General features: G+C 39.2%; 1 pseudogene; it reads right to left on the bottom strand.

Moving 5' to 3' along the window:
• Positions 1 to 244,094: 244,094 nt before the first annotated feature.
• On the bottom strand, positions 244,095 to 244,731 carry LOC113894704 (annotated as a pseudogene).
• Between the last annotated feature and the right edge of the window lie 43,627 nt (positions 244,732 to 288,358).

The following is a 288,358-nucleotide window of genomic DNA, read 5'->3' as shown; positions in this document are numbered from 1 at the left end:
CCTGGATTAAAACTTATCTCTTGGAAACAGAATCCTTTCTCCAGGTATTTGTATCCACCATGGAGTCACCAGCATGATATATAGAGACTGAGAAAATTTAAAGAAATATCAGATCAGTGTTTTGTTTGTTTCTGCTTTTGTGCTGGCGGCTGGCTCAGGTGAAAGTGAGTCAGTACTGCATAGGTGACCCACCTCCTCAGGAGTCCTGAAAAGCCAGATAAAGCCCACATCCCTTTCTGCCTTGTGATGATGTCTAGGCCAGCTCGGCTTTGGCTGCTGTTTCTCGTGGGGCTGAGCTTCCTAGTGCTGTGGACAGCAGCTGGGCTGCTAGGACGGCTTCACTCATGGGGTAGGCGGCCAGCCACCAGCTGACACACCTCTGTTCGTCTCTTTATGGATGCATCCTTCAGAAGTCTAGCTCAGCTTCACGTCTCCAAGTGCAGCAAGAGGCGGAAAACTAGGAGTAAGCACTTTTAAGCACGTCTAAGCCTCTGTTTGCTTACCATTTGCTTACTGAACCTTGCCAAATCCTATTTCTCAAACACCAACAAGTCCCATAATATATGCTGATGGAATTAATTTTTTAGAACTCTTAACTATGAAATTTTCAAACCTAAACAAATAGAGAAAGTAGTATAATGAACCTCCGGGTATGTGTGATCCAGCTTCAATAATTATTTACAGTCTGTCTTAGTGCTAAATGATTATTTTAAACTAAATGCTGTAGCACAGACTGCTAGTTCTCCCCAAATCTGTTCACCTTTTCTTCTATAACGACAGAAGCCCAGATTTGTATTCTAAAATAGAGACTGAGTTTTCAATTCTAACTTGTAGCTAAGTGTGACTATGTGATTCATTTCTAAGGAGACGTGAGCAGCCAGGTGGCAGGTGTCACTCCCAGGTGTATCCTTTATTGGGAGGAACAGGGCACGTCCTTCCCTTTTCCCCATCCACTTGTGTCTTCTGTGGACAAGGAAAGGAACCTGTGATGAACCAGAGACAAAGGTTGTGCCTTAATGATGGGAAAGCAGCAAAAGAGAAAGTGGCCAGTTCTCTGAAGATTTGCAGAATTGATCTGTGACACCAGGTGGGATGTTATGCAAAAGAGCAATAGACATCTAGTTTATGATGTTTGGCTCTCTAGCTTAAACCATACTTTACCTGAGTCTCTGTTACCAGCACAAAAATGAATGTCCTAACCAATAATCTTAATAAACTATCCTATAAGGTTTGGAGAGTAAAAATCTGATCACATATGTTAATGCCACATCCTTGACATGGTGGTGTCTACTACATTTGAGCTCAGTAGTCATATTACAGCTTCTCCTGTTCTTGTTTAACAAATATTTCCCTAGTGATCTCTTGCTTGAAAACTAGGTATATTTGCTCATTATCACAGCGTTTCTTTTTCTATATTATTCAACTCTAAATATCGTCCCTACAAACCCACCCTTTCCATACTCCTTGGGCAAATGCACGTTGTTTTGAAGAGTAGCATGGCTGGTACTATGGAAGCAAAATCTGATTTGATGATCTGATGGGTGAGTTTGAAGCCAGACAAGGTGGCAACAGCGAAGAGATGAAGTACATAAAAGAAGAGCAGGAAGTGAGGCATCATGGAACCAGAGGTTTTAGGATGTGGCAGTGAGTGGGGTCAGATACCAGCAGCCTCTTACTAGTACCAGCATTTTGTGGTGGGTGGGATTTCTTGCTCAGAGGAATGGTAATACTTAGGGAAGGGGAAAGCATCAAGGAGATAACTTGAGAAGTCTTTGGATAAAATGTTCAAGTTAGATCTTGTGGAGAGAGAAATATAAAACACTGACAATAGTTCACGTACTTGTAATCATGTGGGTGAGAGGAGCTGAGAGTACAGAAAGAATGACCGCAGTGAGTGGAAGGGCTTGGCTGAAGCCCCCCTGTAGCCTTGGCTTTAAGAGACATCAGCTGATTATAATAGCACTATAATGAGAAAAATGTCTGCAAGCGAAGTAAAGGGTAATTAGAAGTAGGACCACCTGTTCCTGTTAGTTTTTCCCCTGAGGGAAGGTCTGGAGAGGAGTTTGAAAGAAACCTCACAATCAGGAACAAGGGAGGAATTTGAGTTGGTATTAAGGACTTTGGGTGCTGAGTTCTGGAGAGAGCTGACTTTTCACTTCTGCTGACCTTGACTGGAGCCTGTGCAGGGAACAAGGAACGTAGTGGCATGTCTGTGTTCTGTTGGGTGGTCCACTGTGGCAATGCTGCTTGGAGGGAATCCTGAACCCTGGGCTATAAAAGGTGCATCTGCCGTCCTGGCAGCTCGGCTTCCTCTCGCTGCCCTAATGGATTGGACTTGTCCAAAAGGAGCAGCAGAACAGGGAGGCAACGACGGAATTTAACAGTCTTCTCTACCCAGGAATCGAACCTGGGTCTACCTTCATTGCGAGCAGATGCTTTACCATCTGAGCCACGAGGGAAGCCCGAGTCAATCAACAGAGGGATGAAAACAGGTGATAGGAAAGTGAAAATCTCCCCATCTTTTCTATCAATCTTGCACTATACCTTGTGTCTGCCCTAAGTGCTGTTTGAGTACAAGGCTGAGGCTGTCGAGCTCAACAGAGCGGAGTAGCACGTGTGGCTGATTAGTCCCATCTGCCGTGAGCGTTCCAGGGAGGTTGTCTGCATGGACATATTTGCCGTCTCTGCACTAACTTATTGGAGAAGAAAATGGCAACCCACTCCAGAGTTCTTGCCTGGAGAATCCCAGGGACCGGGAAGCCTGGTGGGCTGCCGTCTATGGGGTCGCACAGAGTCGGACACGACTCAAGTGACTGAGCAGCGGCAGCAGCACTAACTTATTATTTTTTAATAATAGAGACTGAAATATTTCAGATAATTTTTCCTTTTATAATTGAACATAGAAAGGGCTTTCCAGGTGGCGCAAGTGGTAAAGAATCTGCCTGCCAATGCAGGAGACATAAGAGACATGGGTTCAAGCCCTGGGTCTGGAAGATTCCCTAGAGAAGAACATGGCAACCCACCCCAGTACTCTTGCCTGGAAAATTCCATGGACAGAGGAGCCTGGTAGGCTACAATCCATGGGGTCGCAAAGAGTCAGACACAATCGAGAGACTGAACACACAGCACACACACACACAAATTGAACATACTTTAAATTTGAGAACAGTGGAATTCTGTCCAAATAAAAGATTGGATATACTAATATCAAAAAGTATATATATGTAACTTAGAGAAAGGATTTGTTTTATTTACAAATTTCATCCAGTAACCTTTGCCTTAAATTCACTGAAATTGTGGTTCAGTTTTTATCAAATGTGAGCAAATGAAATAACATTTTATATAAAACTATTAGGGAAAGAACTCTAGGGCAATGACTATGCCTCCTCAGAATCAGAAGCAAGAATATTCTTTGTAGTTTTAAAATGCATAATTGAATTATAACATATATAGGGAAAGTGTGGAATTTAGATAAGTGGAATCAAAGAGCAGGAACCCATCTGTGTCTGGTTACTTTCGCCCCTTATTATGTCAGTGAGACGTGTCAACACGGTTATGTGTTATTTGTATTTCTTTTATTCTCACTTGCTATGTATTGTAGTTTTCACCACAGTTTAATGAAGCACTCTTTCATTGATGGATACTTTGGTTTTTTGTTTTTGTAAACATATACATCAAATTTTGTTGGCATATACACCAAATTTAATGCAATTTCTGGGTCATACGATAAACTTTAGCTTAATAGATACTGTCAAACATTTTATCCAGTGTATTTGTACAGACTTTATAGTCTCAGTTGTGACAATTCATTTTTTCCCCACATTTTACTAACATTTGATATTGTCTGCTTTTTAAAAATTTAGCCACTCTGTTGGATGTATAGTAATTTTGCACTGTGGTTTTGATTTACATTTTTCTGAAAATTAATAAAATTGAATCCCATTTTTTAAAAAGTGTGTATAGCAAGTTTGATTTTCTAAATACAAGGTAAAATAATTTCATTGTGTTACACGTGAACATACGACATTGAGATTTCAGTCTATTACCTTGAGATTTCAGCTAGTACATTGATTTCAGTACAATTTCAGACTCATGGGTGAATCTGAGGTCTGAAGATAAAGTGATTTGCCCTAGGAAGTCACATTTCCTCTGTACCAGTAGAGGTCAAAGGTAATCACTTAAAGGGAAATATAGAAGAGATTCCAGTGGTGTTTGTTCTTCAAATCCATTCCAATGCGTAGTTCAATTGTCTCTTTAAAATGTAAACCTGCTGTTTCATTTTTCTTAAAATCACAATTTATTGTAGTGTCATCTTGATTTTCTTAAGGTCATGGTCACATAAGCAGATATTTATTTTAGTGGCTCAATATTCATTTTAATGGCTCAATAAAGCCTGAATTAGTAAAAAAGTGATTCAACTTGGAGAAAGCTTATAATAGTAAAACACGTTACAAGCATATATGGCAGAAATAATGAAAATGGTTCATGAACATTCTTGTAATATTTAAAGAGAAATGAAACCTTCGAGGGCTCTATTAATGTTGCAAATAAGGGACTCTCTATAGCATACAAGGGGCATACCTCTTTCTAAAGTGCTTTAATTGATGCTGTATCTTCATTTAGTGTTAAAAACTACTCATTGGTGATTGTGGTTATGATTCACAAAACTTTGGAGGCTGTATTAAATGCTGTTCAGACGCTACAGCAGCTATATTACTGCTTCCTGAGGAAAAGTCTAGTTTTGTTTCAATTTGCTTCCAAGTCAAAATTAAGGTAGTTTTTGATTTAAGTGAAAGCTCTGCTTAGGTGCTTGCCTCTGTTTTCAGCCTTAACACCTTTTACCTGATTTTTACATAATATAAAGCCTTCCATCAAATGAAAACAAATTGCACCAAAAGTGCTGTGCTAAACATGTTTCACACATTATTTGATGTAATCCCATCAGAGCCCTATGAAAGAGGTATTGCTATTATCTCATTTCACAGATAGAGAAGCTGAGGCACTTGGAATTTAGGTAACTTACCCAAAGTTATATAGCTAGAAGATTTTGAAGCTGAGATTTGAATTCAGCCTTGGCTGGCTCTGACAAGTACTAACTTGTGCATCCTTGGGTTCACTAATTTAACTATCTGGGTCTCTGTTTCTTCATCTGAAGAAATGAGATAATATTGACAACATTGGATTATTGTGAAAATGATTATAGATGAAGATAGTAAAGGGCTTAGTATGTGCATGTGAGCACTGTACAAGAACTCTACTCATTATTATTGTTAGTATTACTATTTACTATTAGTAGTAGTAGTATTATTATCATCAGTTATCATTATGGATCAGGTAAATTTCCAGGTGCTTACTAGGACTCAGCAAGGTAGTTATTACTTGCCCATTGTCTTACCAATTAGTGTGAAACCATTCTTTCCCAGAACTGACTTACTCAAAACATTTCTCCTTGTTGTACCCAATCTTGTAACCCTGTCTCTTCATTTACTGGCTATTAACTCAACTGATGTCTCCAGCCAGAAACTGAGAAAATCTTTGTATTCCAAGGCAGATGGGACTCCTCTTTGAGCTCTCTGTTTCCCAGCTCCAAACAGATGTCCTCCTGAAAGAAGATGCACCTGAGGGACGGGTGTGTGGCGCCTGCCTTCCATCTCCCCTCCCAGGCAGTCTGCCTTCTGTCACTGTATCTGGTGGGACCACCAGGACACTACACACCTGACATTAGCTTGTTTAGGCTTTTGGAAATTGCTGTCCCTGAATCATTGTGTGTCTTTGCCTCCAGCTTCTATGAAGATCGCTTCAAGACCTTTTGAAATTTATCATTGCTTTTGTTTCTGAGAATATTTCCCTCCATAGCACTTGGTGTCCTTTTATAGAGTCCTACTTGACACAGTTTTTCTGGGAAAAGCTTTGCTTGTGCTCAGGAACTGTTAAGTTTACTTTTTTCTCATACTAAGAATTTTGTAATTGCTTGTCTTACACTTTTCAATAAGGAAGCTTAGAATCAAATGTAAAGCTAAACTACGACCGTTATCTTAGAATATAGGTTATAAGTGTTCTTGTAACAGGCTGCTGGAGAAAGGATGTTGTTTTTCTAAATTATTCTATTTTATTTTATTTTTTAACTTTACAATATTGTATTGGTTTTGCCATATATCAAAATAAATCTGCCACAGGTATACACGTGTTCCCCATCCTGATCCCTCTTCCCTCCTCCCTCCCCGTACCATCCCTCTGGATCGTCCCAGTGCACCAGCCCCAAACATCCAGTATCATGCATCGAACCTGGACTGGCGAATCATTTCATATATGATATTATACATGTTTCAATGCCATTCTCCCAAATCATCCAACCCTCTCCCTCTCCCTCTCCCACAGAGTTCAAAAGACTGTTCTATACATGAGTGTCCCTTTTGCTGTCTCGTATGCAGGGTTATTGTTACCATCTTTCTAAATTCCATATATATGCGTTAGTATACTATATTGGTGTTTTTCTTTCTGGCTTACTTCACTCTGTATAATAGGCTCCAGTTTCATCCACCTCATTAGAACTGATTCAAATGTATTCTTTTTAATGGCTGAGTAATACTCCATTGTGTATATGTACCACTGCTTTCTTATCCATTTGTCTGCTGATGGACATCTAGGTTGCTTCCATGTCCTGGCTATTATAAACAGTGCTGCGATGAACATTGGGGAACACGTATCTCTTTCAATTCTGGTTTCCTCGGTGTGTATGCCCAGGAGTGGGATTGCTGGGTCATATGGCAGTTCTAGTTCCAGATTTTTAAGGAACCTCCACACTGTTCTCCATAGTGGCTGTACTAGTTTGCATTCCCACCAACAGTGTAAGAGGCTTCCCTTTTCTCCACACCCTCTCCAGCATTTATTGCTTGTAGACTTTTGGATCGCAGCCATTCTGACTGGCGTGAAATGGTACCTCATAGTGGTTTTGATTTGCATTTCTCTGATAATGAGTGATGTTGAGCATCTTTTCATGTGTTTGTTAGCCATCTGTATGTCTTCTTTGGAGAAATGTCTATTTAGTTCTTTGGCCCATTTTTTGATTGGGTCATTTATTTTTCTGGAGTTGAGCTGTAGGAGTTGCTTGTATATTTTTGAGATTAGTTGTTTGTCAGTTGCTTCATTTGCTATTATTTTCTCCCATTCTGAAGGCTGTCTTTTTACCTTGCTTATAGTCTCCTTTGTTGTGCAGAAGCTTTTAATTTTAATTAGGTCCCATTTGTTTATTTTTGCTTTTATTTCCAATATTCTGGGAGGTGGGTCATAGAGGATCCTGCTGTGATGTGAAAGGATGTTTAAAGACAGTAGAACTTTGTGAAAGCTTTCCTGAACATAAACTTTTGTTTGGGATTTTATGTTATGATATTTTATCTTATGTTACTTAATGGCTGCTCTGTGCAACTTGTGAGTCTTAGTTCCCCAACCAGAGATTGAACCTGGGCCCTTGGCAATGAGAGTGTGGAGTCCTAACCACTGAACTGCCAAGGAATTCCCTGGGATAAATTTAAATGTATGGAAGTTTCAAAGATCACATGACCTGCATAATAAGACCTATGTCATAGTTCACCCTATGCACTGTGTGGTATGTTGTATTCCGACATGTGTGATCGTTCCCTCTACCACATGGTATGTAGTTCACATGATACCATTGTGTAGAGTAAGTGGCTTACTGTACATACGACTGCTCTGGGTATTAGCTCGATATTGTGAATGGTTTATATTATGGGTATTAGTTTATACTATGTGAAGTTCACAAAACTCCATTGTGTGGTGATTCTCACAGTACATAGTTGAGAGGTGCTGGATTTAGCGGTATTATATGTGACAGAGTCACGAGCAGAGCTCTTAAATTGATTGTAGGAAAAAGAGAGCCTTTCCAGTTTATACCTTGAAGAGTCTTGTGGACAGAACAGTTATTTTTAGCATTTATATAGTTTTTTCTGCCAAATCTGTAAGTCACAATTTCAAAATACAGCTAAGCACCAGGCATGCTTCAGGGAGCTCCCAGGTGAAAGCTTCTAGGTTAAATCATCTGAGTATGGCCTAGGAGAAGCTGTTATGTGGAACCTCATTGAGGGACAAGGAAGGGAACCATTATTCTTGAATTTGTGATCATCCAAGTCTTATTCATAGGGTTTTAAGGGTCCATCCACAACACAAGGTCTGACTTTGGCTCTGGCTGTGTTGACCCCACAAGCTATGGCTGAGGCTTTGTACTTCTAGCACCCAAACCATGGCCTCACCCACAAGGGCTGGAATATTTGCTTAATAGCCAGTACAATTTGGGATGGAAAATAGAATACAAAATGGGTACAGACAGGTCTGTGGGTTAGTTTTATTAGTACATTCTTAAGATTCACTGAAAGACCTTCCAGGGGCAAAGTCTGAAGTGCCCTAGAGGTGCATGGGGAAATATTCAAAGAAGCAGAGGTTAGTGCTGAATTTGGGGCTAATGAAGGTCAACACTGGACAGCTTGGAGTGCTGAGCCTCTCTGAGCCCCACGACCCTGGCTGACCATTGACTTGATGGCTAAGCCCGATGGGTTAAAAAAAACAAAAACCCCGGGGAATGTAGGTGAAGAATACTAATCACCTCCCTGTAATCCAAGAGGAGGAACTTCCTGGAAACAAGACTGACCTCAGGGGCTGGGGTGACTCATCAGCTTGGTGTTTGATAATGGCTGGTGTGGATCTTCTGGGGTCCTGTTTCCTTACCCTATCTGTTCAGTGCAATGAGGCTGCGTAAGGTTGACTTTTCTGCAGCCTGAACCTCAGGGCAACTGTAGCAAGGCAGCCTATTGTCGCTATGCACCTAACCCCATACTCCAGGCCAGCTTTTAAATCAGTCTCCATCTCTCTGAATCGTCTGTGTCTTGCAAAGATTCAGTTTCAGATAGTGAGGATATGGCTTTAAGGTATTAGCTTTCTAAAGTTCCAGGGCTTCGTGTAGCTTACTATAGTTTTAATTTTGACCTATATATGGCTTGTGTATAATTAATGTCTGTTTTCCTGATTAGTAAATAAGTTCCATGGGGAGTGAGGTGGTGAGCACACATGTGTTTTGATTCCCAGTGCCTGGCCCAATGTCACAAGAGTACACATACAATTTGTCAAAGAAAATGAGTCAGTAAGTCTTAGAAACTCTTATCTTCTCTTTGGACTTGGCTACCTTCTCCTCTCTTGGAGTCCTCTTGCAAAGGTCTGTAGAGTTCCCTTGACCACTCCACCAAAGTAACCAACTCTGAATCAGTCCTTCAACCAAGATTTCTAACCCCAGTAAAGCCAACCAGTCCCAAAGAAAGGCAATGCCAAAGAATGCTCAAACTACCGCACAACTGCACTCATCTCACACACTAGTAGAGTAATGCTTAAAATTCTCTAAGCCAGGCTTCAGCAATATGTGAACCGTGAACTTCCAGATGTTCAAGCTGGGGTTTTAGAAAAGGCAGAGGAACCAGAGATCAAATTGCCAACATCTGCTGGATCATGGAAAAAGCAAGAGAGTTCCAGAAAAACATCTATTTCTGCTTTATTGACTATGCCAAAGCCTTTGTCTGTGTGGATCACAATAAACTGTGGAAAATTCTGAAAGAGATGGGCATCCCAGATCACCTGACCTGCCTCTTGAGAAATCTGTATGCAGGTCAGGAAGTAACAGTTAGAACTGGACATGGAACAACAGACTGGTTCCAAATAGGAAAAGGAGTACATCAAGGCTGTATATTGTTGCCCTACTTATTTAACTTATATGCAGAGTACATCATGAGAAATGCTGGGCTGGAGGAAGCACAAGCTGGAATCAAGATTGCCAGGAGAAATATCAATAATCTCAGCTATGCAGATGACCACTCTTATGGCAGAAAGTGAAGAAGAACTAAAGAGCCTCTTGATGAAACTGAAAGAGGATAGTGAAAAAGTTGGCTTAAAGCTCAACATTCAGAAAACTGAGATCATGGAATCCGGTCCCATCACTTCATGGCAAATAGATGGGGAGACAGAGGAAACAGTGTCAGACTTTATTTTTCTGGGCTCCAAAATCATTGCAGATGGTGATTGCAGCCATGAAATTAGAAGACACTTACTCCTTTGAAGGAAAGTTATGACCAACCTAGACAGCATATTAAAAAGCAGAGACATTACTTTGTCAACAAAAGTCAAGGCTATGGTTTTTCCTGTGGTCATGTATGGATGTGAGAGTTGGACTATAAAGAAAGCTAAGCACTGAAGAATTGATGCTTTTGAACTGTGGTGTTGGAGAAGACTCTTGAGAGTCCCCTGGACTGCAAGGAGATCCAACTAGTCCATTCTAAAGGAGATCAGTCCTGGGTGTTCATTGGAAGGACTGATGTTGAAGCTGAAACTCCAATACTTTGGCCACCTGATGTGAAGAGCTGACTCATTGGAAAAGACCCTGATGCTGGGAAAGATTGAGGGCAGGAGGAGAAGGGGACAACAGAGGATGAGATGGTTGGATGGCATCATTGATTCAATGGACATGGGTTTGGGTGGACTCCGGGAGTTGGTGATGGACAGGGAGTCCTTGCATACTGCAGTTCATGGGTCTCAAAGAGTCGGACACGACTGAGTGACTGAACTGAACTGAAAGCCAACCACACATCACAGTGTCCCTACCTGAGTAGATGTAGCCCTGTGTTACTGCATCCCATTCCATGAAAAGTCCTGAGTTTTCCCAATTTTTTCCCCATGACTCCTCACTTCATGCTTTGTGATTGTGTCTTTATAGCCAAATCTGGCTGTGAACTTATTTCTCCCAAATACCCTTAACATGCCTTCATAAACAAACCTATATGCATTTTTTAAAAAGCATTTATTTTATATTGGAGTATAGGTGATTTATAATGTGTTGGTTTCAGGTGTACAGCAGTGATTCAGTTATAATTTACCTATATCCATTCTTTTTCAGACTTTTTCCCACATAGGTTATTACAGAATATTTATATAGAGTTCCCCTGTGCCATACAGTAGGTTTTGTTGATTATCTACTTTATATATAGTAATGTATATATGTTAACCCCAAATTCCTAATTTAATCTCTCCCCTCCATCTTTCCCCTTTAGTAACCATAAGATTGTTTTCTATGTCTGTGAGTCTGTTTCTGTTTTGTAAATAAGTTTGTTTGTATAATTTTTTAGATTGCACATATCAGTGATATCATATGATAGTTGTCTTCCTCAATCTGACTTCCTTCATTTGGTATGATAATCTCTAGTTGCCTCCACATTGCTGCAAATGGCATTATTTCATTCTTTTTTTTTTAAATTTTACTTAACTTTACAATATTGTATTGGTTTTGTCATATATCAAAATGAATCTGCCACAGGTATACATGTGCTCCCCATCCTGAACCCTCCTCCCTCCTCCCTCCCCATACCATCTCTCTGGGTCATCCCAGTGCACCAGCCCCAAGCATCCAGTATCGTGCATTGAACCTGGACTGGTGACTTGTTTCATATATGATATTATACATATTTCAATGCCATTCTCCCAAATCATCCCACCCTCTCCCTCTCCCACAGAGTTCAAACGACTGTTCTATACATGAGTGTCTCTTTTGCTGTCTCACATACAGGGTTATCGTTACCATCTTTCTAAATTCCATATATATGCGTTAGTATACTATATTGGTGTTTTTCTTTCTGGCTTACTTCACTCTGTATAATAGGCTCCAGTTTCATCCACCTCATTAGAACTGATTCAAATGTATTCTTTTTAATGGCTGAGTAATACTCCATTGTGTATATGTACCACTGCTTTCTTATCCATTTGTCTGCTGATGGACATCTAGGTTGCTTCCATGTCCTGGCTATTATAAACAGTGATGCGATGAACATTGGGGAACACGTGTCTCTTTCCCTTCTGGTTTCTTCAGTGTGTATGCCCAGGAGTGGGATTGCTAGGTCATAAGGCAGTTCTATTTCCAGTTTTTTAAGGAATCTCCACACTGTTCTCCATAGTGGCTGTACTAGTTTGCATTCCCACCAACAGTGTAAGAGGTTCGCTTTTCTCCACACCCTCTCCAGCATTTATTGCTTGTAGACTTTTGGATCACAGCCATTCTGACTGGCGTGAAATGGTACCTCATAGTGGTTTTGATTTGCATTTCTCTGATAATGAGTGATGTTGAGCATCTTTTCATGTGTTTGTTAGCCATCTGTATATCTTCTTTGGAGAAATGTCTATTTAGTTCTTTGGCCCATTTTTTGATTGGGTCGTTTATTTTTCTGGAATTGAGCTGCAGGAGTTGCTTGTATATTTTTGAGATTAGTTGTTTGTCAGTTGTTTCATTTGCTATTATTTTCTCCCATTCTGAAGGCTGTCTTTTCACCTTGCTTATAGTCTCCTTTGTTGTGCAGAAGCTTTGAAGTTTAATTAGGTCCCATTTGTTTATTTTTGCTTTTATTTCCAATATTCTGGGAGGTGGGTCATAGAGGATCCTGCTGTGATGTATGTCGGAGAGTGTTTTGCCTATGTTCTCCTCTAGGAGTTGTATAGTTTCTGGTCTTATGTTTAGATCTTTAATCCATTTTGAGTTTATTTTTGTGTATCATGTTAGAAAGTGCTCTAGTTTCATTCTTTTACAAGTGGTTGACCAGTTTTTCCAACACCACTTGTTAAAGAAATTGTCTTTAATCCATTGTATATTCTTGCTTCCTTTGTCAAAGATAAGGTGTCCGTATGTTTATGGATTTATCTCTGGGCTTTCTATTTTGTTCCATTGATCTATATTTCTGTCTTTGTGCCAGTACCATACTGACTTGATGACTGTGGCTTTGTAGTAGAGCCTGAAGTCAGGCAGGTTGATTCCTCCAGTTCCATTCTTCTTTCTCAAGATAGCTTTGGCTATCCGAGGGTTTTTGTATTTTCATACAAATTGTGAAATTATTTGTTCTAGCTCTGTGAAGAATACCGTTGGTAGCTTGATAGGGATTGCATTGAATCTATAGATTGCTTTGGGTAGTATACTCATTTTCACATATTGATTCTTCCAATCCATGAACATGGTATATTTCTCCATCTATTAGTGTCCTCTTTGATTTCTTTCACCAGTGTTTTATAGTTTTCTATATATAGGTCTTTAGTTTCTTTAGGTAGATATATTCCTAAGTATTTTATTCTTTTCATTGCAATGGTGAATGGAATTGTTTCCTTAATTTCTCTATTTTCTCATTATTAGTGTATAGGAATACAAGGGATTTCTGTGTGTTGATTTTATATCCTACAACTTTACTATATTCATTGATTAGTTCTAGTAATTTTCTGGTGAAGTCTTTAGGGTTTTCTATGTAGAGGATCATGTCATCTGCAAACAGTGAGACTTTTACTTCTTTTCCAATTTGGATTCCTTTTATTTCTTTTTCTGCTCTGATTGCTGTGGCCAAAACTTCCAAAACTATGTTGAATAGTAATGGTGAAAGTGGGCACCCTTGTCTTGTTCCTGACTTTAGAGGAAATGCTTTCAATTTTTCACCATTGAGGATAATGTTTGCTGTGGGTTTGTCATATACAGTTTTTATTATGTTGAGGTATGTTCCTTCTATTCCTTTTTTCTGGAGAGTTTTTATCATAAATGGATGTTGAATTTTGTCAAAGGCTTTCTCTGCATCTATTGAGATAATCATATGGTTTTCATTTTTCAATTTATTAATGTGCTGTATTACATTGACTGATTTGCAGATATTGAAGAATCCTTGCATCCCTGGGATAAAGCCCATACACCATAAAAAGATCATGGTGTATGATCTTTTTAATGTGTTGTTTGATTCTGATTGCTAGAATTTTGTTAAGAATTTTTGCATCTATGTTCATCAGTGATATTGGCCTGTAGTTTTCTTTTTTGTGTGGCATCTTTCTCAGGTTTTGGTATTAGGGTGATGGTGGCCTCATAGAATGAGTTTGGAAGTTTACCTTCCTCTGCCATTTTCTGGAAGAGTTTGAGTAGGATAGGTGTTAGCTCTCCTCTAAATTTTTGGTAGAATTCAGCTGTGAAGCTGTCTGGACCTGGGCTTTTGTTTGCTGGAAGATTTCTGATTACAGTTTCAATTTCCATGCTGTGATGGGTCTGTTAAGATTTTCTATTTCTTCCTGGTCCATTTTGGAAAGTTGTACTTTTCTAAGAATTTGTCCATTTCTTCCACGTTGTCCATTTTATTGGCATATAATTGCTGATAGTAGTCTCTTATGATCCTTTGTATTTCTGTGTTGCCTGTTGTGATCTCTCCATTTTCATTTCTAATTTTATTGATTTGATTTTTCTCCTTTTGTTTCTTGACGAGTCTGACTAATGGTTTGTCAACTTTATTTATCTTTTCAAAGAACCAGCCATTGGCTTTGTTGATTTTTGCTATGGTCTCTTTTGTTTCTTTTGCATTTATTTCTGCCCAATTTTTACGATTTCTTTCCTTCTACTAAGCCTGGGGTTCTTCATTTCTTCCTTTTCTAGTTGCTTTAGGTGTAGGGTTAGGTTATTTATTTGACTTTTTTCTTGTTTCTTGAGGTATGCCTGTATTGCTATGAACTTTCCCCTTAGGACTGCTTTTACAGTGTCCCACAGGTTTTGTGTTGTTGTGTTTTGATTTTCATTTGTTTCTATGCAAATTTGATTTCTTTTTTGATTTCTTCTGTGATTTGTTGGTTATTCAGCAGCGTGTTGTTCAGCCTCCATCTGTTGGAATTTTTAGTAGTTTTTCTCCTGTAATTGAGATCTAATCTTACTGTATTGTGGTCAGAAAAGATGCTTGGAATGATTTCAATTTTTCTGAACTTACCAAGGCTACATTTATGGCTCAGGATGTGATCTATCCTGGAGAAGGTTCCGTGTGCGCTTGAGAAAAAGGTGAAATTCATTGTTTTGGGATGAAATGTCCTATAGATATCTATTAGGTCTAACTGGTCTTTTGTATCGTTTAAAGTTTGTGTTTCCTTGTTAGTTTTCTGTATAGTTGATCTATCCATAGGTGCAAGTGGGGTATTAAAGTCTCCCACTATTATTGTGTTATTGTTAATTTCTCCTTTCATACTTGTTAGTATTTGTCTTACATATTGCAGTGCTCCTATGTTGGGTGCATATATATTTATAATTGTTATATCTTCTTCTTGGATTGATCCTTTGATCATTATGTAGTGACCTTCTCTGTCTCTTTTCACAGCCTTTGTTTTAAAGTCTATTTTATCTGATATGAGTGTTGCTACTCCTGCTTTTTTTTGGTCCCTATTTGCATGGAAAATGTTTTTCCAGCCCTTCACTTTCAGTCTGTATGTGTCCCCTGTTTTGAGGTGGGTCTCTTGTATTCAACATATGTAGGGGTCTTGTGTTTGTATCCATTCAGCCAGTCTTTGTCTTTTGGTTGGGGCATTCAACCCATTTACGTTTAAGGTAATTATTGATAAGTATGATCCCGTTGCCATTTACTTTATTGTTTTGGGTTCGAATTTATACACCCTTTTTGTGTTTCCTGTCTAGAGAATATCCTTTAGTATTTGTTGGAGAGCTGGTTTGGTGGTGCTGAATTCTCTCAGCTTTTGCTTGTCTGGAAAGCTTTTGATTTCTCCTTCATATTTGAATGAGATCCTTGCTAGGTACAATAATCTGGGCTGTAGGTTATTTTCTTTCATCACTTTAAGTATGTATTGCCATTCCCTCCTGGCTTGGAGAGTTTCTATTGAAAGATCAGCTGTTATCCTTATGGGAATTCCCTTGTGTGTTATTTGTTGTTTTTCCCTTGCTGCTTTTAATATTTGTTCTTTGTGTTTGATCTTTGTTAATTTGATTAATATGTGTCTTGGGGTGTTTCACCTTGGGTTTATCCTGTTTTGGATTCTCTGGGTTTCTCGGACTTGAGTGATTATTTCCTTCCCCATTTTAGGGAAGTTTTCAACTATTATCTCCTCAAGTATTTTCTCATGGTCTTTCTTTTTGTCTTCTTCTTCTGGGACCCCTATGATTCGAATGTTGTAGCGTTTAATATTGTCCTGGAGGTCTCTGAGATTGTCCTCATTTCTTTTAATTCGTTTTTCCTTTTTCCTCTCTGATTCATTTATTTCTACCATTCTATCTTCCAATTCACTAATCCTATCTTCTGCCTCTGTTATTCTACTATTTGTTGCCTCCAGAGTATTTTTTATCTCATTTATTGCATTATTCATTATATATTGACTCTTTTTTATTTTTTCTAGGTCCTTGTTAAACCTTTCTTGCATCTTCTCAGTCCTTGTCTCCACGCTATTTATCTTTGATTCCATTTTGATTTCAAGATTTTGGATCAATTTCACTATCATTATTCGGAATTCTTTATCAGGTAGATTCCCTATCTCTTCCTCTTTTGTTTGGTTTGGTGGGCATTTATCCTGTTCCTTTACCTGCTGGGTATTTCCTCTGTCTCTTCATCTTGTTTAAATTGCTGAGTTTGGGGTATCCTTTCTGTATTCTGGCAGTTTGTGGAGTTCTCTTTATTGTAGCATTTCCTCACTGTGTGTGGGTTTGTACAGGTGGCTTGTCAAGGTTTCTAGGTTAGGGAAGCTTGTGTCGGTGTTCTGGTGGGTGGAGCTGGATTTCTTCTCTCTGGGGTGCAATGAAGTGTCCAGTAATGAGTTATGAGATGTCCATGGTTTTGGGGTGACTTTGGGCAGCCTGTATATTGGAGCTCAGGGCTGTGTTCCTGTGTTGCTGGAGAATTTGCTTGGTATGTCTTGCCCTGGAACTTATTGGCCCTTGTGTGGTGCTTGGTTTCAGTGTAGGTATGGAGGCATTTGATGAGCTCCTGTCAGTTAATGTTCCCTGGAGTCAGGGTTTGGACTTAGGCCTTCTGCTTCCAGTTATAGGTCTTATTTTTACAGTAGTCTCAAAACTTCTCCTTCTATACAGCACCATTGATAAAACATCTAGGTTAAAGATGAAAAGTTTCTCCACTGTGAGGGTCACCCAGAGAGGTTCACAGTGTTACATGGAGAAGAGAAGAGGGAGGAGGGAGTTAGAGGAGACCCGAATGAGGTGAGGTGGAATCAATAGAGGAGAGAGCGGGCTAGCCAGTAATCACTTCCTCATGTGCACTCCACAACTGGACCGCTCATAGATGTTCATGGAGTTATACAGAGAAGAGAAGAGGGAGGAAGGAGACAGAGGTGGCCAGGAGGATAAAAGGGAGGAATGAAAAGGAGAGAGACAGATCCAGCCAGTAATCAGTTCCCTAAGTGTTCTCCACCATCTGGAACACACAGAAATTCACAGAGTTGGGTAGAGTAGAGAGGGGTTAGGGAGGAGACACAGGCGACGTGGTGGAGAAAAAGGAGAGTCCAAAGGGGGAGAGAGCAGTCAAGCCAGTAATCTCGCTCCCTAGTGAAAAATGGGTACTGAAGATTGGGTTCTTAAAGGTACAAAATTGGTAACAAATACCTAAAAGCAAAAATTAAAAATCTAGAGTGGAGTTTGGAATTTCAAAAATACAATGTTAAAGAAAAGAAGAAGGAAAAGAAAGAGAGAAAAAGAAAACAAACAAAAAAACCCCAAAAAAACCAAATTCACAAAAATTATAAAGAAAATATAGGTACAAAATTGATAACAAATACCAAAAAGCAAAAGTTAAAAATCTAGAGTAGAGTTTGGAATTTCAAAATACAATGTTAAAGAAATGAAGAAGAAAAAGAAAGAGAAAAACAAAAAACAAAAAGAAAACAAACAAAGTCACAAAATTTATAAAGAAGATAAAGGTACAAAATTGATAACAAATACCAAAAAGCATAACTGAAAAATCTAGAGTAGAGTTTGGAGTTTCAGGAATGTGATGTTAAAGAAAAGATGAAGAGAAAGAAAGAGAGAAAAAAAAAAGTCACAAAAGTTATAAAAAAAATAGGTACAAAATTGATAACGAATACAAAAAAGCTAAAATTAAAAATCTAAAGCATAGTTTGGAATTTCAAAAATACAATGTTAAAGAAAAGAAGAGGAAAAAAAAACAAGGTCACAAAAGTTATAAAAAATATATATATGAAGTTTGCTTTTTTTTAAAAAAACGGGTCTTTTTTCTTTGCAAAGTAATAGTAAGTTATAAAAGTGAAATTTAAAGGAGTAATAGAGGACTTAAAAATTTTTTTAAAATAAATAAAAAAGAAAGAATGAAAGAATGATCATAAAAATAGTAAAAATATATATGGGACTTTCTCTGATGTTGTTGTGGGTATTGTGGGTTCAGTTTATTTTTGGCTAGTTCCTTGTTCCGGCTTATATTTCTCAAGATCTATAGGCCCCTTCCTATGTAGTCGGTACTAACCATGGGGTTTTAATCTAGTGCCTGTCGCTTCCGAGGCGGTTCCCTCTGTTATAGCTTCTTCTGTTTGCTGGTCTCTTCAGTGTCTGGTTTCCGCCCTGACACAAAGGAGACAGTGGTGGACACTTTTTTTTTTTTTTTAGGCTCACTTCTTCAGTCACGCTGTGGGGAGGGAGGGACGCTGCAAACGAATAACACTGGCATGCGCTTGCAGTGCCTCAGCCACACTGGGCCTGCCCCTGCTCACGGTGCATGTAGCCTCCCTGCCCACACTGCTCAAGCTCTAGGTTGCTCCGCTGGGAACCATCTGCAGCCGGCCCTGGGCTGCCTGCACCTCCCAGGTCTAAGCCGCTCAGGTTCAGGCACTCGGATAGTCCTCAGAGGCACAGACTTGGTTGGGCCTGCGTTTTGTGCCCTTCCCAGGTCCGAACAGTTCAGGTGATGAGGTGTTTGGCAAGCACGGTTGCTGCAACTTATTGCCTCCCCGCCGCTCGGTTATCTGGGTGTACAACCAGCGCACCTTCTCAGGTGGATTTTGACTGTCCACAACCCAAAGAAGTTTTAGTTAGCAAAGAAGCCTTCTTACAGTTTTATAGATAGTGTCTCTCTGGGGCTTAGATTGCCCCCTTCTGGCTCTGGCTGCCTGTCACTGGAGGGGGACAGTCTTCAGCTGGCTATATCTGTACAGTCCTTTGTTTCGTGCACGGGCCTGGTGGTGTCTTAGGTTACGGCTGGCTTTTCGCGTGGTAGATATCCCACAGTCTGGTTTGCTAGCCCAAATTATTTCGCTCAGGTAGCACTTGGGATATTCAGGCCAGATCCTTACTCTAAGCAGTGCAGCCCCCACCTCCCTGCCCAGCCCCCACTTGCTAGTGGCGTGTGCAGGTGTCTGCGCTGCTTCTCCACTGGGGGACTTACTGTAGGGCTCGTAATCTGTGGGTTTTAATTGTTTATTTATTTTTCCTCCCTGTTATGTTGCCCTCTGTGCTTCCAAGGCTCGGCACAGATTTGGCAGTGAGAATGTTTCCTGGCATTTGGAAACTTCTCTCTTTTTAAGACTCCCTTCCTGGGATGGAGCTCCATCCCTCTCTCTTTTGTCTCTTTTTTGTCTTTTATATTTTTTCCTACCTCCTTTTGAAGACAATGGGTTGCTTTTCTGGGTGCCTGATGTCCTCTGCCAGCATTCAGAAGTTGTTTTGTGGAATCTACTTGGCGTTTAAATGTTCTTTTGATGAATTTGTGGGCGAGAAAGTGTTCTCCCCATCCCATTCCTCCACCATCTTAGCTCCTCCTCCCTATTTCATTCTTTTTATGGCGAAGTAATACTGCATTGCATACATGTACCACACTTTCTTTATCCATTCATCAGTCAATGGACATTTAGGTTGCTTTCATGTCTTGTCTGGGAAATAATGCTGCAGTGAACACTGGGGTGTAGGTATCTTTTCAAATTATGGTTTTCTCTGGATATATGCCCAGGAGTGGGCTTCAGGGAAGATTACTGGGTCATATGGTAGCTCTGTTTTTAGTTTTTTAAGGCACCTCCATACTATTCTCCATAGTGACTGCACCAACTTAGATTCCCACCAAGAATGTAGGAGGCTACATGCTTTCTCTATCACTAGATGCCCCAGCAAAGTCCTGGGGCCTGAGAATGGATTGTAGGCAACATGGGCTGATATTCTCTTTCCCCCATCCCTCTTCCTTCTTTTTCTTGGTATGCTGTTTCTTCAAAGCAGTACACCAACAGTGGTGTCACCGAACACTTGGAATAACATTACACTGAATCTGAGATGCTCTGGTCCTCTCACCTTCTTGGTTTAGCAGCTTTCTCACAACACACTGGTGAATATCATCTTCTTTAGAGAGATAGAACTGGGGGCTCAGTGGAAGTTGAAAATGGTCTCTGGCACAGGTCAGTGAAGGGAGCTTTGTTTGTAGATGTTTTTGGAGGGTGGTGGGAGTAGGAGGTAGGGGAAGAAAATGTTAACTGATAAAAGAAATTTTCACCTGTTGAGGTCTAGGGAAGTCATTCTGGCTTATACATGAGTTAACTTGAATATTATGCTAGCTGAAATAGCCTATTTGTGGCCCATCAAACATACATTGTACATCTGCTCTAATCGTTAAGGAAAAGGGCACGTTGACCTGAAGTAAAGAATGTTCAAGTTGAAAATAAAAATTAAATGCCTCCCTTCCTGGGACGCATGTTGGCCCTCCTTTGATGATAAGACTTCCCAGGTGCCATGTTGACTTGCTGTGTTCCTGCTGGTCTGGTTTTATTTGAAACCTTGAAGAAATGCATCCCTGCCTTGCTTAATGTTCTTTGTTCTGACAAGATAAAACTGTACTGAAGACCAGGCTTCTCTGGAGCAATTTCTCAGAGTAATCTAGGAAACTGACTTCTGGGCTATATTCTACCAACTATAGAAAGCTATTTTCTATTCTTATTATAGGTGGTTTATTGATGATTTTTGTTGACATTACGAAAGGAAAACAAAAGTGTTGCCTTGCCTTTTTGGGAACTATTGCTTTTCCCACTTCTTTAAGTACAAGAGACTATTCCTTCTCTCTCTTGCCTGGATTTTTCTGGGCTTTCTTACTTCATCTTGACATGTTATTTTCTTTGGGTTTATCACCGGGGCTCCTCCCCCTGCTAACTATTTTATGGGAGGCAGGCAAAGTCAGCACAAAGGAAACAGAAGCCAGTGGTCTGTGAGAGGCCTTCTGGTGCTGGCCACCCACCGGAGGCACTGAGGCTGAGACCAGTGACACTTCCTTTGAAACAGAGCTATGTGCCTGCTATCCAAATCAAAGGTGCTTATAAAAAGAATTCCCTCTTTTGGGTCTAGGGTTTTTTCTTCCTCCCAGCTTCAGGTCCTGCTGTCTTCCTGCTGTCACAAAGGAAGGACCCACAGTCTCGTTCCTGCTTTGAATGGCAAAAACTTTAAATGGTAGTACCTGTTCCTGCTCATCTTGCTAAAGCCAATTTTGTGTGTGGCTACAAAATCTGGCCTGGAGCTATTACCTACAACTTTCTTTCCTGTCTTACTTTCTTTTCAGATACAGTGTTTTCTCCTCCACAATAAAAGTAATACATGCTTCCTGTAAGAAGTCACTAATATATATAGGCTGAGAGGAAAAGCAACGACTTCTGGTGCCGCCACCCTAAAGACAAACATTGTTAAGCAAGCTGGTACATTTCTCTTTTTATTATCCTTAGGAAGATTCCTCGCCTATGTCCATTATTCTCTTATTTATCAGATATTGAGGATTCCCAAGTGGGATTTTATGTTTTCATAAGAATGTTCTAAGGGAGAGAGAAAGGGAGAAAAATGCCAGACGGCGAAGCAGCATAAACCCAAGTACCTGTTGATGAACAGTGATTCATCTTCATAAACTCCCAGACTGGTGCTTCATTACAGTATTTCCTGTTTAGATTCATCTAATAATTAAGAAGAGAAGTGATGAGTCAGCAACCTCTTGTTGCTCAAGGGCTCACAACTTGTCCCTCTGAGATGAACAGCCTTTCAGCACCTTTAGCTACTCTTCTGAATACTTCCAGTGTCTAAGAGCCTGGAAATGGTTCATTTCTAGACATTAGAGTTCTCCAAGGAGGAGAACTAGTTAAAAAAGAGCTGGCAGGCAGTTTAATAAGGTGCATAATGGACAGCAGCGCCCCCTCTGGGCATGCACAGGCTGGTGCAGGTGGGTGCACTGTGAAGAGCTCAGTATGGCTGCAGTCCAGCCTCTCCCCAGTCGTCCTTTTTACACCTCTGGGTAGGGCACAGCCATCTATGTTGGCTAGTGTCATGGAACAGGGAGTTAGAGAAACACAGTTTGAGATTCACTTTTGCCTTTGGCCATTCTCTGTCTCTTTGTAGGTTGGCTTGTTCCCTAGTGGCTCCTCTGGCTCAGATGGTAAAGAACCCACCTACAACACAAGAGACCCAGGTTGTATCCCTGGGTGGGGAAGATCCCCTGGAGAAGGGAATGGCTACCCACTCCAGTATTATTGCTTGGAGAATTCCATGGTCAGAGGAACCTGGCAAGCTATAGTCCATGGGGTTTCAAACAGTCTGACATGACTGAGTGACTGACATTTTCATACTCTCACTAGTACAGTTGTTCCCTAGTACGATGACGGCACAAAATGAAATAATCTCTAAGATCTAGGTTGCACATTCCAGGTACAGAGCAAAATCTCAGCCACAGATGGCATAGACATACACTGACCCATTTTCACATTACAACTGAGGTCTCACACACTAGAGTTTGCAGTCAGTTGGGATCCTGAAGCTGTTTGTTGCTAAATTTGAGTGAATTTGGAGATGTTATTCAATGTCTAAACCTCCCTTTGCTGCTGCTAAGTCACTTCAGTCGTGTCCGATGCTGTGTGACCCCATAGACGGCAGCCCACCAGGCTCCCCCATCCCTGGGATTCTCCAGGCAAGAACACTAAAGTGGGTTGCCATTTCCTTCTCCAATGCAAGAAAGTGAAAGGTGAAAGTGAAGTCACTGAGTCTTGTCTGACTCTTAGCGACCTCATGGACCGCGGCCCACCAGGCTCCTCCATCCATGGGATTTTCCAGGCAAGAGTACTGGAGTGGGGTGCCATTGCCTTCTCTGAAACCTCCCTTTACTCCTTTGTAAAAAGGAAATAATGATGTATATAACTTTAAGATTATCAAGAGGATGCAATGGGAACAAAAGAATTAATAATTAATTAATCCAAGAAATATTCATTTGAGCACCCACCATCTGCTGGGCACAGTTCCAGGCGCTGTGTTCAAGCAGTGAGCCAGCAGCAGAAAGTCTCTCATCCTGGGGAGCTGCCATCCTAGTCGGGGATGAGGGAGACAGGAAATAAACAGCTAAAAATATCAGTGCTGTGCAGACAGGTAAAATGGGGTGATGTGACAGAAAGTGACAAAGTGGCCAGTTCAGTTTGAGTAGACAGGGAAAGATTCTCTGAGGAGGCGACATTTGGGCTGAGACATGACTGACAGGAGGGAGCCAGGCACACGCAGTGGCTGGGAGAAGAGCTTGGCAGAAGGGAACAGTGCACAGAAGGAAGGCAATGGGCTAGGCACTGTAGGACCCGAAAGGAAACCAGTATGGCTGGAATATGGAAGGATAGGAGAGTGAAGGTTCAAGAAGTAGGGAAGGCCAGGTCACCGAGGGCTCGGTCAATCACGAGAGCAAATTGGACAAGGCAGAGCCTACACAGCTCTTGGCCCCGAGGTATACTTGAGTGAGTGACTTATCTAAAAATGAGAAGAAAGGAATGTCCTGGAGAAACCCGTTTCCTTTATCCCTCTAAGACGAAGGGGAAAGCATTACCAAACGTGACTGTGCCAGATGGTTTCCCTCGCAGAGTGTGTCTGCCTGCGTCAAACAGAAGCCTGGGGGAGAGACGGGCCCTCCCTGTCCACAGAGGAGACCGGTCAGCCCCTGAGAGTGGGGAAGTGACTACAGAGAGCCATTAGGTTCACAAAGAAACTTTCAAATAGATTCAGTTAGAGATGCAAATTCAGTTCAGAATGAGTCTCCTGAAGTCTTGAAGCTTCAAAGATTCCTCCAGGAGGACACGTGGATGGGGGGCACCGAAGGCAGAGCAGATGGCTTGATGAACATAAGGGGAACACTTCAGGCTGTTCCAAGAAAGGAAGTCTTAATTAAGGGGAAAAGCCCCAAGTAGCAGACTTGTTTGCCTTCCATTATTAACAGTATTATTCTTTCACTTGTGAGTTGCTAACAGATGCATCCCAGGCCTTTCAGGTCTGAGAGGAAGAGAACCTTGCCCCTTGTCTTATTTACAGAGTTCCCCGGAGCTGCCCCTCGGTCATCTCCCAGGATTTCAAGGAAGGCTAATGTTCCAGATGATAAGTAATTACAGCTCTTGGTTTCCCCTTGTCCTACTGGCAGCTCAGATGGTTAATTGGCCCTGCTGTCTCGGCCTCTTTGCCTGAGGCTTTCTATAGCCTCCTACTCCCCCTGCTCCAGTGAGAGGCAAGAGGAATTTTCACAGCCCAGCAAGCTCTGCATATTTAGGTTGTCTTGAAAGGTGGGTTAACCCAGGGAACAGTTGATTTCCAAGCCTCTGCAGCTACTTCAGCTGGTTGTCTGAGGAGTGAAAGAGGGCCAGGCGTTCACTAGTATCTGTGACACTTTCAAGGGCCTCAAGGAGGCCCGTATGAAAGCCTCAGGGCCCAGTGAGGGGAATTATTCTGCACCACAGGAAGCGATTAGGGAAATGTCTCTGGTTCACTGGGCCCTAGTTAAGACCAAAGGAGCATCATATTTGTTCTAAGATGTTAATAGTATTACTTGAAAAGAGAAGTCCTGAAAGCTTGGAAAACAATATTTTCAAGATACTTTATATTAAAATGTAAGTCAGAGACGAAGAAATATCCTTACATGCAGAATCTAAAAAGTAATCATACAAATGAACCTATTTACAAAACAGAAACAGATTCATAGACGTAGAGAACGAACTTATGATTGCCAGGGGGAAAGGATAGTTATGGAGTTTGGGATGGCCATGTACACACTGCTCTATTTAAAATGGATAACCAACAGGAACCTACTGTATTGCACAGAGAACTCTGCTCAATGTTATGTGGCAGCCTGGATGGGAGGGGAGTTTGGGGGAGAATGGATACATGCATATGTATGGCTGATTTCCTTTGCTGTTCACCTGTAACTGTGTGAACACTGTTAATTGAATATACTCCAATATAAAACAAAAAGTAAAAAAACCACAAAAAACTATATTGGAGAATTTCAAACACATACACACGCGCGCACACACACACACACACACACACACACACACGAAAGAGTAATGTTACAATGAAACTCCATGTGCTTCTTGGTTAGTCTCAATAATCATTAATATTTTGCCAATCTTCTTCATCTATTTCCTGCTACTCCATTTTTTTTCCTTTGCAGTTGTGAGACATCTTATCCTCTCATCCTTAAATCTTCAGGGGATATCTGCAATAAGTAGAAAGTTTACCCCGTGACATTGATGCAGGTTGGGTTCCCTAGAAAGTAAACTCTGAGATGAGAAATAATGGGCAGAAAGCTTGTTAGGAAGTTGCAGGGTTAGCATTTGTAGGAAGGAAGGGGAGGGAATGAATTGGGCCATTAGGCAGGATCTATGAAGGACTTGGCTGCACCCGTGGAAAGCTGCAAAGCAGAGCACTTCTTAATTGGCCAGAGTCTGGGTGGGCCTTTATATTCCCATAATTCTCCCATGTTGACCAAGCTGTTTGTGGAAAGCAGGTATAACCTTGGAGTAGGTGTCTCTCTTCAGTCTTCGGCAATTTGAAGGCAGTTTCTGGGTGAAGAATAGGTGCTGTTAGCTGGCCGTACTCCCAACAGCACAGGGGATGGTCTGTAATTTCTGAAGAGGGGTGAGGGTGGCTCATCCCAGGACCCACCAAGACATTGTTACCCCTAACAAACTGAATAGGAACTGTTTACTGTTATCTAATATATGGATGTGAGAGTTGGACTGTGAAGAAAGCTGAGCGCCAAAGAATTGATGCTTTTGAACTGTGGTGTTGGAGAAGACTCTTGAGAGTCCCTTGGACTGCAAGGAGATCCAACCAGTCCATCCTAAAGGAGATCAGTCCTGGGTGTTCATTGGAAGGACTGATGTTGAAGCTGAAACTCCAATACTTTGGCCACCTCATGTGAAGAGTTGACTCATTGGAAAAGACTCTGATGCTGGGAGGGATTGGGGCAGGAGGAGAAGGGGACGACAGAGGATGAGATGGCTGGATGGCATCACTGATGCAATGGACATGAGTTTGAGTGAACTCCGGGAGTAGGTGATGGACAGGGAGGCCTGGCATGCTGCGATTCATGGGGTCACAAAGAGTTGGACACGACTGAGCAACTGAACTGAACTGAACTGAATATTATCTAACCAACGTACACAAAGGGAAGAAGAGTTATGTTAAATTTAAAGATTCCTTTAAAACATTTTCCCTGGAGAAGGAAATGGCAACCCACTCCAGTGTTCTTGCCTGGAGAATCCAAGGACAGAGGAGCCTGGCAGGCTACAGTCTATGGGGTCGTAAGAGTCGGACACAACCGAGTGACAACTAGACTAGAGATTATGAGTTTTAAATATGCAAATAGACACCATGACTCTCCTAAGAGGGTTCTTAAACATGCAACATTTCCAAAATTTCTTTTGGCACCTAACAATTTTTGGTTTTGCTTTCATTATTAGTATTTGGAACCTATCTCAAAAAACAATGCCCTGGAAATTTTAATAAACAGGGAAGTAGCACTTTCTATTTTACAGTGTTGGAGAATAGTTAAGGCCACGACAATCTTGCATGGGGAAGAAGCTGACTGTTTGGTGTGAAACCACAGTAAGAATGACAGGAGTAAAGGCCACCCGATGCTGCAGTCTCTACTATGACAGCCACACATTACACGAACATCCAGAGATACTTGCAGTTAGAACAGGATGTGTGCCAAAAATACTGCGCATTTTATCACATCAACAGCCTTTCACTAACAGCTTTTTGATATGGTCAGTTCTGCTCAGCAAAATGGTGGCAGAAAATGTTGTAACTATCGAATCTCCCTGTGGATACTTTTTCAGATTGTTACAAAGCCTCATTTATAAATGCTCCTGATGCTGGTGCTGCTAAGTCACTTCAGTCGTGTCCAACTCTGTGCGACCCCATAGACGGCAGCCCACCAGGCTCCCCTGTCCCAAATGCTACCTCATTCTTAAGAGGCTGGTGTTGGAGACCAAAGAATTAGAAAGAAGTCCAGCGTTTAGTGAAAGATTCATAAATCGAGAGATTCCAATTGTGCATACAACATGGGTCCAGGCACTGGAACTGATAAAGGAAATATCAACTCCTAAGGAAGGAGTTGCTTCCCTAGGAATTCTTTTAACTTTTATTTTATATTAGAGTATGGTTGATTCACAATGTTGTGATAGTTTCAAGTGTACAGTATAGTGATTCAGTTATACCTCTATGTTTTTTTTTTCCAATTCTTTCCCCATTTATGTTGTTACATAGTCTAGCAGAGTTCCCTGTGCTATACAGTGGGGTCTAGTTGATTTTTCATTTTAAACATAGCAGTGTGTACATGTTCATCCCAAGTTCCCTAGCTATCCCTCTCTCTCTTTCTACCCTAATAACCATAAATTCATTTTCTAAGTCTGTGAGTCTCTTTCTATCTTGTAAATAAGTTCATTTGCATAATTTTCTATTTTAGTTTCCTCATATAAGTGATATCATAGGGTATTTGTCTTTCTGTGTCTGACTTACTTCACTTAGTATGACAATCTCTAGGTCCATCCATGTTTCTGCAAAAGGCATTATTTCATTCCTTTTTATGACTGAGTAGTATTCCGTTGTATATGTGTACCACATCTTCTTTATCTGTTCATCTGTCAATGACCATTTAAATTGTGTCTATGTCCTGGCTATTGTAAATAGTGCTGCTATGAACATTGGGGGTGCATGAATTTATACCAGAATGATGAAGGGAAAGATGTGGTTAACACAGTGGAACAATACAAGTAAACATATATATAATTCCCATTTTGTTGTATAGTTTTATTGATGACTTATTTTTTTTAGGACTACTTTTAAGTTCTAGCTCTACTTACTAGAAGTGTGTTTTTGTGCATTACATTCAGAACTCTACTTTTCTCATCTGTGAAATGGATGTAACAAGGCCTGCATCCTTGTAGGGTGTTTGTAGGGATTAAATGATGTGTTATTTAAGATAGTGCCTAGGATGAGCTTGATACCAGGTAGATATTCAGTACATATTAATTTTCTTCCCTTTGTATTTGTGTTCAGTTGCTACGTTGTGTCCAACTCTCTGTGATCCCATGGACTGCAGCACGCCGGGCTTCCCTGTCCTTCACTATTTCCCAGAGTTTGCTCAAATTTATGTCCATTGAGTTGGTAATGCCATCCAACCATCTCATCCTCTGTCACTTCCTACTCCTCCTGCCCTCAATCTTTCCCAGAATCAGGGTCTTTTCCAATGAGTCAGCTCTTTGCATCAGGTGGCCAAAGTATTGGAGCTTCAGCTTCAGCATCAGTCCTTCTAATGCATATTCAGTGTTGATTTCCTTTAGTATTGACTGGTTCTTTCCTTTATCCCTCATTAAATCATTTCTCTTTAACACAAGAACTTTTCAGTGTCAGAAACATTCAATGAATAGTCTTTCCAATAAAGCCTAGAATGTCTTCCCCTCTCCCATCCCATTTCCTGGGAATCCATGCAATATGCACTCCTAAAGGTCAGTGCTGTGCATACTGAATTATATATTCTATATATTGGTAGATGAGTCTCTGAAACGTTCATATTTTTCTATCTTATCTCATTCAAAGCCTCTTATTCAATAGTGAATAATCATAATAGAAGCTATGATTTCCTAGGTGCTTACTATATGCCAGGAAAGTGCATGACAGACAGCAACAAATTTATGAAATTACTCCTGTTGTTATTCCCATTATATCGATGATAGTTTTGAATCTTGGATTGAGTAATTTGCCCCAGATCATAGAGCTAGTAAATGATGGTACAGGTCTTCAAACCAGAGGTTTGTGATAGCAAAATATGAAAGATAGAACCTTTGAATGAAAAAAACTTGTGACTTGGACTCATGATCCTAGAGGGCTAAAATCACTTCGGTTCAGTTCAGTCACTCAGTCGTGTCTGACTCTTTGCAACCCCATGGACTGCAGCACGCCAGGCCCCCCTGTCCATCACCAACTCCTGGAGTTTAGTCAAACTCACGTCCATTGAGTTGGTGATGCCATCCAACCATCTCATCCTCTGTTGTCTCCTTCTCCTCCTGCCTTCAATCTTTCCCAGCATTACTTAGATGTAGTGAAGAGAGAGTTGGCTATTGGAGACCTGGATTTGAGTCTTATCTAAGTATACTCTCAGAGAAGGCAATGGCACCCCACTCCAGTACTCTTGCCTGGAAAATCCCATGGATGGAGGAGCCTGGTAGGCTGAAGTCCATGGGGTCGATAAGAGTTGGACATGACTGAGTGACTTCACTTTCACTTTTCACTTTCACGCATTGGAGAAGGAAATGGCAACCCACTCCAGTATTCTTGTCTGGAGAATCCCAGGGACGGGGGAGACTGGTGGGCTGCCATCTATGGGATCGCAGAGTCGGACACGACTGAAGCGACTTAGCAGCAGTAGCAGCAGTAGCAGCAGCAGCAAGTACACTCTGGCCAGACCCCTTGGCCAGAAATACAGCTCAGGTTTGCTTTATCAAACAAATAAAATTTATTGACTTTAATCTTTCTATCTAACTCTGCTTCTGTTGGTCAGCCTTTTTCTCATATTGAAGATATTGTCCTAACTCAGGAAATTTGCCAGAAATAGTTTTGGTTTAACTTTCCCTTAAGCTTGTGATCACAGAGAAAGAGGATGTGTTTCCATAAGACGCATCAATTTTGGGTTCCCAAGCTATCTGGACAGGAGAATGAGGACTCTCATTTGCTTGGTCATGGTCATGTTCCTATAACTCTCTATTGAGTATAATGGAGGGTAGGTTAAATACCATTGAAAATACATGGAATGGGACATGAAAGAAAGAGACACTGAGCAGAAAAAAACCTCTTTTCCTTAATATGTGTTACTTAAAACTTGTCTAAGTTTAAGTGTTGGTTTGTACCCTCAGAGTTCCCTGAATAATTTAGAAGTTGGGCCCCAGGCACAGAGGCAAGAAGAGATGGAAGAAATAGGCAGCCACTCCAAATTGGCAGGTGGCAGGCTTAATAAATAAGGGGACTCATATACAAGGCTTGTACTGGGTGGCCCTGAGATGAGTAGATCTTTGCACCCACTACTGGGATTTTAAAGTTTATATAGTCACATATACCATCCAGTGGCCTCAACAACACATACTCTTTCAAGGCTGCATTCTTGAAAACAGCTCCCATGTGGGCAAGGTGCTGCTACTGCTGCTGCTAAGTTGTTTCAGTCGTGCCCGACCCTGTGCAACCCCATAGATGGCAGCCCACCAGGCTCCCCCATCCCTGGGATTCTCCAGGCAAGAACACTGGAGTGGGTTGCCATGTCCTTCTCCAATGCATGAGAGTGAAAAGTGAAAGTGAAGTCACTCAGTTGTGTGCAACTCTTCGCGACCCCATGGATTGCAGCCTACCAGGCTCCTCCATCCATGGGATTTTCCAGGCAAGAGTACTGGAGTGGGGTGCCATTTCCTTCTCCAGTGGGCAAGGTGGGTAGAGTGTAATTACCAAGGTGGGGGAGAGGGTGAAGTCTCCATTTGTCCAGGTACCACTCATGGGTCAGCTAGTGGTCATGCCCTCTCAAGGACCTTCTCCAACCTCATATAAGTCATTTCTCTCTAAATTCCAGGCTTTTCATCTGTAAAATAAGAGTGGTATTGTTCTTTGTAAAGTTGTGAGTGAGAAATGAAATAATAGATTAGAAGGGAGGTCCTTTGCAAACTTTACAGGCTTATAGAAACATGACTGCAAACTGCTGCTGCTGCTGCTAAGTCTCTTCAGTCGTGTCCGACTTTGTGCGACCCCAGAGACGGCAGTCCACCAGGCTCCCCCGTCCCTGGAATTCTCCAGGCAAGAACACTGGAGTGGATTGCCATTGCCTTCTCCGGACTGCAAACTAGAACCTTTGAAAACCTGCTGTTTCTTTAGAAATCTTTGCTTTGACACATGACTTAGTTTTAGGAGCTTTCTTGCCATTCAGTGACAGCAAGTCATGAACCACACTAAATTAATGAAAATGTATATATGACCTCTGAGATACATATACTCACAGTCTTTAGCCTGAAGAAACATAAAAATGGGAGCACTGAAAAAATCTGGGACACACTTATTTCTATCTCATGCCTGCCATATTTGCCACCAGTAGACAGCGTAATTTCAGGTTTACCTTAAAATGTCTCTGTTAGAAGGCAAAAGCTGGGTAACAAGCTGATGGATAAAAATAAACAGAGGGTTTATACAAAAAGAAAATATAAAGCAAGAATACTAAGTTCAGGGACAGGTGGGTGAGAACTGAGCCATGTGTGGCTTGTGGTGCTTGAAGGTAAGTCGGAACTTTGCCAAAGGTATGAATCAAGGAGAGAGAGCGATGCTTTCTTTCTTAGACAATTAAAACTTAACATTGCCTTTTATACAATACTCCAGCTAATCTGAGTGAATCTTTAGTGTTTGGCCTCATAATCAAGAAGGAAATCTTGAATTTCTGTAGCTATACCTTCCTCTTCTAAGTGAAGAATTCTGAAACCTGTCTATGAGAAAGCCATCTTCAGAGAATTCCTCAGTTGATGAATTATTTTCCCTGGCTCTATACTTCTGAAAATATATTAAATTCACATAGGAAACTGTATATATCTTTACATTGTAGCCATTGTTTTTTTGTTGTTATTCAGTCACTAAGTCATGACCGACTCTTTGCAACCACATGGACTGTAGCATGGCAGGCTTCCCCGTCCTTCACCATCTCCTGGAGTTTGCTCAAACTCATGTCCATTGAATCGGTGATGCCATCCAACCATCTCATACTCTGTCGCCCCCTTCTTCTCCTGCCTTTAATCTTTCCCAGCATCAGGGTCTTTTCCAGTGAGTCAGCTCTTCGCATCAGGTGGCCAAAGCATTGAAGCTTCAGCTTCAGCATCAGTCCTTCTAATAAATATTCAGGGTTTATTTCCTCTAGGATTTACTAGTTTGATTTCCTTGCTATCCAAAGAACTCTCAAGAGTCTTCTCCAGCACCATAATTTGAAAGCATCAATTTTTCAGTGCTCAGCCTTCTTTATGTCCAACTCTCACATCTGTGCATGACTACTGGGAAAACCATAGCTTTGACTATATGGACCTTTTTGGGCACCTAGAATTTTCTAGGTCCTTTTAATGTTAATGGAAAGAGTGAAAATTGAATAAGAAAAAAAAATGACTAAGTACTGGGGATAAGGAGACCTACATTCTAACTCTCATTCAGTCAATATTCATTCAAAGAATAAATATTAACCATCAGGTTCCATCCTGAGTGCCAGGGATACTTTTGAACCAAATATCATTTTTGCCTGCAAGAAGCCATGCTTATATGAGGAAGTTGCATAATAAAGATAATATCACATGAGTGGCAATTTTATGATGAAAAACCAGGTAGGGTAAAGGGATTAAAAGGGGTGCTGAGTACTCCTTTAGGGGGTGATCCAAGAAGAGGTGTCTAAGGGGTTAGTAACTGAAATAAATCTTGAAGAAACTGAGAGAACAAAACTTGAGAATTTGTTGGAAGGATGTTTTCAGAATCCAGGTTAGAGTGTGCAAAGGCTCTGAGGCAGGAGTGTATTTGGCTTATTTGAAGAACCAAACAGAAGCCAGAATGGTTAGAGAGAATTAATCTAGGACACTAGGAATGATAGATAAGAAATAAATTGGAGAGCAAGCTAGAGGCTCTATTACATGGGGCATTATGTTGCTGCTGCTGCCGCTAAGTTGCTTCAGTCGTGTCGGACTCTTTGCGACCCCATAGACGACAGCCCACCAGGCTCCCCCGTCCCTGGGATTCTCCAGGCAAGAACACTGGAGTGGGTTGCCATTTCCTTCTCCAATGCATGAAAGTGAAAAGTGAAAGGGAAGTCGCTCAGTCGTGTCCGACTCCTAGAGACCCCATGGACTGCAGCCCAACAGGCTCCTCCATCCATGGGATTTTCCAGGCAAGAGTACTGGAGTGGGGTGCCATCGCCTTCTCCGATGGGGCACTATAGGCCTTGGTAAAATTTTCTTTTCATTGCTGTGTAATGAAAAACCACTGGGGAGGCTTAAGCAGAGGACTGACAAAATGCAGGTAGCTGTTATATGGCCCACAGATAGTGAAGAGTAAAGTTAGCAACAGGGAAGTCAGTAGATGGCTGTTACAATAATTTAGAATGTGTACAGTTGTGGTGAGAAATGGTTTTACTTGATATATTTGATGTGGGTAGGGCCAAAGGATTGGTCCAGTTTGTGTGAGTGCGTTATGGAACTATAGTCATATGTGTGACTTTGGGAGTTGATAAAATATAGTGGACATCATTTAAAAGTTTTCAAACATAGACTAAAGTGAATAATATGTGAATTGTGGATCTACCAGTCAGATTTGACGTTTATTAAGATTTTACCAATCTTGTTTTGCCTGTTTCTTTTCAACTCTCTTTTTTTCTCTTTCTGGGCTGAAATAAATCCTGGACATCGTGTCATTTTACCCCTCAACATTTTAGTATGCACCTTCAACAAATAAGAAATTAAACCCCCCCCATAATATCATATATAAAGCCCACATAATATTAAACTATCACAGTTAAGTATTTATTACCATCTAAAATCAATGTGTGTTCAAGTTTTCCTAAAGTCTAAAAAAAAATGTATTTTTACAGTTGGTTTGATTAAATTAGGTTCCAAAGAAGGTCCACCTATTGCAGTTTGTCTCATAAATCTCTTTAATTTATAATCACCTATACCCTCCCACACACTTATTTATTTATAATTTTTTGGTTTTATCTCTTTAATATGGCTATGTTTAAAAAAAATTTTTTTAGTTTTACAGCAAGATTGAAAGGAAGGTACAGAGATTTCTTGTAAACCCCTTGCTCCGATACATGCATAGCCTTCCCTATTATCAGCATCACCCACAAGATGGATACATTTCTTATAACTGATGAATTTACATTGACACATCATAATTACTCAAGGTCATAGTTTACCTTGCAGTTCATTCTTGGCATTGTACCCATTCTGTGGATTTGGACAAATATGGAATGACGTGCATCTATCATTATGATGTCACACAGAATATTTTCATTATCCTAAACATCCTCTGTGATCTTCCTTTTCATCCCCTCTGCCCTTCCCCAACCTCTCACAACTACCATCTTTTTACTATCTGCATAGTTTGCTTTTCCCAGAATGTCATATAGTTGTAATCATATAGTTTGTAGCTTTTTCAGATTGGCTCCTTTCAGTTAGTAATATGCACTTAAAGTTCTTCCATGTCTTTTCATGCCTTGAAAGCTTCTGTAATTTTAGTGCTGAATAATATTTCATTGTCTGGATGTTTCACAGCTTATTTATCCATTTACCTAATGAAGGATATCATGGTTGCTTCCAAGTTTTGGCAGTTGTGAATCAAGCTGCTAGAAATATCCACGTGCAGGTTTTTGTATGGATATACCTTTTCAGCTGCTGATCATATGGTAAGAATGTGTCTCGTTTTGTAAGAAACTACCAAACTGTCTTCTAAAGTGGCTGTATCGTTGTGATTCCCCATTAGTGATAAATGAGAATTCCTGTTGCTCTGTGCTCTGGTATTTGGTATTGTCAGTGTTCTAGATGTGGGCCATGCTTTTGTTCTTCTCTGCCAATTTTTGTTTGGGAATCATGAGTTTTTTGCCCTTTTAGAATTTCCCACATACTAGATTTGGCTGATAACACTGTAAGCCATTGAAAAGTATTATTTATCGTTCTAATTTACTGTAAAACTGTTAGCTAGATCTGGAGGCTTGATTCTCTCTCTATATGGCCATATATATATATGGCTTCCATGTGACATAGTGGTAAAGAATCTACCTGCCAATGCAGGAGATGCAGGTTTGATCCCTCGGTCGGGAAGATCCCCTGGAGGAGGAAATGGCAACCCACTCCAGTATTCTTGAGACAGAGTTGCCTGGAAGGCTACAATCCATAGGGTCACAAAGAGTCAGACACGACTGAGCATGCCTATGTATGTGTGAGGAAGGGACAGGGACAGAATAATTTATAGTTGGCACCATGTACTGGTGCATCATTGCATTGTCAACTTAGATAAAGAGGTAAACTAAGGCAAGTCTGAATTACCAGAAATTGAGTTTATTCAGGAATAAGAGAGGAACTGCAATTCAGGACAAGAGAACTGTGTCAAAGCACAGTTGAGTCTGTTTAGTTTTGGGGCAAGCTGTCTTTATGGAAAGTGATAGTTGCTCAGTCGTGTCTGACTCTTTGTGACCCCATTACAGTCCATGGAATTCTCCAGGCCAGAATACTGGAGTGGGTAGCCTTTTCCTTCTCCAGGGGATCTTCCCAACCCAGGGATTGAACCCAGGTCTCCCGCATTGCAGGCAGATTCTTTACCAGCTGTGCCACAAGGGAAGCCCAAGAATACTGGAGCGGGTAGCCTGTCCCTTCTCCAGTGGATCTTCCCAGCCCAGGAATGGAGCTGGGGTCTCCTGCACTGCAGGTGGATTCTTTACCAACTGAGCGATCAGGGGAGCCCGTTTTTATGGAAGGAGAGCCCTGTCTCTTCAGTTCAGTTCAGTTCAGTCTCTCAGTCATGTCCAACTCTTTGCGACCCCATGAATTGCAGCACGTCAGGCCTCCCTGTCCATCACCAATTCCTGGAGTTCACCCAAACTCATGTCCATCGAGTCAGTGATGCCATCCAGCCATCTCATCCTCTGTCGTCCCCTTCTCCTCCTGCCCCCAATCCCTCCCAGCATCACAGTCTTTTCCAATGAGTCAACTCTTCTCATGAGGTGGCCAAAGTATTGGAGTTTCAGCCTCAGCATCAGTCCTTCCAATGAATACCCAGGACTGATCTCCTTCAGAATGGTCTGGTTGGATCTCCTTGCAGTCCAAGGGACTCTTAAGAGTCTTTTCCAACACCACAGTTCAAAAGCATCAGTTCCTCGGCACTCAGCTTTCTTCACAGTCCAACTCTCACATCCATACATGACCACTGGAAAAAGCATAGCCTTGACTAGATGGACCTTTGTTGGCAAAGTAATCTCTGCTTTTGAATATGCTATCTAGGTTGGTCATAACTTTCCTTCCAAGGAGTAAGTGTCTTTTAATTTCATGGCTGCAATCACCATCTACAGTGATTTTGGAGCCCCCAAAAATAAAGTCTGACAGTTTCCACTATTTCCCAATCTATTTCCCATGAAGTGATGGGACCAGATGCCACGATCTTAGTTTTTGGAATATTGAGCTTTCAGCCAAATTTTATACTCTCCTCTTTTACTTTTATCAAGAGGCTTTTTAGTTCCTCTTCACTTACTGACATAAGGGTGGTGTCATCTGCATATCTGAGGTTATTGATATTTCTCCCAGCAATCTTGATTCCAGCTTGTGCTTCCTCTAGCCCAGCGTTTCTCATGATGTACTCTGCATATAAGTTAAATAAGCAGGATGGCAATATACAGCCTTGACGTACTCCTTTTCCTATTTGGAACCAGTCTGTTGTTCCATGTCCAGTTCTAACTGTTGCTTCCTGACGTGCATATAGCCTGTCTCTTCAAAGAAATCCAAACCCTCATCCTGGAACCTGGGAATTTGTTACCAGTGGGGCAAAAGGGACTTTGTATCATAGATGTAATTTTACTGACTTTCAGATGGAAGAGAGAAGCTGGGGTTGCTCAGGTGGATTCTATCGAGACACATGAGCCTTTAAAGGTCAGAGCGCTTTCCTGACAGAACGAAGAAGCTGAGGAGAAGGGCGGTAGGAGCCGAGTCGGAGAGCTGTGAGCTTGACTAAAGTGTGCTGAGCTGTGGCTGGCCGGGAGACAAGGGGGCCTGAGTAAGGCCTCCAGGAGCTCAGGGTGATACTCAACTGCCAGCCAGCAGGAAACCTGACTTCAGGCCTTCCACTCCAGGAAACTTTATTCAGCCAACAGCTCGAGGGAACTTGCGAACAGATTCTTCCAGGGCCTTCTGACTAGAACCCAGGCTGGCTGACGCCTTGGATCTGGCTTAAAACCTGCAGCAGAGACCAGTCAAGCTGACCCGGACTCTTCACCTACAGAATGGTGAGATATATATATATATATATATTTTTTTTTTTTTAAGCTGCTAATTTTGTGATATTTGGTACAGCAGCAGTAGATGACCCTTCAAGTGGACACAGGTGTTGTGAGCCTAGCTCCTCTTAAGTTCTCCATGAATTTTTTGCCTCCTCGTTTCAGCAGTTGTTGATAATTGTTATTTAGAGATGTTGTCCTTAATAGTTACCGGATGGTGATTTTTAAAATTCTGTCAGTCCTCTGCATTTATTAGCTGGAATTCTCTGAAGGAGAACCTTCCTCTGTAAATAATTTAGGTTCCCTGAAAAAAGATTTTATATGAAAAATGGATCAATGCCTTGTATTTTCTCTTTATTAGTTTTCAGAATACTGAGATGATAGTTTTGCTATAATTTGAAGTGACCAATTCATTGTTTCGTTTTTTGTTTTGTATTGGTACGAATTTCCAGAGTGTTACTTATTGGTGTGTTTCGACTGCATAGTGTTTATTCTTTTTAATGCTCAAATGGTCCCCTTTTGGCCAATGGAAATCCTTTCAAGTTCAATCCTGTGTCTTTTTGTAAAGGCCTCATCATTTGTGATAGCATTCTTACTTTCTGACACTACAAATTCTCCTTTATCTTGTTTATCTTATACATTTTATGCCCCAGACCATGCATTGTCTGTTTCCCCAACAGCCCTTTATTTTTTTGTGTTTAGAATCTACCAGCTGGGTGCTTAGGGGTACTTTTGTTATTGCTTTAAGGCCATCTTGGAAGACAGGACATGTTGTTTAGAAAATTAATAAGTTGGTATTAAATTTCCGAATCAAAGCTTACAATATATATGGTTCATACTTTGATTTTTATACTTGAGTCTCTGCTAAAAATTTTAGTTCCTGACACGTTTTTGCTCTCTTTTCTTCCCGTGTAAATATTATTACACCTACTAACAAGATTGCTGCATCTGGTTTGATTTCTCTGCAGGTTGTTGTGGTTGGTAGAATTTATTCCTTTAGGGAAATACAGTGAAAATACCGGACTTTAAAGTATCAAAGTATTCTTTATTGAGTGGTTATGTGGTTACGCCACCAATTTCCGATTCGTTTTTTTTTTTTTTTAATTAGGTTGTGAGTATTTTTTAAAATTTTGCTTAAAGGTGTAAATATCTGTAATTTTAGATTAAAAAATATGAAACCAGGGCATTCTGGGAGTTCTAGATTCTTGTCTCTTTCCCTGCTTTCGCTGTCTTTTCTTTGTAGGTAGACTTCTGAGTAGTTCCTTGTTTTAGATCCATCAGTTTTTAATTCAGAAAAATATGATTAAATACATGTATTTGCATGTATACATATGTGTCTATATATATAATCACAGTTTTCCTTACCTAAATAAAAATGAGCCTTTTTTAGAACACCATTTATCTTGCTTTTTTTTTTTAACTTATCCTGGAGATCACTTCATGGCAGTATAGTTTCTCTCATTCTTTTTTCATAGCTACCTGATAAATAAACTTTATTAACTTTACTAACTTTATTTCATAACTTAGGTTTATAGTTTTTCATAACTATAGGTTTATTTAGCCTTCCCCCTTTTGTTGGACTCTTGATTTGTTTCCAGATTTTTGTTATTATAAATAATGCTGTGATGGGTCCTGTGTGTTCCCCTTATTTACTTGGGTATACTCAGTATATATTTATAGAAATGGGGTTGCTGGGCCAAAGTGTAAATGTACCCTTTACAATGAAAAAGAAATCATAGCTACTTTTGATATAACAATTGAAAGTAGAACTGAAAAAATATTATTTTGGTAGATTTCCCCAAATTCCGCTTCATAGAGGTCATGCGTTTTGCAGTCCACGAGAGTTATTAAGAGTTTGCCAGCTCTTCATGGAGATTTCCTTGTAGTTATTGCCTCAGAACCATTCACACTCTGAGTGCTGATTCTTCGTGTGTAAATTATGGGTAACAATTCCTTTTTGAACAGTAGGAGGATAAAATCTAAGTACAAAAAAAAAGTGCCTGATACAGAGCAAGTGTTCAAGAGATATAGGCTTGCTTTCCTCTCTTCTTTCTTGGGCACATCATTCCAGTAGTTCATTTAATAAATGTGCTAGAATCTTGCAGGAACTAAACATTAGTAATAAATAGACTAATAAGCTCTTCCGCAGAGAAACTACATGAGACAGAATTTGGTAAGCAGATAAAAAGAATGCATTCCAGCAGTGCTTTGATGTAGAAACACAAAGTAATGAGAGAGAGAGAGAGAACTGAGGTTGTCAAGGGCAATTTTGTACCTCAATCTTCTCATTTTTAAGAAAATACATACTGTTTATGTCACAATGATACTTGGAAACTGAAATGAATTTCTGGGTATTTAAGTGTTTTTAAAAAGTTGTTTTAACACTTTTTTTTTCTTGAGGAAAGTAACAAAAAGAAAGATGCTTTGTCAGTTTCCTAGGGCTGTCATGGCCAAGTGCCACAAACCAGGTGGCTTGAAACAACATAAGTGTATTTTCTTTCAGTTCTGGAGGCTAGAACTCTGAAATCAAGGTGGCAGCAGGGCCACGCTCTTTTGAAACCTGGAGAGGAATCCTCCCTTGCCTCTTCCCAGCGCATGTGGTTGGTAGGCAGTTTTGGCATTCATTGCTTGCAGCTGCATCACTCTAATCTCTACCTTCATTGTTCTTTTTTAATTTATTTATTTTAATTGGAGGCTAATTACAATATTGCAGTGTTTTTTGCCATACAGTCACATGAATCAGCCATGGTTGTACATGTGTTCCGCATCCTGATAATCTCTGCCTTCATTGTTAATAGCGTTTTCACTGGCCGTCTTTTTGTCTTCACATGTTTTCTGGTGTTGACATGCTTTATGGTATTGATGGGGCTTCCCTGGTGGCTGAGTGATAAGGAATCCGCCTGCCAGTGCAGGGGACGTGAATTCGATCCCTGGGTTGGGAAGATCCCTTGGAGAAAGAAATGGCAACCCATTCCAATATTCTTGCCTGGAGTATACCGTGGACAGAGGAGCGTGGTAGGCTACAGTCCATGGGTCACAAAGAGTTGGACATGACTGAGCAACTAAACAGCAACACTGTATTGATGGCTTGGGGGCCATCTGACTCCAGTATGACCTTACCTTAAATAACACTTCTCAGTGTATTTGCAAAAAAGGTCATGTAGCAAGGTGCTGGTGATTTGTAGTTTAACATGTATTTTTTTGGGGTGGGTGGGAAGTGCACAATTCAACCTATAACAGATGCTAATATGCAAAATTCAGCATTCAAAATAAGCTCCAAATGTCTCCTGGCAAAGTAACAGGGATATAGATGAAGGAAGTGGGAGGAAATTCTGACTCTTTGTAAGAGTTATGAGTGAGGAGCTTCCCAACAGAACTACTATTACTGTTATTTCAGTGCCCAAGGGACTGGCCATTTACCTGGTTCTTCTTCCTTCAGAACCAGATCTTTAAATTGGCCTGGGTTTCTTTTTTCCTACACAGACCTGAGATTTTTAGGGAATTAATTGGTTGTTCTTGTGAACATATCAGCGGATAAAGCCCAAACAATTAAAATTTGCTTGCTCTCTCTTCTTAAAGTAAAAAATATATATATATAGTTGGCTTTTGGTTATAACAATAGTAAGGCAGAGCAGAAAAATAGAGAGACCACCAAACACTTGGGATAGAGTCAAACACTGTTAACACTTTGAAGATGCTTCAGTACCTGCCTTGTGTATCAGTGTGTAGCTCTGTGTTACTGTGTGTGTGCATTTTGTACCAATTAAGAATGTATCTCTCTGAAAGTAATAGCCAAATAAGGGTGGATTTAATAAACAAGGGTTTACTTGTCTCACACTTTAAAAACTCTTACTGTTGTTCAGTCACCCAGTCCTGTCTCTGCTGCTGCTGCTGCTAAGTTGCTTCAGTCGTGTCCGACTCTGTGCGACCCCAGAGACAGCAGCCCACCAGGCTCCCCCGTCCCTGGGATTCTCCAGGCAAGAACACTGGAGTGGGTTGCCATTTCCTTCTCCAATGCATGAAAGTGAAAAGTGAAAGTGAAGTCGCTCAGTCGTGTCTGACTCGTAGTGACCCCATGGACTGCAGCCTACCAGGCTCCTCTGTCTATGGGATTTTCCAGGCAAGAGTACTGGCGTGGGGTGCCATTGTCTTCTCTGAGTCCTGTCTCTAGAGGTAGGTAATTTCTGAAGTTGGGTCAGGGATTCAGTGGTGTCAGACTGAGACTCAGCTATTCTCTTATATATTTATATATTCTCTTATTCCTTTCCATTATGGTCTCACAATGGCTGCCACAGGTCTTGCTATTACTGGTAATCCAGAAAAGTAGAAAAAGAAAACTGTCATCCCTCCTCTTTTGTTAGGAAAGCAATAAATTTTCCTGAAACCATCCTGTGCCTGTCTCCCATGTTTAGCCATTAGTCACCTGTGTCATTGTTGATGAAGAATCACATGACTTTTTCTTGTTGTATGGGACACTGAGAATGTGAGAAGCAGGATTGCTTAGACCAGGGGTTGGCCAACCATGCTTAATGGGCCAATTCTGCCTGTTTCTGTAAATAAAGTTTTATTGGAACAAAGCCACCTCCATTCATTTTACCTGTTTCCTATGGCTACACATAGAAACATCACAGCAACACAATTGAGCACTTGTGACAGCAATCACATGGCTCAAAATTCTGATATTATTTGTCATCTGGTCCTGGACAGAAAAGCTTATGAACACCTAGGTTAGATAAAGTAATGATCCATGAACCAAGGCTGGAAACATGTTGTTCTAAATAAAAATGGGTTTTATTAGCAAGGGAAAAAATGGGAATGGATGTTGGGTGGGCAGTTAAGTGTCTATCATAATGGTGTTGGTGACGGGTTGGGGCTGAAAAGACAAGGTAGAACTAATCTTTATATGAACTTAGTCATGTGTTCCTTCAACAATTTCTTCCACTTGTGGCTTTTTTTTCTTAGGTATCATCCTTTATTTAACCCACTCCTTCAGTGGCAAGCAACTCTTCCACCACCTCTGAATATCTTAGTTTGTCAAAAGGTTCTAATTTCTCTTATGTGTAGAAGGATGAATTGAAGGAAATATATATACTTTTCCATGAAGCATGTATATTGTAAGACTTCACCTTACAGGGGAAGAAGACTGACCAATGAAGAAGAATTTCAGGCTCCAGAGTATATGTAGAAGTCTTTCTCCTCCTTCCCTTCTTTCCTTCCACAGATATTTAATAAGCTTCTAAATTTTAGGCTTTGTTCTAGATTCTGAGAATATAAAAGAGAAGACAGACAAAGTCCTTGCCCTCAAAAAACTTAACATCAATTATACTGGTAAATATGGAGTATAAACAAACCATAAATAAATATAATAAAGTATCAAATGAGTACTTACACAATTTAAAGACCTAGACAGTGACAGGTGACCAGGAAAGGCTTTTCTCAGGAGGAGACTCTCCAGCCTGGGGAAAGTCATGCAGGAAACCCTGCATATAGCTGAAGAAAGGATGCCAGGCAAAGGGAAGTATAAGTGCATAGGTCTTGAGATAGAGCTTTGATTGGAACTGTCGTGACCAGCAAGGATATCAGTGCTCAGTTAACAATGAACAAGAGGAGTGCTCCAACATGAGACTGAGGTTCCAGCCAGGTGTCACATCACATAGAACTTGTAAGTCATGGAGAGGACTTGAGTGTTTGTTCTAACTATGGTAGCCAGTCATTGGAAGATTTTGATCAGGAGCATAAAGTGCTCTGACTGATACTTTAAAAGATCCCCTTGGAGTACTCTGGACAGAAAACTTACATTTCCATTTGATTAAGTTCTTTGTAAACAGGGAGTTTCTAGTCATTTTAATAAGTAAATAATTAACTGTACTGTGGATACATTTTTAAGCTTTCAGGATACAATAATGAGACATAATCCCTAAACTTGTGGAATTTATAATCTAGTGGTTGAGCTTTAGAAGTAAACAGATACGTGTAAATACTGTAGGAAGTTCTATAAAAATGGAGAACATAGAGGGACATTAAGTCCAGTGGGGAAGCCATACAAACTTAGGTGGACCGAGAAGGAAGTAAGATGTGTTCATTTAAGCTCTGTCCTTGAGGATGGGCCAATTGGAGGACAGTGGCAAAGGCTGCCATATAAAATACAGGATGAACAGTTAAATTTGAACTTTATGTAAACAATGGATTTTTTAAAAATATAAGTGTGTCCTAAATATTGCATTTCTTGTTGTTCACTCACTCATTTGTGTCTGACTCTGCACACGCATGGAGAAGGCAATGGCACCCCACTCCAGTACTCTTGCCTGGAAAATCCCATGGACGGAGGATCCTGGTAGGCTGCAGTCCATGGGGTCACGAAGAGTTGGACACGACTGAGTGACTTCACTTTCACTTTTCACTTTCATGCATTGGAGAAGGAAATGGCAACCCACTCCAGTGTTCTTGCCTGGAGAATCCCAGGGATAGGGGAGCCTAGTCGGCTGCCGTCTATGGGGTCGCACAGAGTCGGACACGACTGAAGCGACTTAGCAGCAGCTGCACACGCAAGGCTTCCCTGTCCTTCACCATCTCCTAGAGCTTGCTCAAACTTATGTCCATGGAGTTGGTGATACCATCCAACCATCTCATCTTCTGTCATCCCCTTCTCCTCCTGCCTTCAGTCTTTCCCAGCATCAGGGTCTTTTCTAATGAGTCGGCTCCTCTCATCAGGTGGGAAAAGTATTGGAGTGTCAACTTCAGCATCCATTCTTCCAATGGATATTCAGGATTGATTTCCTTTAGGACTGACTGATTTGATCTTTTTGCAGTCCAAGGGACTCTCAAGAGTCTTCTCCAACACCACAGTTCAAAAGCATCAATTCTTTGATACTCAGCCTTGTTTATGGTTCAGCTATCACATCCATACATGACTACTGGAGAAAACATAGCTTTGACTTTATGGACCTTTGTTGGTAAACTGATGTCTCTGCTTTTTGATATGCTGTCTAAGTTGGTCATAGCTTTTCTTTCAAGATGTAAGCATCTTTTAATTTCATAGCCTCAGTCGTCATCTGCAGTCATTTTGGAGCCCAAGAAAATAAAGCCTGTTACTGTTTCTATTGTTTCTCCATCTATTTGCTATGAAGTGATGGGACTGGACAACATGGTCTTTAGTTTTTTGAATGTTGAGTTTTAAGCCAGCTTTTTCACTCTCCTCTTTCACCTTCATCAAGAGGCTCTTTAGTTCCTCTTTGCTTCCTGCCATAAGGGTGGTGTCATCTGCATATCTGAGGTTATTTATATTTCTCCCTGCAGTCTTGATTCCAGCTTGTGCTTCATACAGCCTGGCATTTTGCATGATGTACTCTGCACCCTGCTTATTTAACTTATATGCAGAGTACATCATGAGAAACTCTGGGCTGGAAGAAGCACAAGCTGGAATCAAGATTGCTGAGAGAAATATCAATAACTTCAGATATGCAGATGACACCACCCTTATGGCAGAAAGTGAAGAGGAACTAAAAAGCCTCTTGATAAAAGTGAAAGAGGAGAGTGAAAATGTTGGCTTAAAGCTCAACATTCAGAAAACGAAGATCATGGCATCTTGTCCCATCACTTCATGGCAAATAGATGGGGAAACAGTGTCAGACTTTATTTTTTTGAGCTCCAAAATCACTGCAGATGGTGACTGCAGCCAGGAAATTAAAAGACGCTTACTTCTGAAAGGAAAGTTATGACCAACCTAGAGAGCATATTCAAAAGCAGAGACATTACTTTGCCAACAAAGGTTCGTCTAGTCAAGGCTATGATTTTTCCAGTGGTCATGTATGGATGTGAGAGTTGGACTGTGAAGAAAGCTGAGCACCAAAGAATTGATGCTTTTGAACTGTGGTGTTGGAGAAGACTCTTGAGAGTCCCTTGGACTGCAAGGAGATCCAACCAGTCCATTCTGAAGGAGATCAGCACTGGGATTTCTTTGGAAGGAATGATGCTAAAGCTGAAACTCCAGTACTTTGGCCACCTCATACAAAGAGTTAACTCATTGGAAAAGACCCTGATGCTGGGAGGGATTGGGGGCAGGAGGAGAAGGGGACAACAGAGGATGAGATGGCTGGATGGTATCACTGACTCGATGGACGTGAGTCTGAGTGAACTCTGGGAGTTGGTGATGGACAGGGAGCCCTGGCATGCTGCGATTCATGGGGTCGCAAAGAGTCGGACACGACTAAGTGACTGAACTGAACTGAACTCTGCATATAAGGTAAATAAGGCTGTAACAATGTACAGCCTTGACATATTTCTTCCCCAATTTTGAACCAATCCATTGTTCCATGTCCAGTTCTAACTGTTGCTTCTTGACCTGCATACAGGTTTCTCAGGATGCAGGTAAAGTGGTCTGGTTAAAAAGATATTCAACTGAAATTCAGATTTAACTTGGCATCATGTATTTTGATTTTTTATATCTAGCAAACCCGGAGGATATTCTTTGGGGGCATTGCAAGTGGGTGGATAAGCATGGAGTCCAGAGTTGAAAACAGAAGTGCTGAGAGGAAAGTAGGTGGGGCCAAACTGCATCCTGCTGTCAGAATAAAGTCCAGAGGATGGCCAGCGAAGAGTTTTAAATAGGAAAGTGACAGGTTCTGATTTCAAATTTAGGAGAAAACACAATACTCTGGATCTGAAGTGCAGATGATAAAATGAGGGCTTTCTTAGTAGCCCAAAGAGAAGAGACAGTATAAAGATCATTTTTAGGCATTAGCTTTCATTTTTATAATTTGAAGCTTTGTTTTTAAAATATTCTGGCACTTGAATTTTTCAGGAATCACCATCTGCTTTCCTTTCACACACGTTTGGTCCCAATAGGCCTTTTGTGTGTGTGTGTTTAGTCACTCCATTGTGTCTGACTCTCTCAGACCCCATGGACTGTAGCCTGCCAGGCTCCTCTGTCCATGGAATTTTCCAGGCGAGAATACTGGAGTGGGTTGCCATTTCCTACTCCATAGGTGTTAGCTTTTGAATTTCATTTTTTTTTAAAAGATTGCTTGTGTATTCCCCTGAGCAAGGGTTTGATCTTCTTTCTCATTAGTTCATACTAATTTGAATCCTAATCCAGCAGAAAAGTATCTGGGAGAGAAATGTCCTTAAGAAATATAATCAGATTTTCACAAAGTGAACATTTCTTTACAAAACTCCTGGACTGTGTTCACAAGTGTTATCTCGTGCGCCCTCAGGATCACTCCTCACTGTCCATGTTAGGGTTGAGGCAGTAATATGTCAGAGCTTCATCTCTTGACTTGCTCATTCTAACCTCAAGCAAGGATCCCTGAGGGCTTCTCTGACAAGCAGGAGGCTAAGATGTTCTTACGAAGCCAAGAGGACAGAGCTCTGGGGAAAGGCCATGCTCTCTCCAGTTGGTGGGAAGAGACGGGCCTTGTCTCTTCAACAACAGCCCAAACTCAAAGTTCAGTCTGACTTTGAAACAGATTCTAGAGGGCAGGATGAAATTTCTTCAGAGAGAAAATGCAAAAGGGAGTTTCTGGTCAAACACAGCACCGTAGGCCACAGTAATTCTGAAGCATGCTTCTCTTCTACTAATTTTTCATCTATATAATCTTCCTGTTAGAATTTGTTGGCTTGTAAAACTTCTTTTTCTTAATCCAAATGTTGTTCTCTCTTCTCTCCTTCCACCTATTCTCTGTCATCCACCTCATCCTTCCAGTTCTTCTGGTTTGTTCTTTAGACATTCATCCCTCATTTATTCACTAAATATTACTGAGTATCTACAATGACTTCCTATTTTTGCATTTAAATCCCCTATATGAAAAGAACATCTTTTTTTGGTGTTCTAGAAGGTCTTGTAGGTCTTCATAGAACTAGTCAACTTAAGCTTCTTTGGTGTCAGTGATTGGACCAGACTTGGCTCACCGTGATGTTGAATGGTTTCCCTTGGAAACAAACCGAGATCATTCTGCCATTTTTGAGACTGCACCTAAGTACTGCATTTCAGGTACTTTTGTTGACTATGAGGGCTACTCCTTTTCTTCTAAGGGATTTTTGCCCACGGACTGCAGCCTACAGGCTCCTCTGTCCATGGGTAAAGCCTGTAGGCTGCAGTCTATGGGGTCACGAAGAGTCGGACACGGACTGAGCGACTTCACTTTCACTTTTCACTTTCATGCATTGGAGAAGGAAATGACTCATTCTAGTGTTCTTGCCTGAAGAATCCCAGGGATGGCAGAGCCTGGTGGGCTGCCATCTATGGGGTCGCACAGAGTCAGACACAACTGAAGTGACTTAGCAGCAACAGCAGCAGCAATAGATATAATGGTCATCTGAATTAAATTCGTCCATTTCTGTCCATTTTAGTTCACTGATTCCTAAGATGTCAATGTTCACTCTTGCCATCTCCTGCTTGGCCACGTCCAATTTATCTTGATTCATGGACCTAACATTCAGGTTCCTATACCATATTGTTCTTTACAGCATAGGACTTTACTTTCACCACCAGACTCCTCTATGACTGGGCGTCATGCTTCTGTTTTGGCCCAGCCACTTAATTCTTTCTGGAGCTATTAGTAATTACCCTTTGCATTTCCCCAGTAGCATATTGGACATATTCAGACCTGGGGGACTAATCTTCTGGTGTCATATATTTTTGCCTTTTCATACTGCTCATGGGGTTCTCGCTGCAAGAATACTGGAGTGGTTTGCCATTTCCCCTCCAGTGGTCCATGTTTTCTCAGAACTCTCCACTGTGATCCATCTATCTTGGGTGGCCCTGCACAGCATGGCTCATACCTTCATTGAGTTACTCAAGCCCCTTCATCATGATAAGGCTGTGATCCATGAAGGATGAGATATTTAGATAGCATCACCAATGCAATGGACATGAATTTGAGCAAAGTGCTAGAGACAGTGAAGGACAAGAAAGCCTGGCATGCTGCAGTCCATGGGGTTGCAAAGAATTGGACATGAATTAATGACTGAACAACAACAATCTACAATGAAGCTTATTTCATTGGGATTGCTAAAGACTGATTAGATGGATCAAAGACTGTCTTTTTCCAAAACATACTTAAAGTATTTGGGAAGAGAGAAAGTGGGGGGGGGGAAAGTAACAATATTATAAAATATTAGAGTAGTAATCTAATTAGAAGTAACGATAATAGTAACAATTCAGTAAATCCTTGCTAGATGCTGAGTTCTTCAAGAACTTTATAAATGTTTACTTATTCAATAGTAACAAAAGTTCCATGAGAAAATTATGATTACTGCCTCCATTTTATAAGAAAACCAAGGTGCAGTTTTCATGCATCTGCTTGCTTTCTCCAGGTTAGTCACAGAGCTGGGCAGGGATCAGAAGGCTGGCTCTAGAGTTTGTGTTCCTAACAGTGTAAGTTTGTACTGTTTGTTATATATAGACAACTGTATTTTATATAATTTATATAATATGAATTGATTAAAGACCGTTTTCTATGGGGATTCATACCATTGGGTAAGTACAGGGATAGATGTAGCCTGATACATTCTTGACAGTAGACCATCTACTTCAGGTATGGACCTGGTTCAACTGCATCTGTTGGCCTGAAGTTATAATGAGGCTTTTGAGTGAATATTCAGATTAGGGAGTCTTCTCTAACAGGAATTTAAAACAATGAAATAAACAGGGTCAAGTAGAAGGAATATGTTTTGAGCGTGATGAGAATAAAACCCTCAACTTTTGGAGGGTGGGCAGAAGAAGGACCACTAGCAGCGAAGAGAAGAAAGAGTGAGAGGCAGGAGGAGAACAGGGAGAGAAGGCAGGGAAGACTGAGAGATGGAGTTCTGAGGACGGAATCGTCCATGTCAATTGCAGCACTTTATTTCATTCACTGCACGTGTCCGTACCACTTCATAAGCTGAGCCCCAGTGCCTCCGGCAGCTGGCCAGAAGTGGCACACGCTCTCCCACCCGGGGGCTGGTGCTCTTTTCCTCCACTGGGTCTGGCTCTTCTCTTTCTTAGAAGCGCTTTCATGTGCTTTCATGAGGCCACATGGCCTTCAGCACCTCCACCTGCTCCATCCTGTCTGGATTAGCCCCCTGAACAAAAAAAGGCACACTTGGGCCTTTGATTTTGCTTCTGTTTTGAGCTCACTTTTGATGGAGAAAATGAGATTAAATGACTCAGCCCTAGAGAGAGGATGGATTGTACTGAACTCTTGTTAAGGAAATAAAGAAGGGAAAAAGATGGAAGTCTCAGGAGGAATGACACTGTTTCAAAAGGAAACAGTGTTTCAAAATAAAGCTGAGGAAAGTGTCAATGTTTGAGAAAGTGCTGGAAGGTGACCGTTCCAATTTAGAAGCCCTTTGAAGTCGCCACCACATTTCTCTAGAAATTCTCAGGGAGGCTGATTTAATTATTTACCTTTCTTCCAATTCTACCAAGTACCCTTCGGGTATAGTGAGGTAAGACCTTCAAGAGGAATGAGTCCCCATGATATCCTCCTCCTGAGAGCAGGGGCTAGGGTGAGGGGGATACTGAATTTACTTTAGAATGCAGATGGCAGAAAGTAGACCAGACTCCAGTGATTGTCTCAGAAGGGGGTCTAAGCCTCTAGATGAAACAATAGCTTCCAGGTATTTGTGAAACTCACGAAACAACGTACCTTTCCCAGCTGTGTTATTTTGGTTTTCCTATGTATATTCTTCCTAGTGATTAACCATAGAAGCTTTCGATCATAAAGACTCATGTCCTTGCTTTGAGAAAGAAATATTGTGATGATGGCAAAGAAAAGAGGTACTGTATCTGACTCCACAGCCGATTTTTAGGGGAGAAGAAACCCAAAAGATAGCAGCAATTTATTTATCTTTAAATTTTGTATTGAAAAATAGTAAGTTTGCAGTGTTTGAAGTGTACAGTCAAGTGACTATTATGTGCGTGCTCAGTCATGTCTGACTCTTTGCGACTGCCATGGACTGTACCCACCAGCAACTGAGGCAAGAATACTGGAGTGGGTTGTCATTTCCTACTCCAGGGGATCTTCCCAACTCAGGGATCAAACCTGCATCTTCTGCGGCTTCTGCATCGGCAGACAGATTCTTTACCACTGGGCCACCTAGGAAGAGTGTATAAATGAATATTTTTGCTTTATTGATGGGGAATAGGTGTTGGGGATATAGGGTTATACAGTAGAGGGAGTAGGTCCCTGGGACTTGTCCTGACCTTTCCAGAGGCTGTATGTTTCTGGACACTCCCTTCCTCTGCTGCTGCTGCTAGGTTGCTTCAGTCGTATTGGACTCTGTGCAACCCCATAGATGGCCTCCTACCAGGCTCCCCCGTCCCTGGGATTCCCCAGGCAAGAACACTGGAGTGGGTTGCCATTTCCTTCATCAATGCATGAAAGTGAAAAATGAAAGTGAAGTCGCTCAGTTGTGTCCGACTCCTAGCGACCCCATGGATTGCAGCCTAACAGGCTCCTCCGTCCATGAGATTTGCCAGGCAAGAGTACTGGAGTGGGTTGCCTCTGCAGCTCCTGCATTGGCAGACAGATTCTTTACCAATGGGCCACCTAGGAAGCATGTATAAATGAATGTTTTTGCTTTATTGATGGGGAATAGATGTTGGGGATACAGGGTTATACAGTAGAGGGAGCAGGTCTCTGGGACTTGTCCTGACCTTTCCAGAGGCTGTATGCTTCTGGGCACTTCCCTCCTCTAGTTGCAGCTTAATTTCTCTACTCTGTAATTAAGGAGTATATAAAGCTTCTTTCAACTCTGGTATCTCATAGTCTAGAATTAAAAGGACAGTAGGGAAGCAGGATAGAGAGATGCAGCTTTCCCCGAGAAATTCCTTTTTGAGAGTAGCTTCTTGTGTTTTCATTCAGTGGGTCCAGCTTGTCTGAGTCTAAAATTGGGTTGGGAGTTTGAACAGACCTCTCACCCATGGAGAAGCATAACTCATCTATGAGAAGAAACACAGGTGGGAAAAGGCTTTTAAAGTGTTTCTGGCCCTAAAATTGGAGATGTTTTTGTCCTGAAAGCTGCTGAACAAAGTGCAGATTGTATAAAACCATGGGACTTCAGAAACATCTTTATGAAGATTCTTCCAGTAATGAAATTACTTTGGATAATGCATTTGTTGGATATGTTTTAGGTAAGAAGGGGAAAATAAACTTGTGCCAATTGAAAAACAAAAGTGAACTAAATGAACTGAAGCTATTAAACATTTAAAAGGTCTAAGCAGTGATAACACTTTATTTTTGTTTTGTCTTAACAGAAATACTAAAGAAGATATTTAATAAAGTTACATAAATGTGTGAACATTTCTGCAAATATGTGATTTACTAAGGCAGTTTGCATTAGGGTGGATTCACTTCATTTTGCTGCTCTCAGGTTTGTTTGTTGGGGTATGTGTGGGTGTGTTTGGGTGTGTGTGTGTGTGTCCAAATGCCTTGTCTAGGTTTACTTCATTGATAGCTTCCAAAACATGATGGATGCCAAGTAATATGCTTGCAAACGTCAACTTGTGACACAATCTTTAATTCTGCCTTTCTGTGAGTGACTTATAATATCTGGTGGTGGTGGTATAGTCGCTAAGTTGTGTCCAACTCTTTGTGACCCCATGGACTGTAGATGGATTGTAGCCCACTAGGCTCTTCTGTCCTTGGGACTTTCCAGCCAAGAATACTGGAGTGGGTTGGTGTTTCCTTCTCCAAGGTATCTCCCAAACCAGGGATCGAACCTGGGTTTCCCACATTGCAGGGGGATTCTTTCCCAACTGAGCCACCAGAGAAAACCCTATAATATCTGGAACAGATAATAATAAAATCAACCACAGTAATGTTTACTGAGTGTTTATTTTCTGGCAGGCACGTTTCTGAGCATTTCTTATTTAGGTCTTCTAAGATCCCTTATGGTGTAGATATTATTATCATCACTGTTGTCTCACAGAGGAGGAACTGGAGGATCAGAAACATTAAGGTCACATTTAAGGTCACATGGCTGCTCAGAGCCAGCACAGCCAGGGTTTGACTCCACCTTGGTCAGAATCTAGAACACAAATTCTTACCCCCTAGACAACACTAGCATCCTAGGGTGTCCTTTTGGTCCTGTGTTGCTTGTTGCACTGATCTGGGAGTCATGCTCCCTTTCTATTCTGAAATGTGTGAATAGAGCTCTTTCTTGTACATACATTGTATCAGCTGCCTGCTGCCCATGAAGCCAAGTATTATAGACTTAATGTTTGTGTCCTCTACCCTCCTCTCATATGTTGAAGCCTTAACCCTCAAGGTGATGTATTTAGAGGTGAGATCTTTCATAAGTAGTTTGGTTTTGATGAGGCTCTGATGATGGAACTAGTGTCTTTAGAAGAAGAGGAAGAGCAGGCAAAGCTATCCTCTGTGACATGTGGGGACACAATGAGAAGTTGGCAAGCCAGGAAGAGGGACCCCCACCAGGAATTGAATCTGCTGACACCTTGGCCTTAGACTTCTCAGCCTCCAAAACTGAGAGAAATAAATGTCTGTTGTTTATTTGTGGTATTTTGTTATGGCAGCTCAAGCGTAAATCCCAGGGTTTGTGCTGTCTCAGTTCAGTTCAGTTCAGCCACTCAGTCGTGTCCGACTCTTTGCGACCCCATGAATCACAGCACGCCAGAGCTCCCTGTCCATCACCAACTCCCAGAGTTCACTCAGACTCAAGTCCATCGAGTCAGTGATGCCATCCAGCCATTTCATACTCTGTCGTCCCCTTCTCCTCCTGCCCCCAATCCCTCCCAGCATCACAGTCTTTTCCAATGAGTCAACTCTTCGCATGAGGTGGCCAAAGTACTGGAGTTTCAGCTTTAGCATCATTCCTTCCAAAGAAATCCCAGGGCTGATCTCCTTTAGAATGGACTAGTTGGATCTCCTTGAAGTCCAAGGGACTCTCAAGAGTCTTCTCCAACACCACAGTTCAAAAGCATCAGTTCCTCGGCACTCAGCTTTCTTCACAGTCCAACTCTCACATCCATACATGACCACAGGAAAAACCATAGCCTTGACTAGACGGACCTTTGTTGGCAAAGTAATGTCTCTGCTTTTGAATATGCTATCTAGATTGGTCATAACTTTCCTTCCAAGGAGTAAGCGTCTTTTCATTTCATGGCTGCAATCACCATCTGCAGTGATTTTGGAGCCCCCAAAAATAAAGTCTGACACTGTTTCCACTGTTTCCCCATCTATTTCCCATGAAGTGATGGGACCAGATGCCATGATCTTCGTTTCCTGAATGTTGAGCTTTAAGCCAACTTTTTCACTCTTCACTTTCACTTTCATCAAGAGGCTTTTGAGTTCCTCTTCACTTTCTGCCAGAAGGGTGGTGTCATCTGCATATCTGAGGTTATTGATATTTCTCCTGGCAATCTTGATTCCAGCTTGTGCTTCTTCCAGTCCAGCATTTCTCATGATGTACTCTGCACATAAGTTAAATAAGCAGGGTGACAGTATACAGCCTTGATGTACTCTTTTTCCTATTTGGAACCAGTCTGTTGTTCCACGTCCAGTTCTAACTGTTACTTCCTGACCTGCATACAAATTTTTCAAGAGGCAGATCAGGCGGTCTGGTATTCCCATCTCTTTCAGAATTCTCCAGTTTATTGTGATCCACACAGTCAAAGGCTTTGGCTTAGTCAAAAAAGCAGAAGTAGATGTTTTTCTGGGACTCTCTTGCTTTTTCCATGATCCAGTGGATGTTGGCAATTTGATCTCTGGTTCCTCTGCCTTTTCTAAAACCAGCTTGAACATCTGAAAGTTCACGGTTCACATATTGCTGAAGCCTGGCTTGGAGAATTTTGAGCATTACTTTACTAGCATGTGAGATGAGTGCAATTGTGTGGTAGTTTGAGCATTCTTTGGCATTGCCTTTCTTTGGGATTGGAATGAAAACTGACCTTTTCCAGTCCTGTGGCCACTGCTGAGTTTCCCAAATTTGCTGGCATATTGAGTGCAGCACTTTCACAGCATCATCTTTCAGGATTTGAAATAGTTCAACTGGAATTCCATCACCTCCACTAGCTTTGTTCATAGTGATGCTTTCTAAAGCCCTCTTGACTTCACATTCCAGGATGTCTGGCTCTAGGTCAGTGATCACACCATCGTGATTATCTGGGTCGTGAAGATCTTTTTTGTACAGTTCTTCTGTGTATTCTTGCCATCTCTTTTTAAGATCTTCTGCTTCTGTTAGGTCCATACCATTTCTGTCCTTTATCGAGCCCATCTTTGCATGAAATGTTCCCTTGGTATCTCTAATTTTCTTGAAGAGATCTCTAGTCTTTCCCATTCTGTTGTTTTCCTCTCTTTCTTTGCATTGATCGCTGAAGAAGGCTTTCTTATGTCTTCTTGCTATTCTTTGGAACTCTGCATTCAGATGTTTATATCTTTCCTTTTCTCCTTTGCTTTTCACTTCTCTTCTTTTCACAGCTATTTATAAGGTCTCCCCAGACAGCCATTTTGCTCTTTTGCTCTTGATCCCTGTCTCCTGTACAATGTCACGAACCTCATTCCATAGTTCATCAGGCACTCTATCTATCAGATCTAGACCCTTAAATCTATTTGTCACTTCCACTGTATAATCATAAGGGATTTGATTTAGGTCATACCTGAATGGTGATCTTTATGATGAGAATGTCTCAGCTTGGTGCACCTGGTCCCACATTTGCTTCCTCTCCAACTCAGCAGACCCCCTCTTTGGCAGTGCCTGATGCCAGCTCTGTGCTAGCTTCTGGAACTCCTTACAGCAACCCAAGGCCTTCACTGCATCATGCCTTTGGCCTGGGCCCTTTCCCCTCCCATCTTCATGCCTGGTGAACTGCTATGATCGCTCCTCCTCAGGAAGCCCTCCTTGATCTCCCAGGTGGAGCCTCGTGCTCCTTCCATTGGCCCGATGCTCCAGCCTTATAGGTTCAGTGTTTCTCTAACAGTGCTATCCTGTTCTGTTGCAGTTATGTCTTATATTTTATTGTAGCAAAACCCCCCACATCACATGAAATCACCCTGCCCAGTTTCCAAGTGTACAGCACAGAATTGTCAACCACAGACACATCATTGTGCCACGGGCCTCCAAGGCTCCCCGATCCTGGATGACTGAAACACTACATGCGTGTAACAGCTCCCCTCTTCCCTTCCCCCTGCCCCTGGAAACCACCGCTTTATTGTCTGTTTCTATGAGTTTAACTACTTTGAATACCTAGATAAGTGAAATCCTGCAGTACATGAGTGTCATTTTGTGTCTGGCTTTTTTTACTTAGCATAATAGCCTCAAGATTCATCCATGTTATGACATATAACAGCGTCTTCTTTATTTTAAGGCTGAATAATATTTCATTGTATGTATATCCCATATTTTTCTTTGTCCATTCATTCACCCTTCCATGGATATATTTTTATTTTAGGTAAGCATTTTAAATATGTAATTAATTCATAATTATTGAGATATAATTGAAATATAACATTGTAAGTTAAAGTGTTGATTTGATACATTTTTTATATCACAATATGATGCTCACTGTAGCATTAGCTAACAGCTCTATTATGTCACATAATTATTTCTTTTTCATGGTGAGAACTATTAAGATCTAGTTTCTAATTTTTGAACTTAAAATTTTTTGTCACAATTTGCTTAGAACTAGTTATTTTTTTACCCCCAACAAATTGTGAATTTCTGGAGAACAGGGATGGTATTTTTTAATCTTTGCACGCAATCAGTGAATTAAACTTTTTGTGCAACACTTTCTGATACTTTTTAATGATAAATGAGCTCAGGTATTATTTTTTGTCACCGCCTATCCATGATCTATTTGTCATGTAAAATATATTTTGCTATTGTCGAGGACAGCTGTTTAAAACATTAAACAGTGGTTTAAAGATTTTTTTTTTTAAGATATGATTTCTTAGCATCTTTGACATTTAACACAGTACTGTTGGTTGTAATTACCATGCCGTATTTGACATCTTCAGGACTTATTTATTGACTAGTTGCAACCTAATTGAAGCAAACTCTTCCCATTTCCCCTGCATCTAGCCCCTGGTAACCACCATTATACTCTGTTTTTATGAGTTTGGCTTTTTTAGATCCTCCTTGTAAGTGATACTGTACAGAGCTTGTCTTTCTCTGTTTTATTTCATTTAGCATAATAGAATTTAGGACATCTATGGACCTTGGAGTCAGATTTCCTTCTTTTTCATGGTCTAATTCATTCCTAATTAATGGCTGCATTATATAAATATCTTTACCCATTTATCTGACTCGCTTAGATTGTTTCCTATCTTGATTATTATGCACAATGATGCAGTGAACACGGGAGTGCAGGCATCTCTTCCGTGTGAGTGTGGGTCTATTGCATTCATTTTGATGTGGGCCATCTGACTTATTAAATCCACTGAGGAGAAAGACCATTTCCTATTCCACCTTGAATTCCATGTTCCTAGAATTGCCATATAAGAGAGGCTTGATAAATATTTAGAAGAATTAATTTCAATTTGAACAAACATAGAATAAATGTTTGGAAAGAGGAGCAACATATGTCCAGCTGAAGGAAGCACAGATTTTAAGTAGCAGAGTAGGGATGTGAAGAGGAACCTGAAACAACAATCAAAAATTAATTTTACATTTTGCTAAGCTTTAAAATCATCTCCCAAACCACAATGATGTAACTTCTTTTCATAAATTCATTAATATACTCTGGACTACTGTCTCCTGTCTGAAGGAGATTCTGTTGCCAAATTGAGAATTATTCTTAAGCCCCCGTGTTCCCTGCTTCCCTCACTTTAAAAGGTTTGTACATAATTCCAGATAGAAGAAAATAGTCCTTTCAGCCCATCTTCTTTCACTATTATTTTAATGAATGCTGGAACCCATTCAGCCCTTAGAATTTAAGTGTTCTTAGAATCTCTGGTCAGCATTTTTAAAGACCTCTTTTGGATATAAGTAATTCATACTAAAAACCCAAACATAATTTTTTATTCAGAAAAAGATGAACCCTATAAAATTTGGTTCTCTCCAAAGATAAAATGTCAGCATTGAGAAATTAAATGTCCAGTGCTATTTGAGATTGCCAAAACCTTATGTGTTACTTTTTAAGTCATAAAGATGGATCTGCTTCCATCAGGTCTCGAATTTTCATCCTCTGTGGCTAGGACTATATATATTGTTAGAAACCTGGTTGGTCTCAAGATCTCATTGGTGTTTCAGCAAGGCAAAGGGAGGGAAACTGAGAATTAATTTGTGTCAGGGGCAACAACCCCCCTTGTGCAGTAGATACTGTGTTTGCATTCTATAGATATTAGCAAACAAAGGAAAACCCAAACCATAGCCCAAACCACTCAAAACAACAACAAAGCATGTGTAAAGGAATCCGTGACTCAGCCCTGGGATAGCAATCCTCAGAGTAACTGAGCTGAGTTATTCTTCAAGGAGCAAAGCCATATTTCTCTTCTTTTCAAGAAGAGGGAAGTTTTTGAAGATTGCTCTATTTTATGGGGAGAGGAATATAAAGGAAACTCTTTGAGCAAAAGTTTCCACAGGCATCCTCTCCAGTCAGTTTCTGTGTGAGGCATTCTTAGGAAATTTTCTTTTGTTCCTTGCTTTATATACATTTTTCACAGGGGTTCATAAGGTTCACCCTGATCATAAGGGTCCATGGACTCCCAAAGGATTTTTAGAGAGAATGCTGAGGTTGGACTTGGATAGGGAAAAAAATTGTATATTTAATTTCATTAATCTCTAACTACAGTTTAACATGTCTCTCATTATGAATTTAGACCACATCCTTTGGTAATATTAGCAGTATCGAGCCCTAGTCATGGACACAAAGCACAGATACTTTCATGTTACGTTAGCGTCACTGCTGATTGTTGAAAAGTCCCATCCCTCACTACTTATGAAACTATCATACCTAGCACTGTATATTGCTTTTTTTTAAATTTATTTTTTAATTGGAGGATAATTGCTTTACAGTGATAAGTTGGTTTCTGCTGTACAATAGTGTAAATCAGTCATAATTATATATGACTCCCTTTTGAGCCTTTCTCCCCAACCCCATCCCTCCCCCCTAGGTTGTCACAGAGTGTCAGGCTGGACTCCCTATGTAATACAGCAACTTCCCACTAACTATCTGTTTTAACACACGATAGTGTATATATGTCAATGCTACTTTCTCAGTTTGTCCCACACTCTCCTTCCCTTGCTGTGACCACAATATTGTCACTTAATGGAATAATAGAGACATGTATGCTTTGTATCACAAATTGGTTGCTTTAATATCGGGCAACTGTATTTACAACATAATTAGATTCTCTTATAATCTTGTGTATGTTATTTTGTGCATTGGAAAATATTCTAAGAAAGGGTCTATAGTCTTCCAGAGAGTGCATGGCATAAAACAGAGACGTCTCCTAAATCTTTGCTGTGTGTGTCATCCTCAGTCTCTCTCTCCATCATTTCTTTTCTCTTACTTTCATTTCTTTTCTGTCCATTTTCCTTCCATCTTTTTGTTTCTTCTTATACCTGCTTATGCTAAACATGGGGATTCTATTTGTTCTGGTAAGTAGTGGGGTGCACTCTCCTTGACTCCAGTTTTCCTATCTGACCCTCTCAACCTCCTCCTCTGAGATACAGTGCCCTGTCCTTTGTTTACCTTAATCTGAAGCATTTGGAGGGAGTGGGAATCCAGTTAGGTCTGAGTGCCACCTTTGTGACTGAACCCAGTTCTGCTTTCTCTTCTGAGATTTGGCTAAATGTCCCACATCATGTCAGGTTTATGCCTTATTAATACAGGAGTAGTTCCTCCTCAAGCTAGTGGGGTGGGGAATCCGTAGTTGATACTATCCTCCCAATTCAACAACTGGCAGCTTCCGTCAGAAGAAGAGTGAGTGAGAATCCTGGTCATGCATGTTTTGCCTTCTTGCTAATAGTCTGGGGGAAGAGGGTGTGGAAAGAATTTCTGGTCTTCTGTGTGCCTCTTTCCTGTGAATCCAGATTTCACAAAGATAGGTCTTTCTCATTTTCCTCCATGTTATCTGTGTTTCTGTTTAACTTCTGTTACTTTCCTGGATTTTTTTTTCAGCCCAGAGGGTTCAAATGTTACCCCATCCCAGTGACTTCAGGGAATGATTTTTAAAGCTCATGAAACAGGACTTAAGGGCATATAATTCTGTGTTTTCATGGAGTTTAACTCAAGGTAGATCATTTCAAAAGCAGCATCCTACAACTCTCACTATAGGTCTGTATTGATAATGTTTTCTTGTTTTTACTTTGGCTATTCAGTGGCATGGTCCTCATTCTTTTATCTCTGTGCAAAAAATGGAGACTTGGATTATTTAAAATCTGTTATTTTCAGGGCTGGAATCAGGCATGGGAGTGTGATCTGCTTTCAGGACACAAAGTGTGGAGCAAAGAGGGGCATGAAAGACATAAAAGAGAGAAAGAGTCATACTCAAGCTGGGGTGAGTGGTAAAAGCTGAGTCAAAGATAAAACTTGGAGGGATCCAGATGGAACACCAACATTCTGACCAGAGGACAGGATTCAGAGCTTGAACACAGGGACTCAATAGTGACCACTTCTATAGGTATTTGACCTTCTCCAAGGCTAGGGGGAAGAAAGCTACCCAGGACATTTGGTAATTTTCTCCTCTTAACTTTTATGTTCTAATGAATGATCATATTGTTTTGTATCTCTGTTCTTTCATTTAGGAAGGGGTTCTCATGACGATAATAGAATAGAGGAGGTTCCTTGCATGTTTAAGGATCAGTGAAGATGCCTGTACTGCAGTGATAGAAAGAGGGAGAGTGGGAAGGTATAAGGATGGAGAGACGGGTGGCCTGATTATGTCAAATATTGTGGTTCTCCTGATAAAGACATCGAGTTTGGTTCAAGTATGTTGGTGAGCTACCTGAGGATTTTAAGCAGAGGGGTAATTTAGTGCAGTTGGCATTTTGGAAGAGTTTCTTTAGTTGCTGTATTGAAAAAAGGTTATAGGAGTTAGGAGTGTGAAAATAAAAGCAGAGATCATTTTGGAGTTAGTGCAGTCATCCAGGTGGGAGATGATGGTTGGCTTGGACTACAGTGGGATGGAAGATGTGGTAAGTCTCACCAATTGGGCTTGCTGATGGGTTAAATCTAGGATGTGACAGAAAATAGTGTTATGGGTAACACTGGGGGTTTGGACCTGAGGAACACATAGAATAAGTTTGCTGTTGACTTATAGGGAAGCTCCAGAAGAAACATTTGGGGGAAAGGATAAATCTAAAGCTTCCGAAGCAGTGACACGTTTACCTTGCTCATTGTCCAAACATGTGGGTTCTCTGCAATTGCTACATAGGAAGAATCAAGGGGCAGTTCTCATGCATTCTGGGGATGGAGCAAAGCTTGGAACTAGTTTTGCATGTCACTTTGTGTGAAATTAAGAGAACTGAAGTGTACATATTGTAGAGTAAGGTGCCATCTGAGAGTCTTCCTAACCGATACCAGCACTGCGCAGAGGGAAAGTTGAAGCTCTAGTCTGGATCCTCTGACCTTCCTGGAAGTAACACATACTCTGACTTTTGAGGGTTTTCCCAATGATTGCAGTGGCTCTTGCACCAGAAATAGAGATCTGAAAAATGTTTGTATCATGGAGTTCAGTGACCCTTTTAGAGGCCTTTCACAAAAAAAGAATCACCAGCATATCTTCCTTTATCAGGGAGGATTCTGCCTGCCATTCACAAGAAATCATGCCAAGTAATTTAATAAAAGAAATCTATTACTTACATTTAAGAAAGTATTAGGAAGTGCAACCAGAGGTGAGGGAACCTCAGAAATGGCCACTGTGGGAGGCTGCTACCAACCCGAGGGTTGGAGGGAAAGAGAGGGGAGCTGGTCCACCAGGGGACACTGGACACATGGGTCAGCTTGCTGGGATCTGGGGCCACACAGGCAAGCCAGAGAGAGACATAACCTCAAAGGAGAAGGTGCCTGCTGCAGGGGAGTTGGGGCAAGTCATTGGCTTTCTTTTTCTCTTCCTCCTGCCCTTCAGTCTCTTCCTTGCTTCCCTCCTGGAGGCAGGAAGCAAGGGGACCCAGAAACATGGCTGGCAGGGGGTTGCCACCTGTGCAATTCCAAGTAGACTAGGGAAAAGGTGGGGCATAGTTCTGAGGACAGATAAGCAAATGATTGCTAAACATCCTCACAAAAAAACTGAAAGAAGAATGAAGTTGGTGAATTCCTGTCTCAGAGATCAAAGGAAAGAAAGGAATTGTGTGGGGCTTCAGCTACTGTCAGCACATAGAGTTGGGTCTTAGGGAATAGAGATTAGTTTTATTGAGAACTTTGTTAGATTTAGAAACTTGAGAATATCCCTATGTTGATTTTTATTTTCCTCATGGTAGTAGATTCTTTAAACAAGGAGACAGCAAGGAAGGGAGACCCATGAAGACTACATGCTGTTTTGCAGACACTTTTTTTGTTTGTTTTGCAGACACTCTTGAGGGAAGAAAATCTCATACGATGCAGTTGGCAAGGGAAGATTTTAAGAGGAGAGAGAATAGGCAATCATGTGGAATTCTTAAGGCAAAATTAAAATAGAGGTGAAGCAATAATCTTTGAATAGCACTCTTTCTCAAGTTCAGCTTTCCTTTCTGATATCTTAGACTATGGTTGAAAGTTCTCACTATAACTATTTTTTCCATCACTCTTTGTTGTTATTAGAGTAATGATAGCAAACTTCTTTAATCTATTTTTCTTCCATGTTATAGTCCTTGCTCTTGCATCTAAAGTAATACCTCCTCTTGGTGATGTCAGTAATATTATTTCCTCTGCAAGCATCATAACCTTGGAAGATTTGTAGGATACAATCAATATGGAGTCTGGCATTCAGAGATTGAAAAGTTATATTTTGCAAAATTATTTTTTTAGAACAGGAATTTAAGGAGACACTGAAGTCCAAACCGTGGTAATTCAAAATCCAGCTCCTCGATTTGTAATTTTTTTAGATAAGCCAGATTTGACTTTTCCGTCTCTAAGTCTAAAGTTTATAATGCACATAATCAGATTTTCTTTCTCTAGAGATATTTTATCTGATAGTCTTTATTAGCTTAAGCAATGAAAAATTTCCATAAAAGTTATTGTAAATATTCCCTTTACTTTTAAAGACTCTTAGTACCTGTTGCTAATTTTAAAAAACATTTCTAGAATTTATACTTGAAGTCTAGTAAGGTGATAGCTGGACTTCAAGTATAAATTCTAGTAGAGTTTCTTATTCTGGATTTTACTCTTTATTGTACTTATTTGCTTTCCTTGATATCCTCTGAGACGTCATTGATATTTCAGTTCAGTTCAGTCACTCTGTCGTGTCTGGCTCTTTGCAACCCCATGAATTGCAGCATGCCAGGCCTCCCTGCCCATCACCAACTCCTGGAGTTTACTCAAATTCATGTCCATCAAGTCAGTGATGCCATCCAGCCATCTCATCCTCTGTCGTCCCCTTCTCCTCCTGCCCCCAATCCCTCCCAGCATCAGGGTCTTTTCTAATAAGTCAACTCTTTGCATGAGGTGGTCAAAGTACTGGAGTTTCAGCTTTAGCATCAGTCCTTCCAATGAACACCCAGGACTGGTGTCCTTTAGGATGGACTGGTTGGATCTCCTTGCAGTCCAAGGGACTCTCAAGAGTCTTCTCCAACACCACAGTTTAAAAGCATCAATTCCTTGGTGCTCAGCTTTCTTTGTAGTCCAACTCTCACATCCATACATGACGACTGGAAAAACCATAGCCTTGACTAGACGGACCTTCGTTGGCAAAGTAATGTCTCTGCTTTTGAATATTGCTATCTAGGTTGGTCATAACTTTCCTTCCAAGGAGTAAGCGTCTTTTAATTTCACGGCTGCAATCACCATCTGCAGTGATTTTGGAGCCCCCCCCAAAATAAATTAGCCACTGTTTCCACTGTTTCCCCATCTATTTGCCATGAAGTGATGGGACCAGATGCCATGATCTCAGTTTTCTAAATGTTGAGCTCTAAGCCAACTTTTTCACTCTCCTCTTTCACTTTCATCAAAAGGCTTTTGAGTTCCTCTTCACTTTCTGCCAGAAGGGTGGTGTCATCTGCATATCTGAGGTTATTGATATTTCTCCCAGCAATCTTGATTCCAGCTTGTGCTTCTTCCAGCCCAGCATTTCTCATGATGTACTCTGCATATAAGTTAAATAAGCAGGGTGACATTATGTAGCCTTTACGTACTCGTTTTCCTATTTGGAATCAGTCTGTTGTTCCATGTCCAGTTCTAACTCTTGCTTCCTGACCTGCTTACAGGTTTCTCAAGAGGCAGGTCAGGTGGTCTGGGATTCCCATCTCTTTCAGAATTTTCCACAGTTTATTGTGATCCACACAGTCAAAGGCTTTTTCATAGTCAATAAAGCAGAAATAGATGTTTTTCTGGAACTCTCTTGCTTTTTCTATGGTCCAGCAGATTTTGGCAATTTGATCTCTGGTTCCTCTGTCTTTTCTAAAACCAGCTTGAACATCTGGAAGTTTCCGGTTCACGTATTGCTGAAGCCTGGCTTGGAGAATTTTGAGCATTACTTTACTAGTGTGTGAGATGAGTGCATTGATATTTACTATGTTCAATTATTGATTCATCAAGGTGAAAGCCATTTTCATGTACTGAAATTTGTATTTGAAACATACTTATGTCTTCAAATATTAACTGATTATTTCAATAAATAAAACTACTGATTGCTAAGTATTATTAATAATAATCTCCTAAAGTAGTAAGTGCTTTACACTTTTCCCGTTTTACTTTTGTCCTGTTATCTCAACAGCCCTGCAGGATGGTTCAGGAGATTGCCTCATTTGGAGGTGAGAATATTTGGTTCAGAGGGGGCTGTGTGGCAGCTGTGACGATGATACTGTGGGCCTGTCAAAGTTCAATTAATGTGAAGTCTCTGTCTCTTTTAACAGTGTTCTTATGTCTTGTGCCTAGGAGAGTGAGTGGCATGGCAGAGAATCAGGAAATATTTGCTTAACTCTATTTATTGCTCTTTACTTGGCATGTTGTCTGATTCTAGGAAAAAAAATAGGAAATTGCCTCTCCTGTCTTTCATGTATAGGTAATATAATAGCTTACAAAGCAGCAGATGAACCCACCAACATTATGCCTGTCCTGTTAATCCTAAAGGCTATCATTTATGAAGATGAGGTTCATAAATTTATGAGATAAGGGAGTACATAAGAAAGTATAAGAAGCTTATGTGCTTTGAATAGTGATTTAATCTGAAAAGCCAATAACATCCTGTTTCCTTAGAACAGGAGCTTCATTAGGAGGACTAGTGAGTACTTAGAAATGTTTCTATCATTAAGGTGAAGTCTAGTTCTCCACAGAGGCAGTAGATGTCCTGTTACGATTTTTGTAAAGGAATTGCTTTCTCTTTCCTCCCCTTCCTCAAGCCCCATTTAACTCTGTCATTCACAGCAGAATTGTACTTTCTGGTTGGTACAGCCTATAAATATGTATTGACATCTAATTCTGGGTCAGGCACCATGCATGGGAATATCAAAGAATACGGTACATTCCCTGACCTTGGAAATTCAGATTATTCCTCAATGGAATTCAATAGTTCAGCCATTATTGCAAAATTGCTTTCATATCCACTAGCTCATGAATTTTTCACCAGCATCTTTGAGGATACTGTTAGTATTTTAATGAGGTTAAACATGCTTAATGTCTCTCAGAGATGAAGTGGAGCCTAAAAGAGCGTATTCTAGCTCTTTTTCCCAAGGTGGCAGTGGTGGTGCTCTGTGGGATCTATAGAAAGCCATCCTCTCCGTTGGGTCATGTCTCCCTCCCCTTGCCTTCAAGGCTTCCACAATCTCTACCCCAAAGGAAATAAGGCTTCATTTCCTTCCAGTTCTCCTGAGACAACCTGATATGATGAGATGAATGTGTTGCCTGTGGGGAGTGTGTGCTCTGGTCTACTGCAGAGATTGGAGAGGTAAAAGAGGAACCCTGCATTTCCTAGGCTCCTTTGCATCTGTGGTTCTGAATATAATTTATTTTCACTAATGTCATGCACTCACTTGAGATCTGGAAGGTAGAGTGAGGCAGAAGACCTCTTTCCATGGCTGCTATCTCCTGTCAATGAGCATGGTCATGGAACTGGCCTTCCCCTAGCTGTGTTCTGATACACAGCTACTAGGATTGAAGGGCTGATGAGAAGAAGCAGGGTGTGGGGCATGACAGGATCTTAGTGTTGGGGCACTGGTGGCCTCTCCCTGGAAAAAAAAAGTTCCAGAGGGTGTCCTCTGATTTCTGCTGCTGTTGCTGCTGCTGCTAAGTCACTTCAGTCATGTCCGACTCTGTGCGATCCCATAGACAGCAGCCCACTAGGGTCCTCTGTCCCTGGGATTCTCCAGGCAAGAACACTGGAGAGGGTTGCCATTTCCTTCTCCAATGCATGATAGTGAAAAGTGAAAGTAAAGTCTCTCAGTGGTGTCCAACTCTTAGCAATCCCATGGACTGCAGCCCACCAGGCTCCTCCGTCCATGGGATTTTCCAGGCAAGAGTACTGGAGTGGGGTGCCATTGCCTTCTCCCCTCTGATTTCTGCCTCTCAGCTATCTGCACAACAGCTGGAAGGGTAGATACTACTCTACTGTTATCATATTATAGATAAGGAAACTAACACAGAAAAGTTAAGTAAACTACTCAGTTCACACAGCTAATAAGTGGTTGATGCAGGTTTTAATTGCCTGGTTTTATGTCTGCCCTTTTATATTGCTCTGCTGACTTTTAAAATATTAGTTTGTGTTTAGTTCTCATACAAGTTATATGTCCACAGAGGTCTTCTATGAAAAGAGGAATAATGCAAGGCCCTACTCAATAAATGCCCAGTAGCTAAGCAACCTTTTCCCTTTACAGACAGGAGTTTAGGGCCCAGATGGTGCAGAACTACATCCAAGCTCTAACAGATGATTGGGGCTGAACTGCCAGCATGTGTTCTGATTCTGTGTGTGTTGTTCTTTTCAGTATCTTATGAAAATCTGATGAAGGTTTTAGACCCTTTCATTAAAAAATCCCAAACACATGAAAAAAAACCCAAAACATGAAATCAGATTGATCACATTGTTTGCAGGCCAGGATGGAGAAGCTCTATACAGTCAGCAAAAACAAGACCAGGAGCTGACTGTGGCTAAGATCATGAACTCCTTATTGCCAAATTCAGACTTAAATTGAAGAAAGTGAGGAAAACCACAAGACCATTCAGGTATGACCTAAATCAAATCCCTTATGATTACACAGTGGAAGTGACAAATAGAGCCAAGGGATTAGATCTGATAGATATAGTGCGTGAAGAACTATGGATGGAGGCTCATGACATTGTACAGGAGGCAGCGATCAACACCATTCCTAAGAAAAAGAAATTCAAAAAGGCAAAATAGTTGTCTGAGGAGGCCTTACAAATAGCTGAGAAAAGAAGAGAAGTGAAAAACAAAGAAGAAAAGGAAAGATTCCTTTTGAATGCAGAGTTCCAAAGAATAGCAAGGAGAGATAAGAAAGCCTTTCTCAAAGATCAATGCAAAGAAATAGAGGAAACCAACAGAATGGGAAAGACTAGAGATCTCTTCAAGAAAATTAGAGATACCAAGGGAACATTTCATGCAAATACGGGCTCGATAAAGGACAGAAATGGTATGGACCTAACAGAAGCAGAAGATCTTAAGAAGAGATGGCAAGAATACACAGAACTGTACAAAAAAGATCTTCACGACCCAGATAATCACAATGGTGTAATCACCTAGAGCCAGACATCCTGGAATGTGAAGTGAAGTGGGCCTTAGAAAGCATCACTATGAACAAAGCTAGTGGAGGTGATGGAATTCCAGTTGAACTATTTCAAATCCTGAAGGATGATGCTGTGAAAGTGCTGCACTCAATATGCCAGCAAATTTGGAAAACTCAGCAGTGGCCACAGGACTGGAAAAGGTCACTTTTCATTCCAATCCCAAAGAAAGGCAATGCCAAAGAATACTCAAACTATTCCACAATTGTACTCATCTCACATGCTAGCAAAGTAATGCTCAAAATTCTCCAAGCCAGGCTTCAGCAATATGTGAACCATGAACTTCCTGATGTTCAAGCTGATTTTAGAAAAGGCAGAGGAACCAGAGATCAAATTGCCAACATCCACTGGATCATGGAAAAAGCAAGAGAGTTCCAGAAAAACATCTATTTCTGCTTTATTGACTAAGCCAAAGCCTTTGACTGTGTGGATCACAATAAACTGGAAAATTCTGAAAGAGATGGGAATCCCAGACCACCTGACCTGCCTCTTGAGAAACCTGTATGCAGGTCAGGAAGCAACAGTTAGAACTGGACATGGAACAACAGACTGGTTCCAAATAGGAAAAGGGGTACATCAAGGCTGTATATTGTCACCCTGCTTATTTAACTTATGTGCAGAGTACATTATGAGAATTGCTGGGCTGGAGGAAGCACAAGGTGAAATCAAGATTGCCAGGAGAAATATCAATAACCTCAGATATGCAGATGACACCACCCTTATGGCAGAAAGTGAAGAGGAACTAAAAAGCCTCTTGATAAAAGTGAAAGAGGAGAGTGAAAAAGTTGGCTTAGAGCTCAACATTTAGAAAACTGAGATCATGGCATCTGGTCCCATCACTTCATGGGAAATAGGTGGGGAAACAGTGGAAACAGTGGCAGATTTTATTTTTTGGGGCTCCAAAATCACTGCAGATGGTGACTGCAGCCATGAAATTAAAAGACGCTTACTCCTTGGAAGGAAAGTTATGTCCAACTTAGATAGCATATTAAAAAGCAGAGACATTACTTTGCCATAAAGGTCCATCTAGTCAAGGCTATGGTTTTTCCAGCAGTCATGTATGGATGTGAGAGTTGGACTATAAAGAAAGCTGAGCGCTGAAGAATTGATGCTTTTGAACTGTGGTGTTGAAGAAGACTCTTGAGAGTCTCTTGGACTGCAAGGAGATCCAACCAGTCCATTCTGAAGGAGATCAGCCCTGGGATTTCTTTGGAAGGAATGATGCTAAAGCTGAAACTCCAGTACTTTGGCCACCTCATGCGAAGAGTTGACTCATTGGAAAAGACTCTGATGCTGGAAGGGATTGGGGGCAAGATGAGAAGGGGACAACAGAGGACAAGATGGTTGGATGGCATCACCGACTTGATGGACGTGAGTTTGGGTGGACTCTGGGAGTTGATGATGGACAGGGAGTCCTTGCCTGCTGCAGTTCATGGGGTCACAAAGAGTCGGACATGACTGAGCAACTGAACTGAATTTAAACCTCCTTTTGGCAATTTGGGTTCCTTTTGGAAAGTTCCTCTCTCCACTGCGTGCCACCTTGGTGAGGGTAGGAATCTGCTTTGACGATTCTGGCATCTTTTCCCTCCCTTGTCCATGTCCTTTGCCATGTGACATAGCAGTTACTCTCACAGAAGCAATGGAGTATATCTTCCCTAATACTTCCTTGGGCTTCCCAGGTGGTTCGGTGCTAAAGAATCCACCTGCTAATGCAGGAGACTCAAGAGACACAGGTTCAGTGCCTAGTTGGGAAGATTCCCTGGAGTAGGAAATGGGGTATTCCAGTATTCTTGCCTGGAATATTCAGTGGACAGGCGAGCCTGGTGGGCTACAGTCCATGGGTGACAAAGAGTTGTACGTGACTGAGTACACATGTTATTATATCCCTTAGTTATGAGTGTCCTCCAGGATGAGGTGGGGGTGCTAATATGCCAGTCTTGGCATTAAAATAAAGAGACCTTGAGATGCTTGCCCTTTCTCTTGTGTCTCTGACTTTACCACTAGAACATGGTTGATCTAGCTTGATAGAAGAAGGGAGATATTCAGAGCGGGGACATGTAAAGCAGAGGCCATCTTAGTTCATCCAACCACCAGCTGATGCTACACATGGGAACAGCTGCAACTAAGATTAAATGTCTCCCTTGACATATATACACTACAATATATAAAAGATAAATAAGAACCTACTGTAGAGCACATGGGACTCGGTCCCATCACCTGTATAGAAGTGGAGTCTGGAGGAGAGTGGATATATGTATCTATATATATGGCTAACTCACTTTGCTGTACTGCAGAAACTAACATAATATTGTAAAATAACTATGTTCTGATAAAAAATTGATTTAAAAATTAATTACTTTTAGCTGACCCTGAGCTAACCCTGGATACATGTGCAATAAAGACTTGGAGCTGTATGCCACTGAGGTTTCATGATTGTTTATTATTATTACTGTAGTGCATTTTGATGACAGTAGGTAACTGAGACAGTGAAATTATAAATAGAAACACTTTGCCTTTTCCTCTCCAAATTGTTGACAGTAACCAAAAGCTAGGCCAATCGAGGACTTAATCTTAGGTTGATATGGGGGAAGAGGTCATATACCCATGGCGGATTCATGTTGATGTATGGCAAAACCAATACAATATTGTGATTAACCTCCAGTTAAAATAAATAAATTTATATTAAATAAAATAAAAACCACTCTATTCTGCCCATTGTTCATAAATGATTTTTATACTTCCTTTGGCAAAATATGCTCACTTCATTCCATACCTCTCTCTAGGGCATAAGGCTTAAGGTTCCAGGTCAAGGATTTAAAAAATCAACATTTCATATGTGGCTAAGACTCTGTGGATTTATTTCCTTGTTGTTCAGTTACTCAGTCATGTCCAGCTCTTTGTGACTCCGTGGACTGCAGCACCCTAGGCTTCCCTGTCCTTCACGATATCCTGGAGTTTGCTCAGACTCGTGTCCATTGAGTCAGTGATGCCATCTGACCATCTCATCCTCTGTCACCCCCTTTCCTCCTGCCCTCAGTCTTTCCCAACATAAGAGTCTTTGCCAACGAGTCGGCTCTTTGCATCAGGTGGCCAAGTATTGGAGTTTCAGCTTCAGCATCAGTCCTTCCAAAGTTTGTTTCCTTGGTCAGTTTCTTTTCATTTGAAACTCTTGGAACTAAGGGCAAGTTATTCTTCTCTGACATACTCAATATATAATGATAATACTGGGATATATTTGCAATAAATCCTTTAATTCCAAAAGGGTGATATAGGAGGCACCTCATACTCCCTGCTCCATAGTAACTCTGGGGTCTTGGTGGCACATGCCACCCATTTGATGAGGGCTGTTTTCTGCCCCTAAAACACAACTAATATTACTGCAATGAAAGCCATCGATCGGGAATTTATTTCATAATAAAGAATAAACATAAATTTTAAAAAAGAATTAATTTTTCACTCTCCTTTTTTCTTAAAAATATACCTATTTCCTGAAAAAATGTTGAAAAAGATCTAAATTGCAATAATACCAGTTTTGTTTAGTTTGTTTCTGTGAGATGGTAAGATTATAAAGATGAGTTTTTTAAATAGCAATATGCAAGCATCTTTGATATTTATTTGATTTTGACTTTTCTTTTCATAAGAATAAGAGATAAAACCCCCAATTTACAGAGGCATACAAGGCAAACTGAATATATATTTTCATATTTTCTTTGTTATCTGAGGGTTGGTCTCATGAAATGCTTAGAAATCATGAAAGATTTCCAAGACTCTTTTGGAGTTGAATTCATGATTTCATTTCCCCTGTCCTCAAAACAATGAGGGTATCTTTCCAGAAGTTTCATCATTGGCCCCTATGTATGTTTTCAGGGAAAGAATTGTGAATCCCTTTTCCATCTCAGCAGAAGTAATTTTCATCAGACTTTTTATAGTATTTCAGAGTGTCTGCAGACTTCCAAAAAATTGACTAGATACTATCATTTCCAACTTCAGCCTGCTGAAACACTTCCTGCAGCATTAGAAAGTTTTTCACAGATTGTGGATTCTGATCTCTTCTCCCAATGTGACAAGTTGGCCGGTGGAATCTACAGATGTCCAGAGCAGCATTTATAAAGGTGACTGCAGAGCTTCCAGTGAGATGATTTACCTCATTCTTAAGTGCCCAGATAGCTGCCAGCTGAGCCAAAGCATAAATGAACTCCACCCCTTCTGACTATTCTGGGAATGTGATTTACTTTTCTCATAAAAACATGCAATTTCTGCCCAAATTTCAATCACGCTCTTCAAGACTCATGCTCTTGTAAGCCAGGGGACATCTGTGCTGAGGACATCTTTGTAATCAGCCTGCTCCCAAACAAAACCTAATTTAGATGAGGGAGCCCATTTTCAGGGCGACAGATGACACTCCCAGGGCTGTTGGCTATCTGATTTCAAGATAAAGCAAAGAAACCTCATGATATGTACAGCTTCTTTATTAGAGCAGAGCAAGTTGTCATGTGCGACAGGTGAAACATCTGCAGAGAGCACCAAGAATTTGTGTGCCAAGGTTATAACTGGTAAATAAAATAACAAATATTGTATTTTTAAGAATACAAATGAGGGTATCATTTATATCTATAGCTTCAGAAAGGGCATTTTTCATAGATATGTTATCTAGGAAATGAGTTTAGGTACTGGCACCAGGAAGTGATAGTGGTATTCTACCCACTACTGTAAGAGAATAAGGTGCATTTCTCTCTGAAACATACTTGAAGAGATACTCAACAGTTTTGAGGAAGATGCTATTACTGATAAGTGCAGTACTTCAGCTTTTTGAATTTGGCCTTTTCTAGGTTGTGGGATATTATGGACTGAATTGTGTGCCCCCCCCTTAATTTTTATTTTGAAGTTCTTACCCCTACTAGCTCAGAATGTGGCTGTATTTGGAGATAGGGTCTTTAAAGATATAATGAAGTTAAAATGAGGTCATAATGATGAGTCCTAATCCAATATGACTGATGTCCATATATGAAGGGGCCATGAGAATACAAACATGTACAGAGAGAAGACCATGTGAAGACACGGGAAGAAGGTGACCATCTACAAGACATGGGAAAAGGCTTCAGAATGGAAATCACCCCGACGACTCCAGAAGTAAATTTCTATTGTTTGAGCCACCCAATCTGTAGTATGTTATTATGGCAGCCCCTGCAACTAATACATACAAATTCTCAACGATCTTACCAATTACGGGCAGCCTTTTTTTTTGGCTTGGCAATATGGTAAGTGTTCTTGAAGGATATTTCAAAATTGTTCCAGTTAAGAAAAATCCAAGTTTTGATACAGTTAATCTTTTCAAAACAAGTCTCCTTCACATGAAAAGATCTAGTTTCTGCTGTCTTGACATGATGATCACTGAATATATTTCTCTAATTGTGTTGACTTCAAAACTTGCCCTAGCACACACATGAACACAACAGCTTTGGTGCCGTCTCTCTGGAAGAGAGCAAAGCCAAAAGATATCTAAATTTTATTTCATTGGCTGTTTCCAGTTGACAGTAATCCTGGTGAAAACTCAGAAGTTTCTCTAATTGTAATGGGAAAGTGTATTTTCACTAATTCTTTTCAGTGATAAGTTATGAACTAGTCACTTGGTCACAGCAATGTGCAAAAAGGCTTGAGACTGTCTTGGAGGGCATAGCTTCTTTACAGTCATAGCTCAAGTATCCTATCATATGTAGGATAGTTAATGGTATGGTATGGGAAGGGGTGAGCAGACTTTAATGAAGAGCTGGCAACCTCTGCCAAATAGCTAACACCTATTTAATACTCCCTATGGACAGGGAGGCCTGGCGTGCTGTGATTCATGGGGTCGCAAAGAGTCAGACACGACTGAGCGACTGATCTAATCTGATCTGATGCACTAAACCAGAGAAGGCAATGGCAACCCACTCCGGTACTTTTGCCTGGAAAATCCCATGGATGGAGGAGCCTGGTAGCCTGTAGTCCACGGGGTCGCTAAGAGTCGGACATGACTCAAGCTACTTAGCAGCAGCAGCACATTCTGTCACTTTCACTTTTCACTTTCACGCATTGGAGAAGGAAATGGCAACCCACTCCAGTGTTCTTGCCTGGAGAATCCCAGGGATGGGGGAGCCTGGTGGGCTGCCGTCTATGGGGTCGCACAGAGTCGGACATGACTGAAGCGACTTAGCAGCAGCAGCATGCACTAAACACTGCTCTAAACCTTTACATACCATATGCCATTTAATCCTCACAATTCATCAAAATCCATTACCACTCCTAAAATATAGACAACAAATTGAGACAAATTAAATCAGCTGGTTATTCTCACCTAGCTAGAAATAAGGAAGCAGGATTTCAACCCAGCTCAAGTAATTAATTATTGTCTATAAAGGCAACATTAAGGTCATGAAATAGTGGAAGAAGTGTGACTGTTTGGAAAAGACAATGAAGGTTATTTTCTCAGGAAGACAAGTCTGCTAATATCATCTCTGCCTTCTTTCTAGCTAAGCAGAGTATTTCTAATTTTCCAAGATTTAAGTAAATCCATGTCTTAGTCTGTTCAGACTGCTATAACAAAGATAGCATAGACTGGTGGTTTACAAACCAGTTATTTATTTTTCATGGTCCTGGAGGCTGAAAAGTTCAAGATCAAGGAGCCAGCAGATTTGGTGTCTGGTGAAGACCCACTTCCTGATTCGTAGATGGCCATCTTTTCGCTATGTCTTCCCTTAGTAGAAGAAGGGAAGAGAGCTGCCTGTCATACATAGTTTCCGCACCCCTCTAGACTATAAGAATGTTTTCCCCCATCTGACTCTCTTGCACTCTGCATCACGCATTTGGTTCACTTGCAGATTTATTTATTAATTTACTTATTGATTTGTTCATCATCCATTAGCAATCTTTTAAGCATTTATGATATTCCAGTTACAGTGTTAGGTACTAATGAAATACCGAAGAGAACATGAATTGCATTGTCAAAGTTTTACAGTACAAAAGAATCTTATAAGGGGAATAGACTGAATAGCTTATATTGTTGTGAAACTCTTTTATGTGCTGTGTTTCACCAGTGAATTTTTGGATTATAATGTCTATCACTCCTCTCTCATTATACCGAGTGCGGTGATAGTCACATAATGGGAGCCTGAAAATGCCTGTCCTTCTAAACATGCAAATTTAATTCTTTTAAGTAACTTCACATGTATATTTAACTCACATGTATTTTGGAATAATGTTTTAGCACTGGTGTAAAAATGCACCACGGAATGATCAGATACTCCATCAGAAAATAGGGAAAATTGAGTTTAGCAGCATGGTCAACATTTCATGTACCATATAACTGCCTCCAGGCCTGGCCAATTTCTGCAGATTGTGTGGAATTTGAAATTTGGAATTGGACTATTGACACTGAGAGGGAAGCTGTCAGATGATGCCCAACCAATTTCTAACACATTTGCTCACCTTTGACTGAGCTCAAAATAACTTATATATTGTACTTAAGAATCAATTCCAACCTACCTTTTTTGTGAGAAGACTAGTATAAAGTACTGTACATTTATAATACAAGTATATGCAACACAAACACACATGATTAAAGGTAAGAACAACTGTTCAATTATACATTTGAATGAAAATCTCAAAATACATTCTTAGAGTTTGGGAACTCTTAATTAGTCTATCATACAGCAAATGGTGAGAAGAAAGCTAGTTGTCTTGTAAGCTGTAATAGTCAATTCAAGAAGTGAGAAAAACTCAATTAGCCAACTAGTTTGTGTTCAATGTAAAATAATTTATCTGATTCTTCCATTGGAAATGAAAATTATGGCAACAGCCTCAAACTTCAGCTTTTATTCTCTGGGTTTTTAGGCTTTTTTTTTTTTTTTTTTTTTTAAGAAATAAGATTATTGAGTTTGACTAATCACTTTCATAATGAGTGTCTCTTTTGGTAAAGTGTAGGGAAATTTTGATTCATTGATTGATACAATTTGGAGAAGTAATCTTTTATCCTTACATATCTTAATTATTAAGACAAATGAATATTTTGTTCAAATTAATGGAATGATTAATTACCCTAATCTTCACCTTAATTTTCCTTTAGTGATTTTTCTTGTTAATGCTCTTAGTAGAATAAGGTCATCTCATAGAATGATTGTAATTGCCAATCTGGGGAAATAAAGTCTTCTATTAAATACACACTTTATGGATTTTCACAGTATTTACTCATGCATTTTTTTGACTCTTCATTCCCTGGTCCAAAATGGACTGAAAAAGAAAACCAAGTATTTGTCCAACAAAATTTCTCTCGCCTGTAGGATATCTCAGGAGAATCCTTACCCTCAAAAATGAAGCCTCCTTGTATTGTTTCCAGGTAACACAGTTTTGCTTTCATAAGAAGCAGATGAAGCGGTGAGATCATGCCTCTTGTCTGTTTTTAAGCAAGGTGTGGTAGGAAGCCTTGAAGATGGCCCCCAAAGGTGTCCTCTTGGTGCTCATGTTCTAGTTCAGTGCCCTCTTCTCTAATATACTGCCCAGCCTCTAGCAAACGGAACATGGCCCAGAGGTGGAATTCACTCCTGAGACTAGGTTCTAAAAGATGCTAGTGGAATCTAGAATTTTTAACATTTTCCATCCTGTATGTGATAGCCTTCAATGAAGGGAAACAATTCATTCTGTGTGTTTCCAGATGAATAGGGCCCATTGAATGCCTAACAGAATGCAGGGAGAAAACGCACACCGAGGGCTATCATCAGGGATATGCAGAACATCAGCATTGCAAAGAGAATTCTAAAACTTCCAGATTGATGGGGGGGAAAAAAGCAGGTCACACACGATCAGGAGTGATAATGACATCAAAATTCTCAATAGCATGACAATAGAGAAATGCTTCCTGTCCTGAGCAAAATGGCTTCTAACTGGAATTACATTCTCAGCCAGACAATCAATCAAGTGCGAAGGTGGAGTAACAACATTTTCAGACAAGTAGTTCATTGCTACAGCCTCACTTCGTGAATAGGGGCAAATAAAAGAATAAATGATAAAGTGTGAGATCCAGAAAATAGAGGGCTCCCAAGAGCAGAGAGAAGGGAAAAAGAAGGCTCATTACCCCTGCTATGCAGCACGTCAACAGAGGACCCAGCCCACATTGCAGCATGTGACTTGGGCTCCATGAGCGATGTCCCCAGGGAAAAAAGTAGATAAAAGTGTGGATGTGTTTGACCTTGTTGGGAAGTGGTTTGCAGCTCTGACAGAGTTTGGGGAGTCAGTGATGATCAGCACAGAGGACACTGAGCAGACAAAAACCTTGCCTTACTTAGAAGGAGGAAATGAAGATGTCTGTAACTGTAAAATCACAAAATTGCTAAACTGATAGCTTATGCAGAAAGTAGATGGTAAATATCAGAAGAAACAGCTAGAGAAGTTGAAAATGATTACTCTGAAAACTGGGAAGTGAGAGCAAGAAAGGACAGAAGCGGACTGCTTAAAAAGATAGTTGCACTCTTTGACTCCTAGAATTATGCACTGATAAAAGTAATGAGTTCCCAGAACTTAAAATCATTAAAATGCCTCATCTTACAATTTCTGACTCCCTGTGTTACCCTCCCCTTCGCACTCTGGAGACCCTTGAGCTATTACATTCTTATTGATGCATCCTGTTCACAGAGACCCCAGAAGTTTCCATCCCTCTATTCCTGTGTCTTCATTTCTCTGTTTCTCCATCCTGTTCGCCTTGCCCCTCCTTCCCACTCTGTATCAGCAAGGCTCTCAGGGACAGGAGTTTGCATAAGCATGACCTTCTCTCTCTCTCTCTCCTTCTCTAGAATTTCATTCAGCCTCTGGCAGAGACTCAGCATCCATTGGGGTCATGAAGAGGTCTCGCTAATGATTTTTCCTCTCCTCCACCTTTGTAATGGTTTGGAAACAATAGATCTCCCATGGAGTCAGCCTGGTTCTTAGAGCACTTCGGGAGTTTTTCTTGCTTGTGTTCCTTCTCAGCCTAGTCTCTACTCTGCAAATTGAATTGTCTCTTTGCTCATTTAGACTTTTTAGTGAAATTTCATCCCATTAAGATGTGCTAAGGCGTGCTTGTCTGTCATTGATTTCTATGTGCATTCTGGAGAGTCAGGCTGTTAAACAAACATTGCTCACCGAGGTCCTTTTTTGAATGCACTCTCAGGAGGGAAGACGACAAACTCCTCTGAAGGTCATTATCACAGCAGTTCTGGCTAGCCACTGGGATGGGGGCAGGGAGAATGCAGGGACTTTTGACCATAAATTTCTTTGCCCATTCTGAATTCCAAATACTGAATCTGATCCAATTCTTCAGTCAAATTCTGGTTTGAATTAACAAGGGGACAGTCTTCCCTTCTTTTCCTCTGTACCTTAAGTGACTAATCTGCTCACTCTGCATATATATTCCTTTAACAATCTTGAGAAGGTCTGGATAATAAATTATTATTAATATTACCTTGTTAGTAGCTGCAGAGGTGAGATTTGAACTCAAAAACCTCATTGAGAAACCAGGGGCTTGTGAAATATAGTAGACTACCCATATCTCTTTTCTACCATATCAGATTTCATAACCTCAATTCTGCTTCGTATGGGGCAAAAATATATATCCCATAGAGTTGTTGGGAAAATTAAATAATATAGCATAGGCACAGTGTCTAGCCTAGGGCTGGCTTGCAGTGCATGCTTAATAAATTGTATTTATTATCATTTCCTGGTTTCTGGTTCAGTATCATTTCTCCTCTGCTGTAGTATGTGAAGAGTCGTCTATTAGAAACAATGCAAGACAGTAGGCGACTAAAGGTTGAGCTTGCTCTCGGGGCTAGAAGCCTTGTTAGAGCACAGAGGTGATTTTCATGATGCTGTTCCTAAACCTTGGTGGTCTCTACCTGCTTCTTCCATTTTGTAGAGAGGATTGAAACAACATAGGTTATTTCTGTGTCCAGATTCTTGATAGAATTGCTCTACAGACCCATGTATTTCAACAAATCCTTTCTCTCTGATTTATTCAGCCTGAATACACTGACTGGAGGGACAGCAGAGGTGCCAGCCTGGAAATCCTGGCTTTCTTTCCTTTCTAGCTATATTATGTTGGAGGCATTGCTGAAACTGCCAGGGCTTCAGTTTCCCTGCCTATAAAATGAGAATAAGACTAGTATGTATTCAGGTGGTTGAAAGGATTAAATAAGTTAACCCATGTAAATTGCCTTTAAAAGTGCCTGGAACAAAGTCAGGTTCAGTATTTATTGAGCATTTACTACATGTCATGTTCTATCTTAAGTGTCAGAATCGATTAACTGAGACAGACAAAGTCTCTTAATGTGAACTAGTAAGTATGGTGAGGATACTGAAACTGAATTTGTAATATGAGGTGGTGTTTTGAAGCTGCTTGATGAGCCTGAAACAAAAAAATATTTCTGGCATTCCTTTGGGTTTGCTAGATTATTCAGAACCTTGGTGATATTTCCTTCAGCTTGTGGGCAAGGATTTAATATTTTCTCAGGAATGACTTCCCATAAACTGGTACTTGTGTCTTCACAACAGGTAACTTCTTTATAAGAACCATTATGTGGAGGACAGATAAAGAAAATTGTGTACTATAAGCCTAACAATAAAAGCTGTCTTGTTTGTGTTTAACATATGAGGATGAATTACCTGCTTAAGTTAGAAGGACATAATCTTTGTGTCAAAATTTGCATTATGCTGAATATAATTGAGACTCTGTTCTTGACATAGAGATGTGATACAGTTTCTAATATTTTGATAATCCAGATATAAATGTCTTCCTTGTTTCTTCTGTATGTTTCTATTTTTAAATAACGAATGCAATCTACTTTTTTAAAGTTTAAATTTATTTATTTTAATTGGAGGTTAATTACTTCACAATATTGTATTGGTTTTGCCATACATCAACATGAATTCACCACAGGTATACATGTGTTCCCCATCCTGAACCCCCCTCCCACCTCCCTCCCCATACCATCGCTCTGGGTCATCCCAGTGCATCAGCCCCAAGCATCCTGTATCATGCATCGAACCTGGACTGGCGATTTGTTTCTTATATATTATACATGTTTCAATGCCATTCTCCCAAATCATCCCACCATCTCCCTCTCCCACAGAGTCCATAAGACTGTTCTATACATCTGTGTCTTTTTTGCTGTCTCGCATACAGGGTTATTGTTACCATCTTTCTAAATTCCATATACATGCGTTAGTATACTATATTGGCATTTTTCTTTCTGGCTTACTTCACTCTGTATAATAGGCTCCAGTTTCATCCACCTCATTAGAACTGATTCAAATGTATTCTTTTTAATGGCTGAGTAATACTCCATTGTGTATATGTACCACTTCTTTCTTATCCATTCATCTGCTGATGGACATCTAGGTTGCTTCCATGTCCTGGCTATTATAAACAGTGCTGCGATGAACATTGGGGTACACGTGTCTCTTTCAATTCTGGTTTCCTCAGTGTGTATGCCCAGCAGTAGGATTGCTGGATCATAAGGCAGTTCTATTTCCAGTTTTTTTAAGGAATCTCCACACTGTTCTCCATAGTGGCTGTACTAGTTTGCATTCCCACCAACAGTGTAAGAGGGTTCCCTTTTCTCCACACCCTCTCCAGCGTTTATTGCTTGTAGACTTTTGGATCGCAGCCATTCTGACTGGCATGAAATGGTACCTCATAGTGGTTTTGATTTGCATTTATCTGATAATGAATGATGGTCAGCATCTTTTCATGTGTTTGTTGGCCATCTGTATGTCTTCTTTGGAGAAATGTCTATTTAGTTCTTTGGCCCATTTTTTGATTGTGTTGTTTATTTTTCTGAAATTGAGCTGTAGGAGTTGCTTGTATATTTTTGAGATTAGTTGTTCGTCAGTTGCTTCATTTGCTATTATTTTCTCCCATTCTGAAGGCTGTCTTTTCACCTTGCTTATAGTTTCCTTTGTTGTGCAGAAGCTTTTAAGTTTAATTAGGTCCCATTTGTTTATTTTTGCTTTTATTTCCAATATTCTGGGAGGTGGGTCATAGAGGATCCTGCTGTGATTTATGTCGGAGAGTGTTTTGCCTATGTTCTGTTTACAATCTACTTTTAACTGCTGTAGTTTTCTGACCCGGAGAAGTCCTTCTATTGAGTTGCAGCCAGAAATTTGGCAACAGTTGAATTAAGACTGAAACATTGCCTTTGTAGGCATAACACACACAAAGATTAACAAACTCACAGATAACTTGATCATCCTAAGTCACAGAGGAGCTCGTTCTGTGTAGACAGTTCACAGCTCAATTTCAGAAGAGCAGAATTTTATTGGATAACTTGTAGGCAGTGAACCAGTGGACATTATTTCATTTGACATAACACACTGCACTTTGTCTGTGTCCCTTGTCATAAATGGAGTGAGAAATTATGCACCTAATAGCAGATGCCACTGGTCCTCCATATGTGATGGGCTCAGTCTGATTTGCATGCTTTTTAGTGGTCCAGGTGCAGAATGCACAAGTCTGTCTGGAAATTCACTCATAGCACCTCTCCAAACATGCAGAAGGATAGAGAACCGTCTCAACCATCATATCAGACTTCAATTTTGGAGTTTAATAAAAACCCCTCATAGTAGCCATTTATGATATTTCATGTCAAAATCCCTTCTGGGAAATGTATGCTCAGCTCTTATCCTGCATCCCTGTCCATTTATTCATAGATAAAATTTCTATCATTTAGATTAAATCTAACTACAACCCACTAACAAATACCCATCACAATAGTTGAGTTTAAATTTCAGTAGAGTGCTTTGCTCTATTACCAGATAAGGCTGATATTTTACTAGTAGGCGTGGGTAAGTCTTTACAGACAATAAATCTTATAATATCTTGGGGTTAAATGTTTTGAATATCTCCCTAGGTAATCTTGAGCTCTCTGAATATGTTATCAGCTGCCTACAAACCTTTCCATATTCCTTTAGTCCATCTAGGTACATTTTTGTGTCTTTACCAAGTTAAGAATCTTACCAGTCTAATTTTAGAGAACTTCTAGAACACACAGTTTTGGGGAAAATAATGAACAATTCTTGTGCTAATGATCTGGGTAACATCTTCCCCAACACTTAATAAAACTATGGTAATTCACTAATATTATTTAACAAGTAAAACGTGTTATAAAATGTTGGTGTATATTGTCTGTTGGTATTGTATATTGTCAAATGTTGATTGAAATTGTCTGTTAATCTACTTTGAGTGCCATCTGAAATCACTGACTTGCTTTACTGAAGCATTTTTTTAAATTTAATTAAGCAAAACTGGTCCTTGTAAAATACCACATTTCTTTTTCAACTTGAAGTATGACTGAAGGAAATACATACTATGGTTGAGTTTGTATGTCATAATCCCAATAACAGAAGAACTTGAAAAATTGATGTGCGTGAACATTTGTTTTTTCAAACCAAATGTTTGGGGACTGGCTAACATGTGCAAGTGCTGACCTTATTTTAGACATTGTTTTGGGTTGTACATTAGCCCAGTTAAATAGACCCTATTTGATGCTTACACTCATTATCTCCATTTTATAGGTGAGAAAATTAAAACAGATGAATTAAAGTCTATACACCTAGAAGATAGTGGACCCAAAATTCAAAACTCAGGTCCCTGGCTTTAGAGCTCGTGCCCATAACCACCACCAGAGTGAGCCTCAAAATGAAACAGAGATTGGGATTAACATTGGTCTTTATTTGAAAGATAAACTATTAGAAAGCATATTTTATGTACTCTAACTTTTCGTCTCTCACTCAACTGAGCCTACAAATTGCTTTTGGGTGTTAGCTGCACGCATTCCAGAGCATTATCTAAACCCAACTCATGTATGAAAGTTAATTATTGCCTGTGCATCCTATCTGTTGTTTGATTCATGGAAGCTTTTTATACAGGAAGTTACTCACTAGTTCACTGAGCTATCAGTATGAGCTCTTCTACGTCTTTCTTTGGCCTTATTTACATTTCTCATCACTGGTAGCAATTCGTGCCCAATGGAAGAGAACACTAGTTAGAGACAGGGAAGTTCTGGGTCAATGTCTTTGTTCATTTGGCATGTTTTATGTTAGGTGTGAGACGGAATGAATCTGGATTGGAGTAACCTGGATTCTAAGGTTGTCTTTGTAAAGAACTTTCTATCTAGTTCTTAGTTTTTTCATTTGAGGATTTTTCTGTGCTAGATTATGCAGTGCAGTTACCACACTGAGTCCCTTTATCTATGTCAATATATAAAACAGGGAGTTCTGTATTAGTTTTCCATTTATACATAAGAAATTACCACAGAAGTAGTACATTATGGCAGTGTCCAATTCTCAGCTCACAGTTCTGTGAATCAGAAGTCTGAGCAGGGATCTGTTGGGTTTTTTTTCTGGGTGTCTCAGAAGACTACATCTGGGTTCTCATCTGGGGTTCAAAGTCTTCTTTCAAGCTCCCTTGTTGCTGGCAGAATCTAGTGTCTTGTGGTTATAGGAGTGAGGTTTCCACATTCTGAGGTGATCAACTAGGGCCATTCTCTGTTCTTGGAGGCTGCCCTCTGTCCCTGCCACACGGCTTTTTTTTACAACATAGCAGTTAACTCTTAAGGCCATCAGAAGGATCTCTTTTCATTTTGCATAAGTCTGACTTTTATTCACCCAACTAAGAGAAGCCCACCAAGTATGATCTCTGGTTAATGCAGAGTCAACAGATTAGGGATTTTAATTACATTTGCAAAATTCTTTCTGCTGTATAACATGACATCATAATGGAAATGCCACCTTAAATTACCACTGCCAGGTGCCATCACAACAGTGAAGACGGACAGCACTAGGTAATCCAGATTTTGAGTAGCCAGATAACAGCAAAGAACACAGAAAATGGAAGCTTCTAGTACATTCATCATAACACCTAATTCTCCCCCAACAAAAGCATTGTTTATCAGGGTAGGCCTCTTTAAGCAAGTTCTAATCTAAGACACTTGAGAGTCATTTGGTCATATAGAGATGGGATAATTAGTCTTGGAAATATGTAGATCATATAAAAATGAAATTTGACTACTGTGCCCCATACTGAGTCTGAGGGTCAGGGTGGCTGATGTTGGCATCTCTGATGCCAAGACAGCAAATGTTACACTAATTCCAAAAGAAATTGAAAAGACACGGTTGTTCAGTGAGTCAAATCCGAGAAATAATCAAGACAATTTCCTAGCTCTCGCATGCTCCCAAACCTAAGTCTTCTAATTTGCTGAGCTTTTATGCTTCAAAACCCAAACAGAATTAATAAAATAGGAGTTATGTCTTTATTTTAATTGTGATTCAAATCTCAGACGTATTTTATTTCACTGAAATAGTATTCCAAATTAGATTCTCAACACCTACCAAGGTAGGGAACTTTTACTTTTTCGTCTTTTGCTAGGGTTTTGGTAAATTTTGTAGGGTTGCCAAATTTCTTTTCAAACTACAGACCTTCCAAAAAGCACATCAGGGTGACCAAAGACAATGAAGTTGATCTCAAGACCTTAACTGATAATGGTTTCCTATTTCTTATTTTTCATGCCCAGCTTGATGTGATACTACTGGAAACTTGTTAACTCAGCAGCATTTATCACAATTCTGCTTTGTTGTACAAGGACAGTAGACTTTTTTTCTTTTAATCAATAAAAGGAGTGCAGTAGAGGAGAGAGGAATCTGATAAGATTAATGATTTCTGACTTATGGAAAATCCAGCTAGAATATTACACTCGCAAGCCTTCTGAGGTATAGTTCACAACATTGCTCCTGTATATCACAGCTGCTGTTTCACCTCTGCACCAAGAGAAGACACAGGAAGCGTTTCATCCTTTCGAGGTCTGCGTTAATTAGAAGATAGACTTCTGTCAGGTGGGGTGAATGCAGATTTCAAGGGGTGGGTTTGCAGAAGAAATAGGAGAGGAAGGGACATATTGGAGGCTCATTTATTCATCCAGATATCAAAAGGACATTATTTAATTTACTCTCAATCATAAATGAAGGGTGTTCTAACCTCCTTTCACAGATAAGAAAAGGCCTTTGTATCCATTGGTTTAGAAACCTTGAGTAATAGACTCAGGTTCCTGAGTCAGAAGATGCCAAATGTGGTTACAAGCTAGGTTATAAAGTCTGTGTGGCTCCGAAAATCTCTATCTTTTTCCTCCAGAGACCACAATTGTCTTTCTGAGGATTTGTTTCTACAGTAAGGGGTGTGTTTGCTGTCACAGGCTATATTGATTATGTGAGTGGGAATTTTCCCACAGAATGGAACATTACATCATTTGTTTGATGTCTTCTCTCAGCCTTCTTTCTCTGCAGTAAAATAAGATTTGAGGAGATAAAGACTTGACCAATAAGGAACTACCATTTAGCATAGTGAATGCTACTTAACGCTCTTTAATGACCTATATGGGAAAAGAATCTAAAAGACAGTGAGTATGTGTATAACTGAACACTTTGCTCTACATCTGAAACTCACACACCATTGTAAATCAGCTATACTCCAATAAAAATTGTTAAATAAAGTGAGCTGTGCAGTATAAGGGGAGAAGGCAATGGCACCCCACTCCAATACTGTTGACTGGAAAATCCCATGGACGGAGGAGCCTGGTAGGCTGCAATCCATGGGGTCGCTAAGAGTCAGACACGACTGAGTGCCTTCACTTTCACTTTCCACTTTCATGCATTGGAGGAGGAAATGGCAGCCCACTCCAGTGTTCTTGCCTGGAGAATCCCAGGGACGGAGGAGCCTGGTGGGCTGCAGTCCATGGGGTCGCACAGAGTCAGACACGACTGAAGCGACTTAGCAGCAGTGCAGTATAAGAAATACCAAATTGTATTTGGTATGAAGTAAATGTGAAGAGGAAATGATCTGAGTTCTGGTGAAGCTCAGAGTCCCACGAGGCCTTGTGGTTCCTTCTTGTGTGCCCTGAGACATCCTCAGAGCCAGATGAGAGGTGAAGTGATGAACTGGACAGAGCAGAGCTTTGGAGACAGGAAGACTTGAGGAGTCAGGACCAACCCTGCTAGCTCCCTGTGTCATTTACTTAATCTCTCTGCACTTCATTTTCTTTATTTGTCACACAAACATGAAGATACCTGCTTGGTGGGGCTGTTGTGAAGATGAAATGCCAGACTGTATTTAGAAAACTTTGTGCCGGGTACATGGTCAGCCCTCAGTAAAAATGGGAGATCCCCGTGTTCAACTGAAATGCTTATTGATAAATGAAATAGACACCTCCCTTGCAATCCAGTCTGGAGAAGGAAATGGCAACCCACTCCAGTATTCTTGCCTGGAGAATCCCATGGATGGAGGAGTCTGGTAGGCTATAGTCCACGGGGTCACAAAGAGTCGGACACGACTGAGCAACTTCACTTGGCAATCCAGTGGTTAAGACTTTGCCTTCCAGTGCTGGTCAGGGAGCTAAGATCCTGCATTCCTCATGACCAAAAAACTGAAATGTAAAACAGAAGCAATATTACAACAAATTCAATAAAGTCTTTAAAAATGGTCACTATCCAAAAATATTTAAAATATAAAGGAAATACACATATAGAAAATGGTAGAGGGAGGGACTTAAAAAAAAAAAAAGTGAACCAAATGACTCTTGCACACCTTTATATAGTTACAATTGCATTCTACCAGGCATGATTTATCCAATCCTTGGAAGGCCTGTGATGTAATGTTTTGGGAGCAGGGGATCTGTAAAATCCATCATTATATTTATTTTTGCTTTTGAAGGCTTTTGTGGTCAGTTTTTGATCAGTCACTAGGTCATGTCAGTCTTTGGGACTTCATGGACTGCAGCATGCTGGGCTCCTCTGCCCTCCACTATCTCCTGGAGTTTGCTCAAATCCATGTCCTTTGAGTCAGTGATGCTGTCTAACCATCTCATCCTCTGCTGCACCCTTCCCCTTTTGTCTGTAATCTTCCCCATCATCTGGGTCTTTTCCAATGAGTTGGCTCTTCATATTAGGTTGCCAAGTATTGGAGCTTCAATATCAGTCCTTCCAATGAACGTTCAGGGTTGATTTCCTTTAGGATTGACTGGTTTGATCTTGCAGTCCAAGGGACTCTCAAGAGTCTTCTCAAATACCACGCTTGGCCAAAGCATCAATTCTTCAGTGCTCAGTCTTCTTTATGGTTCAACTCTTACATCCATACATGGCTACTGGACTATATTGGATGTAGCTTTAACTCTACAGACCTTTATCAGCGAAGTAATATCTCTGCTTTTTAATATACTGCCTAGCTTTCCTTCCAAGAAGCAAGTGTCTTTTAAAAAAATTCATGGCTGTATTCCCATCCTTCGTGATTTTGGAGCCCAAGAAAATAAAATCTGTCACTACTTCCACTTTTTCTCCTATTTGCCATGAAATGATGGGACTGAATGCCATGATCTTAGTTTTTTTTTTTTTTAAATATTGAGTTTCAAGCTAGCTTTTTCACTCTCCTTTTTCACTCTCATCAAAAGGCTCTTTAATTCCTCTTCTGTTTATGCCATTAGAGTGGTGTCATCTGCACATCTGAGGTTGTTGATATATCTCTCGGCAGTCTTGATTTCTTGATTCCAGCTTGTGATTCACAGCCTGGCATTTCACTAGATGTACTCTGCATATAAAGTAAATAAGCAGAGTAACAATATACAGCCTTGTACTTCTTTCCCAATTGTGAACCAGTCCATTGTTCCACATTCAGTTCCAACTGTTGCTTCTTGACCTGCGTATAGGTTTCTCAGGAGGCACGTAAGGTGGTCAGGTACTCCTGTTTCTTTAAGAATCTCCCACAGTTTATTGTGATCCACACAGTCAAAGGCTTTAGCGTAGTCAATGAAACAGAAGTAGATGTTTTTCTGAAATTCCCTTGCTTTCTCCATGATCCAACAAATGTTGGTAATTTGAGCTCTGGTTCCTCTGCCTTTTCTAAATTCAGCATGTACATCTGGAAGTTCTCAGCTCTTATACTGTTGAAGTCAAGCTTGAAGGATTTTGAGCATAACCTTGTTTGCATGTGAAATAGACACAATTGTTTAGTGGTTTGAACATTCTTTGGCTTTGCCCTTCTTTGGGAATGGGATGAAAACCGAGATTTTCCAGCCCTGTGACCAATGCTGAGTTTTCCGAATTTGCTGGCATATTGAGTGCAGAACTTTAACACCATTATCTTTTGAGATTTGAAATAGCTCAGGTGGAATTCCATCACCTCTGCTAGCTTTGTTCATACTAATGCTTCCTAAGGCTCACTTGACTTCACACTCCAGATTGTCTGGCTCTAGGTAAGTGACCACACCATCATGGTTATCTGGGTCATTAAGATATTTTTTGTATAGTTCTTCTATATATTCTTGCCACATCTTTTTAATATCTTCTGCTTCTGTTAGATCCGTAGCGTTTTCATCCTTTATTGTGCCCATCTTTGCATGAAATGTTCCCTTGGTATCTCCAATTTTCTTGAAGAGATCTGTAGTCTTTTACATTCTATTGTTTTTCTCTATTTGTTTGCATTGTTCATTTAAGAAGGCCTTCTTACCTCTGCTTGCTATTCTCTGGAACTCTGCATTCAGTTGTGTTTATCTTTGCCTTTCTCCCTTGCCTTTTACTTCTCTTCTTTCCTCAGCTATTTGTAAGGCCTCCTCAGACAACCACTTTGCTTTCTGCATTTCCTTTTCTTAGGGATGTTTTTGATTGTTGCCTCCTATATAGTGTTACAGACCTCCACCCATAGTTCTTCAGACACTCTACCAGATCTAATTCCTTGAATCTATATAATCACAAAGCATTTGATTTAGGTCATACCTGAATGGCTTAGTGTTTTTCTCTACTTTCTTCAATTTAATCCTGACTTTTGCAATAAGGAGTTCATGATCTGAGCCACAGTCAGCTCCTGGTCTTTTTTTTTTTTTTTCTTTTTTTTGCTGACTTATAGCACTTCTCCATCTTTGGCTGCAAAGAATATAATCAATCTGATTATGGTGTTGACCATCTGGTGGTGTCCATGTGTAGAGTCATCTCTCAGGTTGTTGGAAAAGGGTGTTTGCTATGATAAGTATATTCTCTTGACAAAACTCTCTTAACCTTTCTCCTGCTTCATTTTGTTCTCCAAGACCAAAATTGCCTGTTATTCCAGATATGTCTTGACTTCCTACTTTTGCATTCCAATCCCCAATAATGAAGGGACGTCTTTTTTAGTGTTAGTTCTAGAAGGTGTTGTAGGTCTTCGTAGAACCACTCAATTTTAGCTTCTTTGGCATTGGTGGTTGGGCATAGACTTGGATTACTGTGATGTTGAATGGTTTGCCTTTGAAATGAACTGAGACAATGGTGTTTTTGAAGTTGCACCCAAGTACTGCGTTTGGACTCCTTTGTTGACTATGAGGGCTACTCCAGTTCTTCTAAGGGAGTCTTGCCCACAGTGGTAGATATAATTGGTCATCTGATTTAATTCATCCATTGCCATCCATTTTAGTTCACTGATTCCTAAAATGTTGATGTTCACTCTTGCCATCTCCTGCTTGACCATGTCTGATTTACCTTGATTTATGCACCTAACATCCCAGGTTCCTATTCAATGTTGTTCTTACCAGGATCAGACTTGACTTTAAACACCAGACATGCCTAAAACTGGGCGTCATTTCTGCTTTGGCTAAGTGGCTTAATTCTTTCTGGAGCTATTAATAATTGCCCTCTACTCTTCCCCCATTAGCTTACTGGACAACTTCTGACCTGGGTGACTGACTTCCATCGTCATAGCTTTTGCCTTTCATACTATCCATGGGGTTCTAGAGGCAAGAGTACTGGAGAGAGTTGCCATTTCCTCCTCCAGCGGACCACGTTTTATCAGAAGTCTTCACTATCACTCGTCTGTCTTGGGTTTCCCTGCACAACATGACTCATAGCTTTACTGAGTTATGCAAGCCCCTTCACTACAACAGGCTTTGACCCATGAAAGCACAAAGACTTTTCAGTTCAGTTCAGTTGCTCTGATGTGTCTGACTCTCTGCGACCCCATGGACTGCAGCATGCCAGGCCTCCATGTCCATCATCAACTCCCAGAGAGTACTCAAACTTCTGTTCTTTGAGTCGGTGATGCCATCCAACCATCTCATCCTCTGTCGTCCCCTTCTCCTCCTGCCTTCAATCTTGTCCAGCATCAGGGTCCTTTCCAATGAGTCAGCTCTTCGCATCAGGTGGCCAAAGTATTGGAGTTTCAGCTTCAACGTCCATCCTTCCAATGAACACTCAGGACTGATCTCCTTTAGGATGGACTGGTTGGATCTCCTTGCAGTCCAAAGGACTCTCAAGAGCCTTCTCCAACACCACAGTTCAAAAGCATCAATTGTTCAGTACTCAGCTTTCTTTATAGTCCAACACTCACATCCATACATGACTACTAGAAAAACCATAGCCTTGACTAAGACTTTTGTTGACAAAGTAATGTCATTGCTTTTGAATATGCTATCTAGGTTGGTCATAGCTTTTCTTCCAAGGAGCAAACATCTTTTAGTTTCATGGCTGCAGTCACCATCTGCGGTGATTTTGGAGCCCAGAAAGATAAAGTCAGCCACTGTTTCCACTGTTTCCCCATCTATTTCCCATGAAGTGATGGGACCAGATGCCACGGTATCAGTTTTCAAAATGTTGATCTTTAAGCCAACTTTTTCACTCTACTCTTTCACTTTCAACAAGAGGCTCTTGAGTTCTTCATCTCCTGCCATAAGGGTGGTGTCATCTGCATATCTGAGGTGATTGATATTTCTCCCGGCAATCTTGATTCCAGCTTGTGCTTCCTCCAGCCCAGCGTTTCTCATGATGTACTCTGCATATAAGTTAAATAAGCAGGGTGACAATATATAGCCTTGATGTACTCCTTTTCCTATTTGGAACCAGTCTGTTGTTCCACGTCCAATTCAAACTGTTGCTTCCTGACCTGCATACAGATTTCTCAAGAGGCAGGTCAGGTGGTCTGGTATTTCCATCACTTGAAGAATTTTCCACAGTTTATTGAGATCCACACAGTCAAAGGCTTTGGCATAGTCAATACAGCAGAAAAGATTGGGAGGACTTAAGTTGAAGCTGAAACTCCAATACTTTGGCCACCTAATGCAAAGAGCTGACTCATTGGAAAAGACCCTGATGCTGGGAAAGATCGAGGGCAGGAGGAGAAGGGGACCACAGAGGATAAGATGGTTGGATGGTATCATGGACTCGATGGACATGGGTTTGGGTGGACTCCTGGAGTTGGTGATGGACAGGGAGGCCTAACGTGCTGTGGTTTATGGGGTCACAAAGAGTTGGACACAACTGAGTGACTGAACTGAACTGAGATGTTTTTCTGGAACTCTCTTGCTTTTTTGATGATCCAGCAGATGTTGCAATTTGATCTCTGGTTTCTCTGCCTTTTCTAAAATCAGCTTGAACATCAGGAAGTTCACGGTTCACATATTGCTGAAGCCTGGCTTGGAGAATTTTGAGCATTACTTTGCTAGCGTGTGGGATGAGTGGAATTGTGCAGTAGTTTGAGCATTTTTTGGCATTGCCTTTCTTTAGGACTGGAATGAAAAGTGACCTTTTCCAGTCCTGTGGCCACTGCTGAGTTTTCCAAATTTGGTGACATATTGAGTGCAGCACTTTCACAGCATCATCTTTTAGGATTTGAAATAGCTCCACTGGAATTCCATCACCTCCACTAGCTTTGTTCCTAGTGATGCTTTCTAAGGCCCACTTGACTTCACATTCCAGGATGTCTGGCTCTCAGTGAGTGATCACACCATCGTGATTATCTGGGTTGTGAAGATCTTTTTTGTATAATTCTCTGTATTCTTGCCACCTCTTCTTAAGATCTGCTTCTGTTAGGTCCATACCATTTCTGTCCTTTATTGAGCCCATCTTTGCATGAAATGTTCCCTTGGTACCTCTAATTTTCTTGAAGAGATCTGTAGTGTTTCCCATTATATTGTTTTCTTCTATTTCTTTGCACTGATCTCTGAAGGTTTTTTTTTTTTTTTTTTAATCTCTCCTTGCTATTCTTTGGAACTCTGCACTCAAAAGGGTATATATTTCCTTTTCTCCTTTGCTTTTCACTTCTCGTCTTTTCACAGCTATTTGTAAGGCCTCCTCAGGCAGCCATTTTGCTTTTTGCATTTCTTTTTCTTGGGGATGGTCTTGATCCCTGTCTCTGGTACAAGGTCACAAACCTCTGTCCATAATTCTTCAGGCACTCCATATATCAGTTCTAGTCCCTTAAATCTATTTCTCACTTCCACTGTATAGTCATAAGGGATTTGATTTAAGTCATGCCTGAATGGTCTAGTGTTTTTCCCTACTTTCTTCAATATAAGTCTGAATTTGGCAATAAGGAGTTCATGATCTGAGCCACAGTCAGCTTCTGGTCTTGTTTTTGCTGACAGTATAGTGCTTCTCCATCTTTGGCTGCGAAGTATATAACCAATCTGATTTCAGTGTTGACCATCTGGTGATGTCCATGTGTAGAGTCTTGTCTTGTGTTGTTGGAAGAGGGTGTTTGCTATGACCAGTGTGTTCTCCTGCAAAACTCTATTCTCCTTTGCCCTGCTTCATTCTGTACTCCAAGGCCAAATTTGCCTGTTACCCCAGGTGTTTCTTGACTTCCTACTTTTGCATTCCAGTCCCCTATAATGAAAAGGACATCGGACCTTGTTTCCATCATCAGTCACATCCACAACTGGGTCATGTTTTTGCTTTGTCTCCATCTGTTCATTCTTTCTGGAGTAATTTCTCCAGTAGCATATTGGGCATCTACTGACCTGGGGAGTTCATCTTTCAGTCTCCTATATTTTTGCCTTTTCATATTATTCATGGGGTTCTTAAGGCAAAAATACTGAAGTGGTTTGCCATTCTCTTCTCAGTGGACCTCATTTTGTCAGAACTTTCCACCATGACCCATCTGTCTTGGTTGGCCCTACACAGCATGGCTCATAGTTTCACTGAATTAGACAAAGCTGTGGTCCATGTGATTAGATTGGTTAGTTTTCTGTGATTGTGGTTTCAGTTTGTCTGTCCTCTGATACCCTCTCCCAGCACCTACCATCTTACGGGGTTTCTCTGACCTTAGACTTGGAGTATGTCCTCATGGCTGATGCTCCTGACCTTGGACGTGGGGTATCTCCTCTTGGCTGCTCACTGCTCCAACACCACACAGCCACCACTTGCCATTAGGGTAGTGTCATCTGTATATCTGAGGTTATTGATATGAGGCTTTTAGGAAATGGCATTTTAGAAGGAGAGGATTTTAAGGAAACTAGGGGCAGGAAGGTGGACCCACAAGAAACTGAATTTCACCTGCATCACCATCTGCTGAGACTGGCTTTGCTCCAGAAATCCCATAATCATGCCCTTTAGAACCTGTAGGATGGCTGAGCTTAGACATACACTACGTTTGATTTCATTTCTAGAGATGGCCAAGTAGGGCAATTGAGTCAAGAAAGTTACTACTCCAAGGGGCCTGAGCCAAGACTTTCTTTTTGCTGTCTCTCCCCCGGCAGTAATTTCCAGAGCAGAATTTTACATTCAAATGCTTTTCTGTCTCCTGTTTTCCTTGGGACAAGATATGAAATCATTCCAGGAGGGAGAGCCCCTTCTGGGAGGAAATTAACCTGACATCTGATAGAAAGAAATGGAATTTAATGGCATGACATAAAACTTGACTGTTTCTAGCAATGAGCTGGGTGGCTATTTTCTGTGGCTATTCAGGACCTTCCAAGTGGGCTACCCAAGCAGTAACTCATTTGCTTAAGTGTGGATACCTGGAAACTTCAGCTCAAATATCATTATGATGAAGTATAATTTTCCAGGCTGTGGGGTTCACTCTGACTCAACTGACACAAAATCTGCCATATTTTTCTCACTTGGGTCATGACTAGCACACACGCTGAACTTGAGAGGGTTATTATGCTGTTTCTCCAAAGAAGAAAGTAAGATTGTTATCATTGTATGGGGTCCATTCCGCATGATACATTTGCCGAAACAAAAAAAGGCCACAGGTACACCTTCAGGTAGAAATACTTGTTAGGTATTGCATATACAGGTCCTCAGAAGCATCATATTAATTTTTCAGATTCATTATTAGGTACCTATTCTCTAGTGTTTGGAACCCATATCAGAACTCTTAAAAAATAAATAATTTGAATGGAGACTGATAAAGTTCTCCATAAAACAGAAGGACATGACCAGAAATGTTCATTGTGCTCTTAGTCCTAAATTTAAGAAGTAAGTTTGTATTGCCTCCTGCTACTGCTGCTGCTAAGTCGCTTCAGTCGTGTCCAACCCTGTGCGACCCCATAGATGGCAGCTCACCAGGCCCCCCATCCCTGGGATTCTCAGGGCAAGAATACTGAAGTGGGTTGCCACCCAGACATGAGCATATGTTATATGATAGAATAATATTTTTCAGGTATGTTCAAGCTGTGCCTGGCATTTCAAGAGATTTAAAAACAGCTGGTTGAAAGCAAAGGATTCTTTATTTTGAAAATGAACCAGTTAATTCAAATAACCACTTTTCAACTAGTCATTAGCCAAAATAAGACTCTAAATTAATTGAGTCACTCATTGGGATATTCATAATGATTATAGAGATCAGGAAAAAATATTTAAGTATTTGATATGATAATATTGTGTTGTATCACTTATTTTCAACTATTTCATTTTACCCAAAGCCTAGCATAGTGATTTACATAGTAGGTGTTGAATAACTCTTTTTTGAGAGAATGAATGATGAAAAAAGGAGAGAAAATATATTATTTTGAAAACAAGGCAGTGATATGAGCCTCTTGATCTTGAAGGAAGGCAAAATTCCTGTTAGGAAGGATAACTTTTGTTAGAGCAAATACCATAATAATTGACTTTTGACAATGGAAGGAGTTGTCCCTCTGCTAAGGTGTGTTCTGAAAGTTAGATCCTGTAAAATCAAGTCTCAGGAAGTTTGTTATTACTTGCAGCAGCTCTGTTGAAGGGAAATGGGAGGGTCTGGGAAGGGTGAAAAAGCAAGAGATTGGAGTTTGGAGAAAGAGCTTGAGAAATTTGGCAGGAGACAGGATCCTACATGGTGAACAATTGATTTTGTCTATGTTGGGAATAGATTTGAAATTTCAGGGAAGTACAGTCGAGTCTTCAAACTTGTATTCGTCATCACTGTGCTCCCTGTTACCCCAAACTGTAATCAAAAGGCTGTTCTGCTCAGGAGTACTGGGATAGTGTTTATTTTAAGAAAATGAAGGAATCTTTGTGGTTTTCAGTGTGGGGCTAAGTGGTAGGATTATGGTGAAAATAAAAAAGGATGAGAGCTGCAGAGGAGGTGGTACAAGGTAGACTCATAAACCAATGGGAACAGAAAATTTGAGCAAACCCAAAGGAGCCTAAATCTACTTTGAACCTTTGATATTTAGGACCTGAATGGCCTAGGGGGATGGAGGAGGTGCTGGCACATGCTTTTCTCCCCACCACAACTATCCACCCTTGTCTGTGGATTTTGTCTTTATTAACTGCTTGTAATCATCCCTTCCTGGGAAGCTCTAATGAAAAGTACCTTGGTCAATACAGTTAATCACTGCCAAGGATTCCAGTCTTTTGGCAGCAAAGTATATTTTCATTTGATTTCCATTTAATTAACTAGTAGCTGATGAATATATTTTGTTGTAATTGCCTTGAAGTAGGAGTTCTAAATGTCCTGGGGATCTGATTAATTTTGGCTAATGCATCCCTTATATCTTATTTGAATATGATTATTAACTAACTCCTAAATTGTAACTGAGAGTTTATCACCTTAGGATCTATGTAAAAAATGCTCTGTTTCTTTTGGTCACTACTTTATGTTGAAAGCATTTCAGTATTTAAATCTATGTCTGAAGCTTGTGTCTAGTACCTAGAAATAAGCTGAGAAAACTTATTTTATAGAAACTGCTTGTCCCTGGCTAAAGTTAGGAAAGATGATAGAGATGGGATGTGTGTGTGTGTGTATACACATATATATTTGTGTGTGTGTATTGGATCTGTTTAAGTTTTCACATTTTATTCTAAAAGTTAAGTGTTTTAGGTGGTAGGCCTGCAATGGTGGGAACCATGAATCCAGGTTTCGTTCTTTTGTTTCACACTGAATCTAGGGCAGAGTACAGTGCTCAAATGTCTACTGACTTAAAAGAGGCAGAGTTTTCAGGATATATGAGGTCACTTTCTTTTTTTTTTTGTAGAGAAATCCACACAGAACCTCACTTACCTACCATAATCATTTGAGCCTGGTAGCTAGGTTGACATTTTTCAGTAACTATAAATTCTATAGGAAACACTCATTTGACTGTCTCTTAAATCTCTTTCTACAGAGAGTAATGCTTGAAACATGGTAGTGTAGCCAGTGAGCAGCTCTTGACAGCACAGAGTAGACAAGTCTTTATTTTTTTCTAGCTTTCTTTCTCTGCCTTGATTCTAAACTGATTTTCCTTCTGATTCATCATTCTAGTGGGAGGAAGAGCTTAAAACCCAAGTTTGGCTGCCATTAAAAAGTTTTCTTCTACCAATAGACTAGATCAGAGGTATTCTTTATAGAATTTAGAGTAATTTAGCTCTAATTATGGATATCTTATTCAATTGGGATGGAGTTCAAAGAGCTGTTCTTACCCATAAGTGGGTAAAACCATGATGCTCTGAGTATGTAAGACTTTGTAATGAGCATCTTGCCTTGGAATACAGTTGCCTTCTTGTTTTACAACAAAGCAATTTCTAAAAGTGGGTGGGGGAGTGGAAGATGTGGGGATATGGCTCAAAAAATGTAAAATCAGATTTAAAAAATTATTTTCTTTACACATTTTGAAGACAGTCAGAAACCTTGGTCAGACTGCCACATGCAAATTTCTGCAATAATATTCTCTTGAGTTTCAAATGCAATATTCACCACGGGCACTTATAATTGCACATTTTGTACTGCATTATCAGCTCAGTACATGAGGGTAATAGGGAGATAATGGAAAACAGACTCTGTAAATGAATGGTGGATGTTAATGGGAATTCCCATTCAAATTATGCTTTATTCAATTGTTGAACATCAAACTGTGTTATTAAGAGGCTCATAAGAATACATGTGGGAAACAGGGGAGAAGTAAGACAAAACTATAACTTACCAACCAGGAGAAACTAAGAAGAAATGAAGACCTTTTGTAGTTAAATCTTTTTTAATTTCTTAAAATTTTATAGGCAGTTATAACAAATCTAATACTCACTATTTTTTTTTCCTAGAAAAAAGATGATGCTGGTGTGATTCCTTTTATATCAGATGGCAGTCCTGGTATATTGTAGCTATCTAGGTGCTTGCCAGTTCATTATTTTTATTACCAGAGCTCCCTTTTATGCTTTCAAATACCATCACCTTATAATACTAAAACAAAAGAATAGTAACAAAAGTGCTTATGGAAAAAAAAAATCCAAGTTGACTGATTTTTATACTTCTCAAGGAGTTGTCTGGGCTAGAAATGAATCCAGAATATGTTAAGAATTGAGTCAAAAGACTCAAAGATTTTTTTTAAAATGGGACATTTTGAGAATTTTAATTTTTAGCTGACTAATTATACCCCCATGAAAGGGAGACATACACAGAACTATGTCCTTTTCCCTTATTGCTAAAGATTTTAGAGAGAAAATAATTAAGATGATAATAAAATTGTATCTGTATAGATTTGTATATGTAGGTATATATATATATATATATATATATATATATGTAAGTATGTATATGCAGAGAATTTCCTTCACTTTGTTTTGTGGTACTCTTCCTTCTTTAAAGTGAAGATTCCCAGTGGCATTTGCCATCATGAAATTGGTTTATTTTCAAGCCCTGAATGTATCCAGGTGGCCTCACATTGGCACATCTGAGTGTGTGCGTGTGCAGGCTCAGTCGTGTCCAGCCCCATAGGCCGTAGCCCACTGGTCTCTTCTGTCCATGAGATTCTCAAGGCAAGAATACTAGAGTGGGTTGCCATTTCCTACTCCAGGAGATCTTCCTGACCCAGGGATTGAACCTGAGTCTCTTGCATTGTCAGGTGGATCCTTTTTTTTTTTTAGTTGGAGGACAGTCATGTCACAACACTGTGGTGGCCCCTGCCACACATTGACATGAATCAGCCATGGGTGCAGATGTGCCACCATCCTGACCCCCCCCACCCCCGCCACCTCCAACCCCATCCCTCTGGGTTGTCCTAGAGCACCAGCTTTGAGTGCTCTGTTTCACGCATCGAACTTGCACTAGTCCTCTATTTTAGATATGGTAATATAAATGTTTCAGTGCTACTCTCTCATATCATCTCACTCTTGCCTTCTCCCGCATAGTCCAATAGTCTGTTCTTTACATCTGTGTCTCTTTTGCTGCCTTACGTATAGGATTGTTGTTACCATCTTTCTAAATTCCATATATATGCATTAGTATACTGTATTGCTGTTTCTCTTTCTGACTTACTTCACTCTGTATAAGAGGCTCCAGTTTCATCCACCTCATTAGAACTGATTCAAATGCATTCTTTTTTTATAGCTGATTAATATTCCATCGTGTATATGTACAACAACTTCCTTATCCATTTATGGCAGGTGGATTCTTTAACACTGTGCCACCCGGGAAGCCTGACAGATCATAGCTAAATGGTCCCAGGGCTATCAGGAATCCTCAGCCTCTTAAGAGGACAGGTCTCTCTAGGTATGGATCCAGTGGAGATCTACCCACAACTGCTCTTACTTTTTTAAGCAAAATATCTTTCATTGAAACCATCTGGCACACACTTTTAAGTGTATTCTGGTAAAGGAGGTAATATAATATATAATAAAATACTCATTTTAAGTCAAGAAAGAAGGAATATCCAGCCTGACAATATATCCAAACTCCTTTCTGGTCTTCAGTTTCTTTTTCAACTTAAGTTGTATAAAATTCTACCCCCATCTTTGTATCTTCTAAGTTAGGCACACTCTATGATTTAAAGAGCCTCAGCATGTGGTGCTCCTATGTTGGGTGCATATATATTTATAATTGTTATATTTTCTTCTTGGATTGATCCTTTGATCATTATGTAGTGCCCTTCTTTGTCTCTTTTCACAGCCTTTGTTTTAAAGTCTATTTTATCTGATATGAGTATTGCTACTCCTGCTTTCTTTTGGTCTCTATTTGCGTGGAATATCTTTTTCTAGCCCTTCACTTTCAGTCTGTATGTGTCCCCTGTTTTGAGGTGGGTCTCTTGTCAACAACATATGTAGGGGTCTTGTTTTTGTATCCATTCAGCCAGTCTTTGTCTTTTGGTTGGGGCATTCAACCCATTTACGTTTAAGGTGATTATTGATAAGTATGATCCTGTTGCCGTTTACTTTATTGTTTTGGGTTCGAATTTATACACCCTTTCTGTGTTTCCTGTCTAGAGAAGATCCTTTAGAATTTGTTGGAGAGCTGGTTTGGTGGTGCTGAATTCTCTCAGCTTTTTCTTGTCTGTAAAGCTTTTGATTTCTCCTTCATATTTGAATGAGATCCTTGCTGGGTACAGTAATCTGGGCTGTAGGTTATTTTCTTTCATCACTTTAACTATGTCCTGCCATTCCCACCTGGCCTGAAGAATTTCTATTGAAAGATCAACTGTTATCCTATGGGAATTCCCTTGTGTGTTATTTGTTGTTTTTCCTCTTGCTGCTTTTAATATTTGTTCTTTGTGTTTGATCTTTGTTAATTTGATTAATATGTGTCTTGGGGTGTTTCGCCTTAGGTTTATCCTGTTTGGGACTCTCTGGGTTTCTTGGACTTGGGTGATTATTTCCTTCCCCATTTCAGGGAAGTTTTCAACTATTATCTCTTCAAGTATTTTCTCATGGTCTTTTCTTTTTGTCTTCTTCTGGGACTCCTATGATTTGAATGTTGGGGTGTTTAACATTGTCCTGGAGGTCTCTGAAATTTTCTTCATTTCTTTTAATTCATTTTTCTTTTTCCTCTCTGATTCTTTTATTTCTACCATTCTATCTTCTACTTCACTAATCCTATCTTCTGGTTCTGTTAGAACTGCCTTATGACCCAGCAATCCCACTACTGGGCATACACCCAGAGGAAACCAGAATTCAAAGAGACACGTGTGCCCCAGTGTTCATCGCAGCACTGTTTATAATAGCCAGGACATGGAAGCAACCTAGATGTCCATCAGCAGATGAATGGATAAGAAAGCTGTGGTGCATATACACAATGGAGTATTACTCAGCCATTAAAAAGAATACATTTGAATCAGTTCTAATGAGGTGGATGAAACTGGAACCTATTATACAGAGTGAAGTAAGCCATAAAGAAAAACACCAATATAGTATACTAACGCATATATATGGAATTTAGAAAGATGGTAACGATAACCCTGTATGAGAGACAGCAAAAGAGACACAGATGTATAGAACAGTCTTTTGGACTCTGTGGGAGAGGGAGAGGGTGGGATGATTTGGGAGAATGGCATTGAAACATGTATAATATCATATATGAAATGAATCACCAGTCTAGGTTCGATGCAGGATACAGGATGCTTGGGGCTGGTGCACTGGGATGACCCAGAGGGATGGTATGGGGAGGGAGGTGGGAGGGGGGTTCAGGATTGGAACATGTGTACACCCATCGCGGATTCATGTTGATGTATGGCAAAACCAATACAATATTGTAAAGTAATTAGCCTCCAATTAAAATAAATTATATTAAAAAAATAAAGAGCCTTAGCAGATGCTTGAAGTTTTGGTGGCACAGGGCCTTGAGAACTTTCTCTGACTCTTTGAGTCTTAGAAACATGATATTTTTTCCAGGCTTTTAGTAATTCTGCTGACTTCCATTTCAGCATGCCTCGTCTGTTCCGGCAGGCACCAGATATCAGTAAGTTCTGAACCCACCATCTCAGGTATATGACTGTACTTGCCCTGTCCTCCTGTCAGTCCCCTCTGTTGATCATGCTGTTCTCAAAGTCAAAAGAGGTAGAAAAACCAATGAGAAGTCTTCTCTAAGTGAGCCTGACTTAAGCCCCTACTTGTCTTCATGTGACCCAGTGATTCAGATAATGTCTCTGGTTCTACATTCTTGTCTCGGCCCCTAATCTTATTTTTGTAGGTCAGCCTCAGACATTGTAGGTTGAGAAAGGTTTCTATATCCTGGTTGGTTCCTACTTCCTCCACGAAGCCATTCATAGTCCTACCCACCCCAGCCTCTGATCTGGGTTAGGGCATGTAGGCTTTTTGCTCCCATCACTCAATGTTCTAACTATTGGCAGTGTAAAGCAATTGCCTGTTTCATGGTCTGTCATTCCTAAAAGGCAGGATTTTTTTAAGAGCAGGAAATATACCATGTTTTTTGTATCCTCAGTTCTTAGAACAGTTCCAGAAGATAGCAGGCACTCAGCTGAACTCAGTTTCATTAAGCCTGGCCTTCCCAAACATTTCTGACATTTAACAAGATGCCATGGTTTTCTACCAGAAGGGACATTGCCACTTTTTTTGTTGTTTGTTTGTTTTTTAATGAAAACTTTGAAGTTAGGTTATGTCAAGAGCCAGCCAGGCACACAAACAAATAAGCCAGTTGTTTCAGAATTGTAAGGCTGTGGTCTCTCCATTTTTGACTGGATAGCAGTCAGGTCTAAGAGTAGGGAGGAGACAGGTTGGGCTAACCTCATGAGGGGGCACCAAAGTGAGGCTCTGGGGAAGCTGAGGCGGGGGCAGGCTAGCATTCCCTTCTTTTGCCAAGTGTCCTGGTTCTGTGGTCTTGCATACAGACTAGACTTTTTTAAGAGGCAGATTTTAAAAGGAGTACAGAAGGCAAATCAATAAGAAGGAAGGAACCAAGGAATCAACTGTTTAATCAAGTGAAGGAAGATGCCAGGAGAGTGCCATGCCATTTGTTATAGCAGCCATAGGGACACCCATTAGACGACTGTGACTCCGCCGAGAAACAGGGAGAGTTGACTTCTTTTTTCTTCATTGTTATTCTTTGTTGGAGTATAGTTACTTTACAGTTAGTTTCTGTTATATAGCAAAGTGAAACAGCTGCATGTTTACATATATCCTCTCTTATTTGGATTTCTTTCCTATTTAGGTCACCACAGAGTATTGAGTGGAATTCCCTGTGGTAGACAGTAGGTTCTCATTGTGTGTGCTGTGCTTAGTCACTCAGTCGTGTCTGACTCTGCGACCCCATGGACTGTAGCCCGCCAGGCTCCTCTGTCCTTGGGGATTCTGCAGGCAAAAATACTGGAATGGGTTGCCATACTCTCCTCCAGGGGATCTTCCCAACCCAGGGATGGAACCCAGGTCTCCTGCATTGAAGGCAGATTCTTTACCATCTGAGTCACCAGGGAAGCCCAGGTTCTCATTAGTCATCTATTTTATATATAGTGTCAATAGTGTATATATGCCAATCCCAATGTCCCAACTGATCTTACTCCTCCTTCCCTCTTTGATATCCATATGTTCATTTCTACATCTAAGAATTGACTTCTTTTTAAAGTTAGTAGATATTATCATTCTTCGCAGGACAGCTCTCATCTTGGAATTCACATTGTCTTTGCCTGTGTCTTCTCTACTGAGATGAAAACAACTTAAAAAAAAATATAGAGGCATTCTGAGTTCTGGAACTATTGCCTAGACCTGTTGAGGCTGGAGGCTCCTGGAATGCTTTTACTGCTGAGTTAAAGTCATTACTCAGTCTTCATTACGTCCCTGCCTATAACTCAGTGGTTCCTTCCCAGACCTCCTTGCTGCTGCTGCTGCTAAATCGCTTGTCATATCCGACTCTGTGTGACCCCATAGACCGCAGCCCACCAGGCTCCCCTATCCCTGGGATTCTCCAGGCAAGAACACTGGAGTGGGTTGCCATTTCCTTCTCCAATGCATGAAAGTGAAAAGTGAAAGTGAAGTCGCTCAGTCATGTCTGACTCTTAGCAACCCTATGTACTGCAGCCTACCAGGCTCCTCTGCCCATGGGATTTTCCAGACAAGAGTACTGGAGTGGGGTGCCATTGCCTTCTCCAAGATCTCCTTGAGTATCACCTAAATGGATCACACACAGACTGTCAGTATGAAAGGCATGAAAGTGTAAAATGCTGTGCTCACCCTTTGCATGTTATTGTAATAGTGATTATTATTACTATAATAATAATTATTACTTTAGCACTTTACTATGTGGCAGACCTAGTGATATATGCTTTTATATGTCCCAGTTAATTCTCATGACAGCCTTTTTTTGCTAAGTGCCTTTATCTACCCATGTTATAAAAATTGAGCAAGTTGCTAAGATTGGATCATCATTCATCTTACTCTACAATTTGTGTTGTTCTTACTCATTTATTATAGTGTGAGCTTGTGACATTTATCCTCAACTGAAAAAATGGGTGTACTTCTAGAATGGGTCTCCTGCTCTATAATCAGACAGTCTTATAACAGTTTTTCTTCATATCTCATTACCTTGCAATAGCTTGTCTGGGACATTGTTTAAATCATGTCCCTTCTAGCTCCTTTTTTTTTTTTTCTTAATCTGAGAGACATGGATTTGCTGATAAAGAAGCCAAGCAAAAATCAGAAATACAAAAATATTCCAAAGTTAAACCACATAAAGTTTAGTCTCTAGTTGTATATAAAAGAATCCCTTTTGTGTCCCTCCACAATTTGCAAGTATGTTAAATAATGTGCCATTGCATAGTCTGGTGGTCTTGTTGACAGACAAAATATGCAGTATTAGTTTCATTGTGGAGATGAATATAGTTCAAAGGTTATTTACCAAAAGTATTATACCTATATTTTTAATTTTTTTCTTTAAAAAAATTTATTTATTTTACTTTACAATATTGTATTGGTTTTGCCATACATTGACTTGAATCCACCATGGGTTACATGTGTTCCCCATCCTGAACCTCCCTCCCACCTCCCTCCTATATTTTTAAAACTATGTATTAAATGCTTACTCTCAGAATCTCTGCTCTTATGAAATTTTCATGCAAGTGAATGGAGATAAAAAGTAAGGAAAGAAATGGGATAAGTAGAGTCAGATGATGATGACAAAAATGGGACAGATTCCATGACAGATTTCCTCCATGACCTTAGATTTGAACCTAAGGACATTATTCTGATTGAAATAAGTCAGAGAAAGAGAAAATAACTGATCTCACTTATAAGTGAAAAGAAAGAAATGAAGGAAGGAAGGGAGAAAGAACCAAACAAATGAATTCATAGAAAACAGGTTGGTTGCCTGAAGCCAAGCTAGGGGAGGGGGCATCCTGGCGAAATAGTGAAGGGGGACAAAAGGAACAAATTTCCATCCCCATTCCATTACCTGGGGATGCAGGTACAGAAGTGGGTACTACAGTTAGTAATACTGTATTGCATATTTGAAAGTTGCTGAGAGTAAATCTTAAAAGTTCTCATTAAAAAAAAACAAAAACAAAACAAAAAACAAACAAAAAAAAAATAGGACAGAGAAGGTGGTATTTTCAGCTGAAATCTGAAAGCTCAGAAGGAGCCTGCTGTGTGAAATCTTGGGGAATGGTGATGAGAGCAGAAGAAAGAGCAAGTTCAAAGGCCCCGAGACTGAACTAGTACTGGCCAGTTTGAGAACTAAAGATGTAATGGGAGTTTGGTAGTTAGGAAGAAAAGTAGCAGGAGTTGCTATCAAGGGTGCAGGGCACTATTTGATCCTAAAAACTCCTGGAGGACAAACACTTTATTCTACATGTAATAGGACCACAAGAAGATTTTAATCATAACATCAATAGAAGAAGAAAAAGTCTGTTTCTCCCAAAGATATCTTAAGCACACCAGGCTAGGTGCCTGAATCCAGTGGAAACCAAAGCTTTTAGTTCTGTAAATTACTCTTTTTTGTTCACTAAGGACACTGGGGTGCGGAACTTCTTGGGCTCTAGCTGCCCTGGCCCCTTTTCCATTTCTCAGATATGCCAGGTTCATTCTGGACTCTGGGCTTTTGAAAAAGCCCTGTGGAATGCTGAAATACCATTCCTTTTCTCTGGCCTAACTCCTGCTCACTTATTAGGTCTCTGCTGGACCTTTGTAGGGAAGACTCTGTGATCCCTAGGTTAGTCTAACTCCTCTGTACTCATCCTATAGTTGTGATTTACATCATGTGTAGTTTTCTATTCATTGTCTATCTCTTCCACTAAACTCTGAGTTCCCAATGATGGTTAATTTGATGTGTTCCTCAAATAGTACTCCAGGTGTTGCCATGAAGGTCATTTGTGGATGTGGTTAACATCTATAGTTAGTTTGTAGAGGAAAAGAAAGAAAAGAAAGTGAAGTCATTCAGTTGTGTCCAACTCTTTGCGATCCCATGGACTGTTAGCCTACCAGACTCCTCTGTCCATGGGATTTTCCAGGCAAGAGTACAGGAGTGGGTTGCCATTTCCTTCTCCAGGGGATCTTTGTGACCCAGGGATCGAACATGGGTCTCCTGCATTGCAGGCAGATGCTTTACTGTCTGAGCCACCAGGAAAGTTTGTAGAGGAGTGGGTCTCAGTAGTGGGAGTAGGCCTCATACAATTAGTTGAAAGACTTTAAGAACAAAACTGAGATTTCCCTGAGGAAGAGGGAGTTTTACCTCAGAAATGTTCCAGCTTCCTAGCTAAGAATTTCTAGTCTGTTCTGTGGCTTTTGGTCTTGGCTGCCCACACAAATCACATGAGCCAGTTCCTTAGAATAAATCTCTGTGAGAGGGGGAGGGAAAGAGATTTAAATAAGGGAAAGAAGAAACTTTTGGGGCTGCTGTATGATACAAACCGAAGAATTCATATTAGTTTCAATCAAAAACAGAAGTCTTTACCATTTGACAGTCATGGTTTCAGTTTATATAACATGGCTCCCTTGTGCAAAAGTATCCCAGATCAAAGGACTGCAGGGATGAAATGGGGGCCAGGTTCTGTCACCTTCTCTTTTAATGCCTTTTTTTCTGTTACCTCCTTTCAGATTTAATTTAGTTACTTGTGCTACAAAACTGTGTAACAGTTTCCTTTTAGGCAAGGAGTATCTGCTTATGGTCACTGGCACTGTCTCAAACGCTTGTGAGATAAACATAGGTCCTAAGCAAACTTTTGAGTTTTGCAGAAATCAAAAGACATTCATTAGAAGGGAAAATTAGCTAAAAAGCTATAGAGTATCAGGCCATTCTTATCAATCACAAGGTATTGATATTATCCCAAAGCTGCTTGTAGAAAGGGAGGAAAAGTATTTGAACACAAATGAAAAATTTAAATTATTTACCAAGTTTTCTCTCTCTCTCTCTCTTTTTTTTTTTTAACATTATTTACTCTGGGAGAGCCACAGTTTTTTGGAGACAGGACAAAGGAGAACAGCTCTAGTACTGTGATTCTGGGCTGTGAGAAATGATGAATCCATGATTATTTGGGCTGTCACCATCCAGCCATGCTGCTGAAAATCATTTAGCCAAAAATAAGAATTATTGTAATTTATGGTTTTGTTTTTACAATGGGGACAAGGAAAGGATTGATCATGTAGCCGTCTATCAGTCTTGCTCAAGGCCTTGCTGTTTTTTTCCCCTTTAAATTAAAATGAAAACCATGGAGAATACTGACCAAAAAAATCTTCCAAATTTTATTTAACTTCCAACTCCATCTCTGAAACCGTGACTTGTTTTAAAGGTGAAATTGGTTGCTTATTAGCTGCTTTCCTGAGTCTGTTTCATATTTTACTTCCTCTCATTATCTCTGCTTGACCATCCAGGTAAATTGTGTTGGTTCTCCTGTTCGTGCCAGTCCAGCTGGGGCCTTTTTGGACATAAACAAGTATTTATTTATTTATTAATGAACAAGGTACCTAGGTACCTTGGTGTACCTACTATTGGGGTACATCTGTTGCAAGACATATAGAAGAGACCAAAAGCCCCTGCCTCTGTTAACTTGCACTTGAAGGGTATAGATATGTCTGTATTTAAAAATTCAAGTCTCAAATGGAGAAATGACGGCAGCGTCTCAAGATCCAGATCTCGGTCTTGACTGTTTTGCTAAGTATAGCCTTGGATAGGCTACTGGACCTCTCTGGGCCTCGGTTTACTCACATCATTCCTCTGACTCCTAGGTGAGCATAGTATGTTCTTAGAGCAGAAGTTACAAGAGCCAGTGCAGGAAGGCACTGTAGCAGTAAAGGTCATGTTGCTTGGGACGAGCTGGCCAAACAGAGTTGCATAACTGTTGAGCACCTACTGTTTGCAAAGTACTGTGTGTATCACTGAAGCAATAACTAGATATGTAGAAACATACCATCCCTGTCCCAGAGGGATCACGGGATAGTGCTGAGGATGGGTAACAAAGTGGGAGCCAGGGCTAAGGGTCTGACCTCTGGAGCCTAACTGTATTTGAATCTTTACTTGGTCAATAAATGGCCAAGAGTAGATAAGGTAGTTAATGATCCTTTTAGAGTTCCTACTTCAAGGAGTTATTGAAATGATTAAATAATTTAATTTATTCAATGAAAAAATGTTTGGTGAGTGCCTTCTTTATGCTAAGGCTTCCCTGGTGGCTCAGATGGTAAAGAATCTGCATGCAATGCTGGAGACCCCGGTTCAATCCCTGGGTCAGGAAGATCCCCTGAGGAGGGAATGTCAGCCCACTCTAGTATTCTTGCCTGGAGAATTCCATGGACAGATAGCCTGGCAGGCTGCAGTCCATGGGGCCGAAAAGAGTTGGACATGATAGAGTGACTAACACTTTCACTTTTCTCTATATTAAAGACTAAAACAGATGCTTGGTATATATTGGTGAATAAAATAGACAAAGACATATGACCTCATAAGATCAGTTTCTAGGGAAAGAAGATTGAAACTAAACAGTAGACATAATAAGGAAATGAATTGTGTCATACATGATAAGCTGATGAATGATATGGGAGGAAAAAGAGCAGGGCAGAGGGAATTTGGAAATAGGGACTGGGGAGAGAGGTACACTTTTAAATACAGGAATCAGAACAGGTTTCACAGAGAAAGTTCCATTTGAGCAAAGGAGGTAAGGAAGAGTGCCAGTGTATGTTTTGGAAAGAGCTGTTCAGGGACAGAGGACAGCCAGTACAAAGCCCTGAGGCAGGAGCAGGGTTGACATGTTGCAAAATACAGTAAGGCTGCTGTGACTGGGGCAGTGGATGTGATGGGAAAAGTTTTAGGAAATGAGATGAGGTAGGGAACAAAGGCAGAGATCAGATCATGTGGGATCTTCTAGCTTTTGAAGGGATTTTGCCTTTCTTTTGAGGGGAAGAGGGTGGGACGGTGTAGAGTTTTAGTGAGGAGTGACGTCATCTGACTTACATTTAAAGTTGAAGTGTAGGACATCTCAGCAGCCAGAGGCGGAGATAAATTCGGAGGCTATTGCAGTGATTCAGTCAAAGGAATATGGTGCTTAGGTTGGTGTGGAAGCAGCTGAGGTGGTGGGAGGGATTGCAATCTGGATTTATTTTAATAGGACAAATTGGGTCATTTGTAGAGACATGGATAGATCTAGAGCATGTCATATAAAATGAAGTAACTCAGAAAGACAAAAGCACATATCATATATTAATGCATATATATGAAATCTAGAAAAATGGCATTGATCATCTTATTTGCAAAGCAGAAATAGACACAGAGGTGTAGAGAACAAACATATAGATATACCTGGGGTAAACAGGGGTTGGTAGGACTTGGGAGATTGGGATTGACACATGTACATTACTTATTCTCTATATAAAGTAGATAACGAATGAGACTATACTGTATATCACAGGGAACTCCTGAATGGGAAGGAAGTCCAAAAAGGAGGGGATATATGTATAACTATGGCTGATTCATCTTGCTGTGCAGTTGAATGGGACATAACATTGTAAAGCAACTATATTCCAATAAAATTCATGTAAAAGGAAAGTCAACAAGGTGAGTTATAAGTGGTATGTGAAAGAGAACACAAGTTAAGGACAATCCATAGCCTTTATCCTGGGTAAAAAAAGTTATTAAGCAGAGAAAACATGTTAAAGCTTTGAAAATACTAAACACAGTGTTTGGTGCACAGTACGTACTCAATTAAGATATTGAGGTAATTTCTTAAGGTAATTTCCTTAACAAATCAAGGTAATTAAGGTTCTAAATAACATTTAGAACTAACTCACATGTCTGCCTAGCTCTTTTTATCTTTGAAATGTTAGTTTAGGTATCACTGACCCAGAAACATTTTCCTGACTCTCTCTCTCTCTGAGTGAAGTGCTCTTTCTAATCCCATAGGTCTCTCCAAGTCCTCCGCCTTATCAACTCTTATTTATCTTATGATTTATATAAAGCACCTTTAGAGTCTTCACATTTGCTCTGGGAGATCAGAAAGTGTTTTCATGGAAGAAGCAACATTTGAGATGAGACTTGAAAGAGAGGTTCGGATATGTGGCCTAAGTTGAGGGAATGAAGTTAACAGTGTAATTTTTTTTAAATTTTATTTTTAAACTTTACAATTTTGTATTGGTTTTGCCAAATATCGAAATGAATCCACCACAGGTATACACGTGTTCCTCATCCTGAACCCTCCTCCCTCCTCCCTCCCCATACCATCCCTCTGGGTCGTCCCAGTGCACCAGCCCCAAGCATCCAGTATCGTGCATCGAACCTGGACTGGCGACTCGTTTCATACATGATATTATACATGTTTCAATGCCATTCTCCCAAATCTTCCCACCCTCTCCCTCTCCTACAGAGTCCATAAGACTGTTCTATACATCAGTGTCTCTTTTGCTGTCTCGTATACAGGGTTATTGTTACCATCTTTCTAAATTCCATATATATGTGTTAGTATACTGTATTGGTGCTTCATGCTCCCTGTCAGAGAAATCTGTAGGAGTGTCTATCTCATATTTCAGGTTGCTACTCGTGGCAAGCAATCAAGAAAACCAATTCCTAACTTGAAGTTTCTGTACTGTATCCTCTGGTGTGGCTAAAGAAGGTCACCAGAAGATGCCAGACGGAGCACTGGCATGCTTCCATCCTGTGAATGCACATTGAATGTTATGCCTGTTGCTGGTATTATGAACAGATTAATGGTGATCCTGCTCATAGGTGTTTCACATGTGTGTGAGTGTGTGTGGTGGAGATAACACTAAAATGTGTTTTCCCACTATTCCTTATTGACTTTTTCAGATATTCCATATGACTCTGGGGCAAAGTATTGGAATAAGAGGAAATTAGGATTATATCTGCATATCATGAAAGATATTCAAACCCTAAAATAAGAACACTGCATAGAGTTAGCTAATATGTGTGTAGGTACCTACCCCTTACCTTCTCTGTTGATATCTTAAGGATTACTGAGGTCTACATCTTGTATGTAGCTGTATTCCACAGAAAACTTTGTTGATAGGTAGACCCAGTAAAGGCACAAGTCTTCACTGATTTATGATGCAGTATTATAAATATTGCACTATTAAAGAAGGAAAATAAAATGCATATATATGCTTTTATTTCCAAAATGTGTACAATCAAGCAAAATATAACCTCTCTTGCATCTTTTATCATTGAAGGATCTTTTTTTTTTTCCTTACATGGAATAGGCAGGTGCTATTTTTTTTATATATAAAATGTGAGATCATTAAAAGTGAATATCTTTTTCTGATAACTCACTTGCAGGAAGCAAAGATAGTCTTCACTGTAACAACAAAGAATTTCAAGCTGTGTTGAAATTAGGTTCGTCTGTCTTGTAAATTTTTATTCTGTGTTCAATATGTATGAATATCTCTGATGTGATTGAAGGTGTAAAATGAATTTTGTTATTGCAATGAAGATTTTTATGACTTAAAGCTTTTTTTAAAAAATGTGAATGTAGTCGAAGTACTTGGAGATGGCCTGTAGGAAGCCTATTTATCAGTAAATGGAGCACAGTGACATTGATTTCAGAGTAGGTGACATTGAGAAGTACCGAGAAATAATTGACATCAGAAGATTTTGTTCACCCTTCCATGGTGGATACAGACAAAGGAATGGGATCCAGAGGCAAACCTTCAGTTCCTAGGAGGGGAAAGTTTAAGTAAGGTAGGAAGCTCATTTTGTAGGAAACTGAGATCCTAAGCTATTTATCAGAGCAGGGGACCAAGGATGCATATCAGGCCAGAGCTTATATAGGGCATAAATGGAGTTGGCCTGGCAGGAAAGGTTATCTGTAATACAGGTCAAGAATGATGCTCTGAAGGAGTCTTGGAAGCCTCCAACCTCTAGCCTGGACTTTTCGTGGGAATTGGGAAAGATGGAGATCTGTAGGTGGCCCCAACAATAATAGCGGAGGAAAGGCTAATGAGGAACCTGAGACTGCAATAAGTTCCAGGAATAAGTTCCAGCCTGTTACTCTCATAGGCTGCTGGTGGGAATGCAAATTTCAATAACCATTCTAGGAAAAATGTTACCATTTAGCTTGGATTAAAAGATGAAAATTGTGCATACCTTTCACCTCAAATATTTAATTATAGGAGTTTTATTATGAGTAAATCATGCAAGTACAAACATGAAATATTCAAATATACTGCTATTTAAAATAGTAAATAGGTAATTAAAAGAAGGGAGGAATAAAGGAAACAATCTAAATGCAGTATAGAATTTTGGTCAATCATATTCTCCTTAGTGTAAAAAAAAAAAATAACTGATCTGTACTCTTACTCATCAATATGCTTCTTTTCATTTTTCAGATAGTTGCAATATCACTTTTATTGTACACTTTTCCTGACTCCTTCAAGATTGGGTGAAGTGCCTCTTCTGCACATTCCTACAGTTCTCCCTAATTTCTCCTTCATTTCAGTTTGTACCTTTCAGTTCAGTTCAGTTCAGTCGCTCAGTCGTGTCTAACTCTTTGCGACCCCATGAATCGCAGCACACCAGGCCTCCCTATCCATCACCAACTCCCAGAGTTCACTCAGACTCACATCCATTGAGTCAGTGATGCCATCCAGCCATGTCATCCTCTGTCGTCTCCTTCTCCTCCTGCCCCCAATCCCTCCCAGCATCACAGTCTTTTCCAATGAGTCAACTCTTCACATGAGGTGGCCAAAGTACTGGAGTTTCAGCTTTAGCATCATTCCTTCCAAAGAAATCCCAGGGCTGATCTCCTTCAGAATGGACTGGTTGGATCTCCTTGCAGTCCAGGAACTCTCAAGAATCTTCTCCAACACCACAGTTTAAAAGCATCAGTTCTTCGGTGCTCAGCTTTCTTCACAGTCCAACTCTCGCATCCATACATGACCACTGGAAAAACCATAGCCTTGACTAGACGGACCTTTGTTGGCAAAGTAATGTCTCTGCTTTTCAATATGCTATCTAGGTTGGTCATAATTTTTCTTCCAAGGAGTAAGCATCTTTTACTTTCATGGCTGCAGTCACCATCTGCAGTGATTTTGGAGCCCCCCAAAAATAAAGTCTGACACTTTCCACTGTTTCCCCATCTATTTGCCATGAAGTGATAGGACCAGATGCCATGATCTTCGTTTTCTGAATGTTGAGTTTAAGCCAACTTTTTCACTCTCCTCTTTCACCTTCATCAAGAGGTTTTTTAGTTCCTCTTCACTTTCTGCCATAAGGATGGTGTTCTCTGCATATCTGAGGTTATTGATATTTCTCCCGGCAATCTTGATTCCAGCTTGTGCTTCTTCCAGTCCAGCGTTTCTCATGATGTACTCTGCATATAAGTTAAATAAGCAGGGTGACAATATACAGCCTTGATGTACTCCTTTTCCTATTTGGAACCAGTCTGTTGTTCTATGTCCAGTTCTAACTGTTGCTTCCTGACCTACTTTTTACCTTACTGTATACTAAATGCATGGTTTATTTTTCTAATACTATAAAAAGAAATAGGGCAATATAGTATAGAAGCCTTTCAAATAAACACAAGCAGAACAATTTCATCAATATAGGATAGCACATAATAAATATTAAAGGAAGTGTTTTGCACTAAAGAAAAATGATTCCAGATAGAAACATAGATAAACATAAGAGAAATATTATGGTAAATAGCAAATTGTGGATAAATATATCAGACTGCTCCCCCTTTTTTTCAGACTGCCTTTTTTCCCTCTTAATTTCAGAGCCAATTTGCTATATAGAGCAAATTAATAGTAATAGATTTGTGGATATTACAGCACTAAATACAAGTAAAACCTGTGACAATGGACCAAGAAAGAAAAAGGGAGGTATATTTGTAAGACCCTTATATTACACATGAAGTAGCATAATGTACTTTTAAAACTTTAAAACAGACTCTGGTAAATTAAGAACGCATATTGTAATCCCTAAAGCAATACAGAACACCTTTACCAATAAAAAATAAGAGAAAAACTAAAAAGCGAATAGTGTAGATAAAAATAAATACTTAAAATGGATCAGTTTATCCAAATGAAGATAGGAAATGGAAAAATGATAAGAACAGATGGGAGAAATAGTAAACCAATGTCAGGATGGTAGCTAAAAACTATATCATGGTGGATTCATTCTGATGTTTGGCAAAACTAATACAATATTGTAAAGTTTAAAAATAAAGTAAAATTAAAAAAAAAGAAGCAACCTCCCCCCCAAAAAAAAGAAAAAAAAACTATAGCAATAATTGTATTAAGTATAAAAGGAGTAAACACTCTAACTGGCAGAGATTGACAATAGGGAATTAAAAGCAAAGCATAATTACATGCTATTATAAGAGATGCATTTCAAATATGGGAAACAGATTGGCTGAATGTAAAAGAATAGAAAAAGGTAGGCCCATTAAATACTACTCAAAAGATACTTAGAATGGTCATATTAACATATTACACAAAGTACATTTCAGGGTTTTAAATATAACAATAGATACAGAGATTTTAAAAATGATTTAAACAATCAATTCATCATGAAAATATAATAATTATAAAAGTATGGATGCGCCTAGAACAGAGCTTAAAATATACATAACTACAGTTATAGTTTGTGATTTTTAATACTCCTTGTCATTAATTGATAGAACAATTAGACAAAAAATTTAGTAAGAATATAGAATAATTAATACTGTCAGAGATGCTAATCATACTTACATATGTGGAATGCTGCTTTCCCAAACTGCAGAATATAAATTATTTTGAAGTGCATAGGAAACATTTATAAAGATAGATCATATGCTGGACTGTAAAATACGTCTGAGTAAGTTTCAAATAATATATGTGCTCTGACTGAAATTAGAAATCATTACAAAGGTGTCTAGAAAATTCTTAAATACTTGGAAATTAACACACTTCTAAGTATATCATGAAATCATAGGGATATTTAAAATATTTCAAACTGAGTGATAAGGAAAAAGTTATATATCAAGAAGTGTGAATATAACTACAGAATTGCTGAAATTTTAAATGCTTATATAAGGTAAAAAATTTCAGAATAAATCCATTTTGGAAAATTAGAAAAAAATGAGTAAATTAAGCCCAAAATAAATGGAAAAAATTTAGATTAGAAATAAATAAAATGAATAGAAATGGAGGTAACTAATAAAATTTAAAGTGATTTCTTTGAAAAGTTTAATAAAATTAATAATCCCCTAGATGAAAGTCAAAGAAATAGGAAGCAGAATTATCAGTATCAGTAATTATGGACTTTACCATAAATCCTACAAGTGTTTAGAAGATCCTGAAGGAATAATATGAATAATGTAAATACACTCTGACAATAAATTTGATTATTTAAACAAACTAATACCTTGAGGGACACACATTTTAAGGTCAGAGACAAAAGAAAAACATTTTTTTGAATATTTGTTAAATAATTTAAATTCATAATTAGAGACCTTCCCAGAAATGAAACACCATATCCATATGTAATCAATTATGTAAGGAGGAAACTTTCACAGACACTTTTATAAAATAAGGTAGCACCAACCTGACCAAACCTTGTAAGAGTGTCTGTGTTCATGAAATACCAATATATGGTAGACTGTGTATTAGATAGACTGTATATTAGCAAAATAAATCAGCAATGTTTGAAAAGGATAATAGAACCTGGTGAAGTGGAGTTTATTCCAAAAATGTGAGATTGTTTCAATATTCAGAACTCAATGTAATTTGTTAAATGAATAGATGATCATTTGAATAGATGCAGGAAAACTCTAGTTCAACACATTTATAGTAGCAGACTGTCAGCAAACTAGAAATTAGGGGGAACTTCGTCACTTGGATAAAGGATGTCTTTAAAAAAAAAAAAATCTCAGCTGACATGATAATGGTAAACCTTTAAGTGCTTCATCTTAAATTCCAGAAGAGTGCAAGGATTCTACTCTCATTCATCATCTATTCTCATTATTCAACATTATATTGCTGTTCTTAACCAGTGAAAGGAAAAAAATGACCACAAAGTCATACAGATCAGAAAGGAAAAAATAAAATTGCTTTATCCTCAAATGATAGGATTTTCTATGTAGAAAATTTCAAGGAATCTACAAATACAGTAAACCACAAAATAACTCATTAAGTGAATTTAGTTATGTTACAGTATACAAAAATTAATTGCATTTCTATTTATTACCAATGAATAATTGGAAAATAAAATGTTTAAAATAGTACCATTTTCAGTAATATGAAAACACAAAATACTTATAAATAAATGTAATGATGGCTATGGAAGACTTATAAGCTAAAAATGACAAGATAATTCTGAGCAAAGAACTAAATAAGAGGAGAGCTATATCATAATATTAGACTGGAAGATCCAATAGTGTGTTAATATATTATTATTTGGATGAGGGATGAATTGGGGGTTTGGGAGTAGCATGGGCAAACTATTATATATAGAATGGATAAACAACAAGGTCCTATTATATAGCACAGGCAATTATACTCTATATCCTGTGATAAACCATAATGGAAACGAATATGAAAGAATGTATATGTATGTATATATATATATAACTGAATTATACATTATATATTCATATATATATATAAACTGAATCACTTTGCTTCACAGCAGAAATTAACACAGCATTGTAATCAACTATACTTCAATAAAATAAACTCTAAAAGTACTCCTTATCAGAGAAATGCAAATCAAAACCACTATGAGGTACCATTTCACGCCAGTCAGAATGGCTGCGATCCAAAAGTCTACAAATAATAAATGCTGGAGAGGGTGTGGAGAAAAGGGAACCCTCTTACACTGTTGGTGGGAATGCAAACTAGTACAGCCACTATGGAGAACAGTGTGGAGATTCCTTAAAAGACTGGAAATAGAACTGCCTTATGATCCAGCAATCCCACTGCTTGGCATACACACTGAGGAAACCAGAAGGGAAAGAGACACGTGTACCCCAATGTTCATCGCAGCACTGTTTATAATAGCCAGGACATGGAAGCAACCTAGATGTCCATCAGCAGATGAATGGATAAGAAAGCAGTGGTACATATACACAATGGAGTATTACTCAGCCATTAAAAAGAATACATTTGAATCAGTTCTAATGAGGTGGATGAAACTGGAGCCTATTATACAGAGTGAAGTAAGCCAGAAGGAAAAACATAAATACAGTATACTAACACATATATATGGAATTTAGAAAGATGGTAACGATAACCCTGTATACGAGACAGCAAAAGAGACACTGATGTATAGAACAGTCTTATGGACTCTGTGGGAGAGGGAGAGGGTGGGAAGATTTGGGAGAATGGCATTGAAACATGTGAAATGTCATGTATGAAACGAGATGCCAGTCCAGGTTCAGTGCACGATGCTGGATGCTTGGGGCTGGTGCGCTGGGACGGCCCAGGGGGATGGTATGGGGAGGGGGGAGGGAGGAGGGTTTAGGATGGGGAGCACGTGTATACCTGAAATTTTTTTAATTTTAAAAATAAAAAAAAAATTAAAAAAAAAATGAAGCAGAACTAAAATTTGAGAAAAAAAAAAAAACGGATACTATTATTTCCCAAGTGTTCTATAAATTCCATGCAACCTCAATCAAAATCTTAGCAAGCTTTTTGATAGAAATTGACAAAGGGATTCTAAGAAATAATATGCAAGTACAAAGGACTGAGAATAAGCAAGATGATTTTGTGAAAGAAACAAATTTGATGATGTATGCTACCTAATTCCCAGATTTACTTATAAGCCTGTAATAATCTAGAAAGTATAATTCTGGCATAAGTGTAGACAAAAAGAATGATGAAGACAGATCTGCATGTACATATTCACTTGATTGATCACAGAGGTGCCAAACAATTCTATAAAGAAATTCTGTTCACCAGTCAGTGCTGTAACAACTGGATATGCACATGAAAAAATAGCTTTGACTCCTACCACATGTCTTACACAAAAAATTAATTCAATTTGAATCATATATATAAACATAAAAGCTAGAGCTGTTAAGCTTATTGAGGGGGAGGGGCACAGAATGTATTTGTGATCTTGGAGTAGGCATGGAATTTTTAGACAGGACGCAGAAATGAATAAGTATACACTAAATGATAAATTGAACCTCATGAGAAGTAAAAACTTCCATTCATCCAAATGTACAAATGCAAACAAATATGCAAGCCAAAGAGAGAATGTTTACTATGTGTGTGTGTGTGCGTGTGTGTGTGTGTGTATACACACACACACAAGATTTACCCAGATGATAAAGGACTTATGAACAACTCAGTTTAAAAATAAACAAAAACTTAATTCAGACTCTTCCGAAGGGAAAACATACAAGTGGCCAATAATAAAATGAAAATGTGATCAATAGTGTAATAATCAGGGAAATGCAAATTAAAGCTACAATGACATATATCACTATACTCTGTATAGAATGGCTAAAATTAAAAAGTACTGAGAAAGCCAAATGTTGGTAAGGATATGAATCAACTGGAAGTTCAGGACATTATTGGAGAAACTGTAAAATGGTACATCTATTTTGGAAACCAGTTTGTAAGTTTCTTCTAATCTTAAACATTCGTCTGCTCTGCTGCTGCTGTTGCTGCTGCTAAGTCGCTTCAGTAGTGTCCGACTCTGTGTGACCCCATAGACGGCAGCCCACCAGGCTCCCCCGTCCCTGGGATTCTCCAGGCAAGAACACTGGAGTGGGTTGCCATTTCCTTCTCCAATGCATGAAAGTGAAAAGTGAAAGTGAAGTTGCTCAGTCGTGTCCGATTAGTAGCGACCCCATGGACTCCATCCATGGGATTTTCCAGGCAAGAGTACTGGAGTGGGGTGCCATTGCCTTCTCCACTATGTGCCAGCAATTCCACTGTTAGGTATTTAGTGAAGAGAAATGAAAACTTATGTCAGTAGAAAGACTTGTAAAGAAATATTTGTGGCAACTTTATTAATAATACCCAAGGAATGAAAACAGCTCAAATGTCTATCAGCAGGAGAATGGATCAGCAAATTGTGCCATATTCATACAACTGAGCAATAAAACTGATATACACCAAAACTTGGATGAATCACAAAAACATTATCCTAAAGAGTAGGAGTCAGACACTACTGCACTGATGTGTACTTACTGTGAAATTCTATTTATTAGAAGTTTTAGAACAGGCAGACTGATTTATTGCAGTAGAGATAAATGGGGGTATCCTCTGGAGGGGAGGATTTACTTTGAAGGGCATGTAGCAACTTACTGGAGTGATGGAAACATTTCATTTCTGGATAATGATGTGGGTTACACAGTTGTAGATGTTTATCAAAACTCATGGAACCATTCACCCTAGGTCTACAATTTTACCATATCAAAATTCTGTCTCAACTTTTTTCAAAAAAAAAAGAATTATATAATTATGTTTGTGATATATAATTAAGCAGAAACATAAAATTTATCAAATTAAAATAATCACTTTATGTAAGCAAGTATTTTATTGGTCAGGATTCATGACTATAAATTAACAGGAAAACTCTAGCTAGAGCTTTATTTTAAAAAATGTAGCATACCAAATATTCAGGAAGGTCAGGGAGTTATACTTGCCTCCTCACTGTCGCAAACAAAACAGAATCACCCGGCCACACTACGGGACTGTTCTGGGTGAACTCCCACTGCCACTGTCATCTGCTGCTTAGACTTGGGATGCCAGAGTAGAACCTCCTTCAGAACTACCCCAGAGAACCAGATGTCTTCACCGCCATAGTTTCAAGGAGGTCTTGTACCCTATGTGAGTTTGCCATCTCATGTTGCTCACTTCCCTCTTGCAAGACTTGTTCAGTATAATCTGCTGAGTAGAAGACCTCATTCCAAAGACCTGGGCGATACATTACCCTGTTTCTAAAGATCAGGAAGCTACAGTACAAGATATGGTACAATCCTAAAACAAAGTGAAAGTGGGTAACAGATGAGCTACTCTGATTTGTCTGCCACTTCAATGTGCTTTGTACACATTCTTTTCCACATGAGAAATTCCAAACAACAACTGTAGCACAGTGTGCTGATTTTTCACATATGGATACATCCTTTACAAAAACAAAGTTGCACCTACTGTATCTTCTCCAAAGGGGAGGTACAGAGTCTTGTCAGTTAGGACATTTACCCCTGGGTGTGTTTTTTCTTACCTTAGCTGAATCACAGTCTTGCCTTATATTTTATAACTCATGGACTAAGTGATAAATCCAACCACCGTTTAGATACTACAAAAATACTGAGCTAAGAAGAATCTCAGTTCTGTACTTGTTCATGAGGCCTTTGGTGTTCTATTTCCCTTTCTCTGTTATGCATTTCACGTTTCTTTGCTTTGTCTCTCTCTCTCTCTCTCTCTTTTTTTTAAAATACCTTGACTGGTTGGGAGTTTTCACCTGACAGGATGAACTAAGCTTACAATTCTGAGATATTTGAGCCTTTGATGGACTTTCCTATATGGGTTGCTTTAGTCTTAGATGAACATTTTATAGTGGATTTGAAGACACTAAAAGGCACTCAAAATGATCCTCAGTGGTCTAGAATGTTCCTCTTTGCCCTCATTATATATCAGCAGTTTTCCATTGGTAATTATGGTTAATAACCCTGTCCGTCTCATAAGGATCCCCAAATGGGCATGTGGTGTGGCAGTTTTGACTTTAAGTGCAATAGAAGAATTACTCTCTTGGGCACTCGTACCTATAAATAAGCAGAGCCTGGAGTACAGTAATTTTTTTCTTTTTTTGTAAGTAGGTCAATTGGTGTAACAGTGCAAGGTGCCACACCCATTCTTTGGTTTTGACTATGAGAGAAATAGCACAAAATACTGATTGCTTTTAAGAGTATACTCATATCCTTAGCCTCTCAAAGTGACATTTCCAAGATGGTGTTTAACTGAGTTTTTAGTAGGTTACTTCATTATTCTTTAAGGTTACTTCATTATTCTTTAAGGTTTTCTTTTCTTAGGCAATCTAAAGATGGTATTGCTAACTGAAGTGTGACTACAGGAAAGCCTGTCCACCTTTCTGATGCTCTCTACTACCAGGTAGCAGGCTCAGCACCCGAGAATGTGAAACTATGTCAAGAAGTCCATCTTGGCATAAGTCATTATTGTTATTGACAAGAGTGAGACTTGGCTGTTTTAATGGCCGTGGTGAGAGGAAGTTCATGTTTTACACATGAACGTTTTCTGTTTTTGCCAGCATGGCCACTTTATTCATGGCAACCACTGCCATGGCAAGGGTAGGAGGTGAAATGACCTCCATAGAGGAGACAATTTTTATGAACCTTATCAGTGAAAGTCTCTTCTGCTCCTCTGCCACCACGGGGACCCCAAAGTAAGCATTTGTATGGTTATACATATTCTTACACACTTGAACTCATTAAGACTGACTCATCCACATATTTCTTTCACACAGCTTTTTACCTAAGTTAAAACTTGTTCATTCTGGTTCTGCTGCCAGGTATAGGGGAGTCAACTTTGCCACCCCAGAATGTCTCTTTTGCATGTAGATTGTTTTGAGCTGGAAACAGTCCATGTCTAAAAGACTTGGGAAGAATCTTTGACCTTCCTCCTAACTACCTGAAAGAAGGTAGATAGAAGACCTGTTCCAGGAAGGGAGCTATCTCCATAGATAAGTATGTTGTGTTAGTCACTCAGTCATGTCTGACTCTTGGCAACTTCACCAGGCTCCTCTGTCCATGGGATTACCCAGGCAAGAATACTGGAGTAGGTAGCCATTTCCTCCTCCAGGGGATCTTCCAGACCCAGGGATCAAACACAAGTCTCCCATATTGCAGGCAGATTCTTTACTTTTGAGCCACCAGGGACGATTGTTAAGGTTAGTAAACTCATGCTTATAGATAAGCATAATATGATTTAAACATGGTAGATGAAACATGTATAATATCATGTATGAAACGAGTTGCCAGTCCAGGTTTGATGCACGATACTGGATGCTTGGGGCTAGTGCACTGGGACGACCCAGAGGGATGGTATGGGGAGGGAGGAGGGAGGAGGGTTCAGGATGGGGAACACATGTATACCTGTGGCAGATTCATTTTAATATTTGGCAAAACTAATACAATTTTGTAAAGTTTAAAAATAAAATAAAATTTAAAATAAAAAAAAAAAAATAAACATGGTAGATGCGAGGAAACTAGTAATGTCTGTTAAAATTCCTCTCTGTGTTCCATTGTCTCTGCAGGGCCCAGCTAATATTTATTTACCAAACATAATAGTTTCTTTTCCATCTCCGTGTGAATTGCCTTCCTCCCCATTTGATGTCCCAAACCCCTTCCTCCAACATCCTCTTTTGTCTTTAGGTGAAGATGGGTGAAGATAGGTGAAGGTTTTGGCCTTTTGGTGAGTGACTCAGTTTTCCTGGGCCTCTCCCACATATGTTGTGAACTAGCTAAGTCATGCCTGGCTCTTTGCAACCCCATGGACTGTAGCACACGAAGCTCCTCTGTCCTCCACTATCTCCCAGAGTTTGCTCAAATTCATGTCCATTGAGTCAGTGATGCTATCTAACCATCACATCCTGCTATTTAACTTCTGTTTGATTTTTCCCCTGTTAATATCTCATGTCAATTTATTTCTTAGACCAGCCAGAAGAATGTAGGAGGGTAGAGGAGATTTTCTTCTTCTTGGATACAGCAAATTCATGTAGCCATTACCCCATGAACTGATATAGAGATTCATCTCAGGCCTTCATTCTTTCCATGTGCAGGAGACTGTAGATGTACTTCTTGTAGTTTTTCCAACTAGGAACATTTCCCACTTAACTGTCCTTCAGGCCTTAACTAATAAGGCTATAATACCACAGGGTTCTCCTTTCAGGTCAGCATATTATGCAGTCTTCTGTAAGTCAGTTTTTTCCTTAGTAAGTTGGTTGATTATTGGGAATTCTTCATGAGGGCATAGGAGTGGACTGAGAAATACATGCCAGGACCTGGTGTGGGAATTAGGGGTAGGCACATTGGTAGTGAGAGCCAATTATGCAAGCTGTTTGTCTTCAAAGACTTTCTTGAACTCAGCCTTATACCTACGGCCCCACTTGATAATGGATACTTCTGGGAATACGTAACGAAGTTTCTTTGGGGGTGTACAGTTCCCTACTCTTTCATGGTGAGGTGTTCAGTCTCTACCGGGATCCAAAAGCAATCAAGAACTATTTTTCAGAAGCATAGCTTTCGACCTAAAGGGGCATGAACCTGCCTCCAAACCCACTGTGATTCTTTCTGAGGCTTGTAGTAGGCTCCATAGAGCATCCATACAGCCACACACGTTTCAGGCATCTCCGGATCTACAGAGTTGTACAGGTCAAATGGTAGAGTTGGAATTCCTAAATTTCTTTCCACCCAATATTCGTACAGGATAATTAAATAAATGGGAGTAGTGCATCCATAGGATATGTGTGATGTTTCCAAAATTGAAATATAACTATTAAAATACTGCATATTTTAGTAGATAGCATGAAGTGCAATGATTTTTCTATTTAGAGAGAATATACTCTCATGATGTATATGTTTATGAATGAAGTACTGTTTATGAATGAAGATATGGAAATTAAATGAGCCTTCATGTGTTGTTTAACATATTAGAGTTTTGTTTGTGTGTGGAACATGGATGAACTGGACTCTTAGTGGGCTACCACAACCAGTCCCTGGGCATGAGTTGTTGCATAACTCCAGGGAGTACTATGCACCTTGTCACATGCACTGTATCAGCCAAAGATCCCTTCAGGTCAAGCTATCATCTTTTATTTTTTTAATTTGGCTGCATCAGGTTCCAGTCACAGCGCGCAGGATCTTTATTGCATCATGTGTGGTCTTTCACTCTGGCATGCAGGCTCTCTAGTTGTGGCACGCGGGCTCAGTAGATGTGGCCCTCTGGTTTAGTTACTCTGTTAGCATATGGGATCTTAGTTCCCTAGGCAGGGATCAAACCAGTGTCCCATGGATTGCAAGGCAGATTCTTAACCCCTGGACCACCAGGGAAGTCCCTCCAGCTATCCTCTTTTCCATGCTAGCCATGATGCAAGTTATTGCCACCTGCCCCATCGTACGGCTGGTAGTGAAGTTGCCACTGTGGGATCTTATCATTCTCGTTGTAATAAGGGAGTCCATTCAATGGTAGTGCTTCCTGCCTTTATCCAAAGTACATTTCCTTTTTGAAGAGGATGGTGCTCTGCTCCCCAGTGTGTTTCTCAGTGTTGTTCAGAAAGTAATGTTCTCTTGGAACTTCTGGGGGAGGTAAGGAGTGGTTAAGTGACTCATCCATAATAGATACACTGTACAAATGCAATGAAAGGAAACAGAAGTAGTATTCAAATTCAGCCCTACCTATTCCTAAAGTAAGTAAAGTAAAGTCACTCAGTCATGCCTGACTCTTAGCGACCCCATGGACTGCAGCCTACCAGGCTCCTCCGTCCATGAGATTTTCCAGGCAAGAGTACTGGAGTGGGGTGCCATTGCCTTCTCCGACCTATTCCCAAAGGCTGTGTTATTTCCACTGTACAGAGCTGCTTCTGCATAGAATGGGGACTTCTCAAAGTCCCCTTTGAAGCTCCAGTTTCTCTTACAACGACTCCTTACAATGAAGTTGATATGTACTATATATCTCAGGCAAATTGGTCATTAATTTTTCTGAAGACATTTGGCTGTAGGTAGGGTCTAATGACCTGGGAATATTTTCCAGGTGAGACAAACAATTGTGATATCTTCTAGCATTTCATGGCTGGCGTAAAAAAAAATAAAGGTGACTTTACCCAGATAAAGTGATTCTGCCTGCACTCCTCTAAAGTGATTTAATGTCTAGTAATTCTGTGTGCCATTAAGGAGCAATTAAAAGCAAGCACGTTAAGTTTCAATTCTCTAAACATTTTAGCACTCGGTCACAGATCTTGATCTCCATTTCATTTGTTTTTAGCAGCAAGGCATTCAGGGCCCAGATCCTTCTTATTTCTTTCCTGTTCCTCGTCCTTCATCTCTCTCTTGCCATTTAAGGGACATTGTCCCTGTGACAGTCCTTCAGAAACAAAGCGTTAGAGTCCTTCCAAGTGGTGCAGGGATTGAGGTGGCATTGGAAATAATGATAGAAAATTCCAGAGGCTCTGATTTCCAAAATGGTTCCCTCATGTGAGGTCCCTCTTGTTTGGTTCCTCAACCACACCTGACTAAACTAGCCTTTTATTACGCCGGGTGAAAGGGCTAAAGCAGAAAAATGGTCCTGGCAGAGGAGAACTTACTGATGGGAGCATAAATGGTGTCTGAAAGTGAAAGTGAAAGTCGCTCAGTCGTGTCCGACTCTTTGCCACTCCATGGGCTATATAGTCCATGGAATTCTCCAGCCCAGAATACTGGAGTGGGTAGCCTGTCTTCTCCAGGGGATCTTCCCAACCCAGGGATCGAATCCAGGTCTCCTGCATTGCAGGCGGATTCTTTACCAGCTGAGCCACAAGGGAAGCCCTAAATGGTGCCTAGGACCAGATTTCTTTTTTTCCTGAGAGCAAGTTGTATTAGGGGGAAAGAAGAGGAATGGAGCTCACAGCTTTGAATGCCTCTCTGCTCCCACCAGCACTGGGATAAACTCTTGAGATATTTAATCTTCATGAGACTCCTGTGAGCTACGTATTTACCATCTGGATCTTACAGTTGATGAAATCAAGGAGGTTCAATTAGTTGCCTAAAGGCATACAGTTGGAGAGATTCTGAAGCAGGATTCAACCTTGACTTTAAAAACTGATCTCTGTCTTTGGAGGTCTTCACACTTACAGTTAATGTTCATAAATAACCACTTACTGAGCAGAGCACTGTTTTTGGTATTGGAGACATGGAAAAACAACAACAAAAAACCCACTTAGAAATGGTGCTCTCTGTTGGAAATGGGAAACTTTTCCTCCTTTGTATCTTGTTGCCATTTGGAAGGACTCTAATAGAGTAACACTGGCTACCTGCAGGATCCCTTGCTCTTCTGGGCAGGGGCAGGGGCTTGGGCACTTGACTAGTGAGAGAAGAAAGTATTGAGCACAATCCAGCCCCCTCCCTTCTGTTTTGGGAACTGCCTCCTGGCAGAAGTGATGTATCTTTTCTCATCAGCTCTCATCCATCTGGTAATGTTAGACTTCAAAGCCCTGCCTGTGAGTGAGGCTGGACTTTCCAGTTTGCCACTGAAGGGTGAGTAAGCTAACCTCTAGGATGTATTACTAATAAGCAAGTCAATTCAACCTTTCCTTATGCCCTGATGTTTTTTAGTATTAACGTGGATGATAAGTCATTTTTCAATTAGTGTAAAAAGTAGTTACAATCCCCAAATCCTCAATGGATTCACAGTCTCACAGGAGGACCCAAGTGTATCCCATGCTAGGTAACATGACATCTGTCATTAGCATGTGATAATTTTTGTGGGAAGAACCACACACATGGGTTTGGCTTCATGGGCTTTGATAAAATAGTCTCTAGATTGAATAACTGTATTTTTTTTAATTAAAAAAGTATTAACAGTAAACTCTAGTATGTATCAACACAAAGGATTCTAATGAAGAGAAAAGTCAGAGGAGTCAACTATTTCTCAACCCACTCCAGTACTCGTGCCTGGAAAATCCCATGGGCGGAGGAGCCTGGTAGGCTGCGGTCCATGGCGTCGCAAAGAGTCAGACACGACTGAACTACTTCACTTTAACTTTTCACTATTATGCATTGGAGAAGGAAATGTCAACCCACTCCAGTATTCTTGCCTGGAGAATCCCAGGGATGGGGGAGCCTAGTGGGCTGCTGTCTACAGGGTCGCACAGAGTCGGACACGACTGAAGTGACTTAGCAGCAGCAGCAGCAGGGAAACATATTTTCCTCCTTTCAACCAGAAACTTTGGCCTCCAGCAGATGTTGTCTTTCTTCTGACCACCTGTGACCACCATTATCCAATAAGAGGGCAGGTTGCCAGTGGAAAAGCAGCAGAATCAACCGTATTTATTGTAAATCCAGCAACATATTCAGATGACTGACATTTTCCAATGGTTATTCTGATGTTTTGGTGATTTGGTAGTGTGGCCATCTTTCAAACAAGTATTTTTTTTTAAGCTGTCACTCTGAGCATTACATAACATAGATTAGCAATATTGGGCTCTTATCTAAATATTTTGGCACATATATTTAGTAGGTAGCATAAGCGAGTCTCCTTTTTCTCTAATCTGGGTCATTCAGAAAACCTTAAGATTCTTTTTTAGCCTCAAGTACTCAAGTAACTTCTATTTTCTAGATACCACCTAGTTCTTATTACTGCGAACTCATTTGGCCATGGTCGGAAGGTGGTTTTAAAAATAACCAAAAGCTCAAAAGAAAGATGACTGAAATCATAAGTAGATATTTCGATGTATCAGAATTGAGTCATCTGTTTCCTTTTATCTGCTCTTTAAGTGGAAGCTTTGATGTTTTATCTGTTGCCTCTTCAAAAGGCAGGCATAAAAAGAAATACTTAACAATCAGAATTTAATTCTCATGTACTTTACCTAGTGAGTTACCTAGGTAACTGCTGATTCCCAGTGGTCCTTAAAACTTACATTTTTATCTGGGAAGAGAAATGGATTATATAATTTTGGAGGATTTATAAAGGATGCTTTAATATCTCTAGAGAGTCTGCAGTAATCTTTGAGCTTGCACACAACCTTTACTATGTGAATGAATGACTTGTACATTAATTGAGCTTCTACTATGGTCCAGCACTGGCCTGGGCATTGAAATAGACAATCATAACATACTACATTGATCATTTTCTCATGATTTAGAATTAATGTATAATGTATATATTACAGAAGAATTATATGTATACACAGCATAGTCAAACTATTTCATTTGCATTTTCATCAAGATGTTTCTTGATCATTCTCACTACCACGTCTTTGCCAAAGACATTTATGCCTTCTAGGAATGTCCTCTTCATTGTCTTATGTCTGTCTTAACTCCATCTCTCTTTCAAGGAAGATCAGCCATCATTCCTTCTTACAAACATCTCTGATTATTCCTCACCAAAATGATGTTTCCCTAATATGGACACTAACACCTCATCACTTACTATGTATGATACTGGCTGATACTATTTGTCTTTATCTTCTAGAGAGTGTGGTTAATAATGTAATAAGGCTTTTCAGTAGCTTTATTATACAACTGTGTTTACAATTTCATAGCCTAGTATAGTCTTATCTCTTCATGTATATTTCATTCCTCTTATAGGACAGAAACACAGTCTTACACATTTTTGCCTCCATATATCACCAAGCACAGTGCCTGGCACAGAGTAGTCTCTCCATAGGTAATTTTTTAAAAAATTTATTGTGGCTACAGGTATAGTAGAAATGGTACTGGACTGAAAATCAAGAGATTTGGATTTGACTCTTTTGGTTGTGTCCTGCTGAGAAAATCACTCACATTTTTCTGGACTTGTTTCATCAAGGGTATAATAAGAGACCTGATGACTTGATCTTTAAATCCCATTTCAACCATAACAACATGTGATTGGTTTGGTAATAAAAGTCTTATTTCTCCTTCCAGCTCAACAAATGCTGGAGTTAGTAGAATTTGTATAGCTGCATGAAATTTATAAGAGATTGATTTTTCTCATGTAGCAAGGGAAACAGACTTTGTACTCCAGAACTGGCTCAGGTTCTTTTTCTCTTTTTGCTTTCCATCTTTAGCATTTTAAGGTTTTCTCTCTGTCGCAAGATGGCTGCTGTACCTCCAAGCCATCATTCATGCTCTCTTGCTAGGAAGAAAGGGAGGGGAGGAAGGGAAAAATGTGTCAACTGAATGTCTCCCTTTATCATCAAAACAAAAATATTCTTAGGAGCCCCATCTGTAAGACTTCCTTTCTCTATTCCCAACCAAATATATGGTATGTGGTTGCTGCTGCTGCTGCTAAATCGCTTGTCATGTCCAACTCTGTGTGACCCCATAGACGGCAGCCCACCAGGCTCCCCTGTCCCTGTGATTCTCCAGGCAAGAACACTGGAGTGGGTTGTCATTTCCCTCTCCAATGCATGAAAGTGAAAAGTGAAAGTGAAGTTGTGCAGTCGTGTCCGACTCTTAGCGACCCCATGGACTGCAGCCTACTAGGATCCTCCGTCCATGGGATTTTCCAGGCAGGAGTACTGGAGTGGGGTTACCCCTGGTTAAAAGAGAGTTAAGGAAATAAAATGTGTAGTTAGGCATGGTCATCTAAGTAAAGTTAATCTCAGTCTCTTCTCCCTCTTTTTCTCCCATGCCCAATCGATGAGGGAGATATGGAGGATAAATTAATAAGATCATTAATAATGGCATTGCATAAATGTTTATATCTTCACATATTTACATTTTATTAATTATTGCAATGAAACCTATAGTATGTAAGCAACTAAAAGCTAGTAGAACATTTAGAGGAGGGGAGTTAAAAGAATTTGAACAATTTAATTTGGTGATGTACTACAAAGTGTCTCCTGACACTTTAGATCTCCTTGTCCAGGAGATTCTATTGTATTTTTTAAATTGTAAATTTATTGAGGTATAATATGTATGTAAGAACCCATATCTATTTAAAGTGTACAATTTGATGAGTTTTGACTGATGTGTATACAAATGAAACTACTACCAAAACACAATACCAAACATTTGCATCACTTCCTCCCACCCCAAATTTCTCCTGCCCCCTTGCAACCTACACAGTTCTTCACTCCCTACCTGGAAAACCAGTCATATGCTCTATTGCACTCTACTTTCACGTGCAGTTCTAAGTTTTTACGTGAATAGAATTGTTCAGGGTCTAGTCTCTCCTCTGGCTCCTTTCCCTTGGCATAATGATTTTGAGATTCACCCATGCTATTGCATGTGTCAATAGTTCAGTTCTTTTTATGGCTAAATAATATTCCATTGTATGGGTATACCAGATTATTTTTTTCATTCGCTTGTTGATTTTTGTTTCTAATTTTTGACTGTTATGAATAGTGTGCTATAAACATTCATGCACAAGTCTTTGTATGAACATATGTTTTCATGACTTCTTGGCTAAATACATAGGAATGGAATATATGAATTGTCTGGCAATGTAAATCTCATTTTTAGGAATCTGCCAAATTGTTTCCAAAGTGCTTGTGTCATTTTCATTCCTATAACCATTTCCTAAGAATTTGAGTTGCTCCACATTCTTTTTTAATACTTGGTGTGCTCAGTCTTTAATTTTAGTCATTTTGGTGGAAGTAGACCATCACATTTTTTTATATTCATTTTGGTCTGTTCATGTCGTTTGACTTTATTTTTAGTGATATATTTCTATTAAGTTGATTATCTTAGATTTTGAAATACACAACTTATATTATCTGAAATAATTTTATTTCCTCCTTTTGAACCATAGAACTCATTTAAAAATGTTACATCTTTATGTAGTGCTTATAGACTCCTGGACTTATACTAAATAATATTAATTATAATTAATGCTCATTATTTGCTCATAAATATTTGTTCGGTTCAGTTCAGTCGCTCAGTTGTGTCTGACTCTTTGCAACACCATGGACTGCAGCATACCAGGCCTCCCTATCCATTACCAACTCCCGGAGTTTACTCGAACTCATGTCCATTGAGTCAGTGATGCCATCCAACCATCTCATCCTCTGCCATCCCCTTCTCCTCCTGCCTTCAATTTTTCCCAGCATCAAGGTCTTTTCAAATAAGTCAGTTCTTCACATCAGGTGACCAAAGTATTAGAGTTTCAGCTTCAGCATCAGTCCTTCCAATGAAGAGTCAGGACTGATTTCTTTTAGGATAGACTGGTTGGATCTCCTTGCAGTCCAAGGAACTCTCAAGAGTCTTCACCAACACCACAGTTCAAAAGCATCAATTCTTTGGCCCTCAGCCTTCTTCACAGTCCAACTCTCTCATCCATACATAACTACTGGAAAAACCATAGCTTTAACTAGACGGACCTTTATTGGCAAAGAAATGTCTCTGCTTTTTAATATGCTATCTAGGTTGGTCATAATTTTTCTTCCAAGGAGTAAGCATCTTTTAATTTCATGGCTGCAGTCACCATCTGTGGTGATTTTGAAACTCCCCCAAAATAAAGTCTTCCATTGTTTCCACTATTTTCCCATCTATTTGCCATGAAGTGATGGGGCCAGATGCCATGGTCTTAGTTTTCTGGATGTTGAGTTTTAAGCCAACTTTTTCACTCTCCTCTTTCACTTTCAACAAGAGGCTGTTTAGTTCTCCTTTACTTTTTGCCATAAGGGTGGTGTCATCTGCATTTCTGAGGTTATTGATATTTCTCCCGGCAGTCTTAATTCCAGCTTGTGCTTCATCCAGCCCAGCATTTTGCATGATGTACTCTGCATATAAGTTAAATAAGCAGGGTGACAATATACAGCCTTGATATACTCCTTTTCCGATTTGGAACCAGTCTGTTGTTCCATGTCCACTTCTAACTGTTGCTTTTTGACCTGCATACAGGTTTCTCAAGAGGCAGATCAGGTGGTCTGGTATTCCTATCTCTTAAGAATTTTCCAGAGTTTTTTGTGATCCACACAGTCAAAGGCTTTGGCATAGTCAGTAAAGCAGAAGTAGATGTTTTTCTGGAACTCTCTTGCTCTTTTGATGATCCAACAGATGTTGACAATTTGATCCCTGGTTCCTCTGCCTTTTCTAAATACAGCTTGAACATCAGGAAGTTCATGGTTCACATACTGTTGAAGCCTGGCTTGGAGAATTTTGAGCATTACTTTACTAGCATGTGAGATGAGTGCAATTGTGTGGTCGTTTGAGCATTCTTTGGCATTGCCTTTCTTTGGGATTGGAATGAAAACTGACCTTTTCCAGTCTTGTGGCCACTGCTGGTTTTTCCAAATTTGCTGGCATATTGAGCGCAGCACTTTCCAGCATCATCTTTTAGGGTTTGAAATAGCTCCACTGGAATTCCATCACCTCCACTAGCTTTGTTCATAGTGATGCTTCCTAAGCCCCACTTGACTTTGCATTCCAGAATGTCTGGCTCTAGGATCGTGATCATACCATCGTGATTGTCTGGGTCATGAAGATCTTTTTTTGTACAGTTCTTCTGTGTATTCTTGCCACCTCTTCTTAATATCTTCTGCTTCTGTTAGGTCCATACCATTTCTGTCCTTTATTGTGCCCATCTTTGTATGAAATGTTCCCTTTGTATCTCTAATTTTCTTGAAGAGACCTCTAGACTTTCCCGTTCTATTGTTTTCCTCTATTTCTCATCATTGATAGCTGAGGAAGGCTTTCTTATGTCTCCTTGATATTCTTTGGAACTCTTCATTCAGATGAGTATATCTTTCCTTTTCTCCTTTGCTTTCACTTTTCTTCTATTCGCAGGTATTTGTAAGGCCTCCTCAGACAACCATTTTGCCTTTTTGCATTTCTTTTCCCTGGGGATGGTCTTGTTCTCTGCCTCCTGTACTCTGTCCATAGTTCTTCAGGCACTCTGTCTATCAGATCTAATCCCTTGAATCTATTTGCCACATATTTGTTATTCCTCCTCTAATGAAAATTTCATAGTGATTCAGCACTAAAAAGTGATTCGGCACTATGATGAAGAAAGTAGCATTTGGGATAGGTGTGTTTTTCATCATATTAAAAAGTAAGCTTTTGAAAATGATTGACAAAGAGGCCTTTTTTTTTTTTTTTAATTATAGCTGCATGATGAATTTTTAAAAATAACTTTTTGGGAGAGGAGCCAAGATGGCAGAGGGATAGGATGGGGAGACCACTTTCTCCCCCACAAATTCATCAAAAGAACATTTAAACGCCAAGTAGATTCCACAAAACAACTTCTGAATGCTGGCAGAGGACATCAGGCACCCAGAAAAGCAGCCCATTGTCTTCGAAAGGAGGTAGGAAAAAATATAAAAGACAAAAAAAGAGACAAAAGAGGGAGGGACAGAGCTCCGTCCCGGGAAGGGAGTCTTAAAAAGAGAGAAGTTTCCAAACACCAGGAAACACTCTCACTGCCGAGCCTTGGAAGCACAGAGGGCAACATAACAGGGAGGAAAAATAAACAATTAAAACCCACAGATTATGAGCTCAACCGTGCTCGCCAAGCACCTTATCACCTGAGCTGCTCGGACCTGGGAAGGGCACAAAACGCAGGCCCAACCGAGTCTGCGCCTCTGAGGACTACCCGAGTGCCTGAACCTGAGTGGCTTAGACCTGGGAAGTGCAAGCAGCCCAGGGCCGGCTGCGGATGGTTCCCAGCGGAGCAACCTAGAGCCTGAGCAGTGTGGGCAGCGAGGCTACACGCGCCATTAGCGGGGGCAGGCCCAGTGTGGCTGAGGCACTGCGAGCACACGTCAGTGTTGTTTGCAGCGTCCCTCCTCCACAGCACGACTGAACAAGTGAGCCTTAAAAAAAAAAAAGTGTCCACCACTGCCCCCTTTGTGTCAGGGTGGAAATCAGACACTGAAGAGACCAGCAAACAGAAGAAGCTATAACAGAGGGAACTGCTTTGGAAGCGACAGGCAATAGATTAAAACCCCGTGGTTAGTACTGACTACATAGGAAGGGGCCTATAGATCTTGAGAAATATAAGCTGGACCAAGGAACTAGCTGAAAATGATCTGACCCCACAACACCAGAGAAAGTCCTAGATATATTTTTACTATTTTTACGATCATTCTTTCTTTTTTTTTTTTTTTTAATTTTTAAAAAGAATTTTTAAGTCCTCTGTTTTTTAAGTCCTTTAATTTTCACTTTTATAACCTACTATTACTTTGCGGGAAAAAAAAAGACCCTTTTTTTTTTTTTAAAGCAAACTTCATATATATTTTTTATAATTTTTGTGACTTTTTTTTCTTTTTTCTTTAACATTGTACTTTTGAAATTCCAAACTCTAGATTTTAATTTTAGCTTTTTGGTATTTGTTATCAATTTTGTACCTATATTTTCTTTATAATTTTTGTGACTTTGTTTGTTTTTGTTTGTTTTTTCTCTCTTTCTCTTCATCTTTTCTTTAACATTGTATTTCTGAAATTCCAAACTTTGCTCTAGATTTTTAACTTTTGCTTTTTGGTGTTTGTTATCAATTTTGTACCTAAATTTTCTTTATAATTTTTGTGACTTTTTTTTTTTTCTTCTCTTTCTTTTCCTTCTTTTTTTTAACGTTGTATTTTTGAAATTCCAAACTCTACTCTAGATTTTTAATTTTTGCTTTTAGGTATTTGTTACCAATTTTGTACCTTTAAGAACCCAAACTTCAGTACCCATTTTTTACTTGGGAGCGAGATTACTGGCTTGACTGCTCTCTTCCCCTTTGGACTCTCCTTTTTCTCCACCATGTCGCCTGTGTCTCCTCCCTAACCCCTCTCTACTCTACCCAACTCTGTGAATTTCTGTGTGTTCCAGATGGTGGAGAACACTTAGGGAACTGATTACTGGCTGGATCTGTCTCTCTCCTTTTCATTCCTCCCTTTTATCCTCCTGGCCACCTCTGTCTCCTTCCTCCCTCTTCTCTTCTCTGTATAACTCCGTGAACATCTATGAGCGGTCCAGTTGTGGAGTGCACATGAGGAAATGATTACTGGCTAGCCCGCTCTCTCCTCTATTGATTCCACCTCACCTCATTCGGGTCACCTCTAACTCCCTCCTCCCTCTTCTCTTCTCCATGTAATGAACCTCTCTGGGTGACCCTCACGGTGGAGAAACTTTTCATCTTTAACCTAGATGTTTTATTAATGGTGCTGTATAGAAGGAGAAGTTTTGAGACTACTGTAAAAATAAGACCTATAACTGGAAGCAGGAGGCTTAAGTCCAAACCCTGACTCCAGGGAACTCCTGACTCCAGGGAACATTAATTGACAGGAGCTCATCAAACACCTCCATACCTACACTGAAATCAAGCACCACAAAAGGGCCAACAAGTTCCAGGGCAAGACATACCAAGCAGATTCTCCAGCAACACAGGAACACAGCCCTGAGCTCCAAGATACAGGCTGCCCAAAGTTACTCCAAAACCACAGACATCTCATAACTCATTACTGGACACTTCATTGCATTCCAGAGAGAAGAAATCCAGCTCCACCCACCAGAACACTGACAAAAGCTTCTCTAACTAAGAAACCTTGACAAGCCACCTGTACAAACCCACCCGCAGTAAGAAAACTCCACAATAAAGAGAACTCCACAAACTGACAAAATACAGAAAGGACACCCCAAACTCAGCAATATAAACAAGATGAAGAGACAGAGGAATACCCAGCAGGTAAAGGAACAGGATAAATACCCACCAAACCAAACAAAAGAGGAAGAGATAGGGAATCTACCTGATAAAGAATTCTGAATAATGATAGTGAAATTGATCCAAAATCTTGAAATCAAAATGGAATCACAGATAAATAGCGTGGAGACAAGGATTGAGAAGATGCAAGAAAGGTTTAACAAGGACCTAGAAGAAATAAAAAAGAGTCAATATATAATGAATAATGCAATAAATGAGATAAAAAACACTCTGGAGGCAACAAATAGTAGAATAACAGAGGCAGAAGATAGGATTAGTGAATTAGAAGATAGAATGGTAGAAATAAATGAATCGGAGAGGAAAAAAGAAAAACGAATTAAAAGAAATGAGGACAATATTAAATGCTACAACATTCGAAACATAGGAGTCCCAGAAGAAGAAGACAAAAAGAAAGACCATGAGAAAATACTTGAGGAGATAATAGTTGAAAACTTCCCTAAAATGGGGGAGGAAATAATCACTCAAGTCCAAGAAACCCAGAGAGTCCCAAACAGGATAAACCCAAGGAGAAACACCCCAAGACACATATTAATCAAATTAACAAAGATCAAACACAAAGAACAAATATTAAAAGCAGCAAGGGAAAAACAACAAATAATATACAAGGGAATTCCCATAAGGATAACAGCTGATCTTTCAATAGAAACTCTTCAGGCCAGGAGGGAATGGCAGGACATACTTAAAGTGATGAAAGAAAATAACCCACAGCCCAGATTATTGTACCCAGCAACGATCTCATTCAAATATGAAGGAGAAATCAAAAGCTTTACAGACAAGCAAAAGCTGAGAGAATTCAGCACCATCAAATCAGCTCTCCAACAAATACTAAAGGATATTCTCTAGACAGGAAACAAAAAAAGGGTGTATAAATTCAAACCCAAAACAATAAAGTAAATGGCAACGGGATCATACTTATCAATAATTACCTTAAATGTAAATGGGTTGAATGTCCCAACCAAAAGACAAAGACTGGCTGAATGGATACAAAAATAAAACCGCTACATATGTTGTTGACAAGAGACCCACCTCAAAACAGGGGACACATACAGACTGAAAGTGAAGGGCTGGAAAAACATTTTCCATGCAAATAGAGACCAAAAGAAAGCAGGAGTAGCAATACTCATATCAGATAAAATAGACTTTAAAACAAAGGCTGTGAAAAGTGACAAAGAAGGTCACTACATAATGATCAAAGGATCAGTCCAAGAAGAAGATATAACAATTATAAATATATATGCACCCAACATAGGGGCACCGCAATATGTAAGACAAATACTAACAAGTATGAAAGGGGAAATTAACAATAACACAGTAATAGTGGGAGTCTTTAATACCCCACTCACACCTATGGATAGATCGACTATACAGAAAATTAACAAAGAAACACAAACTTTAAATGATACAATAGACCAATTAGACCTAACTGATATCTATAGGACATTTCATCCCCAAACAATGAATTTCACCTTTTTCTCAAGTGCACACAGAACCTTCTCCAGGATAGATCACATCCTGGGCCATAAATCTAGCCTTGGTAAATTCAGAAAAATTTAAATCATTCCAAGCATCTTTTCTGACCACAATGCAGTAAGATTAGATCTCAATTACAGGAGAAAAACTACTAAAAATTCCAACATATGGAGGCTGAACAACGCGCTGCTGAATAACCAACAAATCACAGAAGAAATCAAAAAAGAAATCAAAATTTGCATAGAAACGAATGAAAATGAAAACACAACAACCCAAAACCTGTGGGACACTGTAAAAGCAGTCCTAAGGGGAAAGTTCATAGCAATACAGGCATACCTCAAGAAACAAGAAAAAAGTCAAATAAATAACCTAACCCTACACCTAAAGCAACTAGAAAAGGAAGAAATGAAGAACCCCAGGGTTAGTAGAAGGAAAGAAATCTTAAAAATTAGGGCAGAAATAAATGCAAAAGAAACAAAAGAGACCATAGCAAAAATCAACAAAGCCAATGGCTGGTTCTTTGAAAAGATAAATTGACAAACCATTAGCCAGACTCATCAAGAAACAAAGAGAGAAAAATCAAATCAATAAAATTACAAATGAAAATGGAGAGATCACAACAGGCAACACAGAAATACAAAGGATCATAAGAGACTACTATCAGCAATTATATGGCAATAAAATGGACAACGTGGAAGAAATGGACAAATTCTTAGAAAAGTACAACTTTCCAAAACTGGACCAGGAAGAAATAGAAAATCTTAACAGACCCATCATAAGCACGGAAATTGAAACTGTAATCAGAAATCTTCCGGGAAACAAAAGCCCAGGTCCAGATGGCTTCACAGCTGAATTCTACCAAAAATTTAGAGAAGAGCTAACATCTATCCTACTCAAACTCTTCCAGAAAATTGCAGAGAAAGGTAAACTTCCAAACTCATTCTATGAGGCCACCATCACCCTAATACCAAAACCTGACAAAGATGCCACAAAAAAAGAAAACTACAGGCCAATATCACTGATGAACATAGATGCAAAAATCCTTAACAAAATTTTAGCAATCAGAATCCTACAGCACATTAAAAAGATCATACACCATGACCAAGTGAGCTTTATCCCAGGGATGCAAGGATTCTTCAATATCCACAAATCAATCAATGTAACACACCACATTAACAAATTGAAAAATAAAAACCATATGATTATCTCAATAGATGCAGAGAAAGCCTTTGACAAAATTCAACATCCATTTATGATAAAAACTCTCCAGAAAGCAGGAATAGAAGGAACATACCTCAACATAATAAAAGCTCTATATGACAAACCCACAGCAAACATTATCCTCAATGGTGAAAAATTGAAAGCATTTCCTCTAAAGTCAGGAACAAGACAAGGGTGCCCCCTTTCACCATTAGTATTCAGCATAGTTTTGGAAGTTTTGGCCACAGCAATCAGAGCAGAAAAAGAAATAAAAGGAATCCATATTGGAAAAGAAGAAGTAAAACTCTCACTATTTGCAGATGACATGATCCTCTACATAGAAAACCCTAAAGACTCCACCAGAAAATTACTAGAACTAATCAATGAATATAGTAAAGTTGCAGGATATAAAATCAACACACAGAAATCCCTTGTATTCCTATACACTAATAATGAGAAAATAGAGAAATTAAGGAAACAATTCCATTCACCATTGCAATGGAAAGAACAAAATACTTAGGAATATATCTACCTAAAGAAACTAAATTCCTATATATACAAAACTATAAAACACTGATGAAAGAAATCAAAGAGGACACTAATAGATGGAGAAATATACCATGTTCATGGACTGGAAGAATCAATATAGTGAAAATGAGTATACTACCCAAAGCAATTTATAGATTCAATGCAATCCTTATCAAGCTACCAACGGTATTCTTCACAGAGCTAGAACAAATAATTTCACAATTTGTATGGAAATACAAAAAACCTCGAATAGCCAAAGCAATCTTGAGAAAGAAGAATGGAACTGGAGGAATCAAACTGCCTGACTTCAGGCTCTACTACAAAGCCACAGTCATCAAAACAGTAGCTCAAAGACAGAAATATAGATCAATGGAACAAAATAGAAAGCCCAGAGATAAACCCACGCACATATGGACACCTTATCTTTGACAAAGGAGGCAAGAATATACAATGGATTAAAGACAATATCTTTAACAAGTGGTGCTGGGAAAACTGGTCAACCACTTGTAAAAGAATAAAACTAGAACACTTTCTAACACCATACACAAAAATAAACTCAAAATGGATTAAAGATCTCAACATAAGACCAGAAACTATAGAACTCCTAGAGGAGAACATAGGCAAAACACTCTCCGACATACATCACAGTAGGATCCTCTATGACCCACCTCCCAGAATATTGGAAATAAAAACAATAATAAACAAATGGGACCTAATTAAACTTCAAAGCTTCTGCACAACAAAGGAATTATAAGGAAGGTGAAAAGACAGCCTTCAGAATGGGAGAAAATAATAGCAAATGAAGCAACTGACAAACAACTAATCTCAAAAATATACAAGCAACTCCTACAGCTCAGTTCCAGAAGAATAAACGACCCAATCAAAAAATGGGCCAAAGTACTAAATAGACGTTTCTCCAAAGAAGACATACAGATGGCTAACAAACACATGAAAATATGCTCAACATCACTCATTATCAGAGAATTGCAAATCAAAACCACTATGAGGTACCATTTCACACCAGTCAGAATGGCTGCGATCCAAAAGTCTACAAGCAATAAATGCTGGAGAAAAGGGAAGCCTCTTACACTGTTGATGGGAATGCAAACTAGTACAGCCACTATGGAGAACAGTGTGGAGATTCCTTAAAAAACTGGAAATAGAACTGCCTTATGATCCAGCAATCCCACTGCTGGCATACACACTGAGGAAACCAGAATTGAAAAAGACACGTGTACCCCAATGTTCATCACAGCACTGTTTATAATAGCCATTATAATATAATGGAAGCAACCTCGATGTCCATCAGCAGATGAATGGATAAGAAAGCAGTGGTACATATACACAATGGAGTATTACTCAGCCATTAAAAAGAATACATTTGAATCAGTTCTAATGAGGTGGATGGAACTGGAGCCTATTATACAGAGTGAAGTAAGCCAGAAAGAAAAACACCAATACAGTATACTAACGCATATATTGGAATTTAGAGATGGTAACAATAACCCTGTGTACGAGACAGCAAAAGAGACACAGATGTATAGAACAGCCTTTTGGACTCTGTGGGAGAGGGAGAGGCTGGGATGATTTGGGAGAATGGCATTGAAACATGTATAATATCATATATGAAACGAGTCGCCAGCCCAGGTTCGATGCACAATAATGGATGCTTGGGGCTGGTGCACTGGGATGACCCAGAGGGATGGTATGGTGAGGGAGGAGGGTTCAGGATGGGGAATGAATGTATACCTGTGGCAGATTCAATTTGATATATGGTAAAACCAATACAATACTATAAAGTTAAAAAATAAAATAAATAAAAATAACTTTTTGGCATCTAGTGACATTCAAATTCCTTAGATGAAGTCTTGTTGAGTATATATTATTACAGGTTTTCATTTATTAGTATTTCATTTATAATTTTGTCATTAAAAATTGGTAAGAGTTATTGGTCTCTATTTGCTAGATTTTCATATTAGCATTGTACTATCTTTATAGAAATCAATATGGAATCTTTCTAGCTGCATTCATGCTCTGAAGTAACTTATAAAGCATTGATATACTGTTTCTTACCTCTTTGAAAAAACCCATCATATGAATTTACATATGCTTTTGAAAGCAAATCTCCAAAAACCTTTCAGAATGTATATCATAGTTATTAAGCTATTAACATTTCCCACTTTATGAGTCTTTATTAGCTTTAACCACCCCATGGTCCCTCTGCAAACAGTCATTATTTCATTGTATAGTTAATTTCATTAGCACAAGATATAATTTATATGCTTGGCAACTTTTAAAAATCCCTGTATCCATGGTTTGGCTGTCCCCTAGTTTCTGCATATTATTAGATTATTGATTTATTATTTATTAGGTTTTCTTAGTTTTGCCAAAATACTGTTGGATGTGTTTATTCATTTTAATATATTTCTTTTTTTTAAAAAAATTAATGGGTTTTGACTTTCCTTTCTATACCTACTTGCAAGTAGTGTCTGCTGTAGTCGAGTTACTTTTCTTATCTCTACTCATAAGAGAATGGGGCTTAGAGAATATATAACTCCATTCCTTCTAGTCTTGTTCTGTCTGGTTTTGGGGCTTGATTTGTGTGTTTTCTCTGGTCAATTCCATGTTTCCTACTATTTTACTTCCAAGTATTCATTTATTCACTCATTAGATATTTTTAAAGCATTTTTAAACCACAGTCACTGTAGCACTTGGAATTGAGACTTAAACTAAAATGTTTGAATTCTCGGCCTTCACAAAATTGTCCAATAAGGAAGAAAGGTAATCAACAAGAGATAAAGTGCAATGCAAGGTTTCATTAGGAAAATACTGGGTGCTATGGTAGCAAACCATGAAAATGTAACCTAGATCTGGTAAAATCTGTGTTTTTCTCTGATTTTGTTCTAACTATTTGTTTCCCATTATAGCCAGGAAGAAGCCACCCACTGGGTTTTATGAGGTTCTCTGAAACCATGCAAGATTAAGGTTTGTTTCTCATCCTCAGGTTATTTCAATTTAAGCCACTTGGTGTGGGAGGAAGAGCAGAATCAATAATATCAATAAATCAGTAATGTTTGTGCTTCAGGTCTAAATTGCTAACAAATCTTTGAACAGAATTAAAAATAAATGTAACAGTAGTAAGATTATAATTGCAAGGTAAGATTATAATGAAATAAAAAATGGAATAAAAATACTAAGAATGACTACATGACCACTGGAGTTGTGTTCAAACATAATTCATGACAGACTGTTAGTCTTTAAATGGAAAAAAATCGGTTTCACTGTATGGGTGGGGTGAGAGGGAAAGGAAGAACAACACATCTTCTTTTTCCCCAGTGTTACTGTAGCTACAGAGGTATTGAGAGGTTAGCATTTCTCAGAAAGCAGGAGTCCAACAGCTACTGCTAAAGGTAGGGGCAGCATCTATCTGTGGAGGGAGCAACCTGTCATTAAGAGAAATCTATCAAATGTGGTAGCTGCAGCCAAAAAACATGAAAAATAAGTTTCAACAGGAAAATCAGGTTACAGAACTGAGTATTTAGTATTGATAAGATTTTCAGTGAGTGCAAACACTCACCACCCTTTCTTCCATATTCTGAACCTATAGAGAAATACTTACAGTAGCCAGGTGAGATGGAAAGTACAGTATTTTTGTTTGCTGATAAAGTGAAATTGGAGAAGTCAGTTGGAATTGGGACCTCTAACATCCTTAGATTCTTGACTTTGAGACACAATGAGGGTGATGAGTAGGGAGGGGAGTTTCTTGCTTAGACCACGGTGTTAGACCATGCTTCAAATCTTCTGAGTCTGAGAGTCCCAGGGTGAGGGCTCATTTCTCCATAACAACCTTTAAGGACATGAATCCTCTCTCATGGAGAAAATGGAAGGATGACTGTCAGGCTCTCATTATGTTAGCAACCAAATGACTCCCTCACCGTGGAGTGTATGCATAGAAAGGGTGGGAATTACTTCTCCCAGTGCATCTCTGAGAAGATGGAGATTTGGGGAGTTTTTTTATTGTATGGGCTTCCCTGGTGGCTTAGCTGATAAAGAATCCACCTGCAGTGCAGGAGACCTGGGTTTGATCCCTGGGTTGGGAAGATCCCCTGGAGAAGGAAAAGGCTACCCACTCCAGTATTCTGGCCTGGAGAATTCCATGGGCTGTATAGTCCATGGGGTTGCAAAGAGTCAGACACGACTGAGTGACTTTCACTTTCTTTCATTTTTATTGTGAGTTACTGTGGGAAAGAAAAGGACTTGTTTTCTTCAAGAATATGTTAAAAAAAAAAAAGTATAAACATATAAACACATATTTCCTTAAAAAAATACCAGGATGAAAAGTCATCAAAATTTTGAAATAAATATCTCAGTTAAATGAGATTATGAGTGATTTTTATTTCTATATTTTCAAATTATCCTCTAAAGGTCATGAGTCTCTTTCATAATTATGAGAAGGGTGGCACCATTTATCTTTAAACTATATTCATAGTGATGGATTGTATTTTGAACTTTCCCATAATAAAGTGGTTCCTGAAAGCTCTTTACTTGGCAAGCAGGAGATTATATATTTCCAAAAGGACAGGAATTTGGTGTAAACAACAAATCAGTGAATAGACAGTTATTTGATACCTCCCACATACCAGACATCATTTTATGTGTTGCAAATGCTCTGATGAACAAGACAAAGTCTCATCCTTCTAAAAGCTTTTGTTCTAGTAGGGGTTATCGTTGTTTAATCACCAAGTGGTATCCAACTCTTTGTAACCCCATGGACTGTAGCCTACCAGGCTCCTCTATCCATGGGATTTCCCAGGCAAGAATACTGGAGTTGGTTGCCATTTCCTTCTCCAGGGGATCTTCCTGACCCATGGATCAAATTTGCCATCTCCTACGTTGCAGGTGGATTCTTTACCACTGAGTCACCAGGGAAGTCCTCTAGTAGGGGTACACACACCAAAAATATGAACAAAAAAATGTGAATCTGGTACTGTTAAGTGTTAAGATGAAAATAAAGTAAAATTAGGTTAATACTTGGAGGTATGATTTTTTCCATCCAGAAGAAATTGAAAATAAAGGGTCTGACAGTTGGAATTTTAAAACCAAATAGTGATGGGGAGAAAAAACAGATAAAATGAGGTAATATGGAGCAGTAGGAACTCTGATGATCTGGAGAGTGTAGGTCCTATATGAAGGAGCTGAGTATTAGAAATATAAGCTTAATGTTATTGGATATTTTGATTTTTCTCTGTGGAAAACCAGAAACCCATATTCTTAACATGTCTCCCAATTTTTAAATGTTTGCTATCATTTTACAGTATTTTGAGCCAACAACAAGAGCACAGAAATATGTCTGAATTGAATCAGTGGGCTTCCAGTTTCTAACGTCTTCTATAAACCATAGAGTTTAAAGGATCTAAGCGATCACATGTGCATGCTAAATTACTTCAGTTGTGTTGGGCTCTTTGCGACCCCATGGATTGTAGCCCATTAGGCTCCTCTGTCCATAGAATTTTCCAGGCAGGAATACTGGAGTGGATTCCCATTCTCTCCTCCAGGGGATCGTCCCAACCCAGGGATCAAAACCGTGTCTCTTGTGTGTCCTGCATTGGCAGACATATTCTTTACCACTAGCGCCACCTAGGAAGCCCCTTAGAGGTCATAAAATTCACCTAAGCAGTAAATATATGAGAAAGTTGAGGCCCAGATAGACAAAGTGATTTAACTATGGATCCATGGCTGAGGAAGTTGTTCAGATGGGATTTATACGTGCTACTCAAAGCTCTTTCTGTTATATGGGAGTATCTAATACATGTCTTATTTTCTCTGACTCAGTTCACGGATTATTTTCCTACTGTACTGTCCTGATTTGTTTCCTTTCCATGTAGAGATATCTGAGGGGGCAAACCAAATAGGCACATCTCAATTATGTTTGATAGTCACAGCAATTACTGGCATAATGGAGGGGATATTTGATGTGAGATCAGCATCTAAAAGAGACAAAACAAAGGGTGTAGGTGTGAAAGTATTACAGCACCTAGATAGTAATTGAGTCCATTCAAAAATGGGTCAAAAGCAAGGAAGCCACCACTTTGGTGTTGGACACTTTAATAAGGTATGCTTTTCCTTAGAGGAGGGCTACAAGGGAATGCCTTGTAGGGTTCAGAGTAGCTGGTAGAGAGATTTGAAATAAATGTAGCCTCACTTTCCCTTTGCATTGCTTTCATGAATGGTGGTGTTCCCATTCTCATGTGTTTTTTTATTATGATGTTTTATGGCCGAGAGAGGTAACATAATTGATGAAATAGCAGAGAGAATTAGAGAGAGTGCTCAGCCTGGACAAAAAGCACTCTGAACTTCCTTTTTGTAATCATTTTGCAGTGGTGTTTGTTAATCATTAAGGTATATGTTGGCTTCCTAGGAAATTCCATTTCTGTCTGGTTTTGGCCATGTCTTGTATATGGAATGAATGAAAGAATGAAAACACAAGAGAATAATATTTAGCATAATACGTAACTTGGGCCAAAGAAAAATCTGTCTGAAAATTGCTTAGCATTTGAATACCCTGGAGGGAAGGAACTACTTGGTGCTGAGCAGGAAACAAGGACACATCAGTAGAATTGGAGTGGACAATTTCTTTGGGACATCAATGGGCCCCATTTTGTATTCTGGAGATTGGTTCTATTATGGAAAGTCAGAAGGCAGTGAGGCTTGTAATTTAGGAGACCTATATAAGTGCTGGGTCTGTGGATACTAAGTTTTGGTTTAGTTCTTAAATTTTCTATATCTGTTCTCTCATCTATCAGAGCCAATAACAATGTGCAATGTGATACCAGACTGAAAGCTTTAAGGATAGAATGTGCTGAACCAATGCCTGGGTACTGAAGAATCGCAATTAAAATGAAGAGTTTTGAATAAAATGGTTCTTTGAAGTTGGTTCTGTCAGTCAGCTACCTTATTTTTTTATTCTTAGGGTATGTTCCGGGTTCTCAGGTGCAGCTAAGAACTGTCACCTATGTTAAGTGAGGCAATTTAATTCAAAAACACTCCCATGAGTACACTGACATATACATATGTATTATATATATGTGTGTGGTGTGTGTGTATATATATATATCTCAGGGATGTGTGTGCTGGTTTAGCGAATTGAAGAATTGCTATATTCATAGCTTCCCAATTAAATCTTAACTTGGTGGAATTTCTTTAGGTCAGTGTGACCCATCTTCCTCTCTCCCTTCCTCCCTCCCTTCCATCCATCATATATAGGTAATGGACTAGGTCTAGGAGGTTGATTTATATTAACTAAGCTCTCAAGAATTTACATAAAACCAGTTTGATTAGCTTACTTATGTACCATTTATAATCCCCTTCTCCCTAACCACTCTTTCACACTCTTTCAGTTAGGATGACCGTTGTCACAGTTCTGGCTAATAGATGTAAACAGAAGTCTAACATATGTTTTCTACGAAGTTTCTTCTTTTTTGATTAAAAGGTACAGACTCAATAGGTACCCCATTGCCTTTCATTCCTTATCTTTCTTTTTTTCTGCTTGGAATGAGGATATGATGCTTAGAGGTACAGCAGCTATCTTGTCACCATGAGATTGCTGCTGCTAAGTCACTTCAGTCGTGTCCGACTCTGTGCGACCCCATAGACAGCAGCACACCAGGCTCCCCCATCCCTGGGATTCTCCAGGCAAGAACACTGGAGTGGGTTGCCATTTCCTTCTCCAATAACAAAAACCAAAAGAAATATATATAGAACCTGGCTTCCTTAAGATGATGGCTTTCAAACTGTGACCAAGATCCTTTTAATAAAATCTAGTCTGTTGTGGACTGATTAAAATACAGTAAAATAAATAGAAAATGAAATGAAAAAGATTTACAAAATATAAATGCAAATATTTTATTATATTCAAAAGGTATAAAATAATTCTGTCAAATTGTTGTCCAAGTTTCTAAATGTTTACTCTGATTTTCTGTGCTTATCTATATTCATTAGCTAGATGGCCATAACAGAGTACCACAGACTGGGTGGCTTACACAACAGAAATTTATTTTTTCACAGTTCTGGAGGCTGGGAGTCCAAGATCAAGGTGTTGGCAGATGGGTTTGTCCTGAAGCCTCTCTCCTTAGCTTGCAGATGGCCATCTTCTCGCTGTGTGCTTACTGTGATTTTTCTCTGTATGTCCCTGATATCTCTTCATCTTTTTATAAAGACAAAATCATACAAGATTAGGGCCCCCTCTTATGACCTCATTTCACCTCAGTTACCTCTTCAAAGGCTCTTTCTCCAAATACAGTCACACTCTGGGTTAGGGCTTTGATATATGAGCACTGGGGAACATATGTCTGTCTATAAAATTATCATTTACCAATAACATAACAGCCAGCAGCTCTTGGGCCATACTTTGAGATCAACTGCCCTAAGATGCAAATAGTTACTGCACAAGTCCTGGATTGGTACCTCCAGAATTCTTGTTCAGTGAGAAAAACACACTTCTATTTGTTGAAGCCACTACCTGTCAGGTTTCTCTTATTACAACTGAAAGATTCTAAATGGGAATTACCAGGGAGCACATTTTTTAAATTTTCATTAAGAAACATAGCTGACTTGGGAACTAAGCCAGTTACATTCATTGGAGAGTTTTTCATTGGTTACTTTGCATTCCCAGCATCTATTCTACCCTCTTCTGGCAACAGATCTTCACATTACTCGAGGAACTCTTCTCATACATTGCATACAGTTTTCACAGGACTGTCAGTCAATGTGCTTTGCCTTCCTGGGGACAAAAGACTCAAAGCAGTTCCCGCCTGTTCTATGAACTTTGACTTGCAAACAGACAATCATGCTAGTAAAGTAAGTTAATTCAGAAGACTAAATGAGGACTACGAAGTTTGTTTCATGAACAGATAATCTCAAGAAATGGAGGTACTTGAAGCATCAGCCCAAACACTGAATCTTCTGAGAAGCATCTGTGCTGCTGCTGCTGCTGCTGCTGCTGCTGCTAAGTCGCGTCAGTTGGGTCCCACTCTGTGCAACCCCATAGATGGCAGCCCACCAGGCTCCCCTGTCCCTGGGATTCTCCAGGCACGAACACGGGAGTGGGTTGCCATTTCCTTCTCCAATGCATGAAAGTGAAAAGTGAAAGTGAAATCACTCAGTCATGTCCAACTCTTAGCGACCCCATGGACTGCAGCCTATCAGGCTCCTCTGTCCATGGGATTTTCCAGGCAAGAGTACTGGAGTGGGGTGCCAGTGCCTTCTCTGGAGAAGCATCTCTAGCTGATTCCAATACTTGAGATGCTTTGTCCTCTGTGTTTCTATAATAGTTCGCACAGATTTCCCCAGAGTGATTGGTTATTACATTATTTAGCAAATGTATGTTTGCATTGCTTCTGTCCACTTAGCATCCTCTAGGAAAAGACCTGGATCTTTTAATCTTTGTATTTCTAGTCCCCAGAATAGTTGAGATGCACATTGTTGTGTTAGTCACTAAGTCGTGTCTGCCTTTTTGCAACCCCTTAGACTGTAGCCCACCAGGCTCGTCTGTCCTTGGGATTCTCCAGGCAAGAACACTGGAGTGGGATGCCATTCCCTTCTCTGGTGATCTTCCTGACCCAGGGATTGAATGCTGGTCTCTTGCATTGCATGCAGATTTTTTACCATCTGAGCCACCAGGGGAGCCCTGTAGAGATGGATGCATAATCGGGACTTAATAAATAATTGCTGAATTGAATTAAATGAACTGATTATTTAAATGTGTTTATTGATAAGTTCAGTCAATAAAAATGGTTCAGCATTCAGTATGCAGTGTGGAGGTAGTGTTAGGAATGTGAAGTTGGATATGAAATGAACCTGATTCAAGAGCTTTGTCATCCATGGAACAGAAAGGTACAGTAGAATAGCAGACCGCAGAATACTTACTCATTCATCCATACAAGTATTATCTGTGTAGTATTATATCCAAGTTAGTCATTGTGAGCAAATATACACTAGCTGTGATGCAAACTTACTTCCAAGCACCTTATGGAAAGGTCAGAGAAAGCTCATTTGAGAAGGCAGCACCTGAGAAGAACCATAAAGAATGAGGACTTAATTTGAAATAGTTACTGAAGATGATGTGAGTTAGTTGAGGACACAAAGAAATCCCATTGGATATATTTTAGGTCCCAGATGATGTTTGAGACAGTAATTTGTGGTAGTATCTAAATGTATGGCTGTGATTTTCTTTAATGTTCAGCTATAGAGTCTTAGAAGCCAAGAATGTAGATGGATTTTAACAGTAACCCAACATTAGGGATTTATTGGACAATGGCATTGACTATGGTAATGAGACAGTGGTTCACATAGTCAACCTTTAGGTCCAGCCTGGGTATGGAAGGACAACCAGGAAGTGGGGGACCAGGGATGAAGGGGGCCAAAGACGGAGGCTCCACTGATTCAGAGAGCTGATCAAGCTACACATGTATGTATGTACTTTATATGTATCATCTCACATCGTTCTTACAACAGCCTTGAGATCATTTTATTGCCTGAATATTTTTAGGTGCAAAGAAATTGAGGCAGAGAAGTCTAGTCACTTAATTGAGACCATATATTTGGTAAGTATAGAGAAGATATTAGGATAGGATCCAGCGTGCCGATTTCATAGGCCTGTCAGTCAATGTGCTCTCACTCCAGAGCCTGAATTTTAAACTGTTATGCAGAAAGTAGATCAGTCCCCAAAATAGAAAAAATAAAAATATTTCTTAAAGGATAGTAGTATAGAATCAAAACATGTCCCAGAAGTTATGCTATATAGGCACTGGCGTAACTTTCCTTTTACAGAGCTTGCTTTTCTCAGCTATTAGATTGAAGTATTTGACGGTATTGAAATTTCACCACTTCTGGCCTCTAAAAACATTTAATATGGTTCAACATAAAACTGCAATGTTATGACATTGTATTCGTGGTACTCCTGGTGTAAATAGCATTAGCTTCTTCTTAGGCACATGATGATATGCTGGGCCTGGTGACAGTGTCCTTTGTCCATTGAGTTCTATTCTTTATGAAGATCTGTTTGCTTTGGAGACACATTAAAAACAATGCAGAAGCAAACTCCTTCCAGTGTGTTCCTTTGAATGAGGACTTATGAATCCTTAGAGAGCATCTTGTGTGCAACTGAGAGTCTGTTATATAATTTTTAGTCCTTTCTCCTCCATGCCAAGTGCAACAAGAGAGTTTAGGTGGATAAGAATTAGAATAAGTCCTGGACAACATGGATCTTATAACTGGTTATTCTATTTTGGTTATTTAATATCTGACAGTGGTGTTTTAAGGTTATATGAACACACCATTAACTGAAGCTTGGAATATTGCTTTGCAACGACCTGAGACAGTGTGATAAATAAAAACAGCAGAGGGAGAACATTTTCCTTGGAATTCGTTATGTAGAAAGCATTTGACTGGATGCAAACAGGTATTGAAAAATGAAACCCTCGGTTGCTGTTTGTTCTTCATTTACAATTTATAAGTAACATAGCAATAGAAAGCCATCAAATAATTGTGAAAACAACCTCAGAAAATCACACTTATTCCCTCTGTAAAATAGCTTACTTCACTTTGTTACCTACTGTAGGCCTGTCATCAAGAGAGGTTGCCCTAGTTCTGTCTTCTCCCTCTCTTGTCACCCCTGCTAGAGAGAGGTGGGAGAGAAGAATATTTACTGTATTAATTAAACTTATTCTTTATCCCCTGAACACTAAAAGAATATTTTTCTCTATTACTTTTGATTATATAATTATCCATTATTGCTGTTACTAAAATCTTTCCTCCCAGTTGTGTAAGATTTTTGATATATGCAATGAAAATATGCCCAAGCTGCTATTTAAATTTAAAAAAAAAGGAATTTTATTAATCCCTAAAATCTTTCTTCTTGGCTGCAAAAGCTTGTGATAGTGAACTTTGAAATATGTGGTGCATCTTCTTTGAAGATATAATAGACTCTCAAATACTATAAAAATTGACCCCGTTTCTCTACTGTAAGATAGTCATGTGTTGGGGTCCTTCCTATCTTTTTATACTTATGGGATCAATTTTTTTCCCTAAAGATTTTTATTGCTTTGCTTGGAAGTAGTAGTCTAAAGGCAGCTGTTAGAACTAGTTAGACAACCAAACCATTTAAAGCAAATATTTACTGGAATGTTATTTTCTTATATCTAAGGCAAGGAAGTATTGAAGTACTTTTCTTAAGAGATGGTTTTCCCTTCCATAGTTGGGGAAGTGACGTGACATGAAGTCGCTTAGTCCTGTCTGACTCTTTGCGACCCCATGGACTGTAGCCTACCAGGCTCCTCTGTCCATGGGATTTTCCAGGCAATAGTACTGGAGTGGATTGCCATTTCCTTCTCCAAAGGATCTTCCCAACCCAGAGATTGAACTGGGTCTCCCGCATCATAGACAGACGCTTTACTGTCTGAGCCACAGGGAAGTCCATTGTTGGGGAGAACGGATCATATAATCCATGGACATGTTTGAGGTGATACAGTTTTGATAGGTGGAGGAATGGTGGCTTAGTAACATTGAGGGAATACTCAAGTTTGCCCAGCTGGTAAATGGAAAAGACAGAGATAAAATCCAGACCTTTTGGCTCTGAATCCAGGTGTCTTTTTGGTGTCCATTATGGACGTAGTTAATTTTGAAGTATGTTACCTTTGCTGTCTCCCTATTGCAGAGACACTGCCAAAGAAGGGTCACTGGTACCCTTAGGTTCACATTGTGCAGGGCTTAGTCATTCTGTCATGTCCGACTCTAGGTGACCCCATGGACTGTAGCCCACCAGGTTCCTCTGTCCATGGCGATTCTCCAGGCAAGAATATTGGAGTGGGTTGCCATGCCCTCCTTCAGGGGATCTTCCCAACCCAGGGATTGAACCCAGGGCTCCCACACTTCAGGAGGTTTCTTAACCATCTGAGCCACCAGGAAAGCCCAAGAATACTGGAGTGGGTAGCCCTATCCCTTCTCCAGGGGAACTTCCCAACCCAGGAATCAAACTGGGGTCTCCTGCATTGCAGGCAGATTCTTTTACCAGCTGAGCTACCAGGGGTTATATGAAGATAAAAAGTAAGAACTCCCCTGCCCCATGTGAAGGATCTTCCAATGAATGCCTGTGACAACAGGGACTCTGTGTCTGTCACTGTTGGCAGGAGGCTTAATCCTCTGATCTCGAAGTTGTGGCTGCACATCGAGAGCTCTTACCAGGCGTGTTTCTCCCTCAGAACCAGGCCCTTTTCCCCACACCCCCAACAGGGGGAAACAGTAGTGGAAGTAGCTCTAGAAAACCCCCAGGTGATATTTCTGGTTCTTGTTTACCGTGTTACACTTGATTCTATTTGACAAATTGGAGGGGTTTTGTTTAAGGGTTTCCTTTATGATACGATTCCTGCTATCTTTTGAGTTTCCCTCTCCTGTCAACCTAACTTCTCTGCATATGAATCAGTAAATCAGTTAACAAATATTTATTAAGCATCTGTCCATGGGATCTCACTGGGAAAAATATAACTTCTACATTCGACAGAGTCATAACTCAGCAATTCTGAAAGTGTGTTCAGAATGATGTTAACCAAAGAGAGATACGTAGACAAATATATTTATACAAATCTGAATTAAATAAAGGTAAACTGAATTCTTTACTGCAGGACTTCTCAGGACTTCAGGTATGCTAAATATGGATTATAGTCCTTCCCAGGGGAACATATAATGCAACATTTTCCAAATGTGATTGGAATGACTGATGTTGAAGCTGAAACTCCAACTTTGGCCACCTGATGCTAAGAGCTGACTCATTGGAAAAGACCCTGATTCTGGGAAAGATTAAGGACAGGAGGAGAAGGGGACGACAGAGGATGGGATGGTTGGATGGCATCACCAACATAATGGACATGTGTTTGGGTGGACTCTGGGATTTGGTGATGGACAAGGAGGCCTGGCGTGCTGTGGTTCATGGGGTCGCAAAGACTTGGATGCAACTGAACTGAACTGAATGAATCATTTGAAATTACTTTTTATGGAATAACTCAAAGGATGAGCTTTACTTTGAAGACATTCAAATAATTTGAGGTGATGTATTCAATACAGTGAAACATTATCAAAATCTTCCTTCACATGGCTTAAATTCTATTCATTTTCCTGGTGAAAACTGTGTTTGCAGTAATCTAGAATAATCCAGGGGCATGCAGATTCCTGGAATATATGGCATTTTCTGAGGGGTATCTGAAGAAATGGATACCTTTTATCACATGTTATTTCTATTTTTTTCCCACAAATTTACCTGGGAGAGAATGAGTTGGTTTTGAAGAATCCTGCTTCTTTTCATATTTTCTCTCGCCTTATAAAAAATTCCTGGCTCTCATCCATCTAGATAGTCTCCATAAATATAGAGTGAAAACCTTATTCTAAGCCAAAACCAAGAGACATGTGGGATAGTTGGTGGACTGTTGAAAAGTTCAGTTCAGTTCAGTTGCTCAGTTGTGTCTGACTTTTGTGAACCCATAGACTGCAGCACACCTGGCCTCGCTGTCCATCACCAATCCCCAGAGCCTACTCAATCTCGTGTCCATTGCGTTAGTGATGCCATCCAACCATCTCATCCTCTGTCGTCCCCTCCTCCCACCTTCAATCTTTTCCAGCATCAGGGTCTTTTCCAATGAGTTGGTTCTTCGCATCAGGTGACCAAAGTATTGGAAATCAACTTCAGTATCAGTCCTTCCAATCAACATTCAGGAATGATTTCCTTTAGGATTGACTGGTTGGATCTCCTTGTAGTCCAGGGAACTCTCAAGAGTCTTCTCCAACACCACAGTTCAAAAGCATCAATTCTTTGGTGTTCAGGTTTCTTTATGGTCTAATTCTTACATCCATACATGACTACTAGAAAAAAAACATAGCTTTGATTATAGGGACCTTTGTTGGCAAAGTAATACCTCTGCTTTTTAATATGCTGTTTAGGTTGGCCATAGCTTTTCTTTCAGGGAGCAAGGGTCTTTTAATATCATGGCTGCAGTCACCATCTGCAGTGATTTTGGAGCCCAAGAAAATAAAGTCTGACACTGTTTCCACTGTTTCCCCATCTATTTGCCATGAAGTGATGGGACAGGATCCATGACCTTAGTTTTCTGAATGTTGAATTTTAACCCAACTTTTTCACTCTCCTCTTTCACTTTAATCAAGAGGCTCTTTAGTGCTTCTTCACTTTCTGCCATAAGGGTGACAATTCTGCATATCTGAGGTTGTTGATATTTCTCCCGGCAATCTTGATTCCAGCTGTGCTTCATCCAGCTCAGAATTTCTCATGATGTACTCTGCATATAAGTTAAATAAGCAGAGTGACAATATACAGCCTTAACGTACTCCTTTCCTGATTTGCAACCAGTCTGTTTTTCCATGTCCAGTCCTTGTTGTCCTTGTTGAATAGGGAATGGCTTTAACGCCTAGGTAAAATTTTCTCTTGCAAGACAGATGTTTTCAATTCAGTAATACTGCAAGAAGTATCTAATTGACTAGTCATCTGATGAATCATTGAAAATAGTTTTGATATGGTCAATATGTGAGATTTTTGGAAGCTGTTCAATGCATGAAAAGAATTGGAGAATTGAATGCCTGATAAAATTAAACTCCTTCCATTCCCATTCATTTAGATGAACAGCATTTCCTTGAGCTTAAATCTATAGAAAATAAAAACTAGAAATGGAATTAGGGCTGAACCCTGTCTTCTTCTTATAATATTTATAGTAATGGTAATGTGAAGTATTCATCTTGGATTATGAACTATATACAGGAAAGCCCCAGCCCCATTCATTTAATTAAGAGGTTATTACCAATAATAATTTACTTATTGTGCTAATAATTATTTATGTTTAAAAATGGAGCCCTATAATATTTATAATCATAACTCAATACAGAAATACTTTTTAATACTTAAAGCCTTCTGGTCACTGTATGTTTAAAAATAAGTTAACTTTCAGTTTACACACATATTTTCATTGCACTGAGTATAATTTAGGGAAAATTAAAGGCTCTCAAGCACAAAATGTCCTTTTTAAGGATACAATTCTGTGGGGGATTGAAATGAAAGTACTTTAAAGGGAATAAAGGATGATGTGAAATTTTAGACTGGATGAACATGCTTTAATTTATTAAATGGTAGTGGTTCTCAACTTGCTGTTGTGTTTGGATTTCTGTGGCTACATTTTACAGAGTAATCTAATAGTGTAATTTAAAAAATGTCATTATTTGCAATTTGCCAGAAATTATACCTTTTGCAATTAGTTACAAGCTAAAGAGGAAAATTTTATTCATTTATTTGGGTAACACTGGCTTATAACGTTATGTAAGTTTCATGTGTATGACACTGTGTTTATACTTCTGTGTACACTGCAGTGTGCTCACCACCACAAGCTTAGTTTCCATCCATCACCATGTACTTGACTCTACCCAACCTGCCCTCCACTTACTCCTTCCCCACTGGTAATCACTACTCTGTTTTCTGTGTCTACATTTGTTTTTCTTTATTTTGTCCATTTGTTTTTTATTTTTTTAGTATCAAGTTATGTTTTAAAGTTTTTATTTTTGGCTGTGCTGGGTCTTTGTTGCTGCTCAGTCTTTTCTCTGATTGTGGCGGGTGGGGACCATCCTGTAGTTGTGATGTGAGGGCTTCTCATTGCGGTGGCTTCTCCTATTGCAGGGCACGGGCTCTAGAGTGCTGGCTCAGTAATCGTGGTGCACAGATTTAGTTGCTCCACAGCATGTGGGGTCTTCCCAGATAAGGGATTGAACCCATGTCTCCTGCATTGGCAGGCAGATTATTTACTATTAAGCCACCAGGGAAATCCTGTTCATTTACTTAAATGTTTTAAAATTCCATTTATGAGTGAAATCATGGTATTTGTCTTTCTTCACCTAACTTATTTCGCTTAATACCCAAGGGCCATCCTTGTCATAATGGCAAGATTTCATCTTTTCTTAGGGCTGAATAGTATTCCACTGTATACATATGTCACATCTTCTTTATCCATTCATTCATTGGTGGCCATTTAGGTTGTCTCCTTATCTTGGCTATTGGAATGAGTATAGAGACGCATGTATCTTTTCAAATGAGTGATTTTTGTATTCTTTGGATAAATACCCAAAAGTAGGATAGTTAGATGATATGGTAGTTCTAGTCTTATTTTCTGAGGACTCTCCACATTGTTTTTCATAGTGGCTGCACCAGTTCACACTCCTACCAGAGTGCAGGAGGGTTCCCGCTTCTCCACACCCACATCAACACTTCTTATTTCTTGCTTTGTTGATAGTAGCCATTCTAACAGGCATGAGGTAATGGTGAAATTTTAGATGTATAATTACAAATGCACAAGTTTTTTCTATACAATCTTTCCACAATCTTTTTCATGGAAATAACAAAAAATGTCTAAAGGCCACTGATTTAAGCCACAGCCAGTGAGGACTAATTATTCTGCCATTGTAATCCCCTCATTTACTATGACTTTGCAGTTTGCTCTGTGAATTTTAATTGTTTTGGGATTGTTTTGAATCATGATCTGGGTTCTTCAGTATACAATTGTGATCTGGATACCTCCACGCATAACCACGTCTTAGGATATTCTTCCTTAAACTGGTATTAATGTGTTTTTCAGCACAAAGTTTTGATCTCTTTCATCTAGTGCATGGTAGACATATGCTGTTATTACCATCGTCCCTTGTCTCTGAAGAAGATGTGAAGTGTGAAGAGCTGGCTTATGCAAATGGCTTCAGGTTTTTAGAGAACTGTGGGTGAAGTAGATGTGGTATCAAAGAGTGAGCACCAGCGTTTGGAGACTTGGATTCAAGGTCTATACCACCTGTGATAAGTGATGCTCCTCCTCACGGCTTTAACAGTTGATGGATTTATCAGTTAGAGCCTTTTCAGCACTAAGATTACTTATTTTTTATATTAATTTTTTTTCTGATTTTAGTAAGAACACTTAACTGAGACCTACTGTTTAACAAATTATTAACATTTTAAACTTCTCATTTTGATCTAATTTCAGACTTAAAATGTTACAGGATCAATATATTGAATTTTTGTATACTTTTCATGTAGCTTTCCCCTATGTTACCATCTTACATAACAGAGTATATTTATAAAAATCAAGAAATTAGCTAAGAAGGTAGTATTGTATCAGTGTTAGAGACCCTATTCAAATTTCACCAATTGTCCCATTAATGTCTTCGTTTCCTAGTCCAAGAGCCAATCAAATCTCTGGTTGCATTAAGTTATCATGTCTCCTTAACCTGGAACAGTTCTTAAATCTTTTAAAAATCTGAAATAGTTCCTAAGTCTTTTTTTCCCTCTCTCTCTTTCATTGCCTTGACCCTTTAAAAGAGTACTGACAGTGATTCTTTTCCTGAACAACTTTAGTCAGGCTCCTGAGCCTTCTCTCAGTTCTGTCTGTGGACTTCCTTATAAAATTAAAAGTTTTAGCAAGAACCCTGCTAAGTCAGCAAGAATCACCCATCTTCTATATCAGATCAGGTTCCCCATCCCTTGCCTTTCTCCGGATGATGTCTGATTACCTTCCTTGTCTTCAGCAAGAATCCTGTGAGGTCAGTTTCCTCCTAGCTGTTTTCCGTCCACTGGGTTCCAAATTGCTCCTTGGCTATACATTCTCACTGGCCCATGATGTACTCAGAATTGAACACAAACTTTCTCCACCTGAAAAATCTCATTGCAATGGTGTCTATATCTATGGCTAAGGTGCTGAATAAAGACTGATTCGCCATCTTTAAAAGTGTCATAAACATTTTTTTCTTTGAAAGTGCACACCAGTTATTTTATAGTGTGCATTGGCTGATTTTTCTTCATGACCAAATTCAGGTTATCCTTTTTTGGACAGAATGTCACAGGAGACATTGTATCCTTCTCAGGACAGCCTTTAAGGAGGTATCTGATATCAATTTGTCTCATTACCTGAGAGGTTAACTTTGGTCACTTGGTTAAGGTCTCTGTTGGAGTTTTCAATGAAAAGATTAATTGTGAGTTCTTTATTAGCATAATTTTCCTTTACAAATAAAAGTCCAGCATGGGACCTTCCAATATTTCTCTCTTTTTTTAAAACATCAAAAATGTATAGAATCTTAACTTATGGTGGTTTGTGTTCATCTGTGACTTCACATTTCTTTACAAAGAATTGTAACATGGAACTTTATTTAGACTTTTCATGGTGAATCTGTGCCAAACTGCAGGCATAAAATTATAGCATGACATTTTAAAGAACTTATTTGGGAAAAAATACATAATTCTGTGTTAAACTAGCTAATCTTATTCCATCATCCAGTGTTTTTTAAAAAGCGATTTTTGAATCAGAGAGCCTAGGATTAAGTTCTTACTCTGGTTTGTAGTAGTTTCATGAACTTTATGTATTTTTGCTTTCCAATTTCCTCTTTTATAAACTGAAAATATTTACTTAAACCTACATGAGTTAATCTTAGGGAGCTCTTATGACATTCAGAAATGATAACCATTCATCAGTGTCTCTTTTGCTGTCTCGTACTCTGTGGGAGAGGGAGAGGGTGGGAAGATTTGGGAGAATGGCATTGAAACATGTAAAATATCATGTATGAAATGAGATGCCAGTCCAGGTTCAATGCACGATACTGGATGCTTGGGGCTAGTGCCCTGGGACGACCCAGAGGGATGGTATGGGGAGGGAGGAGGGAGGGGGTTCAGGATGGGGAGCACATGTATACCTGTGATGGATTCATTTTGATATTTGGCAAAACTAATACAATTATGTAAAGTTTAAAAAAAAAAAAGAAATGATAACCATTATGCGATGTGTGCCCTTTGGGGTGTCTGCATGTCTGCAGCAGGAAGATGGGAGAGAACTGCAGTCAGAACCTATCCAATGTGATCAACAAATTTAGTTTCAACAATAGTGGAAGTAAGTCTTTAGAATGACCTTAAATGGAGTAGTCAGTAATATTGTAGATACCAGTGTTTGAATTTAAATGTTCAGCAGCTGAATTTCTACAAATCAGCTGTCTTCTATTTTTTACTGAACAACTCCATGTATACACACCAACACCAGTACCTACGGCTCTGCATTTTATAAAGTGGTTATCAAACCCTCCTAGAGCTGTTCAGAAATCCCCCCCAACACATTTCCACTGCGATCATATGCTGCTGCATTTTATTTGGGAGATTGGTTTTTACAAACAACTAAGATATTATCTAAAAAAAAGTACCTTCTTCTTATTCCCTCCAACTTATTTCCTCTTTATTTATCTCCTATACTGTTCATTCCTTTATTAATCACTTGATAAAGTTTCTTGAGCTCTTCATGTGAGTCAGGCACTGTTGTAGGAGGTAGTGGCCTCAAGATCTCATGGAAGTTATAGTCAGTTTCAACAGATAAATGTAAAACTCTCCTGACTTTCTGTGATTTTGCTCTTTGACAATTTGCCCATTTCCATGTACATTATAAAGTGTTACAGACTGTAATGAGTTATAAACATGGATTATAGTTATTGATGTTGCCTTCACTGTATGGTTACTATTGATAAGATACTTAACTTGATCCAGGTGACACACAGTCAGGCAGTCAGCAAGTAGAAACACAAATGTACCTCCCGAGTGGCTGTGTTATATCTGCTGCCTCTGCTTACAACCCCTGATTATTATCTTTAGTCTTCAAGGAGCATTTCCATGGCCATCCCTCTTCCCCATTGTGAGCCATTTAACAAAGCCTTAGCAGCACATGTCAGCATGGCAGACATCCAGACCTCCTCCTCTGTATGTTCCTCTTGGCTCCTAGAGGGTGATGGGTCCTCTGGTACTTCCCCTCTGGGCTCACTCCTTGGGTGTTTACCCAAAAGTCCACTAGCCTCATAAGTTGTAGAATATCTTCAATTCTGATTCAGTGGCACTGGAGTGAAATTTGGGAATCAGCATTTTTAATAAAGACTGGGGTAATTCTATTATAACTGGTCAGTTTCAATAAATTGTAACTTGGCAAAACAGTGTCATAAACCATGTGTTTTCTTTTTTTAAAGTTTTTAGTGGTTTTTGTCCCTATGATAGAGTTTTCTACTATTTAAATGGCTGACATTACAGGATAGTTTTAGACATGGACATAAACTGTTTTAGACATACAGCTTATGTCCATATCTCTCAGGTGCTCAAGAAAGAAAACCCTAAGGTTACCTTGGGAACATGACTCCTGCTCAGTTACTCAAATCAAGATGTTTGTCATCTGGCATTGGTTTTGAAAAAAACGTATTATTTTAAATAGAAAAAAAGATGGAAATTTTGAAGCAGTCATTTACTTTTTGATAGAAAAGTACTAACACCGTGTTCTACCAATTCTGTTTTATTGCCAATAAAGGCTTTATTTGAGTAGCACAGGACTAAGATTCGCTTACCAAGAAGAAGCTGAAAGAGTCAGTTGATGGTCGTTGTATCTAGATTTGTGCTGGACTATTATACATATTTTGCTTTTGCACTTTCCACTATCACATTGTTTATATCACCGGAAACACTAATAACAGGGGTTCTAGTTGGCAAAAAAAAATCATTGTTGCTATTTTTGTATCTGGAATCAAAATCTAATAGACTTAAGTGGGCATGAATTAAGTTATTTAAGCATGTTGACTTCGGGTGTGTGTCTGTACAGAATGAGGCAGTTGCCATGGCATCTCCGTGCATGATTTCTGTGAAGGTAGTGTTGACTGAATCTATAAAAAGATGAGCACAGAAAAATATGTTTATAAAAACCACTTTCTGATGAAATTATTAAAGTGATGCCAATCTGAGTGTGTTTTGTTTCAGTCCACATTCCATTATTAAATGTTTCTCCGAACTGTAGATATTTAAATTGTTGGATGGTTGGTTGAGTCTCTTCCCGATGATTTATTAAATTGTAATGCTCACTGGTGTGAGCTGAGACTGAAAGGTAGTTATTTATACAGTCTGGTTTACTTGTATTCCTAGCTTTTATGCATGTGCTATATCTCTGAAAAGGTGGGTTTAATCGAATTTTTACAAATCAAATGAGACATCTGGCAATCTAAAACAAATCTATTGTAATTTCATACATGAATGATTATTTTTTTGCAGGATCAAACTAATAATTACTCTTCCTGTCCCCTACCATGAGTCTGAATGACAGGCCGAATTATTTTAAGTTTAGTTTTTGAAAGTCAGAGATTGGACTAAATTCTACCACTGCCTATGGGATCTGAGGCCAATCACTTCTTCACTCTGGACCTCAGTTTCTTCTGCTCTAACACTGAAGTGATCAGCTAGGACAACTGGATTCCTTTCAGCAGTTAAATATGAATGTGTGTGCCCACACATATGTGCATGTATGTATGTGGCAAACATACATTGTTACATGTCAAATTTGTTTAAAGGAAGGGCCACGTTTGTTAAAAAGCTGATAGTTCATACCAAATGTGTTTCAGCATATCACAATTTGTTGAAATTAAGAGAATGGCATTTGGTTTCCTTTCCTGTTCACAGATTTGTTACTAATTTTAGGATAAGGCTCAGTAGGAAGCGGAATGATGCTGAAGTCAGACGAAATGGACCTGAGACTAAGCTCTCCTAATGATGATGGAGAAGGGGACAGCAGAGGATGAGATGGCTGGATGGCATCACCGACTCAATGGATGTGAGTTTGAGTGAACTCCGAGAGTTGGTGATGGACAGGGAGGCCTGGTGTGCTGCAATTCATGGGGTCGCAAGGAGTCAGACACGACTGAGCGACTGAACTGAACTGAATGATGATCTGAGTGTGTGGGATAGAAGAAATGATAGGACATGCTACACGTGGTTTTCTCTCAAATAAATTGTAGAGGCTGAAAAATTTGAGAAAGATGTTCAGAAAAAGAGATGTATTCACAAAGGGGGTGTTCTCAGATACTGGGGACATACATTTAGAGTCATTTATGAGCCAAGTTTCCTTTCCACTGGAAAGGAAGCATATTAATACTTTTGGTCACATGGAAGTGAGTGGGTCAAAAGTTCATCAGAGCCTTTATATATCTATTGAAAATAATGGCTTGTTGTCTGGGATTGGGTTCCTGAGCAGCAGACTTGGCCACGGAGAATTGTGCAGGGAAATTTTAATGGGGCGTACTCAGGGAGAGACATACCTGTGTAAGAGGTAGGAAATGGGAAAGACAGGATGGGATAGAGATGCAGACTTGTTTTGCGGATGACACTGAGTGCTTAGCTGCTCCTACAGGTTCTGGAACTTGGAGGTCTGTTTAGATTTGTCTCAAATTGAAAAGAGGGAGGAGTCATTATATTCTGTCATCAGCCCATCAGGTCAGCCTCTGGGAGGCAATTCCCTGGAGCTGACAGCAATAGCCCCAGTGAGGAACAGAGTTGGGAGCACTTGGCCACAGTATTTTCAGAGCTGGAGATGAGTGGGTTGGCCCTGAGGCAGATCACTGGGGAATACATGGTATCCATTAGACTTATTCATGTCCACACAAAGCAGAGTGCTTTATTAAATGGTCCTCAGAGATGAATTTTCTATTAAAGTAAATTGGGAAAACATGCTCCCCTAGAGAACCATATGCCATGTCATTATGCTAAAAGTTCTACTCTGCTTAGTTGCTCAGTCATGTCCGACTTTTTGCAACCCCGTGGACTATCACCTGCCAGCCTCCTCTGTCCATGGGGATTCTCCAGGCTAGAATACTGGAGTGGGTTGCCATGCCCTCCTTCAGGGGATCTTCCCAATCCAGACATCGAACCCAGGTCTCCTGCATTGCAGGCAGATTATTTACTGTCTGAGCCACCAGGGAAGCCCAAGAATACTGGAGTGGGTAGCCTATCCCTTCTCCAGGGGATCTTCCTGACCCAAGAATTGAACCAGGGTCTCCTGTGTTGCAGGTGGATTCTTTACCAGCTGAGCTCCCAGGGAAACAAAAGTTCTATTAAGACCTATCAAAACCTAAAACATATTACTGTATGTTCCTCATCTTATTTTACCACAAGAGTCTATTTCGGCATAGTATCAAGTAAATATGCAAAATTAGATTCTATAAAACATTCTTTGAAAAATGTTGATTTACTAGTAAATTACTAGAATGACATCTATTTATTAACAATAGTGTCAGTACTTAGAAAATATTTTATCATTCCAACCACTCTTAAGAATTAACTATCAACAAACATACATAGTCACACACACACGTGTATTTATGATTCTACCTCTCTAATTCATGAGTTGGATGGCTTGGGCTTGTGGAAGAAAGACCGAAGTTAACTCTATATTCTAACTTAGATTAGCTTTGTTCTATAAAAACTTATCTAGCTGTTCATACATTTTGTTGTTTACTCAACCATCCATTAATTCAGACATTTACTGTGGTCTCAATACCTACTATGGAAGCGAGAAAATAAGCCCCATGGAAGCAGGACCTCTTCTGTCTTGTTAACCACTTCTGCCCTCAGAGTCACACGCAGGGCTTAGCACCACACAACTCTGCACTGCAGAAGCCTATATCTAGTGGGAACCTTTGTAACAATGAAAGATTTAGGATGAAACTTATTATGTAAATGATTTTTAAAATCTTTGAAAATTCAGAAGATCCCACACAGATAAAATATGCATTAGATAATTCCCTTCTCATGCATATATAATACTCGGGGCCTTAGAGTAATAATCTGTGGATGTTGTTGTTTCAGTATCATGTTTTAAGGCTGCTAGGAAGTGGGATTGCAGGATGGGAAGGAAAGAGGTGGTTGGTAAGAATTGGCAAATAGCAGTGGGAAAGTGACAACGTCCTTAGTGCTGATTGACATTCTTTCTAGTTTTTTGAACACGTAGTTAAATGTGCTGAGAGAATTTAGGGAGAGTGAATTATAAGATTTGGAATCTATCCTAACCCATAAGTTGATAATGTAATTCTTACTGTATTTTCCCAACCCTCTGGATAGTTCTAGAGCCAAGTCATGCCAGCACATCTGCCAGCAGTGTCTTCCAAAGCTGCTGACCTGATCTCCTCTACTGTGTGTATCTTTTCAAACAGATAATCTCCCTTCCCAATTCCAGGATCTTGGCTTTGGGTTGTCAGCAGCCAATATATTCAAAAACAGATGGCTTAGGATTTAAGGGAATACACACCTATAGTATGGCCAAGGGCAGAAAATAGTCAAAGGTAAGAATAAGAAGATGGTTTGGCAATAAATCCTTGTATATGAAGAAAGGAAACAAAGTAATGGTGATGATATTTGGTCTGATTCATGATTGTCTACATATTATCAGGTAGAAATTTATGTACTATGTTAGAGACCTAAAATCTAAGTTGGCAGTCTCCTTTGATATTTCTGCTTTTTACTAGATCTGGATGTCAGTTTTCTTCAGGCTATTTGATATTCTGTCTCTCTCTAATTCATAAAAATGTTGATAAAATTTGGACATAGAAAGTAATAGATTAGCAAGTTTTATCTTTTGGATTCATTTTTTACTTTTCTTACTGCCTTAGTATTATTGAAAACATTTTTCTTGATAAAGTTTTAAATTTTTGTCCTCTTTTTCATTGTTTTTATTTTTTTCAGTAATAAAGCTATATCTGTGGCACTAAGATAACTTCTTTCTCTAAAACAGACTTGAAATTGAAATTGGACAGCACAATTGACTAGTTCTTTATTCTAAATCTCAAACCTTCTGATAGAACTTTTGAATCAGTGAAGATTACTGAGTTTCAACCTTTCCACACACTTGAATGCAGTTAAAAATTCAGATTCAGGATTAAGTAGCTAAATAGAACGTAGACTAGAAGTCAGAGAAATAGTGTTGCCTGGGTACAAATTAAGAATGTTTGGCTAACTGAACTGTTTTCAACGCAGCAACATTTAGTCTTGGGATGAGAATTCACTTAGTCTTTGATACTGTGTGCCTTCTCAGCTCCTACAGAAGGTGGACGGCTAACTCCCAAAAGCTGACACCCTAATTTTCCCTCTGGCTGGCCCTATAATTTGTCTTTAAATAAGCATTAACTTAAAAAAAATAGCAAAACAGGACTTCTGCAGCCATAAAAAAAATCTATAGTCAATTTTTCTATTCAGTCTTGGATGTCATTTTGCTCTAGCCAACCTGTGGAAGTGACAGCCTTCCTACACTGGTCCTCATTTATCTCCCGCAGAAAAGGTAGTTCCAAATTCCAACCTGTGCTCTTCCTCCAATCTCATCTCTCCATATAACTTTTCCTGAGTCATCATAGAAGGAAAAATAAACATAGTTCATGAATTCTTTTCCCTCTTGTGTTTGTGACTTAAGAACTAAGTACCTTCTGATCTAAGAACAAGGGCTTAACTGACAGAGTGGAATTTCTAAACACTTTTCTCAGGGTTTCTTACTAGCTCATATTACCTTCTTCCTTAATCAACAGCTAATTAAAATGGTGAAACTTATTGTTAAAATGATAGATGCCCTGCAGTTTTAGACCATCTTGAAAACTGATTATCAGCTACATTTTCCTAAAACAAACAATAATTCTCAATGTATTTTTAACCAACAGAGCAATTTAGAAACAGTACTAGAAGATTATATAGACCCATAATTGTGTATCTATGAATATATTTGTAAGAGAAGAGAGTTGAAGGTAAAGTGAAGTCATTATCTGTCATTTAAAACTATCTCAAGTCTTGTCTAACACTGTAATATTGAATAAGCACAACATAATGAATAAAAGACTAAAAGCAGTTCTACTCGATCTAAAGATGGTCCATGGGGCAGTGTGCAGAGCTTCAGTGAGTCCTGTCTTCCTGGGAGGCAACCCATGTGGATAAAGAGCACAGGCTTTGCAACCCACCGGCCTTGGATCAGATACTTATTCTGCTGCTTTTTAGCTGTGTGACCTTGGGCAAATTACTCAGTCTGTCTCTGCCACTTTTTCAAAAGGGAGATACTCATAGCACCAGCCTCATAGGGTTGTGAGCCTTGCATCTGCTGTTACATGCAATGCCCTAAGAAACACATTTGACATGTGTTAAGTGCTCTCTATGTGCCCCTCTATATCAGACTTTATTTTAAAAATGTAGCAACAGTCTATTAGGAGATAGGAGCACTCTGTAATTGAAATCTAGTAAGTCAGCTTTAAACTGTATCCAATATTAACTCTGATATTTCTGTTAACTCTGACATTTCTGGGCTTCATTTTTCTCTTGGAATTTAGAATGGAAGCTCATCATGTAGTGCCAGGCAGGGAGCAATAACTTTTCCCTTTGGCCCTGTTTCTTCCATTTTACACAGAAAATAAGGCTTAGTTTAAGCTGATACCTCTCAAGGGAGTCCTGGGCTGCAACTAAAGCTCAGCTGCTATTTGCAGGGTGACCTAGGTTGGTTCTTAGTCTGTGTGGATTTTAAGGGCCTGGGAGGTCTAGATCTGCTTTCAAATAAAAGAGAAGCAGGGGGTGCTGGATCAGGTTCACTGTAAATATGCTTTCCCATTCTCCTTTTCTCATTGTATTCCTTCGGTGCCCAAGCTCTAAAGCTAGGCCACTTGATTTATATTTGGAGGTTTTGCATATGATTTTAAAAAGATCAAGTACCAGAAGTGCTGCAAACATCTTACCTATGCCACAGATTTAGACAAGCTCATACAAGTAAACTTTGGTAGCAGTTATTTCAGATGGTGATAATGGGGATGATACTAATTATACCAGTAGCTGCTATTTATTGTCTAGACAATGTACTAGATGTAAGGCATTATCTCAATTTTATTATTATTGTTATTATTTTATTATTACAATAATAATAATTGTTCGCTATAATTATTCACAAATAATTGGTTGCTAAGTCATGTCCAACTCTTTGTGAGCCCATGGATTGCAGCCAGCCAGGCGCCCCTGTCCCCCCACTGTCTCCCAGAGTTTGCTCAAATTCATGTCCATTGAGTCAGGGATGCTATCTTAACCATCTCATCCTCTGCCATCCCCTTCTCCTTTTGCCTTCAGTCTTTCCCAGCATCAGGGTCTTTTCCAGTGAGTCAGCTCTTCCCATCGGGTGGTCTAAGCATTGGAGCTTCATAAAGGAAAGTAAAATCAAAGAGGCTAGTAGTTTTCACAAGGTGACACAGCTAGTGGATGTTTACCAGTCTCTAAAGCCCAGCCTCCTCCACCTATAGTAGCATCATTTTATTTCCCATCAACCATCCACTTACAAATTTCTGCTTGGAAATGCCTTCACCCTTCTCAAAATTGAGATACCTTGTCATCTGCTTTATGTGCCTTTCTCTACTGCTCACTAGTTAATTCATGTTTATATAAATTGCCTTTGTTGACTTCTGGGTTTTGGGTTACTTGCTGTTGTTATTCTAATTTATGCCCTTTCAAGATGCAGCCACAGAATAGAAAAGACCTTGCAAAGCTCATGCATTTCCAGATAAGTTTATAAATAGAAGCAACATCATCCAGTTTCCTGAAATAGACACCAGGAGAGAGGCCATTTTCAGGCCTCTTTCGCCTTGACCTGTCACTTCTTATTGTGTCCTCATTGATGAGTTGAAAGTAATTGATCCCCACTGTCTTTTGATGGTTTACTGGGTGCTGTTTGCTATAAAGAGAAGCAACAGAATCCTGTTAGCTTCTGCCCATTCATCTCTTTTTAGTTGCAAGATAAAGCCACACTAACAGTTTGCAAAAAGACTGTGGAATGGATTTAGCCTGGTTGTATTTAATTCAATAAACATAAGCAAATGATTAGTTAGTGTTTAAGTGTAAAATACCATAGAGCACATTTATAGCTTGAGGTCATATTTAACTCAACAGTTGTGATAATAGTAATTCAGTGCAGTCTTAGACTGAGTCATTCAATAACAGATAAAATGTGCACTTAAAAACTAGCAATCATTAAGTCCCAACTACTTTTTTAAAAAGTAAAAACAAGACATTTTCTAGCATTTCCCAGCTTCTTCTCCATCTGTAATTGTGCAGTGTATATTCTTTTACTCCCTTCCACTCAAAAGTTATTGGTTGGGAATTCATATGAGAAAGATAAAGGAATTTTCAGTCTTCTGATTGGCTGCCTTATTGATCTTGATGCATTAGATTAATGGGACCATGTAGCAGAAAAAGTAAGGGCTTTGGTGGTAAATAGACTTGAGTTGGATTCCTAGTCCATATCTTACTGTTCCTTCATCTCGAAAAAATAGACATAAGAATTCCAACCTTTTGTGGTTATTGTAAGGGTTAAGTGAGATGAGATATGTAACAGGCTAGACCAGCGCGTGTGTGCGCGCACACCCTATGTATATATATATTGCTTGTTATAGATGTGATCTTTCATTTCCCCATATGAAAGATGACATCTATATCACTGCTCACCTTTCCTGGTTCTAAAGAAGCTTGAGTCTCATAGTCATATGAGAATAGAGGTTCCATAGTCAGAGTCCAGACTTCAAGTTCTATGTCTACTGCTTACTTGCTTTTTTAGCCTAGAGCAAGTGTTTTGAGTCTCCAATTTTTTTATCTGTAAACTACTGATAATAATAGCACCTGTTCTCTAGGGTTGATTTTACATGAGATAACATATATAAAAGGTTTAACACATAAGAAACACTTAATCCAAGTTTAATATTAACATTACTCATGGGAAAGATGATATTCAAAATGACCCAATCTTATAATAACAAATAATGGCCTCTCATGTGACAAGTACAATTCCAAATTTGTTGGCATATTGATTGTAGGACTTTAACAATGTCATCTTTTAGGATTTGAAATAGCTCAGCTGGAATTCCATCATCTCCACTAGCTTTGTTCATAATAATGTTTCCTAAGGCCCACTTGACTTCACAGTCCAGAATGCTGGGCTCTAGGTGAATTATCACACCATCGTGGTTATCCAGGACATTAAGACCTTTTCTATATAGTTCATCTGTATATTCTTCCCACCTCTTCCTCATCTATTCTGCTTTTGTTTTGTCCATACCATTTCTGTCCTTTATTGTGCCCATTTTTGCATGAAATATGCCCTTGGTAGCTCTAATTTTCTTGAGGAGATCTTTAGATTTTATTGTTTTTATTGTCTTTGCATTAAATCATACAGCTCTCTCAATAACTTGATGAGGTAGGTGGTGTTATTTATAAACATGCCCATTTTCAAGATGAAAAAATTGAGTCCAACAGAGAGTAACTTTCCCAAAGGCTCACAGCTAGAAAGTGATAGAGCTGGCATGTGGATTCTGGCTGCTGAGTTTCAGGGTCCATATTCCTAATCATTTGCTGTATTGCATCTACCTCACATGTTATTTTGTAACAGCTCAGTGTGGTAGGTAGGTAGGGAATGTATGTATCATTGTTTCTTATTTTGTAATGAAGAAACCAAGTATCCAATGGATCAAGCTTGGTGAAACTACTCCTCTCAATCCATGAAATAAAAAAGCCAAACCTTCCTTTGAGGTCCCCAAAGACCACTAAGAATTCCTGACCCCCTATTTTCTGAGCATATGGGGAAGAACGGGGAAAAAATACCTTAACTGAATGTCTTATTTTAAAAATTAACCTAGATGAGCATTTAACTCTAAAATGTAATGTTTATTTGAAAATAAAAAATATACTTAAAATTTCTTTGTGCTTAAGTATAATGGAAACTCCAGGAAGACGTGTTATGTTTTTCCAAGGAATTTTGTGTCTCTTGTTTTGAGAAGTTAGCCTTAAATACAATGATAGTGTTGCCAAATCATAAAAACTCTTGGGCATTAGTAAGACTCTATATAACTTAATGTCAGGGATCTCTTTTTTTATGCTATAAAGATGTCACCTAATTGTGTGCATAACAGAAGAGCCAAGATAAGCAACTTATCCTGGCAGCTATCCTGGTGAAGAAAGACCTCTTTCACTGAACTCCTGAATCCATACATTGATTGCTGAGAAAAACAACTACCAGCAGAAGTGGAGTCTTTGCTCAAGGCATCACTCATGGTGAGTGAAAGAGCTCAGGAACCGGCGAGCACACTCTGCCATTGTATCTGCTCCTGCCCTCATCCTGGCTGTTTGAGTTGTGCCAGATAATTGTGTTCCTTTGAGTGCTGTATGCTTCCTCATACTTGGCATCTTTGTACCTATTAGCCCCTTGCCTTGCAGCATCTTTGCCAACTTCGGAATCCAGACTTTTTAACCCCCAAACATTGAGTAAATTCAAATGATTCCTAGTGGAGAAGAGCAAGCTGGTGGTGATTTAATAAGTCAGTGTAACAATGTTTATTGACTATTTGTTGTGTCAAACATTATAGAGGGAACATTATAGACATTCTAGATCTGGAGCCTATAAGCTTTAAATTCAGTTTAATAAATAACTATTCAGTATATGTTGAATCAGTGAATTCATTAGGTCTTGGGAAAACAAACATGAGCAAGATGTTTTCCCTCATTTGGAAAACCTTACAGATTGTCAAGGGAACCCAACATACCAACAGAACCCACATTAAAGTGATAAGTGTTAATACCAAATAAAGGCATGATAAGCTCTGTATGCTTATCATGATATGATAGCACCACCGACTCAATGGACAGGAATTTGAGCAGACTCCAGAAGATAGTGAAGAACAGGAAAGCCTGGCATGCGGTAGTTCATGGGGTCCCAAAGAATCAGACACAATTTAGCAACTGAAAAACTACCACCACAACAAAAGCTCTGTATGGGGCAGAGTGGATGAAAGGCCCAAGAAAACTCGATCATAGGCAGATACAAGGACTGGACCACTGAAGGGAACATACAAGCTTGCCATACAGAAGTGATGAAGACGACATCCCAGAGAGAGAAAAGAGCATGAGCATCCTGCAGTTCAGTGCAGGACTCAGGAAAGGGTTTTGTCAGGAATTATACAAAACAGTTGGAAGGAGATTGAAGAGTGCAACTCATGACTTTTAATTTTGTGATTATACTTCCACGTCTGTGGTCAACAGGTGCTTACTGCTGTTATCTTCAAGGTTAGACACTGGACCACAGTGGATGGAGTACAACTGCTATAAATGGTCATATCTATAGAGCTTACTTGTCCACCGTGCCTCTGTTCTTCATTTACTTTTGAGTCTTGCATTTCTAACTCTTACTGTCAGAACCTTCACTGTATGTACAATCATAGCCACAGATGATACAACTGGTGTGCAGAGGACGTGATATATTGTTTTTGGCTTTCTGTCTCCTCCAACACAGGGCGAGAAGAACATAAAAAGAGGTGGAAATGGACGCTAAGACTCAATACATAATATCTCACTCACAGAATATACAAAATCTCTTTACACAAAGGAAGTGCCTTTTATGCGTCAGGCACAAAGGACTGAAAATATTAAGATGAATAACTTGTGGACCCTGGGTTCAGGCTGTTCTCTTTGTCAGCATAGGAAAAGATGGTTTGTGAAAGACCATGGTGCTAAATGAGGACAGAAATTGAAAAGCTTTATTTACAGAAAATAATTCAAACAAAGAAGTTGGTTTGGAGATCACTAGTAGAATTTACACTTCCATCACCAGAGAACTAACAAAACCCCTCCTTTGTCTTCAAGAATCAGAGATCTAAACACATCCATGGTCAGAAAAGCTCTAGGTCATAAAAAGCAAAAGTATTAGAAAGTGTAATCAGGGAGTACTTAATATAATTTAAACAGAACTCTCCAGCCCCTTGCAGAGAAATGTTCTGTTTGATGCCAGGAAGCCTGTTTGGCAGATTGTAATGTCACAAGTAGGGAGAAAACATAAGTCACCTTGAGAACCAATTGAATATAATCAATGATTAATGGCAAATTTGTGGTCCCTTTAATGACCAGAGCTAAATCAAATCAGATTGAACCATAAATTTGGATGCTCTCTGAAATTGGGTCATGTAAAAGTAAGCTTTATGAAGAAGAAAAATCAATTTTGTAATACTACTACAAGCAGAGTCATAACTCACAGCTTGGAGTTTTTTATTTGAAGAGTTTTGACTATCCATTTTACATATTAGCATATATTTAATTGGAATGGCAAAGCTGTTTAGATGTAATCTCAAAGGCTTTTAGTCAATAGCCATACATTTTCTTTTGGTTGATTTTATTTCAGCCACATGCAGTAAAATCAGCATGGATTCAATACTTAAGAGTAGAGATGCTTTAATTATCATTTTAATGAAAGAGATAAGGAAGTAGACTAGCTTAGTTTGCAGTACTCAGGCCTGCTTGAAATTAGTTGAATGGTTTCAGGTCCTCCAGAAGTCTGATGATGTCTCTCATCAGGATGAACTGAGCAAAATTGTAATCATGTTTTGAAAAGTATGTGATTGATCTCAGGATTTATTACCTGTATTGGTAGTTATCTTTGAGGCTGTGGTGTCTATTTATAGCTGAAATTTAGGAGTAAACAAAAATGGCCCTTTACTGTATCAGCAGCCAGTTCAGAAGAGAGTGGGGATACTGGATTTGGGGAAATAGAAATTTGTAGCAAATGCACCCCTCTGCTGCATGATTTGATTTCCCCCAGAATGGTTGTAGTACTCCTGGTCTCACTAACTCCCATGTGCACCCTAAAATGTTTTTCTGGAGACTGCCATAGGCACAAACAGCAGAGAAAAAGGACAGATTACCTGTCTGTTCTCTTCTGGGTTCAGCACTAAGAATCAGAGGTTAAGAGAAGAGTCAGCACAAGGATTAGGCCATCAAGAGAAAACTGGAGATGAAGAAGGGGGACCTTGGGTGGGTGAGGGCAGACATACCCAAAATGCAGTCATTTTTCATCTGTCATTGTAGCAAATTTTGTAGAGAAAAACTTCAGTTCCGTCACTCAGTTGTGTCTGACTCTTTGCGACCCCATGAATTGCAGCACACCAGGCCTCCCTGTCCATCACCAACTCCCGGAGTTCACCCAAACTCATGTCTATCGAGTCGGTGATGCCATCCAGCCATCTCATCTTGTGTCATCCCCTTCTCCTGCCTCCAATCCCTCCCAGCATCAGAGTCTTTTCCAATGAATCAACTCTTCGCATGAGGTGGCCAAAGTACTGGAGTTTCAGCTTTAGCATCAGTGCTTCCAAAGAACACCGAGGGCTGATCTCCTTTAGAATGGACTGGTTGGGTCTCCTTGGAATCCAAGGGACTCTCAAGAGTCTTCTCCAACACCACAGTTCAAAGGCATTAATTCTTTGGCACTTAGCTTTCTTCACAGTCCAACTCTCACATCCATACATGACTACTGGACAAACCATAGCCTTGACTAGATGAACCTTTGTTGGCAAAGTAACATCTCTGCTTTTGAATATGCTATCTATGTTGGTCATAACTTTCCTTCCAAGGAGTAAGTGTCTTTTAATTTCATGGCTGCAGTCACCATCTGCAGTGATTTTGGAGCCCCAAAAAATAAAGTCTGACACTGTTTCCACTGTTTCCCCATCTAATTCCCATGAAGTGATAGGACCAGATGCCATCATCTTCGTTTTCTGAATGTTGAGCTTTAAGCCAACTTTTTCACTCTCCTCTTTCACTTTCATCAAGAGGCTTTTTAATTCCTCTTCACTTTCTGCCATAAGGGTGGTGTCATCTGCATATCTGAGGTTATTGATATTTCTCCCGGAAATCTTGATTCCAGCTTGTGCTTCTTCCAGTCCAGCATTTCTCATGATGTACTCTGCATATAAATTAAATAAGCAGGGTGACCGGAGAAGGCAATGGCACCCCACTCCAGTACTCTTGCCTGGAAAATTCCATGGACAGAGGAGTCTGGTAGGCTGCAGTCCATGGGATCACTGAGAGTCGGACACAACTGAGTGACTTCACTTTCACTTTTCACTTTCATGCATTGGAGAAGGAAATGGCAACCCAATCCAATGTTCTTGCCTGGAGAATCCCAGGGATGGCGGAGCCTGGTGGGCTGCCGCCTATGGGGTCGCACAGAGTCGGACACGACTGAAGCAACTTAGCAGCAGCAGCAGCAGCAGCAAGCAGGGTGACAATATATGGCCTTGGCGTACTCCTTTTCCTATTTGGAACCAGTCTGTTGTTCCATGTCCAGTTCTAACTGTTGCTTTCTGACCTGCATATAGGTTTCTCAAGAGGCAGGTCAGGTGGTCTGGTATTCCCATCTCTTTCAGAATTTTCCACAGTTTATTGTGATCCACACAATCAAAGGTGAAGTGACTGACATTTGATTGAAATCTTAAGGTTGTGGTCTAAGGACCACGATAATTAAAGCTGATTCAGTAGAGAGAGAATGGGATTGTAAGGCATCTTTGAAACAGCAAAAATAGGTATGCTATAGAGAAAACAGTCTTCAGCTTTCTGAGATAAGTAATGGCACCCCTGCAGATAAGTTGCCTTAGCATGAGATACCAGCATTCACCAAATTGTTCTCACCCCCAAAACTAGAGTAATTCTTGGCACTTTCCTTCTCCCCGCACTCGTCATCTGTCATTACCGTCCTTTGGAGGCAGCCTTCAATCTGTTTCACCAATGCTGTCCTTCTGTTGCATTGCTATCGCCCTCATCCTAGACAGTGGACTACTGTTACTGTCAGTGGGACACTTCAGGGTTTCTTCCCTTGTCTCTCTTCTTGTCCTGAAACCAAAACTTAAAGTAAAAATATGATAATGTTCCTTCTAGACTAAAACCCCTCCAAAGATTTCCAGTCTCCAGTAAAATAAAATCAAAGACTTCGGCGTGCCTGTATGCTTCCCATGACTTGTCCTGCTTACCTCTTCCAATGCCAATTCCTATTTCTCTCCACCTCCTATGGACTCCTTCCCATTCATTCATTGAGCATGACCAGTATGTTCCCCACTCAGAGCCCTTGCACTTGTTTGTCCGTCTTCTTGAAATATTGTCACTCCAATAATGTTATATCATTCATGTCTCTGCTCAGAAGTGATCTCCCCAGAGAAGCCTTCCCCAATCTCCTATTCAGTCCCCCACGCCACTGCACTCAGAATTATTTCCTTACTCTACTTTTATTAAACATTATGACATGTAAATAACTGATTTGACACTGTATCTTTTTTATTTAGCACTTTTGCTTATCACTCACAATCTCCTTTGGAATAATGACTTCATCTTCATCACCTAGAATAGTACCTGTCACACAGTAAAAAATAAATGTTTATGGAATAATTTTGAAGAAAGAAATGTATGAATTTTCACTTAAAATGAAGCCTGTTTCACTGTTGTGTGTTAACTGCCAGGATTCTCATAGGCAATCAAGTTTCAGAACCATGACTTAGGTAATATAGCAAGAAGGGCAATGTATTACATAATCTACCAACATAACTTAATCATTCTGGTTGTTCCAGTTGTGCTAAAGAGGCTCCTCTGTGTTTTGACTTCACCATGGAGATTTATAATAGCTAGTTTATGTTCATGAAGACACAGAACATTATCCACACATAGATATGCTTTGATCCACTTTGGTCTATTTTTAAAAATTAAATATTTTTTATTTTCCAGAATTGTCTTTTATCTTTTCCCAACTCCAAATATGAGAGATTCTGTAATTCCAGGTCCAACATTGACTGCAGTATTAAATCTTTCCTTCCTTTCTTCTTGGAGTAGTACCTTAAGTGTTCTTTCTGTTGTAGACAGCTTAAAATAGAGTTACACAGAAGATCACAGCAGCAGTAAACTTGAAAAGGATTCTAACCATGGCATAAAAGGAAAAGCACAGTTCAGAGGGAAATTGCCAGAACATAGAAGAGAATTTACTTTCTACAGAGAGATATTTTTGGAACGTTCTATGGCAGTGTTTGGGGGATCTGACTGCCTGGCAATATCCATCATGCCACAGAAAATTTATCATTCTCAGAGATAGAAGACAAAGATACTTGCATGACGTGATTTTAAGATTCTAAACATCCTTTGTTATTATTTTTTTCTTAAAAATTATTTTCACTTTGTATTTAGGCAGTACATACCAGAACAACATTTCAATACAGTGTTGGTGGGAGGAAAGGAAAGCTGGAAATTAAACTAGAAGCCCTAGATTTAAATGATTTGCTCTTCTACTTAGAGCCGCATGAACTAAACTATTCAATATGGTGAACAGAGATGCTTGTTTGTCACCATTCCGTTTGCCCCTTCTTCCTGGGAACACAGCCCTTAGTCGCTTGTTCTGAATGGCCACGTGACCACAGTTTTTGCTGTATTAATTTTCTAGTGCTGGTGTAACACAGTACCACAGACTGGGTGGCTTAAGCAACAGAAATGGATTTTCCTACAATTCTGAAGTCTAGAAGTTCAAGATCAATGTGTTGTCAAGTTTGGTTTTTATAAAACCCCTCTCCTTGGCTTGTAGAGAGTCATCTTTCCCCTTCCTGTGTCTTCATGTCGTCTTTCCTAAATATGTCTTTTTGTCCAGATTTCCTCTTCCTGTAAGTTGATTAGTCATATTGGGTTAGGGTGCATCCTAATGACCTTGTTGTAATTTAAAGTCACATTCTGGCTGCTATCAAAAAGTCTATAAACAATAAATGCTAGAGAGGGTGCAGAGAAAAAGGAACCCTCTTACACTGTTGGTGGGAATGCAAACTAGTACAGCCACTATGGAGAACAGTGTGGAGATTCCTTAAAAAACTGGAAATAGAACCGCCATACGACCCAGAGATCCTACTGCTGGGCATACACACTGAGGAAACCAGAACTGAAAGAGACACGTGTACCCCAATGTTCATCGCAGCACTGTTTACAATAGCCAGGACATGGAAGCAACCTAGATGTCCATCAGCAGATGAATGGATAAGAAAGCTGTGATACATATACACAACAGAATATTACTCAGCCCTTAAGAAGAATGCATTTGAATCAGTTCTAATGAGGTGGATGAAACTGGAGCCTATTATACAGAGTGAAGTAAGCCAGAAAGAAAAACACCAATACAGTATATTAACGCATTTCTATGGAATTTAGAAAGATGGTAACAATGACCCTATATGCAAGACAGCAAAAGAGACACAGATGTAAAAAACAGACTTTTGGACTCTGTGGGAGAAGGTGACGGTGGGATGATTTGAGAGAATAGCATTGAAACATGTATATTATCATATGTGAAATAGATTGGCAGTCCAGGTTCGATGCATGAGGCAGGGTGCTCAGGGCTGGTGCACTGGGATAACCCTGAGGGATGGGACGGGGAGGGACGTGGGAGGGAGGGTCAGGATGGGGAACACATGTACACCCATGGCTGATGCATGTGAATGTATGGCAAAAACCACCACAACACTGTAAAGTAATTAGCCTCCAATTAAATAAAAAAAAACAAAGTCACATTCTGTGATACTGAGGTTAGGACTTCAGCATATGAATTTTGGGAGGGATGCAGTTCAGCCCATAATATTCAACAACAACAAGCAGAAGGAATTGTGTGCAACTTTGATCTCACCCACATAAAAGATGCTTGTCCTAGACTTGCTTTCTCTTTTCCCTTCACTGCCTAGAAACAGCCATGTATAAGATCACCTTAAAGGCCCACTTGGGTTGGGGACTTGGTTACAGGAATTGCCGAGATGTCTTCTCAGGTAGAGCCTTCATTCTCACTTTGTAATATGCTGGAAAGAGAAATAGTCTTGAATTATTTGACGTCATCCCACTGATGTCTGTTGTTATAGTAACTCATTGTTGACTCTCACATATTTAACTGATTTGTGTAAGCCCAGCTTTTCTCATCTCAAATGATGGGAATAAGGAATTTGCTCAGACTGTTGTGATGAGAGGTAAAGTCTATGTATGAAAGTGCCCAACATTGCAATGAAGCTAAAATTATAGTGGGAATGATTTTCTGCATTCTACTTGGAGAAAATCCCCATTGTGTTTAATGGTTGTAAAATTGCTGTATAAGTTAAAAATCATCTTTCAGATTTACAGATTTAATTTTATTAACCCATTCATCTCTAAACTCTGATTATTGAATTTAGCAACAGGCTTCAAGAGGTCTTTGAAAGCTGAATTTTTAGCATGTGTGGTTATTTTTCTTCTTCAGAGGGTTCATTGGCTTCATAAGATTCTCCAATTCATTTCTGATTAACAGTCCCTGAATGGTGTATCTTATCAGGGTGGATAACATCCAGGGTCTCTGAGGGATTGGCCCAAAGGTGGTGCTATGCTAAGTCACGTCAGTCGTGTCCGACTCTGTACAACCCCATAGACGGCAGCCCACGAGGCTCCCATCCCTGGGATTCTCCAGGCGAGAATACTGGAGTGGTTGGCCGTTTCCTTCTCCAATGCATGAAAGTGAAAAGTGAAAGCGAAGTCTCTCAGTCATGTCTGACTCTGTGACCCCATGGACTGCAGCCCACCATGCTCCTCCATCCATGGGATTTCCCAGGCAAGAGTACTGGAGTGGGTTGCCATTGCCTTCTCAAGGTGGTGCTAGCAGATAATAATATAACCCTAGAGAACCAGAAGGACCAGTACTGGAAGGGGATGATAGGAGTTGAGGGAAGGCCTCACAAAATCATTCAGTTCAGTTCAGTTCAGTCACTCAGTCATGTCCGACTCTTTGCGACCCCATGAATTGCAGCACGCTGGGCCTCCCTGTCCATCACCAACTCCTGGAGTTCACCCAAACTCATGTCCATTGAGTCGGTAATGCCATTCAGCCATCTCATCCTCTGTTGTCCCCTTTTCTTCCTGCCCCCAATCCCTCCCAGCATCAGAGTCTTTTCCAATGAGTCAACTCTTCACATGAGGTGGCAAAAGTATTGGAGTTTCAGCTTTAGCATCAGTCCTTCCAAAGAACATTTAGAATGGACTGGTTGGATCTCTTTGCAGTCCAAGGGACTCTCAAGAGTCTTCTCCAACACCACAGTTCAAAAGAAGCAATTCTTCAACACTCAGCTTTCTTCACAGTCCAACTTTCACATCCATACATGACCACTAGAAAAACCATAGCCTTGACTAGACGGACCTTTGTTGGCAAAGTAATCTCTGCTTTTGAATATGCTATTTAGGTGGGTCATAACTTTCCTTCCAAGGAGTAAGCGTCTTTTCATTTCATGGCTGCAATCACCATCTGCAGTGATTTTGGAGCCCAGAAAAATAAAGTCTGACACTGTTTCCACTGTTTCCCCATCTATTTCCCATGAAGTGATGGGACCGGATGCCATGATCTTCGTTTTCTGAATGTTGAGTTTTAAGCCAATGAAAAAACTCTCCTCTTTCACTTTCATCAAGAGGCTTTTTAGTTCCTTTTCACTTTCTGCCATTGATCCTAAAAAGAGAGGTTAGGAAAGGAGGAAAGTGGAGATGGAGGGATGGATAGATTCTGGGGAAACTGCCGTGACTTCCCATCTTTGCCTCAGGGTTTACCTGTCCCAATGACCCTCTTCTGGCCTCCCATCATTTATGTGCTGGGTATCATCACAAAGATGCTATGAAAGGAACCTAGAGATTTTCTAGTTCAACATCCCCTTGTGTAGGCTGAGACCTATAGAACTGAGAGCATGGGAAAACATGGAAAAGTTGTATCTAAGATCACACAGTTAGTCAACATAACCAAGCTAGAATCTGGCTCAGCTATGCTTGGTCCACTATGCTACATCCTTTTTTCTTTTCTTTTTTTTTTTAGCAAAAGAATTTAGTTTATTTTTTTAAATTTATTTATTTTTATTGGAGGCTAATTACTTTACAATGCTGTAGTGGTTTTTGCCATACTTGACATGAATCCGCAACCGGTGTACATGTGTTTCCCATCCTGAACCCCCCTCCCACCTCCCTCCCCATCCTCTCCCTCTGGGTCATCCCAGTGCACCAGCCCCGAGCACCCTGTCTCATGCATCGAACCTGGACTGGCGATCTGATCCTTTTCAATGTTATTCCCAAAGGGATGGACAATCCACTGGGTCCCTCCAATAGGAGAAGAGCAGAACTCTACCTCTCACTTTCTCCTCTTCTACATCCTCCTGTACTTCTTCCATCTTTATTTTCTATTTTTACCAAAGTTAAACATGTCTAGAATTTGAAGAGTCAACCAGTGCTACACAAGGTTGGTTGTAAACCACAGCAGCTCCCTACTTTCCTTTACTCCATTCCTCTTTCTATAACAGAAACCACTTCCTCTTTTAGCTGATTATTTTGGTATTGTTATTCAGTTCTCTCAGAACCAAATTACTTCTTTTTTCCCCAATTTTGGGCATCATCTGTTGACTTCCCTTTTGAAAGATGAGGTTTCAGCACTCTTTCTCCTCACTGCTTCTCACCATACATTCACACTCTTCTTCCCTATCTTCTCAATACACTGGAATTTTTGTTATATTAATATACCATAATTGCTTTATTATAACTCAAGCTATAAAACGTGGCAATCAAGAGCATGGAATCTGGAGCCAAATGCACGTGTTCAAAATCCACCTTTATATCATTTATTAGCTGTGTGACCTTGGACAAGGGACTGAATTCTGTGCTGGAGTTACCTTTGCTCTACAATGGGGAAATATCAATGCTGGTACTCAGTTCACAAGTTTGATATGAGAATTAAGTGAATTAACATAGACAGTTTTTAAAATCATGATTACACTTGAAAGTAATATGTAAATATTTTCTTCAGAACTGAGCCTTGTAACATATGATTACTTTTTTTCCCCTGCAGATTGTTTCCCCTATAGTTAATATTCATCTTTTTTCATATGAGTAATTTAACTCCAAATCTTCAAAGTTGTCTACTTCTTCCCTTAAAGTGTTCAGATGCATCTCGTAGGCTGTTGATTTCATCATCCTTAGAAGTCTTCCTGGGAATTCTGGTACTACTCCAATATGGGCTGGTCACTTTCCATGTCTATATCACAGCTGTCATATTGGGATACCATTTCACTTTTGTCCTGGGGATTCTTTTAGCTTCTGTCAGTTTGGACTGCTTGCTTCCTGCATGCCATGTCTTTTAACTTTCTCTTTAGGAAGAGTACATATGAGAGAATCTTAGGAGCATTTATGTCATGTATGCTAAGTTGCTTCAGTCATGTCCAACTCTGTATGACCCTATGTACTGCAGCCTACCAGACTCCTCTGTCCATGAGATTCTCCAGGCAAGGTTACTGGAGTGGGTTGCCATTTCCTACTCCAGGGGATCTTCCTGGCCCTGGAATGGAACCTTTCTCTCTTATGTTTCCTGCATTGGCAGGCAGGTTCTTTACCACTGACACCACTGGGGAAGTCATTCATGTCATAAAATGCTTTAATTATAATCTCATTCTTGATAGATAGTTTGGTACACTTAGATTCTGTATTGAAAATAATTTCCATCCAGAATTTTGAACACATTCTTTAATGGCTTTCTAAGTGCTACTTTTGAGATTTCAAAGTCTTCTGATTCTCATAGTTTTATGTGTGTGTGAGATCTACTTATTTTGTCCAGAATCTCATAGGATTTTTTTTCCCCCAGGTATTTTAAAATATGATAATGTGCTTGTGCTTTGGTGTAAGTTTCTTTTTTAAATCCATTGTTCTGGGAATTGATAGATGGCTTCAGTATATAAACCCAAATATTTCCTTCAGTTCTAGGATATAATCTTGATTTATGTATATACATAAGTATGAATTTCTTGTTTTGATTATTTTATTTCCTCTGTTTTCTCTGTTCTCTCTTCCTGAAAATCCAATTATTCAGACATGGGAACACTTAACTTGTCCTCTAATTTTCTAAATTTTTTGGCTTGTTTTTTCGGAGTCTTTTGACTTTATAAATATTATTTATTCAAACCATCATATTTTAAATTTCCAAGTACTCTTTTGGTCCCTGTTGCTCTTTGTTTCATTAAATTCTATTCTTTGTTCCCGGTTACAGTATTATTTGTTCCTCATGGACAGACTGGGTTCCACAAAGCCATATTTATCAAAGCCAAATTCATCACATTTTACTTGAAGGATGAAAAGCTGACTGCAAGCATTCCGATAGCTGAGAGGAAGGAATAGAAAAGGGATCCATCATCCTCTGTGCACAACAAATCCATGTGGTCCTCCTGTTTTCATAGTGGTACTTGAACTGCATTTTTACCTGGTATCTTCCACTCTAGGGACTTTTTTTTGTCATCTCCAAAAAATAAAACTGCAGACTTTGCTGAGGTAGGGGAGGGAAGATACTTGGCAGCCCAGATTGGGGAAAGAGATCCAATAGCTTCATAAATGTATTTTACATCAGCTTGCTTTTTTTCATCCCATGATTCATCCCCACATTTGGAGGTAATTGATAGTGCCAGTTCCTGGCCCTTTGGGAGTTGTTGTGTGATTGTTGTCTTATTTCCCACCTGTTTTTCTCATCTGTAGATGAGAAACACTTAGGTGTTAGTTTTTTTCTTTCCTGTTCGAGTGGAGCTTTAGGAGAAAGCAAAAGTGAGTATGAAACTACTTCCTTGGAATGGAAAACTGTGATCATCCTTTGTGAGTAAATTTACCTGTAGAGAGGGATCAGAATCATTTCTACCAAGATTTACCCAGAGGTCAGGCATTCACTCTTTATGTGACTTAGTGAGTTTTTTTTCATCTTTTCTTTCCTTATATATAGTAGGGGATAATATCCCTATATGAGGCTATCTGAGAAGATCAAACGAGGTAGGGTATGCAAAGTTCTTAGCAGTGTCTCATCCATATTAGTCACTCAGCAAACATTAACTTCTTCAAATCCTTTAGAATGAGACCACAAAACAATTTTTAAAGGACAGAGGTTAGTTCTTCACCTTTTCTAATGATAACCTTAAGAACTTATTTGCTGTTGGGGGTGTCTATAATTTCCTTGGTTCTGTCTCATCACAACAAAAATTTGAAGCGATGGACCAGTGTTACAGCTCAGTTTTATTTAGCAAGTAAAGGAAAATACATCCTCGAGGAGTGAGGGCATGCTGACCCAGACCCAAAAGACGTGAAGAGAAGAGTGGCTCCGAGCCCAATTTTGGCTCCTCTTTTTATATGTTTTTTCTCCTACCCCTGGGTCTGCCCTATGTAAACTGGGCTAGCTAGGAGTGCTGTTTGTTTTGCTTGAGGTCCTCACTCCAGTCCTCAGACCTTTCTTTGTTCTATTTTCACAGGCTTTTCCCTTCTTTGTTTTTTAGCCACTGCCATTTTGAACTCCTTTTTCCTATTCTAACTACCTAACATTTCCCAAAGCTGCCAGAATTACTAGGTTTATAGTGTGCTTCCATATTCAATTCAGTGGCAGGACAACTTTTTTATTTATACCTGTTTTGTACATATTAAGATTCTCACTATTTGTAGGGCAGCAAGGCTAAGTACGGAGAAGGCAATGGCACCCCACTCCAGTACTCTTGACTGGAAAATCCAGTGGACAGAGGAGCCTGGTAGGCTGCAGTCCATGGGGTCGCTAAGAGTTGGACACAACTGAGCAACTTCACTTTCACTTTTCACTTTCATGCATTGGAGAAGGAAATGGCAACTCACTCCAGTGTTCTTGCCTGGAGACTCCCAGGGACAGGGGAGCCTGGTGGGCTGCTATCTATGGGGTCTCACAGAGTTGGACACGACTGAAGCGACTTAGCAGCAGCAGCAGCAGCAAGGCTAAGTAAGGGCTCCCCAGGTGGCACTAGTGGTAGAGAATCTGCCTGCCGATGCAGGAGATGAGGGTTCGATCCCTGGGTCAGGAAGATCCCCCGGAGAAGGGAATGGCTACCACTCCAGTATTCTTGCCTGGAGAATCCCATGGACAGGGGAGCCTGTCAGGCTACAGTCCATAGGGTCGCACAGAGCCAGACTCGACTGAAACAACTTAGCATGCACGCATGCATGCAAGGCTAAATAAAACGCAGGCCCGACCTCAGAGACCTCATAACAGAAAGCCTGAAATGGAGAGTTTATTGTTTGGAACAGGCTTTTTCAAATTCCAAATAGGCTAATAAAGACTCTATTAGGAAAACATAGACTCCCTCCTGGGAAACAAGACGCTGTGAAGCAGCCTGTATTTACATGCTGTTGGAGAGTTGGTACATTTGTTTTGACTTTCTCTAATTAAATTGTAAAGATTTTCTTCAGGTGAAGGATTCTATTTCCTTTCCTCTGTTATACACATTCTGAGTAGTGGAGGGATTTTGAATATCCTTGTTTCCCATCATCATGTTAGTCACTCAGTTATGTCTGACTCTTTCTGACCCTATGGACTGTAGCCCGCCCAGCTCCTCTGTCCATGGGATTCTCCAGGCAAGAATACTAGAGTGGGTTACCATGTTTCCTCCAGGGGATCTTCCCCACCCATGGATTGAATCCGGGTCTCGCACATTGCAGGCAGATTCTTTACCATCTGAGCCATCAAGGAAGCATGTCATAGGTCCAACAAGATGTCAAGAGCCAAGGTTCAGATCTGTTCTCTGAACTTCACACCTGCCATCATCCTGTCTGAAGCAATATCTCTGCATAGCTCTTCATTTGTGTTCTTCTAGTGCCCCTCACCTCTTTTGACCTTGATAAAAATGATGCTTTTTTCTTTTTCCCTCAGCTGGATGCCTTGGAGTTCCTCCAGTGAATACATTCATGTGACCATGACAGCAGAGAATATCTTTGTGAATCTAGAGGACTGACTGACCAGGTAAGAATCAGGTCTTCCCCACTATGCTCTGAGTACATTTTACTGACAAATTTAAATTTTTGACACCAGAAATCATGTTCACACATGTTTATGCTTAAGAGTGTAAACTCATGTTTAATTGCAATGGTATAATAGGTAAGTGGCACACTCAGAGTTTTCCAAGCTGAATCTGGTAGACTGGATTATCCGGCTTGACTTCCCCTCTCCCTGTTGTGTAATAGCTGTACTGTGCATCCATGTGCCTTCCTAGGCCCCATGGTGGGTGGCATGTATGTCCCTAAACTTTGTTTGGGCTTGGCCACAGAAATATTAGTGGATGTAAAATTCCGTGGATGGAGGAGCCTCATAGGCTACAGTCCATGGGGTCTCTGAGAGTCGGACTGAGAGACTTTACTTTTTTCACTTCGTATGATATGGTTAGGATCTGGAAATCTGCTATACAGTTGGCTTAGTCTCCTGGGTTTCTGCTCTTCCCATGAGGAGGAGGTATTGCGGGAAGCTCTCCTTTTATCCCGGGCTTAGTCACTCTGGTTGACATGCAGACTTGCAGACTGACACGAAAGCAGCTCAGCTGACTTGCGGATGCATAAGTGAGAAATCGATGTTTGTTATTATAAAGTTTTGAGTTTCGTGTTATTGTAAGTTCTGTGATGCACCGTTATTGAAAACATTGCAGGCTAAGGCTAATAAACCTCTAATAATACGCATCTTCAGTTGCTAGCATGGCTGATAGTGTGGATTTATCCCTCAAAAGGTCTCTGTGTTACATGCAATCAAAGTACTGTGGCTTTCCCCGACATTGTTTTTGAATGATGACCATATTGAATGCCTTTCTTATTAATGTATTCTTTCTCTACTGATCTCTAAGTTCTATGAAGTCAACAATTATATCTGATTTATTTCTTATTATACCCCAGTGACTGTCGTGATACCTAACACACAGAAAGTACTCACTTAATAATAATTAAATGAATGAGTAAATAAAAATGTAAGAAAGCTGTGTATTCCGCCATCAGAAAAATGAACGTAAAAATGTACATGAAAACTGGCCTGGAATATGTAAGGGCACATAAGATTTTATGAGTGATTCCTAGGCTGAAACTTCAGAACTCATGATCAAGATAATGTAGAAGCATTTCAGACAGCAGAGGTTGAAAATCCCCTATATTTTGCTCTGGTATTTTAAGAATGGATATCTATACACATTGGCAAGACTCAGGAATTTTCCAGGGGACAGGTGATTTGGCCAGATGAGTCACTTTTCTGGTCATGCTGTGTATCCTTCTGTGTGTTATTTCATCTTTCAATTATTAAGTCAGCTAAGGGATAGAACAGGAATAAAAGGCAAAGGACTCAAAGGTCACTTTTCTAGGACCTAGAAGAAGGGATAAAATATGACTGGAAAAAGTTAACAGTATCTACCAGTGGTCAGCCATGTAGATGATGTAATGCATTATATATGGTGAGTGTGAAGCTGAGGGCCAGGAACAGAAGGGAGAAGAGTAATAGGCAGGTCATTCTTTGAGGGTATTTGTGTCTATACAGAAAATGCAAGAATGTCCTCATTCTTAATTTGCAGGGTGTGCCTCTTCGAAGCAGGCTCTTCCCAGTTACACTGGGAACGCAGAGGCAGCTCAGCAGACTGACTGGAATTTATGCTAGGACCATTTGTGAGAATTAAATCCATTTAAACGTGGATGGAGGCGATTTCATATGTGGCTGGCCCCATGGAAATGGAGAGATAATTTTAAGTGTGGGTGGGATGGAGTTGGGGGTGGGAATTCACAGGGAAGATGAGTGAGCTGCAGGCCAAGGAGTGCTTTCTTTCTGAAGTCATCTTTTAATTATCCAGTTTGTGGTGAGTCATTTGCTTTTTTGTTTTACGGGTCTCAGAATGAGCTGGCTGGTGGTTTGATTTTGACTTCTATGGTTGGGAGTCTTATGATTTCTCCACTTTTATAGGTCCTTCATTGTTACTCTCTGGGTGACTTGTGTGAAGTGAACAAAAGAGCTAGGGCAGAGGTAAAATAGATGCACACACTGAAACAGGAAGATACGGTCTGCTCCTCTTGGTGTGATTTTAGACAAGGTACTTGTTTTCTCCAGACAAGGCCTTTCCCGACCCTTGAGATTATAGCCCTCATTACTTACATACCTTGTTCCGGTTGAGATGATTCTTGACACCATAGGTCCGTGGGAACCCAGCCATTTGTTGAATGGCGGTGACTGAGACGTCTGTTCAAGCTCATTTATAATTTTAAACTCTTAGCAAGCCAAAAAAAAAAAAACCTAAAACCACCTTTTCCTTTTATCTCAAAGAGTGAGAAAATTTATGGAATTGGCTGATATTCCAGCAGTCTGTAGGCTTCAGTGTTGTATTTCATTATGAACAATGGAGTAAAAGTGATATTAAAAACAGTCTTTAATACTGGACCCAAGCTCCAACTCCACAAGCTTACCTACATTTTGTTAAGTTTATAGAATATTTGTATTTATCACTGGAAAAATTCCCCAAATGTTTTACATAATAACATCTCATTTAAATTCAATGCTTGACCTTAGCAGGAGGAAAAATTACAAATTTTCCATCAGTTTTCCAGATACTAAGGAATATATTGTAGTGCTAACTAAAACAAAAAATAATCATGGAAATCTTTTAAAACTGCTTCAAGTGCATTTTTGCCTTATTGGACAGACGATTGAATACAAGTTATTCCTTCCATAACAACCCATCATTATTCTTATGCTCATAATTATCATAATGGACCATAAAAGAGCATGGTTTTCTTCTACCTGTATTGCTGATTATCAGCTCTGTTTTTCTTCCTATGTATACTTTTGTACCTAGTTTTCTATATTTAGGAAAGGTCAGATGAGCAAGTTGTTAGAATGGTATGTAAATTAAGAGTTAATAGGGTATGAACTGATTTATATTAGGAACTTTAGAATGCTTCTCATTATCTGTTAGATCTTTGCTATTTACGTTTTGATTTTCCAAAGTCATGTTCTTGGTATGTGAAGTTTGCATTGTATATGCATATGTATATATTCCAATGTATATATATGTACATACAAGTGCGTGTGCTTATGTGTGTACCTGTGTATTGGGATCCAACATGGCATATGGTCATTTTATTAACAAACAGACCTTGACCAAACCCTGATAGTACTCCATTATAACTGTATGACCTTGGGCAAGTTTCTTGTTCTCAACCTCACTTTCCTCAATGTTTAAATGGGAATAGCGATATTTATAGTACCTAGGACAATATTGGAGACATGGCGTTGTAAAAACATTAATTCCTTTTCTGCTGTTCTTTATAAGAATAGATGGTCTAGTCTTTTCATCGTGTATCTATTATCAAAGTCAATGTTACTAAAAATATTGAACTTGTTTGCTAGTATAATTAAAAGTGGCACAGTGATTTCTTTAATTCAGTAATTTTCTGCCCGTTTGTTTGGAAAGCTTTATCCAAGAATTGTAAATACATGGTGTATATCCCACCTTTTTTCTCCCATAATTGATACTGATTCTCTTTTCCACTGAACCTCAAAGTCGTTCTCAACACAGTGCCAGCTTATACAACCAATCCACCAGAACTGGCACATAGGATGAAACCTAAATCCTTGATTTAGTCACTAGATTGATGGTTTCCAAAATCATAATTTTCACTGGTTAAAAAAAGCAGGTGAATTGAAAAGTAGACAGAAGAACTTCCCCTAATGTGTTAGTGGGTGGTGACTAGAGAAAACTCAGGTCCTGTTTTGGAAGAGAAATACTTAAAACAGCAGAGAGAGGATGTGAAGGTCTGAACATTTCTCATTACTCCAGGCAGCATCCTCAGGCACAATGCCAAGAAAATAAGCTTGCTCAGCCCTGACACTGGTAGCAAGTCCATCAACTATTCTTATCAGCCCTTCGTCTGAAAGGTAGTCCTGTTTTCACATTCATCTCACACCTTAGATGTTTTTTTGTTTTATTGGGGGAAGGGGTTCTGTTATTGAAGAGATAATATTTTTCATCTTTCAATCCAATCTAGTGAGCACATATAAGAAACACCTACTGTGTGTCAATTCATTCTGTATCCTTGAGGCTATCTCAGCACTGGAGGTGCTAAAATGCAGGTGGAGATGTGTACCTGCGGACGCATCGACCATGTCGACTTTGATATTTCCGTGACAGAGGAAGAGCAGTCATCCTTCCCAGAATTTATTATCTTGTCTTTTTACCCTGTTCCTACTATCAAACTAATTACTGCTAGAAATATTGAACTTATTTGCTTTATAATTAAAAATGGTGAAGTGATTTATTTACTTTCTGCCAGTTTATTTGTTTGCACTGCTTACAAGAATTGTAAAGTACCAGGTATATATGCCACCTTTTTTTTTTGTCTCTTTTTTGAGTTAGTAGCCATCTAGATGGTTGACTTCCTAACGAGAGTGAATGGAAAAGCTCTCTTAGATGTTACAAAATGTTTGCTGACTTACACCATCTTCATGAGCACTGCCCCCTTTAAAGCGTCAGTCAGCTGCAGAACCTAAGCAGACTCTCTTGGATCTGCAGTGTGCCCTTGCAGAAATGAATTCTGTAGCTCCTTCTTTTGGACTGATCTTCAAATTTGTTTGGAAAGCCTGTTATTGCCAGGGAGTGAGCTAAGCACTGAGATACAGAAGAAAATGAGATCTCTGACTGCCTGAGCAGCTCACAGACCAGGGAGGAGCCCAACATGTAAATGAGTAATTAGCATAAAATGGAGTCACCAAGAGGCCATGGTTTCTGAATTGACACTGGATGGATGATCTGACACTCATCAGGTAGAGATAGAAATGGGATAAGGGCATTCCAGGGGAAGGGATTTCAGAAGGAGACAGCAAGTCAGTAAGCATCAAGAGCAATTTATAAAGTAACAGGGTCATGAATTATCTGTTGTGCTAGTACTTGTGGGATCAGAGGAGGGAAGATAACAGGAATGAGTCAAAATGGAATTGGAACTGAGGTTCAAGTCATGAGACGTGTTGAAGTTCAAGTCAGAGCATTTTCATTTTAACCGTAGGTAAGGAAGCCGCTCCAAAAATCACTCTGGGAACAGCATGATATTAATGGTCAGCATTTGAGTGTATCTGTATCACTTCAGCTAAATGATGTTAAGCTGGTTCTTCTATCATCCCCATTTTACAGGTTATAAAACTAAACCTTAATTTAGAAAGATTCAGTTCAGTTCAGTTGCTCAGTTTTGTCTCTTTGTGACTCCATGGACTGCAGTATTCCAGGCCTCCCTGTCCATCACTAACTCCCGGAGCTTACTCAAACTCATGTCCATCGAGTCAGTGATGCCATCCAACCATGTCATCCTCTGTTCTCCCCTTCTCCTCCTGCCTTCAAACTTTCCCAGCATCAGGGTCTTTTCCAATGAGTCAGTTCTTTGCATCAGTTGGCCAAAGTATTGGAGCTTCTGCATCAGTCCTTCAAATTAATATTCAGGGTTGATTTCCTTTAGGATTGGCTGGTTGGATCTCCTTGCTAGTTTAAGGAACTCTCAAGAGTCTTCTCCAACACTGCAGTTCAAAAGCATCAGTTCTTTGGTGCTCAGCTTTCTTTATGGTCCAACTCTCACATTCATACATGACTTCTAGAAAAACCATAGCTTTGACTATATGGACCTTTGTTAGTAAAGTAATGTCTCTGCTTTTTAATATGCTGTCTAGGTTTGCCATAGTTTTCTTCCAAGGAGCAAGCATCTTAGAAAGTGAAAGTGAAAGTCGTTCAGTCATGTCCAACTCTTTGCAACCCCATGGACTATACAGTTTGTGGAATTCTCTAGGCCAGAATACTGGAGTGGGTACCCTATCCCTTCTCCAGGAGATCTTCCCAACCCAGGGATCAAACTCAGGTCTCCCGCACTACAGGCGGATTCTTTACCAGAAGAGCCACAAAGGAAGCCCAAGAATACTGGAGTGGGTAGCCTATCCCTTCTCCAGGGGATCTTCCCCACCCAGGAATCAAACTGGGGTCTCCTGCATTGCAGGCGGATTCTTAACCAACTGAGCTATTTATTAGGTAATTGTTTTAGGTTATAAAACTAGTGAATGTCATATCCAGGATATGAAAAATTTTGTTTGTGGGCTCTGAACCTATGAAATAGGAGAAGACTAGAAACAAGATGTTTTAAATGGAAATTTTGTTCAGTCACCAAGTTGTGACTGACTCTTTACAACTCTGCGGATTGCAGCATGCCAAGCTTCTCTGTCCTTGACTATCTCCCAGAGTTTGTTCAAATTCATGGCCATTGAGTCGGTGATGCCATTCAACCATCTCATTCTCCATACACCCTTCTCCTTCTGCCTTCAGTCTTTCCCAGTATCAGGGTCATTTCCAGTGAGTCATCTCTTTGCATCAGGTGGCTGAAATATTGGTGCTTCAGCTTCAGCATCAGTCTTTCCAGTGAATATTCCGTATTGATTTCCTTTAAGATTGACGGGTTTGATCTCCTTGGAGTCCAAGGGACTCTCAAGAGTCTTCTCTAGCACTAATTGCAGTATAATATTTCAAGCAGAGGATGAGACAGCTGAACACCAGTGCAGTGGTGATGTGATGAGATAAAGGCTCCGGTGTGGTATATTTCAAGGGTGGATACTCCTCTGCCATTCTAGAAAGCCTAAGGAATCATATTCCCATTATTTTAAATTCACTCCTATTTAAACTTTAAAGCCCTGTCTGACCAACTTTGACCATCTTTTTTGCTATTTGGAAATAGAACATTCAAGGATAAAAATTCATTAAAGAAAGTAAAAAATATTAGAGTTAAATTCTAATGCAGAGTACCAAAATGTTCCGAGCAATCTCAATGTCACTGAAATGATCTATGGTCTGTTAAGTACAGTAATTGTCTCAGTTTTTTTCATTCAGTGGCCACTTACTGAGAACCCACTTTATTTCAAGCCCTGTGTAAAGTTATGGGGATGTAGTTATGGGATATAATTTAGCAAGGGCCAAATGGAGAATCTTATGCCTCAGGATGTAAGCTCTCTACATTCCTCGGAAAATAATAGTAAAGCAGCAGTTCTTATTGAAGTGTGTAGGTGTGATGTTTTTGTTAAAATATTAAAAAAAATCATTCTCATAGTACCTTCATTCACAACTCATATGTCAGGCAATGTTATTACTAGAAGAAAGGTCCCCATGATGTATTTTACACATTTATCAAAGAACAGATTGTAGCAAAAGACTCTGTTTCTGTGACAATAGCTTTGATTAACACCTATCAAAATAGAACCATCATTTGCTCACTTGAGCACTTGTTAAATAACCCAATCTGCTACTGAATTAGAAGCCAGATGCCTCCATCTCCACACGTGCTGAGAGGGCAGTTGACATGTCCCTCTCACGCCCCCAGTCATTTATGGCCCTTGCCTACAGGATGTCGCAGTCCTGTTCCAGCTCAAGGTTCTAAGATTCTATACAGTTCAGTGCTTTGTTTTTTCTTGAAATGGCCTGTGGTATTTCAACTGTGTTGTTCCATGAATCAAGTCAAAGATCCTATAATGGTACCTACCAGATTGGTACCCATTAGAAGTGATACCATACTCTGGAAAGCCTTCATCACCCAGGCTAACTGCTATGTCATCTGCAAAGCAGAGTGAGCATTTGGATCAGCAGATCATGCAGATGGAAAGGACTAACATCACAGAATCTTGTATAAGGGGTGCTCAGTCTGTGACTAGCTGCACAGCTAGAACTTGATATTCATTTTTAGAAGAGCCTTCATTATTAGGATCAGCTTTATTATACTTGGCTTAGATCTACTTGTAATTTTCATTCTGATTTTGCTCTCTGAAGTCAGAGTTAAGTTCATCACAGCCCTCTCCCATCTGCATCAGGTCGTCTTTTTCCTCAGTTAAGCAGCTAGAGTTCCTGCTGTTCTGCAAGTGACATGAGGTCCAGAGCCCCTCATTATCCTGAATACTTTCTTCTTTCTATGCTCTAATACTTCATTGTTCCTCATTAAAATGTGGTACCAGGAACTGAATTTAGCACAGCATCCTAAAGGAAATCTGACCTGTAAAAATTATAGGGCATTGATTCCTTACTGTTCTGTTTCTGAAATCTAAACTCCCCTTTGTTTTTATCTGACAGCCACATTGACAACTTCTCATACAGAACACACTTGCTTCAGGGCCTTTGCACTTGCTATCCCCTCTATTAGGAAAGCTCTTTCCTCTGATAAGTCATGTGGCTCTCTCCTCACTTCATTCTGTTTAGGTATCTCCACCTCAGCCACCTCAATGGAAACAAGGTTCCCCTTTCACTCTGTTGCCCCTAACATGGCTTTATTTTTATCATATAGTTATCATAACCTGATACATAATTATTTTATGTATGAACTGTCTGTCTCCTTCACAAAATGTATGCTTTGCATCAGAGGACTGTTTTGTTCTCTGCTGCATCCTTCAGTACATGAAATACAGAAAGTACTCAGTTAATATTTGTTGACTAAATGAAAATTGGGCATATGATCAACTACACTTTCTAAAACCTTGTCTCATGAAATGCTATCAGATTAAGTCTTCATTCATTTTTCACTTGGCAAGTAACTTGCTTTTCTCATTAAGAAATAGTTCATATTTATTGCATATATTTAGAGACTATAGATCAGCAAAATAAAATCTACTCAAATTCTCTAGTATCCACACATCATTTTAATATATAATTTTCTAGACTTTTCAGTCATATGTATATACATTACTAAAATCAGGTAGTTGTTTAGATATTTTAACCTGAATTATTTTTACTGTATATTTTGCCTTATCAGAAATATTTTTAAGTAAATGTGTACAATATTTTACTACGGAGATATATAATAATTTAACACAATTTACTTAGCCAGTCATCAATTATTAGAGATGTAGATTATTTCCAATTTATTGTAAAGTTAATAGTACCACATAAACAGTATTGTAGCTAAAATTATGGGACATTCATAATTACTCCTGTAACAAGAAGAACTTTTGACCTCAAAGTATAAAATATACAGTTCTGCTGTTAAGTTACTGTAAATAGAAACATTTAAAATTTCAATGCCTAGAAATTATATTTTTACAGGTAGGCAGAAGGCATTCATATTACATGTGAACCACATACCACTCATATAGTCAAAGTATAACTGACCTAATGTTTCTGAATAATGATTTAATTATACCTACCAAGCAAGGAAAACAAAAATACGTTATCACTTCTTTCATCTGTCAAATGTTTAGTTTTTTTCCCTTGGCCTGAAGGAAAGATTAAAAACATTTTTAGAAAGTTTTGTTTCTTCTGTCCCTTTGAAATCATTGATATATTTTGAATCCTGAATCTGTATGCAACATAGGAGCTACTTCTCTTAATTTTGCACAATTGATGTATAAATCTGTGTCTTCATTTACAATAAATCATAAAGCTTTGAACAAGATAGACAAAAACCAAAATAATGTGAACTATTAGATGTATGGTTAAAAATTTAATTGCTTTTTATTTTGTTTTAATGAAGATTGATGGGAAGAAATGAAGCGACTTTTAGTAGAGAACTGCAAAAAAAAATGAAGAGTGTGTAGAGGAATTTAAAACAAAGTGAAGTGTTAAGAAAGGCTAAATAGCTAACAATGATCTATTCCAGTGAAGAGTAGTTCCAAGTATGGCTTGGTGTTTGAGCCCCTTTCTGATATTTCTAAAACATGCCTTTGCCTGCCCAAGGAAGGACTTCTATAAGGCAAATACTGATCCGTATCTTCCCTGAGGATAGAAGATGATGCTGGAAGTTCAAAGTTTTGGTAAGAAAGTACTCCTTAAGAGCACAGAAGTTTGAATACTGGGATATTCTACTAGTGAAGATTATATAATTCTTAAATTACCTTGAATTAAATTGGTTTATTGTAACAGAACCTATATATAACCATCTTGACAATGGGCAACATTGGCTAAAAATATATCCAGTATAAATAAATACAGGATTCCACAGTGGGTGAAGGAGAAGTTTCTGAAAAGTAGTGTATTTGGAAAAGCCAAGGAGATAGTTGTTAACTAAATATATATTTTTATTTTTCAATACTGATGCAAAAACATACCAGTAATATTCCTGGAAAGTTATGTGTATGAAATAAAAAATATATTCCTTTCCTTTCTGCTGGGATTTAATTAAGGGATGCGTGAGTTTAACTAGATCACACAGTCATTGTTAATCAGGAGTTTATGAGACTGGAGGATTGTTGGTCTAATGAGAAGAGATAGAAAAGTAATTTATCAGGTCCTCTGGGATGCAAAAGGATTGCTTTAAAGTTGTCTCAGTCTTATAGCTGCAGTTGTGACTATTTATGCACTAAGCAGAGCCTCCTCTTCCTCATCCTTATCTCTCTCCTGGGCATCATAAGGATAATTAAAATGTGCCCATTACTTTCTATTATCCCTGGAAAAATCCTATGTGGGAGTCAAGTCAGTTAATATTTATTATTCCCATTTCACAGTTGAGGAACTGGAGGATGAGGTGAGATCAAGTGACTTGATCAAGGTACATAGCTAGTTAGAGCACTTCCCAAATTCTAGCTCATGGCTTTCTTTCCTACCGCATTCTACCTCTAGACAGATTCAGGGTCACCATCATCCGACTCTTTCCACATGGTTGGCTTTCTAAGGAATGAAAGTGGAGATTCAGATTCTGTGATCAAGAAATCATGGAATAAACGTATTGAAAAAAAGAAAAACAAGATCAAGGGTAGGAAATTTTATAAAAATTGAAAATAGGTGGTCTGAGAACCAGATATATTTCCATATTTGACACCTTAATTTGATCTGGATGGTGTTTTGAAGTATTACTTGATAGATACTTGGTTGCAACATAGGCAGATAAGCACCTATGGGGTAATACTGACCCTTTGCTTGTGTGCCTTGTGTTGCTTATGTGGCTATTTGATGTTGTAACTCTGAATCTGAATTTAAATTAAGGAATTCAGCAAAATTGCATTTTAGCAAGTGGATCAAGAAGATCCTTTCAGAAGAAGTATCCTTTCAGATAGGCTGGTTTTTGTGGCAGTTGGCCAGGTGATCTGAAAGTAACTGAATGGGACGGAAACCAGCTCCTGAGTAAGGAAGCTCTGGATGTGCACAGAGAGGCTGAAACCTCCTCCTGAGCCTGCACAGAGCAGTTGCTGTGCTGGAGGAAGGTCAGCATGGTGTTGGATGCTCCCACTTCCCTCAAGACATCAGAGCTGTTGTTGCAACATGGTGTGTTCTCTGAAAACTGGCTCTGGGAGGAAAAACTGTCATCCTGATTATGTCACAGAAATTGGGGACTGTGCTGATGACCACGGCCAGTAATGAACACTCAGTAACATTCAGTGATGGCCTGGATTTGATCATGTTTTCACCACAGCTTTGGTTATTCTTTGGTTACTTGAGATGAACATTCACCTGATTCTAGGAAACACGGGGAATAAATGTATCCATTTTGGCTAAGGGAAAAAGAAAGCCTTTCTGCTATTAATCACCTGAGTTTTCTAGACTCTGTTTCAACATATTGTAGAGCAGTTTCATAGATATTTTGCAAAAATAGTAATTGGATTCACTACGATCAACCAAATTTGCATTGATCTCCAGACTTTACATTGGACATTATCCTCTTCTAAGTCATGGATATGTTCTATCCCTCCTAATCACTTTTCCCTTACAGTTCTTCAAAATATTTGGCTAAGCCCAGTTAGGTCATGGGTGGAGGTTCGTGACATTGTACAGGAGACAGGGATCAAGACCATCTCCATGGAAAAGAAATGCAAAAAGCAAAATGGCTGTCTGAGGAGGCCTTACAAATAGCTGTGAAAAGAAGAGAAGCAAAAAGCAAAGGAGAAAAGGAAAGATATAAGCATCTGAATGCAGAGTTCCAAAGAATAGCAAGGAGAGATAAGAAAGCCTCCCTCAGCGATCAACACAAAGAAATAGAGGAAAACAACAGAATGAGAAAGACCAGAGATCTCTTCAAGAAAATTAGAGATACCAAGAAAACATTTCATGCAAAGATGGGCTCGATAAAGGACAGAAGTGGTATGGACCTAACAGAAGCAGAAGATATTAAGAAGAGGTGGCAAGAATACACTGCAGAACTGTACAAAAAAGATCTTCACGACCAAGATAATCACGATGGTGTGATCACTCACCTAGAGCCAGACATCCTGGAATGTGAAGTCAAGTGGGCCTTAGAAAGCATCACTACCAAAAAAGCTAGTGGAGGTGATGAAATGCCAGCTGAGCTATTCCACATCCTGAAAGATGATGCTGTGAAAGTGCTGTACTCAATATGCCAGCAAATTTGGAAAGCTCAGCAGTGGCCACAGTACTGAAAAAGATCAGTTTTCATTCCAATCCCAAAGAAAGGCAATGCCAAAGAATGCTCAAACTACAGCCCAATTACATTCATCTCACACACTAGTGAAGTAATGCTCAAAATTCTCCAAGCCAGGCTTCAGCAATACGTGAACCATGAACTTCCACATGTTCAAGCTGGTTTTAGAAAAGGCAGAGGAACCAGAGACCAAATTGCCGAAACCCACTGGATCATTGAAAAAGCAAAAGAGTTCCAGAAAAACATCTATTTCTGCTTTATTGACTATGCCAAAGCCTTTGACTGTGTGGATCACAATAAACTTGCAAAATTCTTTAAGAGATGGGAATACCAGACCACCTGACCTAGCTCTTGAGAAACCTATATGCAGGTCAGGAAGCAACAATTAGAACTTGACATGGAACAACAGACTGGTTCCAAATAGGAAAAGGAGTATGTCAAGGCTCTATATTGTCACCTTGCTTATTTAACTTCTATGCAGAGTACATCATGAGAAATGCTGGGCTGGAAGAAGCACAAGCTGGAATCAAGATTGCCAGGAGAAATATGAATCACCTCAGATATGCAGATGACACCACCCTTCTGGCAGAAAGTGAAGAGGAACTCAAAAGCCTCTTGATGAAAGTGGAAGAGGAGAGTGAAGAAGTTGGCTTAAAGTTCAACATTCCAAAAACTAAGATCATGGCATCTGGTCCCATCACTTCATGGGAAATAGATGGGAAAACAGTGGAAACAGTGTCAGACTTTATTGTTTTGGGCTCCAAAATCACTGCAGATAGTGATTGCAGCCATGAAATTAAAAGACGCTTACTTGTTGGAAGGAAAGTTATGACCAACCTAGATAGCATATTGAAAAGCAGAGATATTACTTTGCCAACAAAGTCCGTCTAGTCAAGGCTATGGTTTTTCTAGTGGTCATGTATGGATGTGAGGGTTGGACTGTGAAGAAAGCTGAGCGCCGAAGAATTAATGCTTTTGAACTGTGGTGTTGGAGAAGACTCTTGAGAGTCCCTTGGACTGCAAGGAGATCCAACCAGTCCATCCTAAAGGAGATCAGTCCTGGGTGTTCTTTGGAGGGACTGATGCTGAAGCTGAAACTCCAATGCTTTGGCCACCCGATGCGAAGAGTTGAATTTATAGTTACCAGGCAGGAAGGGTGGCAGGGGTGGGATAGATTGGGAGTATGGGATTGGCATGTACACATTTCTATATTTAAAATAAAATGCCTTTCCATGAAAAGAAAAGGAAAAAATGTGGTGGTTTACATACATTGACTCCCTCAGTCCTCTGAGCAATTCCATCCCTAGTTTATTACTATTGTCCCTGTTTTATAGGAAGCTGAAGCATAGAGAGATGAGGTGAGGTAGCCAAGGCAGTAAGTGCCAAGACTGTACCGACAGTAAGTGACCAGGCTGGGGTTTGAAGTTGCACTGTCTGTTTCCTCAGCTTCTCGTCTTGGCCATTGTGCTATTATTTTTCCCTTGGGGAACAGGACAAGTCATCCACACATTTTTGCTCAGTGTCTTTGCTCAGGATTTCTTCTTCCTAAAAGTCCTCCTCAGAGTCTTTGCCTGCCAAGGTTAAATTCAATTATCACCTCCTTTGTAAAGCCTTACCTAATTCCTCCTTGCTTCACTGTTCTTTTGTCTCCCCTTAGTCATGACATTTATCACTTGGTGTTATTGTCACTAGATACTCATCTGTCTCACCTGAAGTATATCTACTCCTTGAGAAAGGACATATTGTAATTTTTAAATATTTTTGTATTCGTGGTGACTGGAGAAGGCATGGTACCCAGTAAGGACTCTTATTATATTGGACACGTATGAATGAAGATGTTGGGAGATTCTTGTACATAAGTAAGAGTAGATTTTAAGTTTCTTTTAATCCTATATTATTTAGTGTCAATCTCTGGTCCGATAGGTAGTATTTTTATTGGATATTCGCTAGATACTTTATATACAGATACTTTATATCTGGGTCCCTGTTCATTTTAAAGCATTGTTGGAATGAGAGACTGGATAATCTTGACTTAGATAAATTTAAGAAACTCTCTGATAGCTCAGTTAGTAAAGAATCCACTTGTAAATGGAGACCCCAGTTTGATTCCTGGGATGGGAAAATCTCCTGGAGAAGAGATAGGCTACCCACTCCAGTATTGTTGGGCTTTCCTTGTTGCTCAGCTGGTAAAGAATTCCCCTGCAAAGCGGGAGACTTGGATTCAATTCCTGGGTTGGGAAGATCCCCTGGAAAAGGGAAAGGCTACCCACTCCAGTATTCTGGCCTAGAGAATTCCATGGACTGTATAGTCCATGGGGTCACAAAGAGTCAGACACGACTGAGCGACTTTCACTTTCACTTTGATCTTGAGCCTGTTTCTGAATCTTAATTAGCTACATTTCTCAATGAATCAGCAGTGGCCCATGAGTTATTAAATGGTAAAATAAATGGTTTTGTATAGCTCCTTTTGGAATGTGACAGAGTGTCTACATTTCTCATATTTCATTAGACAACATTATATTCCAGTAATTGCTTAATCTGAAATAATGACGTTATGTGCAAATTATGTGCAACTCCATCCATTGATGTTTCTCTGAACACTTTGGCTATTAGGCTTCTTTTAATTATTTTCTCTACACCAGAGTCCTCACTGTTTTATCCGCTACTGCTCTGGGTATTCATGACTGAACAAATCAATTATTAAAATGGAAGCATGCTCCTTTTGTGCATTGCCTGGATGTCTTAACAATCTCATTATTTGATGAGTGACTTGTAGAAATATTTAGCTCATCCTGTTTGACAGATGTCACATGCTCAACATGAATAATGGAAGTACTCTCTGGTACTGAGAGGACTGTGTTCTCAATGGTTTTACTCTGATTGTAGTACTGCCAGGGGTGAAAAGGTTCTGTTTTAATCAAAGCTGTGTTTTGGCTCAAAAGTGTTATTTGACCTTGATAACCAGTTCCACAGAATACATTTACAAGGTTAAAAAAAAATGAAAAGAAAAAGAAAGATTCACATCAGGTCAAGGTTAATTGTAGTTGATATTTGCCTAACAATTCATCTCATATCATTCTTCTAGCTTATGATACAATACATGAACCATTTGGTGGAGGAAAGGTCAATGCTGTATTCAGTTTCCTACTTCAGGTGATCTTCCAACTGGGGACTTAATTTAAAGAGGATTTTAATAAAGAGAGGTACTTTATAAACTTCTAGGTCAACATAGCACATTGAAGGAATTACTCCTGCCTGTGGCATTCACTTATGTTCTAAAAAGAAAACTTCAGACATGGGCTCAATCACCATGTTGAGAGGCTTGGGCTTTCTATGAATTCTTGACTTCTGAATTGTGTCTTTATAATCTGCATTTCCAAAAGCCTCTCAAGCAAGGGCATCTCTCAGGGTTCTTACGATACTCTGCAGCAAGAACAATCATTGTGTGCTTCATACCTTGTTTGAATGGCCTTTTTCTTGTACACCCTACTGGAAGGACTTTGGGGACAGATATTGTATCCTGCTAACACTGTATTTGTAGCACCTAGCACAGTCCCTGGCCATTGTAGTCATTAGAAAGGGGCTACTGAATTGCTTTGTTATTGATTACTAATACTCCGCTTAGTTGCTTAGTCGTGTCTGTCTCTTTGCAACTCCTTGGACTGTAGACTGCCAGGCTCCTCTGTCCATGGGGATTCTTAAGGCAAGAATACTGGAGTGGGTTGCCATGCCCTTTCCAAGGGATCTTTCTAACCAAGGGATTAAACCCAGGTCTCCCGCATTGCAGGTGGACTCTTTGGGAAGCCCATTGGTGAATAATAATGAAGCAGATCTTATTGACTCATTCATTTCCACAAAATACAAGAATTCCAGCTCATTTCAAATTCAAACCCATTGTTTCCTGGGATGATTTGGAGGTATTGCATTTAAACTCCTAATCATCTTATTTTTCTTCTCCATATCTCACCATGACTCAGCTGATGTCCAAGTCAACAGCATGTTTTCAATTCCCTGCAAAGTCACAAACCTTCTAAGTAGTAATGTAGGGCTGTGTTTCTGAGGCTATTCACAGTGCTTAAGACTTGCCACATCTCTTTGGAAGTAGAAAGAGCATCTCTTTGCTCCACTTTGCCATCCTGCAATTGAAGATAAACCAAAACATCTCACATCTTTCACAAAGTATCATCACATCTCACAAAATTCCCCCAAACAACAGCTCTTCATCCACCTGAAGTTCTTATCCCTATCCTTGTTGGATATGTGTTCATGGTGCTGGGCTGGATCCTAATGTCTGGTTCCAATCCTAGGTTCTGTTTTCTGTTACTGTTCTGACCTCACCCCATGCATCAGCTTAAATACGTCTCTTTTTCTTCAGCCTAAACTAAAATTTTATTTCCTTCTTTGCAACTTTCATTCACACTGTCATTTGTTTACCAGGTAGCTATTAGATGAATATTATCTACCAAGAACTATAATGAATTCCGGGCATAAATTGAAGAACAAAATAAATGAAATTTATATCTCCATGGAGTTTGTAGTGCCATTCAGTTGGATGCCCAGATATGTGTTAATCCCACTTAAGATCTAATTTGGATCCAGATGCTAGGTTCTGAAGCATGACACATGTTCCTGTCTTTCTTGCTAGACCTTAGCACCCAGAAAACCTCTTCCCTATGTTTTGCTTAATTAGGACAAGGCATAGATTATGCAATTTGAGGATTTGTGAACACATTAGGAAGAGACAGAGTGAGAAAGAATGAAGCTTAGTAGAAGGACCTTATTTTAGGCAAAGGAGATAAGAAAAAAAGAATGTGTAGGGAGATAAGAAAGACACTATTTGATTTTCTGATTAGCAATAATGGTCTCCTGAAAATACCCAAACAATATGGGAAATAGAGGTAGTCTCAAACCAGCACCAAGGAGACAGTGAGGGAGTGGTATTTGGGGGAAAAAAAAATAACTGAAAGGACTGGACTTCAGCGATCAACTCCAAGGTAAAATCAGTCTCTGTGGAATGACTGGTTAAATCTGTCCAAGATCTTACATAGCTGGATGAGCTGTCTGAGGAAGAAGATAAACCTAATAGAATGAATTTTAATTTTCTGTAAGCAAAGCCTAAATTCCTGAAATATTTTGTTTAAAAAAAGCCCAGTCCTTGAAAGCAAGGTGACCTTTTTGCCAACTGCCCCAGTCAGCTATGGAGAGACGCCATTTTTGAAGAGTGATTCATCAGAGAGAAAGGTGATAAATAGCTACAAACAATGAATGAGAAAGATGCTCACACGAGAGCTGGCAGTGTTCCCCAGGAACTGAAGTAGGCGATCCAAGAGGAGGAACTTCTTTTAAAATGTCCTGTTATAACTGCTAACATTTTCCTCTCTTGAAAGCCTGTTGCTCATATGGGAAGATGGAAAGATCAATCAACTAAAATGCAGGAGACAAACCTGAATGACACCAAGGGTTGAATATTTCCTACAGTTGACTCTTGGAAGCTGCTCAGCTCACTGAACACTCTAAGAAGTAGGCCATGGCCCAAGGCTGTGAGCCATCAGTCAAACTTCCTAATGGCCATGTCACTGAAGGGAAGCATTATGTGGAACTCAGTGCCAAGAATATTCTTTATGCAAATAAAATATATAATCAAGGATAGTCACTTATCGGAAAGATCTCGGGATAATATTCGCCCCAGATAAATTTTTGTTGGTGCTGTTAAGATACTTTAAAACAGTGTTTTGGTCTAACATCAATCTTTAAGTTTTTCATTTTTGAAGAAGAAAAACATTATAGAGTAGAGTGCCTTAACAGATCAGGTACTAGAGAGAATATAACACAAATAAATCTTGGGACTCCACATGACTCAATGCATATAATTACAGTAAAGCAACAAATCTCAACTACCTAATGGTAATAGAAACTTTTCACTGACTTAGCTAAACATATTAAGATGCCAACAAAGCAGTTTTATTCTTTCTCCCATTGTTCTTTCGTATTTCTTCTATGGGCTGTTATCTTTCTTTCCCTGTCCAGGAATGAAAACTTAGACACATTCCAGAGCTTTTCATCCTCTTTAGTTCTAAGAATGACCTTGTTTCAGTAAATAAAGTATTAGTCATCCATATATTAATCAAAACTCTCATCTAGTAACACACATAGAGGTACTCACCTCCCACCAGCTTGTACTGCTTCAGGTCTAGAAACCTTACTGTGGAGGAGACATGCAGTTGGCTTCCTCATCTGTGTTTATATCCTTGCCTTCTCAGTAGCTGGGTTCAGGGAGAGAGGAGAGGAGGAGAGAAGCATCACAGCCTTTTGTGGCTGGATGGTCACCATCTGTCATTAGCTTTTCTGCATTCCTGGGAGATTAGAATTGACTCCTTCTTTCAGCACCTGTACTGTGCTTCTTAGAGAATCTTCCTGTGGTGTAATAAAAAATAAATATATGGATGTCCCAGGTGGCTCAGATGATAAAGACTCTGCCTGCAATGCAGAAGATTCAGGTTTAACCCCTGGATTGGGAAGATCCCCTGGAGGAGGAAATGGAAAACCACTTCAGTATTCTTACGTGGGAAAATCCCATGGACAGAAGAATCTGGCAGGCTACAGTCCATGGGGTCGCAAAGAGTCAGATATGACATAGTAAATAAATCACGTCTTCCCAGTTTCTGACACACAGCTCCTGAAACCCTTGTAATCTCTGACATAATGAGTGTCCTGTGTATGCTAATATGATGATATGTTGGGGACCCATAGATAGCTTTAGATTGGGACTGGTTGTCAGACAGTCCAAATTGTAATTAGAGACTTGGAATTTTTAGCACTGAGATTGAGTTCAGACACCATTGGTCAATGAGTCAGTCAGTCATGTTTACTCATGACACCTTTGTACAGCTGCCTGAGCAACAGAGTTCAGAGAACTTACAGGTTCATGAGAACAGTCTCTTCCATTGGACTCTTTCTGAGTTGTGTTCTTTATAATGAAAAGGTGGTAGTAAGTAAAGTGCTTTCCTGAGTACTGTGTCATTCTAGTGAATGATTAAACCTGAGGAGGGTTGTAGGAACCTTTGAGTTTGTAGTCGGCTGGGCACGTATGTGGGCAGCACACCTCATTTATGTTGACATCTGAAGTGGGAGCAGTTTTTGGGGGACTGAGACTTTAAAAGTGTGGAGTCTGACACACTTGCTTGTGCAGTCTTGCTCAGTCCAGGACAGGGCCGTACGTGGAATGAGATGAAGATAGGCTGTGGGCAAGTACTGGCCTACTCTTCCCTCTTGTGCTCTCTGTTCTGGGATAGAGCTTCCGGGAGCCAAGAATTCTAATTATAACCTGGCCATCCTGGTTTATACTTGTCAAATTGGGAAAGTATGATATGTTTTATTTATTTGTTTTTTGGCTTGATTTATACTCCAGTGGGGCTTCCCAGGTGGTACGAGTGGTAAAGAAGCCGCCTTCCAATGTAGGAGATGTAAGACATGCAGTTCTATGCCTGGGTCAGGAAGATCCCCTGGAAAAGGGCATGAAAACTGACTCCAGTATTCTTGTGTAGAGAATCTCATGGACAGAGGAGCCTGGAGGGCTATGATCCATAGCGTCACAAAGAGTCGGACAGGACTGAAGTGACTTTGCACACATATTCCAATACTTTGGCCACCTGATGTGAAGAGCCAACTCAATGGAAAAGACCCTGATGCTGGGAAAGATTGAGAGCATGAGAAAAGGGGGGGCAACAGAGGATGAGAAAGTTGGATGGCGTCATAGACTCAATGGACTTGAGTTTGAGCAAACTATGGGAGTTAGTAAAGGACAGGGAAGCCTGGCATGCTATAGTTCATGGTGTCGCAAAGAGTCGGACATGACTTAGTGACTGAACAACAATAACAAATACATTTTAAATTGAGACCATGGGCTTTCCATGTGACTATCACCCTAGGGGCACACAAGTTTGGGATGAGCCTGGCAGTGAATTCTGTTTTCTTATTTAGTTTGGCCTTAAAAGATCTTCTGTGAAAGAGCCTTACAGAAACTAGACACCAATTTCACAAAGCTATTTTCCCTTGTTCCTTTTTTATATAAATAGATTATAGCAGGCATCACTTTATAGCCTTTTATTCTGTAGCACCTTATTTAATAATATCACCTCATATGGCATATGATATATTTATTTATTATGTTTATTTTTTATTGCTTGCTTTCCTATCCCCTGTTCACTGTCCCATATTATCCCTATTTCCATTAGAATCTGACTTCTGTGAGGATGTCCCAAGAATCAGAACAGCGCTCGGAGCATAGTAGGCACAAAGCAAATATTTATGGAATAAAGGAATATGTATACACATATATATGAACAGAAATAAAGTAAAATGAATGTTAGGTACTTACTCTTTAACTGATAAGATTTGGTGATTTTCATTTATCAACTGTAATTTTACATATTTTATAATTTTCTATAGTAAATCCATCTAGTGTAATAATAAAGTAATAGGGTGAGTATGTTAAATTACAATGAATCTTCCTTATCTTTAAACACTTACATTTCTTGAGTAATGAATATTGTTATGTACATGTAGTAGCAGATGATAAAATGAACCTGTGATTCTAACAGCTTCAGTTGTGAATGGCTGGGTGTTTCTCACAGTTCTCCCCAGGGCCTTTGTAGCTGATGCCATCATGAGTGTTTCCCACGTGAGACAGGTATTTGTGTCCTACTCACTACCTCCCTTTTACTTTTGTGTTTGTACCTCAGTTGCAGCTACTCTGGCTGGTTTTTCCTTGTATGCCAGCCACGAGCACATATACTACAGAACACACCTGTTTTGTGCTCAGAACATAGGCAGAGGTAATAATCAAACCAAACCAAATCAAATTTCTTGTCAAATACTTAATCTGTGCTCAGTTCACACTATGAAAAGATGGTTCTCTTTTCAGAGTATACAAGCCAATTGAGGTGTCAGTTTTTTAAAAGTTGTCTTAAAATAAAAGGGTGATAGAGTGGACAATTGCATATAATATACTTAAAAAAAACCGTGTCTTTGGTGATATGAAAGCACCTAAATGAATATATTACTCTCAGTTAAAAAGCTGTGATTCTTTGTGTGCATTGGGGGTGGGCAAAGTCATGATCTTGTTTATTTTTGAATGTCAAGTACTGGGCTTTTTTGAAACACCCTAATTTTTGGTGCTGTTTGAAATAAACAAGCATGGATCCAAGTCCAGGCCATCTGTCCGAGATGGTCACCTGTTTTTTGACCATCATAAGCTAGTAGGTATTTATGGTCAGCAGAACAATTATTTTACTTTATGGTGTTATATGAAGCTTCTCTGGTAGCCCAGATGGTGAAGAATCTGCTTTCAATGCAGGAAATCTGGGTTCAATTCTTGGGTCGGGAAGATCTCCTGGAGAAGGGAATGATAACCCTCTCCAGTATTCTTGCCTGGAGAATCCTATGGACAGAGGAGTTTGGAAGGCTACAGTCCCTGGGGTTGCAGAGTCAGACACAACTGAGTGACTGACAACAACAATTATATAGAGAGGTGAAACCAAATTTACATTGTTTTTTTCTTAGAAACATATTGCAGACACACCATTATTATTTAAACTCTTCTGCATTTTTCTATCCATTGCTGTTTCAAGAAACAAACATATGTTTTCATATGCTTTCTAGGATATTTCCTAGTAAGCAGGTGAAAATTTTTGTTTCAGAAATCTCAGTTCCAGTCTTAATGGAAACATGTAATTCAAACTGAATTGAAAACCAAAGCTCTAGCATTTCACTCATGTGAGGATATTATTCAACCTCATGTCATTGTAGAAAAGTTATGAGATTAAAAAGTTTGTAAGCCTAGCCCACAAATCACCTCCTTTATGGAACTGACTGTTGTACATGTAGGTCTTTCCTCATATGAAAGAAGCATGTCTTTTAAAAAAACTCTGTAACATGACCAGATCTTTAGTAGATGCTCCATGTAGAGTAAAAAGAAAACAGGTCAATTTCCATATTCCAAGAGCTTATGTGCAGAGTCACTAAACACACACATACAAATACATATATTTTTCTATTACAGAGTGGATGAGAGTTATGAAAAGACTGGCAGGTGGCATAATTAAAGTATTGACCCCTCTAAGGAGGAGTCTTGGGGCGGCTGGAGGAGGTGGGCCTGGTGGAGCCACATTTGAGGCTGATGGAACCGCATTCAAGGCTGAGGCCCTGAGTTCTTGAGGCCTACACTGCTTGGCTGGTTTGAAATTTTGAGAGAAGTTCAGTGTGGCTGCTCCATCCAAGAGAGTAGTTTGGATTTTGTGGGGTGGATCTTTTCAGAACATTCCAGGAGTAAATCTGTGAAATGCTGTGTGGAGAAACACTGGGGTAGAGAATTGAGCTGTGTTTTCCTTGGGCGTGTGCTGATTGCATTGCTATAACTGCATGTCAACTGTTTTGTCATGGTTCATATAGCAGGAATAGGGGTGGCTGGAGGCTGATTCAGATCTTTGCAAATGTGTTCTGTGATTCAGTCACACTGATGAATGTTTTTTCAGTGCCTGTTATGTGCTTGGTACTGCTTAAGCCCTAATAATGATATTAATATTAACAATAACAATGATGGCTAACAATTATACAGTTTTACTGTGTACTATAATAAGTCATTGATATTTGTGTAGTTTTACTAGGTGCTAGAAATAGTTCTTAGTATTACATTTTATTTTTTCTATATTCTCTTTCTCTCTCTTTTTTTTTCCTGCTGCACATGTTGTGGGATATTAGTTCCCCAACCAGGCACTGAGTCAGGACCCATGGCCGTGACAGCGCTGAGTCCCAAGCATTGGACTGCCATGGAATTCATAAAATTACATTTATTAACTCTTTTGATCTTATATCAAACTTATGAGGCAAGTACTCTTTTTATCCCCTTTTATAGATGAAGAAACTGAGACAGAGAGTTTAAGTAATTTCCCCAAGTTCACACAACCTTAGAAAGCAGCAGAGCTGAATCTGAACTCACGTGTTCTCTTTCCTGTGGCCAGGCTTTTATCTGCTATGCTGTGTTGCACTGCGATTTATATTTCCAGCACTAGAGAGTGGAAGACACCAACAAAACTGACTACACGTAAAGAAGAGTAAAGTGCCATTAATTCTGATTTTGGAAAGGTGGAGGGTTGGCAGGAGGCTTGGGGTGATAGGAGAGGAATCTGATAATGTTGTTCAGTCGCTGTCATGTCCGAGTCTTTGCAACCTCATAGCCTGCAGCACACCAGGCTTCCCTGTCCTTCACTGTGTCTCAGTATTTGCTCAAACTCATGTCTGTTGGGTCAGTGATGCCATCCAACCATCTCATCCTCTGTCACCCCCTTCTCCTGCTGCCCTCAATTGATAATACTTGTTCTATATAAATTATAGTTAGCTCCCAATTAAAGGGAATTTAAGAAGTGGGCTCAACTGAGGACTAGGACATGTTCTAAATCAAGGTCAGACCTTGTGGTCAGGGTCAGACAGCCCTACTGTGCTACATGGACACTGAGGACAGAGTTCATGCCTACCACAAGGTGTACACAGAGTAAGGGGTGTTGGATAATTGGCAGGAGCCAAGACTTCCCCTTCCGTGATAAGTAGTTGGGTAACAACCTTGGCACTTAGTCCTGCATGCTGATTGCTGCTGATGACCAGTGATGAGCAAATATATGCCAGCATCTGTGCTGAGGCCTGGTATCAATTATTAACAATATCTTCAGCATCCGCTATAATGATCCCCACAACCAGCTTCCACATAGCAGTTTATACAGTATTGAAACAAGTTTCCCATATATTATATCATTTTAATGCCTAAAAATGGATTTATTTTGCCCTCATTTTTGTAAAAACTATTTTGCTTTTGCCAGAAATAATGTATGTTTACAGTTTAAAAAATGGTACTATTAAGTTTATAATGAAAAATAAGTGTCTTCACTCCCTCCTTCCAATTTCCACCTCTATAGAAGTAATTAGTTTTAACTTATTTTTAGCTGTTGCTTTTGGCACATAGCCTCATATATCTAAGTAATCTGCTTACATTGCTATTTCTTGATTTTTCCATTTTAAATACTATCCACTGACTTCTTATAGCAGAAGATCAGCATTTAACTTTTTAACCCTCTCCTTCCTCCCTTCTTCCACATTCTCACGTGTACACTTCCATCCTCCCTAGACTGCCAATTCAGTTAAATGATATCTTTTGGCTATGTCAATATTTTTATTTTATTACTATGAAATTTAAATATAATTCACAAAATTTTAATTTATTATACCATGCATATTGTTATGTATCACTTCTTTTCTTGTACAATTCTGCTTGCAGGAATTTTTACTTTTTATTTAATTTTCTCTGAATCTATCACTCATTAATTTCTGAACTTTTGAACAAACTTGAAAATCGTTGTTAATACATTCATACTTATTGAGCAGTAAATCGTTTTTATATTCTGGAGGGACTCATTCCTGCAACCTCTTATCCTCTTTTTAGACTATCCATTGGCTGATATTGTAGACTTACTGCATCTGGGATCCTACTGTTCTCTCCTAAGAACTCCCTCTCTTCCAAGTTGGCTCCTTGGGTTTTTAAATCTTACTTTCTGATTTATACTTCTGTTAAGGGCCTCCCTGTTGGCTCAGATGGTAATCTGCCTGCAATGCAGGAGACCCAGGTTTGATCCCTGGGTTAGGAAGCTCTCCTGGAGAAGGGAATGGCTACCCACTCTAGTATTCTTGCCTAGAAAATTCCATGGACAGAGGAGCCTGACAGGCTACAGTCCAGGGAGTCACAAAGAGTCAGACATGTCTGAGCAACTTTCACTTTGTAACTTTTTTTGTGGCAGCACATTCTTCAGTAGCTTCCCAAGAAGGACTGCAGGAAATATTTTTGAAGTATTGTTTATTAGTCAAGGTAAGCTATTATGGTTTCTCCACTTCAGGACTGTTGACACAGTGAGACCAGATCCTTCTTTGTTGAGGGAAGCTGTCCTGTGTGTTGTAGAATGCTGAGTATCATCCCTGGGCTCTACAAATTGGATGTCAGTACTGTTTCAGCTGTGGTAAACAAAAGTATTTCAAGACATTGCTAAATGTCCCCTCAGAAGCAATGTCAACTCTAGCTGAGAACCACCAGGCTTTGTAAGCTTTTTAACACCCACATCTCAGCTGCTTATCCAAAGAAATATGTTTTTCTTGCTCATGGTACATGTGTGGTGGAGGTGGACACGGTACTCTGTTCCTCATATTTACTTACATAGTTGTTCCAGAACCCAAGGTGACAGACACGCTCCCATCTCTTATTGGTATAATAGTTCTATTCTAAAATCAGTGTTGCTGAAGTGTTGGAGAATGGGGGTGGTTTTCACTATCAGTTCAGAATTGAAAGACTTCTCTTCTCATAGTTTATCGGCCAGAATTAGTTACAAGTGCATTTTTAATTTCAAGGAAAAAACATAAAAATAGCACCTATCACATCTTAAAATTCTGAGAATGTCTTCATTTTACCCTTACCTAATTAATACTTTGATTTGGTTTATAATTCTCCACAAGAAAGCGATTTTGTATAAATATCATGAAGAAATACCATCAGAAAGTTGCAGAAGTAGAAAGTAGTAGAAACTGAGAATGAACCAGTTGCCTGATTTCAAATCAGAGGCGATGCTTTGTGTTCATGGCACCCATCTTATCCTCCTGGGCACACAAATGAACTACATTTGCCAGCTTCCTTCCATTAGATTTGTCTCTGTGGCAGTTTTGGCCAGTGGAATAAAGCAGAAGTGATTTATGCCTGGACTGTAAAAATGCTCTGTGGGCAATTCCCTGTTTTCACTTTCTTTACTCATGGTGAACCCTGAAGCCATGAGCTGAATGGTGGCATCATAAAATGGGAAGAGCTTGATTCTCCAAATGATGTTACAAAGAAGAATCTGCTCCAACCTCACCGGATAGAGAATGAGTAAATGATTAACTTTTACAGTGTAAGCCACTGAGGTGTTGAAGTTAATTGTTCTACCAGCTACTGTTATTTCCCCTAATAGAGAAATGGATCCCAGAAGTAGGATACTGCCATAACAAAAATTTGAAGTAAATATGGTAGCAAGCTGTTGTTTGGAATTGTTCATGTAATAAGTTGGAAGAAGACAATATACCTCCTATGCCAGCAGTTGTAGGAAAAGTGATTGAAAAGAACTTCTGTATTAGTGTATAAGTTACTGGAGATGAGAATTTGCAGTTTGCCAGCAGGAATGAAAGGATATAAGAGACCAGACATAAAATCTTGGAGGATTAGAAAAACCAAGTGCTTCTCTACCACACAGAGCCAAATACATGAGTTAGAGAAACATTTTGAGCAGTTAAATTACATGAAGATCCATTTGAGGCAAATAATAGATTGAAGATGTGTTTTAGCCTGATAGCCTCAAGGCAGAAGCCATTCTATTAAGGGAGAAGCAGGGAGTGACAAGTCAAGAGACTTGAGAGCTAGGTCTAGAAAAGAGCTTTTGGATTAAAACTCTCAACAAATTAGGCATAGAAGGAAGTAACTCAACATAATAAAGGTCATGTCCACAGCTAACATCATACTGAACTATGAAAAGCTAACATCATACTGAAATATGAAATGCTTTTCCTCTAAGATCAGGAATAAAAGAAGGATGCCCACTCATCACTCCTATTCAATATAGTACTGGAAGTCTTAGTCACAGCAGTTGAGCAAGAAAAAGAAAAGGCATCTAAATTGGAAAAGAAGAAATAAAATTGTCTCTATTTGCAGATTACATACATAGAAAACTGTGAAGACTGCATACTCACACAAAATCATTAGAATTAATGAACAAATTCAGTAAAGTTACAGGGTGCATTAACATATAAAAATCAGTTGCATTTCTGTAACACTAATACCAGACCACCTGACCTGCCTCTTGAGGAACCTATATGCAGGTCAGGAAGCAACAGTTAGAACTGAACATGGAACAACAGACTGGTTCCAAATAGGAAAAGGAGTACATCAAGGCTGTATATTGTCACCCTGCTTATTTAACTGCTATGCAGAGTACATCATGAGAAACGCAGGGCTGGAAGAAGCACAAGCTGGAATCAAGATTGCCAGGAGAAATATCAATAACCTCAGATATGCAGATGACACCACCCTTATGGCAGAAAGTGAAGAGGAACTCAAAAGCCTCTCGATGAAAGTGAAAGAGGAGAGTGAAAAAGTTGGCTTAAAGCTCAACATTCAGAAAACAAAGATCATGGCATCTGGTCCCATCATTTCCTGGGAAATAGATGGGGAAACAGTGGAAACAGTGTCAGACTTTATTTTTCGGGGCTCCAAAATCACTGCAGATGGTGACTGCAGCCATGAAAGTAAAAGACGCTTACTCCTTGAAAGGAAAGTTATGACCAACCTAGATAGCAATATTCAAAAGCAGAGACATTACTTTGCCAACAAAGGTTCATCTAGTCAAGGCTGTGGTTTTTCCAGTGGTCATGTGTGGATGTGAGAGTTGGACTGTGAAGAAAGCTGAGCACCGAAGAATTGATGCTTTTGAACTGTGGTGTTGGAGAAGACTCTTGAGAGTCCCTTGGACTGCAAGGAAATCCAACCAGTCCATTCTAAAGGAGATCAGCCCTGGGATTTCTTTGGAAGGACTGATGCTAAAGCTGAAACTCCAGTACTTTGGCCACCTCATGCGAAGAGTTGACTCATTGGAAAAGACCCTGATGCTGGGAGGGATTGGGGGCAGGAGGAGAAGGGGATGACAGAGGATGAGATGGCTGGATGGCATCACTGACTCGGTGGACATGAGTTTGGGTGAACTCCAGGAGTTGGTGATGGACAGGGAGGTCTGGCATGCTACGATTCATAGGGTTGCAAAGAGTCGGACACGAGTGAGCCACTGAACTGAACTGAATAGCAAATTATCCAAGAAAGAAAGCATCATAATAGTATCACAAAAATAAAATACTTAGATATAATTTTAACCAAGGAGGTGAAAGATATGTACATTGGAAACCATAAAACACTGATGAAAGAAACTGAAAAGACATGAATAAATATCTCTGTACATGAATTGAAAGAATTACACTAAGAGGTCCATGGAAATCCCTGCTGTTGCTGTTGTTTAGTGCTCAGGCATGTCTGATCTTTTGTGACCCCATGGTCTGTCCATGGAATTCTCTAGGGAAGAATACTGGAGTGGGCTGCTTATTTGATAACAATCCCTATCAAAATTCAAGTGGCATTTTTTAGAGAAATAGAAAAAACAATCCTAAAATTCATGATATTTGTATGATACTCACAAAAGGCAACAAATAGCCAAAGCAATCTTGAGCACAAAGAACAAAGTTGAAGTCCACATACCACCTGATTTCAAAATATCCTATAAAGCTATAGTAGTAGATGCATCATACTACTGATATTAAAACAGAAACATAGATCAGTGTTATGGAATAGAGAGCCCAGAAGTAAGTTCACACATTTATGGTCAATTGATCTTTAATAAAGGTGCCAAGAATACACAATGGGAAAGGATGGTATTTTCCATAAATGTTGTTGGAAAACTTATTTTCCACACACAGAAGAATAAACTTGGATGGATACTAATTTCACTCTGTATACAGAAATGAACTCCAAATAAATTGAAGACCTAAATGTAAGACCTGAAATCATGGAATGGTTAGAAGAAAAAGCTCTTGACATTGGTCTGGGCAATGATTTTTTTTTTTTTTTTTGAATGAACCCTCAAAGCGTAGGCAATAAAAGAAAAAATAAACAAAAAGAATTGTATCAAACTAAAAAGTTTCTGCACAGCAAAGAAAATAGTCCACAGAGTGAAACCACAGCCTATAGAATGAAAAAGATATTTGCAAACCATGCATGTGATAGGGGGGTAACATCCAAAATATATAAGGAATGCAAGTAACTCAATAGCAAGAAAACAAGTAACAATTATAAAATAGGCAAAGGATCTGAATAGATATTTCTCAAAAGATATACAGATGACCAATAGATATATGCAAAGATGCTTAACATCACTCACTGATCACCAGGGAAATGCAAGTGAAAACCACAGAGATATCACTTATACTTGTTAGAATGACTTGTCATCGAAAAGAAAAAAAGATAGTGTTAGCAAGGATGTGGATATATGGATATGCCTCGTGTACATATGGAATGCCTCATTCACTATCATGATGTGTCACACCTTCTGTTTTATAGCTTACAAAATGGGGCATTGGTTCATATCTTTGGAATTCACTGTCTTTGCAAATATCTAACCCCCCAAGAAACAAACACCCAGATCCTCAGACTGGAGGTCTGTCCAGTCCAATGAGATATATTCTTGGAACTTTTGACCAGTTTATGATTCCGCCATATCCAGAATATAGAGGTCTTGGGATTGAAAGAGTAGAAAGAAAATGACCTCTTTTTATTATTATCACAAATGATCTACTTGTAAAATTGTGCTTCTACCCCTACAGTGGTTGGATCTGCTGCTTATGAGGTCTTAGTTCCTAAAGGAGAAAGTATCTAGCAGGTACCCACTAAAGGTTACATTGACTGGAAGTTACGGATATCAGCTAGTCATTTGGATTCTTCACACCAATGAAATGACAGCTGAGAAAGAGAATTTCTATATTATCTGGGGGGATCAATCCTGATCATCAAGGACACATAAGTTTCTGCTATATAGCAGGTCAGGAGGAGATTTCTGGACCCCAGGGAATTTTATGGGACCCTCTCCCATAAGGGACCCAACCTCTATTTATCCTTGATGATCAGTATCAGTCACCCCAGATAATATAGTAATTCCCTTCCTTAACTGTCATTTCACTGGTATGAAGAACACAGATGACTAGCTGATATCCTTTTATGAGGCCCTCTCTTAGTCCTTACTTCCCTGCTGCCTCAGTTGGTAAAGAATCCATCTGCAATGCAGTAGACCACCTGCCAAGCAAGAGACGAGGGTTTGATCTCTGAGTTGGGAAGATCTGCTGTAGAAGGAAATGGCAATCCACACCAGCATTCTTGCCTGGAGAATCCCATGGACAGAGGAGCCTGGCGGGCTACAGTCCATGAGGTGGCAAAAGAATCAGACATGGCTTAGCAACTAAAGCACCACACCACCTCTCTTAGTCCTTCAGTGTCTACGGATCCGAGTTAATGGAAGACTAAGCAGCTCAGCACAATCAAGACCACTGATGATCCATTCCCTTAGGAATGGAGATTTGGGTTATTCTATAAAATAAGGAACCAACACCAGCTGAGATTTGACTGAGTCCATAGAGGGCAAGGGGCCACCAGTTACAGAATTGAGAGCCATAATAGCTTTGCATTTTCTTTGTTGAATGTTATATATATCTGTATTTACCAATTTCTTTTTTTTCCCCTTTTTATTGTACTAAGGGTGTTGGTGGTAGTTACTTTATAATGTAGTCTAAAGAAGGGAATTGTAACTGATCTATAAAAATAGTGAATATCACACAGAGACAGATAGTTATGAGTTTGGATTTCCTGGTTTGGGGAGAGGAATGTATCATTATTCATGTGAGTGATAACTGGATCATATACAGCAGAACAAAACATTGTTGTCTTACTGTTCTGAAGTTTATGTATATATACATATACATACACACACACACACACACACACATATATATATATATATATATATATATATATATATATACATATATAGTTATATTAGAGAAGGAAATGGCAGCCCACTCAAGTATTTTTGCCTGGAGAATTACATAGACAGAGGAGCCTGGTGGGCTACAGTCCATGGGGGTCACAGAGTTGAACACGACGAAGTGATTAAAACAGACACACACACACCCAAGGTTATATATGGATGCTGAGTATTCCAAGGGGCAGACAGTGCCATATGTTTTCGGATCTCTACACCATCCCTACTCATTGAGGACCTCGCCTAGATACAAGATCTAATTTACAGAATAGATCTGGAAGGTGAGAGGGATGTATAAACCACTCTCCTCTGGCAGCAGCTGCTAGCAGGCAGATGGCCAGACAGCAGACATGAAATTTGCAATGGCTTCCTGTGAACTCCTGCATAACACTAGCTTCTGTGCTACGGGCAGTAGAGTCCATTGGTATCAACTTCCCTGCTTCCCTGCCCTTGCTGAGCACCTAAAAATCAAATATGACTTTATAGTCCCACTTCACAGTATGACACATAAAATATACTCAAAATATATATTTAAATTGAATTTAGGAAAATGGACATTCCAGGAAGTTGAGTAATATGAGCACCATGAAGACGAATTCTATGAGGAATAACTATGTAAGGAAAACAGGAACAATTAAGTATTCTGAACCCACTTGTTTAACTGAAGTAGGATTAAAAATCCTTTTCATTCATAATCTCCTACAGTTTGTTTACTACTGATTCCATTTTATTTACAGGGAGCTTCCATTCTTCTAGAAATATGCCCACCAGGAAGAGTAATCCCCAATGTTTACCAAAATCAATGCCTACTCCAGTTTGGTTGTTCCAGGGATAGATAGCTCTCCTAGCATTCTTAATCTCTGCTTATGAAACTGATGACTCTTCCGTTGGCCTGCTCATCACAGCTTTGCTCCTTCCCATGCATTAAAATGAATCTGCCCTTAAGTAAGTTAGGTTATTTATCCTTTTCTTTATTTTTTATAGTTCTTTCTCTTGACTGCACATATGGTCATTGCTTCTTAAGGAAAAGCAGACCAAATATGAACTCTTTCTGTATTTTCTGTGGCTTTAAGCTATTCCTTTTCAAAAGCGATTTCCTTTTATTAATAGGTGAGTGAATTGAACTGATCTTCCAACTCAATTTCTAAGCATTTTACCACACTTCCTTTTTGGTCTCAGTTGTACAATGACCTGCTTGAATGAAACTAATTTAAAAAGATGCTATAAACAAGTAACCAGAATTGTAAATCTCTTAAATCAACATACACAGAAAAATAACTCTCCAGAAAAGATGAGCATCTACCAGAAACACTATGGTAAAAATGAAATCATAAAAAGGAGACATTAGAGTGAAATATAAAAATATAAGTATAAATGTAAACTATAAATAATTTTGCTTTCTGAATATTTTTCCTGTATTTTGTTTTATCTCATACCTATAATGAAATAGAGTTGAATTTTAATGAGGCAGAAAAAGGTTGCAACTAATTTAAATATAGACTTTTTGTTTTTTTACAATGGCATCTTCCTTTGGCCTCAGTTTCATCATCTGTAAAATGAAGATAGTTATGTGACTGTTTCTTAGGTCAGTTCGCTGATATATGATCTTGTGAGTTTTGTTTTATCTCAGTCCTTGACATTGTATTGAGATGGGGATATTTACTAAAGGGAAATGAATAGACATGCCATTGAAAAATAGAGCCAGTCTAGTGATTTGCTTTTTAATTTTTTTAAAGGACACTAGTTAAGTTTACCTAACTTGGAAAGAAAAGAAATTAGTCTTTGTAAGAATCTACAGAGTGATTCATCCTCAAGAATTGCTCTGTAGAGCATGAGGCTGCAGAATTGGGAAAGGATCCTGCAAAGATGCTGCTTTAATTTACACTAGTGGCCGCTCTCCATAAAGGGCCACAGTGTATCTGCTTGGGCTTGTGGTACTGAGCCTGGGTTATACTGACAAGCCTAATCAACAGAGGTGCCACCTGTAGCACACAGCTTTTACAAAGTCTGAGCTTATAAGCTGCAAGCCTTTCTACCTCACTCCCTAATTCTGTGATTGTTAGGTACTAGAGATTCATATTATTATTGTTTTTTCTACCACTGGGCATCACTTAGTTGTGTTCTGCACTGTTTATTTAGATGGAGCCAATGGGGAGCAGAAAGTCCAATATATGCCATGGTCTAGTATCGAATTAAATGGTGAATTCTCTTTTGGGTGGAAGGGCATAGGCTCAGCGAAATTGTAAATGGCCACTTACCTCCTGGAAGTGACTCATTGCTAGTCTGTTTTTCCTATGTCTTCCGTAATAGAACAGTAAACAATTCAAGGGCAGGGCTATTTGTTCTCTTTTGATTTCTTGGTGCTTCACCTAGCATCTCCCAGCACACACCTACAGGCCTATTTAAATAACAATTATCCCACACTGAGTCAGAGCAAATAATAAAGCTTGCTGCAGATTCATTTCAAACCCCAGTGAACGGGAAGGTCAAACCCTGGGAAATAAAACTAAAAAATAAATAACTCAGCCTCTCTCAAGTTCCCACACCAACTTGTACAGACCTATGGCAGAAATAGTGTCTGAAATACTATTATCACTTCAAACTATTGAATCACTCTTTTGCCTTAGAGATAGATCTTTGTATGTATTCAGAGTCAACCATTTTATAATGCTTAAGGAGAGTTAATAAAGTATTAGACTTATTTCCAAATACTTTACCTAAACTGATTTACCACAACACCATGAGGTGGATAATATTATGATCTCTGTTTTACAGATGAGGTAACAGATGTGTAAAGGTTATGAACTTGCCCAGAGACACACAGCTAACAATGAGACCAGGGACATTTGACCCTAGGCTGTTTAGGTTAGAAACCTTAAACTCTTTAGCAACTAGACTCTTCTGACATGTACTTATGGAAGTAAAAATTTAAAGAGCATATTTTGAAATGTTCTCCTAATTTTGGTGCCATTGGAATTTTATGAGAGTTTCTCTATTTCCATGATGCCTTTTCCCCCGTCCCTGAACCTTGTCTAATGTTACATCCTTAGGAGCAGAGTGAGAGTAGGTCTAAGAAGTTATGACATGGAGAGCTCTCTTGGACATGGTAAAAAAGAGGGAAACCCAATTCTTGTCTCTCTGCAAGATTATGGAGAGATGAAGGAGCCAATATGGGGAGAAACAGACTTGAGCCACATGTGTCTTAATCTCTCCTTGGATAAATATCTGAGATGAGGAGGTAGATTAGATAAAATGTGGGTAAAACTAACAGTGGTGGGAATTTGCCCCGCCTCTGAATGTTAGGGTCCCTTGTGCTGCTGCTGCTGCTGCTGTCACTTCAGTCGTGTCCGATTCTGTGGGACCCCATAGACGGCAACTCACCAGGCTCCCCTGTCCCTGGGATTCTCCAGGCAAGAACACTGGAGTGGGTTGCCATGTCCTTCTCCAATGCATGAAAGTGAAAAGTGAAAGTGAAGTTGCTCAGTTGTGTCCGACTCTTTGCGACCGCATGGACTGCAGCCTACCAGGCTCCTCCGTCCATGGGATTTTCCAGGCAAGAGTACTGGAGTGGGGTCCCTGGTAACCCTGAAGAAATCACATGGCTAGTTGACTTAGTGTTCTCAAATCCTGGAAGGAACCCTGAAGTTCCCAAAGGCTCCCCTATGGCTCATGTTGAGGCTACTGAAAGTATGATAAAAGTGATTACCAGAACCAAAAAAGGAAGGTGGACCACCTGAGTCTGGGTCAAATGGCAGGGATAACTGGTCCTTTTGGGGTCTTCAGGAGCAGTAAGAATGAAAATGAAACTGAATCAGCAGCAGGGACAACAGGACTTGATCAGGCTGCCAAGAATGACCAAGAAGTTTACAAATCATAGACATCAGGAACAAATGCCAGCAGTAATACATCTACAGAGAGAGTCAGGTCATGAAAACCCCAGGAGCACAGCATGGTCCCAGGGCCACCCCTTTATGTCATTTTTAAAATTAGAACTATTAAGATGAGATTTTTTTCAAAAGAGCCTCGTATGTTACTTGCAATTGCTGCCTTGAAGAGAAGTAACTGGAAGAGGGGCTAGATCTGAAAAAAAGAGTCCTTTTAAAGAGACTCAATTACCTTAAGAGACATTTTAAATTATTCCATTATATTTTGATTGAATTAAAATTAAAGTTTTATTTCCTATTACTATTGCAGTGGGACTCATGAGGAAGATCAACGAAAAGAAATAAGTACCTCTTCTTCACCCTGGTAGTCTAGTGTTTTAAATTTTGATTTGTCTGCAAAATTTTCTTTGAAACTTGCAAGGTTTTGCATCAGTCTTGATTGTATGGGCAGAAAGCAGTGTAAAGTTGCTTTCAAGCTTTTTCCCTCAAGAATGCACATTGGTTTAGAAATTCGTTTCTACTACAAGTGGAAAGGGTAGGGGACTTCCCTGGTGGTTCAGACAGTAAAGAATCTGCCCGCAATGCAGGAGACCTGGGTTGGGAAGATCCCCTGGGAGAAGGGAGTGACAACCCAGTCCAGTATTCTTGCCTGGTGAATTGCATAGACAGGGGAGCCTGGTGAGCTACAGTTAATGGGGTTGCAAAGAGTAGGGCATGACTGAACAACTAACCCTTTCATTTTCTTTCTTTCACAAGTAGAAAGGGTACCATATGTCTTCAGTCCTCTTGAAGAATGTTCTTAAAAATTGGCAGAATTCTTTAAATTATTAAGTAAATGCTAAACATCACATTTGATAAAACCTCTAAACATTTAAAGGTTAAATAATTGCTAAAAATTAATTGATCTTGTTAAATGTTATTTTGATTATCTATTGCTGCCTGTACACTGCTCTGAAACTAATGGCTTAAAATAGGAATGATTTATTTGCTTACAATTCTGCATTTTTGAGCTGGGTTTAGAATTTCTGTTGTTCTTGCATGGGCTCATTCATGGGACTACAGATATCATTAGTCTCCCTTGCCATTAGCTTCCAGTTGGATTTGGTCAGTGGTAGGAACCAGTTCTGGATGGAAGAGAGGAACGAAAGTGAGGTAGGGCCTGGTTTTTGGTCTCTGGCTTTCTCCTTGCAGTACTGCTGCGTGACCACAGCTCTTACTGGGCAATCTTCTACAATCACGGCTATTACCTCTGGGTTCTGGCTTCTGTCCCTTCCATGTGTACTTTCAAGCTTAAAGGTGCTAATGATGCTCTGTTGTTAGCAGCTCTTCTTCTCTACCTTTCATGCTGCTCACACTCTTATGAATTATCCCTAGATTAAATTTGTTATAAATAGCCAGCTTGAATGTGCTGTTTCCTGGAAAAACCTTGATGTTTGGTACCTGTCTTAGCATTGGAAAAGTAAAGTTAACCAGGAAGATAAAAACTGTCTTCTGTTCTCTGGGGCTTTAGTCCATAGCATGACATATAAGTCAAATAAAGCAAAGAAGCTCGCATTTTACTGGAGGATGTGTAACATAAACAGGATAAACAAAACCTATAGCAGTTTAGATAGTGACTTAGTGCTGCTGCTGCTGCTAAGTCACTTCAGCTAAGAACAGCAATAAAATAATGAAGAATGAATGGGAGTTAGAAATTGCACAAAGAGGAATTTCAAAACTCCTCCTTAAACTATTTGCACTAGCTAAAATTGGAAATCTTTGAGCAGGGAACTTTTCCGCTTAGTGTTGTTTTCCTAGTGACTAGAATGGTGATAGCTTCCCAGGCCTCTCAGTGGTAAAGAACCCGCCTACCAGTGCAGAAGACATAAGAGACATGAGTTTGATCCCTGGGTCAGTAAGATCCTCTAGAGTAAAAAATGGCAACCCACTCCAGTATTCTTACCTGGAAAATCCCATGGGCAGAGGAGCCTGGTGGGCTACATTTACAGTCTGCTACTGCTGCTGCCAAGTCGCTTCAGTCGTGTTCGACTCTATGCGACCCCATAGACGGCAGCCCACCAGGCTCCCCCGTCCCTGGGATTCTCCAGGCAAGGACACTGGAGTGGGTTGCCATATCCTTCTCCAATACATGAAAGTGAAAATTCAAAGTGAAGTTGCTCAGTCGTGTCCAACTCTTAGTGACCCCATGGACTGCAGACCACCAGGCTTCTCCATCTATGGGATTTTCCAGGCAAGAATACTGGAGTGGGGTGCCATTGCCTTCTCTGATATTTACAGTCTATGGGGTCACAAAGAGTCAGACATAACTGAACAGCACCCTAGAATAGTGACTGATACATAATGGATCCTCTGTGAATATTTGTTGATGGAATGAATGAGGGCACATAAAAAACATTCATTCATTCAAATAATACTTGTCAAATTCCTCCTTTGCTAAATACTCAGGATAATTTAGTCATGGAAAACCCCAAATGAGCTTTTTTTTATAGGTTTATTTTTATTTATTTTTTAATTTAAATTTGTTTATTTTAATTGGAGGCTAATTACTTCACAATATTGTATTGGTTTTGCCATACATCAACATGAATCCACCACGGGTGTACACGTATTTCCCATCCTGAACCCCCCTCCCACCTCCCTCCCTGTACCATCCCTCTGGGTCATCCCAGTGTACCAGCCCCAAGCATACTGTATCCTGCATCAAACCTGGACTGGCAATTCGTTTCGTATATGATGTTATACATGTTTCAATGCCATTCTCCCAAATCATCCCACCCTCTCCCTCTCCAACAGAGTCCATAAGACTGTTCTATACATCTGTGTCTCTTTTGCTGTCTCTCATACACGGTTATCATTACCATCTTTCTAAATTCCATATATATGTGTTAGTACACTGTATTGGTGTTTTGCTTTCTGGCTTACTTCACTCTGTATAATAGGCTCCAGTTTCATCCACCTCATTAGAACTGATTCAAATGTATTCTTTTTAATGGCTGAGTAATACTCCATTGTGTATATGTACCACTGCTTTCTTATCCATTCATCTGCTGATGGACATCTAGGTTGCCTCCATGTCCTGGCTATTATAAACAGTGCTGCGATGAACATTGGGGTACACGTGTCTCTTTCCCTTCTGGTTTCCTTGGTGTGTATGCCCAGCAGTGGGATTGCTGGGTCATAAGGCAGTTCTATTTCCAGTTTTTTAAGGAACCTCTACACTGTTCTCCATAGTGGCTGTACTAGTTTGCATTCCCACCAACAGTGTAAGAGGGTTCCCTTTTCTCCACACCCTCTCCAGCATTTATTGCTTGTAGACTTTAGGATCACAGCCATTCTGACTGGCGTGAAATGGTACCTCATAGTGGTTTTGATTTGCATTTCTCTGATAGTGAGTGATGTTGAGCATCTTTTCATGTGTTTGTTAGCCATCTGTATGTCTTCTTTGGAGAAATGTCTATTTAGTTCTTTGGCCCGTTTTTTGATTGGGTCATTTATTTTTCTGGAATTGAGCTGCAGGAGTTGCTTGTATATTTTTGAGATTAGTTGTTTGTCGGTTGCTTCATTTGCTATTATTTTCTCCCATTCTGAAGGCTGTCTTTTCACCTGGCTTAGAGTTTCTTTTGTTGTGCAGAAGCTTTTAATTTTAATTGGGTCCCATTTGTTTATTTTTGCTTTTATTTCCAATATTCTGGGAGATGGGTCATAGAGGATCCTGCTGTGATTTATGTCAGAGAGTGTTTTGCCTATGTTCTCCTCTAAGAGTTTTATAGTTTCTGGTCTTACATTGAGATCTTTAATCCATTTTAAGTTTATTTTTGTGTATGGTGTTAGAAAGTGTTCTAGTTTCATTCTTTTACAAGTGGTTGACCAGTATTCCCAGCACCACTTGTTAAAGAGATTGTCTTTTGTCCATTGTATATTCTTGCCTCCTTTTCAAAGATAAGGTCTCCATAGGTGCCTGGGTTTATCTCTGGGCTTTCTATTTTGTTTCATTGATCTATATCCAAATGAACTTTTTAGTCAACTCAAATAAATGTCAGAAGTCCTTGCCTTTGTCCATCCAACAATATTATAATTTCCTTATAATAGATTTTATTTCTTGAACTTTCTATTTTTAGCACCTGCTGTGGCTCTCTACACATAATGGAATAAGCAGTAAACTTAGTCAAAACTCTTACAAATAAAATGACCCAATTGACTTTAATGATAACATAGATTTATTGTATTGATTTTTAGATAAGACAAATCTAGTTCAGGGTCCAGCTGGAGCCAGGCTCTTAGTAAGCATTAGGTGTTGGGTTGTAAGCTTAATTTTTAGCTTTTCTTTATCCATGGGTGGTAGAAATTTGCTCCATGTACAGCCTCAGGCCTACAGTTTCCTACTTTGTAAATGTCTGTAGAAGAATATTTCTTGCCTAAGAGTTATATTAGCACATGTGGTTCAAACCACCTAAATCACTTGGACTTGGAGAAGGCCCTAAGAAAAATTGGATTTGTATTACCAAAAAGAGGAATGGATGCTGGTTGAACAAAGCAAGAGATGTTTCAGACACTCTACTAAAAAGCTTTATACTTTATATATTAATGTTCTAGTTAAAACTCCTAATTTTGGCTAGCTGGGAGTGGAAATTTTGGCTAAATTTCTTAGCAACAGTTTTTAAAATTTTCTTTGTTTATTTTAAATAAATTTAGTGTAACAGAACAAATTCACTAAACATTACTTCCACTTCTTTGAGGCTAATTGCTATAAAGAATACGTGGAAAGTGTCTGTAATTATTGTGTCCTTTATTTCTATAAGAGAAAGGATGTTTCTAAAGTATTTGAGAATGATTGAAAATGTAGTTCTTTGAGTGGTTTTAAGCGCTTTACTGCTTTTCTTATACTATTAATTTACTTAGCCAAATTATCACAGATTCTGAATTAATGAGGTGTTAGTGCATATGCAGATGGAGTTATCTGGTTTGCTTTAGATAATCCTCAAGGCATAGTGTTCCCTCTAACGCTGGGAAAGTTGAGCAAATGTTTGTTGAATCTTTTTAGAGCAAAAGCGTTAAAGATTAACCCACTTATTTATTTAAATCATATAAATTTAGTTTGAAGCATAGCCATTTTTTTTTTGACTCCAGACAAAGTAGGTCTTATTTTTTTAGATCTCTTCCTTTAACCACAGCATTTCCTTACTGTCACTTACTGTATCTCTAAGTGCCATTAAAGTGTGGTCCCTCTACAACCACAAATGTGCAAAAAACCAAGGAGAGAAATTGAGATTATTTAGAAACTTTTATACCAATTAAATACTTTTGCAACATCCAAGTGTATCCAAGTGAATAATCTTATTGAAAGTGGTATAGATCAGATCAGGTGGTTCTTGGACTCGTGTAACAAATCACAGTGGCTAAGAACTGCATTCTGATAATGCACAGTGGACCATATCGTGTCACCACAATGTTGGATCATGCATCATTTGTAAAGGATTAAAAAAAAAGGAAAACTTTATCTTTCACCTCAGATCATTTGGAAAGAATTGTACTAGAAAAAATTGTTTGACTCAAAAAGCTACCAAGGCAGTGAAGAACTACTTAGCTCATATGTGGAAGCAGATAGCATTATGCAAGGCCACAAATGATTCCAGCAACTTTTTACATGCAGTGTTCAGACAGTCAGTCAGTTCAGTCGTACCTGACTCTCTGCGACCCCATGAAGTGCAGCACGCCAGGCCCCCCTGTCCATCACCAACTCCCGGGGTTCACCCAAACTCATGTCCATCGAGTCAGTGATGCCATCCAGCCATCTCATCCTCTGTCGTCCCCTTCTCCTCCTGCCCCCAATCTCTCCCAGCATCAGAGTCTTTTCCAATGAGTCAACTTTTCGCATGACATGGCCAAAGTATTGGAGTTTCAGCTTCAGCATCAGTCCTTCCAAAGAACACCCAGGACTGATCTTTAGGATGGACTGGTTGGATCTCCTTGCAGTCTAAGGGACTCTCAAGAGTCTTCTCCAACACCATAGTTCAAAAGCATCAATTCTTCAGCACTCAGCTTTCTTCACAGTCCAACTTTCACATCCATACATGACCACTGGAAAAACCATAGCCTTGACTAGATGGACCTTTGTTGGCAATGTAATATCTCTGCTTTTGAATATGCTATCTAGGTTGGTCATAACTTTCCTTCCAAGGAGTAAGCATCTTTTAATTTCATGGCTGCAGTCACCATCTGCAGTGACTTTGGAGCCCAAAAAAATAAAGTCTGACACTGTTTCCACTGTTTCCCCATCTATTTCCCATGAAGTGATGGGACCAGATGCCATGATCTTTGTTTTCTGAATGTTGAGTTTTAAGCCAACTTTTTCACTCTCTTCTTTCATCTTCATCAAGAAGCTTTTTAGTTCCTCTTCACTTTCTGCCATAAGGGTGGTGTCATCTGCATATCTGAGGTTATTGATATTTCTCCTGGCAAACTTGATTCCAGCTTGTGCTTCTTCCAGCCCAGCGTCTCTCATGATGTACTCTGCATATAAGTTAAATAAGCAGGGTGACAATATACAGCCTTGGCATATTCCTTTTCCTATTTGTAACCAGTCTGTTGTTCCATGTCCAGTTCTAACTGTTGCTTACTGACCTGCATACAAATTTCTCAAGAGGCGGGTCAAGTGGTTTGGTATTCCCATCTCTTTCAGAATTTTCCAGTTTATTGTGATCCACACAGTCAAAGGCTTTGGCATAGTCAATAAAGCAGAAATAAATGTTTTTCTGGAACTCTCTTGCTTTTTCAGTGATCCAGCAGACATTGGCAATTTGATCTCTGGTTCTTCTGCCTTTTCTAAAACCAGCTTGAACATGTGGAAGTTCATGGTTCACATATTGCTGAAGCCTGGCTTGGAGAATTTTGAGCATGACTTTGCTAGCGTGTGAGATGAGTGCAAATGTGCGGTAGTTTGAGCGTTCTTTGGCATTGCCTTTCTTTGGGATTGGAATGAAAACTGACCTTTTTCAGTCCTGTGGCCACTGCTGAGTTTTCCAGATTTGCTGGCATATTGAGTGCAGCACTTTCACAGCATCATCTTCCAGGATTTGAAATAACTCCACTGGAATTCCATCACCTCCACTAGCTTTGTTCATAGTGATGCTTTCTAAGGCCCACTTGACTTCACATTCCAGGATGTCTGGCTCTAGGTGAGTGATCACACTATCGTGATTATCTGGGTCGTGAAGATCTTTTTTGTACAGTTCTTCTGTGTATTCTTGCCACCTCTTCTTTATATCTTCTGCATCTGTTAGGTCCATACCTAATATACATGCAGTGTCTGGAATCACCAAAATGTTACACAGGAATGTGAGGAACAAGAGAGTGTGGTTAAAGACCAAAATAAATGTTACTTAATATACTTAATGATAATCCAGATAATTGATTCTTTTGTTTTGGAATTTAAAATAGCAATGCTTAATATGTTCAAGAAATAAGATAAAATTGGGAATTTTGTCAGAACTGAAACATATTTCATAAAAGTACCCTGTGAAAAGCATATAACTGAAAGATACAACAACTATAATAAGAATTCAAAGGATAGATTTATGAGAAGATTAGACTCAGTTCAGAAAGAAAATTAGTGAAATAGAAACAGGCTCAGATAAAAGCAAGCACACTGCAGCAAGGAGAGGCAACATGACAGAGAACACACCACACAAAGCATGAAAACGTGAGAGAGAGTGACAGTATTGACATGTATGTAAGTCTCAGAAGGAGGGAGGAGAGATCATGAAGCTGAATTATATGTGAAGATAAAATGGCAGTGAATTCTCCAAATTGATAAAAGCTTTCCAGCCACAGATTTAAGAGGCAGTATGAATCTTAAGCTAGAAAAATGTCAAACAAAATTACACTGAGGCACAGCACAGTCGAATGGCTTAAACTCCCCAAATTAAGAAAGGCTTTAAAGCATCTAGAAAAAAATAAAGTTATCCTCAAAGACCAATAGCAGGTGTCTCAACAGAAGCAACTGAAGGAAGTGAATGAAATGAAATTTCAAATTGTTAAAAAACAAAAAGCTAAAATCATACAGTTCCATACTCAGTGGAAATAGTCTATTTTCAGACAAACAAAAACTAGGATAATTCATCACCAGTATGTAACCCCAGAGAAAATGAGAATATTCTGCAGGCAAGAGGAAAATCTTCATGGTTAGAAGCTCAGATGCAGGAAGAAATGAAAAGCCAAGTAGAAGTAAAGATGTGCTTAAGTCTGAATAAATATTAATGGTATAAAACAATAGAATTTATTATTGAGTTTGAAATACACAAAGAATTAAAATAGCAACAGGCATGAGTAGAGGGGTAAACAGAGACAAATGTTGAAAGGCCTTTGCATGTCCAGGAAAGGGAAAAATTATTCTTATTTATATTAAAATTTGATGAGTCAGGGGCAGTAGTTCTCAACCAAGGGTGATTTTGTCCTCTCAGAAACATTTGGCAATCTCTAGAGACGTTTTTCATTGTCTCACAACTGAAAGGATGTAATTAACTTTCCATTGGTAGAAGCCAGAAGTGCTGTGAAAATCTTATGATGCACAGCAAAGCCTGTCTTGTAACAAAAGGTTATCTGGCCAAATTGTCAATAGTTCCGAGACTGAGAAACTCTGATCTAGGGTTATCACTGAAAGATTAATTAGAACTTGATTCTTAAGCCAATAGAGAGGGAGAAAATGATATAAATAGTAAATTCGTATGAAGGCAAAAAAAAAAAAAAAGAGAGAGAGAAAAAAGAAATAAAAGAGTAGGTGGGATAAATAGAAAGTAAACCAGATAATGGTAAATTTAAAATCAGTTCTATCAATATTTGTGTTAAATATAGATGGACAGATTCTCCAACTTAAAATGGTTATATTAGTGGGTAAAATAAGCAAACATGTGCCAGTTACATTAAAGTGAAAGTGTTAGTCGCTCAGTTGTGTTCGACTCTTTGTGACCTATGGACTGTAGCCCGCCAGGCTCCTCTGTCCATGGGATTCTCCAGGCAAGAATACTGGTGGGTTGCCATTTCCTTCTCTGGGGATTCTTCCCGACCCAGGGATTGAACCCAGATCTCCCGCATTGCTGGTGGTTCTTGAGCACCTGAGTTGCTAGTGGACCATGAAATGAACACATAAAACATAAAGACTTAAATTTGAATATATTTCTTGCAAAATAAATGAACTAAAAGAAAAACTGATTTCAGCTGTTTTGTATTGCTTTTTGGAAGCATTTGTACATAGTAATTATTCTCTTTCTCCTTATCCAAACATGTTATTCAAAGCCTTTTGGGGCCATGCCAGCCAGTAGTAATTGTAGACTCAATTTTGTGATAGATTATTGTCCTCATATCTCAATAGATCATGAACTCCATGAGGGCAGAGATAAGTTTGCTTTTTTATTTTTCTGCTCTAAACATAGTATCTGACATAGTGCTTGGCGCATTGCAAGTTTTCTCTATATAGGATGATTGAAAATACTTGTACTATTTCCTTATCCCAATAGTTCTCTGACTTTTGGGTCTCGGATCCTTTTACACTATTAAAAATCATTGAGGTTCCAAAGAGCTTGTGTGGTTATATCCATGATAATTTTCATATTTGATAATAAAATTGAGAAATTAAAAAATACCTTTACTGATTAGTTTAAAAATAGTAAACCTATTAGGTGTTAACAAGTATTACATATAAAAGTAACTATTTTCAAAAAATATTATGAGAATAATAATATTTCTTACCTTTCTATTTCTAAATGTGTGATTTAGTGGAATTCAGCTGGGTTCTTATAACTACTTAGGTTTTGAATCTGTTTCAATACATTATTTTGGTTGACATATATACAGAAAATTCTGTCTTACAAAAACATGTAATTGGAAAAGTGAACAGTACTTTAATAGCCTTTTCAGAAATTGGTGGATGTTATTGTTTGATATTATACCAAAACTTGACAAGTAGTAGTTTCTTAAAGGTTAACTGTATTATGCAGCTGGAACGCATATCAACTTCTTGACAACAACAAGCTTCTTCATACTCTGTTACTTTAAAATCTATGTATATATTTTGGACTTTGATCAGATCAGATCAGTTGCTCAGTCGTGTCCGACTCTTTTTGACCCCAGGAATCGCAGCACGCCAGGCCTCCCTGTCCATCACCAACTCCCGGAGTTCACTCAGACTCACGTCCATCAAGTCAGTGATGCCATCCAGCCATCTCATCCTCTGTCATCCCCTTCTCCTCATGCCCCCAATCCCTCCCAGCATCAGAGTCTTTTCCAATGAGTCAACTCTTCACATGAGGTGGCCAAAGTACTGGAGTTTCAGCTTTAGCATCATTCCTTCCAAAGAAATCCCAGGGCTAATTTCCTTCAGAATGGACTGGTTGGATCTCCTTGCAGTCCAAGAGACTCTCAAGAGTCTTCTCCAACACCACAGTTCAAAAGCATCAATTCTTCGGTGCTCAGCCTTCTTCACAGTCCAACTCTCACATCCATACATGACCCCTGGAAAAACCATAGCCTTGACTAGACGGACCTTTGTTGGCAAAGTAATGTCTCTGCTTTTGAATATGCTACCTAGGTTGGTCATAACTTTCCTTCCAAGGAGTAAGCGTCTTTTAATTTCATGGCTGCAGTCACCATCTGTAGTGATTTTGGAGCCCCGAAAAATAAAGTCTGACACTGTTTCCACTGTTTGCCCACCTATTTCCCATGAAGTGATGGGACCGGATGCCATGATCTTCGTTTTCTGAATGTTGAGCTTTAAGCCAACTTTTTCAGTCTCTTCTTTCACTTTCATCAAGAGGCTCTTTAGTTCCTCTTCACTTTCTGCTATAAGGGTGGTGTCATCTGCATATCTGAGGTGATTGATATTTCTCCCGGCAATCTTGATTCCAGCTTGTGTTTCTTCCAGTCCAACGTTTCTCATGATGTACTCTGCATATAAGTTAAATGAACAGGGTGACAATATACAGCCTTGATGAACTCCTTTTCCTATTTGTAACCAGTCTGTTGTTCCATGTCCAGTTCTAACTGTTGCTTTCTGACCTGCATACAAATTTCTCAAGAGGCAGATCAGGTGGTCTGGTATTCCCATCTCTTTCAGAATTTTCCACAGAATTTCCAGAATTTTCCACACATTTCTGACAGAATGTCGTCCACTGGAGAAGGGAATGGCAAACCACTTCAGTATCCTTGCCTTGAGAACCCCATGAACAGTATGAAAAGGCAAAATGATAGGATACTGAAAGAGAAACTCTCCAGGTCAGTAGGTGCCCAATATGCTACTGGAGATCAGTGGAGAAATAACTTCAGAAAGAATGAAGGGATGGAGCCAAAGCAAAAAGAATACCCAGCTGTGGATGTGACTGGTGATAGAAGCAAGGTCCGATGCTGTAAAAAGCAATATTGCATAGGAACCTGGAATGTCAGGTCCATGAATCAAGGCAAATTGGAAGTGGTCAAACAACAGATGGCAAGAGTGAATGTCAACATTCTAGGAATCAGCGAACTGAAATGGACTGGAATGGGTGAATTTAACTCAGATGACCATTATATCTACTACTACGGGCAGGAATCCCTCAGAAGAAATGGAGTGGCCATCATGGTCAACAAAAGAGTCCGAAATGCAGTACTTGGATGCAATCTCAAAAACGACAGAATGATCTCTGTTCGTTTCCAAGGCAAACCATTCAATATCACAGTAATCCAAGTCTATGCCCCAACCAGTAACGCTGAAGAAGCTGAAGTTGAATGGTTCTATGAAGACCTATAAGACCTTTTAGAACTAACACCCAAAAAAGATGTCCTTTTCATTATAGCGGACTGAAATTGTAGGGGACTTGGACTTTGAATGGATCTGTTATCCATGAATTGGTCTCTCGGAAACATTGATTCATTGAATTGTGGAAGATCTTTCAAATGTTGATACATTCATTGTACAATACAAAAAAAAAATACATTCGTTAATATAACCAATTTCATCAGGAAATATTGCAACATGATCAAACTTATGCATGCTTAGTTGCTCAGTCGTGTTTGACTCTTTGTGACCCTATGGACCGTAGTCTGCCAGGCTCCTCTGTCCATGGGATTCTCTGAGGAAGAATACTGCAGTGGGTTGCCATTTCTTCCTCCAGAACAAATTTATGATGTTAGGTAAAAGTTTCAAATATTCTGATTTTCTTTTGAAAGCTCAAGTTTTATCTTTGCAACAATGGTTGACAATTGTTTTCTTTCAAGTAATAGAATCACTTCATTCATTTTAAAACAATACCTGCCAGATACTAAAAAGTCTGAATAATCATAGTTTGTAATCTGTCAGTTATTATTTGCAAAGAAGAATGTGTTCTGTGTTATTTTATAAAAATAAAAGAATGTTATGTTATAAAAATAAAAAAGCAGATACATCAGCTTGCTACTCAAATAACCACACAGATACTTTTCATGGAGATAATTGTTCTACTTCTGTAGACAGAAGTATTAATGCCTATTTCTCCCTTTGTCAAATGAAAGATTAGAAAGATATTTGCTTAGTGATCAGGATTTCATAATATTAAAAATGTCAACTACTTCTGCAGGAACATTCTTAAAGAAACTTGCTCCACCCTTCTTTTCTTTTTTCTTCCTGTGAGTATATATCAGTGAAGAATAGAGTTACTGGCCAATAGTTTGGTGACTTGTCCTTAATTTCTGCTAAGTAATAAACAGTTTTACTCACCGTTGTGTTTGCACCATTTGTAAAAATGCTGATGCGGTGTAAGAGGTAAATGATTTTCACCTCATGAATTCCTTGAGAGTCTTAGGGGCTCCTAGAAGTCTCATAGACCGCATTTTGAGACCCAGTGCTTTGCACATATATATCCAATGTAACCACTGAACTGGCTGGCTACTTGTCTCTGCATCTGGGAATATCTCCACTAAAAATGCTCCTTTTTTTCAAATAAACTTATCTACAAAACAAAAATAGAGTTACAGGTGTAGAAAACAGACTTATGATTACCAGGAGGTAAGGTGGGGGGAGGGATAAATTGGGAGATTGGGATTGAGATATACACAGTACTATATATTGGCTTGGCCAAAATGTTCATTTGGGGGTTTCCATTAGATGCTATGGAGAAATCCAGATGAACCTTCTGGCCAACCCAATATATAAAATAGATAACTAATAATGACCTACTAAATAGGGAACTCTACTTAATACACTATAATGGCCTATATGGGGAAATAATCTAAAAAAAAAGAGTGGATATATATGTATAACTCAGTTTGCTGTACTGAAACTAACACAACATTGTAAATCAACTATGCCTCAATAAAAAAATTTTTAAGTGTTCCCAGGTATAGATTCTCAAAATTATGCAAAAATAAATATCAACTGATTAAAAAAATCTCAAAATAATGCAAAAATAAATATCAACTGATAAAAAAACATCTTTCTCTCACTTCTGCCTTCTTGAATGTAGTTATATCCTCCCCAGGGCATGATGCATTGGCTGACCCTCAAAATAGATGTGGTCAATCCCAATCTGAGTCTTGACACTGTTTTGAACATGTGTTATAATTTCATGTCTCATAGGCTCTAGTTGTGCCATCACTTTTGTACTCAGAACGTTTTAAAGAGAGGATGCTGTGTGCTATTTATCTTTGAAAATTACTTGGTGCCTGAGAAATAGTTCTGGACATGTTTTATGCCCCACATAAATATTTGTATGTTGAAATGAATTAAAATGAATGAAGTATGATTTCACTAAAACTCATGAAATTATCTCCAGGGGATTAGATTAATTTTGCACACCTGTATTTGCTTTAAGATAGTTACTTTTATCATTTACCCTACAAAATAGAATTAGGATGATTAAAAAAGATTTAATCCAAGCTTGATGGTTTTGGCAGAGACTGAATATTCATTCCTTCACTTACTCCTTCATTATTCCTTCACTAAGTTTATGCCTTTTCCTATTGGGAATAGTGTATATTTTTAAAGTACTTTTCTTAATTGGAGTATAGTTGCCTTACAATGTTGCTATTTTCTGCTGTACAACAACATGAATTAACTACATGTGTACCTATATATCCCCTCTTGCTTAAGTTTAGTTTTTAAACAGAGATTTATTTAGCACTTACTATGTGGTAGACATGAAAAATGCAATGGGGAATAAAACACAGAGCCTCATCCAAAGGACTTGCATTCATTCAGAAACTGTACTATAATCCCTTACCAAGTGTAAGTATTTCTCTAGTTATTTGCTGAAGGGAGTTCCTGCTGTTATAAAGTATATATAGTGTAATTCAAGGGACACATAAATCAATGAATCAAAATACAATGTGTTAGACACTATTACTGAAACAGGAATAATAGACAATGGCAGTTCTGAAAGGGAGCATATAATTCTATCTGGAGAGGTAAATGAAAGCATCACCATTGAGGTAACATTTGAACTACATTTCAATGACAGGTGAAGAGGGAGACAAGGATAATTCTTGCAGAAACTAATGATAGAAAAATGGAATCTTGACAGATATTATTATATTCATGGGATGAGTAAAGTCCATATGGCCAGCACCAGGGAATATGTGGAAGAAAGGAAGTAGGAATATAATTTGGTTTTAGATTGTTCAAGGCCAAGTTAGTCATACTAAGGAGTTTGAATTTTATGTAAGAGCATCATGCAAACTTTTAAGAATAATATTGATGTGGGGGGAGGAGCCAAGATGGCAGAGGAGTAGGATGGGGAGAACACTTTCTCCCCCACAAATTCATCAAAAGAGCATTTAAACGTCGAGTAAATTCCACAAAACAACTTCTGAATGCCGGCAGAGGACATCAGGCACCCAGAAAAGCAACCCAACTCTTCGAAAGGAGTGTTATTTGTTTGCAGCATCCCTCCCTCCCTCCCCACAGCGCGACTGAACAAGTAAGCCTAAAAATAAAAAAAAAAAAAAAAAGTGTCCTCCGCCGTGCCCTTTGTGTCAGGGCGGAAACCAGATACTGAAGAGACTAGCAAACAGAAGAAGATGTAACAGAGGGAAACGCCTTGGAAGCTACAGGCAATAGATCAAAACCCTGTGGTTACTACGGACTACATAGGAAGGGGCCTATAGATCTTGAGAAATATAAATCTGACCAAGGAACTAGCCAAAAATGAACTGAACCCACAACACCCACAAAAAAACCAAAAAGTCCTAGATATATTTTTATTATTTTTACGATCATTCTTTCTTTTTTTTAATTAAAAAAATTTTTTTAAGTCCTCTATTGTTCCTTTAATTTTCACTTTTATAACCTATTACTTTGCAAAAAAAAAAGACCCTATTTTTTTCTTCTTCAGCAAACTTCATATATATATTTTATAATTTTTTGACCTTGTTTTTTTTTTGTTTGTTTGTTTTTGTTTTTGTTTTTTTCTTTTCTTTAACATTGTATTTTTGAAATTCCAAACTCTACTCTAGATTTTTAATTTTCGCTTTTTGGTATATGTTATCAATTTTGTACCTATAGTTTTTTTTAATATAATTTCTGTGACTTTTTTTTTCTTCTTCTTCTCTGTTTCTTTCTCTTCTTCTTTTATATAACATTGTATATCTGAAATTCCAAACTTTACTCTAGATTTTTAATTTACGCTTTTTGGTATTTGATATCAATTTTGTACCTGTATTTTCTTTATAATTTTTGTGACATTGTTCGTATTTGTTTGTTTGTTTTCTCTCTTTATTTTTCTTCTTCTTCTTCTTTTTTTTTTTTTAACATTGCACTTTTGAAATTCCAAACTCTACTCTAGATTTTTAATTTTTGCTTTCTGGTATTAGTTATCAATTTTGTACCTGTACTTTCTTTATAATTTTCGTGACCTTGTTTGTTTTTGTTTGTTCATTTTTTCTCTCTTTCTTTTCCTTCTTCTTTTCTTTAACATCGTATTTTTGAAATTCCAAACTCTACTCTAGATTTTTAATTTTTGCTTTCTGGTATTAGTTATCAATTTTGTACCTGTACTTTCTTTATAATTTTTGCGACCTTGTTTGTTTTTGTTTGTTCGTTTTTTCTCTCTTTCTTTTCCTTCTTCTTTTCTTTAACATCGTATTTTTGAAATTCCAAACTCTACTCTAGATTTTTAATTTTTGCTTTTATGTATTTGTTACCAATTTTGTACCTTTAAGGACCCAATCTTCAGGACCCATTTTTCACTAGGGAGTGAGATTACTGGCTTGACTGCTCTCTCTCCCTTTGGACTCTCCTTTTTCTCCACCAGGTCGCCTGTGTCTCCTCCCTAACCCCTCTCTACTCTACCCAGCTCTGTGAATTTCTGTGTGTTCCAGACGGTGGAGAACACTTAGGGAACTGATTACTGGCTGGATCTGTCTCCCTCCTTTTCATTCCCCCCTTTTATCCTTCTGGCCACCTCTGTTACCTTCCTCCTTCTTCTCTTCTCTGTATAACTCCGTGAACATCTCTGAGTGGTCCAGTTGTGGAGTGCACATAAGGAAGTGACTACTGGCTAGCCCACTCTCTCCACTATTGATTCACCTCATCTCATTTGGGTCACCTCTAACTCCCTCCTCCCTCTTCTCTTCTCCATGTAACCCTGTGAACCTCTCTGAGTGACCCTCACTGTAGAGAAACTTTTCATCTTTAATGTAGATGTTTTATCAATGGTGCTGTATAGAAGGAGAAGTTTTGAAACTACTGTAAAAATAAGACCGATAACCGGAAGCAGGAGACTTAAGTCCAAACCCTGACTCCAGGGAACTCCTGACTCCAAGGAACATTAATTGACAGGAGCTCATCAAATGCCTCCATACCGACACTGAAACCAAGCACCACACAAGGGCCAATAAGTTCCAGGGCAAGACATACCAAGCAAATTCTCCAGCAACAAAGGAACACAGCCCTGAGCTTCAAGATACAGGCTGCCCAAAGTCACCCCAAAACTATAGACATCTCATAACTCATTATTGGACATTTCATTGCACTCCAGAGAGAAGAAATACAGCTCCACCCACCAGAACACCGACACAAGCTTCCCTAACCAGGAATCCTTGACAAGCCACCTGTACAAACCCACACACAGTGAGGAAACGCCACAATAAAGAGAACTCCACAAACTGCCAGAATACAGAAAGGACACCCCAAACTCAGCAATTTAAACAAGATGAAGAGACAGAGGAATACTCAGCAGATAAAGGAACAGGATAAATGCCCACCAAGCCAAACAAAAGAGGAAGAGATAGGGAATCTACCTGATAAAGAATTCCGAATAATGATAGTGAAATTGATCCAAAATCTTGAAACTAAAATGGAATCACAGATAAATAGACTGGAGACAAGGATTGAGAAGATGCAAGAAAGGTTTAACAAGGACCTAGAAGAAATAAAAAAGAGTCAATATATAATGAATAATGCAATAAGTGAAATTAAAAACACTCTGGAGGCAACAAATAGTAGAATAACAGAGGCAGAAGATAGGATTAGTGAATTAGAAGATAGAATGGTAGAAATAAATGAATCAGAGAGGATAAAAGAAAAATGAATTAAAAGAAATGAGGACAATCTCAGAGACCTCCAGGACAATATTAAACACTACAACATTCGAATCATAGGGGTTCCAGAAGAAGAAGACAAAAAGAAAGACCATGAGAAAATACTTGAGGAGATAATAGTGGAAAACTTCCCTAAAATGGGGAAGGAAATAATCACCCAAGTCCAAGAAACCCAGAGAGTCCCAAACAGGATAAACCCAAGGAGAAACACCCCAAGACACATATTAATCAAATTAACAAAGATCCAACACAAAGAACAAATATTAAAAGCAGCAAGGGAAGAACAACAAATAACACACAAGGGAATTCCCATAAGGATAACAGCTGATCTTTCAATAGAAACTCTTCAAGCCAGGAGGGAATGGCAAGACATACTTAAAATGATGAAAGGAAATAACCTACAGCCCAGATTGTTGTACCCAGCAAGGATCTCATTCAAGTATGAAGGAGAAATCAAAAGCTTTTCAGACAAGCAAAAGCTGAGAGAATTCTGCACCACCAAACCAGCTCTCCAACAAATACTAAAGGATATTCTCTAGACAGGAAACACAAAAACGGTGTATAAACTCGAACCCAAAACAATAAATAAATGGCAACGGGATCATACTTATCAGTAATTACCTTAAACGTAAATGGGTTGAATGCCCCAACCAAAAGACAAAGACTGGCTGAATGGATACAAAAACAAGACCCCTACATATGTTGTCTACAAGAGACCCACCTCAAAACAGGGGACACATACAGACTGAAAGTGAAGGGCTGGAAAAAGATTTTCCATGCAAATAGGGACCTAAAGAAAGCAGGAGTAGCAATACTCATATCAGATAAAATAGACTTTAAAACAAAGGCTGTGAAAAGAGACAAAGAAGGTCACTACATAATGATCAAAGGATCAATCCAAGAAGAAGATATAACAATTATAAATATATATGCACCCAACACGGGAGCACCACAGTACATAAGACAAATGCTAACAAGTATGAAAGGAGAAATTAACAATAACACAATAATAGTGGGAGACTTTAATACCCCACTTACACCTATGGATAGATCAACTAAACAGAAAATTAACAAGGAAACACAAACTTTAAACGATATAATAGACCAGTTAGACCTAATTGATATCTATAGGACATTTCATCCCAAAACAATGAATTTCACCTTTTCCTCAAGCACACATGGAACCTTCTCCAGGATAGATCACATCCTGGGCCATAAAGCTAGCCTTGGTAAATTCAAAAAAATAGAAATCATTCCAAGCATTTTTTCTGACCACAATGCAGTAAGATTAGATCTCAATTACAGGAGAAAAACTATTAAAAATTCCAACATATGGAGGCTGAACAACACACTGCTGAATAACCAACAAATCACAGAAGAAATCAAAAAAGAAATCAAAATTTGCATAGAAACGAATGAAAATGAAAACACAACAACCCAAAACCTGTGGGACACTGTAAAAGCAGTCCTAAGGGGAAAGTTCATAGCAATACAGGCACACCTCAAGAAACAAGAAAAAAGTCAAATAAATAACCTAACTCTACACCTAAAGCAACTAGAAAAGGAAGAAATGAAGAACCCCAGGGTTAGTAGAAGGAAGGAAATCTTAAAAATTAGAGCAGAAATAAATGCAAAAGAAACAAAAGAGACCATAGCAAAAATCAACAAAACCAAAAGCTGGTTCTTTGAAAGGATAAATAAAATTGACAAACCATTAGCCAGACTCATCAAGAAACAAAGGGAGAAAAATCAAATCAACAAAATTAGAAACGAAAATGGAGAGATCACAACAGACAACACAGAAATACAAAGGATCATAAGAGACTACTATCAACAATTATATGCCAATAAAATGGACAACGTGGAAGAAATGGACAAATTCTTAGAAAAGTACAACTTTCCAAAACTCGACCAGGAAGAAATAGAAAATCTTAACAGACCCATCACAAGCATGGAAATTGAAACTGTAATCAAAAATCTTCCAGCAAACAAAAGCCCCGGTCCGGACGGCTTCACAGCTGAATTCTACCAAAAATCTAGAGAAGAGCTAACACCTATCCTTCTCAAACTCTTCCAGAAAATTGCAGAGGAAGGTAAACTTCCAAACTCATTCTATGAGGCCACCATCACCCTAATACCAAAACCTGACAAAGATGCCACAAAAAAAGAAAACTACAGGCCAATATCACTGATGAACATAGATGCAAAAATCCTTAACAAAATTCTAGAAATCAGAATCCAACAACACATTAAAAAGATCATACACCATGATCAAGTGAGCTTTATCCCAGGGATGCAAGGATTCTTCAATATCTGCAAATCAATCAATGTAATACACCACATTAACAAATTGAAAAATAAAAACCATATGGTTATCTCAAGAGATGCAGAGAAAGCCTTTGACAAAATTCAACATCCATTTATGATAAAAACTCTCCAGAAAGCAGGAATAGAAGGAACATACCTCAACATAATAAAAGCTATATATGACAAACCCACAGCAAACATTATCCTCAATGGTGAAAAATTGGAAGCATTTCCTCTACAGTCAGGAACAAGACAAGGGTGCCCACTTTCACCATTACTATTCAACATAGTTTTGGAAGTTTTGGCCACAGCAATCAGAGCAGAAAAAGAAATAAAAGGAATCCAAATTGGAAAAGAAGAAGTAAAACTCTCACTATTTGCAGATGACATGATCCTCTACATAGAAAACCCTAAAGATTCCACCAGAAAATTACTAGAACTAATCAATGACTATAGTAAAGTTGCAGGATATAAAATCAACACACAGAAATCCCTTGCATTCCTATACACTAATAATGAGAAAACAGAAAGAGAAATTAAGGAAACAATTCCATTCACCATTGCAACGGAAAGAATAAAATACTTAGGAATATATCTACCTAAAGAAACTAAAGACCTATATATAAAAAACTATAAAACACTGGTGAAAGAAATCAAAGAGGACACTAATAGATGGAGAAATATACCATGTTCATGGATTGGAAGAATCAATATAGTGAAAATGAGTATACTACCCAAAGCAATTTATAGATTCAATGCAATCCCTATCAAGCTACCAACAGTATTCTTCACAGAGCTAGAACAAATAATTTCACAATTTGTATGGAAATACAAAAAACCTCAAATAGCCAAAGCGATCTTGAGAAAGAAGAATGGAACTGGAGGAATCAACCTACCTGACTTCAGGCTCTACTACAAAGCCACAGTTATCAAGACAGTATGGTACTGGCACAAAGACAGAAATATTGATCAATGGAATAAAATAGAAAGCCCAGAGATAAATCCACGCACATATGGACACCTTATCTTTGACAAAGGAGGCAAGAATATACAATGGATTAAAGACAATCTCTTTAACAAGTGGTGCTGGGAAATCTGGTCAACCACTTGTAAAAGAATGAAACTGGACCACTTTCTAACACCATACACAAAAATAAACTCAAAATGGATTAAAGATCTAAACGTAAGACCTGAAACTATAAAACTCCTAGAGGAGAACATAGGCAAAACACTCTCCGACATACATCACAGCAGGATCCTCTATGACCCACCTCCCAGAATATTGGAAATAAAAGCAAAAATAAACAAATGGGACCTAATTAACCTTAAAAGCTTCTGCACATCAAAGGAAACTATTAGCAAGGTGGAAAGACAGCCTTCAGAATGGGAGAAAATAATAGCAAATGAAGCAACCGACAAACAACTAATCTCAAAAATATACAAGCAACTCCTACAGCTCAACTCCACAAAAATAAATGACCCAATCAAAAAACGGGCCAAAGAACTAAATAGACATTTCTCCAAAGAAGACATACAGATGGCTAACAAACACATGAAAAGATGCTCAACATCACTCATTATCAGAGAAATGCAAATCAAAACCACCATGAGGTACCATTTTACACCAGTCAGAATGGCTGCGATCCAAAAGTCTACAAATAATAAATGCTGGAGAGGGTGTGGAGAAAAGGGAACCCTCTTACACTGTTGGTGGGAATGCAAACTAGTACAGCCACTATGGAGAACAGTGTGGAGATTCCTTAAAAAACTGGAAATAGAACTGCCTTATGATCCAGCAACCCCATTGCTGGGCATACACACTGAGGAAACCAGAAGGGAAAGAGACACGTGTACCCCAATGTTCATCGCAGCACTGTTTATAATAGCCAGGACATGGAAGCAACCTAGATGTCCATCAGCAGATGAATGGATAAGAAAGCAGTGGTACATATACACAATGGAGTATTACTCAGCCATTAAAAAGGATACATTTGAATCAGTTCTAATGAGGTGGATGAAACTGGAGCCTATTATACAGAGTGAAGTAAGCCAGAAGGAAAAACATAAATACAGTATACTAACGCATATATATGGAATTTAGAAAGATGGTAACAATAACCCGGTGTACGAGACAGCAAAAGAGACACTGATGTATAGAACAGTCTTATGGACTCTGTGGGAGAGGGAGAGGGTGGGAAGATTTGAGAGAATGGCAATGAAACATGTAAAATATCATGTAGGAAACGAGTTGCCAGTCCAGGTTTGATGCACGATGCTGGATGCTTGGGGCTGGTGCACTGGGACAGCCCAGAGGGATGGTATGGGGAGGGAGGAGGGAGGAGGGTTCGGGATGGGGAACACATGTATACCTGTGGCGGATTCATTTTGATATTTGGCAAAACTAATACAATTATGTAAAGTTTAAAAATAAAATAAAATTAGAAAAAAACAAAAGAATAATATTGATGTGAATATCTCTGCTTTTTTTGGTAGATCAATCTGATGACCGAGTGGAAATAGTGAATGTGGGTCGATAATGCAGACAGAAGGCTCCTTAAAGCAACATGGCACAGTTTTAAGTCAGATACAGTGAAAACTGGAACTGACATATTACCAGCAAAGAATGAAGAGAAAGAGGCAGATTTGAGAGACATTTATGACACACATAGAATTGATGTGACTTGGAAATTATTTGGATTGTGAGATAGAGGTAAAAGTGAAGGATAACACAAATATTTGTACATTGGGAAATTAGAAAAATGGAGGTGCTATTAATGAAGATCAAAAATATAAGAAGTGGAATTGGTTAGCAAGATGGGGAGAAAATGTCCATTTGAGATAGAAGCTGAGCCTTAGAAACAAATAGTCCTGTGTCCCAACCCTAGCGGGTCAGACTTTGATGTATGATATTTTTATTTAATCTATAAAATGGAAATGCTCATTTTGTCCTTACCCAAAAAGAAGTCTGGCTTTTGTTTCTATCTCTGGAAGGTAACTGCTAAACCTTCAGCTCTCAATAGGGGTGTTGTTCACGGTGGCCCCCTTGAACCACATCTAATAGTGCATCTTAAGGTGACTCATGGTCAGTTCTAAATGAGGTGGATAAACCTGGAGCCTATCATACAGAGGGAAGTAAGTTAGAAAGGGAAAGACAAATACTGTATAGTAATGAATATATATGGAATCTAGAAAGATGGTACCGACTCTCCTACATACAGAGCAGCAAAGGAGACACAGATGTAAAGAACAGACTTTTGGACTCAGTAGGAGGAGGAGAGGGTGGGATGATTTGAGAGAATAGCACTAAAACATATACATTACCATATGTAAAATAGATGACCAGTGCAAGTTTGATGCATGAAGCAGGGCACCCAAAGCTGGTGCTCTGTGACAACCCACAGGGAAGAGGTGGGGAGGGAGGTGCGGGGGGTGGTTCAGGATGTTCAGGATGGAGGGGACACATGTATACCTATGGCTGATTCATACTGATGTATGGCAAAAACCATCAGAATATTGTAATTATCATCCAATTAAAAAATTACAAAGGTGACTCATGACAGACCCCCTTGGACCACTTGGTATATCAGTCAATCAACCATTCCAAGATAATGAGACCCCAGTAAAAATTCTCAAAAGTGAAGCTCAGGTGATCTTCTCAGATTGACAATATTTCATGCATCTGGTCAAACATGATTGTTAGCAGGGTAAAGCATCTTGAGGATGCTGGGGAGTATAGAAACCCTCTGAGACCCCACTCTATGGCCCTCTTCCTTTGACTGATTCTAGTTGACATCCTTTTTTTTTTTTTTTCTGTGATAGTTCATATCTGTGACTATAATAGCTCTCAGTGAATTCTGTGAGGCTTCCTAGGTGACCATTAAACCTGAGGTTGATTTTGGGAAACTCCTGAACTTGCAGCTGGCATCAGAAATGAGGGTAGTTTTTATATGAAATCCTTCTTCTAACTTTGTGTTTGGATCCTAACTCCTCATAGTTGAGGTCAGAAGTTTTGGGCAGACCTGGCAGTCAGAAAGCTGTATCCTTAACCTCATAACTGGCATAACTCCAGGCACTAGCAGACTTGGGAAGATTAACTCATATAATCCACAAATGTTTGCACAAACTATAGAGCAGTCATGGTATGTTGCACTGGAGATAAAGCAATGAAGCAGCCTGTGCCCTCATGGAGCATAGAACCCAGATCAAGTGATGTCAGATATATGTGAGGGACTGAATGTTTGTATCCCTCCAAAATTCATATGTTGAAATCCTAATCCAAAATATGATGATATGAGGAGGTGGGGCCTTTAGGAGGTAATTAGGTCATGAGGATAGAGCCATCATGAATGGAACTCAGAGAATGCTCTCAATCCATTCTGCCGTGGGAGGATACCACAACATAGCAGTCTGCAGTCCAGAAGAAGGCCCTCACCAAAACTCAACTGTACTGGCACCCTGATCTCAACTTCCAGCCACCAGACTGTGAGAAACAAATTTCTGTTATATTTAACCAAACTAGCCTGTGGTACTTTGTTATAGCAAACTCAGTTCAGTCACTCAGTAATGTCTGACTCTTTGTGACCCCATGGACTGCCAGGCTTACCTGTTCATCACCAACTACTGAAGCTTGGTCAAACTCATCAAGCTGGTGATACTACCCAACCATCTCATCCTCTGTTGTCCCCTTTTCCTCCTGCCTTCAATCTTGCCCAGCATCAGGGTTTTTTCCAATGAGTCAGTTCGCATCAGGTGGCCAAAGTATTGGAGTTTCAGCGTCAGCATCAGTCCTTCCAATGAATATTCAGGACTGATTTCCTGTAGGATGGACTGGTTAGATCTCCTTGCAGTCCAAGGGGCTCTCAGGAGTTTTCTCCAACACCACAGTTCAAAAGCATCAATTCGTCAGCGCTCATATAAATACTAGTGTCATCATCATCTAGATGGCGTTTTGAATTCATGAATATAATGAATTCATATCGAAAGGATTTTTAGGCAGAGCTCTTGACTCAAGAAACAAAAGGTCTCTTCAAGCTCAAGGGAAAACAAAAGACCCTAGAAGAGAAGAAGCGGATTGTTCCATACCTCCTTCTCACCTATAATTGACAGTCTATGGCTGAAATACACAATCTGAAGTCATCCAAATAACAATTTATTCCCAAGCAGATACGTAACAGAAACCCAAAAATGATGCTTCATTAAAGTATTTAAAGCCAACAGGAGAAACACATGTACCAAGAAAACTCACCACCAAAAGCTAATATGAAGTTATATCTTATTTTTCTAATAAATTATAGCATCACTAGATTAGAATATGTTGCAAGTACAAATACTTCCTTGGCCCCAGGGATCTTGGGAGTGAATATAAACTCTGTTTTTTAACATTCATAATGGGCATGTTGGGACTTTCTGGTGGCTCAGATGGTAAAGAATCCAACTGCAATGAAGGAGACTGGGGTTCGATTCCTGGGTAGGGAAGATCTCTTAGAGAAGGGAGTGGCTTCCCACTCCAGTATTCTTGTCTGGAGAATTCCATGGACAGAGAAGCCTGGCAGGCTACAGTTCAAGGGGTCACAAAGAGTTGGACACAACTGAGAAACTAACACATTTACTACTTTCACTTTCAAGGGGCATGTTAGCAAAAACACATTTTCTGAATGTCAAATGAGCTTTTCTGCTTTGAAGCACTTTAGTATCCGTTTCTGATCAGTTTATAAATGGCATGCACAAAAATAAAGTATTAGATGTTTCATGCCCACACACAGTACAATAAAAGGTAAGCCTAGAGAAAGGAAATCATGGGCAAAACTTCAGGTGAAATTGATTTTTGCAGATGACTTGTGACTGGGAAGAAATTTAAATTTGTTAATTTAAACCAACCATGTTGTTCACTCTGGTTTCCTAGCACCCATATTGCAAAATCTTATAATAGGCCTTCAGATGTCCTTATGCAATGGAGAGAGCTAGAAAGATTTTATTTCTTTGGATAACAAAGCATGTTCTCCAAGTGACTGCTGTGGAAAATTGACTAGAGCATCTATACTTGGTCTTGCTCTTTCCTCCTTGTCTTCATTTGTTTCTCTATTATTAAATAATATTTTAGCCCCATTCAACAAATGATTCAAGTATGAAAACACTCTCAGATTTTGTCTTATGTAAAAAAACAAAGCACCTCTTCAAAACTTACGCTTTAGAAAAGAAATTGCTGGAGAACAATACTGGGACAATCTATAAATAAGTAGATGAAACATCTTTGTCATTCCAATGGTATTGGAAAAGATAATAATAACATATTTTTGAAAAGACTGTGCAATGAAGACTAACTATATCTTCAGCAAACTGAAGCATTATATATGCTAATAAAGACAAAAACACTTAGCATTTCCCATTGTATTCAGCTGTCTCAGTCAGCCCAAACATTATAATGAGTACAGGAAGAGTGTAGTGAAATGAAGTTCTCTGTTTTGTTTTATGCCTACTACTAAACTTTTCAATTACAGAAATTGTCTTTGTAAGGTTTTCTCTACTGTGTAAACTTATATATCTCAATGCACAGATTGGCTCTATTGAAATTGGACTGGATGATAAAAAGTAGGAAAATATTTAAAAATGCAGAGTATCATTATATTAATATATTTGTTCAAGAAACACTTATAACAGGGGATTGTATTAAATTCTACATTAGGAAGACAATTCAAAAGTGGAGACCTTAAGTACCATAGGGTCAAATCCTTACTAGGAGGTGAGTTCTCAAGGCCTGATTTCATGCCCATAGTTGGAGAACTAGAATCAAAAGTTGCTCAAAATAACAGTAGCTGCAGCTTGAATAGGTACAGCTCACCACATTGCCAACTTGTATCTTACAGAATTGCTTTTTAGTTTTATTTAAAATATTGTAATATCAAAAGTTCATGTTTTTCTTCACATTTAAAACTTTTAAACAATATCATTTTAAGGGATTTTTTTGTTTGTTTGTTTTGTTTTTTTGAGTATAGTTGAGTATGGTTTATTAAGCTGTGTTTAGTACAGATGCTGGGGCTTGCCCATGGTGCTCTTAATGTACAAGGCCCTAATGTTCTGACAGTTTTTGTGAGCAACGACATCAGGAAATTTACAGCTAAGTGCAGGTTGTACACAAACTCATCATCTGTCATCGTCACATGGCCAACAGCCATTGCCAGACACAGCACCTTCTTCATCTGGAACTTGATCATGGACTTCATCAATTTTGGCCACCATGTTCTCACTGTGGGTCAGCAAGGAAGGCAACTTGTCAGTCTTATTCAGGCCTGGGCCTAGGATTCATGGGATCTGCTTGATCAGAGACTCAGAAGCCAAAAAGGCATATTTCTTGGCAAACTTCTTGACCAGTTTCTTGTTCTTATTGAGTTTCTTCAGCACCTCAGTGTCCGTGTGGGGGATATCCACAGCCTTGGCCTCATCACAGTGCTGCTGGTACCCCAAGACACATACTGAGAACTTGGGGTGGGGAGTGGACTTAAGCCTGATGGTGCCCGAGAAGCATTTGTCCTTCTGAGGGTCATAGTTCTTCTGGCTGATCCTTTATCTCCAAAATCTTCCACCATTTATGCTGATTCCTGTGCAGGACTTCCTGCCATGCCTCATAGAGGGTGTTGCGGGAGACTTTGCTGCTCATGGTTCCTCACACTGCAATAACCGGAAAAGAGCATTTTAAGATTCTTTTATCAGAGTAAGATTCTTTTTTCACACACATCCCTATCCATACCCACATATACCCAAAAACAATAGTTTATATGTTTTTGTGGGATATTTTTTGTGAAAGTGTGTTAGTTGCTCAGTTGTGTCCAACTCTTTGTGACCCCATGGACTGTAACCCACCAGGCTCCTCTGTCCATGGGGATTTTCCAGGCAAGAATACTGAAGTGGGTTGCCATTTCATTCTCCAGGGGATCTTCCAGACCCAGGGATCAAACCCGGGTGTTCTGCATTGCAGGCATATTTTTTATAAGCATATTGCAATAATCTTTGATGACCAAACTTAAAATGTTATTAAAACTGATTTTTAATAATTTAAGAAAATTTAAAAAGTAATATTGATACACTTAACCATTGTTTCCTTAGTTTTGATTAATTACATATTATTGAAAAGATATAGTCAACACTTTATTGACAAGGTTTTAAAAAAAGGAAGAAAAGATAAGCAATGGAAAAGGAGGTATTTGTTTTTCCCCAGATCGTTCAGATCTCATATTTACTTTCAGAGGGCACACTGTCAATGGTTTATTGTGTCACCAGAAATAGTCATGCTTTAAAAAATTGGATATAATGCATGTGAGTATTTTTTAAAGTTTTTATTTTGAAATGATTTTAGATTTACTGAAAAGTTTCAGATATAGTTCAGAACATTCGTGCATATCTTTTACTAATTTTATCTTATGTTAACAACTTTCAGAAAAATGTAATTATAACTAAAAATTAACATTTGGTTAGTAATAATACTAATAAAATGACGTTTAAATTTTAGCTATTTGCTGCCCTCAATGTCTTTTTTTTCAGGGATCAGGATACAATTCAAGATCTCATATTGCTTTTAGTTGCTATATCTCCTTAATCTTCTTCAATCTGGGGGCAGTTTTTTTAGTTCTTCTGTTATTTCTTTTGATGAATACAAATCAGTTGTCTTAGAGAATGTATTTCAGTTTCAATTTATCTGATGTTTATAATGATTAGATTGCACTTATATATTTTTCAAGTATATCATATCTGTCTGTGCCATATCAGAGGTACATGATGTGGACTTGTCTTCATATTGATGCTCTGAACTAATGTTATAAAAATTTAGTACAGATTTTAGTATTAGTATTCCTGTTGGGAAAATCCCATGAAAAATTCCATGGACGGTGGAGCCTGGCAGAACTACGGTTCATGGGGTCGCAAAGAGCAAGACATGACTAAGCATGCATGCCCTAGTATATTACACACATCACTTTGATATCTATTTAAGAGCATTCCACTTCAGCATACCATTTTTCTTGATCTCTACATAGTATTCAGTTGCACTGTAGGTCACGATTGGTCTAATCAGTCTACTGTTGAATGTTCAGGTTATTTCTGGTTGGTCATTTTAATTTTAAGTAACTATTAATAGAAAGGATATTATTTTAAATGTATTTGTGCATGCTTGTGTATATACATATAACAGATTTATATTAATGGAAATGGAGTTGCTGGGTCAAAGTTGGTGTGCATATTAATTTAGATGACATTGACTAATTTCCTGACAGTTTGCGTTCCCTCCTGAGCCATGTAGTAGAAGGTTTATTTTCTCATGTGCTGGTTGACACTTCTTGGTCTTTGCCAATAAGAGAAAAACGGAACTTTATTATGGCTTTCATTTACATTTCTACGATTATGTCTGTTAACAAACTATTGCAATTTTTGTGAGTTTTTTTCCATTGTTCTTTGCCCATTTTGCTACTGAGTCATCAGCCTTTTTCATATTAAAGAGCTCTTTAAATAATGATATAATTAACCCCCTGTCATCTAGTTGTCAATGTTTTCCTCTGTATTTCATTTGTGTTTTAAATCTTTGTAGGCCTATACTCATGATGGTTTATTGATTCTTATAACGGCTAATGAGCAACATGTTTCTCAGTGAAAGATATGAAATGGTTTTATCAATTTACCCATAGTCATATCATCCCTTTCTTTTAATGTTTAAAGCCCATCATTGAGTTAAAATGTATAAGATGAATCTAAATGTGTATTTGCTTTAGGTCTGAATAGTCATGGTAGTAGAAAAATGAGCAAAAATTTAACAGCTTTTATCTGTTGAACAATTTCTCCATTACAGCCACATCCACTTTGGCTCAATTTATTTACTGTTGTACTTGGCTCCAGTCTCAAACCTGCGCCTTGGAGTAAAATGGAATAATGAGTATGGGTGGCTCAGCTGGTAAAGAATCTGCCTGCAATGCAGGAGATCTGGGTTCGATCCCTGGGATGGGAAAATCCCCTGCAGAAGGGAACGGCTACCCACTCCAGTATTCTGGCCTGGAGAATTCCATGGATCGTATAGTCCATGGGCTTACAAAGAGTCCTACATGACTGAGTGACTTTCACTTTCACATCTATACAGTTAAATGTAGAGATGTTTATGTATTTTTATTTATATTTAAAAGTACAGAAATCATAATCTGACAAATGTGCTCTTATATGGATATCAGATGTTCCCAGCCTGAAAAAGATCAATAATTTTCTCTTGGAAAATATGTACTTAAACTGGACTGCTGGCAATATTCTCTAAACTGAAAATGATGACTACTCAAAAAGGATTAAAATATCTTTGCTTTTCCTTTTTTGCTTTTCTGAGCTTGTGGATGTTCCTATGTCCTTCATTCATCAGGGCTTATTTACTTTTGACATGACAGGTGCCAGATATGGCTGTGCTGGGTGGGTTTCTGAACTTGTGCTGGGTGGGCCAGGAACCATTTGGTTATTGAAAGGAGAGATGTGTTGGAACTGACTAGAGTCATCAGGTTCAACATTTTACAGTGTCTGCATGACATGGGAATGTCCAGCCTTCCCTCATCACCAGCCGGTACAGCTGGAGTACTTGGCGTGCTCCTGATAAGAGCCCTGGCCCAGGCTTCAGTATATATTTGGAGCTTGCATTAGAGAGAGTGCTGCAGCTCTGAATCAGTTGTTCTAAACCTCAGTTGCAAACTTGGGTAAGGGAACTAGTATTTGGTATTAATACTCAAGAGGACAGAGCCTGAAATGTATTCCTTGTATGTAACCTAGAAGGCAGTTGACACTTCCCAGCCATCTCAGAAATTTGGTTAAACTTGTTTTCATGATAAATATATGAAATTGTATCTGCTGTGACCTGTGGCAGCAAATATAATTCCCCTATACTTTCTAGGGTTTCATGCAGTTGACATACTCATGCTTCTCTCAGTTCTTACACTGGTGGTTCTGTCCTTGACCCAGAGGTATACATATGTAAAGTCCATTCCTTTCACTGAGATCCAAAAGAAGCCCACACCAAGCATTCGTTGAGGCTGTGTTTTATATGGGAAGAGGAGTGACATTATGATTGGTCCCATAAAGAGCAATTAACCAAATGATGTATTCATAATAGTCCTGTATATATTATATGTTTAAAATTTTCATTTTAGAGACAAGAACCTTAGACTCAGAATGGTTAAGTAAACAAAGGTCATAAGACTAGTAATGTCAGAGTCAATATTAAACCCTGATTCTTCTCATTACCTTATATACTGTCTCTTACAAATATGTGTCTATCTCTAATTGTCATGTTTCATCATAATAGGATTGAGTAGATAGACATTTGGAGAAGGGAATGGCAACCCACTCCAGTAGGGAGAATCCCTATGGACAGAGGAACCTGGTGGTCTACAGTTCATGGGGTCACAGAGAGTTGGACACGACTGAGCGACTAAGCACAGATATACATTATAAAATTAGTTTTGAATAAATATACAAATGCAACAATAATATGATTTATTTCTGTAAGCAATACTGTAACAAACTCTAATGGAAGTCTAAAAGACATCATTTTTAAACTATTAATACATATTCCCTAGGTATGTGTATATGTGATAGCTCCAGGGATAGGTTATGTCTTAAAAATGAAAGAGAAAAAAATAAAGATGAACTAGGTCACCATATAAAGAGAGAAATATTTGAGTATTTTACCAGTCCAAATCCATTTAATTTATGAAATTTAATATTATTCCAGATTTAGGTAGAAGCTCTGAATATTAAGTAGCTCAATAAAATATGCCTGTGATTGTCTAGCATCATATTGACTCATGCATCTTTCCTTGTTAAAATATTTAGAAATTTCATCAGTTGAGTACTTTATGTAATTTTCCAACCTTTCTGTCCTTAACTTTTTCTTTGATAAAGTGGTTTTCTCTAGTGTTCCCAAGAAAGTGAACTATTTAATGCTGCCAATTGATTAATATTACAAACAAACACAATTTATGTAGCAGTGCACCAGTAAATGGTTCCTGTGCTCGTCCTTGCATAGACAATGTGCTTGTTCTATTAAGGAATTTTACTTTTGTAAACAGAAGTTTCCCTGGGCAATACACAGCTGTTTCTATTGGATGGCAATTAATGTTTTTTTCCCATTAAAAAGAATGCTTTGCATGTTTAAAAAAGAGATTAGCACAAGGATTCATGATACTTCCTAATTTTAAACCAGCTTTACTGAAACACATGAGATATAGATGAGATAATTGCACAATCCAGGAATATCCAGCAGAAAAATATGTGGCTCTAAAGCAGTAGTCTTCATCCTGAGCATGCATCAGAATCACCTAGAATTCCTGTTAAAATATTCAGTCTGTAGTTTAGTAGGTTTGATTTACATGTTTGATTTACATGTTCAGTGATGCTGATGTTGTCGGTCCAGGGACCATATTTTGAAGAACACTGTCTAAAGTAATGATGCTTTCATCTAAACATATCATATGTTATGCATCCAAATGAATGTCTTTAAAATCATATACTTCTTCCAGTAATGGTGCTATGCTCAGTAATCTCTGAAAAATTTCCCACTTGGAATTGCCTTAAGGGTTAGTTCATGAACCAGACATTAACGCTGTTTCCTTTAATAGTCATGCGCACTCTCCTGCTCTGCCCTCCTCCTCCTCCCCATATTTTGAAACATAGAAATGTTTCAGTGTTATTGAAATATACATTCCTGATCTTTCTACTCAGTCCTTCCCGCACTCTCCTGCTAGGCCAGCTCAGGTGCTTGGTTTGCTCTCAGTTTGAGCATCTGAGCTTGAAACTAACCAGGCACCTCTTTATTTGAAGCAGGAAAGAGTACTAAATCACATTTGGGCTCAGGCAGCATTCTGATGTTCACTTTTGTCATTGGTAAAGCTAATTGCTTTTCATCTAGTTGTAGAACCCCGGAGTGGAACCAGGATGAGAGATTGAATTTAGACATGAAACCCCACCTTGAACCTGGAACCTGGCACTTTGCATGGTTTAAATGGCATTTTAATGGAAAACGGAGGAATCAGCCTTCAGTTTTATTTTTAAGTTCCCTTCCCAGTGTCCTATGTCATGCTACCTCTGTACTTTGAGTGAACAATACTTTGAGGTGCCTGTGTTCAATTCACAAATTATTTATTGAAGTCCTATCATTGTAAGGTACGATATGAGATTCTTTAAGAGTTACAAAGGTGAATTTAACATACTGTGTGTATAAAATGCTTATGCTAGATTAGGGAAGAGAATACTAGCAAAAGTAATGCTAAAAACTTATCCTGCTGGCAGTGTGAGCAAAGAAATCTGAGGAGAAAAGTGAGATCAATTTATCAACTGATAAGTAAAAGAGAAGATCTCTGTAAGAGGCAGTATTTGAGGTGGACACTGACTGATGGTAGGTCTTTGAAAGGAAGGGGTCGAGTGGGATGCCTAATGTTCAGAGGCAATTGTATAAACAAAGGTAAAGTGCATGTGTTGGATGTGAGGAAGTGATTTTAAGAGAGAAATTTACACAAGCCTCTGTGTAGGGAACATTTCATGCAAAGATGGGCTCAATAAAGGACAAAAGTGGTATGGACCTAACAGAAGCAGAAGATATTAAGAAAAGGTGTCAAGAATACAGAGAAGAACTGTACAAAAAAGATCTTCACAACCCAGATAATCATGATGGTGTGATCACTCACCTAGAGCCAGACATCCTGGAATGTGAAGTCAAGAGGGCCTTAGGAAGCATCACTATGAACAAATCTAGTGGAGAAGGAAATGGCAATCCACTCCAGTGTTCTTGCCTGGAGAATCCCAGGGATGGAGAAGCCTGGTAGGCTGCAGTCCATGGGGTCACACAGAGCCGGACATGACTGAAGTGACTTAACAGCAGCAGCAGCAGTGGAGGTGATGGAATTCCAGTGAAGCTATTTCAAATCCTGGAAGATGATGCTATGAAAGTGCTACACTCAATATGCCAGCAAATTTGGAAAACTCAGCAGTGGCCACAGGACTGGAAAAGGTCAGTTTTCATTCCAATCCCAAAGAAAGGCAATGCCAAAGAATGCTCAAACTACCACACAATTGCACTCATGTCACACGCTAATAAAGTAATGCTCAAAATTCTCCAAGCCAGGCTTCAGCAATATGTGAACTGTGAACTTCCTGATGTTCAAGCTGGTTTTAGAAAAGGCAGAGGAACCAGAGATCAAATTGCCAACATCTGCTGGATCATTAAAAAAGCAAGAGAGTTTCAGAAAAACATCTATTTCTGCTTTGTTGACTATGCCAAAGCCTTTGACTGTGTGGATCACAATAAACCGTGGAAAATTCTTCAAGAGATGGGAATACCAGACCACCTGATCTACATCCTGAGAAACCTGTATGCAGGTCAGGAAGCAACAGTTAGAACTGGACGTGGAACAACAGATTGGTTCCAAATAGGAAAAGGAATATGTCAAGCCTGTATATATTGTCACTCTGCTTATTTAACTTATATACAGAGTACATCATGAGAAACGCTGGGTTGGATGAAGCACAAGCTGGAATCAAGATTGCTGGGAGAAATATCAATAATCTCAGATATGCAGATGACACTACCCTTATGACAGAAAGTGAAGAAGAACTTGAGAGCCTCTTGATGAAAGTGAAAGAGGAGAGTGAAAAAGTTGCCTTAAAGCTCAACATTTAGAAAACTAAGATTGTGGCATCCCGTCCCATCACCTCATGGCAAATAGATGGGGCAACAGTGGAAACAGTGGCTGACTTTATTTTTTGGGGCTCCAGAATCACTGCAGATGGTGATTGCAGCCATGAAATGAAAAGACGCTTACTCCTTGGAAGTAAAGTTATGACCAACCTAGACAGCATATTAAAAACCAGAGACATTACTTTGTCAACAAAGGTCCATCTAGTCAAGGCTATGGTTTTTCCAATAGTCATGTATGGATGTGAGAATTGGACTGTAAAGAAAGCTGAATGCTGAAGAATTGATGCTTTTGAACTGTGATGTTGGAGAACTCTTGAGAGTCCCTTGGACTGCAAGGACATCCAACCAGTCCATCCAAAAGGAGATCAGTCCTGGGTGTTCATTGGAAGGACTGATGTTGAAAATGAAACTCCAATACTTTCGCCACCTGATGTGAAGAGCTGACTCATTGGAAAAGACCCTGATGCTGGGAAATATTGAGGGCAGGAGGAGAAGGGGATGACAGAGGATGAGATGTTGGATGGAATCATTGACTCAATGAACATGAACTTGCATAAACTCCAGGCATTGGTGATGGACAGGAAGGCCTGGCGTGCTGCGGTTCATGGGTTGCAAAGAGTCGGACACGACTGAGCAACTGAACTGAACTGAACTGTGTAGACATTAAGGCAAAGTAATAAAGAATAGGGAAAATGTGGTGATAGATAAGGTAATGCTCCATCCCCTGTCCATCTGCATGCTCTGCTGTAAGGAATTCGGTAAAAAGCCTCCACCAGTCTGCACCTTCAAAGCCTGACTCAGCTTCAGAGAATCACCTTGTCCAGGATGACACTGAGGCCCTAGATAAGTGTTTGGCTTTATATGAAAGTGAGATTATTTAAGTGTTATGAGGGATGCTCTGATGGACATTATTCTCTTGAGAGCTCTCTGCTGAGTTGGCTTTCTGCTCTACCCTTTGACTTCTTCCTCAGCTCTAACCTCCTTCCTTTTGTTGTTATTCAGTCACCAAGTCATGTCTGACTCTTTGTGACCCCATGGACTGCAGCATACCAGACCTCCCTATCCCTCACCATCTCTTGAAGTTTGCCAAAGTTCACGTCCATTGAGTTGGTGATGCCATCCAACTATCTCAACCTCTTTTGCCCTCTTCTCCTCCTGCCTTCAATCTTTCCCAGCATCAGGGTCTTTTCCAATGAGTCAGCTCTTTGTATCAGGTAGCCAAAGAATTGGAGTTTCAGCATCAGTCTTTCCAATGAATATTCAGGGTTGATTTCCTTTAGAATTGACTAGTTTGATCTTCTTGCTGTCCAAGGGACTCTCAGGAATCTTCTCCAGCCCTACAGTTCAAAAGCATAAATTCTTTGGCTCTCTGCCTTCTTTGTGGTCTAACTCTCACATCCGTACATGACTACTGGAAAGACCATAGCTTTGAGTATATGGACCTTTGTGGGCAAAGTGATGTCTTTGCTCTTTAATAAGTGTCTAGGTTTAATGTAGTAGGTATTAATCCTTAATGCACATCTTGTGAACTGATGCCTGTTGAATTCCAGAGTGAGGTATGTATTCATACTGAGTTCTGTAGACCATCAGGAGTGACTCAAGTCTGTCCTGAAGTCAAGTGACATGATTGGAAATACATTTTAGGAAAACTCATTCAGCAGGAGTGTATGTGGAAGAGATTAAAGCAGAGGAAACTGGAGTAGAAACACAGGTGAAAATTTTTGCTCTAAACAAAGAGGATGCAATGAAGACTTGGAAGAAGATGTTAAAATAAAAATAGAGGTGAATTTGAAAGATATTGACAAAGAAGGATCTGTAAAATTCAGTAATTGATTGGATATTAGAGTTGAGAAGTAAGAAAAGGTGGAATCCAGGTTTTATCCAAGATTTTAAACTTGATGGAACATGGTATGGCCGTTAACAAATGTAAGGGAGTCAGTGTGTGTGTGTGTGTGTGTACACACACACGCACACATGCAATCGAAGGGAGTCAAAGTAGTGAAGTGAATTATAAAGAAATTTCTAATGGTTTATGCCATAAATTCCCATGATTTATGCCTTATGGTATGTTTTTGTAGCTTGCATTTCTACAGACCTGCTCTGGATATGGGAATAAATTTGTCATATAAATAGACACAACCAGAATTGCAGCATTAGCCTTCCCTAAGTCTTAGGTCCTCTCATGTTCATTAATGCCCTGTTCTACTGGCCTTCCAAAGAAACACATTCTGGATCCAAGATGCTGAATTCCAGAGCTCTGAATGTTGAATGCAAACCCACCCAATGGTACTGATTTGCCTTTTTAAACATCACATGTACATTTCAGTGCATTATTCCATTCACAGTGTTATGAAACCATCACTGCTATTTCCCAAACTTTGTTTTTTGAATTGAATTTATTAATTTTAATGGACTTTATTTTTAGAGTGGTTTTAAGTTTATAACAAAACTGAATGGGAAGCATAAAAAGTACATATATTTCCTCTCCCCACATATGCATGGCCTCTCTTACCATCACCATCCCACACCAGAGTGGTTACAGTCTGTAAACCAACACTGACACATTATTATCCATAGTTTACATTAAGTTCCACTCTTGGTCTACAAGTTTTGACAAGTGTATAATGATACATATCCACCATTATAGTATCTTACAGAGTAGTTTTACTGCCCTAAAAATCCTCTGTGCTCCATCTGTTTATTCTTCCTTCTCCCAGTGACCTCTGCTAGCTACTTTTTTTCCCCCCGACTGTTTCCATGTGTGTGTGCTCAGTCATGTCTGACTGTTTGTGAGGCCCTGGACTGTAGCCCACCAAGGGGTCACAAAGTCTGTTCATGGAATTTTCTAGGCAAGAATACTGGAGTGGGTTGCCATTTCCTATGTCCGGAGATCTTCCTGACCCACCGATCAAACCCACATCTTCTGTCTCCAGCACTGGCAGGCAGATTCTTTACCACTGCACCACTTGGGAAGGCCACTGTTTTCATAGCTTTGCCTTTTTTAGAATGTCATATAGTTTGAATCATATAGTATGTGGTATGTAACCTCTCCAGATTGGCTCTTTTAACTTGTAATAGGCATGTAAGTTTCCTCCATGTATTTTGTGTCTTTTAGCTCATTTTCTTTTAAGCACTGTCTAATATTCCATTGTATGAATGTATGACAATTCATTTATTCATTCATCTAGTGAAGGACTTCTTGATTGCTTCCAGGTATTGGCGATTACAAATAGAGCTGCTGTAAACATCTGTGTCCAGGTTTTGCTGTGGTCATAGTTTTCAACTCATTTGGATAAATATCAATGAATACATTTGCTAGATCTTATGGTAAGGGTATGTTTAGTTTTGCAAGAAAGTGGTAAACTGCCTTCCAGAATGGCTGTACTACCATTCTGCATTCCCACAATGAATGGGAATTCCTATTGCTCTTCATCCTTACCAGCATTTGATGTTGTTAGTGTTTTGAATTTTAGCCGTTCTGATAGGTGTATAGTTGTTTTAACTTGCAGTTGTTTGATGATATATGATGTTGTTCATCTTTTCTTGTGCTTATTTACCATCTGTATATCTTCTTCATTTCAATGTCTATCTCAGATCTTTTGTTCATTTTTAAATGGAATTATTTATTATTATTATTGTGGTGTTTTAAAATTTGTACATTTAGATACTATCCCTTAATCACATATGTATTTTACAAATATTTCTCCTAGTTTATGACTTGGAACATATAGCATCTTCTTCATCCACAAATAGAGACTCTAATCATTATTCAAAAACTTTCCATCTCCTGGGAACCTCCAATCTGTATTTTGTTTCTATTAATTTTCTTGTTCTAGGTGTTTCATGTAAATGGAATCATATAATAAGTGTTCGCTTATATCTGGTTTATTTAACTTATCAAAACATTCTCAAGATTTATTCATGTGGAAGCATGTATCGTATCCTTTATATCTATATATATCATATTCTTTTATGCATATATAAATGTATACATATAAAATTTTGTTATCTGTTCATCTGTGGATGGACATTTGGATTGTTTCTACCCTAACTTTTGGCTTGAAAATAATGTTACAGGGAATAATACTGCAATGAATGTGGAAATGTCTGAGTCCCTCTTTTTAATTCTTTTAATATACGCCTAATATACATAGAGGTGGAATTGCTGAGTCATGATAATTCTGTGTCTAGCTTGTTGAATAACTACCACCCTGTTTTCCACAGAGACTGCACTATTGTACTGAATTTCTTGTTTACTCATGTGAAACTTTTATAATACCCTTTCCTCTACTCTGCTGACTCTTGTCAGTGTGGACCCTGAAGGATCATTCTATAGCCTCGAACTTTTCAAAGGCTCCCTCTTGATACCTGTTCTGTATGTCTCAGAATTAGCTCACAAGAAAGTTGGGGAACAACGGCCTATTTTGAAACTTGCTATTTTTGATCCAGTTAACATTTTGATGCTGCTATTTCACACTGAGTTTGCTTTAATTTTGCATTTAAGAATATACCTTTTAATTACAGTTTATATTTATTTGGTATATTTATTTTCTGCCTGCTCTAAAAGACCTCTACGGTGATGAGGAAAAAGCAATGAACAAACTGAAAAAATTCTTGCAGTTACGGAGTTTATACTGCACCATGAGTCAGAAAATAAACAAAGACCATTTTAGGTTATTGTTTAGTTGCTAAGTCATGTCCCACTGTTTTTTGACCCCATGGACTGTAGCCCGCCAGGCGCCTCTATCCTCTATCCATGAAATTGCCCAGCAAGAATCTAGACTGGGTTGCCATTTCTTTCTCCAGGGGATCTTCTACATCCAGGGATCCATCTCCTGCATTGGCAGGCAGATTCTTTACCACTGAGCCACCAAGGAAGCTCCAATTTTAGGTTGGATTTATACTAAAATGAATGGTGCAATAGAAAGAAACTTAGTAAGAAATTATTATCAATATGGTTGCCAGTAAACACCTATCCAAAGTGACTGTTGAATGAGAGTTGAAGTATGAGAGAGAGTCACGCATGTGAAGAAAAAGTGATGGGAGGAGCAGCCAAGCAGAGTCTTCCAGGTGAGAAACTTAATGTGTTTGAGACACACAAAGCAAAGTGGAGAGAATCACAGTGAATAAGTCAAGAGGCACAAGAAGAGCTAGAGGGACACACAAGACTCCATGTAGCATCAAGACTTCAGACTTGGCAGCAGTTTGGAATTCACTCTCAGATCAGGTAGAACGTTTGCAGAGGACGATGACCTGATAAAATTCCAATATGATATGAGTCCTCAGCACTGGTTCCTCTGCATGTGTATTCAGAGTGCTGGCCATGCCCATGATGGTCACACAGGCTGGAACATTCACAAGACAATATCATAGGGCTTAATCTGGCTTTTTTCTCTTCTTTTCCTTGAGAACCGAAAGGTGTTTTAGGGTATTGTTTCTGGAGTAATGCTTAAAAACATTGAAAGTTCATAGCCCTAAAGTTCACTGTATTCTTTCCCCTCAAGACATTTTCCATGAATCTAAGATGCTAGAATCAATTACGACTGACTCTAAGATGCTAGAATCAATTAGGACTGACTCTAAGATGCTAGAATCAAATAGGACCAATCAGATTGTCTTTTTTTTTCCCATGGAAAGGCATTTAATTTAAAATACAAAAGTGTGTCTATGTCAATCTAAACACCCAATCTATCCCTCCCTCCCTCACCTTTCTCCCCAGTAATTGTAAGTTCCTTCTCTAAGCCTGTGAGTCTGTTTCTGTTTTGTAAATAATTTAAGTTGTATAATCTTTTTTTTTTTTGATTTTGCATATACATGACATCATATGATAGTGGTCTTTCTCTATCTGACCTCATTTGGTGTGACAATCTCCTGTTCCTTCCATGTTGCTGCAAATGGCATTATTCCATTCTTTTTAATGTCTGAGTAATATTTCATTGTATAAATGTGCCACATTTTCTTTATTCATTCGTCTGTTGATGGGCATGCTTCCATGTCTTGGCTATCGTAAACAGTGCTGTGATGAACATTGGTGGAGTACAGGTATACTTTTAAGCCATGTTTCTTTCTGAATATGTGCCTAAGAGTGGGATTGCTGGATCACGTGGTAGCTCTATTTTTAGATTTTTAAAGAACCTCCATATTGTTCTTCATAATGGCTGTACCAATTTACATTCCTACCAACCGTGTATGAGGATTCCCTTTTCTCCACTTCCTCTCCAGCATTTACTGTTTGTACATTCTTTGACAGTGGCCATTCTGACTGGTGTGAATTGACACCTCATTGTAGTTCTTTCTTTTTTTTTTTTAAGGTTTATTTGTTTATTGGTTCTGGTGGGTCTTAGTGGCTGTACATGGACTTTCTCTAGTTGCAGAAAGTGGGGGCTACTCTTTGTTGCGGTGCATGGACCTCTCACTGTGATGGCTTCCCTTGTTGCGGAACACAGGCTCTAGGTGTGCGAGCTTCAGTAGTTGTGGCATGTGGACTCGATGGGTTTTGGTGCATGGGCATGTGGGATCTTCTCACACCAGGGATCTAACCAGTATTCCTTGAATTTCAAGGGAGAATTTTAACCACTGGACCACCAGGGAAGCCCTTACTGTAGTTTTTATTTGCATTTCTCTAATAATTAGGGATAGTGAGGATCTTTTCATGTGCCTCTTGGCCACCTACTGTCGTCTTTGGAGAAATGTGTCTTTAGGTCTCTGTCCACTTTTAATTTTTTTTAATGTGGAGTTGCATGAACTGTTTGTAAATGTTGTAGACTAATCCATTGTCTGTCATATTGTGTAGATAATTTTCTCCCATTCTGTGTGTTGTATTTTCATTTTGTATATGGTTTCCTTTGATGAACAAAAGCTTTTGAGTTTACTTAGGTCTCATTTGTTTATTTTTATTTCCACTACTTTGGAAGACAGATCAAAAAAGATACTGCTGTGATTTTTGTCAGAGAGTGTTCTGCCTATGTTTTCCCCTAAGAATTTTATAGTATCTGGTCTTAAATTTAGATCTTTAATCCATTTTGAGTTTATTTTTTGTATTGTGTTAAAGAATGTACTAATTTCATGTTTTACATGTGTCATGGTCTTCCTAGACCCGGACCTGGAGACTGGAGTCAATGAGAAGAAGGATGCAGGGGACCCAAGTCTCAAGTGAAACAAGGGTACTTTATTTGTAGAAATGCATGTTTATATATCTTCAATAAAATGATTACTCAGCCATTAAAAAGAATGGAATTCCACCAGTTGCAACAAAATGGATAGTCCTTTAAGTACAAAGTCACTGAAGGGAGTCACTGAAGGGAATCCAAGCAGGTGTTCTTTTCCATGATCTCAGTCCTGAGAACTGTGTGCAGCTCTGCTCATTCCTGTTTTTCAGGAACTGATAAGGAACAGAGAGTCCTTGAGAAATGGCACACAAAGGAAGAAAACATATTGGATCCCTTAAAGTTGAATGTCTCCTGACATACATGGATCTGTCCAGTTTTCCCAGAACTACTTATTGAAGAAACTGTTTTTCCTCCATTTTAAAGTCTTGCCTTCTCTGTCATAGATTAATTGCCAGTAGGTGTGTGGGTTAATTTCTCAGCTTTATATCCTGTCCCATTGATCTATATGTCTATTTTTGTGCTGGTACCATCCTGTTTTGATGACTGTAAGTTTGTAGTATGGTCTGAAGTCAGGGTGCTTGATTCCTCCAGCTCTGCTTTTCTTTCTCAAGATTGCTTTGGCTATTCAGAGTCTTTGTCTTCATATAAATTTTAGGACTTTTTTGTTCTAGTTCTGTGAAAAATGCCATTGGTCATTTGATAGGGATTGCATTGAATTGTGGATAGTCTTGGGTTGTATAGTCTTTTTTGTCAATAATGATTCTTTCAATATAAGAACATGTATATCTTTTCATCTGTTTGTAGTATCTTCAATTTCTTTCATCAGTGTCTTATAGTTTTCAGAGGACAGGTCTTTTGTTTCCTTAGGTGGGTATATTCCTAGGTATTTTATTCTTTTTGATGCAATGGTTATAAATGAGATCATTTCTTTAATTTCCTTTTCTGATCTTTTGTTGTTAGTGTATAGAAATGCAACAGATTTATCTTTAACATTAATTTAGAATTGGTATTCAGTGCATGCAGCCCACTAGCTCTAAATATGTATCTGAGTTGGTGGTGGCTCTATGTGGCTAATTTATATATAATTTAAGAGAATGAGAGAAGAGAAAAGGAGAGAGAGAGAAGAAGAAGAATGAAGTGTAGATAGTACAAAGCAGATAATGAAGGAAAGACTGGGCTTTGACCCAGACTCTCAAGTAACTGGCTCCATTTTTCCTTAAAATTGAGATAGACTTTCTGCTTTTGATTTTTATGAGGTATGTCTGTAGCTTACTAATAAATTCCATAGATTTGATTTACTTAAGGTAGTTTGTTGTTATTGTTGTTTAGTTGCTAAGCTGTGTCTGACTCCTTTGAAACCCCATGGACTGTGCCTGCCATACTCCTCTGTCTATGAGATGTCACAAGCAAGAATCCTGGAGTGAGTTGCCACTTCTTTCTCCAGGGGATTTTCCTGACCCAGGGATTGAACCTACATTTCCTATTTGGCAGGTGGATTCTTTACCACTGAACCATCTGAGAAGCACTAAGGTAGTTTAATAGGTTTCTTCTACTTACTATCCTAATGCAAAAGGAGTCAAGGGAAAGCTTGATTCTGCAATATGATGGGGACAAATTTATTGGGGACATTTTTATGCATAAAATTCAGACCTTAGTATACTTAGAATTAGGGGAAGAAAAAGGAAAGAAAGTCATATGGCATCAGCAGGCCTTCATATTTAGGATGAGGTCCTGCTTAGTTTCACCATCTGCTTGAACTGTCCTTTTTCTGAACATAAATTAGAAAAAAGAGATAGAAAACAAATGGGGATGAAAACAAGATCATCTCGATCTTCGTGGCATGCCTTTGTATTTCCCACATACCTGGAGAATTTACCTTCTTTTCCTACGTGTTGTTAGGATACCAAATTGCCAGTTGGTGTTCACATAATTGCTTGGTACTCATAACTGGAATCCATGTTACATTTTCAGTTTAGAGTTTGAAATGACAGCATTTATCTCTCTTTGGAAAAGTTGATATGACATGATTTCTGTCTTTGTCTAAAAGGTTTTGGGCAAAGCCTTCTATAATAGTTTTCACTTCTCCTATGAAAGTCCCATGTTATTCCATGAGAGACATAAACCATCCTGTTTTGTGTACTGTACTTATATTTGGCCATTCCTTTTTTATACTTGGTGTCAGAGAAGGAGTCATTGACTCCAACTCTTGAGCCTGAGACAACTTTGTCATGTGAATTACCCAAGCAGGGAGCATAACTGACAGTTTATATGATCTAGAAACATTGATGATAGATGTATATTATATATTCAAATGTATGTAAGAGAGATAAATGTAAAAAGGTAGATCTGATTTATGGGGCACTTACATCTTTCAGAGCATACTTGTCCAAGCTGCAAGATAACTTGAATTTGGGGGAAATTTTATAGTGGACAAGCAGGTTGGAGGAATCTTATACATATTAATAGCATACTGCTTCTACCTTTTAAAGAGTAATTGTGGGGACTTCCTTGGTTGTCCAGTGGCTAAGAATCTGCCTTGCAATTCAGGGGACATAGGTCCAATCCCTGCTGGGGAATTAAGATCTCACATGCTGTAGGGCAACAAAGCCCATGTGGGCAACTGGCCAGCCCACGTGCCACCACTAAAGAGCTTGTGCCCTGCAGTGAAAAGTCTGCATGCCACAAATAAGACCCAATACAGCCAAATAAATAAATAAGTAAATATATTTTTAAGAAAGGTAATTATATGATGTTATAGAAGCCAATGGCAACCCACTTCAGTACTCTTGCCTGGAAAGTCTCACGGGCAGAGGAGCCTGGTAGGCTGCAGTACACGGGGTCGCTAAGAGTCGAACACGACTGAACGACTTCACTTTCACTTTTCACTTTCACACATTGGAGAAGGAAATGGCAACCCACTCCAGTGTTCTTGCCTGGAGAATCCCAGGGACAGGGGAGCCTGGTGGGCTGCCGTCTATGGGGTCACATAGAATCGGACATGACTGAAGTGACTTAGCAGCAGCAGCATACCAACATGAAGAGAAGAAATATTACCACTGTTAGTTTTTAATACCATAACATATTCTTGTTACTTTCTGTGTTCTGTGCCAGTACCCAGTGTCAAATTTACCAAGTTGCAGTCATACAGTAAGATTTTAAAGTTGTTTAATCGATTATCATATAGTAAATACTTCTCAGCATTAGTGTCATGTTACTTCTTTTTATGTTCACAAACTTTTTATAGAAGTGTCAAATGCACAGAGAAGGTACAGAGCAAATTTTCACACAGTGAAAACCCTTGTAGCCTATTCCCAGATCACGAATCAGAATGTTTTCAGTACTGTAGATCCCTCTGTGTACCTTCTAGGCACCATGCATGCCCCAGAAAAAGTGAAAGTGAAGTCACTTGGTCGTGTCCGATTCTTTGCGACCCCATGAACTGTAGCCTATCAGGATCCTCCATCCATGGGATTTTCCAAGCAAGAGTACTGGAGGGGGTTGCCATTTCCTTCTCCAGGGGATCTTCCTGACCCAGGGATCGAACCCAGGTCTCCCACATTGTAGGCAGATGCTTTACCATCTGAATCACCAGGGAAGTCCCCAGAGGGAACTGCTATTCTGATTGCCACCTTCTTTGATTAGCTTTGCCTGTATGTGAACTTTGTATAATGTAAGTGGAACTACATAGCACACCCTCTCTCATGTTTGGCTTCTCTTACTCAGTGTTACTCAGTGAGGATGATCCAGATGACTGCATGTCCTTGAGATCTGCTCATTTTTATTGTTGCATAGTATTTTGATGTTTGAATAAACCATCATATATCTATTCTAATGCTATTAATTGGGCTATTCTGAGCAATGCTGCTATGAACACTCTTGTACATTGTATGTGAACATATTATTTTCTCTAAGAATATACTTAGGTGTGACTAATTGAAAAATAATAAATTGGTAGAACATATTCCAGGTGCTTTTCTAGAAAATGTATTAAAAAATTGCTTATAGGTTGTAACATCAAATGTAATCACACACACACACACACACACACCACTTACCACAATGACTGCCACACAGTAGACATTTAGTAAAGGGTATTAAATGGACAGATATATTGAGCATAACAAATAAAGATGATTTTGGAGATAATAATGTGTGCAGATGGAGACTGCAGCCATGAACTTTATGCAAGCCATAAAAGATGCTTGCTCCTTGGAAGAAAAGCTATGACCAACCTAGACAGCATATTAAAAAGCAAAGATATTACTTTGCTGACAAAGGTCCATCTAGTCAAAGCTATGGTTTTTCAAGTAGTCATGTATGGATGTGAGAGTTGGACTATAAAGAAAGCTGAGCACCAAAGAATTGATGCTTTTGAACTGTGATGTTGGAGAAGACTCTTGAGAGTCCCTTAGACTGCAAGGAGATCAAACTAGTCAGTCATAAATGAAATCAGTCCTGAATATTCATTGGAAGGACTGATGCTGAAGCTGAAACTCCAGTCTTTGGCCACTTGATGTGAAGAACTGACTCATTGGAAAAGACCCTCCTGATGCTGGGCAAGATTGAAGGCAGGAGGAGACGGGGGCAACAGAGGATGAGATGGTTGGATGGTATCACTGACTCAATGGACATGAGTTTGAGCAAGCTCCGGGAGTTGGTGATGGACAGGGAAGCCTGGTGTGCTGCAGTCCCTGGGTCACAAAGAGTTGGACATGACTGAGCAACTTGACTGAATGTGATTGAAGGTTAGCATTTACTGAAATACATGACTTTGACAGCTCTCTTTTTTAACTATAATTCTGAAAATTTGGTTGTTTTATCATGAATCCTTTCTAAGTTCCTTCTTTCCTTTGAATGGTAAATTTGGGAACTGGACACTAGTAGGAATTTGATAATACTGAATATAATTTTTCTTTAGAAAATTTGCCTTTATTACTCTGGCCTGGTAAGTGGTGCCAGTTTGCACTAATCTTCCATGGCTACATGGGCTCCCTCCCAGCCCAGACAGCATTTGCAGCACAATTTCATTGCTCTTGAATTTGCAGTCAAGAGTTGTGATTTCAGTATCTGGCCCATGAAGCAGTATTCTTACATCTGTCCATTTGGAAAGCTTTCAACAGGAGACCAAATCCCTAAAGCTGGCAAGAAAGGATTGCTGGCTTTCCATGTTTTGTGTAGGGATAGCTGTCCGAGGCATCCAAATTTGAAAATTGGCTCCTGTCTTCCTGTGATGTATCATTTTATAAATGTCTCAAAGTGAAGCAAAAGCAAAAAAAAAAGAAACCTTAGGTTCTGTCCTTTTGTTCTTCTCTTTCGTCATGCTCTTCAAGCAAGGAAAATATGGGGAAAGACCGTTTCACAGGTGTCCGTTTCTGCAAGTTATGATGTGCTGATTTCAAGCTCCCTCAGGGAGAAGCCCTATCTTTCTCTGTGGTTTGATCAAACAGGGATTGATAGCTATTGTTTTTCCCTCTATACTCAGGCTTATGCCTACTCAGTGGGCCTCCTCCTGTTTTTAAATGTGCCCAGGGTATCTGGGAAACCATTGCAGAGCAGAGCAGTTGAGCAGCGGTATGAAGTCTGATGTCTTTTGGGGCCAGGCAGGTGAGAAGAAGGGGGACACTTTAGATAGAAGCTGGAAGGAAGGGCAGGGGCAGTTGTAAGTGGAGAGTGCATGCTTCCCTGAAAGTATCCAAGTATGTTAAAAAAACAACAACCCAGTATTATTTGTTTTCCACCCCCTCTCCATCCACATACATTTTGTGCATGCACGAACATGCACACGCACACATCCACACATGCATACCATGCATATTCTTTCTCACTCATGTGTAAACATGTTGGGATTGGAGGAATAAAATAGTTTGCTCAGTTCAGTTCAGTTCAGTTCAGTCACTCAGTCATGTCCGACTATTTGCGACCCCATGAATCACAGCACGCCAGGCCTCCCTGTCCATCACCAACTCCCGGAGTTCACTCAGACTCATGTCCATCGATTTTTGCTACCAGACTGTATTTCCTGGTGCTATCTTGTTACTTCCATTTTGACAATATGTAGGATGAAGATTTAGTCTAGTATTGTTCAGTGGACAGGAGTGTTTAGTGAGTGTGTGTGTGAAAGAGAGAAATTATCTCATCACACATGTTTACAGTTAACATACACACACGGTAATGACTGATCCAAGAGAACTGGTCTTAGCAGAGGCAGTGAGCTTTTTTTGAAACATGAATTAGACTAAAAGGGGAGGAAAGTCCTAAATTAACAAATAAAAATGCATGTAAATGAATGAGAAACTAAGAAGTTTGCAGGAAGTCCTCTTTTTTAATCTAACTGTTGACTGCTCAAGTCTCAACTAAAGCTTATACACTGGCTAATATGAATAATGATGACAATGACAAATATCATTATTTAAGGAAAAATGGCCCACTAATCTGAGTTTTATTATAACCATTAGGATTGTTCTAGAAAGAGACCTTACTTTTTATGATGATGTTTGATGCTAGTACTTGATTTCTGTCCTATGGATGGTCCTATTTCCATCCACATGTACTTTGCATGCACACTCTGTCTGCCTCCTCATCTTCTCTCTATCTCTCCCATATAAAAATTTTCCTCCAAAACTGCTGTGAGGTTGGAGAAATAGGTTTAAGAGGTAGATTTTAGAGGAGGATGAGATTTCAAAGTGTTTTTGTTTTCTGGGCCTGATATTGTCTTTTGTACATGCATCTTATTTCATTATAAAGTTTGCATTTTTAAAAATCTCCTACCTTCATAGGCAGGTATATTAATGTGTTTAAAGTATATCCTTTAATATGAATGTATTCTTGCCAAGTGTTGTGTGCAGATCTATTTAAATTTATTTAGACAATATAACCATCACCTATATAAATTTAAATACATATTGTAGGTCTCTAATTGTTTCTTACTCTTTCCCACTAACACCACATTTTAAAGATCAATCTATGTTGCCAAGTTTATACCTAATTTGTATCTTTTTAAAAAATTTGAACTACAATTGACATATACTAGTTTGTAACTTCTGGATAATTTATTGTGATGGGCATCAACATTTCCTCTCTCCCTATGGTGGGCACTCAGGTTACTTCTAACTCTTTTGACTCTTGTGACTCCATGGACTATAACCCCCAGGCTCCTCTGTCAGTGGGATTTCCCAGACAAGAATACTGGAGTGCGTTGCATTTCCTTCTCCAGAGGGATCTTCCCAACCCAGGGATCAAACCTGCATCTCCTGCATTGTCAGGTGCTAACACTGCGCCCCCAGGGAAGCCCTCTAACTCTTTACCAACAAACACAATGCTTTGAACCAATCTTTGTGGAGCTATCAGGATTTTACTGGGATACCCATCCTGGACTTGTATAGTTATATCTGTCTTGCAAGGTAGTGCTGGATTGCTTTCCAGAATGCCGTCCAGAATGTCCACACCAGCTATTACTCTTCTTAGTCGACTATTCATGACAATTTCCCCATCCCATGAATACTAAGTGATACCTGACTTTCTGTTGCCAATTTAAAAAGTTTGATGTGATATCTCATTGGTGTCTTAGTGAAAGAGTCAATTCCTAGGTAGGTCATTAAGAAGTCTGGGATCCCGGAGGAGGAGAAAGGGGTCTGGGGCTCTCATGAAGGAGATAGGTGTCTGGAGTTCTCAAGGAGGAGAAAAGGACATTTTTTTTTTTTCCTTTAAGTCCAGGGCTGATGATTGCACAACACGACAACTCATCTTGCTCAAGTATATGTTTTCCATTAAACTCGGTAGCAATGATTATATAACAACAATGAATCCTGCTTGAGAACATGTTTCTCCTTGAGAATCTCTGACAAATCCTGTCATCTTTCAATGTATATTTATGGGAGTGGGTCTGATAAGATCTTTCTGTTATTAGTTCTAATCCTATTATCTTAAAATGTATATTGTGGGAGTGGGTCTGGTAAGACCTTTACAGCCTTGAGACTTTCTTTTGATTTATTGTTAATAACCAGTTGAAAAGTATATAGCTTCCTTGCTAAGACTAGCAAGGGGGGCACTCTCCATCCCCCTTCTGGTGTCTATGTCAGAAACTTTCTCTGACCCTTTTTATACTTTAATAAAACTCTGCTATACCAAAGCTCTTGAGTGATCAAGGCTGGTCCCCGGTCCCGAAGCTACATCTTCTTCGGAGATCGTGAATCTGACATTGTTCACAGTAAGTTATCATTAGCTTGCCTTTTCCTCATGACCAATAATTTTGAACATCCTTTCAAATTCTCCGGAGCACTTGGGTTTCTCTTTCAGTGTAGTGTTCATGCTTCCTTTGCCCATTTTCTACAGTCTTTCTCCAGCTGATCAGAGGACTTGCCTGCCAATGCTAGCTATTGATACCTTAATTTAAGACACTGTGTATAGCATTTCCACTTCTTTCATGCACTAACTCCTTTGTGAATTTCTTTAAAAACAGGTCATTTCTCTTGGTGAGTAAAATATTAAGGGCTTGTCTAGTGGAATTCCTCTTGTGCTGTGGCTCCCCCATCAACTGTTTCTTCAGGAATCCCTTGAGCTGTATTGATACACAACACTCTCGTTCACTGAGAAGAACCTTAACAAGGAATGGCAATGATTCTGCTGCCTGTATCCTCTAGGAAATATTAAAATCTTAAAGACAAGCAGAGGGTATTTCGTCATTGTTATTTTTGCATATACTTCTCGTTCTATAGTCCTAGGTATGATCTTGGCATAATGCAAAAGAGAATGAAATATTTGAATGTTCTATTTTGAAGTGAAAACTGGAGAAACATAAGCTCATGATCTTGTTTCTGAAATTTGAGCCTATCTTTAGCTGATTTTTTTTTTTGGAGACTGAAATAGCATTACTCTCCTAAGGCCTGCATGAAATGACTCCTTCAGTTAAGTTCTCGTTTGGCATTTGGGCATTCCAAGTCAGCTGAGAAAAGGCTATTATGCCCCATGAAAAGCCTGCACTTGATCAGTGAGTCACAAAGATGTGAAATAACATAACTGAATGAAAAATACAGTAATGTAGGTTTGAGGGAGTATTATTGTTGCCAATAATATTTTTGAATATACGGAAGTTGCTTTTTGATGAGTTTCACTGTTTTATCTGTTAGAGATGACTCCTCACACATGTATTACCGTGCAGGTTTTTGGAAACCTTTTAGCTTGTACAACTTGAGCTATTTTTCTTGAATTCATTTTCCAACTCCCGGACATCCATATTTTATACCTATTTCCTTTTGACTAAGCATGTCATAGGAAGTTACCCTAATCTACTGCCTGTCAGGGATACTGAATTGCATTGCTTTATAACTTTGACTTCCTTTAGAGTTACTATGTGGAATATCTTTTCATGAGCATCAAAAACACTTAAAGTAATGTTTTTCATTGCACTTCCCAATACCTGTCATGGATTAAGGCATGAGAATATATAAATCTAGAGTTATCAGTTTTACTCACAATAATTTGGAGATACTAAAATCCTAAGTGTAGGTTTGAAGGTATGAATAATTTTAAAATTTTATTCTAAATATTTTAGTATTTTGATCATTGATCTAAAAGTAGAGATGGCATATTAAAAGATGCAGTGAATATTTAGAAATTAGATTCTCTGTTTCTTCTGAAAAATGAATATCTTCAATGAATAGGAACATTTGCTAATGTGATATCAAAATTTAAAATGTATTTATCACAATTGAGTCTAACTAGCTGAACTAATAAACTGTCATGAATTTTAAGTGGCCCAATACACCAGACTCTTACTGGACTATACTGAAGAGCCTTTCTTGATCAATGAACAATGGAAATTATTTTGCCAAACACTGTCGACTTCTAGACTCATTATTTGCCATCCCAGAAGAATGTTCTTAGTGCTTAATGAACATAACCACCATGAAAACCCCTTCCTAATTCTTGAAACTCTATTTTTTCCCTCTCTGCAAACTACAGTGATTTTATTTACTAATTTTCTCTTGCCTGGCAAACAATTTTTTGTTTGTTTTTCATTTTTAGATCTAGAGGTCTTTGTTCTATTCCTTGATACTGCTAAGTCAAGTTATTTTTTATAATGATGTAGCACAAAAGCAATGTAATTATCTAAAAATGTCTTATTTTGATCATAATTAAAGGTTTCAATTCCTTTTCCAGTGTTTTAAACCATAATTTTTATCCACAGGTTAGTTGGTTTGGAGAATTTTTGATTGCTGTCTACTCTGTCCCCTTTCCCAGCTTTTCTCCCATTTCTCACAGGAAACTTCTTAGCAATGAAATTCAACAGGAGTCAGTATGTTGGCACCACTGGCAATGAGGAAAGCATAAGTTGTACCTTAAATACCACTAAATGATAATAAAAAATCAGTTGATGGGATTATAAAACTGGTCAAAATATGAAAGATAAAGTAAGCATTATGGCAAAAAGAGGAATCGTATTTGTTGAATATGCACTTTTGACTCATTATACTGACTGAAAAAAAGCTCCTGAATTCAGTTCTTCTAACAGTCCTGGGATATAGATGAGGAGACTGAGACAAAATCTTTATTCTGAATAATTTTGTGAACCAGTTCAGGGGCAGGCCTGATTCCTAAAGCCCTCACTGAACAACTGCATTTAAACATGTAGGGCTGTGTTGACTTTGATCCAGGTCAGTTCAGTTCAGTTCAGTTCAGTCGCTCAGTCATGTCCGACTCTTTGCAACCCCATGAATTGCAGCACGCCAGGCCTCCCTGTCCATCACCAACTCCCAGAGTTCACTCAGACTCACGTCCATCGAGTCAGTGATGCCATCCAGCCATCTCATCCTCTGTCGTCCCCTTCTCCTCCTGCCCCCAATCCCTCCCAGCATCAGAGTCTTTTCTAATGAGTCAACTCTTCGCATGAGGTGGCCAAAGTACTGGAGTGGTCAGGGATGGCTAATTCCTGATGATGGGTTATGTAGGTTTTTACACTGTACCACTCCAAACTGTCTCATTTAGATCTATAAACCATACAGACCTCTGAGTGAGAAGAGCAGTACTGTGGAGTGCATGAGAAAGCCTAACAAGTGAAGAAGGGTGGGATGAATTATGTCCACATACATTATGGAATGTCATAGTGCTCTGAAAAGAAATGATCAAGGTATACTGGATGATTTTAATAAGCCTCTTTGGCTGGTATTGTTAAGTGAGAAAGATAGGAGTAATGTTTATAATGTTATTCATATTTTTTGAAGCATAAGAAAATCTCCCTGTACGTGTGTGTGTGTGTGTGTGTGTGTGTAGATAAGGAAGAAAATCATAAACCAGGTGCTAACTTGGGTTAGCTTAGAGTAATGATTGTGGCTGTCATGATGGAGAATGTAGTTGGAAGAAGGAATAAAACAAAACTAATAGAACATTAGATACAAAGAAACAAATGAGAAACAGCAAATCACCCCAGCATGTGTATGTATGATTGTTATGGGCTAAATTGTGTCCTTTGAAATATGTTGAAGCGCTAACTTCCTGTGGGTCACAGTGTGACTTTGTTCAGAGATGGAGTCATCACAGGTAATCAAGTTAAAGTGAAGTCATTAGGGTGGGCCCTGATCTGACATAACCATGTTCTTAAGAGCAGAGGGAAATTGGGGCACAGAAGATCATGTGGGAGACATAGGGAGAGGATGGAATCTATAAGCCAGCTTTTACTTTCATGGCTGCAGTCACCATCTGCAGTGATTTTGGAGCCCCCCAAAACAAAGTCTGACACTGTTTCCACTGTTTCCCCATCTATTTCCCATGAAGTGATGGGACCAGATGCCATGATCTTCGTTTTCTGAATGTTGAGCTCTAAGCCAACTTTTTCACTCTCCTCTTTCACTTTCATCAAGAGGTTGTTGAGTTCCTCTTCACTTTCTGCCATAAGGGTGGTGTCATCTGCATATCTGACGTTATTGATATTTCTCCTGGCAATCTTGATTCTATCTCGTGCTTCTTCCAGGCCAGCATTTCTCATGATGTACTCGGAATATAAGTTAAATAAGCAGGGTGACAATATACAGCCTTGACATACTCCTTTTCCTATTTGGAACCAGTCTTTGTTCCATATCCAGTTCTAACTGTTGCTTCTTGACCTGCATACAGGTTTCTCAAGAGGCAGGTCAGGTGGTCTGGTATTCCCATCTCTTTCAGAATTTTCCACAGTTTATTGTGATCCTATGCTCATAAAGAAATTAGAGGAGATAATGGCTCAGATGGTAAAGAATCTGCCTACAATGCAGTTTATGTGGGTTTGATCCCTGGGTTGGGAAGATCCCCTGGAGAGGGAAATGGCAACCCACTCCAATATTTTTGCCTGGAGTATCCCCTGGACAGAGGAGCCTGGCAGGCTACAGTCCAGGGGGTTTCAAAGAGTCAGACAGGAGTGAGCAACTAACATGAACATGAAAGATAGACTTTAACCACTTTATTTGTAGATATCCTTAGGATATGTTTTCAAGGGGAAAAAAAGGAACAACATCACAATAATGTGGATAGTGTGATTATATTGAAATAAAAGGGAATAAAAGAGGCATCTCTGTAATTAGATGGAAATTGCAATACCAGCTTGACCACTTCTTATCAGTGTGAATGTGGGCAAATTACATCAGTTTTATCACCTACTCAGTGGGACTAATGATGCTCACATTGTAAGATTGCTTGGGAGAATAAATGGCAAAGTGATGCATGTAGAGCTCTAAGGCTTTCTCTGATGCTCCAGGGCTTCCAATATGCTGTCACATGTGTCTGGAAAATTCTTGGAATGGCTGACTCCATCCTGCATGTCCTCACCTCAGATGGCCTCTCCTGACAATTTTCTTCCTCTTTTTTTTTTTTCAGTCACAAAGTACCCTTTTTCGGGTCCCATCACTTCATGGGAAATAGATGGGGAAACAGTGGAAACAGTGTCAGACTTTATTTTTCTGGGCTCCAAAATCACTGCAGATGGTGACTGCAGCCATGAAAGTAAAAGACCCTTATTCCTTGGAAGGAAAGTTATGACCAACCTAGGTAGCATATTCAAAAGCAGAGACATTACTTTGCCAACAAAGGTCCGTCTAATCAAGACTATGGTTTTTCCTGTGGTCATGTATGGATGTGAGAGTTGGACTGTGAAGAAAGCTGAGCACCGAAGAACTGATGCTTTTGAACTGTGGTGTTGGAGAAGACTCTTGAGAGTCCCTTGGACTGCAAGGAGATCCAACCAGTTCATCCTGAAGCAGATCAGCCCTGGGATTTCTTTGGAAGGAATGATGCTAAAGCTGCAACTCCAGTACTTTGGCCACCTCATGCGAAAAGTTAACTCATTGGAAAAGACTCTGTTGCTGGGAGGGACTGGGGGCAGGAGGAGAAGGGGATGACGGAGGATGAAATGGCTGGATGGCATCACTGACTCGATGGACGTGAGTTTGAGTGAACTCTGGGAGATGGTGATGGACAGGGAGGCCTGGCGTGCTGCGATTCATAGGGTCACAAACAATCAGACACGACTGAGCAAATGAACTGAACTGAACCCTTTTTACCTTACTTGTATCATTTTTTTCAACCTCACATTATTTCTTTAATTTCTAGCTTATTGCCTGTTTCCCCACAGTGCATTTGCTCCATGAAGGCAGGAATTATTCTTGTTCCGTTCACCATGGACTCTCCAGCGTCAAGAACATTGTTAAGAACTGAAAAGGCCAGCAAGAAATACTTGTTCAATGAATATCTAAAATGAATAAAATTATTTTACACGGTATTTGTCACATACTAACTGCACAGTAAATACTGGTGAATTTTTTCTTTTTCTTCTCATTATCTGTCCCTTCAGTGACAGATATCAGTATTCATATGTGGGGGAAAAGGGACGTTTTCTTTAATTGTCACCATCCTTGTTCACTCCAAACATGTGGAACATGCTTTTATTGGCCCCAGGGAGAAATTTGATCTGACTCCTGTTTTAATTTATTTGAAAATTCAGGGATCATATGTCACAGAATTTATTCAAAATTATGATTAAAGACTTCTCAGGCAGGCAAATAGCTGTTCAACAGCCTACAGGTACTTTTTCTCATATTGTGACCTTATTTGGCCCAGGTAGTTATCAGAAGCAAAATTACGTTTGAATAGAAAATAGGAACCGCTGCTCTTCATCCAGAAATGTAACAGCACCCCATCTGGAGCACGATATGGTTGTTGCTGAGAAACGACACACAGGGATAATAATTTTCAGATAGAGAGCTAGCATGAAATCCAACAAGAGTGACTGGATCCAGGTAAGTAAATTAGATTGATCCGAAGGCAATTGATTTAGATTTGTAATCAAGTTGTTAGCAAAGGTGACCTGAATATTGGCAAAATGGTGCTGGAGCCCGAGGGTTCACAGCACTCAGGATTGGGCTTTGCAGGCTGTGGTTTTTATTCCTCTTATAATTCCTATGAGGCACATGTGACCACTAAGCACATGGACCTGTGAGGTGTGTAACTTTAATACTCCTTGAAGGGATAGGCATAAGTCACATTTTTTAAAGCTTGGGAGAGAGGTAGGATCATGGAGATTTTAGACATTGTTTGTTCACACTGTTTGCATGAACTTTCAGGGATGGGAAGTGGTTCCCACATCAGGGACACCTTCTCATCTGTTTCATTGCCAGAAGTCTTTCTTGGGCTGAATGAAAATGGTCATCCTTCAGTTGGTGTTCTGATAATTTATCTGATTCTGGAAAAATAGAATCTTATTTTATCTGACATTGCTTGAACAACTTGAAGGTTGTAATAATGTGTCTGCCTTCAAGCTAAACATCCCAAATGAATTTACAACATTTATTTCACTAAAAAACAGGCTGAATTTGCCCTGGGTCCCATTGAAGGTTTGAATCCATTCAGAACTTAAGAGATGAACAGATGGGGCTTGCAGTATATGAAGCAAGAACATTAGACAGAAGGTCTTCTAGTTGGTCCAAGAGTCATCTCCACTACATGAACTCATCCTTAGATTTTTCTCACACCCTCCATGGGAGCTAGGGCAAGTCCTCATGACAACCTGAAATAGGTATGTGAATTTCACACATAAGTCATTTTTATAAACACTTGAAATATCAATGCATCATTCAAACAGATAAGTAGGCATAATTCTAATAACTCAATTATTAGGATTCAATTAATGGGGCAAAGACATCTGCAAAATTGGTCTTGCACTCTAAATTGTAGTTTTAGAGTGTACTTTATGAACATTCTTGTAATTTAACCAGAATTTACCAAACTATGTTCCATGCTATGCAAGTGACTTTGAAAGTGAAAGTGAAGTCGCTCAGTCGTTTCCGACTCTTAGCGACCCTATGGACTGCAGCCTACCAGGCTCCTCTGTCCAAGGGATTTTCCAGGCAAGAGTACTGGAGTGGGTTGCCACTTCAAGTGACTTTGAAGATATTAGTAGAAATTCTTCAAAAACAGGGTACCATAAGACTCCAGGGTCTATAGAATTTCTGATCTTACCTCATTTTATCATGCTGTGTGACAGGTAATGTTTTCAAACTAGAGTTAGATAGAACCGCTATACTATAGTTCAATTCAGTCACTCAGTCTTGTCTGACTCTTTGTGACCCATGAACTACAGCATGCCAGGCTTCCACGTCCATCACCAACTCTTGGAACGTGTTCAAATTCATGTCCATCGAGTCGGTGATGCCATCCAACCATCTCATCCTCTGCTGTCCCCTTCTCCTCCCACCTTCAATCTTTCCTGGCATCAGGGTCTTTTCCAGTGGGTCAGTAATTCGCATCAGGTGGCCAAAGTACTGGAGTTTCAGCTTCAGCATCAGTCCTTCCAATGAATATTCAGGACTGATTTTCCTTTAGGACTGACTAGTTTGATGTTACAGTCCAGGGGACTCTCAAGAGTCTTCTCCACACCACAGTTCAAAAGCATCAATTCTTTGGTGTTCAGTTTTCCTTATAGTCCAACTCTCCATGACCATTGGAAAAACCATAGCTGTACTATATTGCTATACTATCTTGCTGTGGTTTTTCCAGTGGTCATGTATGGATGTGAGAGTTGGACTGTGAAGAAAGCTGAGCACCGAAGAATTGATGCTTTTGAGCTGTGGTATTGGAGAAGACTCTTGAGAGTCCCTTGGACTGCAAGGAGATCCAACCAGTCCATTCTGAAGGAGATCAGCCCTGGGATTTCTTTGGAAGGAATGATGCTAAAGCTGCAACTCCAATACTTTGGCCACCTCATACGAAGGGTTGACTCATTGGAAAAGACTCTGATGCTGGGAGGGATTGTGGGCAGGGGAAAAAGGGGATGACAGAGGATGAAATGGTTTGCATCACTGACTCGATGGACATGAGTTTGAGTAAACTCTGGGAGTTGGTAATGGACAGGGAGGCCTGGCATGCTGTGATTCATGGGGTCGCAAAGAGTCGGACACGACTGAGCGACTGAACTGAACTGAACTGAATATGTGTCTTTCCCCCCTCCCTCGCAAATGTTATACGGATTCTCTGGATGTATGACCAGGGTGTTGAGATTATTTTTAGTGGCCATCTAGGATGTATTTTGGGCTTCCCTGGTGGCTCAAAGGTTAAAGCGTCTGCCTGCAATGCGGGAAACCTGGGTTCAATTCCTGGGTCAGGAAGATTCCCTGGAGAAGGAAATGGCAAACCACTCCAGTATTCTTGCCTGGAGAATCCCATGGACAGAGGAGCCTGGTGGGCTACAGTCCATAGGGTCGCAACTAAATTTATGTTTTATTAAGATTTTTTTATGTATAATCCTTCACTACATGTTATATAAATTTATTTTTTTTAATTTCTGAATTTGCTTGGTATGGTTATTTCTTAGCCTAATTTTACACCAACTATAGTGCCATTATGGTGCTATATTATACTTTTTACTGCTTATTATATTTGAAGTATAATATTTAACAGTTCCTTTTGCTTTGTGATTTTAAAATATGATTATTTCATTCTTTAATATAGACCACTTTTATGTGAATAATTAAAAACTACACACACATACACACTTATTATGAAATAGCCAAACACTTAAGTCATTGAAATGTTAAGGGTACATACTATTCTTAATAAAGCAAAATATACCAACAAAGTTAGAAAACCTTCTGGGATGTTCTGCCTCTCAGTGTAGCCTCAGTGTAGAACAGCTGAATGCCTTTGAGTAAAGCTAATTCCACAGGAAACAATAAAAAATAAGTGCTTTAGAAATTTAAATATTAGCTTTTAGATTATTATAGTGTTTATTTAATCAAGACAGTAAGTTAAAAGACTCAACTTAGCAACCACACTCAGCTGATTGCAAATGTGTTCTTGCTATTTCCTTGGAGGATAGGTATTACATAAGCGCCCCCAAACAAATGAGGGTGCTTTTTAATTCATACTTTTTATTTCCCTAGAACATTGCAAACACATCGGGGTCTATTTATAATGCTGTTTTGGTGGTTTATGCAACTGAGACCGTCTTTATGGCGGTACAGTCTTACATTTGGTGCTTTGGTATAAAATTCCTTTTGAAGGGGTCCCATGATAGGTTTATCATAATTCCACATTCTGAGTGTTAACACAGTGATTGGGACTTGAGTTTTGTGGACTACTCTGTCCTCTGTCCTGCAATAGCTAGAAAAGCACATGGACACAGCCCATGGCCAGAAGAAACCAGTTTATTTGCACTTCAGAGGATGATCTGAAACATGTATTTATTGTTCCCATGCATCTCTCTCTTTCTGAAATGTGCCAGGATGGACACAAGGAGTCTACTTCTGCTTATTCTCCTCGTCTCTTCCTTTTGACCTCTTCCTCCTTCCTCCCAGTTTTTGGCTTCTGCTTACTCTACTGTTTCTACTCAGGTTAGGAGGGTTCACTTATCCTCATGTTCAAAGCCAGCAATGCCGTTATGTGTATTTGAAACACTCTCGTCCAGTGGGTTCTCATCTACTCAAAGCCTGCCTTAACAGCCTTTCTGGTAGGGAAAGCATTCTGTCTCACTGAGGCATTATTAGGCTAAAAGACTACCTTTTATCTTTGATGAGATTGTGGAAGTAAGAGGAGTAAGGAATCAGAAATTTATTCTGAAGTGTATAGTTATTATACACTATAAATACAGAAATTTATTCTGTGTACTATATACACAGGGATGGAAGTGTATAGTAATGTTAATGATTTATAGTAATGTTATAGTAATTTTTAGTAATGTTATAGTAATTTTTAGTAATGTTAATGATTTTTAGTAATGTTATAGTAATTTTATAATAATGTTAATGTTAACATTTAGTACAGATGTGTTTTTACTATATATATATGTTATATGTGTGTATATATATGTGTTTTATGTGTATATACATATTATATGTATATATGTGTTATATATATAAATTGAAGGTGAATATAGTTTATATACGGAGAAGGCAATGGCACCCCACTCCAGTACTCTTGCCTGGAAAATCCCATGGATGGAGGAGCCTGGTAGGCTGCAGTCCATGGGGTCGCTAAGAGTCGGACATGACTGAGCGACTTCACTTTCACTTTTCACTTTCATGCATTGGGGAAGGAAATGGCAACCCACTCCAGTATTCTTGCCTGGAGAACCCCAGGGATAGGGGAGCCTGTTGGGTTGCCATCTATGGGGTCGCACAGAGTTGGACACGACTGAAGCAACTTAGCAGCAGCAGCAGCATAGTTTATATATATATAAATATATATGTATAAATCAGTTATATATAAATTATTATATGTATATAAAATTATATTATATATATAAATTGAAGGTATATGTATCTTATCTACCTATCCATCTATATATTCAGTTTCCCAGGACTGTGGAGAGAACTGTTTGTACATATAGTTAAGTGCAGCTTAACTCGTACTCATAACTGCAGTCAGGATCCATCCATTTCCTTCACTCTCACCATAAGTCTTGCAAGCAGAACTTGAGGTGATTAACTGTCTCATTTTTCCCAGGCCTTGGGAAGAAGGGGTTCTGGAGAGTTCTAGGAAATTGGAGAGTTAAATTTGGAGAGTTCTAGAAAATCCATTTCACCAAGACTGAGAAGGTTCCCATAAACTGTAAAATAGAAAATCTCAGGGAATGAGTTGGTCACCTTACTTGCCACCCACTTCTGACTTTATCATGGAAGATGGGAATAAATTTATGCTCTAGGATTAGTTGAATCAGTCCCTGATTCAGATTAACAGTAGAGAAAGTGTTAACTTTCCAGGGAAAAAATTTCCATTTGTGCTACTCCTGGTTGTCCTAACATATATCATCTCCCCATTCTTCTACAGAAAAATTCCCAGCTTCTCAACACAGCATACTAGTAAACAGCTCACCATCTGGCCTGTGCCTTCTCTGTCCTTATGACCCTGATATGCTCCAGCCTCATTGAACTTTGAGTTATTCACCTTCAAGCCTTGGGACCTGAGCATACATTATTCTTTTCTGCCAGACTCCGTTTCCCTGACTCTCTTCCTTTTCCCTCCATTAGCTATACTCATTTTGTTGTTATTGTTCAGTTGCACAGTCATGTCTGACTCTTTGCAACCCCATGGACTGCAGCACGCCAGGCTACGCTTTCACCATCTCCTGGAGTTTGCTCAAACTCATGTCCATTGAGTCAGTGGTGCCATCCAAGCATCTTAATCATTTTGTAAGACAGTTCAAATATCTTTGCCTCTGAATAACTGTTTCCATCTTCCTCAAGGAGAGTTATGCCCTATCCTTTGTCAACTGAAATTAAAAAATAACAATAGCAAACTGCACAGTTTGTGAGAACTGTGAGTGTGTTTTATTCTGGGACCTTACTGAGGACTATAGCCTGAGAGACAGCCTCTCAGGTGGCTCTGAGGTACTGCTCTGAACAGGTCAGGGGAGAAGCCTGTGTGTGTGTGTGTGTGTATTCATTTTGGCTAAGGAGTACATGCCACCAAGCATAGGTAGAAGGTCACTGCTAGTCACAAGGAACAGACACCTCAGTTAATAATTTTAGTGCTTTTCTAAGTATGGAGAGATGCAAGAATCAGATTCATAATATTTTTTGCTGAAAAATATCTAGCTAAGGACCTGTTTTACTTGTTTACCCAAAGCACAGAATGCCTTATCCTATTCTTCATCCTGAATTCCTTGTTGTTGTTCAGTCGCTAAGTCATGTGTGACTCTTTGCGACCCCATGGACTGCAGCACTTCAGGTTTCCATGTTGTCCACTATCTCCCGGAGTCCGCTCAAGTTCATGTCCATTGTCCACCATCTTCAAAAGGTGATGCTACATAACCATCTCATCCTCTGCCACCCTCTTCTCTTTTTTCCTTCAATCTTTCCCAGTATCAGGGTCTTTTCCAATAAGTCAACTCTTCTATTTCTCAAAAGCAGTGATAAACACTTATTTTTCTTTCTATCTTCAGGGCTTAAACTCTTGCCTGGTACACAATGAAATTTGTCGAGTCAGCATTTTAGATCAGTTTGTTTGCAATTCTTTTAAACAGATGAGAAAACTGAGGTTTAGAGAAGTAAAATCATTTTACCTATATCCAGAGCTAGGAAGTGGCTGAAGCAGGGCTAGAACCTGTCTTGTAACTCTAAAGACCATTCATTCACTACCACTTCAGTTGTATGTATTGATTGCCAATAACCAATACTCTCAACTTTAGAGAACTCTTCAAAAGATCAGGAGAAAAAAGTTTCAAGAGATTGAGAAAGGAAGTCCATACTTTGAGGCAATGATCTATATGCAACACAATAGAATTCCTCCAAGGGAACATAGCCCATTGGATTAGAATGACCTTACATTCAGTTCAGTCAGTTCATTCGCTCAGTCGTGTCTGACTCTTTGCGACCCCATGAATTGCAGGATGCCAGGCCTCCCTGTCCAACACCAACTCCCAGAATTTACTCAAACTCACGTCAATCGAGTTGCTGATGACATCCAGCCATCTCATCCTCTGTCGGCCCCTTCTCCGCCTGCCCCCAATCCTTACCAGCATCAGAGTCTTTTCCAATGAGTCAACTTTTCGCATGAGGTGGTCAAAGTACTGGAGTTTCAGCTTCAGCATCATTCCTTCCAAAGAACACCCAGGGCTGATCTCCTTTAGAATGGACTGGTTGGATCTCCTTGCAGTCCAAGGGACTCTCAAGAGTCTTCTCCAACACCACAGTTCAAAAGCATCAATTCTTTGGTGCTCAGCTTTCTTCACAGTCCAACTCTCACATCCATACATGACCCCTGGAAAAACCATAGCCTTGACTAGATGGACTTTGTTGGCAAAGTAATGTCTCTGCTTTTCAATATGCTATGTAGGTTGGTCATAACTTTCCTTCCAAGGAGTAAGGACTTTTAATTTCATGGCTGCAGTCACCATCTGCAGTGATTTTGGAGCCCAAAAAAATAAAGTCTGACACTGTTTCCACTGTTTCCCCATCTATTTCCCATGAAGTGATGGGACCAGATGCCATGACCTTCGTTTTCTGAATGTTGAGCTTTAAGCCAACTTTTTCACTCTCCTCTTTCACTTTCATCGAGAGGCTTTTGAGTTCCTCTTCACTTTCTGCCATAAGGGTGGTGTCATCTGCATATCTGAGGTTATTGATATTTCTCCTGGCAATCTTGATTCCAGCTTGTGCTTCTTCCAGCCCAGCGTTTCTCATAATGTACTCTGCATATAAGTTAAATAAGCAGGATGACAATATACAACTTTGAGGTACTCCTTTCCCTATTTGGAACCAGCCTGTTGTTCCATGTCCAGTTCTAACTGTTGCTTCCTGACCTATATAGGTTTCTCAAGAGGCAGGTCAGGTGGTCTGGTATTCCCATCTCTTTCAGAATTTTCCACAGTTTATTGTGATCCACACAATCAAAGGCTTTGACATAGCCAATAAAGCAGAAGTAGATGTTCCTCTGGAACTCTCTTGCTTTTTCAATGATCCAGCGACCTTACATTAAGAAGTCATTATTGTCTATCTTGCATATTTCAGTTAAACTTAGACTAGACTCAGTGGTTTACATCAGCTTGGTGAACTTTAGATTATTTTAACTAGTATATGATATCTCTAAAACAAATCCTGCTGCTGCTGCTGCATCGCTTCAGTTGTGTCCGACTCTGTGTGACCCCATAGACAGCAGCCCACGAGGCTCCCCCGTCCCCGGGATTCTCCAGGCAAGAACACTGGAGTGGGTTGCCATCTCCTTCTCCAAAACAAATCCTAGAATAAACCAAAATAGGATTTTGTTTATAATATCTTTTGTTCATTTAAGAGAGAGGTCGACTCAATGGACATGAGTTGAGTGAACTCCGGGAGTTGGTGATGGAGGGAGGCCTGGCGTGCTGTGATTCATGGGGTCGTGAAGAGTCGGACATGACTGAGTGACTGAACTGAACTGAACTGAACTGAAAGTGTTGGTCACTCAGTCATATCTGACTTTTTGTGACCCTGTGGGCTGTAGCCTATCAGGCTCCTCTGTCCTTGGGATTCTCCAGGCAAGAATATTGGAGTGGATTGCCATTTCCTTCTGCAGAGGATCTTCCTGACCCAGGGATTGAACCCTGGTCTCCTGCATTGCAAGCAGATTCTTTACTGTTTGAGCTATAGAGAAGTCCTTGTAAGAGAGAGGTTTCTCTTCCAATAAATCAGGCCATTCATTAGCATTAATTGGAATTAAACTCCATGGTTCTGTCACATTTCTATCAGGTTCCATTTGAAAACATTGCCTGGTTACTTCAATCAGTTTAATTTTCAGAAATGAAGGTGAAGATAAAGGTTGTGGATGTGTGGAGAAACATTCATCTCAAGCCAAATTTAAGAGCTAACATCTTGTCTAAAAACAATCTAGAGAATCTTAAGACATATTGTCACTTTTAAAATATTGAGTCAAAATAAAATGTCTCGCGGTGAATTTCCACTGCTTTTAATGAAACATCAATGTTCCTAGTTTAGCTGGGATTTATTTGGTGTGCCTGGAACATATTTCCTGACTTTTGAGATGCTTTGTTTCTCCCGCAATTAGAATAACTAAGTACTCAGTTGTCATGGAAATACTCCCCTCTATAAAAATTCTTAAAACAGAAGCTTTCTTGATTTGTCTCTCTTTGCAGAGAAGGCAATTACTACTGCTACCTTTCTTTTTTTTTTTTTTTTTGCTACCTTTCTTTATCCTCATTTCTTTGTGCTTCTTTTTATATCTCCCAGTCCCTTCCAGTTCAAATTGTTTTGTAGCACTTTTGTGGTGCTTGATCCCTAGATGAAAATGCCACTTCATTCATGAGAAACAGTAATAATATTTAAACTCCTGTTTGAGCAAGCTCCAGGAGTTGGTGATGGACAGTGAAGCCTGGTGTGCTGCAGTCCATGGGGTCACAGAGTCGAACACAACTGAGTGACTGAACTGAACTGAATAATATTCAGATGGTGTTCCGAGGTTTTAGTAGTTGACAATAATCACTGAAAAGGTTCAGATATGTAGCTGAGGCATTGTTAGGTTGGCTGCTTTTAGCTTAATCCAATTTCAGAATATTCTAGTAGTTACTTGGAAATAGACTATTGTGTTCCCAGGGGAAAATGATGGTTGGCTTTTGCAGTTGACACACCTTGGACAGAACCACATCAACTCATCTCAGAGACTTCAGCTTGCACTAGGTCAGTAAATATATCACCAATGTAGGTATCAAGATGGACTTCCCAGGTGGCTCAGTGGTAAAGAATCTGTCTGCCAATGAAGGAGATGCAGGAGACCCAGGTTTGATTCCTGGGTTGGGAAGATCCTCTGCAGTAGGAAAAAGCAACCCACTCCATTATTCTTGCCTGAAAAATTCCATGGACAGAGGAGCCTGGCAGTCTACAGTCCATGAGGTTGCAAAAAATTGAACATGAATGAGTGACTGAACATGAGATATATCATGATAGGTACATAATAATTGTTTGTTCTAGGAATGGGAACACTAAATAGGTTTTGACATTGACTTTTTCTGGGGAGTGAAGTAAGTGAGAGGTTGATTTTTGAGAACTGGTGGTTTAGGGATATAGACAGCGGAAATAGAGTCTGTTATGTTTCCTCTGTCATTTAGTTTTGTAATGTGCCCAATGTTGAAAGTTCTATGGTGACATCTCCATGCAAGGAAGCAAGCCCAGCACATTGGTCACAGGCACATGATTTGAAGCCAGGCTGTTTGGGTTCAAATCAAAATATTTTTGTTCCTTAGCTCCGTGGCCTCAGTCTTCAGTTTCTTCACTTGTAAAATTATCATTGTACCTACTTTGTAGAGTTGCTGAATGAATTCATATTTATAAAGATTTCAGGCCAGTACCTGGGACATAATAAGCACTCTGTTCGTAAAATAAATAAGACAAAATGTTGAACAAGAGACAAAGTTTCTATGCTCATAGAGTTAACTACCTTATCAATAATTCTTCATTGGTTGATATCACTCCCCAGCTATAGTATAAGCACCCAATAAAACATGTCCCCAAGGCAGCTTTTGATAGAATAAGTAAGAGAGGAACAAGGAAAAAATGGAACAGGAGAGAGAGTTCACTAACATTGAGATGCTCTCCAGTTAAGCACCCACAGAATTTACCAATGCCCTTGAAGGGAGGGCGATGGAAGTAGATTATAATGAATGCACAGAAATGTACGTATGAATCACAGGACTGATTTGGCAGAGACCAGTACTTCTCACTCTGTGTAATGGATGTCTTCCTAAAGAGTTGTATGTACACTAAAGGTCTTTAATCAAATTATATTTCAAGCACTCCAGGAGAGCTCGCTTAAAGGTACCTATGGTAAATCCTTTAGAAGAGAACTAGCCATTACCTAATTCACTTAGTTTTTATATTTTGGCTTCTGCAATGATTTTTAAGTCACATTTTATGTACTAGTTTTTCCTGAAGTATAGATTAATTTAAAATAATTAAATTTGTTTATATTTTCTGAGAGCAGATACTTAGTTTATCTTACCTATATGAGTTGGCATATGAGGGGGTGAATTGTTAAAATGAGTAAATTAATGAAATATCATTTAAAATATGAAATATGTGAAATTTTAGGTTGAGTTATTAAGCAGCAAATTTCTCTTCAAATTAACAATGACTAAATATTTTGTTAAATATTATAGGAACAGTCAGAAATAGAAATATTTCAAAAATTGGCCAACATAAATGCATCATCTCTAAATGATGTAAAGAGCTGAGTCTAGATAGGAAAGGCTCAAGATGCACAGATCTCCCTGGTTTTATTCCCTTATTCCCTTTTTGGATTGCTAATTTCCACCATTTCACAGCACCACTTGGTACTTAATATCCTAGAGTTAATATAGGGGCGTGGAATATATGAATCCAGATTCCCTTCATGTTGAAGCAAGACCCTAGGAAAAGGGCTTGAGTCCTTATGCAGAGGGAGGCCAAGAGCTCTGCAGATTGTCAGGACTCTGGTAGATACTCTGGAGTTGAATGTAGTTTTCAATCTAATAGAATATTCAGTTCTACTTAGTATTTCTTAGTTTCCTAATCCAGCTCTCTTTCCTAAAATTCTTATGGTGACTTAAATCTTCTCAAGATTATTGGAACCTACTCCCCAGTTCCTGGCACATGCTCAGTCACTAAGGCATGTCTGACTGTTTGTGACCCTATGGACTATAGCCCACCAGGATCCTCTGTCCATGGGATTTCCTAGGCAAGAATACTGGAGTGAGTTGCCGCTTCCTTCCCCAGCTTCTGCCACACTCAAGGCCAACAGAAGAGCTCACTCTTACTTCCCAGGAAAAAAATAGAAGCCTTCATCTAGAAATCCCCTCAAATTATTGCTACCAAAACCCACTACATGGACACCTATCAGTTCCTCATTCTTCCTGCTGCAATAATAACCTCTTCCCTGAGACAAATCTCCATAACTGGGTTATGGATTGTATCTTATTCTTGATGATTCCTTCTCTTTTCCATATCCTTTTTTAAAAAATTGAATTAGATTTGCTTTACAATGTTGTATTAGTTTCTGCTGTGGAACAAAGTGAATTAGCTATATGTATGTGCTTCCTCTTGAGCCTCTCTCCCATCCCCCCTCTAGGTCATCAATGAGCACCAAGCTGAGCTCTCTGTGCTATATAGCAGCTTCCCACCAACGATCTACCCTATACCCAGTAATGTAGATATGTCAATGCTACTCTCTCAATTTGTGCCCCCCATCCCATGTCCACAAGCCTGTTACTGGGCATATACCCTGAGAAAACTATAATTCAAAAAGATACATGTACCCCTAAAGTTCATTACAGCACTATTTACAATAGCCAGAACCTAGGAGCAACCTAAATGTCCATCCATGATGAATAAAGAAGATGTGGTACATATATACAATGAGCTATTACTCAGACATAAAAAGAAATGAAATTGGATCATTTGCAGTGATGTGGATTAACCTAGGGTCTGTCTTTCCCATATCTTTAACTTATTCTTCTTTACTGGTTTCTTCTCATCAACAGTTAAAGTGATTGAACCTCACCCATGAAAAGAAGGCAAAGTTTTCTGGATCCACATCTATTTTAGCTGTAACTTCTTCGTTCATTGCCAATATAGCCAAGATTCTTTGACTAGTTATATATTCTGTCTCTACTTTCTCTTCTCCTCAGTCAAAGGCAAATATTTTGCCCAGCTGCTCTATTAGAATGTTCTTCAAAGGATACCCATGATGTCCTTGTCACAAATCCAGTGGAAATTTTTCATTTTTTTCTTTTGCTTGATATCCTTATAGCAGGAAACATCATTGACCTCTCCTAAGCACTTCTGTTCTTTTCTCTTTTCTCTTAAATGCATCTTAGATGTTGATGTTTTTCTGCTTTTGCCCTTGGCCCTTACTCATTAATGGTAAATATCAATTCTTCTCTGTGCTAGCTGTTGTCTAGAAGCCACTTCACTTCTTATTCTGTACACTATCCTTGCTAATGCCATCCTACCTACTATGTCAGACATCAAACTCAAATGCCTTCAGGAGCTAGTTAGCTAACAAAAGGTGTAAACAAATAATAGTGGGGATTAGGGCCAAGAAAAGAGCACACATCCCATCAGAAGACCTTGAAATTCAATTTTTTTTTTTTTTTTTTTTGCACCCTTGCAGGTAAATACTGGAGAAGGCAATGGCAACCCATTCCAGTGTTCTTGCCTGGAGAGTCCCAGGGATGGTGGAGCCTGATGGGCTGCCATCTATGGGGTCGCACAGAGTTGGACACAACTGAAGTGACTTAGCAGCAGGTAAATACATTGGGTCAGGGGCCACAGGAGATCCAAATTACACATTTGAAACTTCTAAAGTCTATATGCTAATGATTTCTTCCAGTTCTGTGTGGACAACTGTTTCCTAGATATCTCCGCTTGGGTATTCTCCTGGTGATCCAAGATGCACAAAAATAAAATTCCTATGCTGTAGCCAGAGTTACCACTCCATAATACAGATTGGATCATGCCATTTTCCAGTTTAAGTCTCTACCTGATTCTTCCTAGCTTTCAAGATACTGTTTAGGAGTTTTATGTGTCCTTAGGTACTAGTGTCATGTCTTAACCAATATCATCCTCCTCTGTGCTACTCAGTGCTCAAACCCTTATCGACCCAACCCCACTCTCCTGAACAAACCACTTTATGTCTTGCTTCTGAGACATGGCAGTGTTCTTCTTTCCACTTGGAGCCCTTTCGTTTGCTTACGTTGCCATGTGTTGTGTTTCCTCTGCTTTACTCTGTGTTGCTGTGTGACTTGCTTTGGCCAATGGGATTTGAGCAGAAGGGACATATGTAAATTCTGGAAAGAAATGTTAAGGATAATGCATGTTTTGCCATGACTGCTTTTTTCTGCTTCTGTGGCTGTAGAAGCATTTGCGCTCCTGAGTCCACAGCACACAGGAAAGGTATACAATGCTGCTTCTGTATTTGAGTGTGCTGTGCATCAGAGATGCTTGTTACACTGTTGGTTGTAGGTCACAGGTGTTACCTCAAACAACCAGCAAAATAGGGAGTGCAATTAGAAAGTTATAGGCTTTATATATTTTTTCAGCTGAGGAAACATGTGGGTCAGCCTGTGTGTTGGTAAGTAGACTTCTTTTTGGACTCCAAACAGTCCTTAGGAAAGATGACAGTTGTATGTAAACCAAAAGAAAAGAAAAAAGGAAACTGGACATTAGTAACCAAAGGAACATTGATTTGTTTATTTTCCTGTGTTACTGTTGTGAAAGGAAAAATGTTGGCATAAAATAAAGCATTCCATTGATAAAAAGGCATGCCTTGGAATAAACCAGGCAGAAACTCATGATGTAAGTACAAGAGTGTCCTTACCACAGTTAAGTCCTTATACATTTTTACCTACAAAATTTAGTGTTAGCAATTAAGTTATAATGCTTGACTTATTTATTATCAAGCATTCTTAAATATCTTAAATGTGCAGAGAAAAATTTTTTTCAGTGCAGGTAAATTCGATTTTATTTAAAACATATCATTAGCTTGTATTTTTACAGAAATCATTGATTTCTTATATGAAATTCTGGCTGCCCTGAGTTGTTTGTTTGTTTGTTTGTTTTAGATTTTTTTAATTGGTGGAAAATTGCTTTACAATGTGTTGGTTTCTGCTATACAACAATGCAAGTCAGTCATAATTATAAATACCCCCTCTTTCTTGAGCTTCTCTCTGCTCCTCCCATCCCATCCCTCTAGGTCATCATGGAGCTCGAGGGCTGGGTTCCCTGTGTTGTATAGCAACTTCCCACTATCTATTTTACACATGATAGTGTATATGTGTCAATACTAATTTCTCAATTTGTCCCATCCTCACCTTCCCCTGATGTGATACAAGTCCTTTCTCTACTAGCTTCATCAGTACCATTTTTCTAGATTCTATATATGCATTAATTTTAATATACTTGTTTTTCTGATTTACCTCATTTGTGTAAGAGGCTCTAAGTTCACCCATCTGACAGCAACTGACTCAAATTCATTCCTTTCTGTGGTTGAGTAGTATTCCACTGTATCCATGAACCTTATCTTCTTTATCTATTCGTCTGTTGATGGACACCTAGATTACTTCCATGTCCTGGCTATGGTAAATAGTGCTGCAACAAACATTGGGGTGCATGTGTCTTTTAGAAGCGTGGTTTTTATAGAAATTGTTTTCTAAGGATTATATAGTAAGGCAATGTAGACTTGCAACTATTATGCAGTATTCTTTAAAACTCTGATCTGCAAGCCCATCTGATCACCAGACATGGTTAGGGAGCTGTTCACCCACAGTGATGCTCAGTCCACTTTAAACCTGCTGAAATCTTGGAGCTACTGACTTAAAACTTTTTCTTCAGAGGAATGGGTAATAAGGCTGGGGGCATTGATATTTCAACAAAAGATATAGTTTAAATATTAAGTGGTTTTCATTGTCTTTGGGTAGTGATTATCTGTGTCATTTAAAAAATTAAAACAAAGTATAACCATTCTGTCAGTTGAGAAGATAATTCAACTTT

Source organism: Bos indicus x Bos taurus, chromosome 6, assembly GCF_003369695.1.
Source record: "Bos indicus x Bos taurus breed Angus x Brahman F1 hybrid chromosome 6, Bos_hybrid_MaternalHap_v2.0, whole genome shotgun sequence".
Taxonomy (NCBI): Eukaryota; Metazoa; Chordata; class Mammalia; order Artiodactyla; family Bovidae; genus Bos; species Bos indicus x Bos taurus.
Note: the sequence above shows the minus strand (reverse complement) of the source record. Positions and strands in the feature narration are given on the sequence as shown.